General features: G+C 44.0%; 1 protein-coding gene and 2 long non-coding RNA genes across 3 annotated transcripts; 1 reads left to right on the top strand and 2 right to left on the bottom strand.

Annotated features, from left to right (window-relative positions):
* Nucleotides 1-103,813: 103,813 nt before the first annotated feature.
* On the bottom strand, nt 103,814-104,531 carry LOC310675902. Its single transcript, XR_014510299.1, has 2 exons — nt 104,441-104,531; nt 103,814-104,359 (listed from the first exon to the last, which is right to left on the bottom strand). It is a non-coding gene; the product is annotated as an uncharacterized lncRNA (long non-coding RNA).
* A 33,367-nt stretch (nt 104,532-137,898) lies between these two features.
* On the top strand, nt 137,899-285,938 carry PDGFD (platelet derived growth factor D). Its single transcript, XM_083436692.1, has 7 exons — nt 137,899-138,682; nt 234,486-234,690; nt 238,193-238,373; nt 257,120-257,179; nt 261,472-261,670; nt 274,041-274,255; nt 280,390-285,938. Exons 1-7 carry the CDS (start codon nt 138,553-138,555, stop codon nt 280,522-280,524), a joined length of 1,125 nt encoding a protein of 374 aa, XP_083292818.1. The 5' UTR covers nt 137,899-138,552; the 3' UTR covers nt 280,525-285,938.
* On the bottom strand, nt 226,596-227,059 carry LOC310676583. The gene is made up of 2 exons (XR_014510629.1): nt 227,024-227,059; nt 226,596-226,861 (listed from the first exon to the last, which is right to left on the bottom strand). It is a non-coding gene; the product is annotated as an uncharacterized lncRNA (long non-coding RNA).
* Nucleotides 285,939-288,358: the final 2,420 nt, after the last annotated feature.

Raw genomic sequence — 288,358 nt, 5'->3', positions numbered from 1 at the left:
CACTAAGACACCTAGATCCTTTTCACATGTGCTACTGGCAAGGCACCTGTCCCCCATCTTAAGTGACTTATGGTAATTCTGACCTTTTGCATGCCTGTGTGACAGACATTAACAACTATACTCACAGCAGGAGTTTTACATGTTATGGAAGAGGAAATGTCAGCGCCATGTTTCCCATGACAGCGCCTTCCTCCAAGCCACTAGATCTAAAGCAGTCTTTCATCTGAGGAATGCTACAGTGTCTTTCTGCTTACCTCCAAGGGGAGAGAGGGATAAGGCAAAGCAATAGGAGTGCATTTCTGCAGCTGTGTTGAATTCTCTTGGAGGTGGGTTTGCTTTTTTCCTCAATGAAATGTGACATTTCAGGGAATGCAAAGTGTTCTCTGAAAGATCAGCATTCCTCTCTTGCAAAAGAGCACTGGTTCTATAGTAGTAGTAGTAGTAGTAGTAACACAGTCTACTTTTCCTGCAGGCATTCTAGATGCAGGGAAATGGGAGCAGAAAGGTTTTATGCGATAAACTATACAAATGGTTGATCCCCAACTACAATCTCAAGAGGTAAAATTTAGCTAAAGAAATCTGCCAGCTGAGACTGCACATTTGTGTAGGTTGGTGCTCAGTTACTCCTGTACAAAAACAGATGAAATGTAATAGAGAATACATTAATAATAATAATAATAATAATAATAACAACAATATATTGATTTATACCACCCATCTGGCTGGATTTCCCCAGCCACTCTGGGCGGCTCCCAATCAAATATTAAAAACACAATACAGCATTAAACATTAAAAACTTCCCTAAACAGGGCTGCCTTCAGATGTCTTCGTGAAAGTTGCAGTGAATGTGGAAAGTGTTCTTTGTAACTCACACAATATATTGAATTGGATATTGTTCTCACTTTCACAACCATATAAGCAGGGCTCGTAGTGAAAGAATTGAAGTACTACTCGTCTTTCTTCTTCTTTGGTGATCATTCGAAGCCGAGTAAGATTGTTTTCCATAAACACAGTTTTAACAGTGAGTCTGTAAGTGACTGTGGAGGCCAATTCTGGATCCACACGTCCTTCCACAGTGGGGACATAGGTTTCTGGGTAGGAGTTGATCACAATGAGGGTTTGCCAAGTGTGCCTTCCTCTTAGCACATTTCTCCCTTGCATCCTGAGTTTGAACGTCTTCCAAGCCCATGACACCTTTGGTAAAGGCTGTTCTCCAATTGGAGCACTCGCAGGCCAGTGTTTCCCAGCTGCTGGTGTTTATACTATACTTTTTTAGATTTGCCTTGAGAGAGTCTTTAAACCTCTTTTGTTGACCATTTCCATTTTCAACTTTCCATTTTTAAATTCGGAATAGAGCACTAGTATTCATATATTGATAACAGTGTCAGCAATTGAGACACATTAGGAGATTCTTATTCCCCACATAGAGCCACAATTCCCAGAGTTCTTTGGGAAGATGCACTTATTCCTGAATTGCAAGGAGTTGGACTAGATTGGGGTAGTTTCCAGCTCTACAATTCTATGATTATTAAACCACTTTGGGAATTGCAGCTCCATGTAGGGAATGAGAGTCCCTAAAAACTCTCAACACCCTTAACAAACTACAGTTCCCAGGATTCTTTGGGGGAAGCCACAACTAAAGTACAGTGCACCTTGGTTTAAGAACAGCCCTGTTTACGAGCTATTCAGTTTACGAACTCCGCAAAGCCAGAAATAGTGTCCCGATTTGCGAACTTTACCTCAGTCTAAGAACGAAAGCTGAATGGTGGAAGGGCACTGGCGGTGGGAGGCCTCATTAGGGAAAGTGCACCTCAGTTTAAGAACAGTTTCAGTTTAAGAATGGACTTCTGGAATGGATTAAGTTCGTAAACCGAGGTACCATTGTAGTATCATAATGCTTCAGATGCATTATGAGAATGTGGCCTAGAAAGGGAACCTTCTTATGGCAGATGAAAATGATGGACTATATGGAACTTGCCAAACTGACTGGGAGACTCCGAGACCAGAGAGAAGAGACGGTGGAAGAAGACTGGAAGAAGTTTAAAGCATATTTGAAAAGAATATGTTAATATTTAAATCTTAGAATAGCTTTGGAAGCGGATACAGGCTGTAGGGTTAGAAGTAGAAGACAGTGTATTTTAAAATACTATTATTTGTAAAGGATAAAATGTGAAGATTATTATGGTAAAAGTAAGTGTGATAAAAAATGGTTAAAAAAATGATATATGTAAACTGCTAAAGATGAGGTAAAATGAAAATCAGATAGGGGGGGCTTGGGGAAGCTCACCTAACAATGTTTAGAAAAAATAAGGATAAGACAAGAACTTTTTTGTATTGTTTGTTTTTCTGTTTGTGTTGTTTATTTGTGTTATAAAATGAATAATTTTTTTGAAAAAAATATAGAAAGGGGAAAAAAATATAGAAAGGGAGCGACGCGGGTGGCGCTGGGACGCGGGTGGCGCTGTGGGTAAAAGCCTCAGCGCCTAGGGCTTGCCGATCAAAAGGTTGGCGGTTCGAATCCCCGCGGCGGGGTGCGCTCCTGTTGCTCGGTCCCAGCGCCTGCCAACCTAGCAGTTCGAAAGCACTCCCGGGTGTAAGTAGATAAATAGGGACCGCTTACTAGCGGGAAGGTAAACGGCGTTTCCGTGTGTGGCTCTGGCTCGCCAGAGCAGCGATGTCACGCTGGCCACATGACCCGGAAGTGTCTCCGGACAGCGCTGGCCCCCGGCGTCTTGAGTGAGATGGGCGCACAACCCTAGAGTCTGTCAAGACTGGCCCGTACGGGCAGGGGTACCTTTACCTTTATATAGAAAGGGAACCTTCTTCTTGTTCATCTCATGTAGCATCTTGGACCAGACTTAGGTTAATCCATGACCAAGCAAAGCATCAACAGTGGAAGTGACCCTTGAACCTAGGTTCTAGGTCCAAATCTCCTTCCATTGGATGTCAAGCACTAGAGTTTTGAAGTACCACAAACTTGGGATTTCATCTGCCTATTACCAAAGAAGAGACTTGAGAACGGAAATATTGATGGAACCTGCTGTTTATATATTGAGAAATATATGGTGGAAAGAAATCATTCATGCATGAAGATGAAAAAGAGGGACTTCTTTGTGCTTAATGTGCCAGAAAATTTAGGCCACACTCATGCATGTAAATAAGTATGCAAATGTAACCCTAGTAAATGCTGCCAAGGTCAGTGAGACCTCAGGCAATTTCTGCTGAGTAAGTGGCTAATCACTCAACATGAAATGTGGCTCCACTTAGATAAGTCAAGTCTGGAAACCTGCCATGTTGTATCCTGGGTCAAATTGTTCTGTCCTCCTGTGACTTCCAGATCAAACTTGTTAATTTGGCAAGCTTTCCCTCAAATTTCTTGCAGATGAATTCATTGTCTTCCTTTCTCATGATTAATGCCGCACTTGTATTTCTGGAATCTGAAGGCAAAAGAGCAAAACAGAAACTCTGGTATCCTGAGTCCCCACTCTGAAATGCCACCAATTCTTGCCCTTGAGAGGAATCTGATGATGGACCTATAGTTCCAAATAAGGGAGATGACTCCGACAAGAGCACAGACCATTTCATTTGTTCGAAACCTTCTCACTCAAACAATCAATTTTACTAGGTTAACATTTACCCTAGAGGTGTCACATCACATTTTCTTTTCTTTGTTTGTTTTGAACATGCAGACTTTCAGTGAGTTACACTGAATGACTTTCAGCATGTTGGATATTGCATATAGCCTAGTCCTCTGCATGATTACTCTAGAGGTAAGCATGTCTCCCAAGCTTGCGTTGGATTGGAAATAAACCAAACTATTCCCCACAAATGGGAAATAGCTTGGAAGTAGCAGTAGTAGTTAAAGTATATACCATGCCTATCTGACTGGGTTGCCCCAGCCAATCTGGGCAGCTTCCAACATATAAAAAATATATAATAAAACAGTAAGCATTAGGAAAAAAACCTTCCCTATGCAGGATTGCCTTCATGTGTCTTTTAAAGGTTGTACAGTAGAACCTTGGTTCCTGAACAGCTTAGTTGCCAAACAAATTGGCTCCGGAACATCGCAAACCCAGAAATAAGTGCTCTGGTTTGCGAACATTTTTCAGAAGCAAACGTGTGGTGCTGTTTCCGTTTGAGTGCAGGAAGCTCCTGCAGGCAATCGGAAGCCACACTTTCATTTTTGAACGGTTTCGGGAGTCGAGCAGACTCCCAGAATGGATTAAGTTCAAGAACCCAGGTACCACTGTATAGTTACTTATCTCCATGGTCACATAACTCCATACCCTCCAACATTTCTTAGATGAACATAGGGACATCCTAAGAAAAGCAGGACATTCCGGGATCAAATCAGAAACTGGGACAGCTTCTGAAAATCTGGGACTTTCCCTTGGAAAACAGTGAGGGTCTGTACACGCCCCAACAGAGAATTCTGGAAGACCCTGGTTCATATCATAACTCACCCACAAATGTTGCAAGGGCCAAAGTCTCCCGTCACCATAGGCAAAAAGGATACTGACCACATCCCAAGCATCCTCAAGTATTCTTGAGGTAGTGATTGATGATTAACTATTTTGAACAGACTAAGGGCCAAACTACTTGTAAGACACAGTCGTACATAACCTTGCCCTTGTTGTTGTTTTTTCAGTGGAAAGCAGACACAGGAGTCTTCAATCTTGAATGGAAGGCTATGAGGGAAGTTAGTGGAGGTGCTTAACCCCTTGCACTCCATACATTTTTGGCTTTTTTACTCAACCCTTCCCCCACCCATTAATTTTTTTCCGTATGGGGAAAAAGATAAAGTGGCTATAGAGAGAAAACTATTTGCAGATTGACTTTGAGGGGCAAAGGACCTAAGGGGGGAAAGGACCAAATAGCTTCTTCCCCTCTCAATGTTGCATGTATCTTTGTGGTTAGTCTTATATATATATAAGTCACTAGCAGCTCATTTTATAGGCCCAAACACACCTTGCACTCAAAAAAATAATATGCACTTCTCTGCCATCGAGTGCTCAACAGCAGCAATTTAATACAATTCCCAAAAGCAGCTTTAAAGTGACATAACAAATGCAAGTTTCTTCTGTTTTGATGAAATGCACATACTTTGCATTATGGTTCGCTTTGTGGGGGCAGGGGAGATGCAAATTCCAAAGGGGATGGTTTATAATCCATCTAGAATGGAAAATACAGCACTTTATATCATCTTCCCTTTTTTGTAAATTATGTTGTTTATTTTTGAAAAAAAGTTTTCTGGGCAAGAGTGTTTTGTTTTGTTTTTTGCATTTGAATATGGAAAGCAGGGCGTGAATGTCATTGTGCAAAGGTATACTGCAAGCCTAATTAATCTCTTAAATAATGAGATGCTGCTCGAGTTGTGAAGAACATTATTCAGCAAGCCAATAATTTAGGCCCTTTTCCCTCTGTAGTTGTACAGTTGCAGTTCTCTGTCTGTGAATTACTAATCATAGTGGCCTGCAGGTACCTTTAAAGGTGTGAGCTATCTCTCTCTCTCTCTCTCTCTCTCTCTCTCTCCATCCATCTAATAGCAAACTCATCCCACGTGTCAATCATTATGTAGCCAAAAGAGCACCATCCTTGCATGCAGTGCTTTTATTCTATAAAAATGTTTTGGGGTACTCTCATTTTGACTCAAGAAAATTACCATTGTATAGTTCAAATCTGGGGAAATAAATGCAGTAAATGGACAAAAGTACAAAGATTCACAAAATGTTTAGGGGTGTACATACCCGTGCGTACCCCCAGAAAAAGCACCGTTTGCATAAGCTTGGTGAACCCCAAAGGAACTTGCATAAGTGTAAAGCATATTTAGGGGGGAAACCTTAAGGAGGGGGAACCCAAAACAGCTCAGTGAGGACTAAGCATGTTCACTGCCCATAAAATGCTGACTGTTGGGGAAGAGGAATGGAGTTCTCTGGGGAAGGGCATGGCTGGCTGGCTGGCATTCTAAACAAAAACACTGCATGACCACATTTCTTTTTTTAAAATCATTTTTATTCATTTTCCAATAAAAACAGCCAATCAACATATCCACATCATAATTAAAAACAAGAAACTAAAATAAAAAAGACCAAATTGTAATTACGAATTTTTCCGGGCTCCCCATAGTCTGGACCTCTGAAGCATATCTCCAAATCTTCAGTCCTGCCTCTTCTTGTTGTTTTCATATTTTCCACCTTCTGGTCTTAACACTTTATGCATGACCACATTTCGACAGTATAGCATATGACTTGCATTTTAAAAGTCCCAGATCCAAACCCCAGCATGTTCTAAATGTGTTTTCTTTTATTTCAATTGTAAATCACTGGAGTGTCTGCTGTGTTGAGTTCCTTTGGGAGGAAGCGTGAGGTATACATTTAGCAATATAAAAAATTTAAAACATTCCAACAGTGAAAAGATCACCACCACCCTTGACACTCAGGCAAGCTGCTGCCAATCAGTGTATGAAATTCTGGACTAGATATAGCAACGGTCTGACTTGGTAGATGGCAGCTTTTTGTCCTGCATAATCCCTGTCCTATTTCTTGTGGGTTTGTCAATTCGCAGATCTATTTCAATTTAACTCATTGGTTGACAGACCTATATTTTTGGCCTGCTGTGATGAAGCAAATTGCCATGCCTTCCCAGAGGAAGCAACCAAAACCAAAAAAATAAAGCAGTACCTCTCAAGGTTATTTAGGGCTTGGAATAAACGAACCATATGTCAATGCCACTCGGAGATAATATGGCAGTCCCATTGATGCAGCTCAAATTTAAATAAGATAATCCATCCTGGGAATCCATATAGGAACCACGAGCTGTGTTTCTGCTGACACTGCAAGGCCCAAAGATGGGCAAGATTTGAAAAGTGTCGTTCTGAGAGGTGCCACATCTGGGGATCATGGTAGGCTCATTGATAATAATAAAGACAAGGAAAGCAAGACGGAATGAACTGTCCATTTATTGCAAATCTATCAGGGAAATAATTGCAAGAATACATTCCGGCACCTTGTCTCCATCCTTCTTCCTTCCCAGAAAGAAAACATTCACCACATTAAAGGAAGCAGGTGCCCCCCCCACCCAACATAGGAGCCACAAAACCACTGTGTTCATTTTAAGATAAAGAAAGAGACCTCTGAATCTCATTGTGCAGGAATGGTTCTACTTGAGGGGCTCTCAGAGTTGGACAAAGTGAGTATACCGAATACTCAAGGGGCACAAAAGGCCTGTACATTGGTACCTCGGGTTAAGTACTTAATTCGTTCCGGAGGTCCGTAATTAACCTGAAACTGTTCTTAACCTGAAGCACCACTTTAGCTAATGGGGCCTCCTGCTGTTGCTGCGCCGCCGGAGCACGATTTCTGTTCTTATCCTGAAGCAAAGTTCTTAACCTGAAACACTGTTTCTGGGTTAGGGGAGTCTGTAACCTGAAGCGTATGTAACCTGAAGTGTATGTAACCCGAGGTACCACGGTATGTATACTACTTTACCTCCTACTGCTACTAAATAGGACATCCATCTTTTTCCTGAGGGATGCGGGTTCCCCACTCCTGTTATAGATCTCTTCCTATTTTGTTTTGGGGAAAATCTGAAGAGAACCCAGAGAATCTGTAAAGTGTCCCATTTCCCTAAATATTACTAGGCTTATCCAAAATCTTGGCTTTCTTCAACATTTCTCAGATTTTCTTTGCTTCAGAATTTTACACTGGATGAAATTTGAGTAGCAACTCCTGTTCTCTCCAAACCAAAATTGTTCTTAGGGAAGATGCTCACACAACAAACACGATGTTGAAGCTCCTTAAAGTTGAAATAGACTCCATGTGGTTACAGCCTCATGTAAACTCCACCCCCATCGCTCAGCCTCAGACATTGAGGTCCAGCTCCAAGGGCCTTCTGGCGGTTCCCTCACTGCGAGAAGTGAAGTTACAGGGAACCAGACAGAGGGCCTTCTTGGTGGTGGTACCCGCCCTGTGGAACACCCTTCAGATGTCAAAGAAATAAACAACTACAGTGGTACCTCGGGTTAAGAACTTAATTTGTTCCAGAGGTCCGTTCTTAACCTGAAACTGTTCTTAACCTGAAGCACCACTTTAGCTAATGGGGCCTCCTGCTGCCGCAGCGTCGCCACCACACAATTTCTGTTCTCATCCTGAAGAAAAGTTCTTAACCTGAGGTAATATTTCTGGGTTAGCAGAGTCTGTAACCTGAAGCGTCTTTAACCCAAGGTATCACTGTATCTGACTTTTAGATGGCATCTGAAGGCAGCCCTGTTTAGGGAAGCTTTTAATATTTGATGAATTATTATATTTTAATATTTTGTTGGAAGCCGCCCAGAGTGGCTGGGGTATAAATATATTATTATTATTATTATTACATGTAGAGTAGAGCTGTGCTTTGAACAAACTACTTTGACTGAACAATGATCATCTAATAGGCACATTTCTGAACTACACCTGAAAGTAGTTCTCATAATTGCTGAGTGAACTAGAGGTGAATTAATTTTGGGGGGGCATAGAACATTGAATGATTTCTAGTTCAACTTCATGTTCATCCACCTCATTACCCAGCAGACTCTAAGCTCCACCCCATTCTCCCTTTTTTTAAAAAATGTAAGTCAACTGGCTATCTATAAAGAAAGTTAGCAAAAAAAATGTAGAGGCAATGTTCTAGGGCTATGAGGCAGATGCAGAGACATTACAGTGGCTAATGATACTAAATCACTTAATCACTGGGGCTAAGCAACCGTAAGGAAGAAATGCGAGGCATTTCTTGTATCTTCCCTGCTGAAGATATTTGCTCTTCTAACAGCAGCTTTTTGCAGCAAGAAGCACAGTAACAGGAAACAAGGTAAATGATGTCTTTGTGTCATTAACAGTTGTGTGATTGACGCAAATTAAACAAGGTAAGCCTTTCCTAGTGTGGAAATACAATTATGGGGAAAGCTTCACCTGGTAGCTTTTTGTCTTTTAGACATCTTATTACTTGTGTGTTACCTCAAATCACTTTTGGGACCTATACTTCTTTTTTGTTTATTTGTTTTGTTTGCGGATTTTTTTATGAACTGAAAGGGTTCACTTGGATGAACTTGGACCAAGCTAATCCATTTCTTTTCAAGTATGAACTTTAATGGGAACTAGTTCCTTTCCAGACAGGATGAACTGGAACTAGTTCCATTCTAAAACAAATTTTCCAAGTACTGGCATAGAGCAATTACTAAATTATGTTGCAGTGAAACTTGAGAGAAATGAGCTTTTAATCCATTACCTGTTTAACAAGAAGTCTAATTTGAAGGTATGTTTGACTTTTGGAAGCCTTTCAAGCAATCTCACTACCAATCATTTATTTCAAGAATGTAAAGATGAACAAAAGGACCATTAACTGAGCAGTTAATTCTTTTAACACATATTTAGTGCATTGGAATCCTGGCTTTCATAAAGCCTTTGCTTTTAATTTCAGTTTACATAAGCCTGTGCATTTTTTAAATTTTCTTAGACATCTACTAATGATCACCTTGCATCCTGTGGGAATATGTATGCAGTGCTTTTTTCTGGGGGTACGCAGGGGGAACACATACCCCTAGACATTTTTGTGAATTTAAGTTTGGCCTCATTGAGGGACCGTATTTCAGAATGAGTAGGAAAATGTAAGATAAAGGGACCCCTGACCATTAGGTCCAGTCGTGGCTGACTCTGGGGTTGCGGTGCTCCTCTCGCTTTACTGGCCGAGGGAGCCGGCGTACAGCTTCCGGGTCATGTGGCCAGCATGACTAAGCCACTTCTGGCAAACCAGAGCAGCACACGGAAACACCGTTTACCTTCCCGCCAGAGCGGTACCTATTTATCTACTTGCACTTTGACATGCTTTTGAACTGCTATGTTGTCAGGAGCAGGGACCGAGCAACGGGAGCTCACCCCGTCCCGGATTCGAGCCGCAAGCCCTAGGCTCTGTGGTTTAACCCACAGCGCCACCCGCGTCTCCGTAGGAAAATGAGAGTACCCCTAAACATTTTTTTAGGGGGAAAAAGCACTTATGTATGTATGTATGCTGAGGCTCCAATACTTTGGCCACCTCATGAGAAGAGAAGACTCCCTGGAAAATACCCTGATGTTGGGAAAGATGGAGGGCACAAGGAGAAGGGGACAACAGAGGACGAGATGGTTGGATAGTGTTCTCAAAGCTACCAGCATGAGATTGACCAAACTGTGGAAGGCAGTGGAAGACAGGAGTGCCTGGTGTGCTCTGGGCCATGGGGTAACAAAGAGTCGGACACGACTAAACGACTAAACAACAACAACAATGTATATACATGAATGGATGTATGAATAGATGGGACTGTGTGGTGCTATAAGTATGTATTGAATCAATCACAGATAAAATAAAATAAAAGCAGGCAGAGGACAGTTCCTCAAAGATTAACACACATTAAATACATGATGTTGCCTCTCAGTGATATAGAACGCAATGTTCGTCCCAGTAATCCATCTGATAATCTGTTTGTGTTATGCGGTTGTATGCAGCTCAGTAACTTCAAAACGTTCATCTTCTTTCTTGGAACACTGCAGTTTTGTGGTCTCTCAGCTGAGACTGAGAGAGAGATTCAAAGATGCGCTAGAAAAACAAAGACAGCAAAGACAGGCAAGGCAATCCCTAGATGGCTGCAGGCAGTACAAATTAACTAAGAAACAAAAAGGATCGAAAGGGCACATGCTACAAATGCGTTTTCAAGTCTATCTAAGCAGAAATGAAGACTAGTCGTGCATTTATATATATACACACACAGTATATATGGAATTCTAAAATGTTCGTCTTTTGAGGAGTTCAAGATATTCTGAGCTTCTATTCTGCACTGTTATCCAGAGGCATTCTCCCATTAGTGGTTCCAAACCATGCCCAGCTAGGACAGTTTCCACAATATGCAACACACACATGCCAGCATAATATTTGCTCCTGGACTTTGATAGTATGAACAGTCTGTAATGCTTTAGTCAGGGCATAGGCAAACTCCGGCCCTCAACATTTTTGGGACTACAATTCCCATCATCCCTAGCTAACAGGACCAGTGGTCAGGGATGATGGGAATTGTAGTCCCAAACATCTGGAGGGCCAGAGTTTGCCTATGCCTGGCTTTAGTGGTCTCACTCCTCTATCTTAGTTATTCTCATGTTCATTTGTGAACTGCATATGGTTCCCAGGTTTAGCAATGAGTTTGCAATCGCACAGGGATTCTCCACCTAGGTGGGCCACACACCCTGCTTCAAAGAGGAGGGATCTCTATCTGAAGGTGTTCTCTATTTGAAAGGCTCTCTGGTCTGTGTCCAGATGAAAGATAAAGAAAGGACAACAGAAGTCGCAGCATTACCCATCCACAGTCTGGTCCATGACCTTGAGTCTCCACCCAAAGAAATGTAAAGGTAAAGGTACCCCTGACCATTAGGTCCAGTCGTGACTGACTCTGGGGTTGTGGCACTTATCTCACTTTATCGGCCGAGGGAGCCAGCGTACAGCTTCCAGGTCATGTGGCCAGCATGACTAAGCCACTTCTGGCAAACTAGAGCAGCACATTGAAACGTCGTTTACCTTCCCGCTGGAGCGGTACCTATTTATCTACTTGCACTTTAACGTGCTTTTGAACTGCTAGGTTGGCAGGAGCAGGGACTGAGCAACGGGAGCTCACCCCGTCACGGGGATTCGAACTGCCAACCTTCTGACCAGCAAGTCCTAGGCTCCGTGGTTTAACCCACAGCGCCACCCCTGGGCCCTAAATGAGATGTATTGCACTTCTATTGTAAACTGCTTAGAAGCCACTTTGGCAATTAAGCAGTTTAACATTAATTAAATGCCACCACTACTAGTAATGTAACATTTAAATTCCAGTAATTATTCTTAAATTTGCATCTGTATGCCTGCAATAGCATATGCAAATGTTAGACAGATATATGTCCTCTTTTCTTCGGTGATGCAAAAACGGTCACCCTATGTCTCTAATGCAGAACAAGTCTTGTATGGCTCTACAAGGTTTCAGTTCCCTGTCTAGGCAACACTTGTCTAAAGTGTTCTGCGAGAGGAAAAACACCATCAAGGCACACTCACTGGGAGCTCTCCAGGGTACTGATCCTGCATTCAGAACATGAATGCACTAGGCTGGCACTCCCTGAACCTGACCATTAGCAATTCCTCTTACTGCTTCTTGTGACACTTCTGAATGTGACATTGCCTGCCCTGACTCTCCTGGACAAGACCTTGCTATTACACTTTGCTCGGTGTTATACTGTTCACCAAGTCTCTACTTTATAGGAAACACCTAGAAAACACTGTTAGACAGGCAGCATAGGAAGTATATCTTATAAAATGAAATATGGAGCATTCCTGTAAGTAAGTGTGCTACTGTTTCCCATCTGAGAACCCAAGGCTTTTGCGGAACAAGATGCCCCTCTACTTCCAGGCCTGTATAACACTCCAATGACTGGGCCACGTTCTGCTCAGATGGTCTTGAGATGATGGAGGAATGCTGGTGGCATGATGGGAAACCACATGACATCCTTTAAAAGCAGTGGGAATAAGCCAGAACAGGGAGATAACAAGAAACAACATCTCCCATTGGACCCTATGTACTTATTTGCCCTAAACAGAACTGAGCATACCCCAGTAAAAACCTGAATCTGAGCTGAAGGTTCCTGTGAGCCTCCTTTTTCAGGAGTGACAGAAGTTTGGTGAGCATCACTGGTGAGGATGGGAATTCCATTTGCAACCCAACTGTAGCTCAAGGTTGCCTGGAAGGAGCTGTGACTCCCCCCTTACGATATAAGCTGAAAGGTCTATGCCTTATGTTTTCCAGGTTCAATTCCTGGCATTTATTTATTGCATTTATACCCTTTTTTCCCCTCCTTGGAGCTCAAGGTGGCACACATGGTTCTCATCCTCCTTATTTAATCCCCACAACAACCCTGGAAGGTAGGTAGACAGAGAGAGAGAGAGAGAGAGAGAGAGAGACTGAGAGACTGAACAAAGATCACCCAGTCAGCTTCGTGGCTGAGTGGGGTTTGAACCCTTCCTGGTGAAGAAGAGGAAGGAGGAGGAGAAGCTCAGGATGACATTTCCATTATTTTCAGAAGTCCCAACCTTATGCGTTCATTCTCCATGTAATTTTAAGGATATTTATTATTATTATTTTGCTGCTGAATTATACCAAGGCTGGATGCAAAGTCAAATACATTTGAAAACTATTGAAATGAAAAGGGTTTTGCTTTTGATCATGCTCCATAGAAGTTACATAGAAACATTAGGGAAAGCTCAGCTCTTTTAAAGACCTCGTGGGGAAATATTCATCTATCTTAACTATGCACAGTGCATCTGTAGCTTAAGAAAACACACAGATAAGAGGCCAATTTTAATTGAGAGTTCAGGGTAACCTGCAAGGAATTCAAAATATAGACGGATAGAACAAAGTGTCCTATGACATTTTCCAAAAAGCTTCCAGAAAACACAGCTGGGTGTTTTTCATAACAACTTTTTCCCCCTTGGGTTACAAATAATGGTTCTATCCAATGGGGCCTTTGTACCAGCAGAAGGCAGTTTGATTTGTGTATCCGGTGGCGCATCTAGATAATTTTAGACCCTGGACTTAAATGTCTTAGGTGTCCCCCTTGAGACAGCATGTGTTATTACTTCTGCTGCAAAGCCACCGAGTGTCCCGGTTGTTCTTGAGGGGGAAGTACTCTTGAGCAGGTGCAGTTTTACTTTTTAAACTGGAAAATGTACATGGCTAGGCACTTATTGCCAACAAAAGTCCGTATAGTAAATGGTTTTCCCAGTAGTGTTGTACGGAAGTGAGAGCTGGACCATAAAGAAGGCTGATCACCGAAGAATTGATGCTTTTGAATTATGGTGCTGGAGGAGACTCTTGAGAGTCCCATGGACTGCAAGAAGATCAAACCTATCCATTCTTAAGGAAATCAGCCCTGAGTGCTTACTGGAAGGACAGATCCTGAAGCTGAGGCTCCAGTACTTTGGCCACCTCATGAGAAGAGAAGACTCCCTGGAAAAGACCCTGATGTTGGGAAATATGGAGGGCACAAGGAGAAGGGGACGACAGAGGACGAGATGGCTGGACAGTGTTCTCAAAGCTACCAGCATGAGTTTGACCAAACTGCGGGAGGCAGTGGAAGACAGGAGTGCCTGGTGTGCTCTGGTCCATGGGGTCATGAAGAGTCGGACACAACTAAACGACTAAACAACAACAACAGGCACTTATTCTTTCATGGAGATTAGCGATGCTGCAGAAACTTGAAATTTCTCAGCTCTATCAGGGCTTTAAATGTACAAATGTGTGCTGAGGCTGAATTATAATATTCTTGCAATTCCTACTGAGATTATGAATTTATGGTTTCTGCACATGCATGTTCTACATGACTGAAGTATCCAACTCGTTGGATTCTGGCTTTTTTTGGCTGGCACCAGAGGCCCTCCCTCTAGTTTTGGTGGGTCCATGTCAAATGGACACCAACTTCGAATGTATTAAACAGAAGAAAACAGCCAATCAGAGAAGGAAAGTTGCAATGTGTGGAATGTTGAGACACATGTAGTGATGCTGTGCTATGTGCTTGACACATTTCCAAGATGTGTTTCTTGATGTGCATGTCCCAAAACAATATATACTTAATAAATCTTGAAGTACTTGAGAACCTTTGTCCAAACTTGTAGCACAGTATTTATAACTTTGTGAGCTAATTACAATTTCTCATGGCACAAGTTCACCTACCACTAACTAAGATCATTAAAATGTGTGAAGTGGACTTTAGAAGTTGCATTTCCATGTCTAGAATTTTGCCAAAGGCAAAACAAGGCATCACATAACAAGACAGAATCCACATGAAGGGTTGCTCCCAGAAATCAGATTTTCCTTTAGTATACAAGTTCATTTTTTCCCCTTTGCCTTCTGTGTTTCTGCTATATTCATAGCAGTGCTATTATTTCATCCATGAAGGACAAAGAAAGAAGCAGTCCTGCTAGTCAAATTTGATTAATTTTTTTCAGCACGGCCACTAAATTAATGGAAAGGAAGTCAGCAAGCACAATTTACTGGCCCATTATTTAAGCATTTCTTAAAGCATCCTATGAAGTCCCTTAGCAACATTAATTCAAATTGCCTTCGATAGGGAATGTGACACAGAACCCAGATTGAAATAAGTAAACAAATGTTAATGAATATTGATGAACACCACAGCCTTGCTTCAGTGGCTACAGAGATGTGGGTTTTGTCCACCCTTTTAAAAACATCTCTATTAAAGTGTTCAAATTCAGCAAATGTCTCACTAGGGCATGATGGGGAGAAAAGGAAGATCAGCATGTGAGCAGCAAAAAAGCATGCTGCTATGAGCTTTTGAAACATGTGATCTGGCTATTCTTTGTTACATGATTGCAATAGATAAGTTGACTTGTCACCTACATGGCTAATAAATATTATTGTTCCTAAGGGACTGTGTTGCTGAGAGTGAGTGAAGCCAGGTCTGTCTTAAAATTCCCACCCCCTGGGCCCGCCTGCGATTGGTTAATTCAAACTGCAGGTGAGTCCCATCAACGCACATGACTGGTGGAGGGCCATTGCATCATCTGCCAGTTACACAACAGGATTCCCCACCCAGCTTGCATGGCACTGTCCTGAGCCACTGTGCTGCTCCCCAAATGGCAAGTGATCTTTGATAGACACAGTGGCTAATTAGATTCTGATCCATATATTAGCCCAGGAAATACTGTACATGTTATGTTATTTCAAACAACTCTTCTGCACTCCTTCCCAAAACTGCCATACAGTCTAGGTTTCAAAAGCCTGTGTTAATTCTTCAGGAAGGGGTATTTCAACTTCTGGGATGCTTTATGAAAGTCTAAGTGTGTTGTGATTCTTCATTCCACATTAAAAGCAAAAAAAGGGGTTGGTTTGTTTTTATTCAGTGGGAATTAATTTGAAATCAATATATTCCGGCACAGGAGGTGAGTTGCTTCAACAGTGCAATGATTTTCACATCTGTAGCTCAATCTGGCTTTCAGCAAGTTGGTTAATCACAGAAAACAGTAGGTGGATAATCTTACAGGTATGTTCCAGCTTACGAAAATTCATTCTTCATCCTTCTTCATACATCAAAATCATTCTTCCTACATGAAAATGCAATAAACTGCATGCAACCCTCTTTTCACTGCTAGTTAATTTGATGATACAAGCAGGATGATAAAGGCAACTGTACCGCACAGAAGAACTACAATTAATGTTGATTGAAATAGGGGACACGTGCTGGTGCTGGATAATTTGTCAGGGAAGGGGAAAGATGCAGAACTTCACCCGTTCCCTCTTGATTTCATGTTGTTGTTGTTGTTTGAATTTATACCCCACCCTTCCTCCTCAAGGAGCCCAGAGGCGAAGCCGATATACCATTTCAGAACAAAAACAAAGGAAAAATATTCTGAAATGGTTAAAGAATTCTATAAACATTTACAGTTAAAGACATCTAAAAGCAGTTTCAGCTTTTAAAAGTTCTAAAGCATTTGCAGTTTAAAAACAATCTTCCATTCAATGATCACGGTGTTGCCGCGAGTAGAATTCTTCAAATACCTGAGTCAATTTTCAAATTATTTATGAAAATTAATAATGACGGAGGCAGGAGCACTCACTAGGGAGGGCATTCCACAAGCTGAGAACTGCCACCGAAAAGGATCACAAATCACAATTGTGTGGCTTCTAGATGTTTTGAACCGCAGTTCCCACCAGCCCTAACCATGGGCCATGCTGGCTGGTGCTGAAGGGACTTAGGGAAGCTTTTAATATTTGATTAATTATTGAATTTTAATATTTTGCTGGAAGCTGCCCAGAGTGGCTGGGGAAACCCAGCCAGATGGGTGAGGTATAAATAAATTATTATTATTATTATTATTATTATTATTATTATTATTATTATTAAACATGAAAAGATGAGAAACCCTGGAGGGCTATCTTTGGTTATAGTAAACAGTGCTGGGCTAGATAGACAGGTTTTTTTGGCCTGGCATAAGATGGGCATAAGATGCATTGTCTTAACAGCTGAATTAACTTTCCGTAAATATTTAGAGCAAATTCTCACTAGCCTGTGTTCAAAACTGCAACGCATGTACAATGAAACATGCATTCTATTCACACTGCTCCTCTTTAACACTCTTTTTCTTCCCTTGATTTTCTTTTCCTTCAAATGATGATGGGAAAAATTAATGTACGAAGGAAGTCACACATTTTCAAGCAAGGCGCCTGCCCAGTACAGGCTTCAGCCGCAGCCATGCACGCGCCCCCACACAGCCCTGCTCAAGCACAGAGGAGAAAGTTTTTGGGGAAAGGTTTTAAGTGCTTATGTCATGGGTAGGCAAACTAAGGCCCGGGGGCCGGATCTGGCCCAATCGCCTTCTCAATCCGGCCCACGGACAGTACGGGAATCAGCGTGTTTTTACATGAGTAGCATGTGTGCTTTTATTTAAAACGCATCTCTGGGTTATTTGTGGGGCATAGGAATTTGTTCATTTTCCCCCCTTTCAAAATATAGTCCAGCCCCCCACAAGGTCTGAGGGACAGTGGACCGGCTGCCTGCTGAAAAGGTTTGCTGACCCCTGGCTTATGCTCACAATGTTAAGAAAATAAACCAGAAAATAACACTTGTAACTGTATCTTATTTTCCCTTATTTTAATATTTTCAGTGTGTGTGTGGGGGGGGGGTGACAGAAGATTTTCGCACCAGGTACCACCTGATCTTGCTACAGCACTGAAGAGGAGAGGGCTTTCGTTCGCCAAAACTCTGAATTATATTGAACAGCGCAGAGAAAAAGGTGTGTATTAGGACATTCAAATGACAATGCTGGTGAATTTTCATAAGGGCTTAAAACGAATAATAATCACAAATTCAGGTAAGGGAACGGAACTTAAGATCAGATAAATGAGAAACTGAAATGGACAGATTCACCCAAACCCTCCTGCCTCCCACTGGAAAGCTAAGATTCAGTCCTGTGACTCCAGAGCAGTTATACCAGGGTGAAGCAGAAATTAGTTAAAATATGCACTTTTCCCGTTTCTCCAGTGCAACTCGAGTGCAAGTATGGATCCAACCCACTTTTGGGAATTCGCAGTCTTGTCCTACAGCCCTTCCTAAAAAATCGGACTTCTCTCCCTTCAACAATATTTCACTAGTTTCCATTCTTTTCAGTTCTGTCCTCCTCGAAATGAGGTAATGATTGATGCTTTCTTTCAGAAGTATTTGAGCTATCTTCCAGAGTAATTTATTTTCTTAATAAAAGTTAAGTGTTAATGTTTCTTCCACTGCTTTATATGTGAAAACAATCGTCATGATAAATAGTCTGTCGGAAAAGCATTCATACACACGTATCTGGCAATGAAAAAGTATACACACACATACACATACACACCCCTCCCTGAAACCAAAGCCTTTATAAAGCAAATAATACATTTCCTATTGATTGGGCATAGATCGCTTTAGGCAGAGTTGTACTGAATCAAGGCAGATGCTCCTGTTACAAAGCAACCTGTGACTATATATCACATTGGCCTCAAGCAGCCTTTGAAATCTCATTGTGCAGCTCAATATGACCTCTATCCTAGACATCAAACTATCGGAAAGTTATAGGCTAGCTGAAGGGAATTCAGAGGATGGCAGAAAACATGATGAAGGAGAAGTGGAACTTGCCAAATAATAATATAAAAAGGAACAGTGAGAAGAGTGTTTTATCACTTGGCAAAAGCCCACAGAACTATTCAATTAAAAAAAAACAACCTTTTGGTTGAACATGTTGTGTCAAGGGCTTTCCCAGTTCACTCAAGCTCCAAGATGTTGGGTAATTGCATCTGTTAAAGGCCACAGAAAGGTCATTTGCACAACATGAGCATGGTATGGCATCGTGCACTGTGGTTGTTCAGGCTTCACCATGGAGCTGGATGGTGGCCAGAGGCAGAGAAGTCAACGAGTCCCAGATTCTTCACTGGAATAGACACATGGGAGACTGTGCAACTGAAGCTAACATGCAACCCGATTCATATATGTATCCATGGAGAATGAATGCACGGTGGGGGGAGGATCCCAACTTCCCCTCTCACCCATGTGACAAGAACCTGCATTCGGTTCATAAAATCGTAGAATCATAAACTTGTAGAGTTGGAATGGGCCCTGCACATGCCCAGACACCGAAAATCACTTCTGCGCAGGCGCAATTTCTGGCACTGCGGACATGCGCAGACGTGATTTCCAGCATCGCACTGCACCAGTCCAGCCCACGGAGGATCTCCGCTGGAGTGATCCGGCCCATGCCCAGTAAGGCTTGCTGCTCTAGCCCAACCCTTTGCAATGCAGGAATCTCAGTTAAATCATACATGGCGGATGGCCATCCAACCTCTGATTTAAAACCTCCAATGAAGGAGAGTCCACCACCTTCATGGGGAATCTGTTCCGCAGCTCTTACTCTCAGGAAGTTCTTCCTGCTGTCTAGTCGGAATCTCCTTTCTGGTAAATTGTATCCATTGGTTTGGGTTCTACCCTCCATAGCAAGTGAAAACAAGCTTGCACCATCTTCCATGTGACAGCCCTTGAGAAGATGACTATCATATTTCCTCTCAGTCTCCTCTTTACCAGGTTAAATGTACCCAGATCCAGCTATTGAACTGGGCTGGAGAATCACTGCATAACACCCATTCATACATGCTGTTACCTATCTAGCATCCAACTTGCATGGCCCATAACTAGATGCAGACATTCCTTCATTACATTAATTGACTTTTTCTTTATAATAAAGCAGGTCACCTTTTTCTTCTTCTGGCTTATCTCCAGTGGTACCATTTCCTCTTTCCATCTCCACATGTTTCAGTTTTGTTAGGAACTTGCACTTATTTGCATTTTTGTTTTGCAAGCCCCCAAACCACTGACATCAACATGCAACTATTTAGGAATGGCTTAATGAAAAATGTAGAATTGCCCCCCCCACACACACACACACTGCCCCCTTGCTAATTTATAAAAGCATTTAAGATTTGATGTAAAAAGTTAGCATCATAACATATTAATGAAGCTTGATTTACTATAATTGTTTTTTCGAAGAGAATCTGGGGTGTGTGAATTACGTGGAGGCACTGGGCTAGCCAAGTTTCAAGCCACATCCAAAGATATTTCATTCCTTTTAAACTGTATGTGCATATTCTAGAAATGGAAAAGTGAAAATCAATTGCACTTTAGACTTCAGGTTGTATTTCTTTTCTTTGGTGGTGGGGGGATACAAGAGAAGTTCATGCCTTTGTAACAGGGGAAAATAATTATTGCTGATGTAATGAAAAGCCTCTAACATTTAGGAAATCATTTTTGCTTAAAAACAACCAAAGGATATGATAAAATCGGAGACGATGTAAGTGGTACAAATAGAAACATGCCATTCAATCTTTCTCAATACAGTATAACAATTTTGGGTCAACGGCAGCAGATGGTTTAAGACGGGAAAGCAGCAAGCACTTCTTCAAAGCATGTGCATTTAATGGATAGACCTCATTGCCGGAGATTGCTGCCATGGCTACAAGGGAAAAAATAGCATCCCAAAGAATCAGGGCTGCTAGGTAAGAAGGCTATGCCTATCCCTCAGGTTGGAGTCCCTGGAGTCTCCTCACCCCTTTTCATTTGCCATGCTAGCTGGGGCTGAGGGGACTGATGGGAATGCCAACAACTTCCAGAGGGCACCAAGTTGGCTACCCCTGGGCTATCCAAAGGCAATGATAGACAAAAGCACAACCCATATGCTAAAGGGGATGGTTAAACTTCAGTCATCTTAGTTCAGAATGTGTTAGGTCTTTCTGATCCTTCTTGTAGAAGATTTCGGGGGGCGGGGCGGGGAGAGATCAGGTTTGGCACACATGATGACATCATAAAGGGCAAAAGAAGCTAATTCAGACTCAGAATAGTCTTTCCTCAATAGACATTTGTCCTCAGTCTGACTTAGCTTTATTTGCATCGAGTGATTTCTGATTAGCTGCAGGATGTTATTACTGTTGCTTGGGCAAATAAGGCTGACTTTGAGATATTGAAAGATGGAGCCAACACAGCAACTGACTCTGGCTATGTAAAAAAACGATCTTATGAAGCTCCTGCCAGAAGTCCCTACCGGCATTAATGAGCGACTCTCAACCCTTCGAATAAAGCTCACCAAAAACCAACAGGCTGCCATTATAAGCGCTTATGCACCAACACTGGATACCAATGAAGACATTAAAGAACATTTTTACTCTCAGCTGAATACCGACCTATCAGAGGCGCCTAAGGAAGATAAAATTATCCTCCTGGGTGATTTTAATGCAAGAGTTGGAGGAGATTTTGATCTGTGGACTGGGACTATTGGGAAAGAAGGAGTTGGCAACAGCATCCAGAACAGAATCTTACTTTTGACGATATGTGCAGCGCACAACCTTGTTATTACCAACACACTCTTTTGACAGAAAAATAAATTTAAGACTTCATGAAGGCATCCTCGGTCAAACCACTGGCACCTCTTAGACCATGTTATTGTCCATGCTAAAAATCGCCGTAATGTGCTCCTTAGCAGAGCTATGACAAGTGCTGACGACTGCTGGACAGATCACCGACTAATACGCTCCACGATGGCTATTAAGGAAGGAAACCAAGGTGCAAAATGAACACTCAATCCCTTCAAGATCCCATTAAGCGGGATTGCTTCCAAATGACTCTTAAGGACTATCTGCTTTCAAAATTCCCTGATAACATTGAGGAACACTGGACCAAGCTAAAAACATCCATTATTGCAGCCTGTGAACAAACTATTGGATACCAAACCGAGAAACACCAGGACTGGTTTGATGAGAATGACAGTGAGATTGAACGCATGATTGACAAGAAAAGGAAGGCCTTTCAAATCTGGCAAAGAGATAGAAACTGTGCCACTAAGGAAAAAAAACCTATGCCAATGCTAAGGCTGAGGTTCAAAGAAGAACCAGAAAGCTAAAAAACACCTGGTGAACAAAAAAACCCCTCAAGAGATCCAGCACTTAGCCGACACGCATGATGCACAGAGTTTCTTTAAAGCCACAAAGACCATCTATGGACCAATAAATAATGGCATATGCCCCCTAAGCTCAGCAGATGGTATCACACTTCTAAAAGATAAAGCAGCTATTGTACTGGGCTGGAAAGAACACTACCAACAACTTCACAAGCTCATCGAAAAAATCTGGGAAAGAGAAGAGATCCCAGCAGACTTTAAGGATGCCAAAATTATCAATCTCTTTAAAAAAGGTGACAGAACTAATTGTGGAAACTATCAAGGCATCTCTCTATTAGCTGCCGCTGGCAAAATTCTTGCAAGGATCTTAGCAAACCGTCTCGTAACAATATTCGAGGTGACCCTTCCTGAATCCCAAAATGGTTTCTGGCCTTCTAGGGGGACAGTGGACATGATTTTCACCGCTTGACAGCTTCAGTAAAAATGCAGAGAGCAAAACCAACCCCTATATATGGCATTTATTGACCTAAGGCTTTCGACACTGTGAATTGTAATGCCCTGTGGACTGTTCTTCTAAAATTGGCAGCCCAGATAAATTTGTAATCATCATTTGGCTCCTCCATGATAATATAACAGCAAGAATTGCAGATAACAATGGCTCTCAAAGTGAACCATTCACAGTGGGATCAGGTGTTAAACAGGGTTGTGTTATTGCCCCAACTCTATTCATTATTTTCATTGCCACGATCCTACACTTTGTCGAAGGGAAACTCCCCACTGGAGTAGAAATCATATATCGAACAGATGGAAAGCTCTTCAATCTGAGCAGGCTGAAAGCAAAGACTAAGGTTACCGTAACTTCCGTCATAGAGCTTCAGTACGCTGATGGCAACGTAGTGTGCGCACGCTCAGAGGATGATCTCCAAACCATCCAAAATATCTTTGCAGAAGCTTACAAAAAGCTTGGCCTATCACTCAACATCCAAAAAACCAAAGTGCTGCACCAACAAGTACAAAATAACCCCTCTGCAGCACCACAAATCCAACTCAATGGTGTAACGTTGGAAAATGTTGATCACTTCTCCTACCTAGGCAGTTATCTTTCCACAAGGGCCAACGTTCATGCCAAAATTCAGCACCACCTGAGCTCTGTGAGTGTGGCTTTCTCACGACTGAAATGCAGAGTGTTTGAGGACCAGGACATTCGCAGGGAAACAAAAATGCTTGTTTACAAAGCTATTGTACTACCAAACTTACTGTATGCTTGTGAAACATAGACCACTTATAAACACCATAACCAACTCCTCGAAAGATTCCAAAAGTTACACATCACTTGGGAAGACAGGCGAACTAATATCAGTGTACTGGAAGAAGCAAAGCTCAACAGTGTTGAAGCAATGATTCTTCAACATCAACTTCGTTGGACTGGTCATGTTGTGTGGATGCCTGATGATCATCTTCCAAAGCAACTACTCTATTCCAAACTTAAAAATGGAAAGCGTAATGCTGGTGGTCAACAAAAGAGGTTTAAAGACTGTCTCAAGGCAAATCTTTAAAAATGTAGTATAAACACTGACAACTGGGAAACACTGGCCTGCAAGCGCTCCAGTTGGAGAACAGCCTTTACCAAAGGTGTTAAGGGCTTTGAAGACACTCAAACTCAGGATGCAAGGGAGAAACGTGCTAAGAGGTAGGCACACTTGGCAAATCCACACCGTGTTCAACTTCTGCCCGGAAACCAATGTCCCCACTGTGGTAGGATGTGTGGATCCAGAATTGGCCTCCACAGTCACTTACAGACTCATTGCTAAAGAAGAAGAAGAAGAGAAGAGTTTGGATTTGATATCCCGCCTTTCACTCCCTTTAAGGAGTCTCAAAGCGGCTAACATTCTCCTTTCCCTTCCTCACCTCTGTGAGGTGAGTGGGGCTGAGAGACTGTGACTGGCCCAAGGTCACCCAGCAGCTGCATGTGGAGGAGCGGAGACGCGAACCCGGTTACCCAGATTACGTGACTACCGCTCTTAACCACTACACCACACTGGCTCTCCATGTTTATGGAAGACAATCTTACTCTGCTAAGAGTGATCGCCAAAGAAGATGTAAAAAGGCATCAGATAGGCATGCTTGGTGGAAACTCTTCAGAGTAGCTAGAATTTCCCTTTTCTACATTGAAAGTGTTCACTGGAGAACATTTGGTTCAGCTCTAGATTGAAGCAGAGTGAGACTGGATTACAAACATTCCGCCAAGAAGGTATTTTGAGCCAGCATTTAAGGCAATGAAAAATCACCATTTATGCAATAAATCCATGAAATGATGTGTTGTTGAATGCAGGCTGCAGCTGTGGAATCCCTCTGCTCCCCCCTCCCTCTGAGACATGCTAAAGTCCCAAAAACAACTTTGGGAAGCATTGCCAAGATTTTTATTACTGTTACATATAATGACTGTGGCGTTTGGAGATAAACTAACAGGAGGGGGCAGAACTTCACTTTAGAATCTCATAGCTATGTTCCTTTTGCCCTTCTCATTCATACTTCCCATTTCCCCAAACTGCAGAATATGAGCTTCACACATCTTTTGCGGCAATAGTATCTGTTCATTTGCAAATATGCAGCCAGGAGCAGATTGGGCAGCGGGGGGGGGGGGGAGGCTGTGGAGCTTGGTTCATAAGGGCAAATGTGCCCCCCCCCAGCCTCAGCCAGCCCCCACGAGCTTGTCTTCATTCCTACAGCCAGTCCAGGGGGTGGGTCAGGCTGCCAGCAACCTCCTCTTCAGTCTTTTGCATTGCCCTTTGTAGAACTCATCAGGCACAAGGAAGGGGACTAAACCAGAATTAGTTGTCTCTGTTGATCTCCCCCCAACCCCCGGATTCTGCCCCACCAGCCCCAATAGGCACCAGCCACTGTTAGACGCAGGTGGTGCTGTGGGTTAAACCACAGAGCCTAGGACTTGCCACGGGGTGAGCACCTGTTGCTTGGTCCCAGCTCCTGCCAACCTAGCAGTTCAAAAGCATGTGAAAGTGCAAGTAGATAAATAGGTACCGCAAGTAGATAAATAGGTATCGCTCCAGACGGGAAGGTAAATGGTGTTTCCGTGCACTACTCTGGTTCACCAGAAGCGGCTGAGTCATGCTGGCCCCATGCCCCGGAAGCTGTATGCCGGCTCCCTCAGCCAGTAAAGCGAGATGACAACCCCAGAGTCGGCCACAACTGGACCTAATGGTCAGGGGTCCCTTCACCTTTACTGTTAGGGGAAGCAGACACAGTGGTAAGTACTAAGGCAGAATCAGTCCCTCCGGTGCAAGAGCAATCCCCTTAAAGCCTCACAAGAATACAAGAAGAGCCTCTCAGATTAGAACAGAGACCTAGCTAGTCCAGCATCCAGTTTCCTATAGTGGCTGACCAGATGGTAAGGCAACAAGCAAGATGTTTGGGCAATAACACTCATCCACAGCTGGCGATCAGAGGCATCCGCCCTCTGATCCTAGAGGTAGCACATAACCTTTGTGGCTGGTGGCCATGGATAGCTTGCTTGCTTGCTTGCTTGATTTATCATTTATATACCACCCTCTACCTGGGGGTCTCGGGGCTGTTCGCAGAATATCCTCTGTGCATTTGTGCAATCCCTTTGTTAAGCCATCAAAGTTGGTCATCACCACAACTAGGGTGGGCATATTCCACAGACTTCCCGGCAGCATTGAGGTGGTCTGCAAGGTGAAGCCAGTGACATCTGCTGTATGGCAACAAAAGTGGGTGGGTGGGAATTTTCATTCATAATTTTAACACCCCCCCCCCCATTTTTTTCATTTTTTAAAAAACATTTATTTGGTTTTTCAGATTAATGTTTTACGATCACATATCCAAGATGCAGCATAAAATCAAGATTCCAAGGAATCTCCTGGGCTTCCCTCCCCCCCCCCCTTTGTGGGTCCTATTTTTAATCGTTTCCTCCTGTGTCTTTTATAATAATCCAAATCTTTTACATCTCCATTATGTCCAAAATTCAACTTTAAACTGCAAGTGTTATTCCAACCCAGTAACGATTTTAACTGTTTACAATGATTTTTAAGATACATTATAAATTTCTCCCATTCCTTATTAAAAATTTGGTCTTCCTGATTTCTGATTCTTCTGGTCGTTTTTGCCATTTCGGCATAATCCATCAACCGAATCTGTCATTCTTCTTTGGCAGGGACTTTATCTTCTTTCCATCTCCGGGCCAATAACACCTGAGCACATAAATAGTCTTTTTTGCTCTATTGGGATTTTGGCACCTAGAATTCCTAAAAGAAAGGCGTCGGGGTTTTTAGAAAAAAGTTATTTTACACATTTTCTCCCCAAATTAATTATATTTCATTTCCCATAATGCTTTTTCATTCATAATTTTAGGCCCTGGGAGGAAACAGGACATGCTGCAGCCACCATCAAGCCAGTGCACAGTCAGTAAATGAATAACTGTCCTGATGCAGATGGAGGGAACAGGTGTTAGCCGGGGCCCCCATCTGTGTTACTGGGTCTCTGTGTGTCTGCCCCATGTGGTGATCCATTGAACTGCAGGTGGCAGTTTCTAAGTGAAAGACCTTCAAGACTTGGTGATGGGGAACTTGTGGCACTCGACCCCATGGCAAGGGTATACCCCAAATGTATAACGGGTGCTGCTCCCATTGCTGAACTCCTTCAGCAATGGGAGCAGCACCCGTTATACATTTGGGGTCAGAAGTGGGCAAGGGATTCTGATTGAGAAGATCAAATTCATTTTCTCCCTTTTCTTTCTTTCTTCGCTGGAGTCAACAGAGCACAAGCAGCATGCTGGGCAATGAAGACCTATGCCCAACTCTAACAAAGACACAAAGCCAACCAAAAATGCACCAGGGTAATGTGAAACAAGCGGTTCTGTGGTATTTCCTAAGCCGTTGCTTTGGGGGGTTTGCAAATCCCGGCTCATAAATGACTGGTAAATAATTAATCCAAAAATCTGTTTTGCTCTGCAAGTGCCTAAGAGAGAAATGTACCTTTGTTTCTGAAGGCAAAACACTAGCTTGTGCTCAGCATAAGGCTAAGCCTGAAAATGGTGTAACTGTAAAAAAATATCAGTCAAACATACCTAAATTTGAAAGGCATTGCATGAAAGGGAGTTTATTAGATTGTGGACGGCATCGCCATGAATCTGGAAAGGTCATTAAATGGTCAAGGGCTCAAAGAGCACTTAGCTTAAAAAAAAAATGTGATCTGCGGTTTTTGCTTTGCAACCCTCGCCTTGTAATCAACCGGTGAGGCACTCCTTGGCTGCTCCACTTAGCATTCGTTTAACCCTTCTCAAAAGTAGGGCTGACGTGATGGAAAATCTGTGCTCAGCATTCACATTTCTGCTTACATAGTGACACAGGAAAAAACCCCAATTTCCCAATTCTTGTGCAAAGAACCCCACCTATTAACTGTTGCAGGGTTGTGTTGTTGTGGGATTTTGTTTGTTTGGGTTGTGTGTTTTTTTAAGTAACTGGATGTTAGGCTGATGCCCTGTTAAGCTAGTTGTGGATGATCATGATTGGTGATGATAGACGTATGGTAAGCAACAATAAATCAGATCCGTTTTACACTGCTTTGGTCAATATTGGTGTTTATCAATGGGGACCAAGCCGTGATGGATATACAGTATGGTACCTCTAGAATTCCTGGCAAATAGAAGGGGAGGAAATGGAGGCAGTGAGAGATTTCACTTTCTTGGGCTCCATGATCACTGCAGATGGTGACAGCAGCCATGAAATTAAGAGACGCCTGCTTCTTGGGAGGAAAGCAATGGCAAACCTAGATAGCATTTTAAAAAGTAGAGACATCACCTTGCCAACAAAGGTCCGTATAGTAAAAGCTATGGTTTTCCCAGTAGTGATGTATGGAAGTGAGAGCTGGACCATAAAGAAGGCTGATCGCCGAAGAATTGACGCTTTTGAATTATGGTGCTGGAGGAGACTCTTGAGAGTCCCATGGACTGCAAGAAGATCAAACTCATCCATTCTTAAGGAAATCAGCCCTGAGTGCTCACTGGAAGGACAGATCGTGAAGCTGAGGCTCCAATACTTTGGCCACCTCATGAGAAGAGAAGACTCACTGGAAAAGACCCTGATGTTGGGAAAGATGGAGGGCACTAGGAGAAGAGGACGACAGAGGATGAGATGGTTAGACAGTGTTCTCGAAGCTACAAACATGAATCTGACCAAACTGCCGGTGGCAGTGGAAGACAGAAGTGCCTGGCGTGCTCTGGTCCATGGGGTCACGAAGAGTCGGACACGACTGAACGACTAAACAACAACAACAACACCTCTAGAATAGGGATGCGGGTGGCACTGTGGGTTAAACCACTGAGCCTAGGACTTGCTGATCAGAAGGTCAGCGGTTTGAATCCCCGTGATGGGGTGAGCTCCCGTTGCTCGGTCCCTGTTCCTGCCAACCTAGCAGTTCAAAAGCACGTCAAAGTGCAAGTAGATAAATAGGTACAGCTCCAGCAGGAAGGTAAACAGTGTTTCCGTGCGCTCCTCTGGTTCGCCAGAAGTGGCTTAGTCATGCTGGCCACATGACCCGGAAGCTGTACACCGGCTCCCTCGGCCAATAAAGCGAGATGAGCGCCGCAACCCCAGAGTTGGCCAAGACTGGACCTAATGGTCAGGGGTCCCTTTACCCTTACCTCTAGAATACTACACTTCTGAATACCACTTGCTGGGACACAACAGTTGGGGGAGGATCTCCTGCTTCTGGGCTTGCCACAGGCAACAGGTGGAACACTGCTGGGAACAGCATGATGGACTCTGGACTGATGCAGCCGGGCTCTTGTGTTCTCATCTGGCTACCCCCAGCATCTATATCTGCCACATTCATCTTGCAGAGTGGTTATGATGAACACTTAGCTGTGTGTACATTAGGTAAAAGGAGGTGGCTGTCTCAGGTTGCAGAGGATGAGGGGTGAGAGCAGCAGCAAGAGGATAAAGCTGTATGTGCACCCCTTAAGCCAAGGGTGGAAGTCCTTGTCCCCTCACCCATGTTGAAATAAGATTCATTTGCAAGCCTGGTCAGCTGTTGCACCTAGGGAGAAGGGAACCATCTTGATCACCAAAATGTCTTGGTCCAGCCCTGCACTTTACACCCATTCAGACCTTCTGCTGATCATGTGGTGGCAAGGACTCATGATAGGAACATAGGAAGCAGCCACTGGTCCACCTAGTGCTGTATTGCCTATACAGTGGTACCTCGGGTTAAGTACTTAATTCGTTCCAGAGGTCCATTCTTAACCTGAAACTGTTCTTAACCTGAAGACCACTTTAGCTAATGGGGCCTCCTGCTGCTGCCGCACTGCCAGAGCACAATTTCTGTTCTCATTCTGAAGCAAAGTTCTTAACCCGAGGTACTATTTCTGGATTAGCGGAGTCTGTAAACTGAAGCGTATGTAACCTGAAGCGTATGTAGCCCGAGGTACCACTGTACTGACAGTCAGTGTCGCTCCAAGGTTTCAGCCTGAGGACCTTCCCAGTCCTACTTAGAGACACCAAGGATGGGACCTGGGACCATCTGATTGCAAAACAGATGTTCTACCACAGAGCTACATTCCTTCCCAGTCTCCCACTACATGTGTCCTGTGAAAAGGGCTACCATGCTCTTCATTTTCAAGGACCAGTGTGGTTACTAACTCACAACGATCTGCATCTTCCTTACTAAATTGCGAGTTCTTTTTTTCTATTTTGCTTTAAAATGCCTTCTGTTTCTTTTGTTTTAGTTGTTTTTTTAAGTAAAAAATTCCCTATCTTTCACACATCCTGGCAGGCGACGTTGTTTAGTGGTTTGAGGTGTGTGGGGGGGGGATGAATTCTTTCAAAGCCCACAGCTATGTTATCATATCATTCACTAGGAGGAGGAGGGGGGGGAAGGAGGAGGAGGCTGCCTGATAAAAAACCATCGCCGAGTCTTCCTCAAGAATATGTGCGCACACACGCAAGATCAAATACTTGTGAGCTGCTATCATTGTCCTGAGATTTGTTGCCGCTGCACTAATCTCCTTGTAATTTTGCAAGATATAATGGAACGATGGGCTAATCAGGACTCTGCAGCAGCTGATGTTGCAAAAAAAGAGATTTTTTTTTATAAAAAGAAAAGAAAGAGAACAGTAGAATAGCAGCCATTTTAAACTGGCAGGGGTGAAGGGAAGTTCACTGGTGTATAAAAGCAGGAATTGTTCTTGTTAGGAAAATGTGGCTGCTCCTTTCACATTGCGTAGAAAGTTAACACAGTCAGTGTGATTGTGGTTCCCCTCCCCTCCTGCAAGAGATTTGGTGTGACGTGATAGAGAGAGTGTTTGGTCCAGACTGGGGAAAACCTTGGCACAAATGTTGCAAAACTCATCGGCTGACCTTGGGCCAATCCATTCTACTCCAACTAATCTATCTCACAGGGATACAGTGGAGATAAAGAATGGATACAATTGTCATGTGTGAGAAACACCTTGGGGCCAATCCGCAGGCTTCTCTGAATCTGCTAAGATGTGAGTTGGCTCCTCTTAGCATTTGCAATGAATGCACAGGGACTGAGTGTCTGTTGCGGGCTGGGGTTTAGAACATGCACTCCATTAATCACAGGCTGACAAAGAGTGCTGGGAATATGGTAGAGATGCTCTAAGTTTTTGTTTGCCCCATATTGTGATAGTTCTATGAAGTTCCTTGGTAGATAGTGATGACGGGGAGGGAAGAGAGGGCTTCGACCATTTTCTGCTGCCATCTTTTATGTCAAGCGACAAAGAGAAAAGTACAATTGTTGAGCAATTACTTATTTGGTGCATTGGAATGAAGACTGATGCAATTCCAGGCAGAGGGCCTTCTGGGTAGTGGCACCCACCCTGTGGAACGCCCTCCCATCAGATGTCAAGGAAATAAGCAACTATCTGACTTTTAGAAGACATCTGAAGGCAGCCTTGTTAAGGGAAGTTATTAATGTTTGATGTTTTATTGTGTTTTTAATATTCTGTTGGGAACCGCCCAGAGTTACTGGGGAAACCCAGCCAGATGGACAAGGTATAAATAACAAATTTATCATCATCATCATCATCATCATCATTTCAAAGTTCTGAACACTCAGAGAGGAAAGTGAGGAAGTGGGCTTATATATTCTCCTAGTAAACCCAACATTCAGCAGGCATACAACAAAAGACAAAGCAAATTGGTATGGTAGCATACAGTCTTCTCTATCCTTGAGACCCCAGAAGTTGTTGTTGTTATTATTACATATTTATTTATGCCCAGCTTTTCCCCCTGATGGGACTTAAGGCAGCTTACAGTCTTAAAATATGGCTGCAAGTTGTTGGACCATCATCCTTTACTTTTAGCCAGTGCTTTTTTTCTGGGGGGGGGGGGGGGACGCATACCCTTAAACATTTTGTGAATCTAAGTTTGGCCTCATTGAGGGGCAGTATTTCAAATGAGTAGGAAAATGAGAGTACCCCTAAACATTTTTTAAAGAAAAAAAAAAACACTGCTCTTGGCCATACTAGGGTTGATGGGAGATTGAGTCCACCAACATTCTGTGGGATAGCTCAGTTGGTAGAACATGAGACCCTTGACCCCAGGGTTGTGAGTTCAAATCCCACATTGGGCAAAAAGATTCCTGCATTGCTGAGGTTGGACTAGATCCCTTCCAATTCTACAATTCTATGAATATCAGGGGGCAGGGTGGTTAACAGCCTGGAGGAGGCTGATGATGCAGAAAGGTGGGAAAGTGGCAAACGAACTGAAGAAATGGAAAGAAATGCCAAACTGTTCATGTTCTGGTTCTGGGATTAATTTTAGGATTAATTAAAAGTAGAATGCAGACCAGAGTGAACTCCCAAAACAATAAAGAAGTGGAAGGGAGGAGGATGCCCACCCTTCCCTAACCACAAGTAGGAGACAAAAGAAAAGGGATAAACAGAAAACAGGTGGAATTAGTGCAGACTGCAATGTATTCTTCCAGTATGGAATTCTGCTCCTCATGCTTTCAGCTACTCCATCCCATTCCCTCTCCCATTTGGTTTCTCGCAACAGTCAGTCAGTGTTTCCTGGCTGGTGAGCATGCTCAGTCCTTATTGGAGTGTTTTAGGTGTCTTCCCCCTTATGATTTTTTTCTAGAGATTTCTGTTTTCACTTCCCAAGCTTCTTGATACCTTCTTCATGTGCACAGAGCCATTTGGGCAGTATAATGAATGGCACTCCCAGTCTGAGCAGGAGGGAATCCCACGAAAAGAATGAGAACATTCTGCTCATCAGCGAAAAGCGGTCTTGGCACATCGGGTGCTTCCTTATAAATTATAATTAATTTCAAGGTGACACGACATTCATTTATAACTCCTACATCCTGCGTTAATAACATGCATAAGCGCAGGTCTCTTGCAAATAAATGACTGCGGTTGACAACTAAAGCACAGCTTTCACTACTCATTGATCCATCTCATCCCAGATGGCGATGCTGTTTGACGAGATAACATAGTCTCCATCAACCCCTCAGGAAGTCCCCGCAGGCATCGTTCTGAAAGCTACTCAAACAGCTGCACATCCAGATATGAAAGGCCAGATCAGATCAGATCACTGTCATTTTGGACAATCAATGCAATTGACCAGGATATTATTCAGATACAATGAAGTAACTGCTATTCCAGGAAAGACCTGAGAGGCATATTGTAATAATAATAATAATAATAATAATAATAATAATAATGGCTTTTAAAGTACAGGCATAGTATTATTTTGCTCCCATTTTCCCTGCCCCTATTTTGCGACAGGGAAACAACATTATCTGCGGAGGGAATAAACTTTGAAAACAAGAAAAAGCACCACTGATAGGTTACTTTATGGAAGTGACAAATCAGGCCTTTACTCATTGTTGTATAGTGTGATACTTTTAGCTTTAAAAGGGGGCAGTATTAGAGTATATTAAATTTATGTTTTAAACATAGCAGATGGAAATGAAGAGCATTAGCTGGGAAATAATTGGTGCAGGGCACACACAGAGGAAATAGAAGAGCTATGCAGGAGACATTCTAGAGAGCTGCTATCAAACAAAATATATTAGGTACAGGGAACCATTGACCCTCAGGTGTTGCTGAACTACAACTCCCATCAACCCCAGCAACCAGGGATGATTAGAGTTGTCGTTCAGCAACATCCAGAGAGCCAAAGGTTCCCCACACCTGTGGTAGATAATAGGGGGTCTGGTATTGGACTGATTCCTGCATTTCTACGATATGTCCTTTTTCTTGGATACACTGTGGAGCCCTGTGAATTAGGACGGGTGTGACAGCTCTAGCTTGGTGCTCAATCTAGAGGGGTGGATGAGGGCCAATGGAATGTGCTTGAATCTTGGGAAGACAGAGGCTCTTCTGGGGTGCTTGGTTCCCACATTCAGGAGGCAGGCAACTTAACCGTTGCAGAGGGGTATGCACTTTCTCTGAAGGAGCAAGTGCAAATGGTTGGGTACCCCTGGAAGCAACGTTTTCGCTAGAAGCTCAAGTGTCCTGTGTGGCTAGGAGTGGCTTTCACCAGCTCTGTCTGGTTCACTAGCTATGGCTCTTTTTGGATTTAGGGGAGCATGACCATTTTGCCCACACTAGGCACTGAGCTGAGAGGGTGCCACAGAGGGGACTGCAACAATGACTACTACTACTACTACTACTACTACTAATAATAATAATAATAATAATAATAATTTTTATTTATACCCACTCTGGGCAGCTTCCAACACAAATAAAAACCATAATAAAATATCAGACATTAATAGCAACAATCTGATCCAATATAAAAAAGTCACAATAACTTTAAAATAAACAACTTATATAATCAAATAAAGCAATATTCAATAATCCAACGGAAGGTGAGAGGTGGGGTGGTGCTGAATTTTGGTGTCGCACAGGGCAACACTGAAATTTAAAAGCCCAAAATCCACCACTTATGCATACACTGGTAAGCTTGAGGCTGGACTACTGTAATGCACTCTACATGGGGCAGCCCTTGCAGCTGGTTTGGAAGCTCCAGCTGGTGCAGAATAAGGCCACTGATGGGAGCATCCGGCCAAGAGCACGTGACATCATTGTTAAAACAGCTGCACTGGCTACTACTGAGTTGGGTTCAAAGTTCTTATATCAATTTACAGAGCCCTGAATAACTAAGATCCACAGACTGCCTGAATCCTTATATCCCAGCTCGATCCCCAATATCATCTGCAGAAGCATCATTGGTTATTTCTTGGTGAGGCTCATTTACGGTGTGGTTTTTATGTTCTGTTGTTGTAAGCAGCTCTGGTGTCGTTGATGAATAGCATTGTGCAATTCTTAAAAATAAATAAATAACCCCATTATTTCTTGACTTCAGCTTTTCTGGACACCATTAGATCACAGCATTTGTGAGGATGATTATAATGTATTAATCATGCAGTAAACAGACCATGCCATGGTGTAAGCCAAAGGACTAGACAGTTCTCAAGATTCTTTCCAAGCTTGTGGTTCATCATATGAAAGACTCCTAGCATTGCGAACATTCCTAGGCTACAGCCCTGCATACAGCTTGTTTATATGTGACACCTACTCCTTTTAGTGGTTTCCCGCATCTGTTTCAACAGTTCAACAATTGTTGTTCTGCACAAAATGCAGAGTGGTGTATCCACCATTGAAGTCACATGTGCAGGAACGTTGTGGCTGTTTTTGGTCATTCCAAGTGAATGTGTGAAAAAGGGAGTCAAATTCCCATCCCTTATGTTCCTTTTTCCAACAAGAAACCTTTGTGCCTTGAGCATGAAGATCTGAAGGGGAATTCCAGCCAGCTGGATGTGGTTAGATGCTTCTGCACGTCTGGAAAGCCTGCATGATCAGTAAACCTGAAGTTGCTTTGCAGCCCGTGTTCCTGACTGAAAGGAGGCTTTAAAGTGCACACATAGAAGTGACCTTCAGACCTTCTTGGATAATGCAAGAAGGTTGCAGCAGTTCACAAAGGGTATGGGCATGTTCATGTTTTATTTAGGCAATTTCTGTACTACTTAACATATACAAATAGCTCTAAACAGTGTACAGACAAACCAAAGCCACAACAAACGTTACAAAGATGTACAATAAAACCATTCATACGAATTCCTAATAAATAAATATAAAAAATTTCTTCTGACGCACTTCCCCACTCAACACCTCTCAGCGCACTGGCTCTCACCCAGGACTTCACCATGCTCTTATTCAGGGCCCAAACAAACTTGCAGATCACCCCACATCTAAAAAAAACCAAGTTTCTGGAACCTTCTGACAACACCTTGGTCTCTCACTCTAGGCTTTATGGGCAAGCACTAGGATCTGATAGAACTTCCTCAGGCTGCCCACAGCTGTGTCCCATTCATCACTCAAATCAACTGCACTGCACACAGCCCTTCCAGGATACAGCAGGTTTGGTTTGGCAAGTTTCCCAAAGTGCCTGAAGGATAGCAAATTGAACACCGCTTCACTCAAAGTTCTTTCTCTGGCTTCTGCACATCTCTAAACTTGCAGCTGCTTGCAACTGGGATGGACCCATGTTCTGTATACATTTTCCCCACCACACAGGGCTTGAACAACCAAGTAAGGCTTCTGTGTGCACCTCTGAGTTGGCGAGTCCATAGCTGAGAATGGATTTGTAGGCAGAGCTGACATTCAATGCATTGGCTGTGTTCACATGACACAGTAAGCCAACTATGGCTTACCAGGACTGCACAAAGATGTGGATTTACAGTAGCTTTGATCCTCCCCGGTCCTTTTTGCTCCCATCAGATGCTGAACTAGGCCAAGATTTGGATTAGCCTATCACTCAAACCCGGGCTCATAGTTAAGCTCTTTCCAGAATAACCATGAGCTGTAATCAAAACCAAACCTTGGCTATGGCTCGTGGCTAGAAAGAAGTATAGTAGTACCTCAGGTTAAGTACTTAATTCATTCCAGAGGTCTGTTCTTAACCTAAAACTGTTCTTAACCTGAAGCACCACTTTAGCTAATGGGGCCTCCTGCTGCTGCTGCTCTGCCAGAGCACAATTTCTGTTCTCATCCTGAAGCAAAGTTCTTAACCCGAGGTACTATTTCTGGGTTAGCAGAGTCTGTAACCTGAAGCGTATGTAACCTGAAGTGTATGTAACCCGAGGTACCACTGTATAAGAAGAGCCTGCTGGAACAGGCCAAACCGTGTCCTCATTTTACAGTGGTCAACCAGAGGTCCTTGGAATAGCCACAAGCAGACATTGAGTGCAACTGTGATTCCCAGCCATTGATATCCAGAGGCATGGTGCCTCTGATGGTAGAGGCAGAACATAGCCATTGTGGCTACTGGCAAGAGAGAGCTTAACCATGAGTCCATAACTTTACGCTATCCTGGAAAGCTGTAGTTTGGTTTACCATGTTGTGTGAACCAGACCATTGTGTTTTGGCAGGTTTCATTTAAAAAGGGGGTTTGTTGCAACTTTCTGATGAATCTACAAACCCCTCCCTGACTTCAAAACCTACTTCCATAATAATCCACAGGTTTTTTAAACAAACAAACAAACCAAAACAAACTCCTTTAGTTGGGCTGCACTTTCATTTGTTTGTTTCAGCTGAATCCTTCTCGCTCGGAAGACACCCCCCCCAACATCTTCACACTGTATTCCCTTGAAGCAGCACCAGCTAACATTAAACGAAAGGCAAGAGAAACAAAGTAATACAACACTGAAGCACCAACCCCTTGTGAAAACCCTTGCAATAAAATCTTTAATCTTTGTGGATGGGACAAGGCCATTTATTTAATCGCGTTGCTTACCCTTTCTCACAAGTGAACTGTTTGGTCGAAGGCACAAACGTCAAAGTGTCCGATCGAGAAAATTAACCAAACACTGTGGATGTTTACTCAAGAAGGTGTTGAAACCGCACTGCAGTAAATTGCTTCCTCATCCAGCAAATACTTGATACAAGCCCAATTCTAACATGCGAGATTCCAAACTTCACTATGTTATGAATGGTCCATCTGAGGGCAAAACCTCCATGGTTACAAGTCGGTTCTCCCACTGGGTCTGTGTGCACAGGTGTGTATGTGTGGAAAGTAGGTTTGAGACAGGGAGGACCATGGTTCAGTGGGACAGCATCTGCTATGCATGCAGAAGTTCCCTGGCTTGACCCCGGCATCTCTCAGCAGGACTGAAGGAAACTCCTGCCTTAAGGCACTCCACCACAATAAGGGGTCACCCATATTTTGCTTAACAGAACCCTTTTCAGCCTAAGGGATGCATTCCTTTCTTGGCAACTTCCAGGGGCAGAAATCTAAGCAGAACTGCAGGGGGTTCTGAGGATTCGTGAGGTCATCAGAATTTGTATTTCCTGACACAAAAATGCAAATTTCAGCAGTTTGCCTCAAGTACCAAGCAAGTATTACAGCTCCCCCAAAGCTGAGATGAACAAAACACCAGTGACCACTGTCCATGCTGCCTGGCACTACTGGCATCTGCAGCCCACTATCATCTGGCTACCCTACCCTATGTTTGTTTAAACCAGGGTTTCTCCAACTTCGGTTTCCAGCTGTTGTTGGACTACAACTCACATCATCCCTACCTAGCAGGACCAGGGGTCAGGCATGATGGGAACTGTCGTCCAAAAATAGCAGGAGACCCAAGTTTGGGAAACCCTGGTTTAAAGGCATTAGTAATACTGTGCTGCCATTCAAATGGTATCAAATCCACATAAATTTCTACAATATAAATATCCAGTTTTCTTAGTGGTTTTCTTCCAAGTAATGGCAGAAGCATCAGTGTGTGTACAATTTAACTAACTTTTCAAAACAAACACAAGCTTTCTAGATATCTGTTAATGATACCCAAATGATTTTGTCTTCTAAATGATTAAATTGAGGTTTATAAATATTAGCATAATGAATAAATGCTGTAGTCTATAATTATTACAGTATTATTAATTGAAATGTATAAACAGGTTTTTCATCTTATTATTCATTAATGATAGTGCTTTAATAATGTGTGAAGCTTTCATATTTGTATATCATCTGTCATTTTCTCAATTAAAATTAAATAAAAGCAGCCAAATGGCATTTGTAGGTTGCACTTCTACAGTTTATCCACTGAACATTTTATTTCAGTCACATCACATAAACATTACTAATTCTAACACAGATTTTCACTTGTTGATTTTCACATTGAAAGTTTCTATTTAAAGGTAGAAGAAAAGTTGTGCAACTGATGAGAAGACGAGGTTGTGTTTGACGGATGTGGACAAGGACGCCATTTTCCAGCTTCAAAGTTGTGTAAACCTTGCAAAAACCTAAGAAGAACCTGTGTAGCACCCAGGCACAGAAAAAGGAAGTGACTGTAATTTCATTCTTATGTTCCAGGAAGCTATCAAGCCTTGGAATGTGGGTGGTCTAAACCACTGAGACTCTTGGGCTTGCTGATCAGAAAGTTGGCAGTTCAAATCCCCGCGGCAAGGTGAGCTCCCGTTACTCTGTCCCAGCTCCTGCCAACCTAGCAGTTTGAAAGCATACCAATGCAAGTAGATAAATCGGTACCGTTGTGGCAGGAAGGTAAATGCTCTTGTTTCCGTCATGGTGTTTCTGTTTAGTCATGCTGGCCACATGACCCGGAAAGCTGTCTGTGGACAGACGCCGGCTTCCTCGGCCTGAAAGCGAGATGAGTGCTGCAATCCACGACTGCTTTTGACTGGACTTAACCGTCTAGGAGTCCGTTACCTTTTTTTTTTTAACCAAGCCTTGGAAGAGAAAGGTCAACTGAATTGTTCCTAAGATAGCCCAATTTAGCTTGGGAAGGTCCACAATCTTATCTGGACCAGAGCTGAGCCTATCTCCCTTTTAAATGCCATCTTCAAGGCCAGCCCAAGTGACTGTGGTAGGGTTGCCATACGTTCAGAATTTCATGGACATAGATGAGATTCGGACAGTGTCTGAAATTGCTGAAATGTCTGGGAAAATCTGGACATATGTCAGGAAGTGTAGATTTTGGATTTTGGCAAATTTCCTTTAAAATAGTTTGTTTGGTTTTTTTGTCAGATTTTGCAACAACTTTGACCTAAACTAAAAAAAAGCTGGCAAAGCCAGTGCCATTGCATGGGGGGGTGCATGTGCCAGCTGTACTTTTGCCACCATATATGTCTCATTCCCCCCTTCAAAAGACGCCTGCTTCTTGGGAGAAAAGCAATGACAAACCTAGACAGCATCTTAAAAAGCAGAGACATCACCTAGCCAACAAAGGTCCGTATAGTTAAAGCTATGGTTTTCCCAGTGGTGATGTATGGAAGTGAGAGCTGGACCATAAAGAAGGCTGATCACTGAAGAATTGATGCTTTTGAATTCTGGTGCTGGAGGAGACTCTTGAGAGTCCCATGGACTGCAAGAAGATCAAACCTATCCATTCTGAAGGAAATCCACCCTGAGTGCTCACTGGAAAGACAGATCGTGAAGCTGAGGCTCCAATACTTTGGCCACCTCATGAGAAGAGAAGACTCCCTGGAAAAGACCCTGATGTTCAGAAAGATTGAGGGCACAAGGAGAAGGGGACAACAGAGGACGAGATGGTTGGACAGTGTCCTCGAAGTGACCAGCATGAGTTTGACCAAACTGCAGGAGGCAGTGGAAGACAGGAGTGCCTGGTGTGCTCTGGTCCATGGGGTCACGAAGAGTCAGACACGACTAAATGACTAAACAACAACGTCTCATTCCAAGGTGGCCAGACCTTCTGCACCTTCAATAGTTTCCCTACGCATTTATTAAAGGTGCAAGAGCTCTTGTCTCCCTTTTCAGCTGGCCACCACATCTCCATCTAGACTCTCTCTCTCTCAATTTTAAAGAAAAAGGGCACTGAAGACCATGTTAAATTTTGGTGGTCAACAACTACCATTGTTTAGGAACATTTGGTTCAAGTTATTGTGAGAAAAGATTAGTCAGCCCAGAAAAAAAAAGTACAGGCTGACCTCCCTGGACATTATTACATCTGGAAATTGAAGGAACAGATTAATGCTGGGAAAAGCTCAGCCATTGTAACTAATTCAAAAACGTGATGTCTTGGGACCAGACTGCGGTTGGGAATGGATTTCAACTAGCTCAACACACTGCAATTTGCAAGCGCTGCAATTCCTCCTGTCTGAAATGGGCTTGTGGTTTCGGTGTGGGAGGAAGGCAAGAAGCACCAGATCCAATAACACAAACGCCTTTCCCACTCTTGTTTCCAACGTTCTGCGACTTCAGTTGACCCAAAAGTTGAGGTCTTAATGAATAAGTAGGAATGCGGTGGGACAGGAAGGGCAGATTTACTGGTATTATCATAACTTTTCTTATTATCATAACTTTTCTTGACAAGGAAGCATCTTGAGTTGAACACTTGTATTTCCTCAATTTCCTTGTGCATTTGCTTCCCCCCTTTATTAGCAAAACATGGTTCCTGGAAACTGACTGTGAACTTGTAAGGTGGGAGAGAAAGTTGATTCAGTTCACATGTAAAGGTGAACCGACATCTATTTTGCACTTTGCAAGACAATATGAGAACTGAAACTCATCCATTCATTGAAATTCACACGTCTCTGGATTTTGCAGATCAATTCTCCAACCAAATCATGTGCACAGACATGCATAGACTGAGGTAAAATGTGCATATAAATGTGTGTATTAGTGAAAACAACACACACAAAACACTACAGTGTCTATTAGGAGAATTTGTAAGCATAGTTGCATATTTTAGGCTGTACAGTGGTACCTCGGGTTAAGTACTTAATTCGTTCCGGGGGTCTATTCTTAACCTGAAACTGTTCTTAACCTGAAGCACCACTTTAGCTAATGGGGTCTCCTGCTGCCAGAGCACGATTTCTGTTCTTATCCTGAAGCAAAGTTCTTAACCTGAAGCACTATTTCTGGGTTAGCAGAGTGTGTAACCTGAAGCGTATGTAACCTGAAGCATATGTAACCTGAGGTACCACTGTACTACTGTTCTAGAAAAAGAGGTGCCAGAACTCACCATGAACACCTCCCTTGTTCTCTTATAATGGCAAAGGCGCCCACCTGAGAGGTGCCAGAACTGAGTTCCTGCGCGTTCCACCTGAAAAAAGCCCTGATGTTAGACAAAATTTGCACTAAAATGTTGAAAAATGTTTTTCTCGGGAGGGAGTGTGAGAAAGAGTTTACTTTCTATGAAATGGGAATTTTGCCTAGCAGACAGAGAAAAGTTAAATGGATGTTTTGCCTGGGAGAAAAAGGCCACGGCAGTGTCTTTATGTACCCATTATAGCAGGCATTTTGGGAATGGGCCAAGCTCCCTATGGCAGCCATTCTTAAAACTGGTATCCACTATGTTCTCTCAAAATTTCAAATGTGCCTATTTCACTTCCTGAAAAGAAGGGAAGGCTAGTAGCCATCTGCCTGATGTCTGGGCTTCTAGGTGGACAGAAGGTTTTCCAATGAAGGGGCAGTCAGTCATGTACACAGGTTTACCTGCTCAGTGATCCCTGGGCCACTTGAGCATGAATGGCTTGTTTTGCTTCTTCTGACTAGGAGAAGAGAGAGAGAGAATTGGGGGGGGGGGAGGGTTTGGAAGTAGTGAGTGAGACTGATGGAATTTCAGGTTTATGAATCGCACCAGAAATCTTCAAAGAAGATTTTGCTGCATCTGCAGGCAGCATTTATCTCGTCTGTGGTTTTCTATATAAAGATGGGCATTTATCAGTTCTTCTTCCCTTTCTGTTTCCAAAGCTATCTTTTGATCTTCTCCTCCAGTGCTTTTTCCTCAGTCTGAGTGGAGCAATAGCTCATTTGGCCAATCTCTGCCTCTCTCCCCCTCTCGCTTTCAATTTAGTCCCTTCTCTGCAAAAGTCTGACTTCTGAAATGAATTGCATGTCTCTATACCAGAAACAAGGTTTATTTTTAAGACTCTCTCTCTCTCTCTCTCTCTCTCTCTCTCTCTCTCTCTCTCACACACACACACACACACACACACACTCAAAGTTCCTAACTACCCAGATAAATAAAGATACTTGGACCTCACTGACTAATTCATTCGGTCTCTTGCTCACTTCTGAGGGCATCAAAGTTATGGGAGTTCTTCTTGGAAATGTGAAAATCTCTTTCACACACACACATTTTTCTCTAGGATTTCTTCCACATCATCTAACAAACTGACATTTGGTCCAAGATACTCGCTGACAGTGGAAATTTGTAATGATTGTGACCAAAGGCATACTGGTTGTAATAAAATTAATCTAAGACTTATGACTTCTTCATAAACAGAAGCTGTATTGTAAGAAATTAATTTATTTTTTGTAATTTGTAATATCCTTTGGGTTTTTTCTTTGTTGACTGCTTTTTCTTCTTTATAATCAATAAAGCAATTTTAATCATCATCATCATCATCATCTAAATGGCAGCTAGATGTAGATATGTTATTCAAAATGGGGGATTCAAAGTGTGTCAGGCTACTTCTATACTAGCTCGTTATCTGAAAATTGAAACACACATAGGTGAAATTCACTGATTGTGAGAAAATTAGGAAAGGGGACATTTTCACATGTAAAAAGTCAAAACTCAAAGGTAAATATGCATTTACCACATACAGTGGTACCTCGGGTTACAAACACCTCGGGTTACAGATGCTTTGGGTTACAAACTCCACTAACCCAGAAGTGGTACCTCAGGTTAAGAACGGCGGCGCAGCAGTAGCAGGAGGCCCCATTAGTGAAAGCGCAGCTCAGGTTAAGAACGGTTTCAGGGTAAGAATGGACCTCCAGAATGAATTAAGTCCGTAACCCGAGGTACCACTGTATGGGCCAGAAAGCTGGACAAACCATGTACTTCACTACCATAAGCTATAGTGATGACCACCATTTTGGATTGCTTTAAAAGGAGATTAAACTAATTAATGTAGGATAAAACTGTCTATGTCTGTCAAACATGAAGGCTATGTTCTGCCTCCACTATTGGGGGCAACATGCCTCTGAGTACCAGTTACTGGGAAACAAAAGTGAGAGAGAATTCAGCTCCTACTTGCTGGTTCCTGTGGGAATCTAATTGGCCACTATAAGAACATAGGACGCTTAGGGAGCCAGTGTGGTGTAGTGGTGAAGAGCGGTAGTCTCGTTATCTGGGGAACCGGGTTCGCGCCTCCGCTCCTCCACATGCAGCTGCTGGGTGACCTTGGGCCAGTCACACTTCTCTGAAGTCTCTCAGCCCCACTCACCTCACAGAGTGTTTGTTGTGGAGGAGGAAGGGAAAGGAGAATGTTAGCCGCTTTGAGACTCCTTAAAGGGAATGAAAGGCGGGATATCAAATCCAAACTCTTCTTCTTCTTCTTCTGATTCTTCTCTGTTCATATGGCTGTAGGAGTTGCATAAAGGTAAAGGTAAAGGTAAAGGGACCCCTGACCATTAGGTCCAGTCGTGACTGACTCTGGGGTTGCAGCGCTCATCTCGCTTTATTAGCTGAGGGAGCCGGCGTACAGCTTCCGGGTCATGTGGCCAGCATGACTAAGCCACTTCTGGCGAATCAGAGCAGCGCACAGAAACGCCGTTTACCTTCCTGCCAGAGCATTACCTATTTATCTACTTGCACTTTGATGTGTTTTCAAGCTGTTAGGTTGGCAGGAGCAGGGACCGAGCAATGGGAGCTTACCCCGCCGCAGGGATTAGAACTGCTGACCTTCTGATCGGCAAGTCCTAGGCTCAGTGGTTTAACCCACAGCGCCATACCACTTCACAAATTTAAATTGACCAGATTGCCAGTAGAACTATCTGCATACATCCTTTGAGGATATCTGGGCAAAATGACACATAAATTCAAAACTGTGCATTTAAATCAGAGGTGGGTAACTTAAAAATATGAGGGAAAGGAACAATTAAGCAGTCATTTCAATATGAGCATTTAAAGCAAGGAACATAATTTAAAGCAACAATAAATTGGAAAGACATATATTTAAGCAACATTGCGTGGGAGCATTTGTGGAGATTATTCAAATTCCTTTTGAGAAGGAAACTGTATACAATTAAAATATTTTCATCTCTGCAGGGGGTAATTCCATAAAGGTTTTCTTCTTGATTGATTAAATGCACTGCCTCACAGGAACATCACATTAACAATCGTGTGTGTGTGTGTGTGTGTGTGTGTTGCATCTCTGGGAATACACTGCCAGGTTTAGCTAGAGTGTGAATGGAAGCTGTTTGGCTGCCTCTAAGGATTTAACTAAAATACACCAAGATTTAATAAGGCCTTGCTGCCAACGTGAGCTAGTACCAGGATAAATCAATTTATGAAAAGAAATAACTATTTGGAAACATGGAAATCCATGGCAATTGAGTTAGCTGCACTATGCTTCTTTCAGAATCCCTGAAAGGCTTGTGTGTTTTTGTCACACATTATCTCACAAGGTATCCATCCATTATACTTAGTACAATTCAGTATGTCCCTTTTCTATCCGTCTATCAAAACTGTATCACACTGAAAAATGTTGAAATCAGGGAGATCCACTTTGGAAACAGTTAAAAACCTAACATAGAAATGTTCCATTAAACACATTCCATAGTGGAAATCCTTATCCAGCTCCTCCGAAGCAATTTTTTCTCCACTCCATAAGACCCCACTGAATATGGCAAATATACTGTACCGATGGGTCAAGAGGTGTAAACTCTGACGATGATGCAAATTGCCCCTGCCTGCCCATCAAATCAATTTTCTGATTAGTGGAGAAGGGGTGATAACCTCCCCGCAAAGCTCTTCTGCATGGATCAGTTAAGGAGGGCTGCGTACCTTTGTGTAAGTGTTCGTGTGCAAGAGTGTACATGTGGGGTGGCCATACCCATTGCTGGAATGTGGACCCCAAGAGAGTTGGCCATGAGCAAATATGGCCTTGGGGTCCAAAATGTTAGCTGCCTTCTCTCGCCACTTAGGATCCACTACACGCAAAGAAATTTCTCTGCCTGTGAGCTACAGGCTGGATCTACACTGATCTTCTAAACGTTATAAAATATCATGTTCTATAACGTTTAATGGCAGTTTCCCTTTGCTGGTGGCTCGCTGCTCTGCCATGCACTCTGGTGTCACATTTTAATAATGCATTTTTAACATTATAAAAGATGACTTTATAATCCACCCACAGTCCTGCCCTTCTCTACTGCACTTCTTGCCAACCTTTTGCTATGGCCTATGAACCATTCAGGCTGCATCCTCAAGGTCCAGGAAACCTGGGTTTAGCACACTCAAGAGTCCATTTCAATGGATGCATGGTGACACATAATGTGATGGCAGTGATTCATGTGGCAAGCAAGTCTTCGTAGGATGGCTGGGAAAGGGACTACTTGCCATAGAGAAGACATTTTAGATGATCTTCAGAAGCGTAACATGTGTTCTGGACCATGTTCCTTGCCAAAAAAAAACCAAAAAAACCCCCCAACAACTATTATAAAACACTTATTATGTGGATACTGCCACAAAGCCACATACAAAGATGATTCTGTGCACATGGATACCATGGGTTAATGACAGCCTGGATTTTGCTTAAAAACACTCAATAAAAGGTAAAGGTACCCCTGCCCGTACGGGCCAGTCTTGACAGACTCTAGGGTTGTGCGCCCATCTCACTCAAGAGGCCGGGGGCCAGCGCTGTCCAGAGAAACTTCCGGGTCACATGGCCAGCGTGACATCGCTGCTCTGGTGAGCCAGAGCCGCACACGGAAACGCCGTTTACCTTCCCGCTAGTAAGCGGTCCCTATTTATCTACTTGCACCCGGGAGTGCTTTCGAACTGCTAGGTTGGCAGGCGCTGGGACCGAACAGCGGGAGCGCACCCCGCCGCGGGGATTCGAACCTCTGACCTTTCGATCGGCAAGTCCTAGGCACTGAGGCTTTAACCCACAGCGTCACCCGCGTCCTAAAAACACTCAATATTATGATGCTAATAACATATACTGCATATGAATAAAGTAAGAGATTTAACTCACATGGATCTGGGTTTTCAGCCACATGAATCAAGCTTCTGTATAGTGCAAAGAACACAAACTTTATATATCCTGCCTGTGAAGCATCAAAGTAGTAACTAATTGAAAAACATTATCTTAAAAAAAAATATATGCCACAGCTGGTGTATATAAGAAAGCCTGTCTATTAAAAGATCAAAGTATGGCATTTCTCCCTATATTTTAAATTCATCTCTCTCTTTCTCTTTCTTAACTCCTCTATACACCAAATACCTACTGTCTCCTTATAGCATTTCTGATCATTGATCTCCCTCCATCTTAGAAGATAACTGCAGAAGTCCATTCTTGAACTGGTACATTTTCGCCCAGTGCAGACGAACCAGTCGTGCTACCCTAAACCATCTCTGGCCAAATGCTCCCTACACAAAAATCATGCTGTTTCTGCTCAGACCCATTTAACCCAGAAGAGCACCATCACTTCCTTATTCTGAATAGGCCCACTAGATGGGAAGCTTTGGAAAGCTAGTTTGGTCCTGCAGAGTCACACCCAAGCTTCAACCTTTATCCACCATCATTACCTTTCCAGAGGACAGGAAGTTGGTAGGATGTTCCAGAAAGGGGATGAGGGTCTTGACAAAGGGTGTAGGGTCTACAGAACTTGATCCCTCTTGGTCGGAGTGTCTGAGGAGGAAGCAGCCACTGGATTTTCCTTACAGGGTCCCCAATTTCTCTAGGGGCCACCACGGGATCCTCTTCCGATGAGGTTCCATCAGAACTGAGTCCTGAATTCTGGTGGCATCCCCTGCACCTCCTAACTCCTCACTACGAACGGCTGCTCCCCATAGGCCTTAGCTTTCTCCTCACATGCCAGGACAACTCCCTCCCCATGCCACTTACGCCATTCAATGGTATCTGCAGATGCTGACGCATTCTACACCTGGCACATGTGGGAAAAGTAGAAAGACTGGTGTCATTGAGTGCAGCAGAAGTCAGTGATATATCAACCACTTTCCCTGTAGAAGCCATCATTTCCTGGAACTGAAATGATTTGTGCAGATATCATGGGCTGCAGCGGGAGTCCCAAGGGCACAATAATGGATAGGGATGGAAGAAAGATAAACCGCAGAGTTAAACCACTGAGATAGATCTAAGAGTTTATTAGGCAAGCAAGACACAGTAAATAATACTGGTCACCTTGCGCTTGGGCAAATGGCACCATTGGGGACTTCCAAGGGTCAGGCCCCTTGTGGTTTCAATGATCACTTGCTGTAGAGCAGTGGGGAGGGGGGAGCCTGTAGCCCTCCAGATGCAGATGCAGCCAGCATGGGTAATGGTCAGAGAGGATGGGAGTTGTAGTCCAGCAACATCACGAGGCCCAAAAGTTCCCAGTCCCTGGTGTAGAGCTTTCCTGTTGAGAACAATGCTAAGGTCGAAGCAGGAAGAAATGCTGACCAAGGAAGAATGGAGGATGAAGTTGACGGAATATGCAGAGATGGACAAATTGACTGGGAAAATAAGGAACCAACGCGATCAGAGGTTTTCCGAGGACTGGAATAAATTTACAGAATATATCAAAAATGTATGTGAGGAACAACTAACGCTTGTTGGCTTTCAAGAAGCTTTGTGAAAAAGACTGATTGAAATGTTGTTTGAAAAATAGGTTAAAATTAAGAGAGGTAAAGTGCAACATAAAATTAAGAAATGTGAGATGTAGTGATAGTATGGAGAATTGTCAAATAGGTTGAGGGAAGTCCAAAAGATGTTTATGTATAATGCGAATGTTAAATTTGGATAAAATGTATATTGGAAACTGAATAAAAATTAATTATATATATATATAAAAAAGAGAACAATGCTAAGGTCTTGGGTCTGTAATCTAATTTGTATTAAACATCTCGGATGTGTTGTGTCAAACCTCAGTTAGATTTCTTTTTATCCTGGGGGGGGGGGGGGGACTTTGTTGCTTCAGCAAACAAAGTAGTGACTGATTGCTCTTTTAGTTTGTGCATTGGGGCTCTTTCCGGGTGTGAATCAAGTCCTTTGCTTCTCTTTAAGCACACAATTTCCCCCTTCTTTTTGTTTTTCCCTCCACTCCAACCATTTCTAAAAGAGGACCAAATCAGCCATTGAAGAAAATATAAATCTTTTATCCATCTGAATCTCCTTGCAACGATCTTCATAGCAGCCGCACAGTTAACATAACATTTAACAAATGGAAATGGTAGATAGAAGAAAAAAACCCATGGAAATAAGAGCAGGGCCTTAGAAAAAATGTCACTTTTTCTCTGGATAATATCCACCTCCACAAAGGCACCATAAGGTTTCAGAGAAGTCTTGTCCAATGGCAAGCATTGCCACAGTTAATAACAAATGAACATAAAACTGATGTGAGATTATAGAGTAGAACATGGCTGCAGAATCTTTTCCGGCCTGAGGGCCTGGGGGTTGCATAGCGGGGTGGGTGTGGCCAAAGGGAAAAGTGGGAGGAGCAATAGGTGTTGCCTGTGTACAGTAAGCTACATCCAAACCATGCAAGATTCAGAACTTTCTAAGTATATCTCTGGGCTGCATTGTGACAATTCGAGGACACAATCCACCCAGGGAAAGGTACTGAAGCAGGTGGTGGAGCAAGGCCAGTAAAGGGTAGAACATGAGAATGGGTGTGGCCTGAGAGCATCCTGAGCTCCCAGGTGGGGGGGGCACATTTGGCCTTAGAGTGTCAAGGGCCTCAGGTCTGATGCGGAAATATACCCTCTGGAATTAAGAAATAACAACTTCAAGTGTTAAATTATTCTATGGTTAAGATTTAGCTATGTGCTTTATATAGGATTCCCTCTACCTTTTGGTCAGTTACTACTGAAAGTTTTGGTATTCGGGAAATTTCACCATAACATCTAATATGAGCATAATAAGGTAAAGGGTAAAGGTAAAGGACCCCTGGACGGTTAAGTCCAGTCAAAGGCGACTATGGGGTTGCGGCGCTCATCTCGCTTTCAGGCCAAGGGAGCCGGTGTTTGTCCATAGACAGCTTTCCAGGTCATGTGGCCAGCAGGACTAAACTGCTTCTGGCACAACGGAACACTGTCACGGAAACCAGAGTGCACGGAAACGCCATTTACTTTCCCACCGCAGTGGTACCTATTTATCTACTTGCGTTGGTGTGCTTTCGAACTGTGAGGTAGGCAGGAGCTGGGACAGAGCAACGGGGGCTCACCCCGTTGTGTGGATTCAAACCGCCAGCCTTCTGACTGGCAAGCCCAAGTGGCTCAGTGGTTTAGACCACAGCGCCACCCGCATCCTGCTGGATCAGGCCAATGGCGCATCTAGTCCAGAATCCACTGTGTTCACCAGATGTCTATTGGAGGTCTGCAAGCAGGACCAGAGCACAACAGCTTTCTCCCCATTTGTGATTCTCAGCAACGGGTATTCAGAGGCACACTGCCGTCTCCCCTGTTTTATTCTTCCCATCTTTCTGTTTTCCACAACAAGCCTCCCAATTAGCTCTGCCTTATTCCTCCAGTGTAATGTTCTTTTGTCCTCATTTACAGAAATGAGCATGTCTTCCATACTCATTTTCTGTAGACGAAAACGTGGTGGGAATATTGTGGCATGCAGCTACAATGTTTACGACCTGGTTCCATTCCACCTGCATGCTCTGGCGATGTGGAAACAGACATGTACTTCAGGGGCTGTAGAACAAGGCCTTTAGTGAAATCTTCTCAACAGCACTACAGGTAGCATGAAAAATTCAGCTATGATTGACACTGGGAAAAATTTATCTCCAGAAAAATGCCCTTGCTAGTGAGTTAACATGTGGTTTGGGGCTGTTGGTGGTGTTGCTGGGGATATTGATTAGCCTGAGTGAATAAACAATGCTAATCCCCGGGACTCCCATGTCAGATATTTTACTTACAGCGAGTGCCTATTAGACCTCCTTATTGTAGTTTTTGGTCAATGTTATATTCATGCCCCATCTTTGGACGAGGGCCAGCGCAACCGTTCTGAACGATATCTAAATAGGAGCCATCGTGGCATGCAGAGCACACACTGATGCTTCTTGTCTCTTTGATGGAAGCACGTGACAGGAATACCAAGCCCCAAAGAGGGAAGCGCTGACATCCGCAATGCTAATTTAGATCTGTAGGAACTGTCTTGCAATGCCAGATAGCAGGTATGACCCTGGACGAGAATGTATAATTATACTAATGCTACTGCTGCTGTTGCTTAGGTATTTGCAGTCTTTTCCAGTAGAAAAGGAGGCAGGAGCATTTATCCTTCCATGGGGACAAAAGGAAAAAAAAGAAAACTCACCACGGAGAACTGAACGGCAGCCAGGAAAGAATTTTGTTGTTCTCATCTATTCGTTTTGCATGCAGAATGGGAAGAGTTGGGAATCATCAAACCCCACGACCCCCCCCCCCATTTTCTGTGAACATTGTAAAACATATTAACTAACAAAAAGAATATGGAAGGGGACCAAAGTGGTAGAAAAGATTCGTGTGAGGAGAGCAATGCGGAAAACATCAAACTATATACAGTGGTACCTTGGGTTACATATGCTTCAGGTTAAATATGCCTCAGGTTACAGACTCCGGTAACACAGAAATATTACCTCAAATTAAGAACTTTGCTTCAGGATGACAACAGAAATCGTGCGGCGGCACAGCAGCAGCAGGAGGCCCCATAAGCTAAAGTGGTGCTTCAGGTTAAGAACAGTTCAGGTTAAGAACAGACCTCCGGAACGAATTAAGTACTTAACCCGAGGTACCCTGAGCAGGCCACAGGGGCGATGCTTTCTTCCCATCCTATGAAATCACTTGTTGTTTCTACTTAAATTATGGGTGGAAGCATAGCTAGACTAAATGGTGCTCATAAAATGAATGAATGGATCCATTATTCTTGTAATTTAGGGACAGCAACAAAACGAAATGCATGCATTTCTTAATCTCCGACTTCAGTCACAAACTTTTAAAAGTTCAAAATGGATCACTTCGAAATTTATTTCAAGGGCTTCTCTGTTTTTTTCTTTCCTTCTTTCTGCTGGGATTTGGCCCACATTCAACCATTTATGGGTTGTGTGTGGAGAGGGTAGCCAGGCTAAAACTGGCAGTTCTGCTCCCTTATATACACGGCATTATCAGGACCAAATCCCAGTGGGTGGGGGGAATATATATCTATATATAGATATATAGAGAGATGCATATTCTGCAGCATGTCATTAACATAATAATAGTGCATTAGTAGTGGATTTATTTGGCACTGTCCAAAAGTGCCATCAGACTTTTAAGGGTATATTATTATTATTCATGAAACTAATATTTTAGCCTTCTCTTCTGCTTAGCTTTTTTTAAGCACTTTTGTGTGTTGGTATTCTTTATAACTGGAGTGGTATCCAAATACTAGCAGCTCCCAATTTGTGCAGGGGTTGTGTTCTCGGTCATCACAGAAGCCTGAAATGCCCTGCTATGCCCTATTCAGCCCCCTTTTCCAGCCTCTTATGGGCTGCCGTGATGCACAGCTATGCACACCCGTGTGTAAACAGGATGCATGCACATCAGTCACTGCCTGCACTTCATACTTAGAGAAGATCCAGCAAGATCAATGATGGTCTACGTTTTGGAAGATAGCAAAGGAAAGCCTGTTGCGTTTGGTAGATCCAGTTTGTTTACATTCAGTCTTCTAGGCTGCTTTTCTAAATACATCTAAATATAGTGCCCGCTCTATCTTTTTCTTCAAAGAGGTCAAATACTTTGTTTTATGGCAGGACACCCCGCAATCAGTACACATAAAGCACGAGCTGTAAACGTTTCTAATTGAGAAAAATCACTGCTGAGGTGTTCTCACAATCGACAGGCCTATCTATGGAAGTTGTGGTGATGCCTCCCTTGCTGTTGCTATTAGTTACAGAAGAAAGAGGCAGTTATTGGGGGGAAGTGGGCAGCACCAGGAGAAGTAGGTGGAGGGGAAGCTGAGGAAGCCACAGGATGCTGATTGGAAATGAAGTGGTGTACCAGCCCCCAAAGCAGGTTTGAATATAACTGCTCTGATCCCATCATGAGCACAGATAATCATGAATGTGCAATAGAAAGGATGTCTGAAAGGGCCCTGAAACACACACCGTGCCTCATTTTGCTTCTTTGTGTAGCTATCATTGAGGTCACCACAGAAAGAAAATCGAAGAGATAACACTTGAGGCCTGAAATCTCTCCTTCTCTTCTCAAAAACAGAGAGACAGACACCCAGCCTTTGAGAACATCTGCCAACCTTCATTCAAACAGACAGAGCCAGACAGAGCCATGTCAGTTCTGATCCATGGGCCACCCGTGGTTAAATCCTGGATTTGGTGCTGCAGTGGGTCTCTTTCAGTTGCCTGAGTCCACGTTCCAGCTAAACCCTTGCTCAGCACCTCATCCTATGTTGACTATTCCTTCCCCCGCCCTCCACCTTACCTCAGAACTCTGGCAGTCCCCCACCAAGTAAACACCATCAAGCTCTATTCATTTGCTCTATGCATGTTAATGCTAATTGCAGCTTCTCTAAGCATTTCACATTGTTTGCACAAAATAGCAGTGCTCTGCCTTCAAACAGTCAGTATGATGACAGCTGGGATGAGTTTATCTTGCCCTGCTTAGTGTCAGGTGTGTTCTTACAGCTTCCCTGCCTCTTTTTGGGAAAGCTAATTAAAGAACTCTTCTTCCTTGCTTAATATTTACATTGAAGCAGCTGCATCTCATTTGGACATAATGCAAAGATGGCACCTGGGGCTCTTTTCCCAGAGTTAATTTAGTTTCTTGTCCCCCCCTCCACCCCCCGTTTCCCCTACTCAATCGATTAAGTTATAATTTTTGTGATTAGGTTTGGGATTGTGGTGTAAGGAGCCTGCTTACAACGCCACACAGTTCTTCCAGACAGTGGCGTAGCGTGGGTTGTCAGCACCCGGGGCAAGGCAAGTAATTTGCGCCCCCTAACCCATGGATTTGCGCCCCCTAACCCTAACCCCCAGATGTTGCGCCCGGTGCGGCCGGCCCCCCCTGCACCCCCCCATGCTACGCCACTGCTTCCAGAGGCTACATATGAGCTGGGCAAGCAAAGAGGAGCACACTATAAGCTCTGCCACCCAGGCATCACTCTGCCAGTTGCTCTTTAGAACTTAGCAGGGCTAAGTCTGAAGCAGCAAGAAGGACCTGAAGTCAGAGAGCAGGCTGAAGAAGGGTTGTAGCTCACTGGTAGAGCATCTGCCTTGCATGCAGAAGGTCCCGGGTTCAATCCTGGGCATCTCCAATCAGGTCTGAAACCCTGGAGAGACATTTGCAGTCAGTGCATGCAATACTGATTTGGATAGACCATTGGACTGGTGACTACCCTTCCCAATAATTGAAGAAGTGTGTCATCCGATAAGGCATGATTACTACATTATTTTTTTGCAATAGTGGGATAGAGCAGACTTATGAAACAGAATGGCTGTAGGCTGGTGGGACGCGGGTGGTGCTGTGGGTGAAACCACTGAGCCTAGGACTTGCCGATCAGAAGGTCGGCGGTTCGAATCCCCACAATGGCGTGAGCTCCCGTTGCTCGGTTCCTGCTCCTGCCAACCTAGCAGTTCGAAAGCACGTCAAAGTGCAAGTAGATAAATAGGTACCGCTCCGGCGGGAAGGTAAACGCCATTTCCATGCGCTGCTCTGGTTAATCATAAGCGGCTTAGTCATGCTGGCCACATGATCCGGAAGCTGTACGCCGGCTCCCTCGGCCAATAAAGCAAGATGAGTGCCGCAACCCCAGAGTTGGCCACGACTGGACCTAATTGTCAAAGGTCCCTTTACCCTTTACGCTGGTGGCAGTCTTGACCAAGATGAATTCCTTTTAATAAATCACCCTAGTCTGGGGTGTAATATTTGCACATGATAATGACGTCATTGTATGGCGATAAGTGGTAATCATCACATTTAGTAGCATGAACAATAGGTCACAGGGATGCCATGTTGCCAGTTATAATACATGCTCATGCTCTTGGAGTCAGACCTCAGACATTTATATCTGACATTTATACAGTGGTGTTTTGTTTTGGAAGTTAGCAGAAGACACCCACAAGAAACATGTTGTGTTTGGTGGATCCAGTTGTTCACAGTCAATCTTCTAGACAAATATAACATACTGAGTAAAATATATGTTATAGTCTATAATTGAAATCTGCATATAGAACTATCTCAAGCTCTGAACTGTGACGTTACTTAAGGAGAAATCTTTGCAATATAGTTCTAGGCTTCATTATTTATAATAGTTTAATCCATTTTCTTTCCATTAAAAAACTCATAATCATAGAGCTTTAATGCTGTAACAAATACACATGTTATCAAAGGACAGATGCTGCCCAATATATGCTTACATATCTGCCTTTGAAATAAATATAATTTGCATTTTTTCACCCACATGAATTAGTGTGGTATTCATACATGAGCAATAGTCTTGACTGTGGTTAATATTCAGATGTATTTCATTAAAATAATACATATAATGGAGTTAACTTTTTTAAAGTAGCACATCCATTTGCCAGATACCTTGCTGATCAACTTAAGCTGGCTACTTTATTATGCACCTTTAAGTACCAGGCAAAAATGATCCTCTTCAACCAGGCTTTGGGCTAATAACATCCTATACCCTTTTAAATGTGTTTTTGAGAGGAGTGGGCTACTGGCTTGTTTTTGTTCCTGTTTTTATTATGAATATTGTGCTTTTTTATCTTGTGTTTTTATGTTGTGAACTGCCCAGAGATCTATGGATGAATAATAATAATAATAATAATTTTTATTTATACCCTGCCCTCCCCAGCCAAGGCCGGGCTCAAGGCGGCTAACAAGCTGTAATAAAAATAAGTTGAATGAATACAACTTAAAAACAAAATTAAAATACAACATTAAAATATTGAAACATTAAAATGTAGCCTCATTGCAGGAGGAGAAAGGAAAAGAAAAAAGAAAGAAGAAAGAAGGGCAGTATACAAATTTAATAAATAAAACAATAAATAATAAAATATATATGTGCACCTCAAAACACGCTGAGAATCTCAAAGGCATAAACCAATTTGTTGGAGCCATTAAAAAGCCATGCGGTCACATTGGATTGGATCTAGATTTAAGCCTTGTCCAGGCATGCATTGTAGAGATTAAATGGGTGATCACTGTAAAGACAGGGTGTTGGAATAAATGAGCCATTATCCTGATCCATGTTCTTATTTTAACCAAGATGCATTATTAAAGTTCAGCGTGGCAATAACACTTCGGGTGTGAACTAGGGCCAATGAGGGCTGTGGCTTTTGAGAAGTTCCAAGACCCAGATAGAGAGACCTTGAGGGCCACTCTACTAATTTAATGCCTTCACCACAGGGCAATTCTTCAGACTCAAACAAGCAAAACTAATGTTGTTCCAACTGATGAAAAAACAAAATGAATGAAACCCTTCAAAAGAAGTAAGGTCTACTGTGTTCAGTCGGACTTATGCCCAGGAAAATCTGCATTACGTTTAGTAATAGGTTTGAACACTGAATGTGGAAGCTTATGTCTAAAGTCAATGAACAGAGAAAAGACTATTAGATGTGCTGCTGGATGTTTAATGGTTATTGTATTTGTTTAAAAACCAATAAAATTTTGGGTTGTTTTTTTAAAAAATATCTGTATAAGATTGCCACCTAATAGCAAAATATAAATCATGTTTACTGAGAAGACATATTGCACTCAAGAAGGCTGAGCACCCAGTAACTGCGCTTCAGAATGCAAACCCAAGCTCCTGGGAAGAATGGCTGAGAGGTTATTGGATCCTGGTAGACAGGAAGGTAGGTTTGTGGATATGGAGGCCAGGGTACCCAAATCTCCTTGATGTGAGCACAGAAAGCCCTGGTGCTGTTGGTGGGGTCAAAATTCCAGAGGCATGTTGTGAAATGTTCTGTGATCCACAGGAATGCAGGAAAGATAAAGGGGAAAAACTGTAGCTCAATGCCAGAGAATCTGCTTTGCATGCAAAAGGGCCCCAGGCTGATTCTTTGAATGCCTGCTGGAAGAGCTAGCAAAAACTCCTACCTTAAACCCTAGAGAGCAGCTGCCAGTCAAAGTAGAGAACACATACTACATGGACCCATGGTTTGACTCCATGCAAGGCACCCTCCTGTGTTCCTAGGCCTTCTCAGTCCCTGGCCATTCACCATAAACAAGATATGAAAACACATCTAGCCCTGGAAGTGTCAGATGTATTTCCCTCCCACTGCATTCAATGGGAGGGACATTTTAAGCAGGGGAAAATAGAGTGGGAAATGAGCAGCGGGAAACAAAGAGTTGGGAGGAGGGGAAACATCTCCGGATGTGATGGTAGGACCACTGTAGATCTTCCCTGGTGAAGGAAAATGATTGCTTAGTCAGGGTACAGTTATGCAAGTTATTGGTGGACAGAACTTCAAGTTCAATGAAGTCCAGTCTGCTGAGCCAAAAGTCAGCATCCCATGAACCCTTCCCCCAAATTCGCAAAGACGAGTTCCTGATTTAATATCTATTTCCTGCATTTACTGGCAACTGTAGCTAACATTAAGTAGGATATGACTCATCATCTGCATGTTGAAGAGTTAAGGTAAAATGACAAGATGCTGATTACTTCTCTATCTATCAGGGGAGGTACTCTTATGACATCTATCAGCATGATATCTAATCACTGTAAGAGCGGAACAAATTTATAAAAAGATTCCTCTGAAATTGCAGGTTCTATTTTGAGATATATATATATTTTTCAAAAAAATACCCCACCATGAAAGCAGTTGTGCCTATGATTGCATTTTACCAGAGACCTACATGCCTTCCTGCTAAATATAGACTTTGTACAGGAGTTGGAGAATGTCACTATGCTTGAATTATAATTAACAAGAAGGCAAGAGAGAGAGAGAGAGAGAGAGAGAGAGAGGAGGTGAGGATAAAAGTGCCCCCGCTCATCAAAGCCAAAGGTGAGAAAACAAACTGACAAAAAGACAGCACTTAAAAACAGGCCATCAAAGTACGTAAGGCATATACAGCAAAATGACAGCAATAAATGTACAAAGTAAAAGGTTTTCAAAGCATATATAAATACTGATGACTCACAAATGGGGGGGGGGGGACAGGTAGCAGAAACACTACGCAAAGAGGAGCCCAGTCATTCCAAACACAAATTGCAAATGCAACGATGCCTGTCGAGGAACTTACAATGGAGAAACAATTTAGCATACAAAATCTTTCCCAGTTTCTTCAAGAGTCTAGTCCAGGGTTAGTCAACCTTTTTATACCCACCACCCACTAATGCATCTCTCTTGAGGGTAAAATTTCCTTACCGCCCACCAGTGCTCGATGGAAGGAGGATTCAGCTTGTGCCGTAGAACCCCCTACCACCCACCTAGAATCTTGAAATACCCACTAGTGAGCGGTAGGGACCAGGTTGACAACCCCTCGTCTAGTCCATTGACTCTTATAGAATCAACCGACATTAAGTTCAGTGGATTCTTCACCATGTTGAACTTGATATGCAGGAAGCTGAACATCCATATGTGCATATTTTTCATTGAAATGTATCTTCATATACTTAGGCAAACCCTTAATAAGATGTAGGAAAATGCATGTTTTCCAAAAACAGCTCAAGTCCTATGCCTTCTCGTGGAGGAAGGGGGCTGGGTAACTCTAGAATGTAGCTTTGGGGCTGAGGAGAATTGCCTGGGGATAGCATCTGGCAGGGGAGTATAAGGTCCAAGGCTCCCTTCTTTGTGTAGAGGACGTTCACTTGGAAGCCAAGTTATTCCAGCCTGTTTTCTGGACTTCCACTGCCCCTCTTCCTAAACGGCCTCGGCCCAGTATACCTGAAGGAGCATCTCCACCCCCATCGTTCTGCCCGGACGCTGAGGTCCAGCGCCAAGGGCCTTCTGGCAGTTCCCTCATTGCGAGAAGCAAAGCTACAGGGAACCAGGCAGAGGGCCTTCTCGGTAGTGGCGCCCGCCCTGTGGAACGCCCTCCCATCAGATGTCAAAGAGATAAACAACTACCTGACATTCAGAAGACATCTTAAGGCAGCCCTGTTCAGGGAAGTTTTTAATGTGTGACATTTTAGTGTATTTTTGGTCTCTGTGGAAGCTGCCCAGAGTGGCTGGGGAAACCCAGCCAGATGGGCAGGGTACAAATAATAAATTATTATTATTATTATTATTATTATTATTATTATTATTATTATCTCTGAGGCATTTTATATCCTCCAGGTTCCCCACCCTGGCCAAGGCCCTGCAACTGCTCTCCTTCCCGCCCACCAGGCAGATGAATGAAAGGACCCCTAGCACACGTGGAGTCTCCAAGCAATGTCCAAACATTGTCTCCTCATTAATCATTGCTTGGCTGGGGCTTGGTGGTGGGGATCAGGGCCTACTTAATGAGCAAGGTGCTGGCAAAGGACGGTTGAGCTCCTGTAGCCCATCATACCTACCCTCAGCCCATTTGACCAATAACATCCTTGCCTACAGTCACATGGGCCAGCATAAACTTAGCCTCCAGCAGCATAAAAGTAGCCGAAGTAATTCAACTCAAGTCAGTGTGCTCGCAAGCATTAATCACCCCAGCGCTAGTTCTGCTCTTCAGGAAAACAGATTTTCTTTCCAGAGAGAACTACCAGTGGCAAGAAATTAATTATTCTATTTGTTACTCTTCCAGTTTCGCTGCGTTAACAAGCTCTGACCTTAACTGGTTAATCACTTGTTGGCAGTCGCATACTTGAAAGGCTTGCACCAGAGACACTTTGCTATTAAGCTAATGATACAAATATTCCTTTTTCGCTGTTTGGTAATTAACGTATTCATTGATCTCTAATTGCTCAGCAATTTGTATCTCTGTTTCATTAATTCCTCGAGAATTAATATTCATTTTGTACCATGGGACATTCTTCCTCTCTTTTTAGCCATTATTTCGATGAGATTATGCTCCAAATAAATGGCCCTGTCACAGTTACTGTGTGGGCAGCATTGCATTTAAAAGAGTGGACCCTGTGTGGTGCCGATGGCGGGTGCCTTAGTCGGGTTGTATTTGCAGCCAAATCAGGTCCTGGCATCACTGGTTATAAGGATCTCAGATAGCAGGTGACAGGGAAAATCTCATCTATTTGACACATACATCAACAATCCCAATCAGAATAATTTTTAAAGGAAATTTTTTCATAACTCTTGTTTTACTCATCTAAAATAAATTCAGATTTGGGCTGGAGTCCTATATATGCTTACTTGGGAGCAAGTCCCATTAAATTCAATAGGGTTTTCTTCTGGCAAGACGCACATAGGATTTTGTTGTTCATCAATTAAATAATGAGGCTACATCTGTACCTAACATTTTAACACCATGATATTATATTAACTGTCATGGCTTCCCCCAAAGAATCCCTGGAGCTTGCTGAGAGCAGTTAGGAGACCCCTATCCCCTTCACAGGACTACAATTCCCAGAGTTCCAGAGGAAGAGGGATTGAAACCACTCTGGGAATTCTAGTTCTTCAGTGACATGGTTGCCCCTTGCAGTCCAATGGTTCACCACTTGGGACAGTCACACACAGATCCAGAAGCTCTGTACAGCAACCAGTGGCTTGGCAGCAGTGATGTTCAGCTGCATGACTCCCCAGCCTTGGCCCTTCTCTCACAACACCCTCCTGCCATACACCGATCTCTATAGTCACCAATGAGCAGTGCTGCCTACAAAGAACAGGCTGATGGCTGATGCTGCACCCCGACAGAGTTGACAGCAGCCAATGTGACTGCTCAGGACATTTTGCTATCTGAGGCAGAGCAGCCATTGTGGTCTAAACCCCTGAGCCTCTTGGGCACGCTGATCAGAAGGTTGGTGGTTTGAATCCCCACGATGGACTGAGCTCACATTGCTCTGTCCCAGCTCCTGCCAACCCAGCAGTCTGAAAGCATGCCAGTGCAAGTAGATAAATAGGTACCATTGCGGTGGGAAGGTAAATGGTGTATCTGTGCGCTCTGGCTTCCATCATGGTGTTCCGTTGCACCAGAAGCGGTTTAGTCATGCTGGCCACATGACCCAGAAAGCTGTCTGTGGACAAACACCAGCTCCCTCGGCCTGAAAGTGAGATGAGTGCCGCAACCCCATAATTGCCTTTGGCTGGACTTCACTGTCCAGGGATCCTTTACCTTTATCTTCCAGTTAAGGTGCACACTACCCTAAGTCAGCCAAGTTATCTTGGCACTTGAGACCGAAAACCCCATAAGCAATGCTCCCACTTCCCTGACAGAAAAATACAATAATAAATTAAATCACTAGCCATTTGCTGCTCTTCCATGACACTCTAAGCCAGCTGCCCAAGGAAGCAGCCACCTCACTCAGTCTAATGGTAGGGCCAGCTAACTCACCCCCAATTTCTGCTTCTTTCCCCATAGTGTTTCATAAAGATCCTCATCACATTATACATCTCCCTGCCCCAATTCCACAGTACTGTCTGCTGTTGGAGGAAGAAGAGGAAGCATTTGAGGTGATGTTATTTCCCCAGGTGAGAGAGAAAATGTAGCTGGTGTCGTTTGGTGTATCAACTCTGTGATCTGTGTTACATTTAGTTCTACCCTTAACGCAGAGAAATGATAACTCCTAAAAAGTAGAACACTGGGCCTTCTTACACAAAATGTTAACTATTCTTTCTTTCACCAGAGGACTCTTTTGAAGCTGTCAGGCTTGCATCTTGCTTCCCGCTGAGTTAAATGAGGACATTTGACAATGTCCCTGCTGCTGTGTGTCTTGGTAAAGTTGAAATGTACTGAGTGGCAACTCCTTGGGGAAAAAAAATTGCTCCCAGCTACGACTCTTTGCAGCTTGAGTTCTCATGCTCCTGAAATAACAAACAGATATTAGCATTTGCTCAAAAGAGAACAGAACACTCATCTTCAAAAGGAACACACCGGAGACAAGCGAGCGGGGAAGTTGGATCTCATTGTTTAATGGAAGAGTTATTGAGATCAGACATAAGAATAAGAAAATAACAATGCGATAAAGCTGTCAATGTGATTCCAAAAGACCAGTCAGCTTGCCCTGCCAAATAATTTTAAGCCACCCTACACAGTTGTAGTTATTCATTTAAATGACCCATGACTTGCTTTGCCTTATACTTGGAAATAAGCTGTGCTTGGCGATATACTGTAGATCAGGCATGTCCAAAGCCCATTTTGAGGGTCTAATCCAGCCCAGCAGTAGATTTAATCCAGCCCCCGTGGCAGTATATGTCCTGGGGTAAAAGCCCCCCAAAAGCTCAGCAAAATTGTATTTAAAAAGCTCAACAACTTCAATCCTAAAAAAAACTCAACAACATTGGTTGTCCCTCACACATGTTCACTTCATCAAATCTGGCCCTCTTTGAAAAAAGTTTGGGCACCCCTGATGTAGATAGATACATACACATGATGAGTCCTCCTGGATCAGTCCAATGGTTCATCTCTTCCTGCATCTTGTTCTCACAGTGGCCAACTAGATGCCTGTGGTAAACCTGCAAGTAGGATTTGAGCCCAAGAGCACTCTGCCCTCCTGTGGTTTCCACCAACTGGGGTTCAGAAGCATTGCTTCCGAGGTCCAGCGCCGAGGGCCTTCTGGCGGTTCCCTCACTGTGAGAAGCCAAGTTACAGGGAACCAGGCATAGGGCCTTCTCGGTGGTGGCACCCGCCCTCCCACCAGATGTCAAAGAGTACTACCAGACTTTTAGAAGACATCTGAAGGCAGCCCTGTTTAGGGAAGCTTTTAATGTTTGATGCATTACTGTATTTTAATATTTTTTTGGGAAGCCGCCCAGAGTGGCTGAGGAAGCCCAGCCAGATGGGCAGGGTATAAATAATAAATTATTATTATATTGTTATTATTGCTGCCTCGACTGGTGAAGGCAGTGCAAAGTGATGACGGCAAGCAGCCAGTGATAGCTTTTCCCCCCATGAGTTTGTCTAATTCTCTTTTAATGCCATCGATTTTGGTGGCTATCACAGCATCCTATGGGAGTGAAGTCCATAGTTCAGCTATGCAGAATGTGAAAAGTCCTGAATCTTCCAAGACTGAGCTTTATTGGCTGTCCAAGAGTTCTGGCATTATGAGAAAGGGAGAAAAAAATTGTCCACTTTCTCCATTCCATGCATATTTTTTAAAAAACTTTGGTCATGTCAACTGTTACTCACCTTTTGTCTGAACTAAAAAGCACTGATGTTTTTTCATACTTGTGAATCAATTATAATATATATATTGAATCAATTTGCAAGAAAATAAAATATAAAATAGCATGGATCATAAATAAAACAGCGGGGCACTAATCAAATCCAGCCCTTTGATCTCCCAACCTCAGCCCCCTTTCCTTCAAATCAGGCATTGGGAGGCTTCTTTATGCTGATCACATTCCTTCAGGGATAATCTGTTAGGAGCTGCACAACGGCTGCTGGCAGGACCCAGAATTAAGGGAAGTTCTGTTTTTTGGCTCCTTTCTGCCATGTGAGTGATCTCTTTTTCTCTCTCAAAATGTCCTTGGGAAAACAGTAGATTAGATGACAAAGAAGTGAATTCCACACAAGCTAGGATTTTCTGTTAGGGCAAAATTATTTCTGAAGCCGGCTCTGGAATTGTACTCAACCAGTTTTCAGGTCATTCCACAAACAGCGTGGGAAACAAGGCCTAGAGAGTAGCAAACCTCAGCTTCTCCATGTGGCAAATTACACCAAGGCAGGTCAGGTTATACCTGAGGCAGAAAATCCCACAGGTACCTCTCCCCATCCCTGAAAGGAAAAACAAAAGAAAACAAAAATAATAAATAAAACCAGGTACCAGTTTAGACAGTGCACCAGTGCTGCTTTCATTGTTGTTAAAATTAGTTCCCTTTACCTTTTTCTTCCCAGATGCATGGGATCTCAAGAATAGCCTCGAGAGATTTACCTCTTAATGTTTTATTTTACACCCTCTTTTACTGGAAATATCTTATTTGCAGCCGTGGCGATCGGTAGCCTAAGTTCTTTAATCTTTTTCAAATGGGTTCAGTTAAACCTTCTATAATCTGTTTTTTCATTTTGACCAAGGGACCACAATAACTCCTTGTTACCACAGAGCCTGTTATTTTAAGAGCTTTCCAGCCCCCGCCTTTCTGTCTTTTCTTTAAAAAATGTGACTCAGTCACAGGAGTGTATTTAAACTCCCCTGGGATGAGTATTTTTCAGGGTGCACAGATGCTAGATATATACTTTCCCCAAAGCAAAGTATCTAAATCATATGTTTCGAAAGCAAAAGAACAATGACTGCATTATTAAGAGACAAACAACCTTCAAGGTGTTTCTTATCCAACAAACCCAGCATGCAGTAATTTCTTTTAATGTGAACTAAGCCCAGAGGCCTGCTTTTCCCCCTCTTCAGTCTTCTAAGCATTTTATTTTATGATACTGTTTGTCTCCCTGCCCCAATGAATTGTGTTGATTTTATATAGGCCAAAGGGCCTAAACATTTACCACGGACGCAGGATGTTTGCGAGATCCAGCCAAATACTGACTCAAAGGGAAGGTGCCTCAGACATAGTCTGGACTTGTTAGATGTGAAGTTGAATCTGTAGGAGATGATAGAAGACCAAGCAGGATCCTCTGAACAGTGGCATAGTGTTGCTTGCCGGTGCCCCAGGCAGGGGGACGGCAGCCCAGGCATCACCTCCAATGTCACCAGAGGGTCCTCACTCCCACTGGAGCAAAGTGGGACTGCACTGAGCTGCCTGCCCACCCGCAGAACAGGGAGTCTGGCCGGCCAATGTGGTCCTTGGCAGGCAGAGAGGAGCACTGGGGTGGGCTGCCTGCGCGGGGACACCTGGTTCACGACCCATCAAAAATTGTGTGCCTGGGTCCACAGCCCCCCTGGCACCCCCTATGCATAGCTGTCAACTTACAGATTTGAAAATAAGGGACCAGCAGCCTCGAAAATAAGGGATCAGCAGCCAAAATAAGGGATTTTAGCTCCTTTTCTTTTCCCCATAACAGTCAATCGAAGGAGCCTCCAAAACAAATCCAAAAGCCCCCCCCCCCCACGAGATCGCCGCCCGCCATTGTACTCAACCAGCTTCTTTCCTTTTCCCCCACCATGTGCCCCCACTCCAGGCAGACCTTTTCCGTGGCAAGGGTGAGCAGGCCATTGATGACGTATCCATCCGATTCCGAGCACAGCTATGTTCACTTCTGAGCCCCTCCGAGCCAAAGGCAGAAAGCCCAGCCAGTAGCCAAACGAAGCCTCATGTGGTGGTTCCCACAGTGCAGCAACCTGGCAAAGGGGATGCAGCAAGGAAAACCACCATCACCTCCCCACTGGGAAGCGCTGAGCAAAGGCGATTCCCCAGGCAACGCGGCCGATTTGATCGGCACAAGGCATGCAAGCTCCACCCCCCCAGTCGTTCTTAGACTCCTTATTGGGTGAGCAACGCAGCCAAGCAACACAGTTGGAGCCTCCCTCTTCCCTGGCCGGGAGGGAGAGGAGCTGCTTCCTTTGAAACCCGGGAAATTTATGGGATATCATCAATCCGGGACAGCAGCGGGAAACGGCACTGGGATAAGGGAGTTTCCTGCCAAATAAGGGACGGTTGACAGCTATGCCTATGCTGTGGCCCTGAAACACATTTTGGCACCTCAGTGATCCAGGTTGAAATTGACCAGCTTGCAAACTTGGCCTAAAGCCGGCTGTTTTCTGAAGCACTGGATAAGGGTCCAAATGGATTCTTATGGATGTGCACATCGCTACTCCTTTTTGCATGACAGTGGCCACAGAATCTCGACATCTCCTGTTAGAAGGATCAGGTAGCAGTTGAGGGGGTAAGCATCTGCCTCAGACCCTGGAGAGCTCCTGTTGATCAAAGTGCTAGATGGACAGTCTCACCTGGTATAAGGCAGCTTCCATGTTCTCTCTTCAGGTGGATCATACAAATTGTCCTTGAGGATCCAGAAGGGAAAAAAAAACCCATTGGAGCTAGGCACTGTTGTATATTCAAGCACTGCAATCGCTTCCAAAGGAGACTTAATCAAGGTAGCTAATTTAATCTAAGATTGTATTGGGTTACTGTAATGTTTGTTCTGTTAATAATACTTGAGATTGTAATTTTAAATTGTTTTAGGGATGAAAATTGATTTAATAAATTATGAATCTACAAAAATATGAAAACTAGTTTCTATTAATCACAGCCCTGAGCAGCTGAGTCATGCAGTCATCCAGCTCTTAGACCTGTTCAGATGAAAGAGCAACCTTCCCAGCTCACACAGCTCACACATAAAGCAACAGGTGATGTGAGGGTTTTGCGTATATTGTCTTATGCACCAGGTCCAGTTCATACTATTCTTGCTTCTAAAGAAGGGAAGGTTGCATATATCAGCTTTGCTTGTGTAATGAGTCCTCATGTCCTTGCACTGCATGCCCACCATGCAAGAGGATTGACAGTGTAGTGGCTGTATTAACTGATTATTGCTTATTTTCCACTCCACCCTCTCTCTCATGATACTAGAACTCAGGGCCATCTAATGAAGCTGAATCTCAGAAGATTCAGGAGAAAAAAATAATAGTAATCTTCACGCAGCTCATAACTATGGAATCCACTCCTGCAAGAAGTACTAATGGACACCACCTTGGAAATATTCAAAAGAGAAACATAAATTAATAGAGAATAAGACCATCCACACTGCAAGTTGCTGGGAATCACAACTTGCTGCTGTCCTCATTTCCTTCCATCTGGCTGGCCACTGTGAGAACAGAATGTATTTTGACAGTATGGATATGTTTATCCATGAGTCAGGGTGACAACATCTACATAAGTGTTCCTGACACAAATTTCAGGATTAATACGGCCATTTCTATGAAATTTTCCATATGATTAAAAAAAAAAAATCTGTTTGAAAAGAAATACAGTGGTACTTCAGGTTACATACGCTTCAGGTTACATATGCTTCAGGTTACAGACTCCGCTAACCCAGAAATAGTGTTTCAGGTTAAGAACTTTGCTTCAGGATGAGAACAGAAATCGCGATCCAGCGGCACGGCGGCAGCAGGAGGCCCCATTAGCTAAAGTGGTGCTTCAGGTTAAGAACAGTTTCAGGTTAAGAACAGACCTCCGGAACAAATTAAGTACTTAACCCGAGGTACCACTGTACACAATGTTTTCCCATACATATGCTCAAAACACACACACAGGAAAACTTACACGAGACGGAAATTCAGATGGGCATATTCCAAACAATCTGCATGCAAATGAAGACGACGGATGCACTTAAATGTTTCACACTCAGTAGTTAATCCTTCAGTCGCTTATAATCTCAGCCCATAAAGTTGATCAAATTGCCCCAGGATGAGCTTTCAGCTCAGGGTCACTTGGCCTTCTAAATCATGCTTCCAAATGCTGAGGATATCTTAACCACACATTAGTGGCAGATGCAAAATGGGTGTTTGTACTGACTCTCAGCAGCGGCCTAACAAGTCATGAAAAGAATTTTGCCTCACTGGGAATCCCCTGTTCAGAAACAAACTCATCAGCAATGTGGGGAATTGAAAGATTATCCTCACCAGCTCAGAGGCAAAGCTTCAGCATTTTGGGCAGAGCTAGCAATGGCCCTTGTCTGAAACCCTGAAGAGCCACTGCCAGCCAGGGTAGACTACCACTCCCATCATGCTGGCTGGGCCTGATGGGAACTGTAGTCCAAATTATACCACTTGGCAGCATCTAGCATAGATCCCCCATAGATAACCAAATTGCCCCTGGGTGAAATTTCTCATCCCAGGGTAGCTTGGTCATTTTTATCAGCTTGTCATGCTGTAAGGAGAATCATCGGTTGGTTAAAGTGTGGTGCTGATAGCCCCAAGGTTGCAGGTTTCATCCCTGTATGGGACAGCTGCCTATAGGAACCTCATTGCAGGTGGTTGGTCTAGATGACCCTCAGGGTCCCTTCTGACTCTAGAATTCTATGATTCTTAGGTTGCCACTTATAAAACACATTGAATGGGACATTGGAGCCAGTCCTTTGAGGCCCATGTTCTGTCTCCTTCTAAATTCTTCTAATTATATATGAGAGCATGTGGATTTATGGGAAGCGGTTAAAAATGTACCGGTTCTTTCTAATATCTGACACATTTCCAAAATCCCCTTTCTCTAAAATGCATGGCATATGCCAAATAAACGACGGCGAGATATACTGTGGTTTCCCCCCCACTGGCACACAGTGTTATATCACTCCTCGCTGCTAGGAATTCCCTGCACACCCATCATGGGAAAGTGTGCAATATGAATGCAATTTTTATTTTATCGCTTCACTTTTCAAAATAGGCCTGTGCATCATTTTGATCATTCTTATATTTAGGGGGGGGAAATGTTAACTTCCAACCTTCTCTCTGATTCCCTTTATAATGTCTTTGAAAGACTTGGCTATAAGCATATAGTAGCAGGTTTTTATGGGGATATAAATCTTTGTATAATATGAATAGTTAAAACCTAACAATGTGCTAGCATAGGTGAAATTGCACAATGAAGTGGAATCGGCTGCTTTAACATGCCAAGTTTATCTCTTCTTTAAGATGCTTTCCAATGCCAAATGCTGCTGTCATGTGATATAATCAATCTGCGATCCTCTAGCACAGAACTGGATACCAGATAAAAGATGGTCTCATCCCTTATTTGACCAACCAATGATTGTACTCTGCAGGAGAGGACCTCCTACAGATACCACCTCCTCCGGTCCGTTCCATATGATGCAGGAATCATGAACTTATCCATTGGAGCTCTCTCCCACTGCATATCAGACAGGTGCCATCTCTATTTTCTTTATTACACCTGCTGAAGACATTCTTGTCTCAGCAACTCTTTTAAATAGATCGTCTTATTCCAGTCTGCATTGGATTTGAAATTGGTTTTTTATGCGCGTTTTTATTGGCATTCTCTTTGGGATGTTTCACGGGATGCGACTTGCAAATGAAACGAAATAAACAAACAAACTGTACAGCTTGTCATCTGCCAAGCCACACAGACTATGAGTCATGTATGGCAGCCTGCCAAGGACTTGATCAACTTTTCTGGCTGCTGGAATGGTGCAAAACAGGGGTGCTTTCAGTTCCCTATATAGGCAGGGCATTCATTGTGACAGTGCCCTGCAGTACAGACAGGCTGGACGTTGGGTGGTGCGAGCATTTGCCCCACACAGGTAGCTGAGCCGAGAGGGTGCAAAATCATCATCAACAACATCATCTATATTTATATGGGTGCCTACTGAGAAGATTTATTGTGAATAATTACTGTGAAAATAAGTATGGGGTGTGTGTGAAATTTTGTCCTTGCTCAGGCTGCCATATTACCAAATTCAAGGGACGCAGGTGGTGCTGTGGTCTAAACCACTGAGCCTCTTGGGCTTGCCGATCAGAAGGTCAGTGGTTTGAATCCCCACAATGGGGTGAGCTCCTGTTGCTCTGTCCTGCTCCTGCCAACCTAGCAGTTTGGAAGCACGCCAGTGCAAGTAGATAAATAGGTACCGCTATGGGGGGAAGGTAAACGGCATTTCTGTGTGCTCTGGTTTCCGTCACAGTGTTCCGTTGCGCCAGAAGTGGTTTAGTCATGCTGGCCACATGACCCGGAAAGCTGTCTGTGGACAAACGCCAGCTCCCTCGGTCTGAAAATGAGATGAGCGCCACAACCATTGTTGCCTTTGACTGGACTTAACCGTCCAGCGGCCCTTTACCTTTTACCTTAAAGGTAAAGGTAAAGGACCCCTGACAGTTAAATCCAGTCGCAAACGACTCTGGGGTTGCGGCGCTCATCTCGCTTTACTGGCCGAGGAAGCTGGCGTTTGTCCGCAGACAGTTTTTCTGGGTCATGTGGCCAGCATGACTAAGCCGCTTCTGGCAAAACCAGAGCAGTGCATGGAAACACTGTTTACCTTGCCTGAGTACAAAGAGTTTGTGGGGCACAGGAATTCGTTCACACACACACCTGCCCCAAAAAAATAGTCTGGCCCCCCACAAGGTCTGAGGGACAGTGGACAGGCCCCCTGCTGAAAAAGTTTGCTGACCACTGCTTTACTGCAACAACATCTGCCAGGGTTGTACATCTGTCTGTCTGCCTGTCCTAGTTATGCCCCACCTTTCTCATTCAGAAGCAGAATGTAGTACCCTCACAAGCATTGCAGTTTGCGAGATGAAACGACCCGCTCTTTCCTACTTCTGCGTATTATGCTGGGGGTTCTCCGAACCCTCCCCTGAGCAAAAAAATAAAATAAAAATCAGGTGACATTTTCAGCACAGCACCAGTGGTAACCAAGGGTTCATTAAACAAGTGATCACAAAGCACATTCCACATCTTTCTCTCTGTCTCTCTTGGAGAAAGTTTCCAAAAGGAAATAGCTGAAAACTTTCAATTCCAGAGAGAGAGGACCAAATTGAGTCTGCCGCATCAAAAGTGTTGCCTGGGCCCTTTTGAAAGCAATCTTGTTTTTATCAGGTATGGACGCATAGAACTTGGCAGCAAATCAGCTGAATTCTTTAATCGGAAGGTGACGTAGGAATTAAACCACTGAGGCGGCTTCTCCCAAGCTATAAGGATTAGGGCTCTTTATCGGGAAGAACATAATGCTCTCGTCTAGCTGGTTCCTGCTTTTGAATCCTAAGAAAAATGATTCACTAATGTGCTAATGTTCCTTACTGCTCTGCATGTTGCAACTTTACATTTTTTAAAAAGCCACTTTAAGTAAACAACTTGAGAATTTGTCGTGCCATAGTCCTATGAAGAAGAAATGCAGCCATAAAAGAAAGCTAAAAATGTCAAAGGTTTATTATCTCTTTTTTTTTTTGAGGGGGGGAGGGACAAAACCCTAAGTGGGTTAGATACTTGGGGAAAGCAAAAATTGGTCTCTTTATAAGATTTTATTAAGACTTTTCATAATACGTTACAATAAAAAACAAGCTAGTCTAAACAAAAATGAAAAAGAAGGAAAAAGAAGAAAAGAAGAATGCAAAATTTGCTCTCACAGGTATATCTTAATTCTTTTCCCACACAGAAAGATGTGAACCCTCCCAGCTCTCACCTGGGAAATCAAAGATTGTTTTATATTGAGTTAATAATTTTTGAACATTGCAATTACATAATTCCTTCTCAAACAAAGTCCTGAGCTATTAAAAATCCCAACATTGCTTCTCATGAATGACACCACAACAGAAGAGGGTGAGACTCCCTGGGTTCTCAACAGACACACATCTGAAAATTAAGTGATTTGCTCCCCAATTCCTTCTGGTAAATTGAAAGCAAATTGGTTCATTTCCTGTGCTAATCTGACATTCTCAGGAAACACCCTCTCTGCCAGCCCCCATAAATCACTGGACTCAGCTATACAGCTGCAAATAAAACGTGTTAAGTGTATCATAAACTGCATTATACAAATGTGACACTAGATGGCAATTGTGAGCTATGGGAAATCTAATAAATTTTTCAAAACATTTTTAAAAAAGCATTTCCACAATTGTTTTTATATGCATGTAGATTCCACCACCACCTCTGCTTTGCTCTTTCCTTAACTTTAAGTTGCAATAACTGTGTGGGAAAGCCACTGCTCAGAGGTAGAGGCTGTAAGTCGCTTTGGGTTGCCTTGGGCAAGTTAAATCAACTAGCAAATTCAATAAATAATTATAAGTAATAGAGCATCAGCTTTGCATTCAGAGTTCAATCACCAGCATCTTCAGGTAGGGCTTGGAATGTCCCCAGCCTGAAACCCTGGAGCTCTTCTGCCAGTCATTGCAGACAATACTCTAAACTAGATGGACCAATCAATCTCAACTCAGTATCCCATTCTCCTACAGTGATGAATGAGGAGTAATTTGCTACAGCCATTACAGCAGTCCTTGGCAACACTCTAAATCCAAGGAGTCACCACTCCTTCCATCCTGACACATCAGGATGTCACAGGTGATGTTGCCCATAAAAAGGTAAAGGTAAAGGACCCCTTACAGTGAAGTCCAGTCACGAACAACTCTGGGGTTGCGGCGCTCATCTCGCTTTACTGGCTGAGGGAGCCGTTGTTTGTCCGCAGACAGTTTTTCCGGGTCATGTGGCCAGCATGACTAAGCCACTTCTGGCGAACCAGAGCAGCGCACGGAAACGCCGTTTACCTTCCCGCCGGGGCGGTACCTATTTATCTACTTGCACTGGTGTGCTTTTGAACTGTTAGGTTCACAGGAGCTGGGACAGGGCAGCAGGAGCTCACCCCATCGCGGGGATTCGAAGTGCCAACCTGCCAATCGGCAAGCCCTAGGCTCAGTGGTTTAGACCACAGCGCCACCCGCATCCCTGATGTTGCCCATACTTTCAAGAAATTAAGTGGAAATATTTGGGGATTGTGTATAAGCAGTGGAGGAAACTCAGGAATCCTTCTCTGGCTTGGATATTAATCTGAGGCAGAGAAGAACAGAAGCGTTTGTCATAAAAGTTTCCCTTTCCTGTGAGCTGTCTTTTTTTAAGAACCCCAGAGCTTCGCCTCCAGGCTAGGCTTGGCCAAAATTTGCCAGCCTCTCTAGGAACAGCCAATAATTTTAATTATTTTTGAATCTTTTCAATATTCATTTTGAACGTTAATTTTATTGTTTCATTCATTTTTGCACACCGCTTGCAGGTTTTATTACAGCCAAGGGGTGTATAAATGTCACGAAATAAATATAATAATAATGCAAGTGTGTGGCCCTCCCGCCAACAGGACATAATCCATATTGATGCCACTTTGCTTTATCGAGCTGCACAAACTGAATTGCAAAGGCTGTCCTTTCTCCAAAGTACACTGTGCTAAAGTTTTACATCCCTTTCTTTTACTTTAATGCACTCCGTTTTTAAAATCTGTCCTCAGCAAGAGGAGAAATGAATTATACAGGAAACATTGGCTTGCAAAACGCCGGGCTCAGCAGTTAATGCGCAAATGATGTAACTGGTTTCAGAGGGCTGGGATGAAATGCCAGAATAGGTCATCTGGCCCTTGCGATTTAAAAGATATTGTCATTATCTACCACCATCTCTCTGTGATCACTTGCGATAAAGTTTATATTTGCCTGATAGATGTAGGAATTATATCAGCTCTTACTAGTGAGTGGTGTAAGGTTTTGTGATTATTTTTTTTTAAAAAAATCTACAATAAAATAAAGGGCCTGTGGTTTGATTGCTAGGAATTACAGTCATATTCATAAAACCATGGAATCATAGAATTGTAGAGTTGGAAGGGACCCAAGGGTCATCTAGTCCAACCCCCTGCAATGCAGGAATATCATCCATTACACATGGCCATCCAAATTGGTGTTTTGGGAATGCAAGTGGACTAGATCCATCCATAGAATTAAAGAACTGTAGAGTTGATAGGGGCCACAAGGATCATCTAATCCAACCACCTCCTTTGCAGGAATCTCAATCTAAGTTACTCATGCCCATTCATCCCAATGGGTCCATTCTATAACTAAAGTGGGAAACAACTGGTGTTATTTTTCCAGAAAAAGAGGTGCCGGAAGTCACCATGAACACCTCCCTTGTTCTCTTATAATGGTAATGGCGGAGCCAGCTTAGCGCAGCGGTTCCATCGACCAACGCCTAGCTTGGATCCTGCAATCACCCACAGCGGTTTGAAACCCACAGGCGCTGCCTGGCTAATAATAATAATAATAATAATGGTAATGGCGCCCACCTGAGAGGTGCTAGAACTGAGTTCTGGCAAATTCCGGCTGAAAAAAAGCCCAAAATAATTAAGAGCTTCCTGCCCTTTCATGACTCCTAAAAAACAGCTGCCTGAGGCAAACACTTAATTCTGCCTAATGCTGGGGCCGGCCCTGTTTGCAGCTCCAGTTCCTTCTCCCCTTCCTTCTCCCATACTCGAGGGTTGCATATCTCTTTAGAGATCATACGTCCTTATGAGATATTCTTTCTTCTGCCTTCAGGCTCAGGCTGACCTTTATTTTCTCAGAGTTTCCCAATGGACCCGTCAGATCCAGGTGAACTGGTTATTTCTAGTGTCAAGCGGTGTTTTGGGAAGCCTGACCCAACTTGGATCAAATGACATGGCACGCCGGGCGCAGGAGCCGAATGTCACTTCTGCCGCTCGACACGGCACGACACGGTGCAAGCCGAGAAACCTCGGCAGAAGCATGAATAATAGATCAGCACTGAGGTTTGGGGGGATCCTTAAATAACTCCTATAAGCAGTGCTTCCCTCGGCCGCGCTCCCTTCCTTTCGCATTAGAGGAGGTGAGGAAATGTCTTTTGTATGTACTTGCCTCTTGCTCCCGCGGAGAATTTATCTGCGCATGGCTTGCTATTAACTCCCCAGCACTGACCCAGAATAGAAGGATTATGCATAATAATAGCTGGATAATTTATTCATCAAATTGAATGATTATTTACTGCATAAATAATGGAACGGTTTTCTTCTGCATTCCTTCCCCTCCTGCTTTGAAGAACAGGAAGGTGTGGGGCGGAGGGAGGGGGAGAGAGGAAAGGATGAGTAATTTGTTCCATCAGGTTCCATGAACATCTTTAATAATCCGAAATAATGCAAATCATGTCAGGTTCCATGAGCAGAGCAGCTAATTACCCTGAAAATTTGTTTTCCTCCCAAATTGCCCTTCCCCCAGCTGTCCTTGGGTGGATTCAGATGAGAAGCTAAGGTGCTGTTGACTGGTCATGTGGATGCTCTCTTGACCTGTCACAGCCACAGATTAAGAGCACCAAGAACTGAGCTGCTGGATCATCTACTGCAGCCGTCCCAAACTTGGCATATTCTAGATGTTCTGCTTTGGGTTTTGCACCAACTCCCCGCTTGCTGAGTTTTATGCTTCTCAAATTGTTTTTGCAGCTGTGTTTCATGCTGATTTTATCTGGTGTGTTTTTTTGTTTGTTTTTGCTGGACTTTCTGTTTTCAGATTTATTTTTCTTCTGCTTTAGAGTTTGTGAATTGCATTTTATGGTTCACGTAAGCCAGGGGTGGGGGAACTTCAAATGTAGGGTATAAATAATAATAATAAATGTATTATTTATACCCCACTCATCTAGCTGGGTTTCCCCCACCACTCTGGGCGACTCCCAACATCATCATCATCATCATCATGTGACAAAACACCAAACATTAAAAACTTCCCTAAACAGGGCTGCCTTCAGATGTCTTCTAAAAGTCAGATATTTGTTTATTTCCTTGACTCCTGATGGGAGGGCATTCCACAGGGCAGGCACCACTACCGAGAAGGCCCTCTGCCTGGTTCCCTGTAGCTTCACTTCTGGCAGTGAGGGAACTGCCAAAAGGCCCTCGGAGCTGGACCCCAGTGTCCAGGCTGAACAATGGGGATGGAGGGGGGGCAGTGGGGGCAGGTCGCCCTGGGTGTCACCACTGGGGGGTGACAAAATGCCAGGCAGCACTCACAGTGGGACCTGCAGCATGCCTGAGCCACATGTCTCTATTGGAAGTGACGCGGTGGCTTGGGCGCCCGCAGGCTCCACGCTACCTCAAACGGTCCACCCGCCGCCTCCCCCTCAGCTGTAGGGCAGCTGAGTGGGAGGAGGCAGGCAGATCCCTTGGAGGCCCCGCAGAGTGTCCTGCCCTGGCTGGCCCCGCCCCTCGGCCCAGAGCACGCACATCGCTCCAGATGCCTGATTGGCTTGCTCCGCCACTGGGAGATGCTCCCTCAGGTATGAATGAAGCCCTTTGGGCCATAGAAGCAAATAGAATGACAGAACGGACTTTCCGATGAACATAGGATCCCTTCTCTATCAGGCCAAATAACCAACTAGTTCTAACAAACTTGGTCTAATAGTGGCCAACTAGATACCCAAGGAGAAACCTGCAAGTGAGACCAGAAGCTCTCTTCCCACTTGCGATTCCTGGCAACTGGTATTCAGAGGCAAACTGCCTCCAACAGTAAAGGTGGTACATAGTCATTGTGGCTAGTAGCCACTGATAGCTTTGTACCTCCATGTGTATTTCTGATCCCCCTTTAAAGCCATCCAACTTGGCGACCTCCTCTACATATTGTGGAAGCAAATTCCTGTGTTTCACTATGTGCTGTGTTGAGACAGTACTGTCCTCTGTCTGTCCTGAATCTCCCACCAATTTAGCTTCATTGGGTGGCCCCAAATTATAGTATCACGAGAGAGAGAAAACAGCTTCTCTCTGTCCTCTTAACTCCACACCATGCAAAATAATTTTACACTGTTCTGTTGTGTCCCCTCTTGCTCACCTTTTCTGTAGACTAAAAAGCAACAGTGCTTTACAGAAACACATACACGTATACAATTAAAAAAACACATACAAATTTCAAATCAAGAGGTCAAGCATTACTGACAACCTTCTAATTCCCCGCATAAGCTTCACAAAATAGAAAAGTTTCAGCAACTTACAAGTGAGGAACTAAAGGGGGTTTGAGGTGTGGCATAGTTGCAGAACATTGAGATAGGGGGTTAGGTTCAAAGGCACCATACATTTAAGTGAAACTGCATATATTGGGAACATCATTGGTAAAGCCTGCAGACACTCTCTAAATCTCTGGAAACCCCTGAAAAATCCTTTAAAAAGAAAACAAACTCTACCAGACTCTACCACCAATCACTCCCTCCAAACCTTTCTCCAACTCCAATGCTCCACAGGCCTCAAAGACTCCTGGGATCGCTAGACGCTGATTTCACACCATCTTTGCCATTTTTGTGGTATTTTAGGGCGGTTTTTGCTCCTTTTAGTGTCCCTTCCGGGTTTGCAGCAATGCGCATATGCGTGGTAATGCATGCCTTGAATGCAAGTAAATGGGAGTTGCCTATATTTACTTTTTACCACCTTCATTTTTACACATAGCTGTCAACATTTTCCTTTTTTTAAGGGAAATTCCTTTTTTCCGAATAGGATTCCTCGCAAGAAAAGGGAAAAGTTGACAGCTATGTTTTTACATGTAGTCCCAATCTACATGTAGCTATGGTCATCTTTTATTTTGTTCTCTGACAACAGATTTAGCTTCTCCAATGCTTGCTTCAAGGGAAATGATACATTCAGATGCAAGCATCTTGAAGGCCGCAGGTTCCCCACCCTGGTGCATCAAGATGCAGCTCATAGAAAGATACAAAGCTGCCTTATACTGTCAGACTGTTAGCAGTGGCTCATATAAGGTTACCCCCCACCCAGTCTTACCTGGAGATTTCACAGATTGAACATGGACATTCTGCATGAAAAGCAAATGTTCTACCCCTGAGCTACAGCCCCTCCAAAAGCTCAGCATACTGCAATATGGGACAATGAATCAAAGCAGCATATGAGATTCCTATTGTATTTTATACATAATGCAATTATGTAAAGTGGATGGGGAGAAAATGAATACACTGAGAAGCCTCACTGAAGATGTAAATTCCATGTGATCTCATTTGCGTGAATCCTTACCCCAAAGCAATCAGCGGAGCTCTGGGAAGGCCTGCAGGCTCACCTAACAAATGTGATCAAAAATTGGTAATTTTGTCCTTCTGCTAGCAGATGTGCAAAGGGAATGTTTCACAGTTCGGGTTTATAAATATTGGATATTGAAAGCGCCCGATTCATAAGAGGTTCTATGCATCATTTATGGGAGACTGACTACAGGAGAATGAAAAGTGCTTATCTAAATAGTATACACCCTCTTCCATTCATTGGACTGCCCCCTCCCTGCAACACCCCGCTCCCACAGTTCATAAAAGGCCGCTTTCCATTATGTACCCAGAAGCTGAGAGAGTCGCAAAAGACATGCAAAGTCAGCTTAAAAAACATTATCAGGTCCAATGGATAAAATTTGCTCATTCACAAATGCAAGCATTTTCTAAGGAGACTTCCAGGCTTCTGCTGACAAAAGGCAAAGCCATGGAGCACATTTGCTTGAGGTGTTCCATGCAGAGAAAAGTGGTTGCAACGTGGGTAAGGTGGCCATAATGCTCTGAAATTAGTGAGAGAAGTTAATCACCAAGTTTCCCGACTAATGTCAGCGTGCCTTAAAGCAAGGAAGACATTTCTGTCACAATCACAATTTGAACTCAAGGCACAGGAGAAACCTTCCTTGCTGCCATAGTTTACATTCAACTCATGACCGCAACTGCAAAATTAGGGGGCACTCCCGATTCTCCCATTTCAATTTGACCACAAAGTTTACTCCTGGAAACAATTCCAATAAGAACTCACCTTTTCTTACCTTCTTTGGGCAACCTGAGGGTGCAGCATGTCTAAGTAAAAAAAGATAAAGGTAAAGGATCCCTGGACAGTTAAGTCCAGTCAAGGGCAACTATGGGGTTGCGGCGCTCATCTTGCTTTCAGGCCGAGGGAGCCGGCATTTGTCCACAGACAGCTTTCTGGGTCATGTAGCCAGCATGATTAAACAAACTCCTTCTGGTGCAACAGAACACCATGATGGAAACCAGAGTGCATGGAAATGCCGTTTACCTTCCCATCGTAGTTGTACCTATTTATCTACTTGCACTGGCGTGCTTTCAAACTGCTAGGTTGGCAGAAGCTGGGACAGAGCAACAGGAGCTCACCCCATCACGGGGATTTGAACTGCCAACCTTCTGATCGGCAAGCCCAAGAGGCTCAGGGGTTTAGACCACAGCACCACCCGCATCCCAGTAACATGTATGCACAATTTAATTTAAAGAATGAAGAGGCACCACACGCCCAGAGGAGTGTTTTTGCCACACTGTTGATTAGCTTGGCCAGAACTTGCCAAAGTGTGGAGATCTTTGGTGTCCATCTCCATGTCTCCAAGCTTGGTAGGTTGGGCTCTCTGGGTTGACATATGGCCAAGGAAGCACCATGGGTACTGTGGGGAAGTCAAGGAGAAACAGAAAACAGACCGTCTTGACAAGGTGGGTGTCACCAAACTACATGCAGGAAATGCAACAATCCTGCCTCTGAAGGAATGCTGTGTACATGCCTGCCTACGTTTATTGCTTTGAAAAGATACCTGCGACCTTTGTTAATGTCAGAGTGTAAGTGTTGAAGGCTGAGGCCTTGTGCTATTTTTATGTTGCAAGCCTATAGCTGCCTGTCTTGTGTGGCAGGATCTGAAAGGGGTGCAGAGAGACGAGAGAGACTTGCATCTGTGAGGACAGACTGAGGTTGGTGGGGCAGCATCCTATATACACACAAAAGGACTGGCCTCCACTGAAATTGACCTAATTCATACCTAGACAACATCTTAAAAAGCAGACACATCACCTGCTAACAAAGGTCCATATAGTTAAAGCCATGGTTTTCCCAGTAGTGATGTATGGAAGTGAGAGCTGGACCATAAAGAAGGCTGATCGCCGAAGAATTGATGCTTTTGAATTATGGTCTGGAGGAGACTCTTAAGAATCCCATGGACTGCAAGAAGATCAAACCTCTCCATTCTGAAGGAAATCAGCCCTGAGTGCTCACTGGAAGGACAGATCCTGAAGCTGAGGCCCCAGTATTTTGGCCATCTCTTGAGAAGAGAAGACTCCCTGGAAAAGACCCTGATGTTGGGAAAGATGGAGGGCACAAGGAGAAGGGGACGACAGAGGATGAGATGGTTGGATAGTGTTCTCAAAGCTACCAGCATGCGTTTGACCAAACTGCGGGAATCAGTGGAAGACAGAAGTGCCTGGCATGCTCTGGTCCATGGGGTCACGAAGAGTCGGACACGACTAAACGAATAAACAACAACAATATGGATCAGAGGACAATTATTCTTCCGATTTCTCACTTCCCTGATTTTTACAGTACAGTTCTTGGCTCAAAAGCTGTAGCCATATGTGTAAAAGAAAATGTGTAATTTTGGATAAAGTATGTTTAGAAATGCATGCAGTGTGACGGAACACGTATTTAAATAATATTTCGTGATTTAAAAAAACATTATGTATTTATATATCAAGTTTTTGTTTTTTTTTAAGTAATGAATGCAGATGACTGAAGCAATGAAGTGGAGCAGACTTCCAAACAAACATGTGAAAAATTGACACTGAGTGGAAATAGACTCACTGCTCCCTTCCCTTTTGAAAATTTCTCATTGTTCAGAGCGGGGTGCACGTGCAAAACAAAATACTATAACATTGCTAGTATACTAGAAATTCTTTTTTTCTAATATGCATTTTGCAAACTCACTCCACATTTCCAATAATAATAATAATAATAATTTCAGAAATAAAGTTAATAAATAAATAAATAAATAAATAGGGCTGAACTAAAACATCCACCCAGACAGTTTTCCACCCCATTTGCTGCGTAAAAACATTTTCCCATTTGATTTGTGCGGGATGCAAATAAGAATGACATTTTCACCACACTTCCTAGCACAAGGTTCACCCACCCACCCACCGACACACTTTCTTTTTCCTTCACAGACAGGAAGCTTGGGTTTTAATGCTGTTTTCACTCTGTCTTGAAGTCAAATCAGAGTGAGGGCAGAATTAGGAAGTAATATATATTGACCTCATTCTTATGTCTCCTGAGTATGAATATTCCCACTGCAAAAATGGTGAGAGTAGTGTGGTTCACAAAACCTTTTATTTCTCTCCCCTGCCTCCCCTAGGGCTAATCTCCAATTCTTTTAGCTTAGCTGTATTTTAAAGTGGGTGATATATAACGGGTTGGGTGATGGCTTCCACCAGTATCCATTGGTATGATCATTGGTATGTTACACATTCACCACATTTTCATCTATGAAATGTTTGAAGATTTCCCAATATCACAGAATATGGCAATTTTGTGACAAGTTTTATGAAACGTGTTAGATGTGTGTTTTTATATGCTTATAACGAATGTAAGAACAGAATTTGTTTATCACTTAGAGTGAAGGAATCATATGGCATCATGCAATTTCTTCTAGAATATATTCAGTACATTAACTATGCTTAGCACATCTGTGGTGATCTGAAAGTAATTGCACTCCTCCTCTGTTTACAACTGGGATACACGAAATACTGTTGGTTGGTTTGTGTGTGGGATAGTCTAGCTCAAGTTGGTCATTATATTCGGAAACACTGGACACAGTGTCAAGCAGTAATGACATGTCAAAGAAATGTTGCCAATGAGCCACAGCTTGATCCTAAAACAGTATTCCCGCCACCATTGCACATTGAATTAGGTTTGATGAGGTATTTTGTCAAAGAAGTAGATGAGCGCAGAAGAGCTTTTCTTTATCTGAAATAGCAATTTCCAAGGATCAACGAAGCCAAAATCAAGGAAAGGATACTTGTAGGCCCACAAATCAGAAATAGCATAAAATGTAATATACTTGAGGGTATGTTACATGAAGTTGAAGGCAGAGCATGGAAAGAATTTAAATCCATTGTGTCCCTCTTGGGCTTGCCGATCAGAAGGTCAGCGGTTCGAATCCCCACAACGGGGTGAGCTCCCATTGCTCTGTCCCAGATCCTGCCAACCTAGCAGTTCAAAAGCATGCCAGTGCAAGTAGATAAATAGGTACTGCTCTGGAGGGAAGGTAAATGGCGTTTCCGTGCACTGCTCTGGTTTCGCCAGAAGCAGCTTAGTCATGCTGGCCACATGACCCAGAAAAACTCTCTGCGGGCAAACGCCGGTTCCCTCGGCCTGTAAAGCAAGATGAGCGCTGCAACCCCAGAGTCGTCTGCGACCGGACTTAACTGTCAGGGGTCCTTTACCTTTTTTAGATACTTATAAACCTATAGGACGTAATGTGTCTCAGGAAATCAATCTATTGGATTGACATATTGACTTTTGCCCACCCAACTTGGGTGATGTTAGTAATGAACAGGGGGAGCAGCTTCACCAAGATATTTCTGCCATGGAAAAGAGGTACCAAAGCAGGTGGAGTGAGTCTCAGCATGCTTATGGATTTCGGCTTGCCATTAGCAGGGCCGGCCCACCCATTAGGCAAGGTGAGACATTGCCTCAGGTGGCTAAATCCACAGGGGCAGCAGATCCCAATGTCAACTTTTCTTCCTCCCTTCTTCCCTCACCCCTTCTTCCCTGGCGGGGAGGGGGTTCACCAATTTGGGGTCTGCCTCGGGTGCCAAAATATATTGAGCTGGCCCTGGATATTAGCAAGAGATGCTCCAGAGGCAAAGTACACACGTAAAACAACATTAGGACTCCTCTTCAGATTTATTTTTTGCCTCATTTACTATAAAAATCAATTCTGCTGCAAAATATTGGTGAGTGCTAGACAACATTCAATGCCATTTCCAAGTTCAGCACTCCATGTTGAATAAGATACACTACAGGGTTTTCAGAGGACAAAGAATTCTACAAAGTGGGTGTCGTTGCCAAGAGACCTTGTATTCAACACCCCCATACTCAAATAATGTTGAGATCTGGAACAGAGTTTCTGATGAAGACCTCACCTGCAAAGACCTCCAGAGAAAAAGGCGTATATACACCAAAAAGTGTATATATTCAGATAAATCCACACAAAAATGCTGATGAATTTTCGCAGGGACTTGGAAAAACTCACCAACTTATTTGGGAATATGGAGAATGGAGTTTAAGACTGGGAAAATGAGAAATGAAGAGAAACTGAAATTCACAGTTTTGCTCATCCCTAATTGCTGTTTTCCCCCCAGGGCTAAGGATTCAAAAGACCTTCCCAGGGAATAAAATAACCGTGTTGTTTTTAGTCTACAATTTCTTTTCCATGTGTTTGACTCAGTGCAAGCAGGTAATAGAGAGATTTAAATATGTGATAAGAACACAATGCGCCTCATTGTTATTTCCCCATCAGGTGTCCAGCACACTCCCTGCTTTCACATTAAAAGGTCAGTGGTAAAATCCTGCATTAACCACATGAATAAATCCCTCCACCATTGATGGCTACGGCCTCTAAAAGTTATTTTCTTTTTTGTGTGTGCAGGGCTATTTAACATGGCCAACAGAAAGTCGTATGCATTCATCTGCAAACTCCTGAAATTGATTTTCTACTTGAATTCCCAAGGTTGCTTAGTGGTCATAAATGACGGCTGAAATATAATTTCCGGTAGATTTCCAAGCATACCGCAAGGGAGGGTGCTTTGATCTTTCCACACCCTTTGCCTTATGTCTCTCACTCAGAGGATTACAGCAAAACTGACGTTAATTGGCTTTCAGTTATCCAAAATGTCTAGTTATCAGAACCTGCCGTGCATACCCTATATGCACGGAATACATGCTACCGTCGGTGTTAAGCTATCACTGTGGTTGGGGCACAAACTGCCCTGGATTAAGGCACAGATCTTCTAACAAGTAGATGGTATATTGATGATGGTGGGCATCCATCAATCTGTCTCAGGAGACAATGAAGGAGTGTGCCTTTGGGGGTGAGGTCAAACTTTTGGAAGGTTGCAGCGCTTGCTGTGGCTATAGAGATCAGTGTGGGAAAGACGTGTTTTGTTGCATGCAGACACGTGTGTTTTTTAATAGATGATAATACAGTGGTGCCCCGCAAGACGAATGCCTCGCAAGACGGAAAACCCGCTAGACGAAAGGGTTTTCCGTTTTTCGATGCGCTTCGCAGGACGAATTTCCCTATGGGCTTGCTTCGCAAGACAAAAATGTCTTGCGAGTCTTGAGATTTTTTTTCGCTCCCCACCCCCTTTTTCTAAGCCGCTAAACTGCTAATAGCCTTCTAGCAGCTAATCCGCTAATCCCTTAAGCCTTTAATAGCCGCTAATAGCCGTTAAACCGCTAATAGCGCTAATCCGCTAAGTCGCTAATAGGGTTGCTTCGCAAGATGAAAAAACCGCTAGACGAAGAGACTCGCAGAACGAATTAATTTCGTCTTGCGAGGCACCATTGTATTGATAATCTGATTAAGTTCAGTGTCTGTGTACAATGCACAGGTTGTTCTGCCCCCACGTCGGACGTTCGGGTTCCAAATAACGTTCGCAAACTGGAACACTCACTTCCTGGTTTGCGGTGTTTGGCAGCCAAAACGTCCAAGTTGCAAGGCGTTCGTGAACCAAGGTGCAACTGTATTAGTATTAATAGGACGTATAATAATGTTGCCCCTTTAAGAAAAGGTAATTCCTTTGCCCTTTCCAGTCCTCAAGGCAGGCTGGGAAATGAAGGCAGCATAATAGTTTAGTTTCTATTAGCTCTGCACAGAGCAGGAAAAACCTCCATCTCTCCTTTGCAACCTAGTTCAGTTTAGTTCTTGCAAGCCCAGGAAGAGGGGTAAACTCATTTGTTCTTACACAACTCCACAGAGGACCTCATAAAGAGCTTCCTAACCACATTCATTCAAAGCAAAAGAACAGCCTACTGAAATGTGAGTAGAAATCTCTCTCTCCCTGTGCCTTGTGAACTTAAATAAAATGCATGTTTGAGAGCTTTGTGGGGTTTTGTTTCTACTATCCAGACTGAGAGAAATCTCAGGACGGAACACGGGTGCAAACTGCAACAAAACGTTGCAGTGTAGAGATCTGCTCATTCTGAATTCCAGCCTCCCCATTTCATTCCATTCCCACTAAATTTTCAGTTGCATTCCCCTGGTGTTCATTCCATTGCAAATGAGCAAACTCAGTTCACATTTTGCTGTGTTGGGGGTGGGATTCCTTTAGGTTTATTTTCTGAAGATGTTCGTACTTCTGCAAACCTTGAGTCCTGCCCCCCCCAAGCCTGCTGATACCTCCCCCTTGTACATGGGTGGTGACATTGACGACTGTATAATTGACATTGATGGCTGTATAATTGATGGCTGTATAATTGGGTGCTTTGGCAGTTTATAAATCCAGTAAATAAATAAGTCCCATGGACTGCAAGAAGATCAAACCTATCCATTCTTAAGGAAATCAGCCCTGAGTGCTCACTGGAAGAACAGATCCTGAAGCTGAGGCCCCAATATTTTGGCCATCTCTTGAGAAGAGAAGACTCCCTGGAAAAGACCCTGATGTTGGGAAAGATGGAGGGCACAAGGAGAAGGGGACGAGAGAGGACGAGATGGTTGGACAGTGTTCTGGAAGCTACCAGCATAAGTTTGACCAAACTGTGGGAGGCAGTGGAAGACAGGAGTGCCTGGCGTGCTCTGGTTCATGGGGTCATGAAGAGTCGGACACGACTAAATGACTAAACAACAACAAAATAAATAAGTACATTTTAACCATGCGGATGGAACCATGTTAGCCAGAGCCACACAGGAGCAACTAGAGACAGTGGTAACTGTCACTGAAGGTTGAACGTAAACCATGCCATTACCGGCCCTATCATTGGGCAGGGTAAGACAAGTGCCTCATTTGGCAGGTGCTGGTGGTAGGGCAGCGGGAGGCAGCAGGTCCCTGCCTGAGCACATCATTTGGAAAACAGAGCTGTACGTGCCACACAACCTATGCTTCAGCCCTGTAATCCATAGTCAGGGTTCGAATAAGATTCAGCTTCCAGTCTAGTCAGCTTCTGAATATGGGACGGTGGGGACGCCATGCCCATCCTCTGCCTCAGACGGCAAAATGTCTTGGGCTGGCCCCAAACTAGGTCAGAGCTTATACAATGAAATGCTTATATCTAAAGGGTTGATAAATAGCAGAGGAGCCACGGGCGCACTCTGGTTAGTTGAAGCTTTCCCCCCTCAAGCGTGCGGTTGAATATAATGAACGGAATTGAAACTGGAATAATGAATCAATGGAAGATCTGTTTTCTGAGTCGGAACAGCTGTTTCATAGTTGCGAATCAAATTTGAGATGTTGTTTACAGGGGCAGAATGGATTCTCGCAGCACACAAATCTTGTCTGACAAGTGATGCTGGCTGCCTAAATTCATTGCTGATCATTGAGGAATGGAAGAAGCCAACAACTTTTCTTCAGATGGAGTACAATAAAGTGTGAGAGCTGCATCCTTCTGGCTGGATCTGATGCTGGTAATTCCTAGCCCTCGAAAAAGCCATTCCTGCCCCTAACTCATTCACCCAATACCTGCCAAACCCATGTACCTTGCACCAGCCTCCCAGATGCCCAGGGTGCTTGAGTATCCCCTTTCATCAGTCACCTGCAAGGTTTTTGCAACCTATTGTTTTCACCCTTTCCCAGTCAATCCCAGTTTAATGACAATAATGGCAAATAATGATAATGATGATAATAATAATGACAATGATAATAACAATTCCTTGTCTGTGTTAATTAGGCAGCGTCAGTTAGTTAATTAGGCAGTTACTCTGCCACTCATTTCAGCCCTAATTTTTTAGGTTAGGTTTGTATTTTATTTTGAGCTAGGTTTTGTTTTATCCCTATTTTTATTAGCACTTTGTCGTGTGTGTGTGTGTGTGTGTGTGTGTGTGTGTCCCCAGCAGTCTTGTTGAGTACACTGCACACAATCTGTGCGCAAGCAACACACAGAAAGGTGTAATTATTACATACTTCAGTGCAGTGCATTCTTTTTAATACACGCACACATATATATATTTAAAAAGTAAAATTTACAGGTGGCTAGCACAAATATGTACAAGTTGGCATAAATAACATCCAGAAATGCATCACAGGAGGGAAAATTTGCTTTGTAAAAATGTATATATTAGGAGGAATTCTCATTAAAATGCTGAGAAAGTTTTCTTTAAAAAATAAAATAAAATTGCAAACCGATGTGGAAATGTGGAGAAAAGAAGATTGGAAATCACAAAGTTGCCCACTTGGCTCCAGCAATAGTGGAGTGGGGGGCAAACCCACCAACATTTCACAGTATAAAGACTGGGGCACCCTAGTATACACGCCTGCCAACCTAGCAGTTCGAAAGCACCTCCGGGTGCAAGTAGCTAAATAGGGACCGCTTACCAGCGGGAAGGTAAACGGCGTTCCGTGTGCTGCGCTGGCTCGCCAGATGCAGCTTGTCACGCTGGCCATGTGACCCGGAAGTGTCTGCGGACAGCGCTGGCTCCCGGCCTATAGAGTGAGATGAGCGCACAACCCTAGAGTCTGTCAAGACTGGCCCGTACGGGCAGGGGTACCTTTACCTTTACCTAGTATACAACACAGTGCTTCTACTCTCACAACAAGAGGAAATGACACTGCCAGTTTGTTGACTGGAGCCTAGATATTCAACTGTGTTTTCATATCAGCTATATTGGTTGCCTATTTGTTTATGGCTCCATCTAATCTGCCAGCACATCTAAGTAGGGATGTCGGAGAATTCCAAGGGAGACAGAAATGGGAAGGGAAATCACTGACATTTCCTTATTTGTGCCAGGTCCAGAATGGAAATCAGTCCAGCAAATATGATTGGCATTTGCTGAAGTTGTTGTTTTCATTCCTCATATAATACGCAATTGATTATACGCATCCCCTTTGCATTGTGTTTTCTTTGGAAATGAATGGGCTGGAATAACATAATGACAATATATAGTTTATGTTATTAATTGCATTAATAACATAAATTGCCTTATTTTGCCACAGCAGATAATTAAGCAAATAATGTAGTTTTGGGTGGAAGCCAAATGGTATAATGGAAACAGTGCTGCTTGTGAGGAAAACAGGGTGGAACAGAAAGCAAGGCCTTCTTAAAGGTAAAGGTAAAGGGGCCCCTGACCAATAAAGCGCTCATCTCGGGAACCGGCATACTGCTTCCGGGTCATGTGGCCAGCATGACTAAGCCGCTTCTGGCAAATCAGAGCAGCGCACTGTTTATCTACTTGCACTTTGATGTGCTTTTGAACTGCTAGGTTGGCAGGAGCAGGGACCGAGCAACAGGAGCTCACCGTGTTGCGGGGATTCGAAGCACCAACCTTCTGATCAGCAAGTCCTAGGCTCTGTGGTTTAACCCACAGCACCACTTGCGTCCCCCAAGGCCTTCTTACTCCCCTACTTTTAAGGACACTGGCAGAGGCCCTTCTCCAAATATTATCAACCGTGGAGGTAATATTGACATCAACAGGAGAGAGATGACTTTCTTGTCAGTGCTGCCCCAGTTGTGGAATGCCTTCCTCGAAGAAATAAGTCTAGACTCTACCTTGTTGCCTTTCAGGCACTAGGCAATGGTGTTTTCATTTATTCACCCAGGTATTTTAAACATTTTAAATATTTAATCTCTCCAACAAGTATCTGTGCTTTTCTCTGCTGGCTATTTTATTGCACAGTTTGTTTCATTCAGTATATAACTTCTGTAAGTGGATTCGAAATCACTGCGGTAATGGCGGCATAAACACGTCTTAAGGAAATTTTTGAAAAAAAATGTGTAGAAAGCTGGTGTTAACATCTGAAGAAGAGGCTGGGGAACTTTCTCAGACTGAAGACTACATTTGCACATCCTTTCGTGCCTGTCCAACGGTACCATTAGCCAGAGATGATGGCAGTCCAACAACATCTGGGGTCCCAAGGTTGTAAAAGGCTGTCCTAGAGATTCAGTGTTTCCCATAAAAGACAAACTTTGAACCAGAGACAGTGCGTAGCCAAGGAGGATTGAGATTCCATAAAGCCAGAGGCCGCCAAACATTTTGGCCCAATTAGCACATCTGGAATTTTGAGGACGTCCCATGGGTGCCAGTCACAAAATGGCTTCCTATGGTAGCATGGCGTACCATAAAATGGCTGCAGCATATGAAACAGAGAAGGAAAGAGACAGGGCAACAAAAAGGTGTAGGAATGTTCTGCCCCCACCCCAATCTATGGGAAAAGGCACCTATGTCAGTCACTGCCACACTATCACACAGAAATAAGCTATTTGCACCTCTCATCTGCTCAGAGCAGAAGGGCAGATGGGTGTTCAGTCCAGACAACCAGAGAAAGCTGGGCCATGTTTAACAGGATTGGAGAGGCTGAGCCAGGAAAAACAGGAGCTGAACAGAAAGAGCAAATCGTCTCTCATATACTGTGGATTTTTAAGAGGATATTTACTGAGACCCAGTGCTTTTTTAAAAAAAAGTAATGTTTAGGGGCACTCTCATTTTGACTCAGGAAAATCACCATTTTATAGTTCAAATCAGGAAAAACAAATACAGTAAATGGACAAAAGTACAAAGATTCAAAAAATGTTTAGGGCATGGGTAGGCAAACTAAGGCCTGGGGGCTGGATCCGGCCCAATCACCTTCTAAATCCGGCCCGCGCACGGTCCAGGAATCAGTGTGTTTTTACATGAGTAGAATGTGTGCTTTTATTTAAAATGCATCTCTGGGTTATTTGTGGGGCATAGGAATTCGTTCATTATTATTTTTCAAAATATAGTCCGGGCCCCCACAAGGTCTGAGGGACAGTGGACCGGCCCCCTGCTGAAAACGTTTGCTGACCTCTGGGTTAGGGGTTTGCTGACCCCTGGGTTAGGAGTATGCATACCCCTGCGTACCCCCAGGGGGGAAAGCACCGCTGAGACCTTTTGTGGGTGCACAAAACCCACACATTAGGTGAGAATGAGATTGTTCTGCCCCTCTCATTCATATTGCAATGCCATTTTAACTCCTGATGAAAAGTTAGAGAGTCATTTTAGGATCAGACAATGCAACAATAATTTTCGAAGGGAGCACTTACTCAGTTTTAAGTCAAAACAGTTTCATTTGATAAAGAATTTTCAAACAGCTGATAACTTGTAGTCTCTCTAAGGGCAACATTCTTTTGAGATATTGTATTGATTTAATTTGCATTCAAATTGCTCGGAATTTCAGTAGTGTATACTCACTTGAATGATCTGCTATCAAGCAAAGAATGAATGGCTGACATATTCAAGTCAGAATGCAGAACAGAATTTTAAACCATTTGGTAACAATAAGAATCAAACTAATACTACAGCTTAAATAGAGGAGAGGGAGGAAGAAAGCATAAAAGTGGTCAGCCTGAAAATGAAAGAGATTACATAAAAATTAATATTACTGCAGTCATTGAAATCTTGCACTATGAGACTAATTGTGCCGTGCATACAAATTGCTATGATCCCCTTTGTGAAAATAAATTAAAACGAGTTTCATTTCTTGATAAATGAAATGTAACCTTGAAAGATTTATCACTTAAAGAATGCAAAAACAAGTTTGGGAATTAGGCATGTCTAAATGATATAATGATTATTTAATCAGATCATAAGAAGAAATAGATAATGCATTAGGAGAATTTTCCAATTTTCAAAGATGATGAATATTTTCAAACAGAAAATAAACTGATCGTTCTGGATCCAGAGCAATCAGTGTGCGGATGACGCTTGCAATGTGTGAACCTTGCTAAGAGAGAAGTCTTATGATGCCATGAAGTGTCTCAGTGGTAAAGCGCATGCTTAGAGTAGACATTATTGAGCTAGATGGACCAATGACCTGACTTGGTATAAGGCTCCTTCCTATGTTCCGTACTGTGTCATGGGAGTCAGCTGAAAGCTAAAGGTAGCCACACTTGAATACGTATCTGGAGTGAGGTGCGCTTGCTAGTTCTTCCTATATTCCCCACAAAAGGTCTCAGCAAATAATAATAATAATAATAATAATAATAATAATAATAATAATTTATTATTTGTACCCCGCTCATCTGGCTGGGTTTCCCCAGCCACTCTGGGCGGCTTCCAACAAAGATGAAAAATACACTAAAATGTCACATATTAAAAACTTCCCTGAACAGGGCTGCCTTCAGATGTCTTCTGAATGTCAGGTAGTTGTTTATCGCTTTGACATCTGATGGGAGGGCGTTCCACAGGGTGGGCGCCACTACCGAGAAGGCCCTCTGCCTGGTTCCCTGTAGCTTTGCTTCTCGCAATGAGGGAACCGCCAGGAGGCCCTCGGAGCTGGACCTCAGTGTTCGGGCAGAACGATGGGGGTGGAGACGCTCCTTCAGATATACTGGACTGAGACCGTTTAGGGCTTTAAAGGTCAGCACCAACACTTTGAATTGTGCTCGGAAACGTACTGGGAGCCAATGTAGGTCTTTCAAGACCGGTGTTATATGGTCTCGGCGGCCGCTCCCAGTCACCAGTCTAGCTGCCGCATTCTGGATTAGTTGTAGTTTCCGGGTCACCTTCAAAGGTAGCCCCACGTAGAGCGCATTGCAGTAGTCCAAGCGGGAGATAACCAGAGCATGCACCACTCTGGCGAGACAGTCTGCAGGCAGATAGGGTCTCAGCCTACGTACCAGATGGAGCTGGTAAACAGCTGCCCTGGATACAGATTTGACCTGTGCCTCCATGGACAGCTGTGAGTCCTCCATGTGCCTCCATGGACAGCTGGTCTTTCAGGGGCACAGTTACCCCATTCAGGACCAGGGAATCCTCCACACCTGCCCGCCTCCTGTCCCCCCAAAACAGTACTTCTGTCTTGTCAGGATTCAACCTCAATCTGTTAGCCGCCATCCATCCTCCAACCGCCTCCAGACACTCACACAGGACCTTCACCGCCTTCACTGGTTCTGATTTAAAAGAGAGGTAGAGCTGGGTATCATCCGCATACTGATGAACACCCAGCCCAAACCTCCTGATGATTTCTCCCAGTGGCTGCATGCAAATGTTGAAAAGCATGGGGGAGAGGACAGAACCCTGAGGCACCCCACAAGTGAGAGCCCAGGGGTCTGAACACTCATCCCCCACCACCACTTTCTGAACACGGCCCAGGAGGAAGGAGCGGAACCACTGTATGACAGTGCCCCCAGCTCCCAGCCCCTCAAGACGGTCCAGAAGGATGTTATGGTCGATGGTATCAAACGTCGCTGAGAGATCCAGCAGAACTAGGAAACAGCTCTCACCTTTGTCCCTAGCCCGCCGGAGATCATCAACCAGTGCGACCAAGGCAATTTCAGTCCCATGATGAGGCCTGAATCCCGACTGGAAGGGATCCAAATGGTCCGCTTCTTCCAGGCGTGCCTGGAGTTGTTCAGCAACCACTCGCTCAATCACCTTGCCCAAGAATGGAAGATTTGAGACTGGGCGATAATTGGCCATCGTGGCTGCATCTAAAGATGGTTTTTTAAGAAGCGGTTTAATAACCGCCTCTTTCAGTGGGTCTGGGAAGGCTCCCTCACGGAGGGAAGCATTCACCACCCCACGAAGCCCATCGCCCAGTCCTTCCCGGCTAGCTTTTATAAGCCAGGATGGGCAAGGATCCAGGAGACAGGTGGTTGGCTTCACTCGTCCAAGCAGCCTGTCCACATCCTCGGAGGTAACAGGTTGGAATTGATCCCACGCAACTTGACTAGACAGGACTCTAGCACTCTGCCGCCCTGGCCCTGCTCCCACAGTGGAGTCTACTTCTTCCCGAATCTGAGCGATTTTATCTGCAAAAAACTTTGCAAAATCATTGCAGGAGATCATGTGGCCCGTACTGGGCCCAGATGTCGCAGGTGGTTCCGCTAAATTGTGAACCACCTGAAAAAGTCTCCTGCTGCTGTTTTCTGCAGATGCAATAGAGGCAGCGAAGAAAGTCTTCTTCGCCATCGCTATCACCACTTGGTAGGCTCGACGTTGAGCTCTAACCTGTGTCCGGACAGATTCGGAATGAGTTATCCGTCACCAGCGCTCTAGCTGTCTCAACGATTGTTTCATTGCCCTCAGATCCGTGGAAAACCACGGGGCTGTCGGGGCTCCATGCAATCGGAGAGGGCGCTTCGGAGCCAAACAGTCAATAGCCCTGGTTAACTCCACATTCCAAATAACCCCTCCAAAGTCTGCAACACACCAGAGAATGTTTGCTCTTCCTGCTCAGTTCCTTTTTTCACTCATTTCACCTCCCATGCACTGAAGATGCTCCTTTAAACATGTCCATGTTTCATTAGATGCTACCACATGTTCTGGGATGACCATGGCATTGGTTGATGCAAGTTCCTTGCCCTCCACCGATGGGGTGGTTGATGGCCCAGTGGCATGCTTGCACCATTTTGTGGTCCTTTCTCTTCTTCTGCTCTTTTAGAGGCAGCAGCCATCCTATCAATACATACAGTATTATATACAGTGGTACCTTGGGTTACATACGCTTCAGGTTACATACGCTTCAGGTTACAGACTCCGGTAACCCAGAAATATTACCTCTGGTTAAGAACTTTGCTTCAGGATGAGAACAGAAATTGTGCTCCGGTGGCACAGCAGCAGCTGGAGGCCCCATTAGCTAAAGTGGTGCTTCAGGTTAAGAACAGTTTCAGGTTAAGAACAGACCTCCAGAATGAATTAAGTTCTTAACCCGAGGTACCACTGTATCTTGCCAGTGCTTTTTTCCTGGGGGTACTCAAGTGTATGCAGTACAAACACTTTTTATTTTTGTCAAAGGTTAAAAGTGTGGCATTTACTGTTACAACTTCATGGTGAGTTCTGGCACCATTTTTTCCTTTAAAGAAAGCACTGGTTTTAACAAACATATTTTTAAATGTACTCATATATTTAGTAGTAGTAGTAGTAGTAGTACTGTTAGGAGCGTCCTACTCTCGTGTAGGACCCTGGCAGAGACACATACCGGACTGGCATGTTCTCCTGGTTGATTATTCGGGAGCTCCAAAAGCTTTCTCCAACCCGAACATCACAGCGACTGATGCCAAAAGGCATTAGCATGTTGAGGGATCCTGCAGAGTATTTGCAGTTTGTGTGACAGAACACAGTAGCTCAGCATTTGGCTAATCTATGTTTATTTACATATAACACACTTGGAGCATTCTGACTTAGCTCCTTCCTCTTTCTCATCAGACAGCAAAGAGAGAAAGAACAAAGGACAGTAGTCCCACTTCATGGAACACAGTAATACCAAAACATCCTGTCTCAATCACTTCCCACACTGTAGAATGAAAACATACATCTGTTAGGATATTTCCGTTCCACCTTAAGAAGGGAGCAGGTTGTTGTGTCACAGCCTGCGTATTTCCTGTTCACAGGATGTTTCTGTTTTTGTATATAGCTTTTTTCTCTCTCTGTGCCTGGACATCGAAGCAGGCAGTCATGTTTTTTCTTTGTTCTGACCAACGCTGAATAAAGTTGTAAATAATGCTCTCCTGAGTGCATTTTTCGCTGTGCGAACTCTGCAAAGGGCGTGCACCAGTCCTTGGAATGTGGAAAGCTATTTCTGAGGCTTGTGTCGCTAATTGACTGATACTGCGTTTCTACGGGAGATCGATGGATCGTCCGGAGACAGCGTGGGGGCATGATGGCCTTTGTCTCCCTGGCAGTATCCCAACAACACCATCATGTGATAGACAACAATCTCATGACTGCAAACACGGAGCAGGAATCTTAACAGGTACATGTTACTTGGCTGCAGAACTGCCAGCGCAACGTTGATAGCCTTGACTTGCAGCTGGGTTTCATTTGCTGCCCCCATGCAATATAACTTGGGCTGGCACTGTTGCTTGTTCCCTGCACTCCCAAGTACTGGTAGTGTGGAATATTATCACGTAGGTGATAATGGCATTAATAAAGAATGCAGGTTCAGATGAAAGGACTTTTTGCTGAGCATGTACCTACTATAAGGACCAGACCGGGGTGGGGGTGGGAGGCAGCAGCAAGAGAAAGTATCACTTCTAGGCGTCTGAGTGTGGTGGCCATGGGCACAATAGTGACTTGGATGCTTCTTCCAGCCAGCCATGAAGCTTCTGAGTCCCTCCCACACCATTGGTCTTGAGGGGTGTGTGTTGGAAAGGTCACAGAAGGAGGAGGTTCTGTTGAATCTGACTCTTACCCAAATTCTTTGGAAAAGTGAAATCTCTGTGCACAAGCATCTTATCTCTTTCTGTCTATATGTGGTGGTGCGTTGGGTTGATCCAGGAAAGGCAGTAAGAGAAATGGGCAGAAGGAGTGGTTCCCATGACATTTGCTCAAAAATCCAAACATGCCCATGGAAAGGCGATCAACCCTTGATCTACTCCCTCAGAAACAATACACTGGGCGCTGAATGTTTGGGAGGTAATAGGACCCCATCAAGACTTACATGGAAACCTGCTGTGCTGACTAGGTGAACCTGTCTCTTGTTGCTGTTTTCCTCCTGAGGATGAAAGGGAAAATGGGTTCCTTGTCAGGCTGCACAGAGCACAATTAAGAAGAAGTGTTTAAGCTCTTGGACCATTTTTGCTCTTTGCCATTTTTGATAGGCCATTCATTATTCACAGGGACAGTCCGTGAAGGAAATGTGACAGCTAGCATCCCGGTCATGGTGACACGGTGTTAGCAGTGATTCATAATAACATCGTAAGCGTCAGAAAAGAAACTGGAAGTCCTCTCCCTCTCTGCATTAAGGAAGGAAGATAAAACACTGAGGCCTCACAATGCAATCCAGGCCTCCTACAGTGGTCCGTGTCTTGTCTAGCAGAGGCATGAGATTCTTCCTGCATGCATTTGGGTCACCAGAAGATCTGATCTACTGATCTACCCCAAATAAGGCCTGATAATCTTCATGCTTGTTTATGACCTGATAATAGGATGGCCCCGTGTCCTGATAGAAAGGTTTGTGACGTTTTAGTTTAGAGAAAAGGTGAGTAACATAGGCGTTTATAAAATTATGCATGGCATGGGGAAAGTAGACAGAGAAAAGTTTTCCCCTAACCTCTCTCTCAACTCATGGAAGTTGAAGTTAAATGTTGGAAGATTCAGGGAAGATAAAGTACTTTTCCATGCTGCATATTAAACTGCGGAGCTTGCTTCCAAGGGAGGCAGTGGTGGCCACCAACGTGGATAGCTTTAAAACAGGATTCGACAAATTCATGGAGGGGAAAGCTATCAATGGCTACTTGCCATGATGGCTACGCTCTTCCTCCGTGGTCAGAGGTATCCCTACGGCAAGTTAAAGCAACAATGTACAGTGGTACCTCGGGTTACATACACTTCAGGATACATACGCTTCAGGTTACAGACTCCGCTAACACTGCTAAATTGAGCAGTGCGGCGGCAGCGGTAGGCCCCATTAGCTAAAGTGGTGCTTCAGGTTAAGAACAGTTTCAGGTGAAGAATGGACCTCCAGAACAAATTAAGTTCTTAACCCAAGGTACCACTGTACTATCAACTCATCCTTTCATCTCAGTCTTGCCCTTTGAGAACGAGAGTGGGAGGATGAAACCCAGAATTCCTTGGCTCCTCCTTCCATTAATTCAGGCTCCACCTACTATTCATCTCCCTACTAGTCCCAATGGGCATTAGCCATTGCCATTTGGCTGTCCTGTGGTTGGCCGGTGGTGGGAGTTGTAGTCCAGAACATCTGGAGAGCACCAGGTTGGCAAAGGCTGTTCTAGGGAGCAACGTGTTTGCACATGGGCAAGGGTGAACGAAGGCATCATGACACCCAGGGCGAGGCGTCACTACATAAGGTGCATGTGCAGCATTGCTACGTACGACGCGCCGTACATAGCAACGCCACACATGCATTGTACATAGTGGTTTGCCGGCGCTCCGGCGCTGTACGGATGGTGCCGGTATCGTCTGCTCATGGCTGCAGCTGCCAACAGAGGATCCTCTACATGCAGCTGGAGCGACGATGGAGGGATCCCACCATTGTCCGTACGGCGCTGGAGCAGCGCCAGCAGCAAACCACTATGTACAGCGCATGTGCTGTGTCACTACATACAGTGCATGCATGCGGCACTGCACATGCGCTGTACATAGCAGTTTGCCGCTGGCGCCAGGACATGGTACCCGGGATGCACCACCCCACCCCCTGTTGCGACGCCACTGCACATGGGAAAGGAGAAAGAGAGGTGGCTTTGGGGTGAAAATAATAATCAGAAGCTCACAGGGAGCTGGTTCTCCTCGAAGGCTCGCCCCCATGAAACCATCTTTGAAGCAGCCACTGCATTTCTAACTGTGTGCAGGAACTGGGCCAAACCACTTCATGTTTAAATTCCTTTCCACAAGCAAAGGATAATCTGGAGCCAGCCAGACGCTAACAGGATGCTGCAATCTTTTAGCGGATTTCTCTTTCTTTTCAGATTTTAAATGGGGAAATGATTTCAAAACCTACTTTCCAGGCCTATGTCTCCTAGGCACATTTCGTATGCTGGCATTATTCCGTTCAGCCATGTTATCATTTTATATTTAGTAACGTGGAAGCTAACGTAGTGAAACAATTACTCCAATATGACAAATGGTCTTAATACAGCGTGTGTAAGCGCTTTAGCTAACTTGGGGCTTCAGGCTATATGTTGCAACAGTGTGATGTTCTCTCCCTAGACACACACACACACACACTTTTCTTTTATCTTTTATTTTATTTTATTTTTCTCAGCTTTTCCCAGGGGTTAACCTGTGCCGGCCTGTGGATTAAAGCAGCCATCCAAGAACACAACTGGCTTTTAAACTTTCATATAACCTGCTTTATTGGTAGACACATAACCATTATAGATATATTTTATGCGGCAATAACATGACTGAATAGCGCTGTAACCTCCCCGCACTAACCATTTTAGCAGAACAACTGTTGTTCCAGGTGGGAGATTCATCACACTGACTTGGGGCCATGTTTTATTAAAATCTAACAATAGCACAGAGGAATACATTTATCAGTTTACTGTAGATTTATTCACAAAAGGGCCAACCTGTGCCCTACCCTGTCAAAATATGTAGGAGGAACGAAGCTACAACTTTAGAAATCGTTTGGGGTGTGTGTGGACACTTTCACTTTCCCAGCCCTTTCATAACCAGGACCTGAAATGCTTTCAGTACATGAGTTTGAAAGCAACAATATTCCACACAAAAATATGAAGTCGCACAATCTTGGTATGGCATGGCAATCGCACCCAAGGCATCAGAACATGGTGTGTTTGGCACCCAAATCAGCTCGTTTTATATATATATATATCACTATATATAAAACAGCAAAATGGTGCATTCTGAACTCCATTGAAACCCACAATTTTATTATTAATATTATTATTGCATTTCATTTATGTCCCACACTACCTCCACAGAGCTCAAGGTGGCATAAATAGTTCTCCTCCTCCCCATTTTATTTTCACAACAACAATGTGAGGTAGGATGTGTGGTGTAGTGGTTAAGAGCGGTAGTCTCGTAATCTGGGGAACCAGGTTCGGTCTCCGCTCCTCCACATGCAGCTGCTGGGTGACCTTGGGCCAGTCACACTTCTTTGAAGTCTCTCAGCCCCACTCACCTCACAGAGTGTTTGTTGTGGGGGAGGAAGGGAAAGGAGAATGTTAGCCGTTTTGAGACTCCTTAAAGGGAGTGAAAGGCGGGATATCAAATCCAAACTCTTCTTCTAGGATAGAGTGAGGGGCAGTGACTGGCCCAGCACCATTCAGTGAGCTTCATGGCTGAGCGTGAATGTGAACCCTCATGGCTGAGCGTGAATGTGAACCCTTGTCTCCCAGGTCCTGATCAACCGCTACATCACACTGGCATGGAACACTGAAACATTTGGTTTACATTTATATTATAGGAGGGTTCTACAGAATTCATAACAAAAAGTGTCTTCAGCGCTAGATAGTTCTAGTGTCAGAAGAGAATCAGAGATTTACTAAAGGGGTGGAAGGACAAGAGATACAGAGAGAGGAAAAACCTCTATGTTGCACAACATTCCTTTTAAAAAAGGCCATGGATTTGTTGTTGTGTAGATGTTGGAAACCATTTTTGTTTTGTGGAATATCAGTTGGCAACAGCCCTTGTAAAATTCCTGGCTGATAAGCTTCAGATGTCTCCATCGAATGTCACATTCAATGGTGGTGCTAAAAGCAGTTTTGCAATGTCCTTGGCAGGGTGTCATCAATTATTATGTCTGTATCCATATTGCAGTAATAACTCTAGAAACAGCTGCTCCAATGAGGAGGATGTAAAGTTGTTCCATTGTGCACAATCACTTCAGCCAGAGCACGACTTCACTTTGCAAATCTTGGAGAATGGATCACAAGATGGCGCTATTGCCCATGCTCTTCCCAGCGATGCCCGTGAACGTGAGGTCACAGAAGCCATTTTGGATTCCTCAGAATAGCAACTCTCTTTTTTTGGAAAGCGAAAGGAAATCAAAGAATTGGAAGATCCACAATGGGCTACCTTCATTATCCCAGTTGGAACAGTGGGTTTCTTCACTTGAAGGACTATTCATTAATAGACAGTGACCATGAAACAAGAAAAAAACAGTGGTATCTGAACAGAGCCTGTTCCTATGGGAGTGCTATTTTGTAGGAAGCAAGAGGCAGTGCTATTTTTCTAGAAAAAGAGGTGCCAGAACTCACCATGAATGCCTGCCTTGTTCTTTTTTAATGGCACTGGTGCCCACCTAAGACATGCCGGAACTAAATTCCGGTGAGTTCCAGCTGAAAAAAAGCCCTGGCAAGAGTTGATGCTGTGCTGAATTGTTTTTGGAAGGAATATATTGTTAGCAACAATGGCTGAGTAAAGCAGACTGAATCCAGAAAATGAAGAGCTTGGCAGACTTTATTGAGTTGAAAACAGGTAGTTAGATGCCATCCATTATCTTAGGGGAACAGGTTGGGTATATCCTACTATCCTGATAACAGATATTCCTATTATTGATAGTCCTATTATTATATTCCTTAAGGTGCAGCCACTGAGATGCTAATATGTTCATGTTTGGGGCCTGTGGGCTTTCCAAAGGCATTGGGTTAACCACTGATGGAAACACAACACTTGGACTAGGCAGGTGCTTGGTCTGATCCTGCAAGGGTCTTCTTATGTTCTTGTGTAAGGTACCCATGACAAGAACACATCCATAAATGAACCAGAGAATGTATCCTTTTTAGTATAATTAATTACATCTCTATCCCAAGGATCCTTCATGAAGTTCAAAGCCTATGGTTCTCCTCCTCCCTCATAGGCTAAAAACCAGGCTTGTACAATGGGGAACTGAACCTGAGTCAGTTCAGGCAGAGGGCCTTCTCAGTAGTGGCACCCTCCCTGCGGAACCCCATCCCATCAGATGTCAAGGAGATAAAGAATTACACAACTTTTAGAATACATCTGAAGGCAGCCCTGTACTTGGAGGTTTTAAATGCTTGATGTTTTGTTTTGTTTTTGGGTATGATGTAAGCCGCCCAGAGTGGCTGGAGAAACCCAGCCAGATGGGTGGCGTCAATAATAATAATAATAGAAGAAGAAGTCACCTCCATTTTAGGGTAGATCTGCACCCTACATTTAAAGCATATGCACTGCATGTATAAAGCACATGAAGAATCTTGGGAAGTGTAGTTTGTCAAGGATACTTGGAATTGTAGCTTTGGGTGGGACAAACAGCAGTTTCCAGGCTTCTTTAGGGAAGTCACATGCACTGAATGTTCTTTAAATATGTTGGGTGGATCTTCTCTAAGCCGAACTAACCATGACACTACACTGGCTCTTTTAGCAATTGACTCTTGCCAGGGACCACAGCTCCCTATCGGATACCAATCATGTGACTCAATATGAATTCATTGGACAAGGACAATCTTGCTGCAATGAGGGAGTCGTCATTTTTAAAGTTGCAGCTGTGTGCAGTGTGCTCAGCTGATAACTCCATCAAGGTCATGATAGTTATCTTTCCATTATCTCTTCCAAGGTTTGAAATGACAATTTAAATATATTTTCATTTTAAATAAAGGAATAAACGTTGAGCTGAAGCAAAAGAAAACTAAAAAACCCCCACCACTTTTCATCTTTGGAACTTCTTTTTCTCCCCTTTCAACATCTTGAAAAAGCCAGATCAGATGGTCTTCTGTTTGAAGAAAGCAATAACAGCAGAGCTATGGCGCTTTACTGGCAATTATTTCCAAACATCAATGAGCATCCCAGTAAAATATACCGAGATGTATCTACTGTACTGTACTAAAAAGAATTCTTGGCAGATGCTTCAGTCCGGGCAACCAGACATTGTTAAAAAGTGTTCTATTATGTTGCAATGAATATTATTCTATGTTAAAATAAAAAACTAAAACTTGCAGAGAACAGCAAGAGGATTCAAAGACAACCCTTAACTCTGGCTTATCCTGCAGGCTTTGATGTGAGCTGAGTGCATTTGTGTTGAAGAGATCAAACATTCTGCCCCAATGAAGTATTGCTTGTCACAGGGCCAGACCTACCATTGCATACTCTACAACATTCCTCTCACTCCTCCCAACTGACCCTCCTTGACCCCCATTTTTGTAGCCCCCCGGCCCACACAGCACTTGCTGTCAGAAGAAAGGTAGGTTTCACCACCACTAGACCAACGAGACACAACACACATACACACCCTCCACTGTCCTGAGAGAACCTCTTAATCCCTGTTTTGTTTTATTTTATAAATAAAATAAAAAGAAAAACACACACCAATAAATAAATTTTAGAAAGGGACAAGATTAGATGCAGATGGCCAAAGCATTGGGGGGGGGGGGGAATAAAGATTCCTTGCTCTCTGTTCGCTCTTTCTTCCTGCCCAGGGCAGCCGGGCCCTCAGAGCCCAGTGCATCAATAGGGGCAGGACCTTAGAAGTGGCATCCTCTCCTCCTCCTCACCTGTTTCCCAGCAGCCACTGCGAGATGCCTAGGGGAAGAGGCTGGTGAGGCCATGGAGAGACAACAGGATGCTCTCTTACAGCTGCCACTATTGGAAGAAGAAGAAGAAGAAGAAGAAGAAGAAGAAGAAGAAGAAGAGGAGGAGGAGGAGGAGGAGGAGGGGGAGGAGGGGAAGGAGGAGGAGGAGGAGTTTGGATTTAATATCCCGCTTTATCACTACCCTAAGGAGTCTCAAAGCGGCTAACAATCTCCTTTCCCTTCCTCCTCCACAATAAACACTCTGTGAGGTGAGTGAGGCTGAGGGACTTCAGAGAAGTGTGACTAGGTCACCCAGCAGCTGCATGTGGAGGAGCACGGAAGTGAACCAGGTTCACCAGATTACGAGTCTACCGCTCTTAACCACTACACCACACTGGCTTGGGACAAGTGTTTGGGACAAGTGCCGGCTCACCCCTTTATCACCCAGAGACTAAGGGTTCTGGTTGTTTTGGGTTGTTCTCTTATGGGGGTGGGCTTTGCCTAGTTATAAACTTGCAGCTGGTTGTATTGTATTGTTGAGTTTCTGGGAGGAAGGAAAGATGTGGCAGCGGTGAGATCATCTGGGGAGGCTGAGGGGGAGCCCAGCCGCAGATAAAGAGAGGTACGGCATGGGAAAATGGCCTATTGAATGCCAACTCAGCTTTGAATAAGATTTCCCTTGGCTATAATTTGATTGTGGATGAGGAGGCCCCCCTGCTCTGCCACCCCACCCCCCACCTCACCCCCATTTCTTTAGCTTAAGAAAAAATATTTCCCATTGGTCTCCCTGCTGGCTGAGGTTAACCGGAGTTGTAGCTGAAAACATCTGAAAGGCACCAGATGTTGGGGAAGGTCGTCCTTGGTGGATCTCTATGAGCTACACCACAACAACTCTACAATAAGGACACTCAGTAGATAAACAGTTGTTGCCCTTCCTATAAGATTTGGCTTGTGATGTATATTAGGAACAATATCATATCTGCTGAAATATTTTGGTATTGTGGGCAGGTATTATCGGGCATGAAGGATCTTCAAGCCAATGAGTATGATCAGGTAAGAGAAACAGAAGAAGCCATGCTATGAAGATAACGGGAGGTTTATCCTGAAATGGGAGAGTAACGGAGGAGAGCAGTTTCATTTACTTTGCTGAACAGTAAGCAAAATGTTTATAAGAAGAAGAAGAAGCAGGGTGATAGATTTGACTTATTGCTTAATATTTTGTTCATCTTTTCAGCCTCAAGGCAATCAATCCCACTACAGCAGAGCACAGGGAAAAGCAAGACTGAGATTTTTGAACCATGTAACTGCCACTCGTAAGTGAAAAACAGCAATAGCTGTGATTTACTGTGGGCAGAATAGTTCCCCCACATACTGCCTCCAACTATTTATCCCATGTGTTTATCATAATATTTTAATCAAATGATGCAGCCATTGTGGTTTTCTAGTCCCAACACCATTACAATCAGATACTGTTATGTCTCCACCATTTAATGCAGAATCATATTTCTCAAGCCCTATCTGAACCATTTTTCAGGAGGCTGTTTCACCGGCCCTTTCAAAAGTGGCAACTATTTATTAGTGCCATCAAAAACAGAACTGTAATCCTGATGATCTTCTTGGACCAATCATTCAGCAGCAAAAAGAATAACAGAAAAGAAATGGAGCAAACAAATAAGAGAAAATAAACATGTAAGTGACTTCATTTTCTGTGTGTGATCAAGAACGGTGTCTCCTAATCATAAAACGTGTCCATATTGTACAAATTCTGCAATTATACAAACACCACAAAATATAGTCGGTAATTGAATATGCCAAGGCAGATTTATTGGGATACAAAAACCCATGGTGTGAGTTGTGTACCAGCAGTGGTGGGGTATGAGGAATGACAAGCAATGACCGCTCCCCACATTAAATGGGGGGTGCCCTTTGCGTGGTGGCATGCAGCCCCCTGGACCCTATGCGGCACCATTAGCACAGGCTTGGCTTCGCCTTCCCCAGGTGGGATACCTGGAGTCTCCGCCTACCTCATCCAGTTGCCCAATCCCACCTGGGGAGGCATTGCCAAGGTGATCAGGCCAGGTAGGGGGAGGGACCACCCTGCCCACACAATAGGGGGAGGATCTTACCTGGGAATAGTCAGTTGGCTCCAGGGCTTCTCCCACCCTACCCACCCTCAGTTAAGACTTCTTTTGCAGGGTAACATTTTCTCCACAGGTACGCGGGCGCTGCTACATCAAGGTCGCTGTTGAAGGGCTGGAAAGGAATTCTCCTGCATTGGCAGGTTTGCCTTTCCCATAGCAGAACATCACAACTTTGGCGGTATCAGGCCTTGGGCGGAATCCTTCAGTCTATCTTCCCTAAATCTTTGCCTTCTCAGTAGTAGCACCCTCCCTGTGGAACGCCCTCCCACCAGATGTCAAAGAGAACAACAACTACCAGACTTTTAGAAGACATCTGAAGGCAGCCCTGTTTAGGGAAGCTTTTAATGTTTGATGTATCACAGCATTTTAATATTCTTTTGGAAGCCGCCCAGAGTGGCTGGGGAAACCCAGCCAGATGGGCGGGGTATAAATAATAAACTACTACTACTACCATTATTATTATTATTATTATTATTATTATTATTATTATTATTATAAATGGGGGTGGGCATATAGTGGTGACCCATGCCCCCCTTCTCTTTGTGGCAGCGATACCAGGGTTCCCCATTAAAGGGGTTGTTTTGAGGGGAGGCTTTGGCCGTACGCCTAGAGGTTGTCATTGCTCTTCCCTGCGACGGCGGCGTAATGGTGGCAGACTCTCTTTGCTTGAACATATGTTCTCCAGAGCCAGCCCACCCCGCCCACACACACACACACACACTGGATAACCCTGGTGTTCCCCAGATCCCCGGTGGGGGACTGGGAGGGATAAATGCCCAATGCCTGAGCCAAGGTCTACCCACATCTGAAACATAATAAAGTTGTGGCCAATTTTAATCCCATAGCACATTGTCTTGAGTTGTTATTCCACACGGGGGCCGCCCAGGGTTTGGGGGACTCCGCCTGTCCATGCAAATGAAAAGCTGCAGTTATACCAAGTCATACCGCTGATCCATCCAGCTAAGCACAACTTTCACTGACTGGCAGTGGCTCTTCAGGGTTTCTGAAATGGATCTCTCTCATTCTTGGCTGGTGATGCTAGGGACTGAACCTGGGACCATCTTCCTGCAAAGGCTTCATGTCTCCACAGAGACCTGGCTCTTCTTGCGTGCCTGGGTTTCTATGGCTAAATTCACCCTGATTCTTCAAGAAATTAGTCAGTGACCTCACTATGTGCACAGTCAGCGAGCAATGATGAAAGGATAAAACTCACCGGATGGCTGGCAAACTGCTGGAGGCTGATCTCACTGCCTTTCCCTCTTGGTACCACACAACATCTATGCACAGGGTGGAGTGAAATCTCAGATGGTTGGAGAAGCATGAGCTGTCTCTTCCACTGACATTTGAGGAAGTGTTGAAAAATGAGCTAATGATCTCCAGCTATGTTAGCGGAAACGCAGCAGAACTTGGTTTGTCTCATTGCTGGAAAAATATACTGCCCAGGCAATAAATAATAATCAGAACTATTATGAGTTTAGTCTAATACATCATCACTCTTCTGACTTCTGCACTGTCAGGTTGTCCTGCCAAAGAGGCTTTAATTTTACTGTCTCTTTCCCTGGGCACTTTAGAATTTATTTATCATTGTAGTGGAGGTGGGGCTGAGTTTTCTGTGTTTTTACCACTACGTTAAATATTTCTTCAGCACTCTGCGGCCTCCCTGGCTGCCTGCACTTCTTGATATGAAAAAAAACCCCATGGGATGAGTTAATTTGTGGTGTCTTTCCCTGAACTGTAACTGAAGCACAGAAAAGCTGTGGAGGCTGCCTCCCAGGTGCCTGAGATTGATGCATTCACTTCTTTTTAAGGGAAGCGCTTCGTTTTACCTTGCTTGAAAAAGAATCCACCCCACACTCATTTCTTTAAAAATATTTCAGTTGTCAGACATACAGTAGGAAGCTTCCTCACCTTCCTATGTTTACAAGAAAGCCCAGCTGAGAATGCCATAGGGTTTTCAGGAAACACAGGCACCCAGGAAGGCTGCAGAGTTCAGATCCCTGGAAAGATGATTTGTAGAATGAAAGGATATATGTGGAAAATATTTCAGTTGTCAGACACACAGTAGAAAGCTTCCTCGCCTTCCCATGTTTACAAGAAAGCCCAGCTGAGAATGCCATAGGGTTTTCAGGAAACACAGGCACCCAGGAAGGCTGCAGAGTCCAGATCACTGGAAAGATGATTTGTAGAATGAATGAAAGGACACTCATAAACATCCCTGAGCAACCCCAAAAATAAAGGAAGTGTGACAATTACCCGGCACTTGACCCATATGAATTTCTCCATCATTTTCTCTCTTGGAGAATGTTCTTATTCAAGATATTTTCTCATTAATTGCTGGATAAGAATAAGTAAAATAATTAAATGGGATAAGTTTTCAGTACAGCACTGTCGTACAAAGGGTTGTCCTTCCTTCCTTCCTTCCTTCCTTCCTTCCTTCCTTGGTCCATGGCCACAGGGATCTTGGAGGTGCAAAAAAAGAGCTGGGAGTTTGCTTCCATAATTATTTCACACCAGGACTGGCACACCTGGAGGTGGGAGTGGAGGGGGGGGAATGACTTTGTACTTCTTAATAAGTATATGATTGGCATCCATCTGTCTCAGGAGACAATAGAAGAGTGCGCCTTCAAGAGTGAGGTCAAGCTGCTGGAAGGTTGCAGCACTTGCTGTGGCTGCAGAGACCGATACAGGAGAGACATGTTTTGTTTCAGCTGGGGCAGATCAGGGTGTCTGGTTGTGATGCTGCAGATGTACCATGGTGTTTCTTCTTTCTGCACTCCTCCCAGCAGTCATTTCTCTTCTGGTCACTGCTATGGATACATGACTTGACTGCCTGTCTCCAGGCACTGCGGTTGTCTGCAAGGAATTCCCACAAGGCGGGGTTGATGTTACCAGCCTTCAGGTCATATTTGCAGGTATCTTTTTAATGCAGATACTCAGTGGAATAATAAGGTAAAGGTAAAGGGACCCCTGACCATTAGGTCCAGTTCTGACCGACTCTGGGGTTGTGGCGCTCATCCCACTTTATTGACCGAGGGAGCCAGCATACAGCTTCTGGGTCATGTGGCCAGCATGAGTAAGCCCCTTCTGGTGAACCAGAGCAGCGCACGGAAATGCCGTTTACCTTCCCGCCGGAGTGGTACCTATTTATCTACTTGCACTTTGACGTGCTTTCGAACTGCTAGGTTGGCAGGAGCAGGGAATAATAGCATTACTTATATACCTATATATTGTATTGTATTACAGTTTCAAGCACCTTTTTATTTTATTTGTATTTTCTTTCACTCAGTGCTTTTTTTTCTAGAAAAAGATGTGCTGGAAATCACCATGAACACCTCCCTAGTTTGCTTAGAATGTCAGTGGCACCCACCTGACAGGTGCCGGAAGTGAGTTCCAGCTGGAAAAAAGCCCTGCTTTTTTTCCACTGAAAATTTTCAATAAAATAGAAATATTTTTCTTTAAAAAAAGAAATTATTTTTTTGCTACTAGGAAAGTGTATCTCTCTCATTTTGAGACATCTCCACTTACTACAGATATTAAAGCATTCTAAAATTATGGGGGCTGGGGGAATTATATGTCAGAGACATTTTAAAGCTGAGGAAAACCCTCCAGGAAATTCTATTCTGCATTATTATAGGATTATGGGTGATCATGTCAAACAAACTACATGTACTTATGCATGTTGACATATCTACTCTGCTAGATTATACATGATTTTGGGCAAACTTCCCAATTCCCGAAGGTTTAACTCTGTTGTAGTGACACTGGCATTTAGGTCATTATTTCTAATGTAACAATATATTAGGTCATGTATAGAAGACTGCAAATCTGATAATCTGATTTAGGGATTTTATAAAGCAAAAGTAAAGAAAGAAAGAAAGAAAGAAAGAAAGAAAGAAAGAAAGACCAGCGTTAAGGCTCTTTCATTGTTTTGCGCTCCACAAAATCAGAGAATTCGGAGTTAAGGCCAATGTTTTAACAGACATGCCTTGTGATCAGTAACAGTGTTGTGCAACATCGGTCTCCCATATTTCTCAGGTATCTCGTGGGCACAGTAAGGTTGGTGAGCCCTCACCCAATCACTTTGCCACACTGTTGTAACTAAATGAATAGACTTTGCATGTATCATCCATTAAGTGCTCCCTCTAGGAGTCCTGATGAAATTTTTGCTTCAAACATTTATCCATGCATGCAGTGATTTAATTTCTTGGTAGTTTCTGCCATGGACTTTAAGGGGAGCAGGAAAGCCTTAATAATATTAGAACCACTTCTCAGAACCTCATCAAGCATGGTGCCCAGATCAAGGGAAGGAACAGTACCACTGTACTCTGCCCTGGTCAGACCACACCTAGACTACTGTGTCCAATTCTGGGCACCACAACTTAAGAAGGGTGTTGACAAGCTGGAACGTGTGCAGAGGAGGGCAACCAAGGTGATCAAGGGTCTGGAAGCTAAGCCTTACGAGGAACACTTGAAGGAGCTGGGTATGTTTAGCCTGGAAAAGAGGAGACTGAGAGGAGATATGATGGCCACCTTCAAATATCTTAAGGGCTGTCCCATGGAAGATGGTGCAAGCTTGTTTTCTCCTGCTCTGGAGGGTAGGATTTGCACCACTGGCTTCAAGTTACAAGAAAGGAGATTCCGACCAACCACCAGGAAAAACTTTCTGGCAGTAAGAGTTGTTTGACAGTGGAACAGTCTCCCTCGGGAGGTGGTAGACTCTCCTTCCTTGGAGGCTTTTAAGTAGAGCTTGGATGGCCATCTGGCATGAATGCTTTAGCTAAGATTCCTGCATTGCAACGGTTGAGTCTTGGGTCCCTTCCAACTCTATGATTCCATGAAATCAATGAAGGGTTGCCTTCCTTGACAAGACCACATCAAGTGATTCAGTATGTGAGAAGCAAATTGAAAAATCGGAGTACCAAAGTGTCAAAAGGTCCATTTTCAGAACTTTTTTACTTGCTGTAGCTGTGAAACTTCTTATTGGATCAGTGTGCAATTTGGCACATACTTGTAGGTAGATCGTGTATTCTGAGCTTCAAATTATTAGCTTAGCAGGTGCCATTTTTATAAGCTATTGTATTTGAGGTTTCTAACAGTGGAAACTTCTTTCCCTTTCCTTTCTTTGCTACTCAACCCTTTAATAAATGATCTCAGTGTTGAGTGGATAAGCATTACCAGAAACCTACCGCATCAGTCGGTCACAGGTTCTTCTTTATTTTAACTTATTTTTAAGTTTCTTATTATTCAGTATAAAAATATGAAACATAAATGGAATGCAATAGTAATCAAAGCATGTCTGTCACTGTATCTACATAGGTAGATCAGGAGTGGGAAATCTCAGGGCTAGAATCCAAACATGGCCCCCCAAGAATCTTTATCCGGCCCTTGGGACTCACTTATCATACCCCCAAAACCTGGTGGCAGGGAGATAATCCCTGAATATTCCTTCCTGTCACACATGCTTTTCCCTACCTGCAATGAAAAAAACACACATTTTTGCTCTCCTCCAGAGAGCAATCTCCATTTTGAACTGGACTATGGAAATTTGTAACATTTAAAGCCTATTGCCTGTCTGATTATCATCATCATATTTGTTGAATCCTGTCAAGACTTTGATGTGAGTAAACCTCACATTTTCTTGTTTACTAAACAGTCTGAGAGTGAATTCTTTGTTAATAAGGAAACATAAAACGGGAGAAGATAATCCAAGTAGGTCCAAAGCATCATAATTGTTCTAGAAGGCTATGAAACCTTCTAGGTTCTATGCAACCAGTCCTAAGAGCTTCTAGAGATAAGCTGTACATGGATGGTGATTTTTAACTCTGATGAAATAGATATTTGCATTCCCAGGCCCCATTCCCTGGCTGGATAGAGACAGGTGTGTTGGAAGCTCTGACTTTCTTAGGGCCTGAAATACAGTCTGCTCTACAAATCACATGTCTTGCCCCACCCAGTTTTACCTCTGACCCTGCCCACCACTGGCATTCAACCCTCAGGGATTTTTCCCATGAAGCAATGTGGCCCTTGGGCTGAAAAATGTTTCCCACTCCTGAAATAATAGATGATAGATAGATAGATGATAGATAGATAGATAGATAGATAGATAGATAGATAGATAGATAGATGATAGATAGATATAGATAGATAGATAGATACATACATAGATAGATACATAGATAGTTGATAGAGATGATAGAAGCATTCAGTGCTGCGCATGATGACAATGACACAAGAAAATGTTAGGGTGTGTTGCCAAGCCCTGTTTCTTCCAGTACATCATCTGTGCCTTGTCTTCACCCTAAATGAATTGTTGGGTGAATGCCTGAAATACAGGGACCTTCCTGGACTAATGGAGGCACCCTGCATGTTGTTGTTGTTTAGTCGTTTAGTCGTGTCCGACTCTTTGTGACCCCATGGACCAGAGCACGCCAGGCACTCCTGTCTTCCACTGCCTCCCACAGTTTGGTCAAACTTATGCTGGTAGCTTCGAGAACACTGTCCAACCATCTTGTCCTCTGTCGTCCCCTTCTCCTTGTGCCCTCAATCTTTCCCAACATCAGGGTCTTTTCCAGGGAGTCTTCTCTTCTCATGAGGTGGCCAAAGTATTGGAGCCTCAGCTTCAGGATCTGTCCTTCCAGTGAGCACTCAGGGCTGATTTCCTTCAGAATGGAAAGGTTTGATCTTCTTGCAATCCATGGGACTCTCAAGAGTCTCCTCCAGCACCATAATTCAACAGCATCAATTCTTCGGCGCTTATTCCTTCTTTATGGTCCAGCTCTCACCTCCATACATCACTACTGGAAAAACCATAGCTTTAACTATACGGACCTTTGTTGTGAATGCCTGAAGTACAGGGACCTTCCTGGACTAATGGAGGCACCCTGCATAATTGGCTCTAAATCATATAGGGTGCTTCCACGAGTACATGAGGCTCCCCACGACAGACTTTCACTCTCTAACCCATGGAGGGGATGGTGATGCACCTGGAGGGGCCAGGTCTTGGTTGTGATACTCTACTCTCCATCCCATTATTTTCATCACATATAGCAACCGAGCACCCAAATACGGTAATAGATTTCTACATACATTCCATGAATGTGTGCTTTTCATGTACCAAAAATGGAAAGAAATGAAGTAACCATTTCACCCGACACCCACAGAACTGTGGTGTTTTAATCTTCCATTGAGAAAATCTAAAGCTTTGCCAATATTTCTGCTCAAACTGAGTCCAAAAGGCTCGATTTATTAATGTTTGCTACCTTCTCAAAGTTCATTAGCCTCTCCCCCAATCTTTGTTTAAAGGTCTAACTTTTTATATACCCAACTTTTTCTCTCCATTCCTCCTCTGAATATTTTCTTCTTCTTTCATGTTTCCAGTTATTTACCACAACTATTCTTGCCGCAGGCAGCGCATTAAGTACCTGTGATGCCTAGATTTTCATCTAATGCTGCCTTGCAAATCATTTTTAACAGACAGATCTTAGGATCCCTTCCAAACTCCACCTCTATAATCGCTTTAAGGACAGGCAAAACTTCATTCCAAATGTTTTAATCTGCACTTAAACTTGCGTTCATAAATAAAGAGTGTCATTCATATTTGATTGCATAAATGTAAGTTACTGTGTTTAAAAGACATCAAGACGGTTTAAATAAAATGGATACTTTTTGTGAGGTGTAATTGCAAACAGAAACAAAGAAAATCTCCTCCTCCTCCTCCTCCTCCTCCTCCTCCTCCTTCTTCCATTCCAGAGCCCCATTCGCATCCTGAAGCGAATGCAACCCGCGTCTGCGCGTGCGCGTGTCGCAATTCGCCGCTTCCGTGCATACGCGTGACATCATTTTGAGCACCTGCACATTCTCGAATGGCGAAACCCGGAAGTAATACACTCTGTTACTTCTGGATCACCACGGAGTGTAACCTGAAAACACTCAACCTGAAGCACATTTAACCCAAGGTATGACTGTATTATTTAAAATGCATGGATACAAAGTCTTGGGACATTGTGTTTGCTCCTGTGTGCAAAGTATTGATAAAAAGGAGAGGGTTGGGGGAGCAAAGTGAAGGGCGGGAGGGGTCCCCAACCCTTTTCATGCCTGGTGGCTTGGATTCCTGGCTGCTAGGGATCAGTCGATTTCTGATCCATGTCACTGTTGTTGCAATTATTCACTTTTTGGACCACCTGTTTCCACATTATTCTGCAACATCGCTACTGGGTGCTGCTCGCTGTCGTTTTAAAGCTGCATAAAGAATTGCATTTCTGATTTTTTTTTCTTGCGATGTACAGTTCCGAACACATTTTGCCTCAAAATATGCATTTACAAATGCATTTACCCTGCCACCCAAAGATGCAGAGGGAGAGTTCTGACCTCGGAGGTGGAGATTCTACCTCGGAGGGTCCCTCTCTGCCACTGCAGAATCATAGAATCATAGAATCATAGAATCATAGAGTTGGAAGAGACCACAAGGGCCATCGAGTCCAACCCCCTGCCAAGCAGGAAACACCATCAGAGCACTCCTGACATATGGTTGTCAAGCCTCTGCTTAAAGACCTCCAAAGAAGGAGACTCCACCACACTCTTTGGCAGCAAATTCCACTGTCGAACAGCTCTTACTGTCAGGAAGTTCTTCCTAATGTTTAGGTGGAATCTTCTTTCTTGTAGTTTGGATCCATTGCTCCGTGTCCGCTTCTCTGGAGCAGCAGAAAACAACCTTTCTCCCTCCTCTATGTGACATCCTTTTATATATTTGAACATGGCTATCATATCACCCCTTAACCTCCTCTTCTCCAGGCTAAACATGCCCAGCTCCCTTAGCCGTTCCTCATAAGGCATCGTTTCAGGCCTTTGACCATTTTGGTTGCCCTCCTCTGGACACGTTCCAGTTTGTCAATGTCCTTCTTGAACTGTGGTGCCCAGAACTGGACACAGTACTCCAGGTGAGGTCTGACCAGAGCAGAATACAGTGGCACTATTACTTCCCTTGATCTAGATGCTATACTATTGATGCAGCCCAGAATTGCATTGGCTTTTTTAGCTGCTGCGTCACACTGTTGACTCATGTCAAGTTTGTGGTCAACCAAGACTCCTAGATCCTTTTCGCATGTACTGCTCTCAAGCCAGGTGTCACCCATCTTGTATTTGTGCCTCTCATTTTTTTTTGCCCAAGTGCAATACTTTACATTTCTCCCTGTTAAAATTCATCTTGTTTGTTTTGGCCCAGTTCTCTAATCTGTCAAGGTCGTTTTGAAGTGTGATCCTGTCCTCTGGGGTGTTAGCCACCCCTCCCAGTTTGGTGTCATCTGCAAATTTGATCAGGATGCCCTTGAGTCCATCATCCAAGTCGTTGATAAAGATGTTGAATAAGACCAGGCCCAAGACAGAACCCTGTGGCACCCCACTAGTCCCTCTTTTCCAGGATGAAGAGGAACCATTGATGAGCACCCTTTGCATCCGGTCAGTCAGCCAGTTACAAATCCACTGAGTGGTAGCATAGTCAAGACCGCATTTTACCAGCTTCTTTACAAGAATATCATAGGGCACCTTGTCAAATGCCTTGCTGAAATCAAGGTAGGCTACATCCACTGCGTTCCCTTCATCTACCAGGCTTGTAATTCTGTCATAAAACGAGATCAGGTTAGTCTGACATGACTTATTTTTCAGAAATCCATGCTGACTATTGGTGATCACAGCATTCCTTTCTAGGTGCTCACAGACTGTTTGCTTAATGATCTGCTCCAGAATCTTCCCTGGTATTGATGTCAGATTGACTGGGCGGTAATTATTTGGGTCCTCTCTTTTCCCCTTTTTGAAAATAGGGACAAAAATAGCTACTGTAGTCCCTACCTGACTAATGTAGGGCTTCAGAAATTGATAGAGGTGGACAATTTCCATGCCAGTGTCAGACTGGGGTGAGATACAGTTCTGAAGGATTCCGCCGCCCCACCCCCACCCCCCGGAATAGGGGGTGGAATGGTGCTGGCAAATCTAATTCCCTCCTGTTTGAACCAATGTAGGCAAACGTTTTTAGGGGACTAACCAGGCTGGGATAGCAGGCTTGTTGGGTTTTGAATGTCTTATGTAGATTTTTCAATTTCGTTGTTCTGTATGGGACAACGACAATAAAGATTATCGTCTCGTATTTTAAACAAACAAACAAAAAAGCCTGGGAAAGGATGAAAGAGCATGAAAACTCTGCTCTGCCTTCATTTCCGCCTCTCATGCCTGAGCCCAGCAGGTCTTTGGATATGGCTGGTCAGTCTGCTCTACCACTTGCCTCCCCCTGTAGGATGGCTCTCTTAATATATGTTTTCTGAGCTGGGATCTATGGTGCAACATTTGGAAGAGAAGAAAACCACATAGAAGGCTCTGTTTCAAGCCACGGGTTAGCATGGGATATATGGATCATGGGATATATGGACAAACCTAGACAGCATTTTAAAAAGTAGAGACATCACCTTGCCAACAAAGGTCCGTATAGTAAAAGCTATGGTTTTCCCAGTAGTGATGTATGGAAGTGAGAGCTGGACCATAAAGAAGGCTGATTGCCGAAGAATTGATGCTTTTGAATTATGGTGCTGGAGGAAACTCTTGAGAGTCCCATGGACTGCAAGAAGATCAAGCACATCCATTCTTACGGAAATCAGCCCTGAGTGCTCACTGGAAGGACAGATCGTGAAGCTGAGGCTCCAATACTTTGGCCACCTCATGAGAAGAGAAGACTCACTGGAAAAGACCCTGATGGAGGGCACAAGGAGAAGGGGACGACAGAGGACGAGATGGTTAGACAGTGTTCTCGAAGCTACAAACATGAATCTGACCAAACTGCGGGTGGCAGTGGAAGACAGGAGTGCCTGGCGTGCTCTGGTCCATGGGGTCACGAAGAGTCGGACACGACTGAATGACTAAACAACAACAACAACAACATATGGATCATGGTCCATTCATACTGGGATTTGTAAAATTCACATTCCCCAAGCATCCCTGATGATGGTGGGGAAACAGCTGGGGAGATCCGGAGAATGGAAAGAGTGGCAGATGGGCAGAAGTGTTGGGTGATGGTGGGATGGTTCTACATGTAAACCGAGTCAATTGAAACACCCTGATATATGACACAAGAAGCTATAAAAATGCTATCTGCAGTGTTGAATCTGGGGTGACTCATGCACACATGCTTACAGTTAGCAATTTATTGTATTTTTTAAAATGAATTTACACCCCACATTTCACTATATGTCCCCAAAGGGCTTATGGGGGTGGGGGGGGTGGACAGTGCAATCTATAAAATGTGAAACATCACAAAATAGATAGCAGGTTTTTAAATGGTGGTTGAATGGCCATCTGTCAGGGATTATTTAGCTATGATACCTGCATAGATGGTCCTTTGGGCCCCTTCCAACTTGATAGTTCTGTGAAAGTAGTACTTGCAGTGCAAAAGCTTCCTGAAAGAAAAGCGTTTTGACCCAGCCCTTGAAACCCGGTGTCTGTCTGATTTCCAAATGTTGGGAGTTCCATAGAGCTTGGCTTACTACACTGAAGCCATGACTCATCATTGACTTAAATTGTGCTTCTCATCCATGGGGGACCTTCTAATACAGCTTCCCCGCCCACGGATGATCTCAGTTACCGGTTTGGGACATATGGGCAAGGCAGTCCTTAAGTGATGGATGTGCCTATATGAGCCAGCCCAGCAGTTTGGACTGAAGCAAAACAGAAAGCTGTGCCTAAAAAGAGCTTATTTGATGCCCGTCAAAGGAGACATTTTTGAGCAGGTACTTGATTGCCATTTATTAAGCTTGGCTGCATCGATTCTGCCAAGTTCCAGGCAGATGGCCCAGGTATCCTCTGGGGGGCCATTTCAATCCAGATGATCAGGTGTTGTTTATATTTACAGAAGAGTTCAGATGAAAATAAAACCGCTCAGCCTATCTGTTATCAGCCGCCTCCGATCTGCTCTTGTTGCGCAGGTGGCAGCTATGAAATAGTTGAGTAGCAAGGCAGGGAAGGAGGTGTGAGGTTTTTAATGTCAATGTACTTGCAGTGGGATACTTTAGCTCTTAAGCGGTCTTTGTGGAAGGGATGATGAATTAACAAAAACATGAGACTGCTATTACTGTTCTGTTGGGCACCGGAAGCGTAGAATTTTGTATGAAGCAACTGCAAAGGGACTGCATTTTTCACTTCCACCAAAATAGTTTAACTAGCAGGTGAAAGTATGTTGCTATTTATTGTTTCCAAGCCACTTTGGGGTTCGCTTGAATGGGAAGCAGCATAGAAATACAGTAATCAATATCATATAAAAAGGGATTTAATAAGCACCAAAACCTCATCAATGAATCATTAATAACTCAAACTTATACCCCACCCATTCTCCAATAGGCTCAGAGAGGTCTACATGGGTGAGGTTTAAAACACCTCATCCTTAAATCATGTCTCTGAGATAGGCTAAACTGAGAGACAGAGACCCAAAGTAACCAAATGAGCTTCATAACTGAATGATTATGTATGCTGTCATAAATAAGTATTTAAGATTATTTATTATGATGTCCCCAGAGTGGCTGGGGGGACCCAGCCAGATGGGCAGGGTATAAATATTACAACAACAACAACAACAACAACAACAACAACAACAACAACAACGTTATTCTATGGTTCATTTGCATACTACTTTTTTTTACCCCAAAACAGTGAAAGACACATTAATAAAAAAAAGAAATATGCAACTACAATAAAACCATTAAAACAATATAAACTAGCAAAATACCAGTCATACTGGATTTATGTTAAGAATGCCTTTCAGTCTTGTGGCAAACCAACCTGGAAAAACCATCCATCAAACCCACCCCATACACATTCTCCCCCAGCCCTGACCTGGAGGAACAGATTCCCCCCAACAGGCTCTCATCCTGGGGCAGAAACCACTTCTCTCCCTCACTTCAGGTGCCCAAGCATTAACCCACCTTATATTACTGAGAGCCTGGAGAGAGAGAAATCTACAAACCTACACCCACCTACCTCCTGTCTCCCACTGGGAAGATCCACAACAGGCTTTCGCCATGGAGCATAAAACCACTTCCTCCTCCCTCTGCGAGTGCCTACAACCTACAACGTTTGTGTGGGAATTGGGCTTTACAGAGTTATGCAGAAGAGAATCCAGGTCGTTTGACCCTTTAATTTCTTCCCTTTTCCCGCCTACGAAAACTACGCTCTCTTTTAAGGTTTAAATAATAAATAGCTTTTTACCCAGCGTACTTGCACTTGTTAGATTAAATATACAAGACAGGTAGGTGTTACTTACGTTGCTAATATATCTTCCATATATTTTCATCTAAGATAAAAACTGTTACAGGCTAACTCTGAGGCAGACAGCAGAACAACTGTTCTCACACGAAATACTGTTAATAACGGTCATAACTGTACCAACTGAAATAACTGTCCTGGGCATATGATATCACAGAGTTCTATAGCCCTTGTGAGCATTAATCCTTTACTTAGGCTCTTGGTTGCTTTCCTCCCAGTTTGAAGTTGCATGACAGTGTGATGCAACTTAAATAAAGAGCTAATGCCATTCTAGGCTGCATCAACAGTAGCAGAGTGTCGAGATCAAAGGAAGTAATAGCAATAGTACAATTCTATTCTGCCTTGCTCAGACCCCACTTGGAGGGCTGCATCCAGCACAGGGTATTGACAAGCTGGAATGTGTTCAGAGAAGGGCAACCAAGATAACCAACCCTTGGTGAGGAACGGTTGAGGGAGTTGGGTATGTATAGCCTGAAGAAGAGAAGACTAAAAGAAGATATGATAGCCATCTTCAACTAGCTAAAGGGCTGGTGCATGGAGCCAACTTGTTTTCCACTGCTCCAGAGCATAGGACCCAGAACAACAGGTTCAAATAGCAAGAAAGGCGATTCCTACGAAAGATTAGGAAGAACTGTAAGAGCTGTTCGGTAGTGGGATGGACTACCTTGGAAGCTGATAGACTCTCCTTCATTTGAGGTTTTTTAGCAGAGGTTAGAGGGCAACCTGACATGGATGCTTTAGTTGAGATTTCTGCATTGCAGGGATTTAGACTTGATGACCCCCAAGGTCCATTCAAACTCTAAAGGTCTAGGCTTCTGTTATTGTCTCTGGCTCAGTAGTGGATTGAATGGTGGGTCAGCACTGCTCACCTGTCTGGCTGAGTTGCTGCTGTGGAAAAGGAAGGAGAGGTGGAGATGCAAGGTGATTGGGAGGTCTCATGTGGTGGGGCTCCCTCTGTTCTCACACAGATTAAATGGAATTACCCTCCTGGTTCATTCTGAGCAAACGAAGGGCAGTCAAATAAATGAGAATACTCTAGGATATTGGTGTAATGCTGTCCTGAAAATCTACCCTTTCAAGAAGTGCTGCACCCCATGTTGCACCACCTGAAGCTATCAAAGAGAGAGGAAATGTATGTCTCTTAATATTCAAAATAGGGTGAGTTTTCCAATTTCACAGTTCAAGTTTCTGAATGAGAAATTATGACGAGCAATTCAAACTCCCATTTTGGAAGTGCATCTTTTATCTCAAAGAAAACTTTTTTTGTCATCATGTGATTCTTTTAATTCAAGCATGCTGTGAAATCTCATGAGCTATCAACTGTGAAATGACAATGGCTAAATACTGCAGCATGTTGTTTTATAGAAGCTGTTGTATTGGGGGGGGGGGATACCACTGCATGTTGTCAACTAGCTAGTATTAGCCAGTGTTAAAAACTGCTTCATGTATTTCATCAAATATAGCAGGGATGAGTTACCTTTTTCAGTCAAAGGTCCATTGCGTTCCATTCTGGAAACTTGGGGGGGGGGCACATGCCACTAGTGGGTGGGGGTCAGAGGCAAAAGTGGGAGGAGCAATGGATGTGACTTGTATCTTTGGACATTTCAGCCCTGCAGAAATATATAACTTCTCTATCTTTCTATATAAGTACAAGTGTAAGGAAGTCATCACACTGCAATTCTTGTGGCTGCCAGTAGGTGGCCAAGGCAACTCCAGTGTCACATAAAGCACCCAGGCACATGAGTAAGCAAGCAGCTGCTCAGACAGCCTCTTTAATGGAGCAGGGAAGGCACTTCACTGAACAGTCTGACAAACTGCTCTGCAAAATGCCTCCACTCCTCCATTAAACATGGCTGCAGCAAGGTTTAACAGAAGAGGGGAGGTGCTTCATAAAAATGCTGTCTGAGCTTCTTTAAAGGAGGTTGGAACTTAGGACAAGCTTTGAAGGGAGGGACCTAGTGTGCTCCAACACTGCCCCTGACAGTGGAGGAAAAACATAGCCATCATTTATTCACCATGAATTTGTCCAATTATATTTTCAAGCCATCCACGTAGGTGGTCATCATTGTGGGGGTGAATTCCATAGTTTAACTATGTGCTGTGTGATGTGGGGTGCGGTGCAATTATCTGCATTGCTGTGTATGCATACACAAGTTCGTTTTTGGTGTGTCCACATAGCTCAATAACCAATTTCAAACTGGCAATGTTGCCCCCAGATTCTAAAAGGATTCTACTTGCCAGATCTTATTCAATAGATCAAAACACATGACTTCAGTTCCGTAAGACTACATGGACAGTGGATAATGGCTTTAAAAACGGATCTGTGGCAGAGATATTGAATCATCTGTCTCCAGATCCCACCATCTGCTGATATCTTCTTGATTGTTTTCATTCTTCCATATAATTTGTTCTTGGATTAGGCTGGTGTTATGTCTAGATTCTGGCACTCTCAACTTTTATAACTCAAAAGTTATTTTTACACTTGCCTTTTGCTTTTGTACTTCAGATAGCACAGATGTTCGCTTTCTTTACCTCCCCAATTAGGAACTCTCTTCCCTCAAAAGCATGGCTGGCACCAATGTACCACTAATAAATGCTCACACAATGGCTGGTGTAATGGTTCTAGGGGTTGCTCGTGCGTAAGTTGGTGCTTATCTCCCCGGCTGGGTGCAAACACCTGGCTGGGTTGCCTAAGTGAACCTTTTCTGTCCAGACAGCCACTCACCTGTGGCTGACCCAATCGCTGGCAGAATCCGTGAGTGGGCGTTTCTTAAACGGCTTCCAGCAAAGAAGCTCTTTGATGCCTAGTCTCCTCCTACCCTTTCTGCGCGAAAGCCTTCTGCGCAAGGAGGGCGTGGGCAACGGAGGACCCCTACTCTCCCCGCTGGTCCCAAGCAAGGAGTCATGGGACTGCCTCGCCGCTTCCCCCATCTGCCCCCCTTCTCCACTGGTGCTACACTGATTCTCTTCCCCAGAAGATGGGCTGCTTCTCCCGATCCCTGGACGCTCTCTGGAATCCCTCTGGCTTTTGCTCTCTCCCTCCGGCACTGATGGCAGTTCCCTGACAGCTGGCAACGAAGCAGCCTATCTGGGTGAGCAATGTGACTTTGGAGTCGTGAGCTCACACAATACTGTGGCCCCACAAATTACAAAAATCACGGTCTTCACATTTGCAGATTTCAAATTTGCAGCTGCGATTCCATGGTACTGTTGTATTTCAAAGCAGAGTTGACATTCACATCAGGAGCCAGAGCCTACTCTCAGATCATTATTAAGTAAAACTCCACAGTGCTCTTTGAAAATACTTTTTATAAATAATAACGGCACCTGCTTCTTCATGTACCTCTTCCAACTGCAAAAGGTGTCAGCCGAGCGGCAAACAAATCTTCACCATTCATTGATGCTAATAGCATTGAGCACACATTTCTAATTCCGTTACAGATGTTTTGCTGACAGAGAAAGATGACTCACCATTTCTGGAGCAGGGTAGAGACAGGCATGCCATCTCATCAAAGGCAATAATCAATTTTCTCCCAAATCTGCTCTGCATTGAATGATGCCATAATAAATTAATCGGGAACAAACCAGGCCAACGGTAGGGTTGACGAATAAAATGTGTCACACAGACAGGGGAAGCTTATAAATCAATTCAGCTGTGGCACAAAGGTCAGGCAATGAGGCACTAATAAAGCATGCCTGATAGCTAGCAAAGAAATTACTTTGACTTCTTTTTCTCCCCCTTTTCCTTGATGCGGCATTTTCATTATGTTGAATCAAACCATCCCATTATTGGTTAGCTGCTGCGCCTTCGTATGGGCAAGAAAGATCTGTCCACTGTCTCCAGGTTGCATTACTGTCCTGTATTATATGGAGGGGGAACTGTTGAAGGCCACATTTGGGAGCCTCTTTGGAAGCTACAACTGGGTCAGAAGGCAGCAGTAAGCCAGTGTAGCACTGGGGGCAGAGTGTTGACTTAGGACCTGTGAGACTAGATCATCATGCAACCATCAAGGTCAGTGGGTGACCTTGGACCAGTCACCAAGTCTGTGTGCACAACAAGGCTTTGAAGCATACACACACCCCTCTAAAAAAAAACCCAAAAGATTCTTGGGAACTTTAGTATGTTACGGGTGCTGTGAACTATAGTTCTGTGAGGAGTAAACAGTGGTTCTCAGAATTCTTCCTCCCGCAAGCTACTGTTAGTATATTGGAAGCTTCTTTCCATCGTTGGGCAATAACTATTCTGTGTACCACCCTGAGACGGTATAGAAATTCAATGAAGAAGAAGAAGAAGAAGAAGAAGAAGAAGAAGAAGAAGAAGAAGAAGAAGCCTAGCTGCTGTGAACAAGAAGGAAATTAATTCTTTAAATTTGAGATTAGAATTTGCAGTCAAATCTAAGGATAACAAGACAAGTGCCGAATTAGGAAAAAATTGACTGTATAGTGATTTTGGAGGCCAGACGAAACACTTTTTTCCCAACCCAAAAGCCATTGACCAAAGTACATTCCCACCAGGCATGAAAATAAGAGCATTGTTCTCCACAGCCTTTCCAGAGAAGTGGTGAGCTTGAAGAAATTATTATTGCAAGGTGTGTGGGTGTCCAGTGCCATCGAAAGATAATTTCAAGATAATTTCAAAGGTGGATTGCGCCATGAGTTTTCTCTTATCAAAATCCCTATTTCAGTGTCCCGTCTTGTTCTGATACCCTTTGTGTTGCCAGCAAAGCTGTTTGGTATCCTGCCATACATCGTTGACACTGCCCCTTTCATGTCATAGCTAGGTCTACTATGCAGCGATTCGAAAAGGGTCTCAAGCCCTCACCTGTGTGTACCAAATGCTTTTGCAAAAGTGCCCAGTTGGTAAAGTTGTAGCCAATACAATCCCTGAATTCTTGTTGTGCACTGTGATGTATTACATTTTTTTATTATTTTGGTCAATTTTAGTATTTCTAAATTTGCATTTATACATGTAAATTAACACAGAGAGATTTTATGGAAGGTGATGTCCTCTTTTGTTCTTTCTGTGTGTACAAGAAGAAGAAGAAAAGCTGAAGTAAATCTGGTTGCCATCAGCAGTGGTGAGAATCAGATCAATGACCTTCTCAAGCATACCTTGATCTCTCAGGCACAATGCTATACCTGCATGAACGCACACACGCACTCTCACACACATATTTCCTTCGTTTCCCGGATCATTTTTTTCCCTGATTTGCTGCAAGAAAACATTGCAGTGAAGAAGAATCAGCAGAAAAAAAGAGGGAGACTTTAAACAGGAGCATTACTCAGAGGGCAGAAGAAACCTCCCTCAAGAACACCAGCTGGAAAAAGTGATTTGCTAAAGATTGCTGCCCAAATAGCTACATTCATTAGCTGTCACAGTGTATCCCAGATCAGGCTATTAACCATTCCAGCTTTGACATTTTTATGTCTCAAGCCCTAGATTTTTTCCATCAAATGTCTTTATTAAATCAGATTAATCTCCTGGTGAAATTACTTCTTCTTCTTGAAGAGAGCACAAAGAGCAAAATAGCTTTTGAATCATAGAGTTGGTAGGTTCGTCAAAGGCCATGCAACCCAACCCTTTGGCAGTGCAGCGTACCTGATAAGATCCACCCTTTTACTTAAAAACATTGAATGAAGGCGAACGTACCCTCTACTGCTGCAGTCTGCTCCACTTTGTGACGTGTGGTCAGGAAGTTCTTCTACACATTTAGTCAAAATCCTTGTCCTGAACTCAGCAGGGCTGTTGGGGTTGAGTTGGCCTGATCTGAAAGAGGAACAGCAAGAAGCAGAGAGGTGAGCTGAATTGTGGGAGCTTGGGTTGCAAGATGCCAAATTCAGTGCCAAATTCTGTGCATTTTTCAAAAAAAAAAAAAATTTTAGTTTATAATTTTTATTTTATTTTGCAACACAAAAACACTCATAAAGCTGAACATAAAGATAAAAACAGAAAAACAAAAGTGAAAAAAAATAATAATGTCAAAGCAGCCTGTCCACACACCATATGTAGGAGCGTCCCCTCTACTTGGTTACACCTCCAACACATACGGTATTTGATTTTGTTTTATACATTTTACATATTTTGGTTGGGGTTAAATACCATCTGTAAAACATCTTTATCAAATGTTTCTTTATCGCCTCACAAGCCATAAATTTCCAAACTTTTTTTTAAAAAAAGCATTTTCACAGCATTTTGTTTAAATATGTGTGTAGTTTCCACCTCTGTGGTGGCCGGGGAGAATTTTCATTAGCCCAGAGGGGAAGCTGCAGCAAATGAGCCTAGCCACCAATAACCAGGTTCCACCTTTTCAGGCGACAGCAGGTGCCCCGACGGAGAACTCGCTTGCCACCCCAATTTCCCCACAAGGCAAGAGAGTCTCGTGTGAGAGTGCATCACATCTTGTCTTTAAAAGCTTGGTGAGAGGGATGGGAAAGCTTGTTGAGAAATCATCACTGCTCCCAATTGTGAACTACTGCATCTAGACTTCGGAATTCCATCTCTAGAAAAGGTAGATTGGCTCCTACCTTCACTAGCAGGTGAAGACTTCATTGTTCCAACAGGCTTTTGGGAAATGACTGTGTTTAATTCAAGGATTGGTGCCAAGCTATTTTTATTGTAATTATTTGTATGTTTTAAACAGATTTTATACAGTCATACCTCGGGTTACAGATGCTTCAGGTTGCCTTTTTTTGGGTTGCAAACCTGAACGGGTTACTTCCAGGTTTTGGCAGTCGCGCTTGCGCAGATGCACTAAATTGTGCTTTGTGCATGCACAGAAGCACTGAATCGCAACCCACGCGTGCGCAGACATGCAGACTTAGGTTGTGAATGCTGCGGGTTGTGAACATGCATCCCACATGGATCACATTTGCAACCCGAGCGTCCACTATATATGTCTTTAATTCTATAAGCGTTTAGTTGCTTTTTAATGGTTGTGTTTTCTATGTTTTTAATAGTTCTTGTTTTTAATCTTGAAGTCACCCTGAGTTCCGTCAGGGAAAAAGGTGGGGTATAAATAAATAGATAATAATGATAACTTCTTGCTCTGCTGTGGAACTCCTGAATTATGACTCCTGAGAACTGCGGCGGCTGTTGAGCCTGTATTATTACTTGCCTGGATAAAGATATCTTTCTTATTTCCAAGTGAGAGCCTCTGTCTGTGTGTCTCAGGCAGGAGCTAGGACAATAGTATCCCCCTGTAAATTGAATCCATTAGTTCAGGCCCTGAACTCTGGAGCAACGGAAAACAACATTGCTCCCCTGCCTATGTGACAGCACTTCAAATATTTGAAGACAGCTAGCATAATACCTCTTAATCGTCTCCTTTCCAGGCTGATCTCAAGTGACCCCTGTATCATATAATACTCTAGGGCAAAGGTACACCACAGCTTCACAGGTGCATCTTCACTTAATGACTGCAGCATTATGAAAACCTGCAAGTATGTGTGGCCCTTTTTGTTGCTGGCATCCATCTGTCTTAATAATAATAATAATTTTTTATTTATACCCCGCCCTCCCCGGCCAGAGGCAGCTAACGCCAGTAAAATTACAATAAAAACATAATAGGGGAGGGAAACAATTTTAAATACAGGTTAAAAATACAATTTAAAATGCAGCCTCATTTTCATAATAGCCCATAGATCAAAACCATAAGGGGAGGGAAACATAAGGGTCAGACTGAGTCCAAACCAAAGACCAGGCGGAACAGCTCTGTCTTGCAGGCCCTGCGGAAAGATGTCAAATCCCGCAGGGCCTTAGTCTCTTGTGATGGCGCGTTCCACCAAGTCGGGGCCAGTACTGAAAAGACCCTGGCCCTAGTTGAGACCAATCTAACCACCTTGCGACTTGGGACCTCAAAAATGTTGTCATTTGTGGACCTTAAGGTCCTCCGCGGGGCATACCAAGAGAGGCGGTTCCATAGGAACGTGGGTCCTAGGCCGCATAGGGCTTTAAAGGTCAAAACTTGAAAGATGAAAGTGTGCCTCTGGGGGTGAAGTCAAGCCACTGGAGAATCACAGCAACTGCAGAGACTGGTAGCTCATAACTGCTGCCTCCCATTGTTTTTGTTGTGTTAGGGTCACTGATGTGACCTCTCCAGGGCACAGGGCAGTGTGTATGGAGGCCCTGGGCTGCCCAGATGACAAGACTCCCCTCTCAGCTTCATGGTTCTTTACAAACGTGATATCACACAGTGCTTTTCAATGGAGCCGGTTCACATATTCAGCTCAAACCAGTGTTGCACATGCATGCCTGAATGGTGCCACCCATGAGGCAAAGTGCCATCTCTGAGACCTCGCAGTGCTGCTCCTCTAGTTGCGCTACACCTGGTGAGGGCAGTGGGCTGCTATAAGCCACCTCAGGAGTTCTGCTTACCCATCATCGATATTACAGTGCTTCAAGAAACTTGAAGAGCAGGCGAGGGACAAATGAAGGAAGAAAAGGGAGTGTCACATTCTTCTGGAAAGGTCTACCTGAACAAGAACATCAAATACATGGAGTAGGCTTTGCTATCAAAAACGATCTTGTGAAGCTCTTGCCAGAAGTCCCTTCCGGCATTTATGAGCAAATTTCAACCCTTTGAATAAAACTCGCCAAAAACCAGCAGGCTACTATTCTAAACATTTATGCACCAAAACTGAATGCCGATGAAGACATTAAAGAAAATTTTTACTCTCAGCTGGATGCCATCTAAAATTATCCTCCTGGGTGATTTTTAATGCCAGAATTGGGCGATATTTTGATCTGTGGCCTGGGAATATTGGGAAAGAAGGAATTGGCAACAGCAACTAGAACGGAATCTTATTTTTGAGTACATGTGCAGCACACAACCTTGCTATTACCAACACACTCTTTTGACAAAATATGGGAGAGAGAGGAGATCCCAGCAGACTTTAGGGATGCCAAAATTATCAATCTCTTTAAAAAAGGTGACAGAACAGATTGTGGAAACTATCGAGGCATCTCTTTATTACCTGCGGCTGGCAAAATTCTGGCAAGCATCTTAGCGAATTAACAATGTCCGAGGCTACACTTTCTGAATCCCAGAATGGTTTTAGACCTTCTAGGGGGACAGGGGACATGATTTTCACCACTCGACAGCTTCAATAAAAATGTAGAGAACAAAACCAACCCCTGTATATGGCATTTATTGACCTGACGAAGGGGCCTTTCACACTGTAAATCGTAATGGACTGTCCTTCTGAAAATTGGCTGCCCAGATAAATTTGTGAACATCATTCAGCTCCTCTATGATAATATAACAGCAAGAATTGCAGAAAACAATGGCTGTCCAAGTGAACCATTTACAGTAGGATCAGGTGTTAAACAGGGTTGTGTTATCACCCCAACTCTATTCATTACAGTGGTACCTCGGGTTACATACGCTTCAGGTTACATACGCTTCAGGGTACAGACTCTGCTAACCCAGAAATAGTACCTCAGGTTAAGAACTTTGCTTCAGGATGTGAACAGAAATTGTGCTCCGGCGGTGCGATGGCAGCAGGAGGCCCCATTAGCTAACGTGGTGTTTCAGGTTAAGAACAGTTTCAGGTTAAGAACGGACCTCCAGAACAAATTAAGTTCTTAACCCGAGGGACCACTGTATTTTCATTGCCATGATCCTACACTTGTCGAAGAGAAACTCCCCACTGGAGTAGAAATCATATATTGAGCAGATGGAAAGCTCTTCAGTCTGAGCAGGCTGAAAGCAAGAGTAAGGTTACCATAACTTCTGTCACAGAGCTTCAGTATGCTGATGACAACGTAGTGTGTGCACACCTACCCATTCCTATGAACACCAACCACTGGTGAGTAGGACATCAGGCTCTACGGGATCTCCAATCACAATAGATGTATCTAGAGCATCTCACTCTTCTTCCTTGAATAAGGTCATCTCCTCCCACCCCGAAACCATGATTGGGATGGACTCTGACACCATGCTGTTGCTTATTCCAGCCACCCTTTTCCAAATATTTGGACAGCCAAAGGGATCGCGTTGCCTCGTTGTCTTGCCAAATTTCTGATGGTCTTATTTAAAAGGCTGGATGTCACTTGGTTGCCTTTAACTCCAAGTTCATCATGTTTCTCTGCTCATAAAGCCTTAATGATATGAAAATGGCTTAACACATTGCGTCCTCGAGACCACAGAAACAAATTGCTCTTTGGATGTAACAATTATTGGCTCTTTCAGACATTTATTGGCAAAACTGAGCATTACGTGATGTCCCTGCTTGATGTTTCTGTGTCCTGTGGTATAGTGAAACCATTACACGGTGTTTCACATTACTTGTCCTAGCGTAATAATAAATGTCTGAATCTGACATCCCCGCCAGATTTAAAGGGTGATATATTACTATAAGCATGGGAAACTCAAAAGACAATTTGCCCTGTTGGAAGTTTTACTGCTTGCAGTCTGTGGTTATATTTCTATAAACTGATCTTGTTTTATTAATCCTTTAGTTGGTCATCAGATGTGTCTAAACACAGTCTAAACCATCCTTTGCCAACATGGGCATGCTAGCTGATGCTATGGAAGTTGTAATCCAAAACATCCAGAGGGTACAAGGAGAGGGAACAGGGCTGTCTTTACCCTGGGGTGCAAGGGGTGCGGGGCACCTGGGTGCCAAATTTGGGGGGGGACACTAGGTGCCCGCCACTGAAGTTGCCTTAGTTCTTAACTATCTACCTATTATGAAATAATAAATAATTTTGATCAAGCTAGTAAAACAAAAAACATATATACAGTGGTGCCTCAGGTTACATACGCTTCAGGTTACAGACTCCGCTAACCCAGAAATAGTACCTCGGGTTAAGAACTTTGCTTCAGGATGAGAACAGAAATTGTGCTCCTGCAGCGCGGCAGCAGCAGGAGGCACCATTAGCTAAAGTGGTGCTTCAGGTTAAGAACAGTTTCAGGTTAAGAACAGACCTCCAGAACGAATTAAGTACTTAACCCGAGGTACCACTGTACCTAGGTATTACCGAAATGTATTCCTACTGTTTCACTAAAGGACTTTCGACTTTGTGCACTCATTTACCAAAGATGCGCTGTGCCAGTGGCTATGCTTGTCATTCACGACAGTGCCTGCACGTGAAATTAACTCTTACATCAAAATATTATGTTATGTATTGTATTAAGCTGCTTTGCGACAGCAGGGTCAGAGGCACCTGTGACACCTTTGGGAGTGGCTAAACTAAATTTGGGGGCGCTGGGTGGATCTTTGCACTCCAGTGGCGTATATGCTATAGACGGCCCTGAAAGGGAAGGCTGATTCGGAGATCCAGTCTTGGATGATGCAACTTGAATGTGGTTTCTAATGTTTGGTTATCTCCATGTAAGCAGCATCATTAACACTGGACTCCCCCCCCCCCCCGACGATCAGAGACAGAAACACACCCGTTAGATCTTACTCTGTATTAATTGTCCTGAATATGGAACTACAGGACCTTGGAAAGGAAACCTGCATAAGTGAATTTATCAAACATGGTGCAATTATCCTGACTGTAATAATGTCTCATTGTACTTTGGTTTTCCTTTTAAAATGAACTCATTGTTATGACAAAAATTACAATAATTATATTTTGGTGTATTGTATTGTTTTTGCTTTGTTTGCTTTTTAAAAAAAAAAACACAATTTGTTCCATTGTGAAGTCCACCTCCTTACCAAGCAATATGCATTCATGCACTGTATTTTATTTAACAGATTAACAATTATAGTAAAGAAGAAGAAAAGGAATAGTAAAAAAAAACCCTAAGCAGTTTATGTAATGTAAAATATACATTAAAATTATTGATAAAAATCAGAGTTAAAAATAAGTTAACCTAAAAAAGGTTTATCAAAATACAAATAACATCAGCATTTTTTTAAAAAAAAACCACACACCGTAAAATTGCATTTTAAAATACATGTCAGCTTTGCATACCTGGGGTGGCTTCCCTAAACAAAAAAGAAGCTTTTAGCAGGGACTGAAAATAGTACAGTAAAGGTGCATCCCTTATGTCAGAGGGAGAGCCGTTCCAGGTGGTAGGTGCAGCTATGCTAAAAAAATTAAAGATTGCTTACAAGTGTGGGGTGAATATTATGTGGCACTTGAAAAAGTTCCTGTTCCACAGATCAAAATGGTCAAGAGGGCAGGTATCTTGTTATTCGCACCACCTCAATCTCTGTGGGACTTGACATCTTTCCACAGGGCCTGCAAGACAGAGCTGTTCCGTCTGGCCTTTGGTTTGGTCTCAGTCTGACCCTTATGTTTTCCCTCCCCTTACAGTTTTGATCCATGGGCTACTTTTAAAATGAGGCTGCATTTTAAATTGCATTTTAACCTGTATTTTTAATTGTCCATTGCCCCCCCCCCATTATGTGTTTATTGTAAATTTACTGGTGTTAGCCGCCCTGAGCCTCTGGCTGGGGAGGGCGGGGTATGAATAAAATTTATCATTATTATTATTATTAAGTGGGGAAAGACTCTAGGGAAAACTTTACGCGTGTAGGTCCCCAGGCCACCCCTCAAATAACTTCACACATAACACGTAATTTAGTTTTGATTTTTGGGCACTATTTTGGCCACAACTTTATTAAAATACAAAATCAGTGAGTGGTTGTTTAGACATTGGTTATGACTATCTGTCCCCCCGCCTGGGACAGAACTGGCATCCGAGGTCCGATCGGTAGCCAGTAGAAGAGAAAGTCAAACTGGGGGGTCACCTGAGCTAAGCGTCGGACCCACGCCGCTCTCCCCAGCAGCTCCCCGAAAGCTTGCCTTCCTATGACAAGGATTGCCCGGTCCTATGACAAGGATTCCCATGACAGGGATTGGGCAGCCCTGGTCCCATGACAGGGATTGGACGAAATCATGGCAAGCCCCAGGATTCCTTTAACAGAATTCCCTTCAGCGCAATAGGAGGGGCAGGCACCGCCTGTTCAGACCCCTCCACCACCAGCATATTATAACCAATGCCTAACCGCAACCTTACAAGTTGTGACGAATTGCAGAGTAGTAGGCAAAAACCAAATGGCACAGCCAATCACCAAATGGCAAAATTCCTACTAGGCCCCTGTGCCAAGGCAGACGACCCCCATGACAGGCAAAGCAAGGTCAACCGGAAAAGAGGGCGGGTGGGCGGGTGATCCGATGCACTCTGCAAAGAGAAAGAGAAACCAGAGTGCACCAATATTTAAAGACTATGGTCCCACCCACACAATTTGCAACATATAATTTGCCCCAGCAACCCGGTTATCCAATCACAAATGCCAGGCAATAACTATTAACCAACCTGGCAACAAGAGGCCTGGCCCGGTGGCCCACACCGCAACACGTGCTCTCATTTATTGGAGAACACGCTTTCTCAACTTTAGTCCTCAGATGTTGTTGGACTACAACTCCCATCACCCCTAGCCAGCAGAACCAATCACCAGCCAGGGATGATGGGAGTTGTAGTTTAACAACATCTGGGGACCCAAGATTGAAAAAGGCTGGTCTAGGGGTTCCAAACTCTTACCCCAGGGTTCGGTTTCCTTGGAATGAAGGTCCAATGGCCAGCCAAGTAAGAGGGGGTGAGGAAAAGACCCACCTATTTGTTTCTATGACAACGCAGCTCACTCAGTCATGATGGATCTCCCTCTTTTAAGATGCAGATGTTGGGTGCTTAGTTGCATACCTTGATAAAGGGAATATCTTAGCCAGCCTACCAGATTCCCTCTTTTACATTGTAGCCTCTTGTTTTGAAAGTGATCCACATTTTCAGTGCCTCGCCTAAACACATTATTGGAAGATGTCTCCCAGCCTTGACATTCCATACCTACCTTACTTTTAGTTATTTGGAGGGGAGGTGAAAGAATAATGTCATCACAGTGCCAGGCATATTTGATCTTCCCACCATCTCTTTTACTGGCTCTGTGTTTCCTCCTCTCCCACTGTGGATAAGGAAAAGGGATAAAGTGTAATAGCAGTGCAGTTCACACTTCGCTGAAGCCAGGAATAAGTTGCTCATGGAATGCAGTACTATGGCTTCAGTGGCCAAAAAAGAGGACACGGTTTTCCAATCAAAGAGAAAATAAAATAAAAAAGAGGGCAAAAGACAACTTGGGCTTGCATAAATTGTGTATGGGCTAATTTGTAAATACAGATGCAAACTTGGAAATAATGGTGCTGGAGGAGACTCTTGAGAGTCCCATGGACTGCAAGAAGATCAAACCTATCCATTCTGAAGGAAATCAGCCCTGAGTGCTCACTGGAAGGACAGATCATGAAGCTGAGGCTCCAATACTTTGGCCTGAAGCTGTGATCAGGCCTGATACTTTGATCCTGATACTTTGATCCTGAAGCTGAGGCTCCAATACTTTGGCCACCTCATGAGAAGAGAAGGCCTGATACTTTGATCCTGAAGCTGATACTTTGATCCTGAAGCTGAGGTTCCAATATTTTGGCCACCTCATGAGAAGAGAAGACTCCCTGGAAAAGACCCTGATGTTGGGAAAGATGGAGGGCACAAGGAGAAGGGGACGACAGAGGACGAGATGGTTAGACAGTGTTCTCGAAGCTACAAACATGAATCTGACCAAACTGCGGGAGGCAGTGGAAGACAGGAGTGCCTGGCGTCCTCTGGTCCATGGGGTCACGAAGAGTCGGACACGACTGAACGACTAAACAACAACAACATCTTATTCCTCTTCCATCCAGAGATGAAGATATATTTGAGATGCACACTGGCCTTTTGGTTAACGATGGAGGGCACAAGGAGAAGGGGACGACAGAGGACGAGATGGTTGGACAGTGTTCTCGAAGCTACCAGCATGAGTTTGACCAAACTGTGGGAGGCAGTGGAAGACAGGAGTGCCTGGTGTGCTCTGGTCCATGGGGTCATGAAGAGTCGGACACGACTAAATGACTAAACAACAACAACAAATAATTTAAATAGTACTGCCTTGTTCACTTTTGAGTCTTATTTAACTGTTGATGTGCTTTGAATTAGACCAGAGTAGATCATACCTGCATGCATTTGAATTTGTATATGAGGAGTAACTTTTATCTTCCCCATTGATATCAGTAGACATTCCCTTTTGTCCCAGCCTTCTATTTTGTTGATTCAATTATGTCAATTAAAAACTGACAGGGCATATTGGCACAAAGCTGTGCATGTGCTTTGTTTATCTTTTTTAAAAAGAAAAAGAAAAAAATGTGCAAAGCTGCAAAGATGCTACTGCAAGTAAGAAATGGAGCAGATCTGGACGTTTAGCTGTTCTGACTTGAAAGACCTATCTGCTACAGTCAGTTACAGGTTTAAGACTGAGTAGCAGAGTCTCATCTTCCCTCTGCCCCCCACCCCCACCATTAATTTGTTCATGAATTGTGCTCCCCTGGCACATTTCTCTGAGGAAAGCTTTCATCTCTGGGGATTTGGACATCCATGTTAGTATGACGGATGCACTGTGCATAAATACTGCTTTGATCTCTTAAATATATCTGAAAATGTGCCATTTGCGAGTGGATGGAGTCTTTTGTCGTTTTGGGAAGGGTTATCCACAACATCCTGGTTCTGACAAATAGTTTTAGCGCCATTTGACTCTTTCACATTGTAGGTTATAATTAACGGGGAACATGACACCAGCAATCTCAGAAGAAACAACAGCTCTCAGGCCGATCCCATTCTGCTTTCTGTTGGTTGCGCAACGTTGATCCGAGCCGAACAAGAGAGCCAAATTCAGATCAGCTTGGGAGTTCAAAGCAGAAGTGGAGAAACTCAAGCCTTCCAGGCTTCTTCATCTGACCCTCAGGACTCTCCCCACAGGGCCTCACCCCTTTCCCCCAAGTTATGCTTCTTGCCAGCTCAGCTTTGCACCCTACTTGAGCACCTTTACCTGGTGCTGAGGCACTTTGAACTGAGGCAATGCCTCTTGCTTGCCTAGATGGAGGATGAAGAGAGTTGTATGTGTACAGAACCTTTTGACTTTTGTTTGGCTGGAATGTAGCTATCCTACTGCTCCAGCCCCTTTGCTCTCCAATCCTGCCAATGCAACGTGGCCTGCATAAAGTTGTCCATGTGGCCTATGGATTGAAAAACGTTTCTGCATCCCAGTGTTAAGGAAATCAAGGTTCTTCCTAATGTCTCAACAAATGAAACTGATATGTAAAAATTGTTACTTGGGGGGAGGGGGAAGAGAGAGAGACATTGCACATACTTTTGTAAACCAAGAAAATCTTTAATAATAATAAAAAAGGAAACCAAAGCATTGCTGTTGTTGTTGATCTGCTTGTTGTTGTGCTTTGTAAATTTTCAATCCTATTATCATAAAGGCGGTGATCTGAAAATGGACTTCATCAGCCCAAACAGACACCTTCATCTGCCCAAGCTGCAATAAAACATGTCTCTTCCATATTGGTCTCTACAACCACAGCAGGCACTGTAACCTTCCAACAGTTTGACCTCACCCCTAAAGGCGCACTCCTCCATTGTCTCCCAAGACAGATGCCAATAAGGTGTTAAAAATAAATAAATCAGGGCCAGCATCAGTTTTGAGGGATTCCTCAGCAAATTGGCTTCTGGTAGTCTGCCTTGTCAGCTGCCAGTGGGCACCTTCCAATGTGGCTGAGCTGCAGGTACAATGCAGGGCAATATAACCTTAAATAAAACTACTGAATAATGCAATAAAAAAAATAAATCCATAAAAATATAGCAGCACATTTAGAAACATCTTCAGAGCCGGGAATTCCTCCTTTCTTCAGCCTCCCTGAAGGCACATTCTGACTCATAAAATACCACGTTACACTTGAACTCTGCCCTACCTCTACACAAATCTCACAATACCCACTGCTCATCCCATTCTTCTCCCAAACTTCACCCATTTCCACCAATACCCACAAGCACACCATCCACGCAATTGCTCTGGTGGTTCACCAGTCACTCCTTCCACTCGGCAAAATGGCACTGTGAAAGCCAAGGAGACAATGAAGCCAGGGGAGAGAGCAGAAATTGCCGGAAAGCAACCTGTAGGAGACCTCTAGTAAAAAGACTCCTAACAGAAGAAATTACCCATACACAAAAGGCATTTCAAAGCAGCTTGGAATATGCCTCAGGTAAGTTCAGACTAGTGGAGGCTGGTCCATTACGGCAAATGAGGCACTATTCCATCATTCGCAGTCTGCCTTCAGTCATCTCCCACCTGCCTGCCTTCTTACTTACAACTAGTCCAAGGGGTGGCACTCCTTGCCAGCTGCCTCCTCCTAAGTCTCAGCGTTGACCTTGTGGAACTCAGCAGGGAGGAGGATGGCGATATAACTCAAATGAGTTGTCTCTGCTGTGGCACTTGTTGGCCTTCCTGCCTTCCAGTCTGAATGTCCTAATGGGCATTAGCCATCATGGTTTGGTCTTGACGACTGGCTTCTTCATGGCTCATCTTAAACTGTCACCCACAAATCAGACCTGACATTGGGGGACCCTTTGTCAGGTCTGATTTGTCCAGATTTCCAAACTGTTCATGCAGCCCTTAGCTCTGTTAACACCTTCCACCAGCTTCACATGGTTTGAGATGGGTCTCACTACCATGACCCTACCTATGGATGGTGCTGTCTGAAGACAGTTTATGTGGACCTCAGTTCCCCTCTTGCATATATGTTGAAGGTTTTATGACAGATTGATTCAATAATAATGTTTATCCTTTATCCTTTCCTCTCCCCCGCTCCCACCCTATTCCATTTTTTACTCCGAATGGGAGAATTGGATTGAGCAATTGTAACGCTTTGAAGGTGCTGCTTGTCTGCGAGTCTATGAGAAATAAAATGAGATTGATGCTTCTTGGTTTTCCTTTCAGATTTAAATTAAGATTAATGGAACTAAAGAACAAAGACAGTGAAATTATTTTCTTCATATTTGTTTTCACTGTCAGATCTGACAGCAGGGAAAAATATGTCTATTTGTACTGGGAAGGCTCTCAAATTTTATGCTATTTGTTTCAACATGGTCTTTCGGTAATATTTTATTGAACCCAGGCTCCACTTTCGGTAATATTTTATTGAACCCAGGCTCCACTCTCAGCAGTTCTGTCACTGAAATACAGATCACAAAGCACAACCTCGTTTAACCAAATGGAATGGGGAACAGTCAAATCATAAAGGGTTGAACCCAATGTTCCCTATCTGCTAGAGCAAAGCCTATGATGATAAGTTCATGCAACAGATTAATCCAAGAAGGGTCTCAGGTGAGGTAAAGGTAAAGAATCCCTGGACGGTTAAATCCAGTCAAAGGCGACTATGGCATTGTGGCACTCATCTCAGTCCAAGGGAGCCGGCATTTGTCCACAGACAGCTTTCCGGGTCATGTGGCCAACATGACTAAACCTCTTCTGTCGCAATGGAACACCATGATGGAAAGCAGAGTGCATGGAAACAGTATTTACCTTCCTGCCGCAGTGGTACCTATGGTACCTCTGGATTATGAACGGGATCTGTTCCAGATCCCTGTTCACATCCTGAAACCCCATCTCTTTTCTCTCCCTTTTTTTTTTGCAGAAGTATTGATAGCTATTTATTAGGCAATGTTCCACATCAGCAGTCTTGCTACTTACTGCACTTCTGTACCTGGAAGATTTTAACCAGTGATTACTGATGTATTGATTCGGTTCAGAGAAGATTTGGCTCAGCTCAGGAATAATTATTGCTATGCTATGAGGAATGTCAACTTTCTCAAAACAGATTTGGAATGTGGCAAAACTTAACAATAGCCCTATTTGTTTTTTTAAATGCTCCCTGTGGGGTCGGAGTTGCAGCTTTTCTGTTTAAAAAAGAAACAGCACTGGTAATCATCATCCCTGATGGAAACGGACAAGGAAGGTGGGAACAGCCTGCGGCTTTATTGTGAGCCTTCAAGAAGAGTAATCAAGCAAGTTTATAAATGGTGATCTGATAGTTAAGGAATGATGGGAAACAGTGCCAGTTTCCAAGCATATGAGTCTGCAGCTTTCTCAGTAGGAAACAAAAGCAGGCTTGTTGATACAGGCAAATTATGCACGTATGTGTACATGCTGGTGTCTGTGGTCTTCAGTTGAAGGGCAGTATACAAATGTAACAAACAAACAAACAAGATCAGATGTGTGACTTTCAAACATGGTGGCTGAGTAGCACAGGCTGGTCTGCTTCCCTGCTCTGCAATAGCCCTGTTCAGACATCACTGTGAAAGGGATGGAGGGAGAAGCAGGACCATTTGTGCCCCAACATCCCTATCCCTCCTGGTTACAGCTTCAGAGCTTTGCATGTTGAGTAAAAAGACCTGAAGGGAGATCTTCAGGCATTCAGTCATGGAAAACCCTCCATGTGACTGGGGTTTCTGATTCCAAACCTGGGGCCTGAACACAGCCCTACAGGCTTCTCTAAAAAAATTTACACATCACTTGGGAAGACAGGCAAACTAATATCAGTGTAATGAATCATAGCATAGCATAGCACTGTAGAGTTGGAAGGGACCCTGAGGATCATCTAGTCCAACCCCCTGCAATGCAGGAATATGCAGCTGGTCCATACAGGGATCGAACCTGCAACCTTGGCATTATCAGCACCATGGTCTAACCAACTGAGCTATCCAGGCTCATGGAAGAAGCAAAGATCACCAGTGTTGAAGCAATGATTCTTCAACATCATCTTCATTGGACTGGTCATGTTGACCGTCTTCCAAAGCAACTCCTCTATTCCGAACTTAAAAATGGAAAGCGCAATGCTGGTGGTCAACAAAAAAGGTTTAAAGACTGTCTCAAGGCAAATCTTTAAAAAATGTAGTATAAACACTGACAACCGGGAAACACTGGCCTGCGAGCGCTCCAGTTGGAGAACAGCCTTTACCAAAGGTGTCATGGGCTTTGAAGACACTCGAACTCAGGACGCAAGGGAGAAACGTGCCAGGAGGAAGGCAAATCCACACTGTGATCAACTCCCTCCCAGAAACCAATGTCCCCACTGTGGAAGGACATGTGGATCCAGAATTGGCCTCCACAGTCACTTACAGACTCACTGCTAAAACCATGTTTATGGAAGACAATCTTACTTGGCTATGAGTGATCGCCAAAGAAAGAAGAAGACAGGCCTCTCCATAGTCATGGACTGGTTGGATGCAGAGGAATGGTAGGAGGAACCAGCTGGGGAACCCCCAAGGGAAGAAAGTTCAGAGCCCTGGGGTTGGTGGTGGGATGACGATGAGTGGTCCAAGGGAGAAGACTGGGAAGAGGAGGTGTCAGAAGCTGAAGAGCTAACAGGGCTTAAGCTGAAGCAGGAAAGTGGGGGAAGGGAGATCAAGAGCCCCTTCAGCCCCAAATGCTATGCCACCGCCCATGACTCACTTCTATAAGATGCATGCTCAACATGCCAGCCTGGTAGACCTTCATCTTGGCATTGGGCATCACCATCACATTCTCCTATACCCTTTTGGAGAGGTGGACCATAGCCATAGCTCCCTTGCAAATACGCTTGTCCAGCTCAGCATTGATGGAAAGCTTGATGGTTATGGTGGAACCCAGGTGGATGAAATTGTCTACCACTTCAGCTGTGTTGGTGCTGGCAATGTCCTAACCCAGGATGTTGGTCATAGGCCATCTAAGTATAAAGAAAGGAGGGGCAGAACTGTAGTGGCTACCAGAGAGAGACTTTAAAGTAAAACTGGCTTGCTTAGCCTCCCTTCTTGGTGTTAAAGAATCTCCCCAGACCTGTTCTGCAGACGGAAAGAGTATAGACCAGTCTGGTGCCTTCACAAATGTTTTGGGCTCCAGGACCCATTAGCTCTGGCCAGAATGGCTGGTGGTCAGGGATGCTTGAAGTAGTAGAGCATCTGACTTGGACACAGAAGATGCCAGGTTAATCTCCAGCACCTCCAGGTAGGGTGGGAGAGACTCATGCCTGAAAGATGGAGAACCACTGACAGTCAGTGTGGATAATACTGAATTAGATGGACCCAACAATCTCACTCGTTAAAATACAGCTTCCTATGTCCCTAGATTGTTGGCCAAAACATCTGGATGTTATGATGCTGGGACATAAATCAGAGCAGGCACTTGGGAATACTGTTTTCTCTTTGCTTACGTTTTTTTAAAAAATGTTTCTATTCAATCTTTTTCTTTAGTTTTTTTATTTAAAAAAAATGCATCCAGGTGTTGACATGCATGGTTGCTGACAGAACTGCACAGCTTAATGGTTTTCCCTTGAGAGAAATCATATATGATTTGGAGCAATATAAATCTGTCTATATGATCTGCGAATCCAATCTTTCCAGTATGTACCAGCCCTATAATTTGTGTGAGAATTTCATAGCCTACTGCCTTAAAAAAAAAAAAAAATTAAGCCACCGTACCTAATTTTGCAATTCAAATATCCATAGGTTTCCTTTCTTGATTTCATTAGTTAACATTGCTCTTCGCTTTTTAACTTTGCTATCTACATTTTCTGCTGTGGGAGACAAGTATATTGCCTATGCTGCAGTAATCTTCCTTAATTGATTTGGGACGCATGCCAGTCGCTTCTGGTATTCCGGGGCCAGCATCTTTATGTGACTGGCTTCCTTCCAACAGCTGTCATCCTCGGAGTTCACTTTATCCCTTTGCTCTTCTGGTTCTGGGATATTTGGCACTCTCAGCCTTTGAAATCTGTCCTTTCATCCCTCAAGCTGGTACCGTAATTGGCTAGGAAGGCAGTGGCTGCGGGGGGAGGAATCCAAGAACTTCATAATATGAAAAATACCCAAGTATCAGACTTTCTGATCACTTATCCTTTTTTTTGCTTCTCAGTAAATACTTTAGCCCAGATGTATTGCAAGTACAAGTGATCATATGCATCAATGAAACTTTGGACCCCTCCAGATGACGTGTTTATTTGAACATTCATCCTGATTTGCTTGCACAGAAGTTAGGCTATATTATCTGTTTTCTATTGGACATTTGTTCTGATTTGGAATCATAGAATTGTAGAGTTGCAAGGGACCACAAGGGTCATTTAGTCCAGCTCCCTGCGATGCAGAAATCTTTTGCCCAAGCTGGGACTCAAACTCACGAACCTTGGGATTAAGAGTTGCTCAGTTGCTCTACCAACTGAGACATCTCACCTGGGTAGATTTGCTCTGAAAGCAGACGGCTTCCCTCCTCCCCGTCCGGCTGCTCCGCCGCCTCCCTTGCCCCAGTGGCCAGAGGCGCCGGGGCCGCCGCCGCCACCTCCTTTCCTCCCTGGGGCGCCGTCTCCGGCGCGTTTCCCTTCCGCGCGCAAAAAAAGAAAAGAAAGCGAGCCAGCCAGCCAAAAGCTCGCGATCGCTCCTCCAGACCACCTCGCCTAGCGCCTCCGGCCCCCCGAGCGGCGATGCTCGGTTGCCCGAGCGGAAAGAGAGACCCCCTCGCCGGATTCTGAGCGCTCCCCGCCGGATCGGGCAGAGCCTGGCGCGCAGCTCAGGGCGCTATCCACCCTGGCGACGGCGAGGGGGGCGTTGCGAGCCTGCAGCTGGATGAAGCAGCCCCACCCCACCCCCTGCAGAGTCTCCGGAGCCAGATCCCTCGGCAGGATCACTTCCCGCCCCCGCTGCTTAAGCGGAGCTGCCGGTGGTGGACAGGAAGCCTGGAGGGCTGGCGGAGGAGGGCAACCTGTCCGTCTGCCCGCCTCCCTCTCTTAACTGTTGTAACTTGGCAAAGAGGTTTCCCACCTCAGCGTCCCTGCAGCCAGCCAGCCACTTTAGAGGGGAGGAGGGCGAGGAAGCGGGGAGGGGGGAGTTCATTCATGTTGGACATCATCGGGGCTGAGTTTAGAGAGTCAGCTCGGGAGGGGACAAAGGGAAGGCTTTAAAAGCGTCGCGAACAGGGAGATATTCCATTTGGAAGAGGAATCCGTCCTCACTTTTTTAAAAAGTAAAGACTTTGTGCTAAGCAGCAAGGCGTCCCAATGCAACCGCTTGAGCATCTCCTCTTTTACGTTGCGATCTGCGCCAGCTTTTGCAACCGACAGGGCTCCAGCGCCGGCGCCCAGAGCGGATCTATCCGAGCCTTGCGCGCTTCGAACCTGCGGAGAGATGGTGAGTGTCTCTTCTTTCTCGCAACTTTTGCTCCTGGTGTGTGAAACTGACCGGGCGCGTGGTGGAAACGCGCCCTCTGGATGTCCTCTCAGGCGGTGCACTTGCGAGAGGAGAAGCGTAAGAGAGGGCAATTGGAGTGAGGGGATGCAAGCAACTCCCCCGCCTCAAAGGACTTCTGAGGCTGCTTGACGCACTACAGGTTGCGCTAGGAATGGTCATGCAAATAATCGCTCACACAAGGCATGATCTCTCCAGGATGCCATGTGCAGGGTCTCTGTTGGCAACACGCCATGCGCAATGCATTGGTGCACATGTCGATGGTGGGCTTGGAGTGCCCCTCTCCCCTCGGCGCATGTAACTAGACCTGCATTCAGTGCGATAAATGCAGAACTTTTGAAGCGACTGATGAAGTGGTGTCTAGTGTGTGAAAGTAATCAATGGCAAATATTTACGGCGCTACAAGACTTGGGTTTTGTGAAGCAAGAACTGTCTATGGAGCTCATCAGCCTGGAGAGCTCAGTTGGTTAGAGGATGATGCTGATAATGCCCAGGTTGGAGGTTTGATCCTGGTATGGGGCAGCTGTATATTCCTGCAGGTAAAAAAGGGGAGGGGATGTGGGTGGCACTGTGGTCTAAGCGACTGAGCCTCTTGGGCTTGCCGATCAGAAGGTCGACAGTTCGAATCTGCGCATCCAGGTGAGCTCCTGTTGCTCTGTCCCAGCTCGTGCCAACCTAACAGTTCAAAAGCAGGCCAGTGCAAGTAGATAAATAGGTACCGCTGCAGCAGGAAGGTAAACAGCGTTTCCATGCGCTCTGGTTTCCGTCATGGTTTTCTATTGTGCCAGAAGTGGTTTAGTCATGCTGGCCACATGTGGACAAACACTGGCTCCCTCAGCCTAAAGCGAGATGAGCACTGCAACCCCATAGTTGCCTTTGACTGGATTTAACTGTCCAGGGGTCATTTACCATATTCCTTTACCATATTCCTGCATTGCAGGGAGTTGGACCCTACAATTCTATGATTCTGTGATTCATAGCAGCTGCCAGCTGGCCATCTTCTTGCTTTTGGCTGCAGACCTTGTGTGCCCCACTTAAAGGTTTGTTTTCCCAGCATAGGGCAAGGCTGTTGACACTCTGAGGAACAACTAGAGGTCCAGGGAGTAGTTTTGCAGAAGGCACCCCCCATGTCTTTCATACAAACACACATACATACATACCACTCCTTCAAAGATTGAAGCAGCTGTTGTGCAGCCCATACTAGTTCTGAAATTGTGTACATTAGCTGAGTGGACACATGCAGGTCCAGAAACATACATTCATGGTCACAGAAGGTTGGATTAGTTGCATGAGTGCATCTGAATCTTTCAAAAGTCACACACCCAGGGCCACATTCAGACATTACAAATTCCGACATGGGGAATGCTTTCATGTAGGAAAGTGCATGGAGTCAGGGTGTAAAGAAATTGTCACACACACCTGGCAGCCCTGGATTCACTTTGCATGCATGGGGTACACTTGCATGTGGGGTACCTTCACTGTGTACACATTTTGAAGCTTGTGGGATTGCTCAGTTGGTAGAACATGAGACTCTTAATTCCAGGGTTGTGTGTTCAAGCCCCATGTTGGACAAGAAGATTCCTGCATTGCTGGGGATTGGACTAGATGACTCTTGTGGCTGCTTCCAACTCTACAATGAACCTATTATTCTGTGTTGTGCACAAGTTGAAGCCAGCCAATGCACATATCCACAGCAGGTCAGACACATGTTGCGTCATTCGCTGAGTTCCCTGCAAGTTTCGCACATTTGCTCCATGGGGAAGTGGTTTTAGGAAATTGCAGTGTGTGAAGTAGCACAAAGATATATCCTTAATGTCCATTAAGTGTTGGGAATCCCAACAGAAAGTCTCCTGAACAGATCTCCCCAAGTCATGTCCTGAGACTCAAGCCTGCCCACTACAAGCTTTGTTGAACCAGTGAAGGAGCCAATTCCCAGCAGTGAAGTGCATGCTTTGAATGCACAGGATCCCAGATTCAGTTGCAGATATCTTAATCTGGAGGAACTCAGGTAGCAAGGCCTGAGTTTCTAGATCAGAGTTTCAATCAGAGTTGTTGGTACAGAGTTAGTTGGACCAAGACTCTGACAAAGGCAGCCACATATGCTCTCATGGCCCATAATTCCAGATGTATTTGTTCTGCACACTTCCTCATTTTACAGGCACTGCAATCATCTCTGGCTCAAATTCAGATTTGGCCCCAAATATGCAGGAGTTTTGCTTTCCAACCAGAGTTTTCGAAAGTGTGGTTGCTATGGTGGCAATCATGCTCTGACCGTCTTCAGATAGGAAAACGAGGAATGCAGAACTTCTTGTCTGAATTTACCAAGAGAGCATGGTATATTATTAAAGAATATGTTTCCGACCAAGGTGAGTAGGGGCTGCAGTAAGTGGTTGAAAGTTGCTGCTCAGACCCAGTTGACCCAGATATCAGGGAGGTTGGCTTATTTTATTTTCATTTTTCTGCTGTTTTCTGCAATCTCCTCTAGGAACAGGAGGAGAGCCCCATAGATCAAAGATCTGTGGAACATTTTCCAAAAATAGAAAGGGAGGAAAGGAACCACTTGCTGGCAAACTTCTCAGTTCAAATTCTGAAACATTTCCAGGGATCTTTGATTAAACAGATCCTCTGGATTGTGGCTAATTTCTAAGATGAGAGATGAAGGGAGGACTCACAATTATGCCTGGAAGCTTCCCTCTGATCTAAAATCACAATCCCTCTAATTTTATGTGAGTATGCATGTAAATGGGTGTGTCTGTGGTGCACATGATGAAAGACACTCTTTTCTTCTTACTAGTTCCTTTTAAGATGGGTACCCATTCTAGACAGTTTAGAGCAGAATTCCAAAAGCTGGGGTCCTCCAGATGTTATTGGGCTACAACTCCCATCATGCATGGCCACAGGAGACGCAAGTTGGGGATAGGAGTTATAGTCCAAAACATCTGTAGGGCATCAGATTGGAGAAGGATGATTTAGAATGTATGGACTCTCACCAACCAACTCAGCAACAACCTTCCATTCTGAAGATGAACATTCATAGATTCTGCCATGCAATTGCAGGCAAATGTTAACTGATTGGAGGACCAATTCCAACGGTGGCGCCTGAAGAGGAATAGAATAGCATTTATCCAGCTTCTTTCCAAAATCCTTGAGAAGCTTCTTTCCAAAACCCTTGGGAAGGTTCCAACCTGAACAGAATACAGGGAAAAAATTGTAAGGAGATCAGAGGACCAACTCCTTCTAAATTACTTTCACCCAAGAGCCTTTTAGAAGTTCTCCTAGATGGTGTACGCTTGATCAGAAGAGAAAAGGTGACAATACAGGGCTGTGTTGGTCAATTCAGATATCTGCTCTTGCGCACACACAGTTACCCCTTGGAAACCCATTGTGGATCAATGAGGATCTTCTGCTAGGAGAGACTCAACACACTCACTCAGTTCTCTCCTTCCTGGATTCCCTCCTTCCTGGAATTTCACAGCTTCTTCAAGGTGTCATACTTCTTCAAGGTGTCTACGGACAGCCCACTCACTCCAATGACTAGCAATCTGGAACTGGTTGTATACTGTTCCCTGCAGATGTTCCAGAGCAAAACTGTGGCACAGAAAATAAACTATGGCTGAGCATTGTTGGTAGCTTTGTCTGCTCTGCAGTTATTTCTTTAAGAGCATTAAATTCAGATGCTGTCCCTACTGGCTGTTTGTAAAGCATCACGCAGAAAACAAGAAGAATCACTTGATCCCGTGCTGGGGGCTTGTTCTGTGTGTGCACACACACGTGCACCAGTTGTTTAAAACTGTCTGAGTAGCAGAAAGCTATTCATCATTTGTGGGCTGCCTCTCCACTCGTCTGCCCCTGTGCTGCTGACTTTCTAAACATTCATGTAGCAAGCCTTGAGTAAACCAGTTTTGCAAATCGCTCACTTTTCCTTGCCTACCCTGGCCTTGCACAACTTTCCTGAGAATGTTGCAGCTGCAATTTTGTGGCGTTTTAAGGCTCCTTGTGATTCAAGCACAACCAAAGTTTTCCTGGGTGAGCTATTCTGTTTGGGGTTTTTGTTTCATGGGGGGTGCGGGTGGGGAGTTCAAGTGGAGGAAGGAATTCAGGAGGGGAACACAGCTGCGAATGCAGCCTACCCCCCACTGTGTAAATATTAGGCATTCAAGGCTTTACAGCTGCAAACAGCTGGAGTCCAATACTTCTCCACAGCAGATGTTTACTAAGGGAAGCCCTGGAAGGAATAGTAGCACTTAAAGGTCTCAAACAAGGTCTCAGGGGTTGCAATAGGCATATTATCTCTTCGATGGAGAGAATTTCCATGGTCAATGAGTTTCTTCTGATCTCTAATAATTTAATGCCACAGTCTTTTAAGAGCAGAAATCAATGGGATCTTCTCTGACTCTTGGCTCAGCGTTTTTTAGCCGCATGCCATTCGGGGAAATTTTACTGGTTGAGGAGCTGCCTGTCATGGGATGACCTCACACCAATTAGTCTTGTGTCTTGCAAGCTTTGCTGTCTGCATTGGTCCTACCTTGGCTGTGAAACCTGGGAGACATACTCCCTTCCTTGTAGGCCTTTATCCACCTGGCCTGGGAGGGCAGGGTCCTGTCTGACTCCAGCTACAAAAGCTGAGGCTGCTGAGGAGACTCTTGTGCTAAGGTGTTGTTGGGGTGTGTGTGTTGTAAGCCACCTTGAGCATGGGTTTAACTATGGAAAGGTGGCATACAAATGAAAAAGATGGATGGGTGGATGGTCGCCTTCCTAGTGCAGATGCCAGGAAGCACAATTGGAGCTCAGGCCACTTGTGACTGTCAACGATGGGAAATTCAGAATGATGTACCCTCTGAGTGCACTCAGCTTTTTGGAGAATCCATGTGAGAGCAAAGGGGCTGTGAACATCCATCACCCCATTGGTTGCCAGGGTTGATTTGGCTGATCTGAGTGTCAAGAAGAGCTTGCTGGGGCAAGGCAATGGCCCATCCAATCCACCATTTTGTTCTCTCAGTAGCCAACTGGTTGCCTATGGGAAGTCTTCAAGCAGGACATGAGCACAACAGCACATGCAATTCCCAGCAACTAGTATTCAAGGCATAAGGCCTCCAACAATGGAGGCAGAACATAGTGATCATGGCTAGTAGCCATTGATAGTCTTATCTTCCGTGAATTTGTCTAATCCTCTTCTAAAGCCATCCAAGCGGGTGGCAATCACTACCTCCTGTGGAAACAAGTTCCATATTTTAACTGCTTACTGTTTGAAAAAGTACTGTATTTCTCACTCTATAAGATGCACCAGACCACAAGACACACCTAGTTTTTGGAAACAAGAAAACAAGAAAAAAATATTCTGAATCTCAGAAGCCAGAACAGCAAGAGGGATCGCTGTGCAGTGAAAGCAGCAATCCCTCTTGCTGTTCTGGCTTCTGGGATAGCTGCGCAGCCTGCATTTGCTCCATAAGACGCACACACATTTTCCCTTACTTTTTAGGAGGGAAAAAGTGAGTCTTATAGAGCAAAAGATACAGTACTTTTATCTGCCCTAAATCTTCCAACATTCAGCATTATTTGATGTCCAGGAGTTCTAGAGTTGTACCTGCAGCCATTTGAGCACAACTGAGACCCCATCATGGACTCTGAGGGCATTTTTACAACAAGGGAAGATGGCCAAAGCTCTTTCCTAAAATTCTCACTGTACTACTATTTTGTCACCTCTAGCTAGATGATCCTCAGCAATGTTGTTAAGAAAAAGCATTCTGGTTAAAAAGAAAATAAAAGATGGGGCGGCAGGTTCATACTAGCTTAAGATCCTCTTTGGCAAGGAGAAAGTTTGGCCTTTATCCCAATAGCTGTCACCTTTATTTCTGGCTTACTAAAGAAGAGTCCGTCTAGTGCAACATTCTTATAACAGTGGGCAGCCAGGTGTTTCTAAAAAGCTAGCAAGTAAGGCTTATAGGTGAATAGTATGTATGGGGGGAGTAAAGAACAATGTGGTATAGTGGTTAGACTGCCAGGCTAGGACTGTGAAGATCTGGATTCAGATCCCTAACCGGCCACTGGGTATCCTTGAGCCAGTCATGCTCTCTCTCAGCCTAGCCTTCCTCACAGACTTGTTGTGGTGACACAATCTATATATGGAACTCTTCCCTGAGGGACAAGAGGGATAGAGTGGGAAGTACTGGGCAGAAATGTAATGAGCAAAGCACTGGGCCTGGAGACGGTGTTACCATGACAACGATCCCTCAAGGACCGCCTCTCCCATACAAACCGCCCCAGACTCTGTGTTCATCATCTAAGGCCCTTCTTAGTGTGTGTCCTCCTTTGTTAGGTCCGGAGGGTGGCAACACGAGAATGGCTCTTTTCTCTAGTGGCTCCCCGTTTGTGGAATGCTCTCCCCAGGGAGGTTTTCCTGGTGCCTTCATTGTATATTTTTACATGCCAGGCAAAAACGTTCCACTTCAACCAGGCCTTTAATAACATACAGCCTTTTAAGTGTATCTGTGAGAAGGGGTGGGTGGCTATTGTTTTGTTGTTTTGGTTTTATTATATACTTGTGTTTTATCTTGTATTTTATTCTGTGATTCACCCTAAGAACTTTTGATGAAAGGTGGTTATGTTGTTGTTGTTTAGTCGTTTAGTCGTGTCCGACTCTTTGTGACCCCATGGACCAGAGCACGCCAGGCACTCCTGTCTTCCACTGCCTCCCGCAATTTGGTCAAACTCATGTTGGTAGCTTCGAGAACACTGTCCAACCATCTTTTCCTCTGTTGTCCCCTTCTCCTTGTGCCCTCAATCTTTCTCAACATCAGGGTCTTTTCCAGGGAGTCTTGTCTTCTCATGAGGTGGCCATAGTATTGGAGCCTCAGCTTCAGGATCTGTCCTTCCAGTGAGCACTCAGGGCTGATTCAGAATGGATAGGTTTGATCTTCTTGCAGTCCATGGGACTCTCAAGAGTCTCCTCCAGCACCAGAATACAAAAGCATCAATTCTTTGGCGATCAGCCTTCTTTATGGTAAAGCTCTCACTTCCATACATCACTACTGGGAAAACCATAGCTTTAACTATACGCACCTTTGTCAGCAAGGTGATGTCTCTGCTTTTTAAGGTTTTAAGGTTTAATCATCTTGTCCTCTGTCATCCCCTTCTCTTTGTGCCCTCAACCTTTCTCAACATCAGGGGTGTATAGATTTAATAAAACAAACAAGCAATGCTGGCCCTCTACACAAGGGCGGCTCAAAATACTTTGTTGCTTGAGGTAAATGATAAAATGCCTCCCTCTCCAATTCTTCAAAGAAACTGCCTGAGTGGCAGTTGAATCTTATGTCAGCAGTACTTATAGGACAGCAACTTCCAGGACAGTGTGGTAGGTTGGTGGAGGAGCTAGGCCAGGCTGCGTAGCACACAGGGCTCTGTCCTCCAACACCTCACCCCTGCCCCATCTGCCACCTGAGGCAGCCACCTCACTCTGCCCAGTAACAGGGCCATCTCTGCCTCTATCCCCAACTCTGTGATAGTCTGGCCCCCACTGACTGAGATCATGGAGGGTGAGTACAACCTACCTCCTTCCCTATACAAAAAGCAAAGAGAACCGCTGCATGACCGAGGGGGCATTGCAAGACACAAGCCTGCCATTTAACCAATGTACAGTGGTACCTTGGGTTACATACGCTTCTGGTTACATGCGTTTCAGGTTACAGACTCCGCTAACCCAGAAATAGTGCTTCAGGTTAAGAACTCTGCTTCAGGATGAGAACAGAAATCGTGCTTCAGTGGCGCGGCGGCAGCAGGAGGCCCCATTAGCTAAAGTGGTGCTTCAGGTTAAGAACAGTTTCAGGTTAAGTACGGACCTCCAGAACGAATTAAGTACTTAACCTGAGGTACCACTGTATTAAAATGTACATCTTTACTCATTTTTGATATTCAAGCCATGCTGGAATGCTATCCTCACCCACCCAGATAATTTTGGCAAACATCAGGCCAATGTGTGCCCTGGTTTTCCACTCTCTACATCAAGACAGGCTGGCAGAAAAGGTACCTACTTTTGCCAGGGTCACTTACTGCATTTCCAGCTGTGTGCCGCAGTCCTCCTGTTCCTGGCCTGATATCCACCATGTGCTGTAGCTACGCCAACATAGCTTTTGGGACATGCTGTGGTGTCCTAACTTCCTAACTGGGAATTGCTGACATGGAGAAGATTAGGCTTTTAAAAAATATTTTTGAAAATCTGCTTTGAACATAGGTTTTTGTTTTTTGTAAAGGGTCTGTCCTGAGCATGTTCCAGCACTGCTACTTTAATTACAAGGCTAGGACAAAACCTAATTCGGTGAAATACTCTGGGCTCATGTCCAGATTTCAACAACCTTAACTTGCAGATTTGCAAAGACATCTCGAGGGGATCCAGATCTTTTGACTGCAACAGAATACGAAGATTAGAGGTTGGATGCTCAAAGGCATCAAAAGGAAGGGAAGAAAAAGGTTCTTTCATAAAATGGAAAATAACCATTTGGATTACTGTTGCCTGTAGCCTGTAGACAAAATGCACTCCTTTTGATAGGTGAACAATCTTAATAAGGAAATTCCATGTCTCCTTTCACCCACTGCAAACCTTTCCTGTACAAAGACATGAACACAAAAGGAAGTACCTAGGGGGGTCAACCTGGTTTATGGTTGCTTGAGTCCAGCTGGCAGACATATGCCATGGGCAAAGGAAGGGTTAAATGAATAAACCAGCCCTGGTGCCCTCAGATGTTTTGAACTACAACTCTCACCAGTCTTGGCTGGCATGGTCATGTTTTCAGACTACAACTCTCATCAGCAGTGAAAAGGTGTCTGAAAAGAATCACTGCTCCCATTTTTGTTCTGCTCTGTCTTCAAATTGTTATCCTTCCACGAGTTTTCCCCTTGCTGCAGCCTGGGAGAGGGATCATTGGACTGGTTCAGCTTTGGGATGGGGAAGAAATTTAATTCAGCTAACATTTCTAGGCAAACCTACCCGATTCTCAATTTCTGAAGCTGTAAGCAAACCAAGACAAAGCCATCCTTCAAAATTCACATTTTGTGATGCCGTTTTCCAGCCATGTAACGGATACAAAAATGCTTATGCTAGGGCAAAGTATGCATAAAAATACATGTATTGCTGACAGCAGCATGCAAAATACATTATATAAGCAGGGGATTGCTTTGCACAAATGTGTAGTAGACAATACTGCAGACAAAATTGTGCATATGAGGAGAAGATGTAGCACAAAGATGCGGCTGAATTTTCGTGAGGATTTGTTTCAAAAATTGGCAAGCTGGCGTGGAAATGTGGAAAACTGAACTTGTGAGTGGAAAAATGAGAAGCGGAGAGAATCCAAAATTTACAGATCCACTCATCTCTAGTTCAGATTATGGTTTGGCACTATGTGAGAGAACCTTAAGAACCCCCAGCCTCAGGCATTTGATCCTGGTCTCCAGTCTTGATCTGCAAACCTTAGTTTGCTGGTTTCAGATGAAAATTCAGAAACAATGGTTTGCTTGAAACCAGAAAGAGAGGGATGGGATCACAGCACCTGACAGGAAGAGGGAGCATGTAGGCATGCAAGTTCTTAGGACTTTGCCCCCATAGCTCCAAACTTTTATTTTGCAAGTCTGAACCAGTCCCTTAGTGGTTTAACTAAGGCTGTCCTGTCCAGCTAATAGTTGTGCTGAGATTTGCACGGATAATTTCTCACCTACAACGTCTGTTCATTATCGCTACTCTACATTAGCTCTTAACTACATTGCTGTCTCAGAGAACTAAAGGAACCAGGGAAAATTACAAATCTGACTCAGCTGTAATCAATATAATGGAGTTCCACAAAGGATAGGCAGTGACTGGCCTGTTTTATCAGATAGATGTATATCACGCTAAGGCAGATATTTCAATTATAAACTCCCCAGTCAATTTCAGAGTTACAGCAACTTTTAACAGCTGAATGGTATTATCAGCACCAACCTTTAAGAACCCCTTAAAAACAACTTCTTTTGATTGCAGTGTTGCTTTCGTTCGCAGATGCATAATTTCATTCTTCATTTCTGAAAGGACCAGCTGACTGGGGCCAAAGTCAGCAGATAGACAATAGGAATGAGCTGTAGAAAGGGATAAACAATACAGTACCTCCTTCCTGAAACCCTAATAAACTATTCCACCTTGATCATGCAAAGATACATGCATATCTGCTTAATCATAATCTTCTAAGAGCACAATCCTCTGCATGTCTTGCCAGAGGCAAGTCCCATTGAGTTCAAATGACCTCCTTTCATTTGATTGACTGATTGTTCTTATTTATTTCCTGTCTTTCTCTCAGTAAAGGAGTGATTTGCACTAGGAGATATTTGCACTAACATTTTGCTGAATTAAAAAAAAGTTGCAAACTGGTATAGAACTCTGAACTTAAAATTGGATAAGTAAGAAACTGAAATTGACCAATGTGTCCATCTCTACTGACAAAATCTTCATCTCAGTTCAGCCAAAATTTCCTTCACTGCTATTTCCATTCATTGGTTCTTAGTCCTTCCCTTCAGAGCCACAGAAAATGAGTCTGCTTGATCTTGGACTGATGTTCCTTCAGATTTCAGATGTCTGGAAACCATCTCACCTTAATCTTGAATCCTAAATTAATTTTATTTGCTGTTGTGTTTTAACTGTTGTTGGGTTTTTCTTTTAATTGGTTCCGCTGGTTTTCTTGTGGAGTGCATGGAATGCTGCCGTTTCACAAGAACAACAGCACTTCATTATTTTTGGACGAATGAATGAGACCATATTGGACTGAGTCAGCTGCAGCCAGGGCCAATATGATGTTGCCTCATCTGTGGACTCATTGTCTGCTTCCAAATAATCATTTTAGTGACACTGTCGTAGGAATGGCAGCCCAAGTGGGCAAATATTTCTCTCTCTTTCTGGCAGCGTGGCATGTCTCTGCTATTCTGGTAAGTCATAAATTCTAGGTGACGTCAAGCTTCCTATTGTATTTGAGTAATTTCTGGTTTCATTCCTTGGCGCTGATCTTTGTCTCGTGTTTTAAAAGGCAGCTTCCTACATTTGTGTTTTGGCAGTCTGAGCACTTGACTTGACACACTGGGAACAGCGTGAGACGACAAAAGTTGCCGGCTGAATAGACTTCCTGCTAGCCCCCAAATACCCCCGCTGTGCGCTAGGGACTTTAGGAGGTTGAGCTCCATGAGAAACATGGAAGCAAACTTCACCCGAAGAGCTTAACATACAATGAGAGAGACATTGCTCCTTCCCACCGAAATAATAAATGGCAACATTCCTATCAGCCTCAGTGGAAGTGGGGACAGTCATGTTGTCTGTGTGATGCAACCTGCCATTTAGAGCATGCAAGGGAAGCCACTGAAATACATGAGGTAGTGCAAGCTTTTAATGTTTCAAGCATTACTGTAGAGCCAGTGTGGTGTAGTGGTTAAGAGCGGTAGTCTCGTAATCTGGGGAACCGGGTTTGATTCCCCGCTCCTCCACATGCAGCTGCTGGGTGACCTTGGGCCAGTCACACTTCTCTGCAGTCTCTCAGCCCCACTCACCTCACAGAGTGTTTGTTGTGGGGGAGGAAGGGAAAGGAGAATGTTAGCCACTTTGAGATACCTGAAGGGGAGTGAAAGGCGGGATATCAAATCCAAACTCTTCTTATTTTAATATTTTGTTTGGAAGCCGCCCAGAGTGGCTGGGGAAGCCCAGCCAGATGGGCAGGGTATAAATAAATCATCATCATCATCATCATCATTATTATTACTACTACTACTACTACTACTATTACTGGGTTGAAATGGTTGCTAAACTGACTACAGTCATACCTCGTGTTATGTTTGCTTCGCGTTGCAGCTTTTCAGGTTACGAACCCGGCAAACCCAGAAGTGTTTACTTCCGGGTTCGCCCTGTGAGCTTCGCACATGTGCAGTAGCAGTGCTCTACTTATGGACTTTTCAGGGTGCATATGGCACCCCGAAACGGATTGTGTTCGTAAGTAGAGCTACCACTGTATTTGCCTGTCATCTGCAAGCTCCCCCTACTTCAGCAATGGCTGAGCCATTATAATGTCACGGAATGTTCACAGATTCTAATTGCTGGTGGGGGAGAATCAGTCACAGAATAGTGGCATTGTTATAAGCAGGAATGGGCTGAATTTAAGAAGTTGCTACTTTATAGTAATGCTTTAACAATCCATCCACAAGCATTGATATTTAGATTTAATTTTTATTTAATTTTTTAAAAAAGTATTTTCAGAACTAAAAACTGAAAAGATTCTAGGAGAACAATGTAAGTAAGATTACCCAAATGGGTAATAAATCCAGCAATGATAATACTAGTCCAGGAGAGATAGCTCAGTCAGTAAAAAATGAGACTCTTAATTTCAGGGTCGAGAGTTCGAGACCCATGTTGGGCAAAAGATTCCTACATTGCACAGGGTTGGGCTAGATGACCCTAGTGGTCCCTTCTCTACAGTTCTAGGAGTCTTTGATTATAATCCTGCTACATCCGTTTACCTAGTCTAGCATTCTGCTTCCTGATGTGACCAACCAGATGCCTCCGTAAAGTTCATGAAAATCAAGCCTTGTAGGCAGTAACTGTCTCCTACTGCTGCTCCTCAGTGGCAGGTTTCATATAGGTATGATGTCTAAAAACCACTGGTGCCCATTGTCCAGATAATATCTTTTATTGGATCAGTGTTGGTTGACAGCACAATGTATATAGTTTTGAGGTCGACAAAACTATTCCTTGCACTTAACAGAAAAAGATACCTAAAAGCTTGTATGCTAGCAAAGATATCATAGAACATTCTTTGAATATCCTCCCTTCTGGAGCACACATAGCAACTATCACACACTTTTTCTTTCTCTTTCTCTTTCTCTTTCTTTCTCTCTCAAAAGCTTTTGCGATAACCTGGGAGAGCCAGTGGCAACGGGGGGGGGGGGGGGGAGGTGCCCTGGGTTCCATGTCTGTGGGGGTGACAAGAAGTCACCCCGCGGGGGCTCGCAGTGGCGCAAGCAGCCATCGTGCCACCGTAGCCACATGTGGAGGATCCTCCATTCGCGGCTGCAGCTGGGAGCAGAGGATCCCGGTGCCAGCGGCAAACCACTAAGTGCAGCGCATGTGCAGTGTCGCATGCATGTGCTGTACGTAGTGACGCTGCACATGCGCTGTATAGAGGTTTGTCCTGGCACTACTCCAGCGCTGCACGGACACAGCCGCAAGCAGAGGATCCCGGCATTGTCCGTACGGTGCTGGAGTGGTGCCAGCGGCAAACTGCTATACAGTGCATGTACGGTGGCACTGTGTACGGTGCATGCGTCGTACGTAGCAATGCCGTACATGCGTCCTATGTATTTTAATATTTTGCTGGAAGCTGCCCACAGTGGCTGGGGAAACCCAGCCAGATGGGCAGGGTATAAATAAATTGTTGTTGTTGTTGTTGTTGTTGTTGTTGTTACACTTTGTCAGCTTTCGTTGCTGATGCATTCTCTCTATTCTTTGCAGTGTGTACAGTAAATGGTTCCCCTACTTTCTAATTTGCTACATAGTGGCATTTCCCTGCTTCTTACTGTGCTGTTTTGTTTTATTTAAGATTCCTGAACTCCTGAGATTGCTCCCCCCCAAAAAAAAATTTTTTTAAAAAATTGACCTATACTTATACAACACCACATGTAGGTTCTCTGCAGATCTGTGTGCTCTATCGTTCTCTGTTTCTGGTAATCCATTTTCTCATTTTCGGCAATGTATAAAGCAACAACAATTACTTCACCGATTCCTTTCTAGCGGAGTTTAAAGGACCAGGTGACAATAATACTAGACATTTGAGATGGGCTTATTTGAGAGAGGCTTTTTATTGTTTCAAACCGCTTCACACACAAGCCTGCACAGTATGGGACCTGCCAAGCTGGTTGCAACTCACTAGGCCTAACAGGAGCCTGACGGACACGCTGCTTTCGAAATCTCAGGCAAGCAGGAAAAATAGATAAGAAAGTCATTGGGAGGTTGCAATATGTGGCTGGTTGGCTGAGTTTAGCTCAGTGGGCTCCAAGTTGTGTAGGCCTTGAAAGCAAACTGAACAGTTAATAGAGTGAGGCAGCGGCTCGTGCTCCCAAAAAGTACCTTTGAGGAAAGTAAAAAAAAAGACTCTAGGCCAACGAAAGTCGGCAAAGCGTGTTCTCCAATAAATGAGAGCACGTGTTGCGGTGTGGGCCACCGGGCCAGGCCTCTTGTTGCCAGGCTGGTTAATAGTTATTGCCTGGCATCTGTGATTGGATAACCGGGTTGCTGGGGCAAATTGTATGTTGCAAATTGAGTGGGTGGGACCATAGTCTTTAAATATTGGTGCACTCTGGTTTCTCTTTCTCTTTGCAGAGTGCATCGGATCAGGAGCAATCTTCTCATTGTCTGGTTACATTTCTTTATTTCCCCCCTTCTTTTTAATCCTCTCTAGTCCCTTAATTAATTTAATTCCCCTCTCTAGTCCCTTAATTAATTTAATTCCCCTTTTTTCCTGTTTGATTTCCCACCCCACCCCTTTCCCTGCCCTGTGGGAAGATTCTCCCTGTACCTGTGAGCGCTGCCTGTGCATAATCCTCCTGGGCTTGCCTTTCCCAATAGGGAGAGAGCCCCCATTAGGGGCTTTCTTTTGCAAAGAGGTTTCCCCCATTTTTGCCTGTTTAATTGTGGGGCTAGTCAGGGCTGTTCTCAGCCTAGCTAGAATCACTTTGTTTATAGTATCCCCAAAGGTTGGCTTTATTTTGGTTGCATGCAGTGCTGTTGGCCGAGTTTTAATTTAGCCTTGGGCAGGAGCACTATATTGAGTTCCTTTAATATTGCAATGAGACAAAAAAGGCAGAGAGCAGAAGCATGGAGGCCTTCACGGCCTTCTCGGCCTGCACATATCATTCAAGCCTAAGCCTGCTACAGTTAGCAGTACAGTAAATTCCCAGCTTACCTGGAATCACTTTCGTTTATAGTATCCTCATAGGTTGGCTTTATTTTGGGTGATTGCAGTGCTGTTGGCCGAGTTTTAATTTAGCCTTGGGCAGGAGCTCTATATTGAGTTCCTTTAATATTGCAATGAGACAAAAAAGGCAGAGAGCAGAAGCTGGGAGGCCTTCACGGCCTGCACATATCATTCAAGCCTAAGCCTGCTACAGTTAGCAGTACAGCAATTGTTAGTCTCTGTGGCATGTGACTCACTTTCTCTATAAGAATTTATCTGTTTGCAGGCTCACTTGTGGCTAATGTATATCGTAGGCAGACAGAGTGGAGCCAGAGGCTCTCCGTGCCTCCAGTGAGCACTCTGTGTATGCTCTTTAACTATGCTGTTTCTGAACAAGTTTATTTTCTTCAAGTTTGTTTGCCCTGATAGTGGCAACTGCCATTTTAGGGACGAGCCATTGTGGCTTAGTGGCTAGAGCGCAGGACTAGGACCTGGGAGACAGGGTTCATATCCCCCACTTAGCCATTGTTATCACATAACAAAACAAGCTGCTCCTTTTGGACTATTTTGTTGCTGGGTAGTTTGGTGCATTTGTGATATTGCTCCCAAAAAGAATGTGGGGTTTCTTGAGGAGGTGCTTCCCTCTAAAGGGCAAACGGGCACCTGGACAGGCGGTGGGCTGCCTCGAGTTTGTTAACTCATTGGAAACATTTATGTCTGACCTAGCAGGTGATCTTAGGGCTTAGCCCGCTTGGCCCTAGAATTTGATGGACTCTGGCAGCGTTTCCGGCCTGAATAGCTTCCCCATTTGGTGCACAAAGCATTGGTTTCACCAGTTCCTCACATTTAGTTTTTTGCAGACTATGACAGAGCCTTTGCAGATGCCTCCAGAGATTGCTTCTCCTGCAGAGGTTGACTTGCTGATGCCCTAGGTGCCTTCTTCCAGAAGGAAGCGTCTTCAGAGGTGGCGATCCAGGAGCAGGGAAAAGAGGAGCAGGGATGATGCTTACACCTCCTTGCAGGTATGTCAAACCTGGGTCTCTAGGGACCATCCTGGATAGCTCAGCTGGTCAGCGTATGGTGCCGGTAATCCATCAGATGTCTACTACCAGACTTTTAGAAGACATCTAAGGCAGCCCTGTTTAGGGAAACCTTTAATGTTTGCTGCATTACTGTATTTTAATCTTTTGTTGGAAGCTGCCCAGAGTGGCTGAGCAAGCCCAGCCAGATGGGCGGGGTACAAATAGATCATCATCACCATTATTATTATTATTATTATTATTATTATTATTATTATTATTTTGTGGGAGAGTGGACTAGATCATCCTCAGGGTCCCTTCCACCCCACTATTCTTTAAGTTGCAATTCACTATGGGAACGTTAGATGCAGGGCTGCCATTATCCCCTCAGCTTGCTAGGATCGCAGGGACGGGGACATGTGGACCACTTGCGCAGCTCCACATTTCAAATGGAAATTCCCTGAGCAATAGAACCTTAAGCTGTATGCAGGAAGCTGGCCCGGCAGCAGCTTTGTTGGGACTTTTTAGGGTTTCTGGCCGGCGTTGGCCCTGTAAATCTACACGTCATGGTGGCAACTCAAGGCAGGGCATTCTGCCCAAGTGGGGGCTGGCGACTAGCAAGCAATAACTCGATACCTCTCACCCATATTTCCATAAAAATATCTTCCTTGAAAGCCTGGCTAAAAGGTTATCTAGATGGGTCAGTGGTTTTGTGCTTGTGGGAAGGGTTTTCCCAAGGTTTGGGATTCCTCTGGCTTTTCAGCCAGTGGCTCAGAACACAGCAACTCTAAGCCAGTCAGAGAGCTACCTGTGGTAGCAAGTAAGAAGGTTAGGAAGCAGCTTTCATTGGGACGCATGGAGGTATCCCCTTGATTCTCCTGCTATTCCTATTTTCATTTATCCCCTTTAGGGATCGTCCCTAAGAAAGCCCCATATAATCCCCCTTATAATTTATCGCATCCCATAGGCACCTCAGTGAATGACTCTCTGGAATTGTTCCGTGAAATATGCATCTTTGGATCAGGCAGTTGAGCTTACCAACAAATTGGATGAGGGCCTGGTTGACATTATGCGATATTGAATTGGCTGTTAGGCTGCTGCCAGTTCACCCTCTAGATTATAAGTAGTTGGGCTTTAATTGGATGGTCCTTACATTTATAAGGCGATGCCAATATAAGGCGATGCCAATGGGTTGCGCTATAGGCTGTGCAGCACTCAAGTCCTTTCTGGTTTGAACATTGCGAGTCAAGACTCGTTTAACTGGGGGTACCATTATTTGGATTATCTTACTGGCTGGTTCATGTGACATCAGCCTCTGCTAAGGCTTACTGTACGCCCCTTTTATTCCCTGAGGAGCTGGGTGTTCCCAGTGGATAGGTCAGTGGCTCCACTGCCCCTTTAACGTATTTGGGGGCTAGCTGGATACCGTTGCTCATACCTCTGCTTGCCTGTGGAAAAGCTGTTTGCCGTGAAGGACGTTATTCTTGTAATACTTCCTCTGATAGCAAATGTTGCTTTGTCAGATTCTATCATTGCTAGGTCAGTTTAAAAAATAAATAAATAAAATAAAATTGGCATGCAGGGTGGTTGTTCCAGGCTGCCCCTTCCATTCCTGCTTGGCCAGGTGGTCTCTTCATCATCCTGTACAGTGGCCTTGAGCCTGGCAGGGCAAGGCAATCACATGTGACCTAACTTTTCTTGAGTTTTCCCCATTGTAGTGTCAGCGCACATCTGGACTGAGGAGTACAGGGACCGTCGGGTCTGTCTTGGTCTGATAACCAGGCAGTGTGAAGGTCCTGGCAATATGGTCCTCATGCTTCGGCAGTCTCCGCCCCCCTTTTATGTGCTTTCCAGCTGCACTGCTTAAGGTTTAATATTGCGTTTCTGCTCGTTTTATTACGGGATCATCTATTGTTTTCACTGTCACTATATCCCGTTTTCAGTTGGAGAGCTTCAGATCCTGGGCTCTGGACGCCCAGCTATAGCCGGATTTTCTGGAGCTCCTGTGGCGCTTTGGCAACAATTGATAATTTAGAGGAGGAGTAGCTTACATTTCCCCTTCTGCTTTCAGGTCTTATGAGGAGGCCTGGACTGATTTCTTAGCGTTTAGCTGGCAGTCCTCGGCCATTCAGAGGAACTTGCCTCCATTCTCTGAGCAGGACCTGCAGTAATTCGCCCACCTGCTGCAGATCGGATGCACTGTTAAAACTATCAGAATTCAGTCCGCTGCAATGTCTGCTGGAGTAAAGCTTTAATTTTTCAGAGACTCTCCTAAAAGTGTGTCGTGCGCAGGGTCTCGGAAGGTTGGTAAAGGCTCCAGCCTTCACAGGACTGCAGGCAGGAAGCCGGTCAATCTTGACCTATGCAGTATCCGCAACAAGTTAATATTTGTCTCCTGGTTCTAGTTCCAGACGAGACTTCTTTCAGTATTCCATTGTAATTTTGGTGTACTGAGGGTTGGGGAAATTGTGTCGGAGCCAGCACGGGGCTGAGAGTTTGGAGGCTTATTGCCTCTGGATTTTTCCTTATCTGCTTTGGAGCTTGTCATAAGTGTCTGGAGCTCTAAGTCAGACCTAGTGGGCAGGGTTGCCATCATCGGGCTTCCAGTCACAGATAAGGTGGGCCCTTGCCCTGTTATTGTATACTGAAATATTTGGCTTTTCGTTCCCCTGGGGGCTGGCTCGATTCTAGAAGTTGCTGGTTCTCGTGGGTTGCTCCTTCGGGATATATGTGTTTCCCTTTTGGAGTTGAGACTTGTAGTGCGCAACTCCACAAACTGACCAGCTGGGTCGGGGGGAGGTTGTCCGCCTCCCAGTGACTGGGGAGGTGGGCCCGTTCCCGGTCAAGGATGCAAGGATGCAAGGAAGTACTCGGCCTTGAGACCTCCTGAGGACAGCCCCCTACTCATGCAATAAAATGGTCACCCTTTGGCGCGACACCAGTTCACATAAGTCATACGTAAGGCCATCTCTGCTTGTGGGATCTCGGCCTCTGGTTTCGCTCCTCATTCCTTTCGCATAGGGGCAGCGACTATGGCAGCCCATTGGGGCTTCTCAGCCACCAGGATCAAGGATTTGGGGAGATGGAAATCGTATGCTTTCAAGGGTTATGTGCGAAACAAAATGCTGAGTTTGGTACTAATGCTTGTTGTTTCAACCCTTGTAGATCCCACGCTGGTCCACGTCTGGATAGTGGGACACAGCATCGTTCATTGGGCTGGCAGCAGAGCGAGGCAGTCTGCAAGGGGAGCGTGTCTCGGCCTCCCACAGCACGTGCAAGTGTCATGGTTTTCCAGACGCGGAATGTCATGGGGAGAGTTTATGCCGCTGATTGGTCACCGGCTGCTCTCAGACCTCCCCACCCTATGGCCATAGTGGTGCAGCTGGGAAAAAATGATGTGGCAACTATTGATTGCCTTGCTTTGCGCACCTCAATCCAAAAGGGATTTGGAGGCATTGGCAGCCTTATTACCTTCAGTGAGAATAATTTGGTCTCACTGGTTGCAGAGGCAAACCTGGCGCGGTGTTCCCGCCCGGAGGCCGCTGAAAGGGCCAGGAAGCGCATTAACTCTGCTGTTTGCGTGAAGGTATTGGAGCTGGGTGGTTTGGTGATTTCGCACCCAGACATTAATTTTAAGGCTGAGGCCCTTTACCGGGCAGATATAGTGCACCTCTCCGATTTGGGGAATGATGTTTGGCTGGATGTGGTGGCTACTAAATTGGGTTCCTGGTTGGGTTTGTGAGTGGTTGGCGGCGAGCGTTAGAGCTCTTGTGGCGGTTAGGCATTGGTTATAATATGCTGGTGTTGGAGGGGGCTGAACAGGCGGTGCCTGCCCCTCCTATTGCGATGAAGGGAATTCTGTTAAAGGAATCCTGGGGCTTGCCATGATTTCGTCCAATCCCTGTTATGGGACCAGGGCCGCCCAATCCCTGTTATGGGAATCCCTGTTATGGGACCAGGGCCGCCCAATCCCTGTTATGGGAATCCCTGTTATGGGACCAGGGCCGCTCAATCCCTGTTATGGGAATCCTTGTTATAGGACCGGGCAGGCAAGCTTTCGGGGAGCTGCTGGGGAGAGCGGCGTGGGTCCGACGCTTAGCTCAGGTGACCCCCCAGTTTGACTTTCTCTTCTACTGGCTACCGATCGGACCTCGGGATGCCAGTTCTGTCCCAGGCGGGGGGACAGATAGTCATAACCAATGTCTAAACAACCACTCACTGATTTTGTATTTTAATAAAGTTGTGGCCAAAATAGTGCCCAAAAACCAAAACTAAATTACGTGTTATGTGTGAAGTTATTTGAGGGGTGGCCTGGGGACCTACACGCGCAAAGCGTGTTCTCCAATAAATGAGAGCACGTGTTGCGGTGTGGGCCACCGGGCCAGGCCTCTTGTTGCCAGGCTGGTTAATAGTTATTGCCTGGCATCTGTGATTGGATAACCGGGTTGCTGGGGCAAATTGTATGTTGCAAATTGAGTGGGTGGGACCATAGTCTTTAAATATTGGTGCACTCTGGTTTCTCTTTCTCTTTGCAGAGTGCATCGGATCACCCGCCCACCCGCCCTCTTTTCCGGTTGACCTTGCTTTGCCTGTCATGGGGGTCGTCTGCCTTGGCGCAGGGGCCTAGTAGGAATTTTGCCATTTGGTGATTGGCTGTGCCATTTGGTTTTTGCCTACTACTCTGCAATTCGTCACAACTTGTAAGGTTGCGGTTAGGCATTGGTTATAATATGCTGGTGTTGGAGGGGGCTGAACAGGCGGTGCCTGCCCCTCCTATTGCGATGAAGGGAATTCTGTTAAAGGAATCCTGGGGCTTGCCATGATTTCGTCCAATCCCTGTTATGGGACCAGGGCCGCCCAATCCCTGTTATGGGAATCCCTGTTATGGGACCAGGGCCGCCCAATCCCTGTTATGGGAATCCCTGTTATGGGACCAGGGCCGCTCAATCCCTGTTATGGGAATCCTTGTTATAGGACCGGGCAGGCAAGCTTTCGGGGAGCTGCTGGGGAGAGCGGCGTGGGTCCGACGCTTAGCTCAGGTGACCCCCCAGTTTGACTTTCTCTTCTACTGGCTACCGATCGGACCTCGGGATGCCAGTTCTGTCCCAGGCGGGGGGACAGATAGTCATAACCAATGTCTAAACAACCACTCACTGATTTTGTATTTTAATAAAGTTGTGGCCAAAATAGTGCCCAAAAACCAAAACTAAATTACGTGTTATGTGTGAAGTTATTTGAGGGGTGGCCTGGGGACCTACACGCGCAAACGGTTGCTGTTTCAGCACTTCGCGAAGAAGCCATTCATTGCTGCCGATACTGTGAACAAGCAACGCACCTTTTTTCTATGGCAGTGTTAAGAAAATGCTGTAGGTGAAAACATCTTGCCCATGGGACAAGAGAACAAGAACAGTGTCCATTTCTGCTAGCAGTTAAGTTTCTGTCTGTCCTATTATATGAAAATAATAAAGACACATCTCCTCCCACTCTTTTTTAAAATCAGGAACTGAAGGACCCTCAGTTGCAACCAATTAATGATGTATGATTCATTGAGTCCAGGCAGGATATTCTTAAGAGGTTTTCAAGAACTCACATTGGCTTGATTTTCATTATTTTTTTGAATGTTGTATATAGTTTTAAGCTGTTTTTCTCCCTGAGAATTTTGTTTCATCATTTTCATAAACCGCTTTGAGGTTTTGCTGCAATCAAACAGCATTTAAATCTTGTGAAATAAATAAAACGAGTAAGTTGATGTGTTACGCTTCATCTTCTCTCCCCAAAGTCACTAAACATGGCTGCTTCTCAAACACCTGGAAAGTAGCCAGCCGAACGCCATTTTCCAAATAGGGATTAGAGGCTGAAATAAATTACAGGCCCATCGAGGGAATTCCCCCCCCCCCGGTGTTCAATGAACTTTTGTTTCTGTGAATTCCTATGGGAACTGATCTGATCTGCACCACCCGGACTCATGTGGAAATCAAAATGAAATTCTCCTTTGGGTTTCTCGCCTCTCTGGATTTTGCAATACAGTTCTGACTCATACATAACAAAATATGTTAAAATGGCATATTTTAGGGTAAAAGGAGAAACGCACTGTTTGAGATTAATTTTGTATTTGAATAAAATTTTCGTGCACGTGTTTTTTAAAGTGCAGATAAATGCAGGAATGGAAAGGATTTATGAATTAATTAATTTCCATCAATTAGAAGGAAATAAATTGCATTTGAAAATGAGCAAAGGGGAGAGAAAATTTCAGTGAAATTCTTATGGGTGGGGTGCAGGGTTTTTGATGGGCTCATCTTACTTTTGTAGTAGCCAAGGGGTGCTTGTGAGTATCCTTTCTTCCCTTCTTCAAATCATCTCACCCATGTATAGTTTGTGCTCTGCAGCCATCCCAGGTGCCTGTGCTTCAATGAAAGCCCACAGGGGCTTTCAGATCAGGGAGTGTAAGCAGCCAGGGATGCTGCAGAGTGCTGAAAAAGAAAAGAAAGACACACACCACCCTCAACCACCTCTTTACAATAAGGTAACCTTAAAACCTTAAAAAGCAGAGACATCACCTTGCCGACAAAGGTGTGTATAGTTAAAGCTATGGTTTTCCCAGTAGTGATGTATGGAAGTGAGAGCTAGACCATAAAGAAGGCTGATCGCCAAAGAATTGGTGCTTTTGTATTCTGGTGCTGGAGGAGACTCTTGAGAGTCCCATGGACTGCAAGAAGATCAAACCTCTCCATTCTGAATCAGCCCTGAATGCTCACTGGAAGGACAGATCATGAAGCTGAGGCTCCAATACTATGGCCACCTCATGCGAAGAGAAGACTCCCTGGAAAAGACCCTGATGTTGGGAAAGATGGAGGGCACAAGGAGAAGGGGACGACAGAGGACGAGGTGGTTGGACAGTGTTCTCGAAGCTACCAGCATGAGTCTGACCAAACTGCGGGAGGCAGTGGAAGACAGGAGTGCCTGGCGTGCTCTGGTCCATGGGGTCATGAAGAGTCGGACATGACTAAACGACTAAACAAAAACAACAATCTTAAAACAATGGATCCAAACTACAAGAAAGAAGATTCCACCTAAACATTAGGAAGAACTTCCTGACAGTAAGAGCTGTTCGACAGTGGAATTTGCTGCCAAGGAGTGTGGTGGAGTCTCCTTCTTTGGAGGTCTTTAAGCAGAGGCTTGACAACCATATGTCAGGAGTGCTCTGATGGTGTTTCCTGCTTGGCAGGGGGTTGGACTCGATGGCCCTTGTGGTCTCTTCCAACTCTATGATTCTATGATTCTATGATTCTATGAAAACACCACAACCATAGAAATTGTAAAGAAATTCTGAAGTGCCCTGAAAATGAGGCCCAAAAAAATGGAATCCCCTTTTGCAGGGGAGTAATATTTTATTTTTTTAGAAATTGGCACAGTGATAATTGTTAGTGACCAGAAAAAGATGGATCTCTGCCCATCTCTAAGTGCAAGCCATATAAGCCACCACTATCATTATTTCCTCTCTATGCAGCCTGCCTCCTTTGCAAACCCAGGGCGCTTCTCTTTGGGTGAAGTTGCCCAATTTGTCTCAGAATAATTTATTATAGTTGTGACCTTATTAAAAATAGTGCAATATCCTCTGCTCTTCACCTCATGTTAATGACCAGTAAATAAAATGCTAATTTACTTTACAGCTTTGAGTTGCAAAGGTTCAGGTATTCATATGGTTTTTAATTAGCATCCAATTTGCACACCAGGCTGAATGGGTGACTTTTTTTAAAAAAAGACATCTTTGCTGGGAATAGGTAATTGTAATGTATCAGGTGGTGCCATTGTTAGAGGTAGATCTGTTGCTTCTCATATTAACCTGTCTCTTCTGGGAAATTTATACCGTGGCCTTTAGTCACTCTGAGAAGCTACCGCCCAAAGAGTGGAACATAAATGTCTAAATAAATAAATATGTAGTAAATTAGCTTTTTGGGGACAGGATTGTGCTCAGCATTTCTCTTCAGTGTGCTACATACAATTTACTACATACAGGTTGTTTTTTTAATGTGTGGGAAACATTTTTTAAAAGACATTGCTATTTTCAGTCTCAAATAGTATAGTTCAGAAATCTAACAGTCTAGTGTGAGCCTAGCTGCATGCAATAAGAAATGTTCAAGGTGAAATCAAATCAATTAAAAAACACACAAAACAGCTCTCGTTATATAAAAACAGTCTGACCAGATGTGGTGTTTGCCCATTCGTTTAAAAATGTCTATACAGGGGGAGAGAAAGAGTTAATAGGTAGACCAATAGAAAAGCCGGAGGCAGAGCCTACCTGTTCATAAAAGGGCTGAGCCTGAGAGTTAGTTAGTTAGTTGGTTAGTTGGGAAAAGGCAGTTGGGAAAGCAGTTGGCAGACAGATGGAAAGAGAGAGACAGTTAATGCAGTTGGTTCTTGTGTGAGGGGAGGTAGAAGAGTTAGAGACAGAATAAAATAAAATAAGACTAAGAAGGTAAAGAGTAACAAGGATTTGAATGCAGTTGAAGTTTATTTGTGTTTGCAATAAACTACACTCTTCTTAGTTAACTTATGAACCTGACTGAGACTAAGTGATTTACCGGGGAGGACCTGGTTCGTGGCAGCGGATTAGTGGTGTACGGGTCAATAGTCCGTGTGACGACTGGGGGGCTCCGTATGAACACCACACCAAGAAACTTTATACATTTTGAGGCCACACTACACATTTGAAAGTCATCTTGCTTCTCAGTCAGTGGAGGCACCACAGTCAGACAAGCACCTTGAAGATGTCTTCAAATAACACCTTTACATTCTTCGATATGAATGAATGGTTTCAATGAACTCCTATCTAAAGTACTGACCGCTGGGGGACACAATTGCAGTTCGAGTAAAGCTTGCCCTTCCCACCCATCTCCGAGTGGCTCATCTCTGAGTGACAGGGATGTTTAGTGGCTTCCACATGTGTGTACACACACACATGCACACACACACTAACAGTCCTCTCAGTCTAGAATTCCTCCTTCTACAAACATGCCTCATGCAACGTGACAATGTGTGTTTTGCTTATACTATAATAAAATTGTCATCCTATTGTAATTGCAGGGGAGTGTTTATATTCTTCCAGGACCAGCTATGCTTGGCTTGTCAAATCTCAGTACCTTATCAAAATATGTGACTTTTGAAAATAAACATCTTTTCACCCTTGATTGCCATCTTTCTGGTCAAGTTTCAGCTAGATCCCTTTGTGTTGTCATTCAGTCGGTATTGAGGATTCCTCGGTTCAGCTAAAGGTCCCAGAGGTTTTCATTTCTATTCAGCCTTCATCATACTGCATCAAGGTTTTTGTAGTTTTAAGAGTGCACAGGCAATTGTTTTTGTGAATGCATATTTTGCTTGTGCAAATACAGAGAATGTGGCTCAAAAAGTAAATATTTTGAAAGAATGCAAATGGTTTGCTGTCAGTGGCTGAAATATCATAAGAATGCAGGAATCATAAAAATACACAATGATCACTTATATAACTGTGACTCAAAACGTGATTTGTTGATAGCATAGAGGATATTCAGAGTTGGGGCCGATATATTTTGCATCGATACTGGAATTTTCAAGAATGCCATATTTCACCTGAATTCCAATTTTATGCATTAATACAGCAGGCTTAATAATTACCAGTTGTAGTATTTTCACTGGTGAAAAGGAACTTCTGTAATCCTAACTGAATTATTGACATCTGTGTGAGCTGAAAATAACTCAACTGAGAGTGACTGCATGGCCAACATTATCTATCTTCTTGGACTTTGTGGATCTTCATGGATGTAGAATGTTTTCAGTTTCACATAACTCCTGCCAAAGTCCTTCATGTAGTCTATGGTATTTGTATTTCTGAAAACAATGGAAAATAATAGCACATGTTATTGATTTGCTACTACAAAGACATCCATTTTACTTCTGTGTGAAGCCAAAAGAGATGTAAAACAAAACATGTTATTTACAGTGAAGTGCAATAAAATCTAAATATTGCACATAGACCAAAATTGCTGAAGTATGAGATCAGATAATCTGACATCATCTTCTAGCTGTTCAGTTAGTTGCCCATAATTAAAGACAAAGATATTTGACTAAAAGAGTCAAGAAAACTAGAACTGGCATACCTGTGTGTGTGTGTGTGTGTGTGTGAATGAATGAACGAATGAAAAAGTTATACTTAATTTAAGATGGTATTCTATGGAAGTCATTTAAATTTATGTTTAATGATTAACTACATCCTTCCAAGAACCAGAGAAAAACTTGTCTGAAGTGCTGTTTCATGCTTTAAAAATAAATGTTGACACCCAGTATTATCTGCCCACTTGTTCAATGGAACTCTGCTTGTGCAATAAGGATTCAAGACCCCCCCCCCCAAATCTGCTGCAAAGGTTCCCCAAACCCTCAAGAGAATATTTTGGGGTTACATAGGGGACTGTAGGGGAGAGGAACAGAACCCCCACTATGTGAGCAGACATCCTGTACTGGATAGTACACTGGATCTCACTGGATCTCTGTTGATCATGACTCACTAACCCCATCAAATCTCTCCCAGCAGAGATGTAACCAACTAAGCCATAATCAAAGGAACTAGCTAAGCCTTGTACATTAGCTACCACGCCAAGTTCATTATTTTGTTGACATGTTGAGACCAGGCCACCAGCAGACTGCCTCCCCGATTACAGACCAAGACAATCTTTATGAACCTCTCAGGAGACCTTGCTGGTGTTTCTATAAGGAGCAGACTGCCACTCAGTGACAATGTAGAATCAGGCGTATTGTATTAAAGACAACCGCTCGAACTCTATGTCTATTTGTCCATTCTCCGCATGCAGCACAACCCTATCCATGTTGAATCAGAAGTGAGGCCCACTGTGTTCAGTGGGCTTACTTCCATGTAAATGCGTTCAACAGCAGCCTGTGTTACTATTATTGTAAACAATTAAACAATGCTAAGCTATGTGTATGAAAAGTCCAAATCCCTTCGCAATAATTATGATGGATCTATTTGGAATCCACAACTAACATCCTTAAACACACACACACAAAAAAAATACTGGTGTTTCCAACTTAATTTTGAGTCCAGACCTTTAATTAGGCTTGCCGGAGAGAAACGTTGTTGAGCATTTTTTAGTTTTGCCCAGTTTTTTTAGTTATGCCCATTATTATTATTTTGCTGCTTTTGAGCTATTTTTATGGGGAAACGGCATGGGCTGCCATATGCCCCAATTTCCACTCAGACACTGCTGCCGGACACTGCTGCAGGGACAGTCCGGATGTATGGCAACTCTACCTTTAATCCTTGAAATGGAATTTGTACCCCAGGTCTCTTCAACCAAATTGCAAATGATACCCAGTTTCAGAGAGGTTGGATTTATCAACCTTCTACATCCTGTGAATCTGTGTATCTGCTGGGAATTCATGATAAAGCGCACACCAGCAGTTCAAACCTATCAGTCCATTTGTTCCTTCAGCCTCCAATACAAAAATGGAAGGAGGAAGAACTGAGTCATGCAAGCAAAATGTGAACAGTAGAACTTTTTTTTTTTCATTCCCTTTGCTTGTTTAACCGCAAAGACGTTCAACCAACATAAACAAAACTTAAACAGCTGCATGATTTGTTTGTTTGTTTGTTTATTCTTCTTAAACAAATCTTAATTTATAAAAGCATACTTTCCTGGCTGAGGTTAAGGCTGATCATTGAATCTCCAGAGAGCTGGCGTTGTGGCTGAGAGCAAGACCTGGAAATACTCAGTATAAGTTTCAAGTTAGTCCAGGGGATCTGCTTAAAGAAGCTGATGTTTTGGCCCACCCACAAATATACAATGTAGGGATGGCAATATTATTACGCTCTTACAAGGGTAAGAGTAAGGGTTGTTACAAGAGAAGGAACGCTAATCACACAGAAAAGCACTAAACAGTCTTGCTAAGCCCCTTTCAAAGCGCTGCGCAACATTGCACTTTGCAAGGGGCTTCTCAAAACTTGGGTTTTGCAAATCCCCTTTCAAAACACTGTATTGCAGAGCCTCTATCAGAGTCCATCAGCCTTTGAGGGCAGATTGTGGACCTTCATCCCTGCAACCGGGAATAGCCTCTGCAAGCCCACATTTCACCAGAAGTTCACCTTGCACTGCACTTCACCTCGCATTTCAGGGGTTTGGCCAAATGTCCCTTTAGGTCCCTTTCAACTCCACAAGTTTATGATTCTATAGAAAGTGTGGAAGACTCCCTGGTCCTGAATGGGGTAACTGTGCCCCTGAAGCACCAGGTGCGCAGCCTGGGAGTCATTCTGGATTCACAGCTGTCCATGGAGGCACAGGTTAATTCTGTGTCCAGGGCAGCTGTTTATCAGCTCCATCTGGTACGCAGGATGAGACCCTACCTGCCCGTGGACTGTCTCGCCAGAGTGGTGCATGCTCTAGTTATCTCCCGCTTGGACTACGGCAATGCGCTCTATGTGGGGCTACGTTTGAAGGTGACCCAGAAACTACAATTAATCCAGAATGCGGCAGCTAGACTGGTGACTGGGAGCGTCCGCCGAGACCATATAACACCGGTCTTGAAAGACCTACACTGGCTCCCAGTATGTTTCCGAGCACAATTCAATTCATGTTGGTGCTGACCTTTAAAGCCTCGGTCCAGTATACCTGAAGGAGCGTCTCCACCTCCATCGTTCTGCCCAGACACTGAGGTCCAGCGCTGAGGGCCTTCTGGCGGTTCCCTCACTGCGAGAAGCCAAGTTACAGGGAACCAGGCAGAGGGTCTTCTCAGTAGTGGCACCCGCCCTGTGGAACGCCCTCCCACCAGATGTCAAAGAGAAAAATAACTACCAAACTTTTAGAAGACATCTAAGGCAGCCCTGTTTAGGGAAGCTTTTAATGTTTAATAGGTTATTGTATTTTAGTGTTTTGTTGGAAGCTGCCCAGAGTGGCTGGGGGGACCCAGCCAGTTGGGCAGGGTATAAATAATAAATTATTAATATTATTATTATTATTAAAGTGGCCTAAACATGACAACAGGGCAATATCAAACCGTTCTAGTTCAGCCATTGCACTCTGGCACAGGCATACAGTATATGGCAATAGCTAAGTAAAAAAATAATAATACTAACTTTCATCCCCCCCCCCCCCCCAAATCGTGACTTTATATCTTGGCAACAGACTCTCTTCTTCCATTTTACAAAATTAGAGCTTAAAAATAAATTCCAGCAGATGGTGAAGATGCAGAACCAGAAGCTAAAGGGGTAAGAAAAATATTCTGACTTTATGCATCTCCGAGGGCTTTGTTTATTCGGGCAAACAGATTTTTCCACTTGCAATACATGGCAGAAGGCCCTCAATCAGCTGTCTTGCTATGAAGCCAAAGTCTGGCAGGGAACAGTAGAATGACCCAAGTTCATAACACTTGGACATTCAACAGCCAGTTTGTGAGTAAATGCAGGCAGCCCTTTTTCATGCTAACTTACTGGGTGGTGTAAATGTCACACGGAGCAGGCCAAGACATTTGGCAGCCTGAGGTGGAGCAACAAAGGGCACCCCAGCCCCCAATGGAAAGTAAAAGTACTTGGTACCCAAGGCTAACCATGCTATTTCGGAACTGGGGCAGAAAACTCCACAAAACTGCACCTCATTTTCATGGAGTATAAAGACCACTAGCCACAATGGCTATGTTCTGCCGCTCCTGTCAAAAGCAGTAGACCTCAAAATATTAGGTGCTGGGAATTTCAAGTTGGGTGAGTGCTGCTTTCAGGCTCATGTCCTACTTTCAGGCTACCCATAGACATCTGGTTGGCCACTGGGGGAACACAATGCAGAATTAGACAGGCCATTGGCCTGATCTGATCCAGCAGGAGTCTTCTTAAGTTCTCTCAATGACACTGAATAGTATTAAATAATTAACATTTTACTGGCCTTTCACGGCAGGCAAAACCTGTTATGTATTCTGTGGTCTGTGTTTGCCTGAGCTTGAGTCTGGACTAAGGATTCTGAGCCCGTGTTCTGATTCGGTACATGATATCCAATCACAGAACATTTCAGGATTTGGGCTACTGCCATTGGCCCTTAAACTCTGCTTGAGAGTTTGGACAGCCAATCACGTTGAGAGAGGGAGTGGCTCACGCCTTCAGAAATGTATATAAGCAGCTGCTTTGCCCCTGTTGTCCAGTTCTGTTAGTTTAATAAAGGTTTTTGCTGTCATCACTGTGTCTTGCTTTGTGGGAACCCACTTACACTTCAAAACCCTCTGTCTGAGGCCACTTCCTCATTCTGGCTAATGGTAGGACCAGCCATGTGATCACATGATAAGCCAGTCATCTATCTCACATCCAAACACAGACAGAAACCTGGGAAATGTGGTGGTGGTAGCTTAGGACAGAATGTGAGCTTCCAAACCCACTGTTGACATTCTATGATGATAGATGGCCTGCAGATCTCAATTAATTTTTATTTTAAAAATTAATCAACTATAGATTCATTGGATTAATTGAGGAGAGTTTGACCAATAAAGGCAAATTGTCATTGGCAGATATGAGGCTGAAAGACACACTTCTTTATTTGAAGCAATCTCCAAATAATAATAAAGAAAGGCATTTCTCAATCAATTGGAGGCTTTGTGGATTACATTGTTAGCTGTTTATATTTCTTTCCCTAGCTTCCAAAACATATTCATAGCAAGAGGGCAGAAATACAGAATTCTTTAATATTAATGGATTACAAAGCAAGCCATTAATTGACTAGTGTCAGCCACTGTAATGAAAGGTAAGCTATTAATTTTAAAGATTTTGCAAACTACAGGAAAACTGCATTTTTTCTTCAGAGTTACAATTCATATTGCATACACAATTCTTCTAAGGCTGTAATCCTGTATCATGGCAGTGAACAACAAGTAGCAGGGCACAGGATTGCAGCCTAGATTTTGCTTCCCTGGCCTATCAACATCTAACTATACTTCAGAACCTAATATACTGAAAGGTTTTCACTCATTGAACATCAGTGATCTCTGCCAAACACGTCTGATTGGGAAAATACAAAGGCACCAACCTCACCTGTTTTTCTCTCAGGGGTTTCCAGATTTTGGTGGCAGCTTCCCATCTGGAAGAAATACAGGTAGGCCAAGATAATTGTCAGAGCTGAAGACTACAGTGCATGGAGCAGTTCCTTCAAAACTGCCCACAAATCTTTGTTTGAAGCAGTATTTCAAGGACTGAATAGCCAACCAAGTCACACCAAGTTGCTGAACATCAGCACACGTTTTCTGTTGCATCATCGTACCCTTAAGCTTGTAATAAACATTGCATGACAGGAAGGGTTTTAGAAAGATTTCACATTATGAGCCTGGTTATGTGTTACTCTCACCATCTGAGAGAAGCTCCACCGAGCTGACAATTGCGGGAGGACTGTGTTTGAACCAGGGCTGTCCCTCTGATCTGATCTGTGATCCCGATTTAATTTTTTGCAAACTGTATTTCATTGCCTGGGATTTGCTAACGTTTGTTGGCTGCCTTGAAGATTTGTCTCCTTCACTCATCTGGTGTGACTTTGTTTGGGGTCCTTAGACAAGTAGTCGTAATGTGTCAGTAGGGTATATGTGCATTAAAAATCCAAAGCATATAGGAGACTGCGATCAGCATCATAGGTAAAAAACCATGAATTGTTGTGCAATCTGGATTGTATATGCAACTGAAACATGGACACATGGTGACATCAGAAGTGTGATCAGAGGTGTAGCAAGGTCAGGTGGTACCCAGTGTGGAATTATTTGGTCCCCCCCCCCCATTGATGGCTTGGGGAGGCTTGGGAGTGGCGGGCGGCACTCCAAATGTCACCCCCCTCAGCGATGACACCCAGGGCCTCCCATCCCCCCCTTCCTACACCTCTGAGTGTGATAAGTGCAACAGGCCAGCACAGAGGGAAACCACACTCCTGCAGGACAGATATGGGTAAGTATTTTCCAAATCAGGCCACGGTGCATGGATATTGGAGGATAAAGGGGAAAACTGGCACAGTGGAATACGAGCAGCAGAAACAGATTGTCGTTCCCTGAAATGCCACACTTTGTACACACTGAATGTCTGCTAAAGACCCATCTTTGGTGCCTGAAAGTTACAAAGTTGGTGCCCCAAGTTTAAGTAGTTTCCTCAGCCAATACATTTTCTCCCATAATATTGAGAAACAGGAGATCTAGAATCTTGCAGCAGCGATAAAAAGGGGGGGGGGTGACTGAGGGGGTGTGGGGAGAAACTGTGCAACTGCTGTTACTAGTTGTGGCCCCATCCCCTCAGAAACTGTTGATAATTTTCTCCTTCCCCTCCAGAAATTTGATGAAATGTTCCCACACACCTCAAATTCTCTGCTGACAAACATTTGTGGGAAATTCCAAGGGGCTATTTGGTCACAGATCTGCTTTGTGCTGTTTCCTATGGCACAGTTCCCTGCTTTGAAACTTGAGGCAGTGAGAGGAGAGAGTGAGAAATAACATCAGTAAATCCTTCAGAACTCTCCTTTGTGGGAATTGCTTCTTGCACTTTGTATGGCTAATTTACGAAACGTTACAAGGGATTTTAGGAAAATCTATAGCTTCCTCTTCTGCCTCCATCCATCTGTCAGTGGAGGCTGCTCTGATCTGTGAATCGGGTGAAATAAGTCAAGCTGGAAAAGGGCAGGAAGACCGTCACAATCTTTAACCATATTAGAAAATGTTCTGCGGTGCATTGGGGGTACCTACCTACAGCTCACACAAACTGAAGTTCAGCTCAGCTATTCCTCCCAGGCTGCCCCCAAGGCCTCATAAGAACAGCCTACTGAGTCGTGCCATTGGTCCATTCAGGCCAGCATCCTGTTCTCACAGTGGCCTGCCAGATTTCTGTGGGAAACCCACAAGCAGGAACTAAGTACAAGAGTGCTCTCCCTTCCTGTGGTTTTCAGCCGCTGGGATTTGAAAGCACTACTCTCTCCCATCTGCAGAGGCCATCGTGGCCAGCAGCCATCAATAGCCTGCTTTTCCATGCTTTTCTTTTTAGAGACATCAGAGTTGGTGGGCATCCCTGTCTCCAGTGTGAGCAAGTTCCATCATTTAGATATGGAATACTTTTTTTCTGCCACTATACTCCTTCTCAGTCCTTCCCACCCACTGGTGCTGTTGCTGCTACAGCACTGACAAACAGGAGTGGTGAAGACAGAGGCTGTTTCTCCTCTTCCCTCCTCCATTGTCCCACATGCCGATGCTCTGTACACTACCACGTGCAAATGCAGTGGTACCTCAGGTTACATACACTTCAGGTTACATACGCTTCAGGTTACGGACTCCGCTAACCCAGAAATAGTGCTTCAGGTTAAGAACTTTGCTTCAGGATGAGAACAGAAATCGTGCTCCGGCGGCACAGCAGCAGTGGGAGGCCCCATTAGCTAAAGTGGTGCTTCAGGTTAAGAACAGTTTCAGGTTAAGAACAGACCTCCGGAACAAATTAAGTACTTAACCCGAGGTACCACTGTAACCCTGCAAAGCATCATTTTCCCAAGACCCCCTATGACATCACAAAGCCTACGTTTTCCAGGAGCTCTTTGCACCCAGCACAACCCATAGAAGTTTGCCCAGTTCCAAAAGAGATACAGTGGATGCTCTGGTTGCGAACATGATCCGTGCGGGAGGCATGTTCGCACCCACAGCATTCGCAACCCGCGGTGCTGCGTCTGTGCACGTGCAATTCAGCGCTTATGCACATGCGCAAGCACAGAAACCCGGAAGTAATCCATTCTGGTACTTCTGGGTTTGGCGCGGTACGCAACCCGAAAACGTACAACCTGAAGCGTCTGTATGACTGTATTGGGGTGAGCCCTTCCACTGTTTCTCCTTTCTGCTGCCACTGCCAACAACATCACTTACTACACTTTTACGTGATTGCTGATCCATGGCCATTTGATGCACCTCTGGGGACAATTAATTTGAATTATCATTGAAACAGTTCATTATCCTGGAAGAAGTGTTCTGCTGTCTGCTTCTGTGCTCGGAGTACCCTATTGCTACGTTAGGAGCACCTATCATCTCACATTTGCAGGCTATTGACTGTGGAAAGGCATTTTGCCTCCATCTTATTGACTTTTGATAGTGACTTACCACTCCTACCATTCTTGTTCATGGAACATTTATTTGATTCCTATTATTTGTGACATAGGGACGCGGGTGGCGCTGTGGGTAAAAGCCTCAGTGCCTAGGACTTGCCGATCGAAAGGTCGACGGTTCGAATCCCCGCGGCGGGGTGCGCTCCCGTCGTTCGGTCCCAGCGCCTGCCAACCTAGCAGTTCGAAAGCACCTCCGGGTGCAAGTAGATAAATAGGGACCGCTTACCAGCGGGAAGGTAAATGGCGTTCCGTGTGCTGCGCTGGCTCGCCAGATGCAGCTTGTCACGCTGGCCACATGACCCGGAAGTGTCTGCGGACAGCGCTGGCTCCCGGCCTTTAGAGTGAGATGAGCGCACAACCCTAGAGTCTGGCAAGACTGGCCCTGACGGGCAGGGGTACCTTTCCCTTTACCTTTATTATTTGTGACTCCATGCACATATTACATGTCTTCTGTTTATGAATTTTGAAACAGTATAATGTTATAAAGATTTTGTCAGTATATTATTAGCCGGCATGTTGCTTGTTGTTGTTTAGAGCCACTGCCCAAAAAAGACGTAGCAACACCCAGGTAAGAGGAGATGAAAGGTGGGAGGTCAATTTGTGGACCCCAATTTGAACATTATTTCTACAGTATTTAAATCGATTGACTAGCATTGGTAGAAATTGATTTATTTTTTAAACAGGATAGAAAGAACAAGAAAGAAAGAACTGGTAGGTTAGGCATTAGCATTGCAAATAATTCAGCCGCAATGGCACTCAGTAATTATCTGTGAAGGACACCTTCAGCCTTTGCAACCTCTGATCGCTTGTTAAAGTCAGCATGTCAGCTCTGTATTTCCAACACAGTGTACAGCATCTCAGAGAAATGTTTGGATGAGTGAATGAAATGCGAGATCAGTTTGAGAATATATATACCCTGCAGCTCTCTGCCCACATCACAGCGTAGCAAGCTTCCCCGCTGACGATACTTTATCTCCCTTGTGCAGGAACACAGTGGAACATAAATTTTAAAAAGAGAAGAAATAAAGAAAGACAACATCACTAGAAAAATGGATCCATTTTCTTCCTTCTGTATAAAGCAATATCCAGTTGAATACCCAAAGTAATAGAGAAATTGTAGAGCCTTCCGTTTCAAATTTTCATAGACTGAACATGTGAAACAAATGAAATGTCTTTCTTCCTTAGGAGAGGCACTCATTTTGAGTTCTTGTTTATGCAAACATTTTGATGTTAATGGTTGCCATTTTTTTAGTTTTTGGAATGAAGGCCTATTGGATTTGCACATCCACTGAATAACGTCTAGGGCCTTTTCTCTTCCAATGGCATTTAGTAAGGATGTGCAGTGACTGCAAGATTCGCCTATATCTCTGTATCCTGTTTTTATTAGTTATTTGGTTCTGAATCGGATTAGTTAATCTTGGTTTAATTGCATCAGCACCCCTCTAATTCCAAGCACAATTCAAAATCCTGCTTCCAGTCCTTAAGCACTTAGTGATCTGTGCCTAAAGGAGGGAGAGAAATCCAGTGCAGTTCACATTTACAGGTAAATCGCCTTAATTCGCTTTTTCTGAAACACTATGAGAACTGAAGCAGTCACCCTTTGAAAAATGATCTTCTTAGAATTTTGTTAGGCAGTTGGCCAAACAAAAATGTATACAGGAGGGGGAAATGTGTGTATAAAAGCATATATTAGTGAAAATAACGTACGCAAGACTGGCTGTCTTGTGATTGTGTATCAAATTGATCTTTGTGTATATTATATAAAGTATTGTTTTTTCACAAGGGTAAAAATGATGAGCATTTTAATGCTCACACCCTTCTTTGCAGGCAGTGTATATGTCAGTCGTTTTATCAAATATTCGTCACTGTTCAGAGGGATGGTGAAGGAGAAAATTCTCAGAGAATTCAGCAATGAAATTCTTTTCTGAGAAATATCACCTCAGCCCTAGAAAATATTGCCTGTAATTGTTTTAACTGAGGACTGGTCCAAGCAACTCTCATGGGGGGCGAGGGGTCATCTGTCTTATGGCTCCAGGAACTGAAAAACTACCAGTTGCAATTTCCCCATTTACACAAGGAGAGGGATGGTCTTGTGTGAGTTTGCCATCCAGTGTCATACAGCTCAAATGAGCAGATGGGTTTCTACTGGAAGGATGATTTATTTATTTTTGCTAAAAGTCAGCAGGAACTAACTCTCTCTGATTATTATTATTATTTTTTTTAAAAAATATTTCTATAAAACAATCACCTACTCTCATAGTTAATAATGTCAGGGTTCCCAGAAACAGATCTTTCAGTCTTCAGATGCCTGAGTAAACAGGAATTAGAGAGACAGACACACCTCATTAGGGAGGGCATTCCACAAATGGGGAACCACCACCAAGAAGGCCCTGTCATGGTTCAACGCTAACAAAAAAACAACTCCCAAGTCTTTTACTTTTACAGTAGAAGGAACAGTGAAAGGAGGGAAGGGAGGAGAGCTGCAGAGGTTAAATAGGGACAAAAGTGAGAAAATGCAGTCGCATACACTTAGTTGTCTTTTCAGCTGGGAATGAGGATGTTTCTACAAAATGTAAGAGATTTGGGTAGGCTGTTTTGTACCACTGGGATGTGATGCATTATTCCTCTCTTAACTCAGTGTCATTAAGCAGGTTCCTTTGAATGTCTTCCATCTGGCTGTGGGGGAATGTTCTTTCCGAGCCGAATAGCCGCTGCCAAAATACTCTTGTCAAGTTTGCTTAGCCACAAGTACGCTAATTGCACAGACCTAACGACTCTGCAAAGTTCTATCCCCTTCCACCTCTGCAATGTCTCCAAGTTTCTAGGCCTGCTGAATTAGGTGTGTGTGTGTGCCCAAAAGGCATAATATACAGAAGGCTGGAAGGCTTCCATCCAACAGATGGAAGCAATCTTAAGCTTTTCTGGAAGCTGACCCAGTGAGAGTGAGAAGGTAGGGAATGCTATGAAGGGGGTGGGCAATTTCCTCCTGACTGCTTTGGTGCTTAAAAGCAGCATTCCATGCTGTGCTTTTTGGTCCCCAGTTGATACAGGATAGCTGAACTCAGGGAAAGTGGGCAGTAGGAAAACATGATCATTTTTTTGGCTACTGCCATGGAGAATTGACAGGAATGTCTTGGGTGCGCAGTTTAGAAAGCCTTCCTCTTCTCCAAAACAAGCAAGGAACAGGCATTGCTAAGAGGGTCACACAGAGAGGGAGCTGGTTGGGCGTTTAGCAGGATGGAGAAATGACCAGGGATGCATTAGTCGGTAGACATTACGCGAACATTATGCTCACTGTTGTGGAACACCCTTCTTAGGCGCTGCCCTTGGTGATGCATCTCCGAGTCACATCTAGACCCTACGTGTAACGTGGTTTAATTGGAGCAGCCTTGGAAAAGCTTCCAGCGCCTGCATTCACACCATACATTCAAAACACTACAAGGCTACTTGAAACAATCATGGCTTCCCTCAAAGTATTCTGCCGTTTGTTCATGGTGCTGAGAGTTAGTTGTTAGGAGACCCATATTCCCCTCCCAGAGCTACAATTTCCAAAGTGTTTTACAAGCAATCCTTCTTCCTAGGGAAATCTGGGAATTGTAGCTCTGTGAGTGGGATATGACTGGCTTTTTGTTTTTGTCCTGTGAAAGGGCGGCAGATACATTGGGGCATTAATTTCCGATAGTAAATAAATCTGCAGCAATGGGTGCTAAATTAAGACTTTTAAAAATGTTACGTCTTAAAGAGGAAGAAGAAGAAGAGGAAGAAACTTATTTATTTATGCCCCACCTATCTGGCTGGGTTTCCCCAGTCACTCTATTTATCTAATGAGCCATATCTGAATCATAGAATCATAGAATCATAGAGTTGGAAGAGACCACAAGGGCCATCGAGTCCAACCCCCTGCCAAGCAGGAAACACCATCAGAGCACTCCTGACATATGGTTGTCAAGCCTCTGCTTAAAGACCTCCAAAGAAGGAGACTCCACCACACTCCTTGGCAGCAAATTCCACTGTCGAACAGCTCTTACTGTCAGGAAGTTCTTCCTAATGTTTAGGTGGAATCTTCTTTCTTGTAGTTTGGATCCATTGCTCCGTGTCTGCTCCTCTGGAGCAGCAGAAAACAACCTTTCTCCCTCCTCTATGTGACAACCTTTTATATATTTGAACATGGCTATCATATCACCCCTTAACCTCCTCTTCTCCAGGCTAAACATGCCCAGCTCCCTTAGCCGTTCCTCATAAGGCATCGTTTCCAGGCCTTTGACCATTTTGGTTGCCCTCCTCTGGACACGTTCCAGTTTGTCAGTGTCCTTCTTGAACTGTGGTGCCCAGATCTGGTGTGGGCTCCTCTTTCTTTCCAAAGCTGTTGTGTTTTAGAGCTGTTTAGCTTATATTGTGCTGCATTACCTTTGCTGCTGTGTTGGTGGGTTTTAGTATCAAATCAAATCTTTATTGTTACAGTCAATGAGCAGCATTAAGAATCTAGAGAGAAATAAAAGTGGAGCACACAGAACACATTTATTTTTTTTAGTACTACAAAAGTTTGCACTGTTTCTTCTTATAAGCCACAATGGAAACTTTAATTGACATGTGGCGTACAGAACATACACACACACACAAAACACACACATCACCCCAAAGCAGTCCAAGTTAAATCTGTTCACCATGATAACAAATGGGAACCTCTGTCCTCACCAGGAGAAAAACTCCAAATGCCCACTAGTGTGGGGCAGGCAGTTTTCAAAACTCCTGTTGTTCTAGGCACATTTTGCAACAGGGAATTTCATTAGCGCAAGCAGTTTCTGAGCTCTGGGTGCAGTCCTGTGTCTAAGATTTCAAATTAAAACTCCAGAGTGGAAGCAAAGGAGGACCTTTTTCCACCTTCCCACTTCTAGCTTAAGAAGAGACCCTCTTAAGAATACTATGGGAGTGGGCAGGGGAAGGACTAGACTATGTGAAAAATGAACATCATAATTTAGCTGCAGTTAATTCATTTTCAGGGGGACGCGGGTGGCGCTGTGGGTTAAAGCCTCAGCGCCTAGGGCTTGCCGATCGAAAGGTCGGCGGTTTGAATCCCCACGGCGGGGTGCGCTCCCGTTGTTCGGTCCCAGCGCCTGCCAACCTAGCAGTTCGAAAGCACTCCCGGGTGCAAGTAGATAAATAGGGACCGCTTTCTAGCGGGAAGGTAAACGGCGTTTCCGTGTGTGGCTCTGGCTCGCCAGAGCAGCGATGTCACGCTGGCCACGTGACCCGGAAGTGTCTTCGGACAGCGCTGGCCCCCGGCCTCTTGAATTAGATGGGCGCACAACCCTAGAGTCTGTCAAGACTGGCCCGTACGGGCAGGGGTACCTTTACCTTTACCTTTTTAATTAATTTTCAGCTTTGTATTCTCTATATATAAAAGTGTGCCTAGACGTTCCGTGGTTGTGGCCATAACCTTGGTTTAAGGTACCATTTAGCCTCTAGCTTTCATATATCAGTTTCTAACACTGGGGGCAGGCTATGGAGAGAGAATTGCTGCCTTCGAGCCCTGTTTGTGGGCATCTCAGAAGCCTCTGTAACAGAATGCTGGTGTCTCTGAGCCCTTGTTGTGATTCAGACTTTCGTTGATAGTAGGCTCATGGGGAGCAGGCCAGTTCACAGCATTAAAAGCTGTATTAAAGGCTAATCTTTTAGTGGTAGGAACAGCATTTGTCTTCTTCATTCCTTCCCTGAAAATCGTCAGTATCATTTGGAGAGCAGCAAATGTTTATTCTGCAAATATTCATTGGTTCCTTTAATAGACCTGTAGTATTTAACAGATCTCATTGAGATGGGGGTAAGTCTGGTCAGTTGCAGCTTCAGGGCAAAGAATTTGGTGAAACTGAGACTGCAAAGTGATAAAACAGATGCTAATCTGCATTTACAATTACCGAAGTATACTTTTTAATAATCATGCAGAAACGAGTAAATGCCTGCGTTCCATTTCTGTGGCGCCTACCAAAGACTATTCTTAATTGTAAACCTGCCAGCAACTCCCCCTCTCTTTTTATAGGAGAAGTGCTCCGATTTTAAAACTTTTAGTGTTTACTCTTAAAGTGGACCTTGGCCATTGAAACAAGTTGTTATACACTTTACAAGGCATCTTTCATTACAAAGAATGCATAGATAGTTCCCAGAAAAGGTAGGACATAAGTATTTGAGACAGAGTGTTTCCCAAACTGTTTGAGATTACAGTGGTACCTTGGGTTAAGAACTTAATTCATTCTGGAGGTCCATTCTTAACTTGAAACTGTTCTTAACCTGAGGTACAACTTTAGCTAATGGGGCCTCCCGCTGCCGCCGCACCGCGTTTTCTGTTCTCATCCTGAAGTAAAGTTCTTAACCCAAGGTACAATTTCTCATAGAATCATAGAGTTAGAAGAGACCACAAGGGTCATCGAGTCCAACCCCCTGCCAAGCAGGAAACACCATCAGAGCACTCCTGACATATGGTTGTCAAGCCTCTGCTTAAAGACCTCCAAAGAAGGAGACTCCACCACACTCCTTGGCAGCAAATTCCACTGTCGAACAGCTCTTACTGTCAGGAAGTTCTTCCTAATGTTTAGGTGGAATCTTCTTTCTTGTAGTTTGGATCCATTGCTCCGTGTCCGCTTCTCTGGAGCAGCAGAAAACAACCTTTCTCCCTCCTCTATGTGACATCCTTTTATATATTTGAACATGGCTATCATATCACCCCTTAACCTCCTCTTCTCCAGGCTAAACATGCCCAGCTCCCTTAGCCGTTCCTCATAAGGCATCGTTTCCAGGCCTTTGACCATTTTGGTTGCCCTCCTCTGGACACGTTCTAGTTTGTCAGTGTCCTTCTTGAACTGTGGTGCCCAGAACTGGACACAGTACTCCAGGTGAGGTCTGACCAGAGCAGAATAGAGTGGCACTATAACTTCCCTTGATCTAGATGCTATACTCCTATTGATGCAGCCCAGAATTGCATTGACTTTTTTAGCTGCCGCATCACACTGTTGGCTCATGTCAAGTTTGTGGTCAACCAAGACTCCTAGATCCTTTTCACATGTACTGCTCTCAAGCCAGGTGTCACCCATCTTGTATTTGTGCCTCTCATTTTTTTTGCCCATGTGCAATACTTTACATTTCTCCCTGTTAAAATTCATCTTGTTTGTTTTGGCCCAGTTCTCTAATCCCTTAAGGTCGTTTTGAAGTGTGATCCTGTCCTCTGGGGTGTTAGCCACCCCTCCCAGTTTGGTGTCATCTGCAAATTTGATCAGGATGCCCTGATTCTGGGTTAGTGGAGTCTGTAACCCGAAGTGTCTGTAACCTGAAGCATCTGTAACCTGAGGTACCACTGTAAAGCAACACGGTAGGAGACTTGAAAAGGTTCCATATTGTTTCGTGTATAACCCCCCCCCCCATGTATAAGATGACCCCTATTTTGGGGGACCGCAGCAAGAAATTGCCGAAAGTTGTTGAGCTTTTTTGGGGGGGATATTGCCCAGAGTTGTGGAGCTTTTGAGGGAGGGCGCAACCGTCAATCGCCAGCACGCTCCCCACCCAAAGCCCAGCTGCCCACTCAACGCAACCACAGCTAGTTGCACTCACGCCTCGACGCTGACGTAAATCGAACGCCAAATTTCCGCAGCCGCAGCCAATCATCAGCAGGCCTTGCCGCAGCAAACAATCACATGCCCAATCACTGCTGACAATCTCCTGTTGGCTCCTGCCACCAATATATAAGACGACCCGTTAATTTTGCCTATTATTTCTAAGGAAAATATATTGCCTTATACACGGGAAAAAACCAGTGTATATTGTTTTTATTAAACCATAATATATTTGAACTGGTGTACTGAAACTTTTTGACTCCACACAGAAATGAACTCTGCTTTCTGCTCTCACCCCTGTTTCCGATCAGACTTATCATTTGAACATTTGAGAAGGAGTGCACAACTGTTTGCCGGCAGAATTGTGTCGCTATTACTGTCTGAGGTTAAAACTTTCAGATATGTTGTTGTTGTTAATATTATTTTTTAAATAGCTTTCCACATATGGCCCAAGGCGATTTACGAAACATAATAAAGACAGCTAAAACAATTACAAAAGAGCACAAAAAATAACACAAGGTGAGCTTTGAAAAGCCCCTGAGATGCGGGTCTTTCTTACTGCTAGCAAAAGCAGTTTGCATCATTGAGAATGGCAGTGTTAATGAGCCTTTCTGTAACAATCAGCCTCTGCCCTCCTGTAGGAGAGAGGAGTGCTTCTCATTATTTGCACAACTTGTTTAGCTGCCATTTATCATTGAAATGCACACCCCCATTTTACCGGGCTGTTTACACGGCTATTAAAGGTGGTCACGCTGTGTTTCAAGACTTGCAAAATATTGTCTACTCTCTTCTACCGTGATGACAGTAGCATATTTCTGGAGGAGGAGTTGACTGGCCAGATTGTGTGTGTGTGTGTGTGTGTGTGTGTGTTTCAGTGCTAAAAACCACTCTCTGTCTAATCAAATCATAGTAAAATGCTGCAAACTCCAGTGCATTTCAGTTAAAAACAACATGCGTCAGAGGCATGGACTGAGAATCGGGTTCTACAGGTGTGGGCAGCCCCTAGAATTCGCCAGATTGTTGACTGGGAGAAGATTGTACTACCACATAACCCTGATTGTGTTGGCTGCCACTTGGTACAAATGCTGGCAAACATGCCACACAAATGACAATATTGGGGAGCCATCGAGAATCTTTCGCAAAAAGTCAGGATTGTTTTGCAGTAGGGAAAAAAAGGCTCTTCCTTTTAGTACATTATTTCGGAATATTAGATGAACGATGATGATGTTGTATGGCAGCTTGCCAGAAAATCTAGAAGAAAACCCCCAGCAATTATACCACTATAAATGGCAAGTGCAAAAAGGTCCTTGCGTGTCAAGGTCCCTCAAGCCACCCCTAAATAATTCACAATTCATATTTTTGTTTAAGGTTTTTGGCATAATTTTGGCCACAATTTTATTAAAATACATAAATGTGAGTGGTTGCTTAGGCATTGGTTCCAACTATCTGTCCCCTGCCCTGGGACAGAACTGACTTCCGGATTCCAGCAAAAGCCAATCAGGAAAACAATATTGGGGAGAGCATGGAGCCAGGCACCAGACCCTCACCCCTCCCCGCATGCTACCAGGGGCTTGCATGGCCCTAAGCCCCATTCAGGGCTACGGACGAAAGAATGGCAAGCCCGTGGATTCCTTTAACGGAATTCCCTTTCAGCAGCATTGGAGGGGCAGGCACCGCCAATCCTTACCCCTCCACCAACCAATTTTTTAACCAATGCCTAACCACAACCTGTCCCATGGACTGCAAGAAGATCAAACCTATCCATTCTGAAGGAAATCAGCCCTGAGTGCTCACTGGAAAGACAGATCCTGAAGCTGAGGCTCCAATACTTTGGCCACCTCATGAGAAGAGAAGACTCCCTGGAAAAGACCCTGATGTTGGGAAGGATGGAGGGCACAAGGAGAAGGGGACGACAGAGGGAGAGATGGTTGGACAGTGTTCTCGAAGCTACGAACATGAGTTTGACCAAACTGTGGGAGGCAGTGGAAGACAGGAGTGCCTGGCGTGCTCTGGTCCATAGGGTTACAAAGAGGCGGACACGACTAAATGACTAAACAACAAACCGCAACCTTACAAGTTGTGACAATTTGCTACGCAGTAGGCAAAAGCCAAATGGCACCAGCCAATCTGCCAAATGGACAAAATTCCTACCAGGCCGCTGCCCCAAAAGCAGATGACCCCATGACAGGCATAGCAAGGTCAACGCAATAGCCCTAGATTAGGGAGGGTGGGTGGGTGAGCCGATGCATGCAGCAAAAGAGCCCAGTCAGTGCTGCATGACTTGATTTTATAACCTTTGGTCCACCCCCCTAGAATGGCAACACCAAAATTTGCCCATTAACCCAACTGCCCAATCACTGCAGATGATCATCCATACTAACCCGCCCAACAACAGAGGGGGGGGCTGTTAGACCCCACCGCAACACATGCTCTCTATGAAGGAGAACACACTATACTGAAAGCAGAGCTGGCAATCTGTATAAAGAATTATTTCACCCTGGCATCGTGCAGTGAGGAGAAGGAGTGCTGGAGGTTTTTTTGGAGGGAGAAAAGATTGTATTATTCACATCAGGCTCACAACTGTCAAATCAAATGATTAAATGTATTTTATATGATCGCATTAAAGACACTGTTTCCCGAGGTTACAGAGAGCATATAAGATTTGATATTGTTCAGAAAATTAAGTTCCTGTCTTTGTTTCCAGTATCTTTCCTCCCTCTTATCCATGTTGCTCTCTCACAGAAGTTCATCCAAGGATGAACAATTTTCATGCAAGATTTATAGCCTTATTTGTTTTTGAAGACTTCTTTTTCTTACAATGTGAAATGCTTTTGTGATAAAGATCTTTCTTGAGGTCTCCTGCTTAGCATGTATTTATGCATGCTCATTACATAACCATTAAGGGTTGGTTAGATTAGAAAAGATTTTAATTTCTTGTGGATTCGTACGTAATTTGAGTTATGTTTGTGTTATATTCACTGGCAATGGGAATCCGCTGGTGGTGAACCAATTCCTTTTAGCTGTATTTGCAGGACAGTTTGTTCCCAGTCCATGGACATTCTGGAGAACTTTTGGCTACTATTGACCAAGCAACATGAGCTGGCGGCATAAAACTGTATTTCAGTTGGTTTCTCAGAAACAGTTTTTTGTTTCCCTTGCATATCAGCAAGAAAGGTGTCCATGATGCACTGCAATATACTTTTACCAAAATCAATGGCACAACTTTGTTTGTTTGTTCATTTTTGCGCCTGGTCACTTTTCTGTTTAAAAACTAAATAACGAAAGCAATGTTCATGTGAAAAATACCCGATTTAAATGTAAAAATATATCAATAAAATTGACAGCTGATATGACCTCTCCAGAAATATAAAAAATAAGATTAACCCAAAATACTCTAAACCACTCTTCTCCAATGTGGTGTCCTCCACTTTTTTGGGGGTGGGCTACAATTCCCATCAGCCCCTGCCAGCACGTTCAGTGGTTAGGGATGATGTGAGGTGTAGTATCAGGCAACCCAGAATTCCCTATGGAGAGGGATTTATTGTTAAACCACTCTGAGAATTGCAGCTCTGTGAGGGGAATAGGATAAGGTTACCAGATTTTTTTCAATGAATCTGGGGACACTTTTCAACTACAGTAGGAATGATAGGATTTTGTCAGGGGACTGATTTGTAAATCCGGGGACTGTCCTCGGGGACGTCTGGTAACCTTAGAATAGGGGTCTACAAGCAACTCTCAGCATGTTTAACAAACTACAGTTCCCAGAATTCTTTGGGGAGGGAGGCATGATTGTGGTATGATGTTGCTCTAAATGCATAGCACTGATGGAGTCAGTCTTCCAGGCATTCTGATGCCCTGGTTAGCAGCTATAATTGTATTACCGTATTTTTCGCCCTATAGGACGCACTTTTTCCCCTCCAAAAATGAAGGGGAAATCTGGGTGCGTCCTATGGGGCGAATGCAGGCTTCGCGGACCTCTCCGCAAACAGCAGGAGCGCTCCCGCTGCTGGCGGAGAGGTGCCTGCATGCCGAAGCCTGCGCGCGCTGAGCTCAGCGCGCCCAGGCTTCGCGGACCTCTCCGCTAGCAGCGGGAACGCTCCCGCTGCTGGCGGAGAGGTGCCTGCATGCGGAAGCCTGCGCGCGCTGAGCTCAGCGCGCCCAGGCTTCGCGGACCTCTCCGCTAGCAGCGGGAACGCTCCCGCTGCTGGCGGAGACGTGCCTGCATGCCGAAGCCTGCGCGCGCTGAGCTCAGCGCGCCCAGGCTTCGCGGACCTCTCCGCTAGCAGCGGGAACGCTCCCGCTGCTGGCGGAGAGGTGCCTGCATGCCGAAGCCTGCGCGCGCTGAGCTCAGCGCGCCCAGGCTTCGCGGACCTCTCCGCTAGCAGCGGGAACGCTCCCGCTGCTGGCGGAGACGTGCCTGCATGCCGAAGCCTGCGCGCGCTGAGCTCAGCGCGCCCAGGCTTCGCGGACCTCTCCGCTAGCAGCGGGAACGCTCCCGCTGCTGGCGGAGAGGTGCCTGCATGCCGAAGCCTGCGCGCGCACTGAGCTCAGCGCGCCCAGGCTTCGCGGACCTCTCCGCTAGCAGCGGGAACGCTCCCGCTGCTGGCGGAGAGGTGCCTGCATGCGGAAGCCTGCGCGCGCTGAGCTCAGCGCGCCCAGGCTTCGCGGACCTCTCCGCTAGCAGCGGGAACGCTCCCGCTGCTGGCGGAGACGTGCCTGCATGCCGAAGCCTGCGCGCGCTGAGCTCAGCGCGCCCAGGCTTCGCGGACCTCTCCGCTAGCAGCGGGAACGCTCCCGCTGCTGGCGGAGAGGTGCCTGCATGCTGAAGCCTGCGCGCGCTGAGCTCAGCGCGCCCAGGCTTCGCGGACCTCTCCGCTAGCAGCGGGAGCTCTCCCGCTGCTGGCGGAGACGTGCCTGCATGCCGAAGCCTGCGCGCGCTGAGCTCAGCGCGCCCAGGCTTCGCGGACCTCTCCGCTAGCAGCGGGAGCCAGCACTGGGCTCCCACGGCTTGCAGAGAGCTGCCTGTTTGGGGGCTGGGGTCGGGGGAAGCTCGGGCTTCCCCAACCCCGCGCCTGGGGGGGAAATAATTTTTTTCCTTTATTTCCCCCCCAAAAAACTAGGTGCGCCTTATGGGACGGTGCGTCCTATAGGGCGAAAAATACGGTATGTACATTGGATGAATCTCTCTCTCTCTCTCTCTCTCTGGAGATGGGCAGGGTATAAATAAAGCAAGCAAGTAAGCAAGTATGACAAATGTTAGCATGGCCATTCTGGTAATTGTGTGGTCAAGGAGGCAGCCTATTGAGCTTAGCCCCCCCACCCCCACCCCAGGGCCTAATAGTGTCACTGAGTGCCCTGTTTTACTCTCTTCCAATCTCCCCATGTGGAAATCTCAAGCTCTGCTTTTGGGAACACTGGCGCAGTGAGGGCAAAATCTGCCCTCCACCCCTGGTGTTCTCACCCACACTGCCAGGAATTTTGCAGAGTGCAAACTTCACAGAGACTGCACTGTATTCCTCTCTCTACCTGCTCCAAGGTTCATGCAATATTTGAGCCTTCCCTTTGCACACATCTTACCAGGGCCAGATTTAGATTTGATGAGGCCCTAAGCTACTGAAGGTAATGGGGCCCTTTATATGTCCAGCTGTCCTTTGTCAACAACAAATTGTCACTATTTTTTGCGTTGAATATATGCTATATAGTAATGTATGGACCTAATAGGTATCTAAAGCCATTTGCACAAAACAAAATATATATTTTATCAAAGTAATTGTTGAACTTATGCTATATTTTCGAAATGTACATCCAGTTTTATTTCCTTTAAAAAAATTTGGGGCCCCCAAGAGAGTGGGGCCCTAAGCTATAGCTTGTTTAGCTTATATGTAAATCCGGCATTGCATCAAACCCATAACAGCAATGAGCATTTTGCTAGCGGTATTCATTTTTTAAAAAAATAAAATAAAAACGTTCCCACTTAAGATTTGCTATTACAGTGGTGGGAATCGGTCTTTCGCAAACCATTTTAGTCAGTCTGTGTAACATTAGAAAACCTTATGTTTCTCCCACTGAATACTGTATACTAAATTGGCACATTTTAGGAGCCCCAATATATCAGAATTTCCTGAGGAAGTCTCAAGTAAAGCTGTTCCGGTGAACTTTCCCCTACATCCCCGGTCCTACATCTGTTTGCTGGGTGACGGCTGTAATAAATAATCATCATAAAAGGCCTTTGAGGTTTTCATGTCTCAAAAGGAGCATTCTGACATTTGGCAAGGGATAAAAAAACAACTTCAACACCAAGGGTGGGGTTACCCTTGGCTTTGAAGGACAGAAGCACGTTTCTGTATTTGTGAGCTGCCATGTAAGAATATAAATTTTGACACCACCCAAATACTCTCAGCGTTCACTTATAACTTAAGCTTCTTTTGTTGACTGAAGGGGAAAGCCTGGTTCCCCCCCCCTCCACTTGCACATCCCTAGATACACATGTGTGGCACACTCTTAAATATTGTTCTGATTATATTTCATGAATGCAATGCTGTCACATCATGAAAATGTGCTTCAGAACCCTGCAGTGAGGATGCAGATGTCCCTGTGTTCATCCTGATTCGTTATAAATGTTAAGTAGCATTTATTCCGAAACAGACCTTTAGGGGAGTAACTTCCCTGAAAGCTACCCATTCATTTCTACTTACAGTGCTTATCAATACGCACATGTGTATGCGTAGTTTGCTGCAGCTGTCAGTTCCTTCAGCACACTTGTTTCATCAATACACACCAGCACATGTGTGCATCAGTAAAACTGTTAAGTTGTGGGTGAACATATCAGACGACACAGCGATTCTTCAAACAGCTCTTGTTTATTCACAGGCCAGAACAGAACTGAACTGAAGGGTTCAGTCAGCCTGCTTATATAGAGCTCTAGTACAATGCAACAGTAACAACTTTCTGTAACTATCCAATCACTGAACGTCACTTTCAATTCCTTATTTGCATATGTGGACCTGAGTGAAAACTATCTACAGTATCCCCCTGCTGGCCCAGGGTGAGAACTTCAGTACATAACAAAAACACTGCACAGAAAGAACCCTGGCGCATTCCTCTTTGTTATAATCACATGAAGGCTGCTTCTTTGCAGTGCTTTATGGATGCTTGCAGTTTGTCGAAGCTTTCAATTTCTTCGGCTTATTTGTTTTACCAGTGCCAAAGAGTGCGTGTGCATATCAGTAAAACACCCCACAAAAAGAATCCTGGTGCAATAACAATCACATCAACATTCCTTTTTTGGTAGGGTTTTTTTTAAACAACAAAATCAGTATTGACCCATGTGTGCATCAGGATTGGGGAGGGAGCAGGGAGTTTCCGTGCACTAAGAGAAGCTGAAAGCTACAGCAAGTTTTGCATGTTCCAGTTGTTAATTTTATAAATTCCCCTGGTTAAAATGGGAATCCCGGAGGTGTGTGGGATATGGGGCAGAGGAAAGCTAACGGCAATAGCTGCCAGTGGGGCTGCATTGCTTAACCTGCTTTCCCAATCCCACGCACATCACTGCCCCTTACTGAGAGGGGTAGGGGCAAGGCAGGAGGAGTTTGGGTCAGTGCAGGTGCATCATGGGAAATCCTGAACAGGCCCTGCCACTGCACACACCATGCTAAGCCCATTCTGCCTTAGCCCCCTTCCCCTTGCTAAACAGCAGCAACATGTGGCGCTGGGAAGGCAAGTGTCAGGCAGCAGAGGAACATAGCTGTCAACGTTTCCCTTTTTTTAAAGGGAAAGTCCTTTATTCCGAATATGATTCCTCGCAAGAAAAGGGAAAAGTTGACAGCTAGGGAGAAACACCCCCCACGGCCGGAATGGACAAGACAAGGAAAAGTCCTTACCACCCACTTTTATTCAATATTCACAGAGAGAGGCTTGGGCATGCAGCCTCTTGGAATAATGGTGTTGCCCTGAGTGAATCTCCACCCCCTCCATCTTTCCTACTTCCTCATGCATCATCGCTACGGGTGCAAAAAGGACCCGTCTTTGAGCTCTTTGCTCTCCTACTTTCAAGGCTCACTGGGTTCTGGGAGATGGAGGGTCTGCATTGCTTTCTAAAGGCACTGTGTCCATCAGTTAAGAGCGCTAGACTCGTAATCTGGTGAACCGGGTTCGCGTCTCCGCTCCTCCACATGCAGCTGCTGGGTGACCTTGGGCCAGTCACACTTCTTTGAAGTCTCTCAGTCCCACTCACCTCACAGAGTGTTTGTTGTGGGGGAGGAAGGGAAAGGAGAATGTTAGCCGCTTTGAGACTCCTTCGGGTAGTGATAAAGTGGGATATCAAATCCAAACTCTTCTTCTCTTCCTCCTCCTCCTCCTCCTCCTCCCCCTCCTCTCCCATTATTTCCCAGCTTTCCCCCTCATCTGCCCCTGAGCTGTGATCTCTGTCAAACCCCTGTTGTAATTCTGAACTGCCTTCTTCTTATCTGATAGGGTCAGGCCACCATTCCTTCTCTGCCCAGTCCCTGACAGCGGATGAGCAACACTGGCTCATTCACACTGCCCCACCAGCCACTACTGGCCAACGGAACCATCAGCAAATGAAAGCAGAGACATTTACTTATCCTTAACATTGGTTAGAGAAATTGCTCCTTGTTGAATTTCTTCCCGCCCCACATGTTTTTAAGGCACAGATCCTTGGCCAGAAGATATATAGCTATTTTAATTGTAGGTCTCAGAAGTAAATGAGGTATTTTAGGGGAGAGGAAGAATTAGCAATAAATGTGCCTACATCCAACATTGCTGTCCAGGCAGGCAGTGGAAAGGAAAGGAAAAACAGGCAAATCAGAAGGCTGTTCAATGTACATAACAGAGTATGAAATGGTTAACTTTATGGTTTACACGGTGCAAAAAATTACAATATTTTAAATGGCAGGTATGAACTCAACCTTTGCTGCTTGCAGTTTCTGGGCTCCTGCTATTTAAATAAATATATTGATATTACATTTGCTCGTTTCTGTTTTCCTGTTACCTACCCAGTTCCCCATGACATTTTAAAAATAAATTGTCCATGGCTCAGTAAGTTTCATTAATCAATTCACTCAACGCTCTGGAATGGCTTTTGCATTGTGTACTAATGACCTGAGAAATTCAATTAAGAAATAATACGCTAACCCTTTCTCCAAGGAGCTCGGAGCAAGCGTACACGGGTCTTAAGCCATCATCCTCACCAACAATCATGGGAGGAAGGTTAGACTGTGGCTGGCCTTATACATACAATTGATTGAATTGGGAACAAAGTGATAAGAATTATGAAGTTGTAGAATTATGAGGGCAGGATTGCCATTTTGAACTCTCCTTTGCAGAAAAAAACTCCCTGCAAGACTACACCTAATCTAGCAGGGAGTCGACTGAGCTAGAACCAGTGCTGTGTGGTCAGTGGACTAGGGGAATTAGGCCTGTCCCCTGGGACACGGGTGGCGCTGTGGTCTAAACCACTGAGCCTCTTGGGCTTGCCAATCAGAAAGTCAGCAATTCGAATCCCTGACATGGGATGAGCTACTGTTGCTCTGTCCCAGCTCCTGCCAACCTAGCAGTTCCAAAGCATGCCAATGCAAGTAGATAAATAGGTACCACTGCAGCGGGAAGGTAAACGGCGTTTCCCTGTGCTCTGGTTTCCGTCGCAGTGTCCCGTTGCGCCAGAAGCAGTTTAGTCATTCTGGCCACATGATCTGGAAAGCTGTCTGTGGACAAACACCGGCTCCCTTGGCCTGAAAGCAAGATGAGTGCCGCAACCCCATAGTCGCCTTTGACTGGACTTAACCGTCCAGGGTCCTTTATTACCATCACAAACTGGCACCTCTAGCCCTACTGGTTCCCCTACCAAAAAAATTGACCACATGCCACTGGCTAGGACTTATCTCCTCAATTGGCTAGGGTTGTTGTTTTTTATCTGCGAGGATTTTTTAAAAAAAATAATAATACTGGAGAATATTCTAAAATTACCTGCAGTAATGTGGTCCATTCTACCACTCTAGACCAGGCCTTGGAGACAGAATCATAGAACTGTAGAGTTTGATGGGGTCTCAGAGGCAGAGCAAGGACATCCACTGCTACAGCTTCCATGATAGGTGGTCATCCAAGTTCTGCTAAAACTTGTAACTTGATCCTATTTGTCTAGACCAGGCATAGCCAGACCTGGACCCCCAGATGTCTTGGGAATACAATTCCCATCATCCCTGACCACTGGTCCTGTTAGCTAGGGATGATGGGAGTTGTAGTCCCAAAACAGCTGGAGGGCCAAGTTTGGCCATGCCTGGTCTAGGATCCTACCCTCTGAACTGGGGTGGTGGTGGTATTCTCCATTTTATCCTTTCTAGGTTAGACTTGGGGATGGGGGGTGGGGATAGCTTAAGGTTGCTCTGTGAAATTCCTGGCTGGGTAGCGAATTGAACCTGGGTCTTCTGAGTCCTAGCCTGAAATCATACCACACTGGCTCCTAATTCTCCACTTGAAGCTGTTGCCAGGAGCCAATGATAAGTTATGACTTTCAAGAAATTCTTAGTACAATAACGGTGGGATCAGTGTTCTGGTCTGGTTGAAGGCATCAGCTGTGGATGGACTGCCCTGTCTTTTGGAAATGTCAAACAAAACCCACATTTTGGTTACACCAACTAGTTACGCAAACACGAATTATATTCGGTGCTTCCAAGTACATTTGATGTTGTTCCCAACAAAGCGATTAGCAAGTCCATATTTCCCCATGCAAATTGCTTCATTTGTAGTCCTGTCGCATTGCATGACGATGCACACAAGAGCCTCTCCTTCTAAACAATGCTCTGGAACCGTTTTTGATTGACACCGACTCGTATTTCTGAGCAAATCTCTCTGTGTGTACATATGTATACAATTAATTGGGGCAGATTTGACTGCAAGCAAGGAGAGAAGAAACAGACGGGCAGACAGTTAAAATGAAAGCAAAGATTTTTGCTGTTGGAGGTTTACGCCAACTGCTGTCACTCAGCCTCCCAACTGGTTATTGACTAGAGATGCCTCGTTGGTATTCCTAAAGCTATGGAGCTTTATGCAGCCATATGTCAACATATCAGTTATCATGGCATTGGCATGCAGGAATTTTGGAGTTTAGTTTCTGTCAAGCCTCTTCATTAACACACTTAAGCGTTATGGCACTCGATTTGTTATGCCATGGCTGAATCACAAGACTTCATTCCAGCTGATCTCATAACAAATCTCCTACACAGGCATCCCTCCTTTACATGCGACAGTATCTTTAAAATGTAGTATAAACACCGACAACTGGGAAACACTGGCCTGTGAGCGCTCCGATTGGAGAACAGCCTTTACCAAAGGTGTCATGGTAGAGACGCTCAAACTCAGGACGCAAGGGAGCAACGTGCAAAGAGGAAGACACACTTGGCAAATCTTCACCATGATCAACTCCTGCTCGGAAACCTATGTCCCCACTGTGGAAGGACGTGTGGATCCAGAATTGGCCTCCACAGTCACTTATGGACTTACTGTTTAAATCATGTTCATGGAAGACAATCTTACTCGGCTATGAGATCGCCAAAGAAGAAGAGGAGGAGGATGTGGCACAGGGAAATCAACAATTAAGTTCAGACCTGGAAATGGTGGGAGAGAGCTGGAAAGTCCTTGTAGCTCATGAGGAGACCCTCCCCAGAGCCCAAGGAGCATTTCAGCAAGCCCAAAGTCAATCTGGGGGTGTCCATGGAGGAAGGACACCCCATAAAGGACTATAAAGAAGGCTGATCGCCGAAGAATTGATGCTTTTGAATTATGGTGCTGGAGGAGACTCTTGAGAGTCCCATGGACCGCAAGAAGATCAAACCTATCCATTCTTATGGAAATCAGCCCTGAGTGCTCACTGGAAGGACAGATCATGAAGCTGAGGCTCCAATACTTTGGCCACCTCATGAGAAGAGAAGACTCCCTGGAAAAGACCCTGATGTTGGGAAAGATGGAGGGCACAAGGAGAAGGGGACGGCAGAGGACGAGATGGTTGGACAGTGTTCTCGAAGCTACCAGCATGAGTTTGACCAAACTGCAGGAGGCAGTGGAAGACAGGAGTGCCTGGCGTGCTCTGGTCCATTGGGTCACGAAGAGTCGGACACGACTAAACGACTAAACAACAACATGGAGGAAGGAGATTGGGAAATCTCCATTCCAGTAGCAGAAGTCCTAGCATGGACTTCTGCTAGCAGAAGCATAGGGTTGAATTCAGCCCTTTTCTGTTTACCAGCCATCTTAAGCTAAGAACACAGATGTCTTCTAACACTGTGGGTGCCCCCACTGAACATCTCCCAACATTTCTTGAGCTGAACACTTCTTTATACACGCGATGCTCATTAAATAAAAAGAGAGAGGCTCTTTGGGGAGGGGGTATGCTTTATAAAAAAAATTAAAAGGAAAAAAATGAATTTCAAAAGCATTTGCTTTTGGGCTCAGAAGCTGCAGAGCCCTTGAATGGAACCTCTGATGGTCTCATTGCTAATGTGGCAATTTCTCCCTATTTCCTTTCCATGAAACATTGCTTAGAAATCAATTTTTCCTAGCAAGATGAGAAAATGAGACCAGTTGTACTTCAGAGCACCACTTCAAAGATTGTATTGATCTTCGGGGTTTTACTGAACGTTTCATCAAGGGCTTTCTTCAAAGTCATTTCTCTCGTGCTTTTGTTGGGATATGTTCTTCTTATGAGGCAAAATACCTTCTTTTTAAAGCGATTGACCTTCTAAGGCAGAAGCATCGACGATTGAAGTTTTTTGATGTTCTTAGAGGTTGAGGCATGTACACGACATGTATTTGGCAATGCAGACTTGATGCTTCCGGTGTTCAGACACCTATTTAAAGTAGTTAAATATTTCATCCTAGCCTGCAATCTGTCATTTGCGACAGGCAGGGTGTGTGTAAAGAGAGGGTGTGCATTTTGCTGGTTCCCACGAGAGACAGTGAATCATGATGCTATCTACATGATGCATGACACCAGAGCAGCCCTTTTCATTGAGGATTATGCCGTCTAGCATTCAGGTTGGAGGAGACACCCTTCATTGGAAATTAAACTCTAACATTAGAAAACTTTACTTGCAGAAACTTATAGTTATAGATGAATTTAAACAATACTGACAGTCACATGCTCATCCAAGCATGGGTTTACAGTCTCTTCTAACTTCCAAACAACTGTATTTTCCTCTCTTTCCAGAGCTCATCATTCAGTGTTCTGTATCTTCAATTAAGCCATGCCTTGCAGCTCCTATGAGAGATTTCCCCCTTTACCTTCTCCTGCAGCTTTTGTTCTCTTTCTTTCAAGCAGAGAAGAAGTACTACAACACTCTATTCAATTTAGCAGTGTTCACAGTGGATTCTAAAACACAGTCATCTCGCTTCATATCAAATGGAGCCTCACCTTCACCATGTGACCAATGCTAGCCAATCACGTGAGAACTACTAGAGATCCCTCTAAAATTCAGTTACCAACCAATCAGATTTAAACACATAGTAATGCATAAAAGCGTTTACAATTTCAGTGAATAAAATTACTATACTTAACAGGCTTCCCACTGAGGCATTTGATTGGCCATTGTGAAAACAGGATGCTGGAGTAAATGGACTTTATAGGTTCTTGCATGGAAAAAGGGAAAAGTGTAGTCAGGGGCAGATTGTGGTGAGTGCTACTCCATACTAATGATGACACCTGCCGTTAATCCTGCTCTAATCTGAATGACCCTGCCTCTTTATTTCCGTAGCTTCATCCTGGGTTTTCTTCATTAGTCGTGCTAATTCTTAGACATGCAATGGAACATCCAGAGCTGGTTTTTAATATCCAGCCACAGGAGGGCTGGTGAAACTTGTTGGACCTCCAGATGTTGCTGGACTACAACTCCCAGCATCCCTGGTGATTGGCCACACTGCCGGGGCTGATGGGAGTCGTAGTCCAACAACATCCGGAGTGCCACAACTCATCCCAGGGACAGTATGACTAAGGGGGCTGGCCCACTGCAGCAGCAGAATCATTCTACCATTATAAACCCTGAACGTTTTTCGCATCATAAAAGCAAGACACATTGTTCCTTCCATGTAAAGACTGCCTTGATTGCAGCAGTTTATACATTTCCTTTGATGTGATCATAAAAATATATCAAGAGCTGAGACAGACTTTCTCGGAAAAGTTTTGCCTCCTGTGGGGTCGGGGCTGAAAGGAAGATTAAGGGCACAGGGTTTCAATGCCCCCCCCTTTCTTCCTCAAACCACACTCTTCCTCCCTGTTTCCTCAAACCACACTCTTCCTCCCTGTTTAGCCTGGAGAAGAGGAGGTTAAGGGGTGATATGATAGCCATGTTCAAATATATAAAAGGATGTCACATAGAGGAGGGAGAAAGGTTGTTTTCTGCTGCTCCAGAGAAGCGGACACAGAGCAATGGATCCAAACTACAAGAAAAAAGATTCCACCTAAACATTAGGAAGAACTTCCTGACAGTAAGAGCTGTTTGACAGTGGAATTTGCTGCCAAGGAGTGTGGTGGAGTCTCCTTCTTTGGAGGTCTTTAAGCAGAGGCTTGACAACCATATGTCAGGAGTGCTCTGATGGTGTTTCCTGCTTGGCAGGGGGTTGGACTCGATGACCCTTGTGGTCTCTTCCAACTCTATGATTCTATGATTCTATGATTCTATGATTCCCTTTTGGCCCCCTCCCTCTAAAGTTCAGATTTCAATCCAATACTTCAGCCCTCTCTTAGTGCTATTTGCGCTAGTAACATGAAGCATGGGATGAAGAGTTGAAACAGGGCCTGTTTCTAAGCACCACTTATTATTTATGCATTTACAAGGTTTATATGTTGTTTAATCCCCAAATGTGGTGGGGGTTTTTTACACCATATATATCTATATCTATATATCTACAGTGGTACCTTGGGTTACAGATGCTTCAGGTTACATACACTTCAGGTTACAGACTCCGCTAACCCAGAAATAGTACCTCAGGTTAAGAGTTTTACCTCAGGATGAGAACAGAAATCGTGCGGCAGCAGCGGGAGGCCCCATTAGCTAAAGTGGTACCTCAGGTTAAGAACAGTTTCAGGTTAAGAACGGACATCCAAAACGAATTAAGTTCTTAACCAGAGGTACCACTGTATATCTTAAAAATAACTGACAAAATCATTCAGGGCGTGCAGTGCCACCACAAGGCATTGCAAATATTGAACTTCCCAAATTAAAGATGCACATCCTAGGAACCTCCTAGCAACCATTGTGGTGTGGGGAGAGGGGAGGGGGAAGTGTGGGGGAGAGAGAACAAATATACAAAAGCCCTATAGATCTGAACTCTGGGAACTGGCTTGCCCTATAAAAGGAGAGGAAATACGAACACGCAACAGAGGAAAGGGGAAAGAGAACAGGGTCATTCACAGTCAGGAAGCAGATAGATACAAAAAACAACAACAACAAAAAAACCCACTGCCATCACTGCCCCAGACCAAATGGCACAAAATGAAGGAAGGTGTAGAAGAAGAAAAATATATATGAAGGGTTGTTTCCCCTTCCTCCTGAAAGGATTTTCAATTGACAGGAAATATCTCAAATAATTAGACCTCTGCTTTATAAAGATGTGTCTATGTGTGGTGCACAGGTTTTTATTGATTAAGTTTATTGAGAGCCAGTGGGATGTAGCAGTTAGAGTCTCAGACTAGGACGTGGGAGACCTGGGTGCAAATCACTCAGCCACGAAGCTCACTATGTGGCCAACCACTGCCTCTTGGTCAAACCTACCTCACAGGATTGTTGTGGGGACTAGGTGGGTGAAGAAGCATGTACACCACCTTCAGCTCCTTGGAGGGAAAAGTAGGATATAAATGCAATAAATTAATAAATGTGGCTATTGTAATTGGTTTTAGCATTTCTATTGCACGTGTAAGTCACTCTGAGTCATTTTGATGAGTAACATGGCATCGTTGTTGTTGCTTCTGCTGCTGTTTCCAAAGCTGTCCCCCAAATAGGACAGCAATAGCTTAGCCTCCCTGGTTGCTTCCCTGCTGATAAACACAGAATAAAAAATTGCTCTCTGCTCTCACTCACCCAATATCAGTCTGCCCTTCTCCATTTTGGGCTTCTTTGCTTTGGTTTCTCCCAACCTTCCCATCCCCAGATTCCTCTTATTTCCAATAAGTTGCCATGTGAAGGGGGAGGAAGAAGGGAAAGAGAAGAAGAAGAAAAAGAAGATCCCATCCAACATTTCATTTCAGCTCAGTGTTCTCCCTCCATCAGTGAGGAGAGGAGAGGGCCTCCACAACCTCGTCCCTTTATTGCTAGTTGTCTGTCTGGACTGGCTCCCACACACCATGCTTGATAAGATCCTGGATCAGAAGAACTTGGCAGACCATGTTATAGAAAACCACTTGTGTGTGCTGTAGTCTCACGGCAGCACCAAATGGGGTGTGTGAGAGTGAGTGAAAGAACCCAACAGGCATGCATTCTTGTTTATTCTCTGAATACCCTTCCTATCCCTTAAAACACACACACAAATCAATACACGGCTGTATCTTGCTTTTACAATGGACAAGGACATGCATGGTGTGGGGGGGAGCACATTTTTGAAGAAAGAAGCAGAAGCTGCTGAAACTTGTGTTTTTTTGGATATAGAGCTGAAGATTACTTTGCCTCCTGTTCCTACTGGAAGCTGAGACCTTCACTGAAATAAAAGCTGGCATGAGATCCATGGGGAGGGGAAGGTCAATATCTGTGCTTTTGATGATAAGTTATGCTCTGGAACAAGCATAAAAAGGGGAACATTTTGGTATTCTGCATTTTCCCCCAGAGGGAAAACTGAATGAATGCTTTTTTTTTACAAGCTAGGACAAAGATTTGGGAGGGGAGTAAGGAGGGTCTGCCTGAAGTTCTTCTTCTGCCAGTTAGAAAAGATGCAGCATTTTAGAAAATGGTTTCTCCACTGACAGGCGGCAGCTGCCAATTGAAATGACAACTGCTATATCACACAAGCGCCTCTCTGTGTGTGTTTAATGGAAGCACAGATGATGAGCTGAGGGTGATGGCTGGGCAGATAGCATATCAGGCACGGTGTGGGCAAACCTGATAGCGAGCTAATCCCCCTTCCGCCTGCGTCTTCCAGGCAAAGACTGCCTTTGCGGCAGAGGTGATGTTCTCAGCCAATGGCTCGCAAAAAAGATGTGTCAGGACTCAAGACAAGCCTGGTGTCAGTCGCAGAGATTGCCAGACCTTTGGCTCGGGACATCAGGGCATGGGAGGAGGCGTTTGAAGCTTACATGGGAGAGGGTTCAGAGCAGGCCTCGTACAAAGCGTTTATCATAATTCTTTGGCCTTGCTGGTGCATTGGGCTGACTCTGTCAGAAAACTTTCCTGTGTTTTTGGAATTAACGTGAGCCTTCAACTGCAAATTTCAGCAGGCAGATCTTACCAGTGTTATCCTCACTCCAGTTCTTCTGGTGGTGAGCAGTTCTAGCAATGCAACGCTTACCCAGTTTCTTTTCTAAGGAAATCAGTTGAGACGTGCGCCATTTTGTAATGGTTGTTTCTGTTTACAAATATACATGCTGAGCATTGGTGGAGGCAGACTAGCAGCTTAAAGACTCCACAAAGTCCACTGCTCCCACATTGGATCTGAGAGCACCCAAAGGATGCTCACAGACTCCCAAATTCTGTCCTCTGACCCTCCTAGTCTCAGACTGCAGATGGCCCTTTGCTTCCTTTTCAATCACACCTAGATTACGTTATTCTTAACTGGGGCTGGGAGGGGAAGTAGCTTGCTATCAGATGCTGCAGTTGAAACAGACTATTTAAAGCTGCAGTCCCATAGCTCCACCACTGGAGAGCAGGATCCCAGAGGGACACAGTTTTCCCTCAAAGAGGGTGATCTGATGTTGAATGCCTCTTCCATGAGACAGCTAGTTCATCCCTGATGTCAGAGATGACAAAGAAGAGACCAGTTGGGGGCATGCCAGGCGAGGGGATCCTCAGTACTCCTAAAGCATAGACAGACTGTTGGTTTATCTAGCCAGAGGCAGATTTAGGGCTGTGCAAGCTGTGCAGTCACACAGGGCACACATCCTTCTCAAGGTTGCCTTCTCAAAGCCTGGTAAGTGCTTGCCCAGCTTTGGGAAGGAGGTGTGAGGGCTCTGGCAGGGGACCTAGAGCCCTCCTGTCTCCTTCCTGAAGCCAGGCAAGTGCTTACTGGGCTTTGGGAAGGAGGTAGGGGCTCTAAGACCCTGCCAGGGTGAGGGCTGGAGGGAGGGAGTCAACTGGCCTCTCACAGGGTGGTATATTAGCAAATTCCACCCTGATCTAGCTGCATACTTTCTACACTGATTGACAGTGCCTCTCCAGGATTCCAGCTAGGGGTCATTTCCAGCTCCACATGAACTGTAGATTGAAACTGAGACCTTCTGCATGAAAGCAGATGTTCTGCCATTGGACTACAGTCCCTTCTAAGGAAAACAAGCCCAGCAAGGCACTTGAAAAAGAGGGTTCTACCTTGGTTTGCCCCATACCTCCTTTGTATTTATTTGTATTTTTGATGAACACTTTCCCTTAAGATATGCATTTTGCAAACATTGGGTCGTTTCAGAATTGCACCACAAAATTCAGATCAGTGCAAATTTCAAAGGATGGCTGTGCTTTGGTTCTCATGTTGTTTTGCAAAGTTCAGATTTGGTAGATTCAACTTCAGATGCCAACGGAATTGAATTTCTCCTCCATCTCTTCCTAGCACTGATCTATGGCCCTTTCCCTCATCTCATAAACCTGCAGCTACGTATGTGCTGGGGGCTGATTGCAATCGGCTGCGGTCTGACTAATGGCAGCATCAACAGAGATCTACTATAATCCACAGAACAATTGACTCCTGGCATCAGTGCCCCGGCCTCCCAATAGATAATAGAAAAGGACATGGAAGAAAGAGAGAGGGGCAGAAATGGTATGTCCTTTTGTTGAGAAAATACCAGGCATCATTAGCAAACAGGGTTGGGGTTTTGAATGCAGATCCTTCCCCCCTCCCCCATCGCCACATTCTTTGTGGCTTTTTTCTTTTTGTTTTTTAACCTTTTCCAAAGTTTGCATTCCAGTGCTCTAAGCATTACAGAGCATATTGCAGCAAAATTGCCCAAATAGCCACATGGCATGCCTTGCTTTTGTAACTACAGACCGTCTCCCTAGTGCGCTTGGTTCTTAAGCCATGCTCTTGATTAGCATAGTCAAGTGCAAATTGGCAGAGCAGACTTCTCTTTCCCATCCTTTTCTTGCCTCTTTCTCTCATTCTTGTGCCAAGGTTCTCGCCATTCAGTTTGGCCTTTACCGTGCCTCACCAGAGTCACCTTCTGTTTAATGCATTTGGGAAACCTGGTGTCTTGGACTGTCGCTACATGGCGATGGTTAGCAGAAGCTGATTTCTTAATAGCTGCCATAATTGTTACAGTGTGAGAAGAGCAACCAGGCAATGGTATTTCATCACCGTTACAAACAAGCTGCGATTTCCCCTCTCAGATTCCTGCTGTATGACATAACTAGAGTTGACTTTCGCCATCAGCTCAGTCAAACACAACCTTTTAAAGCCCAGATTTGGAGAGTCTGCTACCTTTGGATCCATTCTGAATCAAACCAAGATCTAGGGCTGGTATGAAATGGATCAGGATTGGGCTTATCTATACCTCCAGGCTCCTACACATCTCAGCTATTACATTATAAATCAGGGTCTGGTGGCCCAACCCCGTCTAATGGAAACCAACTTTTGAGATCTCTTGAGGGCACTTGAGAGTTCATCCATGTGCCTCAGATTCATTCCAGATCAGATTCAGAGGAACCCTGCCACCCATAAACAGAAGAGGAACTTGTCCAGCTAAAACAAACAGAATAGAAGGATTTATGTTATTTGAGGTTCTCAGTTGGTCATAATCCCTGGCTTGGAACATAATCATATATAGCTCCTTGTCATGTACTCACAACCAGTATTGAGTGTTACTAGGCCAAAGACCCCTAAACAAGCCCTACATTACCAACAGGTTAGTTCCAGAACTAGAATGCCAATTGGACTACCAATTCTGTATACCATACCAGGAAGAATAAGGATGGGGAGCCTGTGGCCCTCCAGAGATTATTGGACTCCAACTCCCAGGGATGATGGGACTTGTAGTCCAACAACATCTGGAGGGCCACAGGTTCACCATCCCTACTCTAATAGGAATACTGATGTGCAATCTCAGCCCATTCACATGGCCCTCTTCTAGCAGCCAACTAACTTTTACTCAGAGTAGACCCATTGAACCTAACTGATGAGTAAACATTAGTTGAATACTGTCCATGTTTCTGTGACAGGAGGCAAACATAGTTCAAGGACTATATGAATTTCCTCTATTTTTTTTCTGCTGTGCCAAAACTGGCATTGCATATGCAGGACATTCATCCACAAAGAGTCACTATGCAATTTTTGCAAAGACAGGGTTTTCAAAATGGTAATTTAATTTGCATGGTATTCCAATTCGAAACACAACGGTGCTTTTGTTTTCCATTTAAGAACACATACCCAGCTTAATTGCATAATTCCCAGTTTAGAACTGAGTGAGCACCCTTGTTTTATTTTAAAGTATTTTCTATTGAGGCACAGCTGGAACATAATTAGCTATGTGAAAAATAAAAATGCACAGCAGCATTTTATTAGAAAATTAAGGAGGGTTATTTGCCCCAAAAAGTGGACCTTGTAAATCATTGGAACATGAAATATCAAGCTAATATTCAACCATATATCTTATTTTCACTAAAAGCTTGGGGTACATATGTTATATTTATATTTTATTGATCTACTTCAATTTAAGGATTGGATTATTTGAAAATTAGGATTATTTCATTGTAGACATATCTGTATCTCTTCATTCTAGCGATAATCATGATAAACAAAAATACCTTTGGGATAGTGGGATAAAACATTTAATTTTTCAACTATTCAAAAGAACTGATGAGACTATTGCTTTACCCTTCCTCATACTGTGTGATAGGCACAGTTTTGATTTCACAACTGGTTGCTGAATTATTATTATTATTATTATTATTATTATTATTATTATTATTATCTGAATTTCTTTCCACATATATATCCCGTGGCAATTTGCAAACATATCCCTAGAAACAGCTAAAATAATTTCTAAAACAGTTCAACAACTGGGTATAAGTTTAAAAACAACACAGAAACTGTTCCTTCACAGAACTGCAATAACTGTTCAAAAATCTGATTTATCTGGCAATTGCATGACAATTATCTGCAACCATGAATATGCAACACTTGCTTTGGGGAGCGAACAAAGGAACATATATTTTCAGTATTGCCATTTTTTTGGCTCACAAACACAACTAGTCTGTTGACTGTGTACTGTCAAGATGAAAATTCATTAGTGGTTCTGAGTGGTTATGTTCTCTGAGGGGTCAAGAGAATCCAAACACACACACACACACACACCCCTCAGGTTCTTAAGTAGCATCTGCTTCTTGAAGACAGCAGGTCTTTGAATATCAGTTAACAGAAGTCATAGGTAGAAAGAGTGCTGCTCCACTCAAGTCCTGCATAAGCACCTGTCTGGCCACTATGTGAACAAGAAGCTGGACTTTGGTATACAGAGGTACCACTGTATACAGGACTGAGGCCATTTAGGGCTTTCAAGGTCAGCACCAACACTTTGAATTGTGCTCGGAAATGTACTGGGAGCCAATGCAGATCTCTCAGGACCGGAGTTATGTGGTCCCGGCAGCCACTCCCAGTCACCAGTCTAGCTGCCACATTCTGGATTAATTGCAGTTTCCGGGTCACCTTCAAAGGTAGCCCCACGTAGAGCGCATTGCAGTAGTGCAAGCGGGAGATAACCAGAGCATGCACCACTCTGGCAAGGCAGTCTGCAGGCAGATAGGGTCTCAGCCTGCATATCAGATGGAGCTGGTAGACAGCTGCCCTGGACACAGAATTAACCTGCGCCTCCATGGACTTCTGAGTCCAAAATGATTCCCAGGCTGTGCACCTGGTCCTTCAGCGGCACAGCTACCCCATTCAGGACCAGGGAGTCCCCCACACCCGCCTTCCCCTTGTCCCCCCAAAACAGTACTTCTGTCTTGTCAGGATTCAACCTCAATCTGTTAGCCACCATGTTTGCACCATGATGAATACTACTCCTTGGGAAACTTGAAATGTGCATTGCCAAGGGCTTTCTGGTTTTTTTCTTGGCCCAACAATGCATAATCTTTGCCTGAGACTCACCTGTTATAGACTTTTCAATCCTCCTTAGACCCTTCTTCATTGCGACTTTCTGTCAGAAGCCTGGAGACTAATTCAGCACTTGGGCATCTCTGTGGCAAGAACATCTCTTTATCTGGTCTCCAGATATCTAGCACGCTCGTCGTGAAATGATAGATGCAATTACTTTTTTTGTTTCATGGGGGGAACACCTGTGAAGCATATGCTGTGTTGTGAGTTGCTCCAGAGGTGCTACCTGAGATACTTGGAACACTTTTGACAGCCCTGATAGGTTTACAAAATGTAGCTGACTTGATGGTCTCTTCATGCTGATAACCTGAGTACCTTTGTTTACCCCAGCTGAATATTTATAACCGAAACTATGTGCCTGCACATATGAAAATATCTGTCCATAATAGCTATGTAGGGAGCAATTAAACTGTGGATTTCATGGATTTATAAAAGGCCTTTAGTCATGATAAGCAATTGGTTCTATGTTCAAAGTCAACGTGCAAATGTAAGAGCACTGTGGTCTTTGTGCCTTGACTGTACATTTTTAGAGCAACTTTCCCTAACCTGATGCCCTTCAGATGTTGCAGGAGTCCACCATCTGCAGTCAGCATGGCTACTGGTCAGTGATACAAAGAATCTACTAGATCAGGCCAATAGGCCATGGAGCCCAACATTTTGTTTTCACAGTGGCAAAGCAGATTCCTGTGGGAAGCCATGTAGGACCTGAGCTCTGCACTCTCCCCTCCTGAGGCTTCCAGCAACTGGTATCCAGAGATACACTTTCTCCAACAGTGGAGGTAGAACATAGTCATCAGGGTTGGTAGCCATTGGTAGCTGTATCCTCCATGAATTTGTCTGATCCAAGTTGGTGGCCATCACTTACTCTTGGGCACTGTGTGAAGAAGACCTTTCTTTTGTCTGTCCCGAACCCTCCAATGTTCAGCTTAACTGGATCACTCTGGGTATTACGAGGGAGAGGGAGAAATGATAGGAAATGGGAGGAGACTCTTGAGAGTCCCATGGACTGCAAGAAGATCAAACCTATCCATTCTGAAGGAAATCAGCCCTCAGTGCTCACTGGAAGGACAGATCATGAAGCTGAGGCTCCAATACTTTGGCCACTTCATGAGAAGAGAAGACTCCCTGGAAAAGACCCTGATGTTGGGAAAGATGGAGGGCACAAGGAGAAGGGGACGACAGAGGACAAGATAGTTGGACAGTGTTGTCGAAGCTACCAGCATGAGTCTGACCAAACTGCAGGAGGCAGTGGAAGACAGGAGTGCCTGGCGTGCTCTGGTCCATGGGGTCACAAAGAGTCAGACACAACTAAATGACTAAACAACAACAGAATCTGGAAGGAACCAAGTTTGGGAAAGGCTGTTTTAGAGGCAACTGGATGGCCAGCAACCAGAACCAGGATACTGGACTAGATCAGAAATCAGCAACCTTTTTGTGCCTGAGGCTATATATGCTGGTGGATGGGCATTTGGGGGCCACTGGTCATTGCTGATTTCCTGTGGCACAATGGATCAGTGCATCTGGCTGGTTATGTGTTTTTCAGTTACAGTCGGTTATAGTCAGTGGCGTAGCGTGGGTTGTCAGCACCCGGGGCAAGGCAAGTAATTTGCGCCCCCTAATCCGTGGATTTGCACCCCAAAACCCTTACCCCCAGATGTTGCGCCCGGTGCGGCCGGCCCCCCCTGCACCCCCCACGCTACGCCACTGGTTATAGTTATTCCAGTTGCATCCGTCATCTCCTATCCCTTCTCGCCTGGACTTCTCAGCCTATCTTCCCTTGACATCCTAACCCAATCACTTTGGGTTGCTGCAGCTCCTAAAGCTTTCCACTCCTTCTCTCCTCTGTCTTTATACTGCTTCTTTTTAGATGCTTCTCTAGTTGTCCCCACTCGCTTAACATTGTTTCTCTCTTTGTATTTCTTATTCTGGCCATCACTGTGGCTAATTCTACATATTTTATTAGTTTAAGCAACCACTGGTCTTTGGTCGGGGTTTCCCTCCCCTTCCACATTTTAGCGTACATTACCCTTGCTGCCGCTGTTGCGTAAAGAAAGAGGTTTTGTTTTTTTACTTTATCTGGAATTTCCTGTCATATTATAGCCAACAGGAATGCTTCTGGCTTCTCAGGGAAGGAACATTTAAGCATCTTGTTTAGTTCTTCATAAATCATTCCCCAGTATTATTATTTTTGTGAGTTCGCATTGCCACCACATGTGGATTAACAAGCACTCCTTCTCTAAACATTTCCAACATAAGTTTCATCCTCTTTTATACATTTGAACCAGTTTTCTGGGTGGTAGATGCCATCTGAAGATCACTTTTTGGATGTTTTCTCTGCTTGCATAACATGTTGGGAATTTTATTGTGTTGTTCAATAATAACTCCTATGCTGATAATTCTAAACTATAGCCAAAATCAGACACCCAATGAATCATTGCCTCCTTCACCAATTCGTCTTTGGTCTCCCATTCCAATAGTGCATCTGACTGTTGACCAGAAGGTTGGTGGTTCAAGTCCACCCAGGGACATCTGTGGGCTAAATTCCTGCATTGCAGGGGATTGGACTAGATGACCCTCAGAGTTTCTTCCAACTCTACAATTATGTGATTCTATGATTCTATATCTGGGGCTAGCAGTGGGTGGGGCCTGAGCTTGTGATGAGTGGAGCCATTCAGACGCACATCTGCGCACAAACACAAAGATTCATATGCTTCCCCACCATCGCATGCATACATTCTCTCACACATACACTCTCTCTTTTTTTGGCTTTTCTTGGCTTCATTGCTACGGCAGATTTAGCTCATTGAGCTGTTTCGAAACAGTCAATAATCCTAGCGGCAGTGTTTTGAGAAGTTGTTAGAAATGAATATGGAAAGCAGATCTCTCTGGAAATGTGACGACAGATGTAGAAACTTGCATTGTATCTAAATATTTATATGCTCAGACCGAATGCCTGGCAGGGGGGAAGGAAATGACTGTCCCAGGGTGCACATGAAATATAGCAGTGTCCTCTTCACCTTTTAATTAAAAGGGCTCACACCCAGATGGAGAAAGAAAGGCATTTTCACACATACTCGCAACTCAAGCACAATTCACTTAGAAGCACTTTATGTTAGTTATTACATGGGGCTACATTTGCACTTCCAGAAGGGAGGATTTCACACCAAAAGTGTATGTGATGCAGTGCACTCCATATTCTAACATACCAGGCTAATAAAGTGACTATTTGCGGACCCAGGTGCAGGGACCCCCCTGCTTGCCAGGGGTTTAGGGGGCGTAGAAGCAGCAAGAAAGACAGGACAGCAGCTTTGGGTCAAAATGGCCACAACTTTATTGCTTACAGATGTCAGTAGGCTTGGATATGTATCCTAAATAAACCAGTTCAGTTGCTGGTTGGTTATTCCACCAGGGTCGTTCCTGGGTTTAAGCCCCCTATGACTCAAATCAAATGTGGCAAACGCACCAGGATGCCATTTGTGAAGTTCTGTGGCCTGTTAGCCCTTGTTTAAGCCTTCAGACATATACTATCCCCCCTGGACTCCTTTACTGGGCTATCCTGAAAAGTTGCTCCAGTTTAGACTAAGGACCAACCCAATCCCTTTTTCCACCATAAAGTTGTCGCAGTTGCTACAAGGTGGGCAAAAAACCCAGGCGGGCCCAATTTGTCTGCAAGTGAATTCCTCTCTGGCTCCCAATATGGTGACAGAATTCCATAGCAAGGTCATGCATGTGCTCTACCTGCTTACCTTTGGCCGGCCAGGCCCAGACATCGAGGATGGGCAGATGGGGTGTCCATTGACAAATGTGCTGCCCACACTCAGTGCAGCAAGTATATATGCTGTGGAGGCAGAACTGAGTGGAGACAGGTCCGCTTCCAAAGCTGTGCCTCTCAGATCAGCCATGATTGGTCAATTCAAATTATTGGCAGGAATACCCAGAATCCTCTACGACCCGCCACAATTGCTACTGACGGCAAGCGGTCTCTACTAATCAGTAAATTGCAAGAGTGTACATGCAACTGCTTGGTAAGCCAGCAACCTGTAGCATCCTGCCAGGTGGTTTGGAGAATTTCAATAACACAAAATCCCAAGCATCCCAATGAGTCATCTTAGTGGGGCTAATTATTTCCGGAGGATGCCTCCCCCCCCCCCAGTTGCTTATGGACACAATTTCATTTGGCTTGTTGTAGCCCAAACCATACATCTGTTTACTCGTAAGTTAGCCTGCGTTCAGTGGGGGCTTATTCCCCGTGGAAGTGTGCACTGGCTCGTTCAACAAACAACTAATTGAGGGATGCTATCTGGGGAAAGAGCTGTTTATGCTGGGCCTGCAAAACGACAATCCTTGTGACTCACTGAGGCTCACATTTGCTGTGGATAAACAGGAAGCTCAGCTTGTGGCTTCAAACCAGTCTGAGACACTGTCCTTTCAAGGGATAATAAAAATATAAATGGCAAGGCTTTTCAGTTATAGAAAAAGTGCTCTTTAAAACTGCCCAGTCTCTAACGGCTGTGTCTGCTTGTAGATTTTTGTTCAAGGTTTCCATTGTTCTTGCGGTTTCTCTGGCATATCACTGCAAGTTCTTACAACTTGCCTTAGCACCTTTAAGAACAATTAATCCATGCAGTTTTAAGGTCATGCCTCCTCCGGTCAGAGTTTCCTTTTATGGAGGCATCCCTTGGGGAATATTTTCACTTTGTGCGTGCTTAATGCCAGCAAGATGATTTAATACATGCCTTGTGTTTTGTTTCTGATTCCCTGGCCATTGTACTGCATGTTCCTATAAACAAGAAATCATTTCTCAACCGGCAATTACCTGCCGTGGCATTGTAAACTAAGGCAGTTGTTTACTGCATAATGGGGCTTGATAATTCAGCTCAATGAAACGGGCTTTTGGGGTGGAAGTTTGATGGGGTCCTCTGCATTTATTCTGAAGTGAGTGGAGTCTCTGGGCACCCCTCAGAAAGCATGTGATACCATTAGTCTGGCATAATTACAGTATGCTACCAGCACTATAACACTCACACACATCCTGTGGCAACGGAGTGACTTCTTCCCAATGTTAACATTGGGAATTTAAAGAGGCATTATGTATAAGCCCTAGACCAGAGAGATGCACTCTGAATTAGTATTTCCTGGAACGGAGGACTGATTAAGAAACACAAGAAGAAGAAAACACAAGCTCCTTTCATATGTTCAGTGGAAGTGTATTGATGAGGGGAGGGCAGAGAATTCCTTAATTTAATCATGCACTGGGTGAAAAAGTTATTTCTTTTATTGTTCCAGCACCTTCCAGGAATCAGCTTTAATGGAAGTCCACAAGTTTCTGGTGTTAAATGAGAGAGGAAGAAAAAAATTCCATGCTATGCATGATCCTACTTGCCTTTTCTCTCAACTAAGAAGTCCCATACTCAACTAAAAAAAAGTCACATACCCTCCAACATTCCTCAGGTGAAAATAGGTACATTTCTCACTCTCTGGCCCACACTGACCTTCCTCACCCCACCCCCCATTGTAGCCCCCCAACCCACAGAGCATTGACTTTCAGAAGAAGGGTGAATGCTGCCACCACTCCACCAGCAACACACAGCATCCGTGCCCTCCAATATCCTGAGAAAACGCCTTAGTCCCAATTTTATTCTTAGGTAGATTTGCAAAATGAAAAACACACACCAATAAATACAGTATTTTTTGTTTTATATGACTCACTTTTTCCCTCCTAAAAAGTAAGGGGAAATGTGTGTGTGTCTTATGGAGCGAATGCAGGTTGCGCAGCTATACAGAAGCCAGAACAGAAAGAGGGATTTTTTCTTGTTATCCTCCTCCTCCTCCAAAAACTAGGTGCGTCTTGTGGTCTGGTGCGTCTTATAGAGTGAAAAATATGGTAGATTTTAGGAAGGGGCAAGATTATAGAGATGGATGCACAAAGTGGTGTTTGTTGGTTCTTGGTTTTTTTTTTTTAATTAAAAAAGACTCCTTGCACTCTGCTCCCACGTATTCCTCCCACCCAGAGTGGCTCTGCTGTCTGCCTGCAGATAAGAGCCAGTGTAACATGTGAGGCTAGGCCTCCTCCTTAACCGATCTCCAGTAGCCACTATGAGCTGCCCAAGGGAGGAAGCCAGTAGCAGTGGCCATGGAGAGGCAATCGGGTGCTCCCTCGCAGCTGCCACTGCCACAATTGCTCAGGACACAATTGCGCTGGCTCATCCTCCTCCCCGAGCTCAGTGCTGGTTGTGTTGGTGGGGAAAATAAGGACATTCCAGGATCAAATCAGAAGCCAGGATGACTTTCGTGATTCCGGGACTGTCTGTGATGGCCTGGGACTCAGGCTCGGGCTCGGAACCAGAGGAGACTCAGTCTGCACCAGATCCTTTGCCTCAGGCTTCATCTGAACCAAGTCTGGGGCCTGATCCTGAAGAGTCCCAGTCTGCACAGGTTCCCCTGCAACAAACACCAGCTGGGCCGAGTCAGGGGCCTGAGCCTGCCCTGGCTCCAGATGCGGGGATGACCTCGTTGCCTTCAGCTGGACCATCACTTACAGCTGCTCTACTGCCGGTTTGGTCAGGGAAAGCTGAGGCAGCCCCTGGGTCTAGTAACCCACCGACGTCTCCCGAGCTGCAGAGACTAAGGTTTGAGAGAAGGAGAGACCTGAGTACTTGCAGGAGGAGTGCTCGCCTTCAGGAGGTGATTGGCCGGGGGATCAGGACTGGCCATTACCCCAACAAAGATAAAAGGCTGTCAGACCCTGCCCCAGGTTGTAGGAGCAAAATTGCTGTATACTAGATCCTTCCTGATATCTTGTACCTGTCCTTGCCTGGTTTCCTGCCTCGTGTCCTTGGCCCTGTTGGACTGACTCCTAGCAGAGCCTTTGGATTCTGGACCGGTCCTGGACTGCATTTCATGGGGCCAGCACAGTATACAATGTTCCAAACTGTGGTAGATTTGAATAACACACAACCTCCCTCCTCCCTCTCCCAGTAAGGAGCAAAGCCTGCCTGCTGGGAAGCCCTGCACTTCCAGCTGCAGTTCTACGCACTTACCTGGGAGTAAGGCCCATTGGGCACAATGGACCTTTTAAGTTGCCTGACCTGCTATAAACAGAGCAGAAATCCCCACCCCCCACTACCATCCATTCATGAGAGGCTGCTTGCTTTTCTGATCAACCTCTGTTGTCAGAAAAAGCACAATATGATACAGCCCTAAAATATATATAAAAGCAAGCAAAATCAACCACTCAAGAAACTAAAGATCGCTGTAATTTGAGTGAACACCAGTACATATTTTGCTTCAGAACATGCAATTTCACATCTGAGAGATTTTCCTGCCAACAAAGTGGGTTTGGAAGAAAGAAGAAGAAAGAAGCAATTACTGTCAGATTCAGTCTGATGTTAAAAAATATACAAATAGAATGCTCCAGCTTTTAATGTGCTCACTTATCTTCTTGTTCAGGTTCACAAAAAGTAGCTGTAAAACAGCAGGAGATAGATTAGATAGATAGATAGATAGATAGATAGATAGATAGATAGATAGACGATAGATAGATGATAGATAGATACATGAAAGATAGATACAGAGTGAATGATACCGACTGATTGAGTCACCATGGGAGTATTAAATACTGATGCAGAAGCAGTTGTACAATCACATTCTTTCCTCTTTCTGTTACCCTCCTTCCATTTCTCCCCTCTCCCTATGTAGTTTTGAACTGGATTTGCCATGCTATAATTGAGTGTCATTTCTCAGGCAGTGTTGACACTGTCAGAGCCAAAAGAGCTATCAGTCGTACCAAGGGCTGCCAGATCTCACGGTTTGACCTGGAGGTCTAAGCTTTTCATTTCAGATTCCTTACAGAAGAGGCTAATGTTTAAGTTGTGAAGCTAAAAACTTGGTGCTGGTAATGGCTATTCCCAATAGTGCCCAATCCTTCTCTTTCCCATTCCAGAGCTTAACCTCCTCTATTTCCCATATGTCCTTCCAGGTCTAGCATCTTTGTCTCTGTTTCCAGGTAGGAAGGGACACCAAAAGGGACTTAATAAATAGGCGTGGAACCTAAAACTGTCCAAGGAGGTATGAGCATGCTCAGCTAGCATGGAATGGTCCACGTTTTGATGTTTTATCATGTTTTTAATATTCTTTTGGGAGCCGCCCAGAGTGGCTGGGGAAACCCAGCTAGATGGGCATGTCACGCTTGAGGTCTTTGAGGGCAGAAACTAGAAAATACTGGAAGTTTCTAGAAGATTCTGGAATGTACTGGAAGATTCTGGAAGGTTCATATTGTTTTGACTAACTCAGGGTCACGTGGAGCCAGGAGAGATAAATTCCTGGGCTCAGCGAGCTACTCTTTGCTCTCTCTCACTCTGCTTGTATATTGCATGGAACAAAGTTTTTGCCTCAGTTTTTCTTTTACTATGGATCTTTGACTCTGCGTGGTTCTTTTTATTTACTGCAAGACACTGTTCGTCAGGGCGGGGTACAAATAAATTATTATTATTATTATTATTATTATTATTATTATTATTATTATTATTATTATCTGACAGCCTGTTCTGTGTGGGCAGCAGGGAAGGTATGATGTGGAAAATCAAGAGGGAGGAAAAATGGAATAGAATATCCTGGAAGAAGACAAGGCAGGCTGGCTGTAACCCTGAACAGGAGCATTCCACACTTGTTGCCTGTCCATCTTGTGAATTCCCAACAATAAACCTTTCAGTGATACTGATGAGCACCCATTCCCCCCCCCCCTTCTTTGCATCCTGCTACTGCACTCAACCATTTGCCTTTTCTTGCATCACAATAGCTTGAAAGCTTTTCTTTTTGAAATCACGAGATGATAATTCGAAAATGTCTTGACAGGCTTTTCTTTCTCTGAGGAAACACTACCTTCAGGTTGCCACGTAATGAAAAGTGGTGTTCTATTGTTGCAGAAAAACCATTCTTCATCAGGTGGCTGGATTATGTACTCAGATATTAGGCGTTACCTTTTGGGATAGCTGTGGATCCACGCATCCATTCTCTTCCCAGCTTGGATCGTGAAGAGTGATGTTGGAGAATTCTAATGGAAATGGAAGCAGAAATTGCCAGTGTTCATTTATTCATCCCGTGTCCAGAGTGGAAATCAAGCCAGAAAATGTGATCAGTATTTGTTGTTTTAGCGTTCAGTCTGCAAATGATATGTAATGGATTATGCGTCTCCCTGCCCCGATTGCATTGTTTTTCCTTTGAACAAAAAAAAAAAAAAAAAAAAAAAAAAAGCAGTGGGAAAATGTAATGATGAAGCAATTACACAATTTATACAATTAATTATGCAAATTAAGCAAGTTACGTAATCTTTCCACAGCGGACAGTGCGGCAAATAATGTAGTTTTCGGCAGAACACAAACTGCAGCAGAATGGATGCGCTGCCGCATGCAACTACTAGAGGACGGAAGGGGGAAATATGCCTTCATATATTCCAAATCATAAGTCATGAGTCAAAACATACACCGTCATGTAATAGACAAAAATCCCATGACTGCAATCACGGAGCAGGAATTCTAACATGAATGTGTATATTACACTATATTATAAGAGAGCACTGCTACTCTGTTCTGCTTGATTGTTGAATTGAGATATCTGCATGTTGCGCAAAACAACATCCTGTCCAGCAGGGTTGGGGGAGGAATTCCTTTGGTGCTGTTTTCCAGGCAGACCCTCCAACTGAATGCTCCTGAACCTGCTTGCGGATTGGAATGGCACTGCCAACCAAAAGAGAAACTGCTTTCTCTCGTTGTCTAAAAGACACAATGCTCAGCAAGTTCAGAAACTGGGACAACATGCATCAGTTTGTTGTTCTTCCCAGGCAAAAGAAACAGAGTAGAAAAGACCTGGAGCATCGTTGACATTCCAGGGGCGTTGCAGACGCTTTGGAGATAATCCATAACATTCCAGCATAGCTGCTCCTTCAGCCAAAAGGTAGGCTCATAATGGGAATACTAGGAAGGAAGTGGGCTTTATATTGTTAAATATTTATTTTTCCAAGCTCTGGGAATGTTTGTGATAGGTTTATGAGCTTGCAAAATATTTAAAGAATTGGGGTATTGGCCATTAGTTTACATGGCCAGAGAAGCAGCTGCTTGTAGTGATGCCTGCCCAATCATGGCTATATTCTACTTCCACTGTCAGAGGCAGTAAACCTCTGTTTACCAGCTGCTTGATGGGGAGAGAGCTGTTGCACTTGGGTCCTGCTAGTGTGTTACCCAGAGGCACCTAGTTGGCCACTGTAGGAACAGGGTGTTGAACTAGGCGAGCCATTGGTCTGATCCACCAGTGCTTTCCTTGTTTTCTTTGTTGAGAATTCCGTTCCGCCTTAAGGAACAGACCTGGGACTGTTGTGTGTCACATGTCTGTAGCACACACCAGCATTGCATGCTGGGAACTTCCGTTTGTATATAGCTTTCTGTTTTGCTTTGTACACGAAGGAGATCAGACATGTTTCCTTTTGTCCTGATCTACCCTGAATAAACCTGCTTGTAAATGTGCTCACACAGCCCCTCGTGCCACTTCTGTTTGCGCAGTGTTTTCTCTGCTGAGTAGCGTGCACAGGCTTCTAAAGCCTGTGTCACAGATTTATGCTGCACCAAGGACCGGAGTTTGCCCGGCACACTGGCCTGTGGGCTGGAGCCAGCTGGGGGCCTGCCAATTGCCCCCGTTTTCTTGGATGCATGCCAACGCTCTTATGGTTTGGGATGTACTTACAGATCCTTCAAGTGTCCCTATTTTCCAGGGACAGTCCCAGATCTATAGAAGCCATCCCGGTTTCTGGTTTGATCCTGGAATGTCCCACTTTTCCTTAGGATGCCCCCTGTTTTCATCAGAGAAATGTTGGAGGGTATGGAGTCATGCAACCCCTTGAGCCAAGGAGATAATTAACTATACAATAACTGTTTAGCAACGGAAGTTGTTTAGTGTTTAATGTTTTGTTATTTTTTTTATGTGTTGGAAGCTGCCCAGAGTGGTTGGGGCAACCCAGTCAGATGGGTGCGTCATTATTATTATTATTATTAAATTGTTGTTGTTGTTTAGTCATTTAGTCGTGTCCGACTCTTTGTGACCCCATGGACCAGAGCACGCCAGGCACTCCTGTCTTCCACTGCCTCCCGCACTTTGGTCAAACTCATGCTGGTAGCTTCGAGAACTGAATAGGATGTCCTTATTGTCATTGGAGAAATGTTGGAGGCTATCGTCTTATTTTCTCCAACACCAATTTTGTCCGAGGCTCCTTAAAAGATGTCAAACCTACAGCATCAATCCTATATGTGCCTTTGAGGGTGAACCTCTAGTAACATCTCAGATATAATAGTTGAAAATTTGTCTTTTGTATTGGTTAGAAATAAAAAGTCAATCTAAAATGGGTCCTATATCAAATCACACCCCAAGTGAAGAGCTTACTTGGCACCCCTTTCCATTTGTACAACTGACTACTTTGTTTTTTAATTATTCTATTGAAAGGCCATTCAATAGCTTTGATGCACAATTCCCATACATGATTTATCTCTGACAATGGATTTGATGTATTGATTAGGCTTATTGACATTAGGGATATCAGGGGAGAGGCCCTGAACTCACCATCATGATCCTGCCTCAACACACATGTGTAGAAAAAGACAACAATATTAAGCAAATGTGCAGGTCTCTAGTTTTTTGTTACTTGTGGGTGTTTTGTTTTGGTACCTGAGGGAGCATTCAAAAATGTGATTTAGCAGGATTATGCGTAAGTGGTATTTGGCTGATATAGTAGTCTTGATTAAACCAAAATTTTAAAAAATGGAGATTTGAGGAAGGCAGGTCACACCTTAAGAGAGAAAGGATTGTGAGAGGGTGAAAGGTACCTCTTTAAATCAGACAAATCAATAGGCTACAAACCGGTGCAGAGATGTGTAAATAGACACTACTTTAGCATCACGCTACAGAGTGGTTATTCAGCATAGATGTCAGCTACTTAATTATAGTTTACGCCAAACGATATTCAAGGTCATCACTGTGGTTCCTCTTATAATTACAGGCTACGCTGTAAAAATAGAATGCATTGTCCCACAGGAACCTTCAGACATATCCATTGCCACTTCATTTTATTCAGCTAAGTTTTTTCTTCTTCTCTTTTCCAAATAATTATCGTTCCATTTTATTTATTTATTTTATAACCTCAGTCAGGGTGGGAGGTGCGGAGAAAGAATAACAGCAAAGGTAAGGGTTTCAGCAGCATCCCTCGCTAACCAGAATGATATTTATACGAGCCTGACTGGGGCTTTAGTTGTCTGGCATTTGTCTTGAAATGGTAACACTGAGGGACATTTGTACAAGAAGGGAGCTTCTCTCTGCTGCAATATGGTACAAGCACCCATCACTGCAGAGAGCCATGGTCTAGTATTGCAGCTACACACTTTGCAGGTATCAGGTGACACAAAAGGGCTGGTAGGGTTTTACTGAACCCTTCAAAGATCCCAACTTTTCTGTCTGGATAACTTGTGGGCCCCCACAATCTTTTCCAGAAGTTGGCACTTCTGCCTGTGGTGGTCTAGATTAAACCTATTAAAATAACCTTTTCAATACACATTAGTATTGCACAATGCACATTAGTATAGCACATGTGTCATAAAGTTTCCATCTCTGTTTGAAGGCTTGAGCCTGTGGGTGGAAGGATTTGAGTCTGCGTGTTTGTGAACTTTTAGTTTTTTAAAATATCAATTAGCCTTTATTGGGTTGCACCCGTTTTGTATTTATTCTTGAATTTAGATGTAATAGAAGACTGGGATCAGTCTTCTTCAACCTCAAGTTCTCATATGCTGTTGAACTGCAACTCCCGTTATCCCCAGACAGTTGGGCCCAGTGGTCAGGGATGATAGGAGTTGTAGTCTGACAGCGTCTGGGAACCCAAGGTTGAAGAACAGTGGCTTAGAGGATGCACAAGTCTGGAAGCTAGGCAATAACTTTGCTGTCTCTCTCCATTAACAAGAACAAAATGGCAACAGGAAACTCCTGGCTCCACCCAGATACAACTAATTTTAGTACCACCTTGTGATTAAACGATATAATGGCACTATCCATGTAGTGGATATATATGAGGGAGAGATCATGGAATTCTACTCAGTAGTGATCCTGAGCAGAACTCCGATGTATAGTTTTCATAGTAAAAACTTAAACACGTTGCAGGATTCCCAAAAAGTAGACCAGAGGAAATTATATTTCATCCAGCAGAGCTACTGAAGGCAAATGAGCATAATGGTCATGAATCCAATACATTCAGAATTATCACTGTCCATAAGAAATTCAGTTGCAGCAGACTTAACTTAAACTTGCAATAACTTATAATAAGTCTAAACCTTAACACTAAGCATACTATGTACAGAACACCACACCAGAAGGAAATGAGATAGAAAGTGAAAGTGAAACCCAGGCTCCTTCTAGCCCTACTTTTATAGTCAACATGACCTTTACAGAAAGAGATAAGAGAACCAGTTTAAGCTTCTCAGCTCCTCTGAAGGAATAACCCAAACATCATGAACCTTCTGCTTGTTTCTTTCACACCCAGAAGCTTCCAGAACCCTCCTGAATTCATCATATCAATACTTTCTGTACTAAGAAATGCAAACTGACAGGGTTGCAATTGTGAAGAAATGGAATATGCTGCATAAATGTGGATCAGACTTTTTCTTCTTGTTGGTAAATAGGAATACCTGTCAAGACTTTTAATAGACTGAGCTTTCTGAATGGAATCTGAACATGGTTGTTTAATCCAAAGCGGCGGGGGGGAGGGGGGAGAGGAACCCAAGCAGCTTTTGCCAAAATCTAGTTAATGATTAAAATGCACCTTCTTATTCCCACATCACCCAACAGCCAATTTTCCTCAGCACAATAAGCACCAGCAGGAAGTGATTACACATCAAATCTCTTATATATCCTGGTTTTGTCTATTTTCTATCAAGCTAAACCCGTCTCTTTTTTCTTCACGTAAAACATCTTTTTTAACTTTTGTTTAGAAAAATGTGGAGGCAGAAGATTAAACTTGGCAAGACTGAAGTGTGAAGTTTTTGTATTTTTTGGTCTTCCTTGATCAAAATACAAGGAAGTGTTTTCATTGTCCCTAAAATTATGCTGGAGATGTATGAGAATATTTTATTTTAGGCAGGAATGTGATGGAGTTTATTCTCTTAATTAGTAGCATCTGGCCACACATTTTTGTGGTTAATGTTGTAGCACATTTGTTCTGTGTACTTTGTACTTTATTGGCCAGTGGGAAATGAAATAATCAACTTGTGGCATGATCTTAGGAGCCAGCGGGCCAGCACAAAATCTGTTTTCTTTGTTTTCTTAATGAAAACCTTATTAATCACTTTATATTAAAACTCCCACGCCAATATACACATTTCAAACACTCAGTAAAAAAGAGGGAAAACACACACAACAGAAATGATCTGCACCATACGTTTTAAACTCATAGGTTCCTCCAAAGAATGCTGGGAACTGTAGTTTGCCCTCACAGAGCTACAATTTCCCGGCACCCTTAACAAACTACTGTTCCCAGAATTCTTTGGGGGAAACCAAGCACTTTAAAAAGTGTTTAGCATGTATGGAGCTCTTGCCCCTTCTCATGGTTCACGCAACATGTCATTATTCTCCAGGAGAACTAGTCATAATTAAGCACTTTTCCTTCCACTGATTGCAATGAAGAGTTGAGCACTTAGGTAAATATTTCCCATTGTAATTTGTCAAGCTGAAAAGTGCTTAATTTGGGATGGATCACTCCAGAGGCAGCCAATAGGAAAGCGGGGGGCATCACATACCTATCTTCCCAGCAGCAGCATCACAGCGGCTTAGCTGCAGGGATAGAGACAAGGTGGTGGGATATTGCCACTGTAGAGATGTACCGCCAGGAATGCTGAGTTATCTCTGCTCAGCAATATCAAAAGCAACACGATGGCCAGAAACAATTACAATGTGAAAAACTTTATGGAATAATTCAAAACATCAAAACTAACAAACTGAAGTCTCTGAAAGTCCTTAAATGAATCATGGTGCCAGACTTTACCCAGCGGACAGCAAGCTGTGAAGCTTTGTATAATCAGCAAATGTCCAATTTGGTTGTCCAACTCTGAACTCTGCTGAACAGTGGGGTTGGCTATATATATTTTCCAAAAAAAAAATTGTTAGTAACAGTGATTACATAATTGCATGAGCACTGTTCTAGCGTATTTTTCATTCTCATGTATATTATATCTATTCGAAAAAAGTTTGGGTATGTAACTTTTTTATGTTACAGTTTATAATTTCTACGCTATTTGAAGTTGTTGTTATGCATGTGCAGGTCATCGTTTGAATATTTTATTTTCAGCTAATGAAGCAATTACATATCTGTCTACTTATGGGTGTTGAACTAATTGGCTGATGAAGAATTCAACGAAACAGTAGTTGTTATCTGGAAACACTGTTCAGCAGAGTTCAGAGCTGGACATCAGAATTGGACATGTAAAGTCCGGCACCGTGATTCATTTAAGGACTTTCAGAGACTTTCAGAGACTTCAGTTTGTTAGTTTTGATGTTTTGAATTATTCCATAAAGTTTTTCACAATGTTATTGTTTTTGGCCATCGTGTTGCTTTTGATATTGCTGACTCATATTTTGCAACACAGGGGTTAGTTCTGCTGGCAGTGTGGTGTAGTGGTTAAGAGCGGTAGTCACGTAATCTGGGTAACCGGGTTCGCGTCTCCGCTCCTCCACATGCAGCTGCTGGGTGACCTTGGGCCAGTCACAGTCTCTCAGCCCCACTCACCTCACAGAGTGTTTGTTGTGGGGGAGGAAGGGAAAGGAGAATGTTAGCCGCTTTGAGACTCCTTAAAGGGAGTGAAAGGCGGGATATCAAATCCAAACTCTTCTTCTTCTTCTTCTGGCATGTCCTCACAGTGCCAACATCCCCACCTCTTCACCCCTTCACCTCTCTCCCAGTAAGCCATGGTGATGGTGGTGCCGGGAGGACAGGTGTGTACTGCACCCCCTCCCTGCCAGGTGCTCCTGGCATGATCCAGCCAAAGTTAAGCACTTTTGAAGTCCAAAGAATTACAGCGCAAGAGATTTAACTCCCTTGCGCAAGTATCTTCTTGTGTTTATGTGGTTTTTAAGATACACAGGTAGCTACCCGAAGAGACTGTTTAATATGGAAAGCCAAAGAATAACCATGGGCACACTGCTGATAGAAAAATATTAGATAATAACAGGATGGGAGGAGAATAACTGGGTCAAGTTGGTTACCTGGATTAAGTCCTTTCTTGCTTCCACAATTCTCATTGAAGGTGAGAAATGTTTGGCATCCAGTTTTCTGGTAAGGTGGTTCGCCAACTCAATGAGCGTTGCTGCACTGATGATAGTGTAAGGAATTCAAATCTGCTATAATTTTTGTGACTGGGCAACATTCAGCTTGGTAAATCTTTGTTTGATTAAAATGCACATAAAGTTATCTCAGAAAACCAAACCAATTTTAATTTTACCTTCTGAAAATGCCAGGTAATTTAATTTAGTTTTCTCTACATAAAACATACCCAACTAAGCATACAACGTTACCTTGTAATCATAAAACAACATTAAAAGTAATGACATCAAAGAAATGAAAACAATTTAAAGAAATGAAAACAATTTTGATTGATTTTATGGTGAAAAGTTTTTAGAATGTTGGATTGTTTTGATTGTTGTTAGCCACCCTGAGCCCAGCTTTGGCTGGGGAGGGCGGGGTATAAATAAAATTTATTATTATTTATTTATTAGAGAAATTTAAACAAGACGTTCCACCAAGCCTTGCTTTGATTCGTTCTAGGATATCAGCTGCCAACTTGCTTCTTGGCTTCTGATTTTGCCCACTGATGTAGATCTCATGTCCCTGTCTACTGCCTCTGTGACGTGTTTCACACACCTCTTTATAGACTAAGCATGACAGGGCATGACAGGGCCACTGTGGGATTTGCATGGGCCCATCAGAAAACTTATTTACTTCCTCTGGAGCATAGGCACCAACTCCTAGGGGCCAAGGTCCCTTCAGCCCCTCCAATAAATATATTAGTAGGCTGGGTCTCCCCAAAGGAGGTTCATATACCCCATCAGACCAATCTATCAGTTCCAACAGGAATTATGCACAGGGGCTGGTCCAAGTTGTCTTCCTTGGACATACAGAAATACTCCCAAGTGTGTCATCATCTCCACCACTCAAGTCAATGATCTTTTGGACACCAGCTCTCCTCTCCTCACTGTCACCTGAGCATAAGAGTATCTGGATTATTTCTGATTAATGGCACAAGTTTGTTATTATATTTGTTCTTTGGCTGGTATTTCCATTGCGTCTGTTGTCAGTTTCCATTTCACTACAGGTGGGTGGATGTGTGGGCTGAATTTACAGCACCTCAAGAGATTACTCTATGGATATATTTAAGATAAAATGACAGCCATGAATTTAAATGCCAAGTGATGTGGATACTTTTTTTAGACCTCATAATAGCTACAGCAATATTATCAAGTGAGATCCGTACATCACTAGGGATGGACTGGGCAGCTACCTCCATCTCATTTTCGTCTTGCTGGCACTCAGTCATAGCATTCCATGGAAGGAGAACAACCATGAAGGCTTCCTGGTAGACAATCACTATTGCTTATTGGGAAGCAAACTAGTGTGGTGGGAAGGAGGTTTGTGTGCTGTAGATGCACTGCCACAACCAGTGCTCCTGCTGATGTGTTTGCACCATGCTGACCTCACCACTATCTAGCCCCTCCTGGTAAGCCAAAGCAGTCCAACTGCTGAGAAGTTAGCATAGTTGCTCTACCTCACCTGGCAAGCCACTTTGGGCATAATACTCATATGAGGAAAAGGATCAAACACACAGAGAGAGAATCAAATAAGTTCTCCTCCAAGCATATTTTGGTTTCTTAGCTGCATGTCAGAAGAACATAAAACATGAGAAGAACACTGCTGGATCAAGCCAATGGTCTGTCTAGTCCAGCATCCTCTTCTCATGGTGACCATGGACTAGAGCAGAACTGTCATGGCAAGTAGCCATTGATAGCATTGAAAGTCAGCAATGATGGAGTTGGAGAGCTGTGAACCAGAAAGCCCCATTCCATCTACTTGCCATGCCTCAGGTTCCAGATGTTCCTTAAGATATCCTGCTCCCACACATTTAGGTCAATGGAGTACAAATTAAAATATGGCTTTCACAGGACATTTGCTGTGAAAAGGTTTCAGTGCTTGTAGACGGTGTTTGCAGTCCAAGAGCTCTGTTGCAGTCAACATTTTTACCCCTTACAGGTTGGTTCCCTACAATGTATACAACATATATACAATCATGTAAAGTAGGGATAGGAAATATGATGCCTTCCTGATGTGATTAGGCTGCAGCTCTCAATGCATCTGGCCACTGGCCATGGGATTTGTAAACCAACAAGAATTGGAGGACATCACCTTGGCTAGTTCTCATCTTTATTAAAAGTAATTTAAAAATTGAAGGAAGGAAACAAATGAAAATTGGTCTGTTATTTACTGGCTTGGTTTTTAGTGGTCTAAATTGAATTGTTAGGATTTTTTCTTTCAATAAAAGCTTTTTAATGTTTGGGGGAGGTCTAGATGTTCCTAGTATCTTTATAATTAATTTTGGAGACCATCTGTTGGGCATCTTCCCAGCAAGCTGCATATCCAGATATCCTTGAGGGTTTGTTTGTTTTGTTTTGTTTTTTAAGTTTTCTCAGGGGAGACACAGCATTGGCTACCTAAGCAATTGTCGTGGGGTTTTTTTTGAAACCGTTGTGTACGTCTTCCCACAAGTGTCATGGAGAAGTTGATGAGGTTTATTTGTGGGACTGCTTTTTGTTCTTGTTTTTTACTTTAGCACCAGTAGTCTCTCGACTAGTGCCAAACAGCTGTTTTCAAAGAATGACCCCAAGATTCAGAGAAGCTAAGCTGAGATAAAATGTACCAAGTCAAGAGCATTTCCTCCAGAATTGATCATCTTTCAACCACGGGGAAATAGCTGGCTCAGTTTCCATGGAATGGTCTAGAGGCACAAGGGGCTATCACTTTGCTAAAGCTAAGCAGGTTTCGGTCTGGCCAGTGCCTAGATGGGTGACCACCTGAGAACTACATATATGCCACATTGGCTTCCATGATGGAAAAAAGGTGGGATATAAACGTATTAAACTAAATTGATCTGACACAAATTCTGCACCAGGGACATTTGCCCATGCCAAACCATTCACATGGCCTAGGACCCTCGTACCTACGGGACCGCCTCTCCTAGTATGTCCCACGGAGGACCTTACGGTCTTCAAACAAAAACATCTTGGAGGTCCCGGGCCACAGAGAGGTTAGGCTGGCCTCAACCAGAGCCAGGGCTTTTCGGACTGTGGCTCCAATCTGGTGGAACGCTCTGTCACAAGAGACTAGGGCCCTGCGGGACTTGACATCTTTCCGCAGGGCCTGCAAGACAGAGCTGTTCCACCAGGCCTTTGGCTAGGGCACAGCCTGACCCCCTCCTGTGGCAATCCTCACAGAACTCTAGCCCAATGGTTGCCATTAATCTGATTTGAACTGATTTTATAATGAACTGATTTTAGAATGTTGTATTATTTTACTGTTGTTAGCCGCTCTGAGCCCGGCTTCAGCTGGGGAGGGCGGGATATAAATAAATTATATTATTATTATTATTATTATTATTATTATTATTATTATGTGTAAACAATAAAGCAGTGGCTTGTTAGAGCTGAATTATATATTGCTGTCTTTCCTGACTATTCATCGCTTAGGGAGCAATGGGGCCTTGAAACAAATTCACTTTATCATCATCATCATCATCATCATTTATATTTTACCCTTTCTCCAAGGAGCTCAAGGTTGTGTACAGTGGTACCTCGGGTTACATACACTTCAAATAGTGCTTCAGGTTAAGAGCTTTGCTTCAGGATAAGAACAGAAATCAGGCTCTAGCGGCGCGGCGGCAGCGGGAGGCCCCATTAGCTAAAGTGGTGCTTCAGGTTAAGAACAGTTTCAGGTTAAGTACGGACCTCCAGAACGCATTAAGTACTTAACCTGAGGTACCACTGTACATAGTTCTCCACTTCCTCATTTAGACAACAGCCTTGTGCGGTAGGTTAGGCTGAGAGACAGTGACTGGTCACACAGTGAAATTCCCAAACCAATGCATGACCCAAAAATCACCTGTCCTTGGAAACTGACAATTCCCCAAATTTCATCATGCAGTTTTTGAACAAAAGAAACACGAGTAGAAAATTGTGTGCATTCATTTATTTTGAAGCATTAAAATGTATTGTATATGGGGAAATTGCTTGCAAAAATGTTCATACTAGGCAAAATTACATGAGAAGGGGTATATTGGAAGAAACACACATGGAAGTGTGTGTGGATTTTGGGGTAGGCTTTGAAAACTGATTTGGTGAGCTGGGCTGAAGACTGGGAAATGGAGAAACGGAGAAAAGCCATAACTGGACAGCTTCTTCCATCTATACTTGGCACACCAGCTGATATGGAAAAGTTTTTTTAAGATTGGGAGGCTGAAGACGGTTAATCTATACTGGGCAGAGATGGGATATTGTGTTACCACTGCTGGACTGCAGCCATGAGCATAGTGCTAAAGGAAAAAGGAAAACACAGGTTCTTTAATCTTCTGAAAAGGTCATTCAGGAGCCAAAGCTATACTCCGGGAGGCAGGCAAAGACACAGAATAAAGTCTGCTATGGAAGCAGCATGCAGCCAGAGTTCCTGATTAACTTAAATAAAAACAAGTAAAGGGCTGATTTCTCTTTACACAGGTTGGAGAAAACAACTCACAGCAGTGATTCTTGACCTCCCTCCATTCACACTGTGAAAATGCATGGATATACTAATAATAGTAATAAACAAACTTTGGTTCTTAATTTAGTCTCGAAATTCAAAACAGCTGCACAGCCGCTTGGGATTTCTGTGTGAGCGCATCGCAAATTGCTTTTCCCAGTGCTGTGGCACTGCGCTAGAGAAATGTTTTTCAAAATATACATAATAACAGGGTTGATCTCCCAATGGATGAAAGCCGTATTGCAAGCCATATAGAAAAGATGCCTGTTACATAGCAAAATCATTGTTCTTTATTTAATTATGCCCCCCCCCCTTACAGAACATCCCAGAGGTTCTGGGGCAACTGTGAACACAGCCCCATGTAATACAAACATGGCATTCCAGCTAAGCCATCGCTCTTGGTTGAGAACAGAGACACACCAAGTGGTGATAATTAACTGTGAGCTAAATCATGGTTGGAGGGGAAGAGAAGGTACAGATCTTATTTTAATTCTAAGAAAGAAAGCAGCAACAAGCTTTTCCCATGCAAGCTTAGAGACATTGCTTTGCCATGAGAAAACAGGATAAGTTCCATGCAGTAATGAAAACAGTAACAGTGTGCCTGGACCACAGGATTCAACTTCATATCTGTAGCTTTGGGAAGCAGCTCACTTGAGTTTGCAGTTCTAGTTCTAGTTCAACTTGTTATTCGGGATCTGATTAGATATGTTAGGCTGGAGTCTTAACCCCCCCTTAAGTGTGGGTAAGCCCCACTGAATTCAGTAGGACTTAGTTATAAATAGTCATGCCCTGTTAAAAACAAAGCACTGTTTTCCCCTGCCTCATGCATTACAATGGGGAATATAAGGACTCAGCTACACTGGTCAATGATAACGTTAAAAATGCATTATACAAATATGGCACCAGACGGTGCTGTAGAGCAGTGATCCACTGTGAATGGTAAATTGAATTGGGATCCAAATTTTATAGCGTTTTTTAATAGTGTTTTTCATATCTGTGTAGATCCAGCCTAAGAATGGTGTGCGCACTCTCTCTCTCTCTCTCTCTATATATATATTTATGAAAGTGGATGAAATTTGTAGGCACAGCAGGTCCTCCAGAGTGGATTAAGTCTTCCAGCTTGCGGTGAGAAACAGCAAAATGTTTTTGTTTTTGGGAAACCCAGCCAGATGGGCAGGATATAAATAAATTATTATTATTATTATTATTATTATTATTATTATTATTTTGTGCAGAGCACTATTAAAATAAAAGAGACTGCCCACCTCACAAGGTTCCCCCCACCCACCACCACCAATTGAAATGTGGCTACAGCTGCAACAGGGGCCAAGTGAATGCACTTATGCATGTAAGGTTACTTTCGGCGGGATGTGGGTGGCGCTGTGGTCTAAACCACAGAGCCTTTTGGACTTGCTGATTGGAAGGTCAGCAGTTCGAATCCGCGCGATGAGGTGAGCTCCCACTACTCTGTCCCAGCTCCTGCCAACCTAGCAGTTCAAGAGCACACCAGCACAAGTAGATAAATAGGTACCGCTGCGGCGGGAAGGTAAACAGCGTTTCCATGCACTCTGGAACTTGTAACTGTGTCCCATTGCACCAGAAACAGTTCAGTCATGCTGGCTACATGACCTGGAAAGCTGTCTGTGTACAAACACTGGCTCCCTCAGCCTGAAATCAAGATGAGCACCACAGCCCCATAGTCACCTTTGACTGGACTTAACCGTCCAGGGGTCCTTTACCTTTCACCTTTACTTCCCATGCATAAAAAATGCCTGAAGAAGGCTACCATCTCCATGGATGAAGTTGGAAGAATGCAAGAGTTTCCTTCAAGGACACTGAGACTTAAGCCTGCAAATCCTTAAGGATTTGTCATGTGGCGCTCAGCTTTTATGTCACCAATGTATTCTGACTAGAGGAGTCACCAGAGGATGAACTACTAGGTCTTACAATAGCATGCAACAGCCAGAATGAGGCATATGAGAAAGGTCCACATCCTGTAGGATATAGGTTACCTTGTTTGTTTGTTTGTTTAGATGGAATAATTGAGGTACAGTGGTACCTCGAGTTAAGTACTTAATTTGTTCCGGAGGTCTGTTCTTAAACTGAAACTGTTCTTAACCTGAAGCACCACTTTAGCTAATGGGGCCTCCCGCTGCCGCTGTGCCACCGGAGCACGATTTCTGCTCTCATCCTGAAGCAAAGTTCTTTACCCGAGGTACTATATCTGGGTTAGCGGAGTCTGTAACCTGAAGCGTATGTAACCTGAAGCGTATGTAACCCGAGGTATCACTGTACTAGGAAGCCACAATAAAACCACATGCTGCTGTCTGGGCTGTACCAGAAAGAATTCAGATGGGACTTAACCATTTTGGAATGTTTCGCAATATCAAATTTTTTTCTGCATGTGGAAACGTAGCATGGCAGGGTTCTGTGAAAAGAGGGTGCTGGACTTGATGGACCTCTGGCTCCGCTTATGTTCTGTGTCACCTGGTCCAGGTTCTGCCAATAACTCCACTCCATGAACCTTGCCAGACCCCACAATTCACCAGCAATGGCTCTGTGTGATAGAGGGGAATCCACTCAAGCGAACTTGAGACAGGTAACACGCCAACTTCCATTAGAGCAGCTACTCTTGCGTTCAGTGAGGGTCACGGTGCAAACAGCTATCTTTAAAAGGAAGGGCATGAATTACTAGGCTCCCTGGCACCATGGGAGATCCTTTTCCTCAGAAGAGGATAGTGATGAAACACAGTGTTCAGTGGCTTTGATTCATGCAATTGTTTAGAGTCACACACGTGAACAAACATACCATTTTACCAAGGGAAATAGTTCTGCAGTTTCAGATCACTCTGTATTTCCCAAAAGCTTGATGCAATGATGCAATTTGCACTGTTGGCCACGAAGCACAGCCCCTATGCAATCTGTCTACATTCTTTCTGATTTATAGAGTCCTGAGCGTAACCAAAGGGAAAAAGAAAAAAGAATCCTGCTTACTATGGGAAAATTGGATGGGCAGGGGAGGGGCTGGGGCCAACAGAACTAGCTGTACAAATTCAGTTTATTTTGCATGCCTCGACCCGAAAATGAACTGTTCTGTGGCTTCGGTTCAAAAATGCTTTTCTCTCCTTCGCTTTGGAACTCTTCGGACGTAACTGGTTAGATCTTGCCAGTTGCCAAGCTAAAGAAAATGAAGGGGGGGGTGGGGAGCTTATCTGCAATAACAACAACAGCATGTGATGTTGACAGGTGTAGGTGTGTAATGGGTGAAACAAATATGGAAGGTCTTGAGGAAAAAGCAGGATGCACCTGGAAGAACACAGCAGGAGAAGTTAATGTTTCTGTTGTAAAAACACACAATAATAACATGAATCACACACACACACACACACACCCCAGTATGGGGCTCATGTTCTGTGTCCAAGACGTTTTGGAAAGTATAAGATGGTGTCTCCTCCTCCCAGAAATCACCTGGACTGGAAGTTCTGTCTTACTTTGGTCGCATCCCACACCTCCAATCGGAGCACATTTATGTCATGGAGAATGCTGGGAACTGTAGTGCTTGTGAGGTCATAGGTCTGTGAGGTCAGCACTCTTAACAAACCATTGTCCTTGGGGATACTTTGGCCGTTAAAATGGTATAGGAGCTCGGCACCGGCAGCACTGGCAGGGGAAATAGGGACAATTCCGGGATCAAATTAGAAGCTAGAATGGCTTTTGTAATTCTGGGGCTGTCCCTGGAAAATCCGGACACTTGGAGGGTATGCTGTTGGGGCTTTAGTTAGGAAACTTTGGGGCTTTCTTTGACCTTATGTGGCCTGTGGTTTTTGGCTTTATAATTGAACCTCTTTCTTTTAATTCATTTTCAAGACCCGGTCATGCTTTTCAAGTAATGAGGCCAAAACAAGTAGATTTACTGTCTTCCTTCTGCTGTGTGTGTGTTCTTTTGTGGGAAGCAGATGTATTTCTGTGGCAGCCCCTTGACAAAATTCCCTTTTAATAAAGTGCGCCGTTGAACATTCTGGATGTCTTTGGGTGGAGTGCATGTGTTCAGATTTCTATGCCAACCATCTCCCTAAAATAACATTTCTGTTACCAACTTCAACATATTACTTGGATGACATTCAGCAACACGGAATAGTTTTATGCTCGTCATCTTTCACTTATTTCCATCTCTGTTGCTGCTTTATCTCCAAAATTGTATTAGGCGTTAGTCTTATTTCCACATAGCCACTGAGTTGACATGAACAGGGTTACACTGAAAGTTTCTGAGTTGTTAAAGGCAATGGATAAGTTGTATTGCGTTTATCCATTTGAGCAAAGGGCAGTGACATGCTTAGCTGGTGTTAATTTGTGGTTTAATTTGTGCCTTTTTTATAGTACATCAGTTTCCCTGAACAAATTTTATTTTCTGGTATTAAATTATTGATTTTATGCTGGGTGTTGTATATTATGCTTGATTGCAGGGGAATTCAATAAAATTGGGCGCCCAATGCTAAATGCAAGGCTCCTGCTGTATACAAGCCATACATCTGAGCCATGGAGGACCACAAATGGTGACTCCTGCAGATACGTCCATGATCAGGCAGGGATATAAGGGATTTGGTAGTCCTTGTGGTATCCCGAACCCAAGTTCTTAAGGTCCTTGTGAATTAATGCAATAACCATCAACTTGGTCAGAGAGCAAACATTGAGGAATTCTGCTATTCCATCAAGGCATCGGAATGTCAAATTTCAGGTGGGCAGCGCAAAGGACTTCCATGTTCTAAGCATTTTAACCCTGGAATTCTTTTTAACTGGGAATTGCAGGTGGAGCCTTAGCAAACAAAACATAAGCAATGGCTCCCATCCCAGCACGATTAATGGTGTTACCATTTCCAGCAAAATCATGTTTTCTTTTCCTTCTTACTTGTGAGAAAGAAAGAAAGAAAGAAAGAAAGAAAGAAGACAGAGGGGGAGAATGTGCAATATTAAGGTTATTCAATGGACCATTATCTTCCCATTTTGCTTTGACCACTATTGGCCTCCTCTCCAGCGAGCTTCCCAACACTGCCGTAAATGTCTTTCTCATAAACAATTACTCTTCATTTCCCACAAGTTCCAGAGGGGGGGAATGAAAAAGAAATGAAAGCACTAAGGTACTTCTGGGTAGAAATGAAACACTGAGACTCTTCTTTCAACGCCTCAGTATGTCATGTTTATTTCTTATCCCGTGCACATATGCATTATTCAGAAGTAAGACTCAGGTTTTGTGGGATTCTGTGAAGGCATTGTGTTTTCCAGCACTGACCTGAGTTTGATGTGTTCGGGAATCTCAGAGCACAATGCAAATCTTCCTTTGCCGAGAGATGAAAAGGATGGCACTGTGCTTATCGCGCACGTGGTCGGAGAATGCTAGCGTGCCTTCCTTTATTAGCTTCCTGGATTAAACTCACATCATCTTTCTTTCCCAAAGCATTATGAGGCTCAATTAAAACCATATTGCCTCTGGCAGTCTCTTCGCAGCGGGTTAGGATCTCAAGTGTAAATGTACCTAAAGAATAGGTTGGTGAGGGGAATATTTCAGCTTGAAAAACAGAGAACGCTTGCCTAATAGAGAACGTGAAATTAGCAAGAGATAAGGGTGGTGCTGTGGTTGAAACCACAGAGCCTAGGACTTGCCGATCAGAAGGTTGGCGGTTCGAATCCCCGTGACGCAGTGAGCTCCTGTTGTGCAGTCCCTGCTCCTGCCAACCTAGCAGTTTGAAAGCACATCAAAGTGCAAGTAGATAAATAAGTACCGCTCCGGCGGGAAGGTAAACAGCGTTTCCATGCACTGCACCAGAAGCGGCTTAGTCATGCTGGCCACATGACCCGGAAGCTGTACGCCGGCTCCTTCGGTCTGTAAAGCGAGATGAGCACTGTAACCCCAGAGACGGCCACGACTGAACCTAATGGTCAGGGGTCCATTTACCTTTACCTAAGGTTGTTATATAGCTGCTCTAAATGAGCAGCAAATTCAGTAGTTTCATGCCAGTCAATGGAATGGGTCCGCTTGCAGGAAAAGTAAGCCAGGATCGCTTTGGGTGGACTTGACCCAACCTGGGGTGACGTGGTGCTGCTCTGACCCAATCCAGCCAAATCCCAGGTTAACAAAAATCAGCCCTATTCAGTTTGTGATCTGGGATTTGGCCAGAACCATAGCACAGTCTTTGCTCAGATACCAAAATACGCAGATCATTTGTTAAGTGCAGAGAATAGCAGGCATATAAAGTCTAATGTGTCCATTTGAAGTACTTACATACAGCTATGGGATGTGTGTGATTAAGCCCATACCCCTGCTGTACTTCTACCTATATTAAAGAGATGCCAGATTTTACATGTCTGCTTGCTTCATGCAGACCACCTCTGTGATTCACTTTAAGTGGCTGATGGAGACTTTTTTTTTATTTAATCGTAAGTGGATAGATTTCACTTTAGGAAATTTCTAGTGGGGAATACAAAGTGAACAGCAGATTGAGGGTCTATAAAATGATGCAGCTTAATCACTTTTCTAAAAAAAAAGTCATTATGACAAGCGCTTGGGCTTCTGTCATATATATTTTTCAAGCTGTTTTTGCAGATAGAGTTATTCGCTCTCTAGAGAGGTAGTTGATGGACTGCTGACATACATTTCTAATGTAGAATTTGATGGATGCGGATATCAGCAGCCACCCACCTAGTGGAAAACAGCCCAGGGGAAGAGAAGAAATACTTACATTTGTATTTCTAAGTGGATCTGAACAAGAGCTCTGAGTTTTGACCTAAAATTCACTTTATTTCCCTCCTAACCATCAGTGATTCAAAAGCCTCGCTCAGTCAAAGGTTCCTCCTCATAATTTATTCTTGTTCTGTCAATAAAAGTTGCAGAAGGAGCAAATCTGTCCCCGATAGCTAGATGGATATATAATACAAACATTCAAAACATATATGTACTTCTGTTTTCAAACCATTGCTAAGGATGAATAAAATATACAGTGGTATCTCTGGTTATGAACTTAATTCGTTCTGGAGGTCCGTTCTTAACCTGAAACCATTCTTAACCTGAGGTACCACTTTAGCTAATGGGGCCTCCCACTGCAGGAACATGATTTCTGTTCTCATCCTGAGGTAACGTTCTTAACCCGAGGTACTATTTCCGGGGTTAGCGGAGTCTCTAACCCAAAGTGTTTGTAACCCGAGGTGTTTGTAAGCTGAGGTACCACTGTATATCAATCAATGGCAACTGGGGACCACCTGTGGTCCGATGGTTTCATTCAGGTGGTCAGTGCTGTGCCTGTAACAACACAATTAAAAATCATATAACATCTATCAGAGCATGTTGCAACTGCTACAGCAGAAATGTCATGGTTCATCTGCAGCAGAACAACCGGATGCCTTCATCTGCCCTAGCAGCAACAAAACATGTCTCTCTACAGCCACAGCAGGCACTGTAACCTTCCAGCAGTTTGACTTCACCCCCAAAGGCGCACTCCTCCATTGTCACCAGAGAGCTGAGGTTTGACTTGCAGGGAAATGAATCGGGGCTTGCACAGTGCATGACCCAGCTCTGTGCAAGTCCCAGTGGTCAGCTGATTGAAGATGCACCCAACAGTCTGAAAGGGAAAAATTCCGAACCATCTCTACGTGGGAACCCCGCTCTAGACCATCTCTATGTGGGAACTCTGCTTTAATGCAAGCTTTCCACCCATGCTTCTTCAGCTGGTGTACATGCTGAGAACAAAATCAAAAACAAAGTAGGTTCCTATCTCCTTGTTGCTAATTGCTTTGAGAACAATGGTGGGAAGTAATGGTGGAAAGTTACTAAGCGGACAGATGTCAACTGAATCACACTTCAAGTTGACTTTGGACAAAGAGACAATGATTCATGGTGAGGCCAGTTTTTAAAACAATGACCAAATAGTTCTGTGACGTCTGGTCTCTCCCAGCCCTACCTGAATATGCTGGGGACTGAACCAATAATTTTTACACTCATATCAGATGCTCTCCCACTGAGCTTTGTCTCCCCTTTGCAGATACCCGTTGCTACTCAGAGCAGTTCCTAAAAGACTTTGCCCAACCTGGAGTGTTCCTCTATCATAACATAATGATAATGTAATCAGAAATAAATACCGTAACTACGGTGCTATATCGTCACCTCATGGATGTGTGGCATATCCGAAGTCCTGCTTTAGTATAGCACAGTCAAATCTTGGTTCCCAAATGGCTTAGTTGCCGAACAAATTGCCTCCGGAATGCTGCAAACCCAAAAGTAAGTGTTCCAGTTTGTGAATGTTTTTCGGAAGCCCAACATCCGACGCAGCTTCCACTTGAGTGCAGGAAGCTCCTGCAGCCAATTGGAAGCTGCGCCTTGGTTTTCGAACTGCTTCCGGAATCGAACAGACTCCCAGAACAGATTAAGTTCGAGAACCAAGGTTCCACTCTACTTAAAAATAAACACTCAAAAATTATGTCATGTTAAGTTTACATGCTGTATACGTATCTGAAAAGCCCTTTTCTAGTAGCCATAGGTTTGGCGATGTGTTGACCAGGATATATTTGTATCCAACACTCCCCTTTGGTTGGACCAAGGCATCAAAGGCTCTGTGAGTGGTAGACATCTGAGCTCTTAGGCCCAAAGTATATGAAAGACTGCCTTGATCCCTACCAAACTTCTCAGCTGTTAAGATTAGAAGAGACGTTCCTCTTCAAAGCTCTGTTGCCCTCAGGAGCATGGGGTCTGGTGGCCTGGGAGAGGACTTTTTGTGGCAGCTCGTACCTCCCAACAGAGGTGCATCTAGCACTGAATGCTGAAGATATGTCTCTTTACCCTGACCTTTGACAGTTGCTTTGTTTTGTCTTGTCTTGTCTTGTCTTGTCTTGTCTTGTCTTGTCTTGTCTTGTCTTGTCTTGTCTTGTCTTGTGGTGTAGAGAGCCAGTGTGGTGTAGTGGTTAAGAGCGGTGGATTCGTAATCTGGTGAACCGGGTTTGCTTCCCCGCTCTCCTCCACATGCAGCTGCTGGGTGACCTTGGGCTAGTCACACTTCTCTGAAGTCTCTCAGCCTCACTCACCTCACAGAGTGTTTGTTGTGGGGGAGAAAGGGAAAAGGAGACTGATAGCCGCTTTGAGACTCCTTAGGGTAGTGATAAAGCAGGATATCAAATCCAAACTCCTCCTCCTCCTCTTCTTCTTCTTCTTGTCTTGTTTTGTGGGACTCACCCCTTTGGTTGAAATTATACGGTTCTCTTCTATTTGGTATGGTTATATGTGTTTTATCGTTGTAGTGGTATCCTCTTGGTTGTTCCACTGCTCTTAGAAGCTTGAGGGGTGACAGCCCAGGAGAGGACATTCTCTGTGGCATTCCCTAAATTGTAGAACTCCCTCCGCACAGAGGTACATCTGGCACATTGATTAGCATCCTTCCAGCGAATGCATCTCTTTGCCTGGCTTTTGACACCTGGGATGTATATTTTTAGGACACAGATTATTTTTGGCATTTTAAGTTGTTTTAAGTGGTTGTTTACATTGTATAACATTGTGTTTTAGTATTAATGCTGCGTTTTACTTTTTGTAAAAGATCCCATGGACACCCTTCCAGTGGCCACAGAACTGCAACCTTGGGGGTTATTTTTACTGAAACACTGGGACATTTGTATATATGACAACTCAATAGCATGCACTTTCTATACCTAAAATTTTATAGCTGGTGATGAGAGAACTGGAAACTGTTAGCATGCTTGTTTTACCATTTCTGAAGAACTGTACACATAAAAATAGGGACTTCCTAGGGTTGGTCCCTAGAAATTGTTAAATGGTTTTAAAACTGACTGGCATGGTACCTTGATTTAAGAACAGCTTAGTTTATGAATAACTTGGATTAAGAATGCTGGAAACCCGAAAGTAGGTGTTTTGGTTTGTGAACTTTGGCTTGGAAGCAGAACATGTTCCGCTTCCTGTTGAGTGTGTTCCATTTGTAAATTGAGTCCCCCGCTGCTATGGGAAAGCACGCCTTGGTTTAAGAACACTTTGGTTTAAGAACAGACTTCCAGAATGGATTAAGTTCATAAACCAAGGTTCCACTATAACCCAAATCTTGCAATGCAAGTTCTCCAAACAAACAAATATGTATATATTAGGGGAAAGTGGTGCATGAAAATGTTAGTAAAAATATTATTCAAAAATGCCATATATGGGGAAATTCCTTGCAAAAATGTGTCCATTATATAAAGTTGCATATAAAAATGTGTTTTTAGGAGAAAATGACCCTAAAATGTTTTGTTTGGTTTTTGGAGAAAATGACAATAAATCGCAAATTGTTGCTAGATATGGAAACCTGAATTTAAGTCTGAAGAAATGAGAAACCGAGAGAAGCAAGGTGGACAGATCCTTGCATCCCTACTGATGAGCCAATGCTCTGACTCAGTATAAAAGGCTGTCATACAAGCTTTTTGTGCAATCCATCTACTATATATTTTGGAAAGTTGTGGTTGTGTTGACTGTACATTTGGCCACCTCTTAATATATCATAATGAAGTTTTGCATGATGTTTCCCAAAATCAAGGAGCAGTATTTCATCTGTTTTGAATGAGAAGAACACAGGAAACTGCCTTATATCCAATCAGACCATTGGTCCATCTATCACTTACACTGACTGGCAATGGCTCTCCAAGATCTCAGGCAGGAGTTTCTTCCAGACCTACCAGGAGATACCAGGCCTAATAGGAGATACCAGTGATTGAATGTAAGGCATGTAAGGCAGATGGCAGCTTCCAAAATTGCACTGATTCTAAGCACTGGTTTCAACACTACCCCAATGTTTTGTTTCTTAGAATTCTTGAGTAGCACTGGGTACGAAACTGTTAGCGTTCTATAAATGTAAATAATGTTGCTTTGCTGATTTCCCCTCCTGAACTACATACTAATCTCTACTAACAGAGAGCAATCACCTCACAGCCTTGTACCGGAAGGAAGAGACCATCCGCGTCTTGCGCAGTGGTGAGATCCACAGCCCTCGTTTTCCTCACAACTATCCCAGGAACCTGTTACTGACGTGGAGGCTGCTTTCGCCAGAGAATGCAAGGATACAGCTGGTGTTTGATAACCAATTTGGACTGGAGGAGCCAGAGAATGATATCTGCAGGTGGGTTGTGTGAGAGTGTGCAGAGGAGACAGTCGTGAAGTGTTAATGGCATCAAACAAAGAGAAAAACCAGGCAAAAATAATTACAAACTTCTTCTTCTTCTTCTTCTTCTTCTTCTTCTTCTTCTTCTTCTTATTATTATTATTATTATTATTATTACCCCACCCATCTAGCTTGGTTTTCCCAGCTTCTCTGGGCGGCTCCGAACAGAATATTAAAAGCATGATAAAACATGAAACTTAAAAAACTTCCCTAAACAGGGCTGCCTTCAGATGTCTTCTAAAAGTCAGAGAGTAGTTTATTTCCTTGACATCTGGTGGAAGGGCGTTCCACAGGGCGGGCCCCACTACTGAGAAGGCCCTCTGCCTGGTTCCCTGTAACCTCAGTTCTCACAGTGAGGGAACTGCCAGAAGGCCCTTGGAGCTGGACCTCAGTGTCTGGGCTGAATGATGGGGGTGGAGACACTCCTTTAGGTTTACGGGGATGATGCTGTTTAGGGCTTTCAAGGTCAGCATCAACACTTTTAATTGTGCTCGGAAACATACTGGAAGCCAATATAGGTCTTTCAGGACTGGTGTTATATGATCTTATCTGCCTGGCACATTTAGAGAGCTTGTGGGAACTCTGTTTCACTTGAGCAATATGGCTCCATACACCAAACACCCATACTATCACAGGAGGCTTCCTTGTCCCAAGCAGTTAGATTTACCCCACTTGGGGTACCCAACTTGGTGCCCTCAAAATGTTGATGAACCTCAGCTCCTACCACCCCTGATGACTGACTCTGCTTGCTGGGACTTATGGGAGCTGAAGTCTAACAAGATCTGGAGGACACATTGGCAATCCCTGATTTAAGGTAAAGGTAAAGGTACCCCTGCCCGTACGGGCCAGTCGTGTCCGACTCTAGGGTTGTGTGCTCATCTCACTTAAGAGGCCGGGAGCCAGCGCTGTCCGCAGACACTTCCAGGTCACGTGGCCAGCGTGACGAAGCTGCTCTGGCGAGCCAGCACCAGCGCAGCACATGGAAACGCTGTTTACCTTCCCGCTATAAAGCGGTACCTATTTATCTACTTGCACTTAGGGGTGCTTTCGAACTGCTGGGTGGGCAGGAGCTGGGACCGAAGACGGGAGCTCACCCCACCACGGGGATTCGAACCACCGACCATACGATCGGCAAGTCCTAGGCACTGAGGTTTTACCCACAGCGCCACCCACGTCCCATCCCTGATTTAAGTGACTGCAAAAATGTCATGATGCTGTGTTGGCTATCCTTGTTTCTGGAGTTCAAGGACCATAGTCAGACTGATACTATTCCCTCTAAGGCAGTTTTTCTCAACCTGTGGGTCCCCAGATGTTGTTGGACTACAACTCCCATCACCCCTAGCTAGCAAGGCCAGAGCTCAAGGATGATGGGAGTTGTAGTCCAACAACATCTGGGGACCCACAGGTTGAGAACCACTGCTCTAAGGTATGAAGTTGGGGCTTTCATCCAGGCTCAGAAAACTCTGGACAGCATCCAATACATTTTTATCTCTGTAGAGTAGTCAAGAAAGGAATGGGAAGGGGTAGGCTGTGGAATAGCTGTTTGACTAGGCTGCTTGCCCCTATGCAGAGTTTGTTCTTTTTAATGTTTATTTTGAGTAACGATACAATTTGGGCTCATTTGGGCTCACAAAGGAGCCATATTCCTAGCTGCACCGGCTGCTTTATAGCTCTTTTGCTTCCGCAGAGGATTCAAAGCATATGGATGAATTTCAGCCCGTCATAAATAACCCACAAAGTCCTGTTTGGGATTGGGAGGCTTGTCGCCAAGGAGAGAGGCATGCCTAAACTTTCCCTTGACAGGCTTTCCAGACAGATCTACACGCTACCACACTAGGATTTTTAAAGTGTCTACAGCTATGAAGTATCAGGTTGTGGCTACTCTGCTTTGCCACATTGCTGTCCAGAGCAGTCAGTGATTGGTGGCGGGTAATGCTGAAACAAGCTTCCACAGCAATTGTCTAATTGGCCAGCCCATTTCATAACTGTAGTTAACCATTACAGAGTTATGGTTCCACCTTCCTCCAAGCCAGCACTGTAACAGTTGAGAGCCTTTCTGGCCCTCTAGATGTTGGGAGTGACAGACAGCATGGTAAAGAGACTGGAGCAGTGGCGGTGGCAAAGGAGACCACCTCAGCCACCTTGTTAGTTGCTGGGGCAAATGGTGGGAGCCAAGATACTTCCATGCTGGGGCAAAGTCCCATCTGGTTCCAGCCCAAATATAGGCCCATTTTATTATTTAACATCATCATCTTATCTAAACTGCTTAATTAAAAAAAGTCAATATACAATATTTACGAGCCATCTTTATAACCACATGCTAACAAGCTTGAATTAGTTCATTCACACTGCGAAATAATTAGAGCTGTTATGAATCACGACCATGGAAAGAATGGGGTTGCTGCAAGCCAGGAGGTGGGAACTTGTGGGTCTCCAGAGGATTCTGGATTATAGCTCCCAGCAACCGTGCTCAACAGCCATCTTGATTCTTGCGGTAGTGGGGGGAAGTGTCCTGTGGTAGTTGTAGCTCAACAGCATACCCAGTGCTATGGGTTTTAAGCCCAAACCATTAGTGAATGTGGCTTATACCAAAAGGAAAATAAAGGAAAAAAGAAGAGAAGAAAGAGAGGAGAATTGCTTTGGTTTTTATTGTATCATCTGTTGAAAACTCTTAATACATTTGATTATTTTTTTAAAAAAAAGTGAATGTGGCCTATTATTAGGCATGGCTTACCTTCAAGGAAGTTTCTAGATAATATTGTGAGAATGTACTTGTGGACACTTCCCCCCCACCCCAGTGTAGTCAGCTTGATGCTGTTTCTTTCACAATAAACATTCTACATAAATTCCTGGTTTTTTAATGCAATGTTGCGATGTATATTTGCATTTATAAATCCAGTTTTATTGCTGTCATTATGCTGTTTGCCACCGTGTTGTTTATTCTTAATGTTGGCAGTGCAAAATCCCCAGAGTTCCCTGGGAAAAGGCGCTGACTGCTAAACCACTCTGAGAGTTGTAGCTCTTTAAGGAGGAATAGAGGTCCTCCAACAACTCTCAGCATCCTTTCCCAGGATTCTTTGGGGGAAGCCATGACTGTTCCAAGCAGCATGACACTGCTTTAAATGTATAGTGCAGATGGAGCCCATGTGCTGTAGCAACCTTTGAATGGAGGTTTCTGAATAAAGGCAGCCTAAAGAAATAGTTAAAGAGATTGTTTCACAGGGGTGGGGAAATGGCGGCCCGACCGGGTGATGGCCACTGGTAGGAGTTCTCCATGCCTTGCGAGTTTCGACTCCTCCAATCTGAATATGTTCATCCCAAATTTTACACACCCTAAATCTTGACAGCAGATCTTGGCCCGCTTTCTTCCCTCAATGTTCATTTAAGTGGTGAAAGTTCCCAGGAACTCAGCCCTAGTCCCGTAGCATTGTATAATAAACATGTCCATTCTAACTTCCAGATATGACTTTGTAGAAGTGGAAGATATATCCGAAATCAGCACGCTCATCCGGGGACGGTGGTGTGGGTACAAGGAAGCTCCTCCAAGAATCACATCGAAAACAAACCAGCTAAAGATCACCTTCAAGTCGGATGACTTCTTTGTGGCTAAGCCTGGATTCAAGATTTATTATTCCCTGGTGGTAAGTAACACAACTGCTTGTTTCAATGGAGTGGAGATTGTAGCAAGAAAGAGCTAAAGGAACATTGGGGATGGATGGAGCAGTAGTTACCTTAGAGCAAAGAGTGGGGGGGGAGTTAGCTGTCCGTAAATATTTCCTCTCCGAGAATATATCCCAGATCAAAGTAGGTTGATCATCCTCTGAGTAAATCAGAAGTTAAGGGGAAACTATAAAACTCTCTGCCATCCTCTTTAATAACGTGTTTCAACCCCTGCTATCACTTTGTGGTCTGGAGCGACAAGCTGAGAGCAGTGAAAAAAGGTCTTGAAGAATAACACTGGGAACGGCTGCTCTTTCTAAGCAAAAGTGAGGTCAGAAAGGGGAAAATATACCTTCAGGGGTTGTAGCCCATGAATCTAGACAAGACACACACAGGTCATATACAATAAATGCTGCAGACAGAGCACAGAGTGCCTCAGCAGGCCGTTAATTTGGGATCCGTGGTTTTTCTGCAGGATGAAGGTATTGCATGCATGCCTGCTTGCCATACTGATGAAAATGAAGAATTTGAGGGAGGGAGTTAGGGGAGGAGGCAGTTTCCCCCCCTAGTGGACTGGGCAGATCTGTGTAGAGACCATGTGGCATAGTGGCTAGAGTGTTTGGCAAGGAGTGGGCAGAGCCAGATTCACTGTGGCTACATTCACACCATAGATTTAAAGCACCACTTTGTTCATTATTCATTTAATTTGTACAATTTATACTTCTTGATCACAAAAAACAAAACAAAAGCTTCCAAGCAGTTTGCAAAAGATAAAACAGAAAAATCAAAAAGGATTTGCAACTCTGCTTTAAAACACAAAATTAAAAATACCTCAGCTTTCTAAGCACCTGGTTAGGCTTGTCTGAACAGGAATGTTTTTAGCAGGTGCCGAAAAGAGTACAGTGGAGGGACCTGCTTGGTCTCAATAGGCAGGGAGTTCCCAAGTGCAGGCGCTGCCACACTAAATAATAGAGTCCTACAAATGCAGAACAGGTTTTATGTGGCATCTGTAGCAGTACCACTTCCAGTGATCGAAACAGTCATGGCTTCCCCGAAAGAATTCTGGGAGCTGTAGTTTGTTCAGGGTGCTGACAGGAGACCCCTATTGCCCTCCCAGAGCTACAGGTCTTAGAGTGGTTCAATAAGCAATCCCACTTTCACAGGGAACTCTGGGAATTGTCTTCATGCAGAGAAGTGATGATTGATTGATTGATTGATTGGACACAGGGAATCTTTGAAGATTTATGAGCCCTACATTCTGGGTAAACAACTACTCCCTTCTTCTTATTTTCCATTTGGCTCATGATTTACCTATTTAATTCTCATGTCCACCCCCCAAATGTCTATTTTCTTAGAGCTATTAAAGAAATTTACATTTTTACAATGGTGCATCTGGTTGAACTTGGTTTCTACTCAAATCTGTTTGCAATCTTAGTCATGATTTAAGTTTACCTGTGCCTCCTAGAAGCTGTTAGCAAGCGGCAGTGTCCACACCACAAGTAACGGCTTTGACTGGCAACCTAAATTTGGATAGACAATGGGTCTCAAGCCCTCAGTGAGTTAGTGGCTTGTGAAGACAAGCTCTGGCTGATTGAGGGAATGAGAGCAATAGTAAGTCCAATGGTCAAGAAGGTGGTTTCTGCAAGGGCTGTAGAGGGAAGTGAGGAGCAGATGGGGGTCATCAACCTGGGAAGGCAGCCCATCTAGTAGAAGGACACCTCTGACCCTCAACCTGTGATGCCTTGCGAGGTAAGTTGGGGAGAAGAAAAGGCTAAGGAGTAAATCCTTCACAATCTGGAGTAGAGTACCTAAGACTGTTGTATGGCACCTGAAGGAGCGTCTCCACCCCCATCGTTCTGCCCGGACGCTGAGGTCCAGCGCCGAGGGCCTTCTGGCGGTTCCCTCGCTGCGAGAAGCCAAGTTACAGGGAACCAGGCAGAGGGCCTTCTCGGTAGTGGCGCCCGCCCTGTGGAACGCCCTCCCACCAGATGTCAAAGAGAAGAACAACTACCAGACTTTTAGAAGACATCTGAAGGCTGCTCTGTTTAGGGAAGCTTTTAATGTTTAATAGGTTATTGTATTTTAATATTCCGTTGGAAGCTGCCCAGAGTGGCTGGAGAAACCCACATCAGTGAGGCCAAGAATGGGGGGTCTTGTTATCTGGGCAACTCTGAACCTCCACACACACTACCCAGGCTTGATGCCCAGGGAATTCACTTCAGTGCTGCCAGTGCAGTGGTTTGGTTTTACCCCAGAGGCCTACTCCATTGTCTCTTGAGACAGATGAATGGGGAAAAAAAAGTAATTGTCTGCTAAACACCTGATAAAAGGGATTGAGAAACATAAAATTAAGTAGTATTATTGGTTACCAATGTGGTGAGAAGTTCCTGAAGAATCTGAGCACTGTTGGAGACAGGATACTGGGTTAAATTGACTATAGGGATAACTCAGCAGAGCCGTTCTTCTAGGTAAATGACTACACCGCATAAGCCTTTAATTTGAAGGCAATTTAACAAAACAACAATTTATGATTTCCTTTCCCTGGAGTACCGCAATGCATAAAAATTAAGCAATGCTGCATTGTGTGATATTTCCAAAGGACCTCTCTTACAATTAGCCAGCTTTATGAGAAACTGTGAGCAGCTAATATGGGACCCTGGGGGTTTAGGGAAAAAACAAAATATATAACATTTCAACAGAGCAGCTTTTTCAGCAGCGGGAAATGGATAAGTGATGTTGCTGAGCATCTATCATGTTGCCAGCGTGAACAGAAATAAAAATATTTTGCATCCTGGACAACTTTTATGTGAGAATTCCAGGAGCTGTAGTTTGTTAAGGGTGCTGGGAATTGTAGCTCTTTGGGGGTAAACTACAGGTCCCAGAATTCTTTGGGGGAGACATGTGGTTTAAATGTGTGGTGTGGATGTGATTGTCACAATGTACTCTGAAACCAAAATAGCCTTTCTTAGCTGCTAACCTGAGCATCACATACCAGTTGGGACTTACTAGAAAGCGATATATATATATATATATATATATATATATATATATATATATATTTAAAAAAGTAATCAAGCAGAATTAAAAAACCCTATTAAAATATAAACAAAAACAGCATACCACTGTCAGTTCCCAAAAAGTTTAAATGTGGGATATGCTGGAGGTTTGTAGAATGTGAATTTGTCGTGGTGGTTTTAATTTAAAAAAAAAAAAAAAGATTTGCCACAACAAATCTGAAGCAATAATCAAAGCAACCATGAAGGGAGTGGGTTTCAGAAAGCCAAACTATGATGCTGGGAATTTGAAAGTCATCTTTATTCATCTGAGATTATCTCTGCAAATTTCGGTGCATCAAAGGTGGGTTGCAATTACACTCAGCTCTTGCAACATTGGCGATGTAGCTCCCCCAGATGGCATGAAAATCACCTGGCGTTCTCCCCTTATACATTGCTCTGACCTCCTGCACTCACTGCTCCATGAGTGCTATCCAATTCCCCTCTTGATACCAGCATCTTGGTCTCCAGTCTTTCTCCCCTTTACCAGTGTGTTTGTGTATCAAAGCGATTTATATTGTTCTCCAGGCTATAAACCTGCAAGAGAACACTGTTAGTTGTTGTTTTTTAATTTATTTAAGCCGTTCTTCCCTTTTGTTCTTTACAAATAAGCTTAAAGCATCTTAAATTATTAACAGACACTGAATCAATAAAAGCAATAATAAAAACAAATCCCAACATTCTTTTTTTAAAAAAACACCCAGTATCATATAATAAGGGGAGGTGAAAAGAACTGACTGAGCAAAAAAGCTAATGCAATCTAATGCTGCTTTAATAAATGCAGAAGAACAGAAGTAGAACCTGCTGGATCAGACCAAAGACCCGTCTAGTCCAGCATCCTGTTCTCACAGTGGCCAACCAGATGTCTGTAGGAAACCAAGGAGCAGAAGAAGTTTAAATGAGAGCCAGTGTGGTGTAGTGGTTAAGAGCGGTAGTCTCGTAATCTGGTGAACTGGGTTCGCTTCCCCGCTCCTCCACATGCAGCTGCTGGGTGACCTTGGGCTAGTCACACTTCTCTGAAGTCTCTCAGCCTCACTCACCTCACAGAGTGTTTGTTGTGGGGGAGGAAGGGAAAGGAGAATGTTAGTTGCTTTGAGACTCCTTCAGGTAGTGATAAAGTGGGATATCAAATCCAAATCCAAACAAGAGCATAAGAGCCCTCTCCCCTCCTTTGGTTTCCAGCAACTGGTATTCAGAAGCATTGTTGCCTCTGACTGTGGAGGTCTGCCTTGTAGCCAATGTCTTGTAGCCATTGCTAGCCTTATCTTCCACGAGTTCTTCCCATCCTCTTGTAAAGCCTTCCAAGTCAGTGACCATCACTGCCTCATGTGGAGTGAGTTCCATAGTTTAACTATTTGTTTCATGCAGAAACACTTTGTTTTATCTGTCCTGAATCTTCCAACACTCAACTTAATGCCTCTCTGACAGTAGAGGAAGAGCCTAGTGGAGGCCAACAAAAGAGGTTCAAAGACTCTCTTGAGGCACATCTAAAATAAATGTACAGTGGTACCTCGGGTTACAGATGCTTCAGGTTACAGATGCTTCAGGTTACAGACTCTGCTAACCCAGAAACTGTACCTCGGGTTAAGAACTTTGCTTCAGGATGAGAACAGAAATCGTGCTCCAGCAGCGTGGCAACAGCAGGAGGCCCTATTAGCTAAAGTGGTACCTCAGGTTAAGAACAGTTTCAGGTTAAGAACAGACCTCCAGAATGAATTAAGTTCTTAACCCAAAGTACCACTCTAGTATGTTGTTGTTTAGTTGTTTAGTCGTGTCCGACTCTTGGTGACTCCATGGACCAGAGCATGCCAGGCACTCCTGTCTTCCACTGCCTCCCACAGTCTGGTCAAACTCATGTTGGTAGCTTCGAGAACACTGTCCAACCATCTCGTCTTCTGTCGTCCCCTTCTGCTTGTGCCCTCCATCCTTCCCAACATCAGGGCCGTTTCCAGGGAGTCTTTTCTTCTCATGAAGTGGCCAAAGTATTGGAGCCTCAGTTTCAGGATCTGTCCTTCCAGTGAACACTCAGGGCTGATTTCCTTCAGAATGGATAGATTTGATCTTCTTGCAGTCCATACCACTGTAGTATAAACACCAACAACTGGGAAACACTGGCCTGTGAGCGCTCCAGTTGGAGAACAGCCTTTACCAAAGGTTTCATGGGCTTTGAAGATGCTCGAATTCAGGTTGCAAGAGAGAAACATGCGAAGAGGAAGGCACACTTGGCAAACACTCACCATGATCAACTCCCACCCAGAAACCTATGTCCCCACTGTGAAAAGATGTGTGGATCCAGAATTGGCCTCCACAGTCTCTTACAGACTCACTGTTGAAACTGTGTTCATGGAAGACAATCTTTCTCAGCTACGAGTGATCGCCAAAGAAGAAGAGTGGAGGTAGAATGTTCTCCTTCTGACACACCTCTCCTCTCTGTCACCTGGCTTTCATCCAGAATTCTACCCACCCATCCTGTCTCTCATCCACTTCCCAAAAAAACTCACAGTTCACCCACAAAGTCTCACAAAGAAGAGGGTTTGCCAGAAACTGCTAGCATAACCCCATTGCAGATATTAATACTGAGCAATTGGATGCCTAAAACTTCAAATTGCCATGAAGTTCACTGGGTGACCTTAGGCCAGTCACTGCCTCTCAGCCTAACTCAACTCACAGGGTTATTTGGGGGATTAAATGAGGTGTGGGGGGACCTTTGAATTCCAGTGGGGTGGGAAGATGGGATGGAAATGCAATCAATAATTCTGGGTGGTGCTGTAGAAAAGGCTCTGTCTTGCATTTCAACCAGCCATGCTTTGGAAAAGGCCAGGAAGCATTGCAGGGCCTCCGCTGCTGAACACACATCATTGCAAGTTTATGGATTATTTCTTCCTCTCCCTCCATTATTGCAACTGCTGCAGAGTACCTAGCCTCGTACGGATGACCCTGTCTCAAATAAGCCATTGCCATGTCTGCAGTTGCTGAATGGAAACTGTGTAATAAATTTCATTTGATTTTATTGGATTGGATAATCAAATAACATTGGCATAATTCAGCATTTGGCTTACTGCGGCGCAGTGTAATTTTCGCTTTCGACAGAGTAAAAAGGTGTGTTCGAATAACGCCCAAGGTCTCTCCTGTCATTGTGTTTTTATAGGTTTAGCAAGCGGTGCAGGTTTTATCAGACGTGCTAACTGCACATCTTGCTTTTGATGTCAAAATCACTGTGGCAAATCAATTTCTACAATTTCCCCCCATGAAATTACGCCAAATGATTGCAGTGGTGTTTGTTATACTTAAAAGCTCTATGACACTTCACAGGCAACTGCTGAACCACTTAAGTCAGTGCAGATAACATCACGAGCCAGACAATAAACTTGAAAACAGACTGGATTTTTAATAAATGAGTTATAATCACTCCCTGGAAATGGGAAGACAAATATCATACCAGGTTGTGCCCTTAGAATAATAGAATCATAGAATTGTAGAGTTGGAAGAGACCCCAAGGCATAGCTGTCAACGTTTCCCTTTTTTCTAAAGGGAAATTCCCTTATTCCAAATAGGATTCCTCGCAAGAAAAGGGAAAAATTGAAAGCTATTCCCCAAGGGTCATCTAATTCAACCCCGTGCAATGCAGGAATCTCAGCTTGATAGTGACCTCAGAGGTGGAACTTAAGGATGTTTTCAAATTAGGGACGGGGAAGGTGAATTTTCCTAATTTGCACTTTCCAAAACAATACATGAATCAAAACCCATCCAGCTGTCAGGGACTGGGCAGAGGAGGAATGGTGGAGACCAGCTCCCCAGCTTGATCCTTCCATGGAGGAGGAAGAGGAAGAGAGTTTAGAGTTACAACAGGGGTTTGAGGGAGGTCACAGCTCAGAGGCTGCGGAGGGGAGAAGCTGGGAAATAATTGGAGAAGAGTGGGAGGAAGAGGAAGCACCGGGGGGGGGGTGACACAGTGTCTTTAGAAAGCATTCCAGACCCCCTCTCCTCTCAGAACCCAGCGAGCCTTGAAAGCAGGAGAGTAAAGAGCTCAAAGACAGAGGGCACATAGCAGCACCCATAGGAGAGACAATGCAAATAGTGAATGAGGAAGTGGGAGAGACGGGGGTGGAAATTCACTCGGGACAACACCATTATCCAAGAGGCTGGGTTCTATAGCCTCTCTCTGTAAATACTGCATTAAAAAGCGGACGGTAATAAAAAAATTTCCTTGTCTTTGTATCTTCCTGGCAACCAGCCGGGAGTCACTGGCAGCAGCCTGGCGCAGCCCTTGAAATTTGCAATTCACTGAATTTTGCAATGCAATTCTCCAGCTAAGCAATGTGTAGAAAAATGCACATACTAACATCATTTTAAAGGCTTGTTTGCCCTCTGCCAGGGTTAGGATGCTTCAAACATCAGTAACTGAGTGTGTTTTGGATCCGGTGTAACTTTATGCCAGCTTAATTCACACTGTTTTGTTTTATGGCAACTTCTGGTGTCTAGGATTGCTCCCTTAAAGATCCATTAATTCTTGCCTACCAAAGTTACCATATGATTGGAAAATGTAGTTTTCCAAAATGTGGAATTATGTACAAAGTAAATCACCACCCAAGTCTTGTAGTGATGAGAAGTAACCACTGGAAGATATTTACAGGGTTAGGTCAAAAAATGCAGTAGAAAATTCCATAAGCTCTGGGCCTCTCTGCTTTGCCTGTTACAGTGATCATTAGAGGGGAATACAGAGCCCGGGACTAAAGATCTGAAAAAGCTATTAGGACATCTCATTAAATGATCTCTCGGGGCAAAAATCTCTCCTATTGTCTGTTTCTTCCTTTCAGTCCAGTCTTGTTTTAAAAGCCCCAACAAATGGAGCTTCTATCACTCCTTCAGGGAGATCATCATGGAGAAAAATCTCGCTGTCAGGAAGATTTGTCTTCAAAGCAAGCTTATATTTTCCGTTTCTTTAATGCTGCCACATTATTCTTCCTGTCTTCGACCATTCTAAAGATCTATACTCTGTCTCTCCCATTCTCTACTCCCCACCTCAACATTTCCTCTCTTCTCTCAAATATCCTTGAAGCAGCAAGCATTGCAATGAGTTTGCAAGTGGAATTTGCACTTGGGTCAAAAGTTGCTGGAAGGACCACACACACGATTCCATTTGCCTCATCTCAAATGCCATAGAGTTTCATATGCCAACCTGGCCTCACACTGGGACAAAGTGTAAGACCTCTTGTCTGGCTGAACCCAAGTCCTTCACTTCACTGCATTGAAGCTCCCTGCCCCATAGGAAGCTGCTTTTTTCAGCGGATGTTTGTCCTTTGGAGCAAATGGGGCATTTATATTTCTACAGGGTATAAATAAGGGCTTGCCGATCAGAAGGTCGGCGGTTCGAATCCCCACGACGGGGTGAGCTCCCGTTGCTCGGTCCTTGCTCCTGCCAACCTAGCAGTTTGGAAGCACATCAAAGTGCAAGTAGATAAATAGGTACCACTCCAGCAGGAAGGTAAACGGCGCTTCCGTGTGCTGTTCTGGTTCGCCAGAAGTGGCTTAGTCATGCTGGCCACATGACCTGGAAGCTGTATGCTGGCTCCCTCGGCCAATAAAGCGAAATGAGTGCCGCAACCCCAGAGTTGGCCACGACTGGACCTAACCGTCAGGGGTCCCTTTGCCTTTATAAATAAAGAGAATGGGAGCACATAAAATGAATGGAAAATTAAATAACACTCTACAAATGAAAATGATTCTGCTGCCTTGGGAGACCCCTAATTCTATTCATTGGGTCCCTATCCCTCGATGAAGCTGCACTTGCTCCTTTTCAACCCTTCACTGTTGTGTCTTGTTGTAGTTGAAACTTTTTATCTTCTCATGAATGTCATCCTGGTATGCTCTCCTTGTCCAACGAAACCTCCATTTTTCTCTTCGGCCTTCATCTCATGAGCAGCGTGTTTTTACGTCTGGCAGTGTACAAGAGCTTCCATCTACAACAGGACTTCCAAAACAGATTTATTTATACTTGCTTCCCCAATCCTCCCCCTGTGCCTTTTACAGTATGTGGTGCTTGCTAAGTTGTAAATCATGGCTCTGTAAATCAAGGCCTAGCACAACATTAGGCCATTGTCACCACCATCAACACCATTCTTCTTGAGGAGTGAATACTTTGAAGTCGTAAGTATCCCTATCCACTTTATTCAGCCACTCCTAGATAGACCTACTCTGCCACATCATCATCATCATCACATTCATATACCACTTTTTCTTCCACGGAGCTCAAGGTGGTGTACATGGTTTCCCCCCATTTCATCCTCACAACAAGCCCATGAGGTAGGTTAGACTAAGAGATGGTGACTGGCCCAAGCTCACCCAGTGAGCTTCATGGTTGAGTGGGTATTCAAACCCTGCTCTCCCAGATCATAGTCCAACACTCTAACCATTATACCACTCTGGCTCTTCCTCACTATCTACTGTTGGTTCCCTCTCCTCATTCTATAAAACTCCCTTGGACCCCATCTACCAATCAGCAAACATTCCTTGATCCTCGAATAAGCCTTTTAAAGTCATACCTTGGTTGTCGAACTCCCTGGAACTCAGACGTTTTGGCTCCTGAATGCGCGAAACCCGGAAGTGACTGTTCCAGTTTTCGAATGTTATTTTGGAAGCCGAACATCCGACGGGGCTTCCGAGGCTTCCAATTGGCTGCAGGAGCTTCCTGCAGCCAATCAGAAGCTGTGATTTGGAAGTTGAACACTTTGGAAATCGAACAGACTTCTGGAACAGATTCCATTTGACTTCCAAGGTATGACTGTATATGCAGAAGTTTATGCAGATTCAGTCTGTATTGATAGCATTTTACTGTGAATTTCTCACAATATACATATACATTTTTATAAAGCAATTTCTCCTAATAAAAAGCAGCAACACTATTTTATATACGTTTTATGCTGCACTATATATATATATATATATATATATATATATATATATATATATATAAAATGTTACTCAGCTGGAGAACTATTTTGCAGAATGGTTGTGTTTTGGTCTGGGTAATCTTTTGTTAAGTGTGAATTGTGTGGCTTCGCCTTTAAATGCAAACTGAATTGGATTTCTCACCCATCTCTATTATTAAACGATGGTAGACTGATAACCATCTAGCCAGGACATGTAAATCTTCCCCTAGGTGAAACCTTTTTTATTTGAAGCTGGCCAAGGAAGAAATGCCTTCAAGCCAAGGACAATAGGACAGTGGATAATCAGTCTATTCCTCTTGTGAGTGATTTATCTCCTTCACAAATATGAGGAAGTAAAATGGTCTGCTTTCTCATTTTAACAGCAGCTCCTGGAGCCTGCAAGGGCCATCGTGGTGCTGGTTCAGGTACATTTGCCTGGTGCATTCAAAAAGAGATTAAAGCTGGGGAAAGTGTTTTTCCACGCAGCCAACCCAACAGTGCACATAAGCCAGCAACCACACAGGTGTCTATTCTTCATTTATAGAGGCTTACATGGCACTTCCATCCGTAACGCAGAAGGAAAGTGTGAGAATATATTTTGGTCAAAAGCAAGGTTGAAACGGAGGGAAGGTCTTTCACAGGTTGGAAGAGTTCCATCAAAAACGGAAAGGAGAATGGAAATTGCCTCAAATTGCATGTTCATTCAAGGTCACACATGGAAAATGATGTATGCTACTTTGAGCTTCTTGGAGGTAAGGTGGGATATAAATGTAGAAATAAATACATTAATAAATAAAATAATCACAATAACTGCTCTTTAAAATATTGCTAGCAGCAAGGGTGTAATCTGGCAGTTTGACTTAGAACAAAACCAAGATCAGGCATTTTAACACTCACCAAATATTTTCCCCATGGTAAAAGTGTCTTTGTTTCCGGCTCTTGAACTCTGAAATAGCATCCCTAGTTGAATTCACCATGATATCTGACTTCAGATTAATTTATAAAAGAATGGGGGGGAAATTTACAAGTTATTTTGGAGACTACTGTAAGCAGATGGAAACAAGAGTAGGATTTTGACTCACTTGTAGTGTAAAAAATATTATGGATGATATGGTTGGATATAATAACTGGAGTACAAACTAATACAGTGGTACCTCGGGTTACATACGCTTCAGGTTACAGGCGCTTCAGGTTACAGACTCCACTAACCCAGAAATAGTACCTCGGGTTAAGAACTTTGCTGAAGGATGAGAACAGAAATTGTGCTCCAGCAGCGCAGCAGTAGCGGGAGGCCCCATTAGCTAAAGTGGTGCTTCAGGTTCAGAACAGTTTCAGGTTAAGAACGGACCTCCAGAACCAATTAAGTACTTAACCTGAGGTACCATTGTATGCAGTTGTAGATGTTTTAAAACAAGACTCTATGGACAGGATGGGGGGGGGACTCACAAGATTCAGAGAATCTCCACATATAGCGTTACTTTATCGATGTGTGTTTGTATTTTTTTATTTGTAAAATTAATTTTAATTTTTTTAAAAAAAGAATTCACCAGATATCAGCATCTGCAGTTAACTAGAACGGTATCTTGTAAAATGAATAACAATCGTTTCTTTCATTTAAATATCTCTTTGCAAAACAAAAACAAAAAGCAAGACACAGATGTTGCAAATTAAACTGGAATAAGGAGATGCCACTCTTTCACACACAAAAACACACACTTCCACACACCTCTTCTAACCATCTGGCTGAAGTCAGCTGAACACAACCCAAATAGGTGGTATTATTTCTTACTGTTTACAGAAAATCAGCATCTTTTGAGCCCATCAGTAGCCAAAGAAACTTGGCAGAAGATCATCCTTCTAAACTTCAGAGACTGGAGGAGGGGTTATCTCTTGTTATTTGACATTGTTGTTCAATTTTTAGGAAGTCTACAGACAGTTCTTGCTTTTATGTTTTCATTTGAAAATATATGTACCCAGCCACCCCTTAAAAGATGCATCATTTTCCAGGAAGGGAGTAAATTGCTTAGCCCTTTGCTGCATCTGTAAAATATTATCCACATTTCTGTCATAAGTTTCCTGCAAAATTAAGTGGGGCCCACAGAGACGGAGCTTTTAAAATGTCAATGAACCATCATATAAGATCAATAAGACAAAGGGAGCTTTGCAGCAAGTAATCACAGGCACGATCCCTTCCAAGCATAGGCAAAAACACTGTCCCTGTAGGGCGCACATATCCAATATCCTCATTCAGTCATTTGTGGAACACTCTTCGAATATTCATCTCTTTGGATATTTGTGTCGAAGGTGCAGTAAAATAACTAGGCCAGGGTGAGGAACTTCTTGCTGGGAAAACCTCCTAGGGCCACATGCTGGTGGTGAGTGAGGCCAGAGGCAAACATAGGAGGAGCAACAAATGTTAATTTAGGCTTCATAGAATAGGCTAGTTTCTAGACACACTCACACCCAGTCAAGCAAAAATCACCTATCAGCCTTCAGGGACACTCAAGGAGAATGTGACGTAGGGGGTCATGATACAGGGAGAGATGTGGCTGAAAAGGGGGTGTGGCCTGGGGACAGCCCTGCATAGGGGTAGGGGAGCAACTTACCCATAATTCATCTTGCTTCTAAAGGCAAACTTGTTCAACGCACACTTTCTGAAACAATATACAAACCAAGTTTATACTAGGGTAGGTGTAAATTTAAAAGCATATATTAGCAAATATCGAAACAACGAATTGTGTAATATTGGGGGAAATTGCTTTGCAAATATGTGTATACCGGACAGAATTGCATACAAATGTTTATATTATGAGAAAATCACATTTAAATGCCAATGAATTTTCATGAGGACTAAAATCTGAACTTACAATAGGAAAAATTAAAAAATGAAGGGAAGTCAAAATCAACAGCTTCAGCTCTTCTTAAATCAATGGGGACTGCTTCTGAGTAAATGCATGTAGGATTGCGCTGTAAAAAATACATGCACATTTTTTCCAGGAGAAGAAAAAGAAGATGTCCTGCCCCATAGGATTTAACTAGCTTCAACAATATCTGGGGCAACATGAGGAATGCTTTGTATTTGTAAAAACTGTGGGTGGTATTCAATGCTTGTCCTACACAGACATTGAAGTTAATGGGCATGACAAGCTTTAGGTTCATTGATTTCAGTGGGTCTACTCTGAGTAGGACTTAGGTGACTACAACCCATTGCTTTGTAATGCAGAAATAAATTTAACTCTCCGGGTAAGTCACTTGAAAGTACCAAATAGGCCTAGGACTAAATTAGGATGTAATTATATAAATGTGATGTAGATTGGTAAGAAAAGTGAATAAGATAGATAACAGTTGGAAATACTTTTGTTTAAGAATGATATTGGAAAGCTGTTACATGCAGATACAAGGAAATTCAGAAGGGAGGGAATAGAGGAAGTCAACCAACATGTAATTAAGGTTGGGTTTTCAAATAATTAAGTTCATTTTTATTTTTTCTTTGTATTGTGGTGGGTAGGATGGTGTTTTTTGTATTGTTTTCTTCTTTGATGTATTTTCTTCTGAGATGTATTTTTCTGCTTTTCTTTTTCTCTTTGTTGTTTTGTCATGTGCTATTTGTTATAACTGTGGAAAACCTAATAAAATTTATTTTAAAAATAAATAAATTTAACTCTCCAGGTAAACACTTCTCTGTCCCAATCCCCAGTAGCAGACTGTTATGTTGCTTGAGAAACACTCAGCCCTTATTTACAGGTCAGCTTCAAAATGTCACCCCTCAATGTCAAGGGAGGAAGGATGTGGGAATGACCACATTGCTTCACCCACCCTTCAGTTATTAACCTCCCGTAAATTCTGAAGGGCTGTTTTTCTGCTCTGCTGTAGTCAGGAGAGACTACTGAAGCATCCACTAGTCTCTCTCTTTTTTTTCTTTTTTCTTTTTCTTTTCTTTGCAATTTCACTCAAGGCATTTTCTTGTCTTACCAACGAGGCTCATGCTGAAATTTGCCAGTCAGCATGGCAGAAGTTCACAAAAGCCCTCCCAAGGGCACTCGATTTCGCATAGGGAATAAGGTGAGATTATCAGAGCCAAGGGGAAAGGCTGAATCAAAGGGCAGAGCTACACCTTCTGTGCATATGGGGAGGGATGCACATTTAGTTCACGTTTAAACCTTAAGTAATTTGCAATTTGTGGACCAAAACATAGCCATCCTATGAAATTCGCGCTTCTCTGAATTTTGCCATGGAGCCCATTACACGGGCAATGTGTACAAAAATATATATGCATGTAGTAGGGTAAAGTCTGCCTAAAACTGCATATGTTAGTAAAAGAATAAGATGCAAAAAAATGCATATCGTTGGGGGAATTAGCTTTACGAAAATGTGTAAAAGAGTCAAAATTGCATTCAAAATGTGTATCTTAGGAGAAAGTCAGTTTTTAAAATTAAAATAAATGCAAGCTAATGTGAAGAACTGAATTTAAGATTGGGGAAACTGTCAGGATTTCCCCTACCAGTCACCTAAGAATAGGGATGGAAGGCTCCATCAGGTTCTGTTCTTTAAGTTCCCTATTTTTGCAGTCATGAATTGAGTTCTCCACATTTCTATAGCATTTTGTGTTATTTTTTATTTTTTAAGAACTTAAGGAAATTCATCAACATTTTAGTGCAGCTATGTCCTAATCAACACATTTCATTCGGTTTTTGACTAATGCATATGTTTTTGTGAGCACTTTCCCCTCAATACAACACGTTTTGTGTGTTCTTTTCATGATTAAGTTCATTTTCATGCACCATTTACCCTCACATTTCCAAGCATTGTTTGGTTGAAAAGCTGCACTTAAAAAACTGGGTAAATGTGAATTGAAAAGGGTGGCTGCGTTTTGCTTCATGCATCATTTCAGAAAGTGCAGATTTAGTAGGTTCGCCTTTAAATGCAAACAGAATCAGGTTTCTCCCCCATCCTTCTCTGTGACCCTACCTGTCTTAAACTTAAAACATACCCATTACAGTAGATGCTAACTACTCCCTTTTATTTTTCTTTTAAAGGAAAGTTAATAATTCTTCCCTGTTTACCCACTGCACAGTTTCATAAATAAGGAAGCAATCCAAGCCCAAGATCTACCTGGCTAAATAAGGATCCAATAGGTCTCTGGTTCAGTAAAGCACGAGACACTGAATCTCAGGGTCATGGGTCATGGGTTCGATCACCAAAAGATTCATGCATTGCAGGGAGTTGGGCTAGTTGATCCTTGTGACCCCTGTTAGAATTCCTGCTCTGTGATTGCAGTCATGGGATTGTTGTCTGTCACATGACGGTGTATGTTTTGGCTCCACAGAGTGGGAAGTGGCGGAGACAGGATGTTTGTGTTCTTGTGTTACGTGAAGTGGGACTGTCCTTTGTTCTTTCTCTTTGCTGTCTGATGCTAGAGAGAGAGGGAACCATGTTGCAGTGCTCCATGTGTGTTTTATATGTAAATAAAGTAGATTAGCCAAAATGCTGAGTTGCTGAGGTCTGTCATGCAAAGCTGTGAAGACTCTGCGGATCCCTGAGTGTGCCAATGTCTGTTGGCATCGGTCGCTGTGATGTTTGGGCTGAAGAAAGCTTTTGAATTGCCCGAATGAACGACCGGGAGGGAAAGATCATGCCAGTTGGGCATGTGTCTCTACCAGGGTCCTACTCGAGCGTAGGAAAAGCTCCTGACAGCCCCATCCAACTCTACAATTCTATGAATTGCTGGTGCGCCTGGGCTATGCAGGTGCAAGCCACACCTTCTGACTGAGCCAGAGATGCCCTGGCACAACTCTCTAATCATGGCTCAGCTGGGGCTCAGCTGAGACCAGCAGATCTTATGTTGCCTTCAGCAGCGGAGCAAGCTGATTGGGAGCCTGGGGCGGTGCGTGTGTCCTGCGCCCAGGAGCAGGGCCAGCTGCCCACGGGGGGTGGGGCCAGCCGCCCGTGGGGCTGGGTGAGCCGGGGCAGGACACTCCGCGGGGCCTCTAGGAGTCTGCCTGCCTCCTCCCACTCAGCCGCCCTACAGCTGAGGGGGAGGTGGCAGGCGGACCATTTGGGGCAGCCCGGAGCCTGCGGGCACCCAAACCATCACGTCACTCCCCGGAGTGACGCGTGGCTCGGGCGCACTGCAGGCCCTGCGGTGAGTGCCAGCCGGCATTTTGTCACCCCCCTCAGTGGTGACACCAGGGCAGCCCACCGCACCCCCTTCCTCTGCCCCTGGTTGTCTTAAGTCCTGAAAAAGAGATATTCTGGAGCAGTGGCAGGGACAAGCAGGGGTACTCACAGAGTCCTCCCTCTGTTCAGATCAGTCACGTGACCCGGCAACCAGTAAACTCCATTTTGAAAAGCTTGCTTTCCCTCTGCCAGTCTCGGGCAGCAGCAGCTCTGTTCGTGAATAAGTTTGGATGTGGTGTACATTATGCCATCTTAATTTAAGCCATCATAAATTACGCTGGCTTCCCATAGTTCGAATCGTCCCCAAGCCACGCATTTGGACATCCTTCTCCTGCTAACATAATAGCAAGGAGCCAGAGAGGTGCAGACCAAACTCGCCTGCTACTTAAAGCCATTTTGCACCTTTCACTTTTCATAAATAGACAAACCAGGCTCAGACTGACCTTGACTGTAATTACAGCTGAAAACCTTCATGTTTCTTTGACAGAGTTTGGACTATCATGCTCTCTCTCCTATTATAACAAGTGACTGTGTCAGAATGGATCAGGAGGCACCCACTACATCATTGTGCCCTGTTATTAACATAGTCATCACCAATAATGGAATTATAGCTAGAGATGTATTGTGGCAGCCAGCCACACATCCTCTCTCTTTCTCTGTGGCTCCTGGTTATTTAAGGCTCAGCTCAGGCATTGTGTCTTGAGAGGGAGAGGAACTCATTGATTTTCAAAGGTTACACCTGAGCCACAGGTCCCCTCATGCCATTCTGCAAACTACTTTTCGCATTTTCCTCCATTCCAAAAGATTTCTTATAGGGATCGGTGAGGAATTTGATTGGATTCCAAAATGAAGTGACCTGATTCCCAACCTCCAGCTAACTGGAATTTAGTTATCCACCAGCTTCTCTGTTTTCAGGATGTTCTGATGCTATTCTATGTTATATATATGCATTCTGAGAGTGGATCCTTTTAGAAAAGGCTATGCTGAGAGAATATGCATTCAGAAGTGAGTTTTGTGGTCGAAAATGTGTTTAAAAACATACATTTAGCTGCCTCTCCCAGCCCAAAAATGGAAAGATGACAAGATACCAATGAAAAAAGAATAGCAAGCCAAACTTATGGAATATGCAGAAATGGCGAAACTTACAGGAAGAATCAGGGACACGGGTGGCGCTGTGATCTAAACCACTGGGCCTTTGGGCTTCCCGATCAAAAGGTTGGCAATTTGAATGCCCACGACGGGGTGAGCTCCCATTGCTCAGTCCCAGCTCCTGCCAACCTAGCAGTTCGAAAGCATGCAGAAAGTGCAAGTAGATTAACAGGTACTGCTCTGGCGGGAAGATAGACGGCGTTTCCGTGCGCTGCTCTGGTTCGCCAGAAGTGGCTTAAGTCATGCTGGCCACATGACCTGGAAAAACTGTCTGCGGACAAACACTGGCTCCCTCGGCCTGTAAAGCGAGATGAGTGCCACAACCCCAGAGTCGTTCGTGACTGGACTGTCAGGGGTACCTTTACCTTACAGGAAGAATCAGACAACAATGACAATGAAGATTTTTAAAAAGACTGGGAACCCTTTATGTTCTACATACAGAAATACTGTAAAGAAACGGACTCACTAGCAGGGTTTGATTAAACATTTACAACTAAGAAAACAAGTCCAAAGGTTAAGAAACAATAATATGAAAGGTAATTGAGTGTAAGAGGTAACTATGAAAGAAAATTTTATATAAAATTGATAAGAAAATAAGAGCATTTAGATGTAAGATCATAAAAATAAGACAACAATTAAGCAGAAGGAGTAAATATTTTAAGAACCAGAAGGGGAAGTTAATGGAAGTCATGGGGGGGGGGTTATATGATAAATGTTATATTGTGTCATGTGGTTGAATATTAAATTGTAAAATTCAAGAATTTTTTTTTAAAAAAAACACACATATATTTAAATGCAGTGGTGGCTAACTCCCTCTGGGAATGGGAGGCAGGAAGACTGACAGTGAAAATTACCAACTGAAATAAAAAAGGTGTTTCATGATGTTTAGGCACCTACTGTAGACATTTTTGTTTACAAAGAATTTCTCCAAGGTATAACCCAATCATCTATGGAATATCGATTGCAGATCTGCAGAAATTGTTTTATTAGGCTGGATCCAACAATCTTTGTCCACTAGACAAATATTTGGCCACAAAGAACAAGGGCTCTTGTGCTAGAAGGCAGGTGACTTTTAATGCTAAACAACAGAGGAATCCTATGCAGCAGTTGCACTAGTGGAAACTGGTTGTGCAACCTGCTTATGCGTTCTCTCATGCAGCAACGTTCTGCTGGTGCAAAACATTTCACAAGTGGAACAAGTATACCACTACGTGACTTTAATTTGCACTGTATTAGATGCAACCCACTGCTTTGAGCATTGGAAAAGAACGGAGCAAAATCTTGTGCTGCGAATTGAAATGCCCAGCGACCATATAGTTCATCCTTTGTATATATATTTTTATAAAAAGACATGTACAATAATGTTGTGACTCTAATACCTGCCCTTCCCCGTCCTTTATTTTTCTGTTTGATCTTCAGGATGATCTCCAGCCTGCTGCAGCTGAAACCAACTGGGAATCGGTCACAAGCCCCGTCTTGGTAAGTAAAATGTGAAATATGCATTTTAGAGAAAGAATTGAATTCAGATTCCCCCCCCCCCATAATTTATTTATTTTTTTGTATGTGTCCCCTGGACATGGAAGCCCATGGAATGGTCATGTTTTCATTTTCTCTCCCTCATGTATCACCACCACATAAGGACACATTGGAAAATCTGAATAACTGATTTTATTTAGCAAAATTTATATATGCATTAATTTAAAAAAAAAACACCAACACCAAGCTATTTACCTATGCAGTAACATATGCATCTCTAGATGGTTTTCTGTACCTTTTTAAACCTTGGCTAAATCGCTTTGCTAGATACATACCGATGGACATGTGCAAGTTCATTCGGAATTAGTTGTTATCTCTCTGGAGAATAAGAACATCACACAATGGCTTGGCACTCATTAGAAGGGAGCTGCCAATGTTTGCTACTGAGGAGCAACCTATTGAAAGTTGCTGAATAGCAACAGTGAGGTCAATAGCCTGGCAAGTCTTAACCTTGTCCCATTAAAACAGTTCTCCATTGTCTTCTTCTCTGGATGCTACGCTCGAGTCACAATACGCTTGGCAAAAAGCTTTTTCTCCTGAAACTGGTAATTCCCTTTTTGCAGAACAAGCTCAAGTTTGTTAGGCTGCCATTTATTCATTTGCTTTTCCTATGCATCTGCCAGGGCCAGCAGGTTATCTTAGGGTGTGTGATTGTTCTCTTGACTTGTCCTTCTCTTTCAGGAGAGCTGAGCTTTCATTTTGCTGCATAGTAATTGAAATGGGAGGGACGCGGGTGGCGCTGTGGGTTAAACCACAGAGCCTAGGACTTGTCGATCAGAAGGTCAGCGGTTCGAATCCCTGCGACAGGGTGAGCTCCCGTTGCTCGGCCCCTGCTCCTGCCAACCCAGCAGTTAGAAAGCACATCAAAGTGCATGTAGAGAAATAGGTACCACTCTGGCGGGAAGGTAAACGACGTTTCCGTGTGCTGCTCTGGTTCACCAGAAGCGGCTTAGTCATGCTGGCCACATGACCCAGAAGCTGTACGCCCGCTCCCTCGACCAATAAAGCAAGATGAGCGCCGCAACCCCAGAGTCGTCTGTGACTGGACCTAATGGTCAGGGGTCTCTTTACCTTTTTAATTGAAATGGGGGGTAAAAGTTTTATATAAAAGAAAAGCAGCATTGTACGATAGGGCCATGGCTCAGTTACTGAGCATCTGCTTTGCAAGCAGAAGGTCTCAGGTTCAATCCCCTGTCAACCCTACTTCAGTCCCCATCTGAAACCCTGGAGATCTCTCTCACTTACTTCAAATCCCTCTTCAAAACTCATTTTTTCCATGAAGACTTTGGTACAACCCTTTAATTCCCACACCCCACTATAACCAGACCTAACTGTGTGCAGTTGAAATAGTGAAAGTAGTCTTCTGTTTACCCCTGTGTCCATTTCCTGCCCTTTATCTCTGGTCAAATGTTGCTGTCAAATGTTGGGCAGGGACTTATCCTCTTTTACTTTGTAAAGTGCCATGCGCACACCAATGGCACTACTTAAATAACACATGCAAACATAGTCAGCTGGTTAACCATGATCTTATATATGCCTAGAGACAGATAGTCAGGTCATGGTATCCATAGCAGTGATCAGAAAAGTAATGACCACTGGGAGGAGTGCAGAGAGAAGAAATGCCATGGTGCATCTGCATTAGCACATCTGGATGCCTTCGTCTGCCCCAGCTGCAACAAAACATGTCTCTCCTATGTTGGTCTCTACAGCCACAGCAGGAGCTGTAACTCCAATGGTTTGACCTCACCCCCAAAGGTGTACTCCTCCATTGTCTCCCGAAACAGACAGATGCCAACCATAGATAGATAGATAGATAGATAGATAGATAGATAGATGATAGACAGGCGGTGATAGATAATAGATAGATAGATGATAGATAGATGATAGATAGATAGATAGATGATAGATAGATAGATAGATGATAGATAGATAGATAGATAGATAGATAGATAGAGGTGATAGATAGATGATAGATAGATGATAGATTTGTTGTTGTTTAGTCATTTAGTTGTGTCTGACTCTTGTGTCTGATCCACGGACCAGAGCACGCCAGGCACTCCTGTCTTCCACTGCCTCCCGCAATTTGGTCAAACTCATGTTTGTAATAATAATAATAATAATAATTTTTTATTTATACCCCGCCCTCCCCAGCCAAGGCCGGGGTCAGAGCGGCTTACAAGCAATAATAAAAACAAGATGAATGATTACAACTTAAAACAAAAGTAAAGTACAACATTAAAATAATGGAACGTTAAAATATTAAAATGTAGCCTCATCGGAGGAGGGGAAGGAAAAGAAAAAAGAAAGAGAGGGAGGGAATCAAATTGGCTCCAAGCCAAAGGCCAGGCGGAACAACTCTGTCTTACACGCCCTGCGGAAAGAAATCAGATCCTGCAGGGCCCTGGTCTCATGAGGCAGAGCGTTCCACCAGGCCGGAGCCAGAGTTGAAAAGGCCCTGGCTCTGGTTGAAGCCAATCTAACTTCCTTAGGGCCTGGGACCACTAGGGTGTTGTTATTTATGGACCTTGAGGCTCTCCGTGGGGCATACCGGGAGAGGCGGTCCCGTAGGTACGAGGGTCCTAGGCCGCGAAGGGCTTTAAAGGTAAAAAGCAGCACCTTAAATCTGACCCTGTACTCTACCGGGAGCCAGTGCAGCTTGAAAAGCACTGGGTGAATATGCTCCCATGGCAGAGACCCCGTGAGGAGCCTCGCTGCAGCATTCTGTACCCGCTGGAGTTTCTGGGACAGCTTCAAGGGCAGCCCTGCGTAGAGCGAATTACAGTAGTCAAGCCTGGAGATGACCGTCGCATGGATCACTGTGGCCAGGTCGGGGCGGGAAAGGTAAGGGACCAACTGCTTGATGCGGCGAAGGTGGAAAAATGTCGCCTTGGCTGTTGCTGTAACTTGCGCCTCCATGGAAAGGGAGGCATCAAGGATTACACCCAAACTCTTAACAGAAGGCAATGGTGCTAATAAGGCCCCCGCAAGAGAAGGGAGTTGGTCCCTCATCCCCATGCCATCCCGACCTAGCCATAGGACCTCTGTCTTTGAAGGATTTAGTTTCAATCGGCTCCCACGAAACCATCCAGCCACAGCTTCCAAACATCTGGTCAGTGTGTTCAGGGCCGAGTCGGTGTGGCCATCCATCAACAGATAGAGCTGAGTGTCATCAGCATATTGGTGACAGCCCAGCCCAAAGCTCCGGATAATCTGGGCAAGGGGGCGCATAAAGATGTTAAAAAGCATCGGGGAGAGAATTGCACCCTGCGGCACTCCACACACCAAGGAGTGGCGCGACGACATTTCCCTCCCTAGTGCCACCCTCTGTCCCCGACCAGAGATAAAAGAGCACAACCAGTTCTTGTAGCTTCGAGAACACTGTCTAACCATCTCGTCCTCTGTCATCCCCTTCTCCTTGTGCCCTCAATCTTTCTCAGCATCAGGGTCTTTTCCAGGGAGTTTTCTCTTCTCATGAGGTGGCCACATACTGGAGCCTCAGCTTCAGGATCTGTCCTTCCAGTGAGCACTCAGGGCTGATTTCCTTCAGAATGGATAGGTTTGATCTCCTTGCAATCCATGGGACTCTCAAGAGTCTCCTCCAGCACCATAATGATAGATAGATTATAGATAGATGATAGATAGATAGATGATAGATAGATAGATAGATAGATAGATAGATAGATGATAGATAGATAGATAGATAGATAGATAGATAGATAGATGATAGATAGATGATAGATAGATAGCTAGATGATAGATAGATGATAGAGTTTTCTTGTTTCTACAGTTTCTACCTCGAGTTAAGTACTTAATTTGTTCTGGAGGTTCGTTCTTAACCTGAAACTGTTCTTAACCTGAAGCACCACTTTAGCTAATGGGGCCTCCCGCTGCTGCCGCGCCGCCGCTGTGTGATTTCTGTTTTCATCCTGAAGCAAAGTTCTTAACCCGAGGTACTATTTCTGGGTTAGCGGAGTCTGTAACCTGAAGCGTTTGTAACCTGAAGCATATGTAACCTGAAGCGTATGTAACCCGAGGTACCACTGTATATGTGTTTCCATTTACACACACAAAACATACATATATTGAGGATGCAGCCCTTTTTTTTTTGCAATGCACAATATTAGCCCTGTATGAATACATTCTGTGAACGAGATCTGGGGAAAAGTTTTATTTGAGATGTTTGTCACTTTCTACCTGCGTTTTTCAAAGTACACCACACTGTATGTCACTCTTAGGGCGTTTCCTATCACTCTCCGTCAGTGACCGACCCTACTCTTACGGCAGAAGCTCTGGATCAAACCGTTGCTGGATTTGACACCGTGGAGGAACTCCTCAAGCACTTTAACCCTGACACGTGGCAAGAAGATCTCGAAAGTCTGTACACAGACACTGCCCCACATCGAGGCAGAAGTTTCTATGAAAGGAAATCGAAAGGTAGGAAGAAACCTGTTGAAAATTTGGTGTGCATTTTGTGAATTTTGCTAGAGGGTAGCCTTTACCCGTGTGGCACTGTGGGTTAAACCACAGAGCCTAGGACTTGCCGATCAGAAGGTCGGCGGTTTGAATCCCTGCAACAGGGTGAGCTCCAATTGCTCGGTCCCTGCTCGAAAGCACGTCAAAGTGCAAGTAGAGAAATAGGTACCACTCCAGCGGGAAGGTAAACGGTGTTCTGGTTCGCCAAAAGCGGCTTAGTCATGCTGGCCACATGACCCGGAAGCTGTACGCCGGCTCCCTCAGCCAATAAAGCGAGATGAGCGCCGCAACCCCAGAGTCGGTCACGACTGGACCTAAAGGTCAGGGATCCCTTTACCTTTACTAGCTTTTACCCATATCAATTGTGCACTCAAAGATCCTTTTGGAATAAGAAAGTAATGAAGTTGTTTTATACAGGAAGTACATAACTTGGATAGGAAAGGTTTCGAGTTCTAAGATGGCTAATCTAGAGAAGACAAAGATCGCCATACTTGTTCCTTAGTTTTCAGAGGATAGGCCCAAGACCTCTCATCCTCAGATCTGAGAGAGAAGTGTGAGGAGGAGGAAATTGTAAACAGATTAGGGAATGGCAGTTTCAATTGGTATGCAGAGTTCAGTCACAACTTGAGAATCCAGTTCATCAGAGAATACACTTTGACAAGAGAACATCCTCGGCAAACAGCTGAGAGATTCTCCTAACGGGGGAATTATTACATTGACTTCATTGCTGTGTTGTGTAAACCTGGGTAACGGTTAACAGCAACAAAAGCACCAGGCAGTATTTTTACTGCACATTAATGCATTCTGGGGAAGTTTAATGGGATTCAGGCCTTATTGGCACTGAACTGTATTGTACTGTTGCAGCAGCTTTTCGGGGAAAATAATTAAAATTAATGGCAAAATTAGCAGGATGTAAGAGATAAGAAAAGCCGTTCTGTTCTCTGAGAGGTCACTTTCTGGTTCTTGTGGAGAAGCCGTTTTCAATGGAGCCCAGCAACGGAAGCACGCAACTGTATTCAGGCAGTACTGGGGTTGAAATTTTGCACCCTTAACAATTTTGCACCAGGGGAAACGACCCCTGTGACCACACGCTACACCACTGGTTCTGACACTTTGAGGTTTCTGCTTTGAGCCGGGTTCAGATGTACCGTATTTTTTGCTCTATAAGACACACTTTTTCCCTCCTAAAAAGTAAGGGGAAATTTGTGTGCATCTTATGTGACATGGGGGGGGGGGAGTGGGTGGAAACCTTAATTGGGAACACCTTCATTCCAAGAATGGCTGCTGTGATCATTTAAGACTCTTTAAGCGGGTGGCGCTGTGATTTAAACTATTGAGCCTAGGGCTTGCCAATCAGAAGTTTGGCAGGTAGAATCCCCGCAACGGGGTGAGCTCCTGTTGCTCAGTCCCAGCTCCTGCCAACCTAGCAGTTCAAAAGCATGTCAAGTGCAAGTAGATTAATAGGTACCGCTCCAGCGGGAAGGTAAACGGCATTTCCGTGTGCTGCTCTGGTTTGCCAGAAGCAGCTTAGTCATGCTGGCCACATGACCCAGAAGCTGTCTGCAGACAAAAACTGGCTCCCTCGGCCTATAGAGCGAGCTGAGCACCGCAACCCCGGAGTCATCCGCGACTGGACCTAACGGTCAGGGGTCCCTTTACCTTAAATGGTAAATGACTCTTTTCGCTTTGTCCTGATTCCCAAAGCCTGACAGATCATCTACCACTTCACTCCTTCCCTGACTCTAGATTATTGGCCACCATTTCACTCCACAAGTCGCTAGGGATTGCACTGTCAATGTATCTTTACCACAATACTAGAACTCAGGGTGTGAAGCTGAATGCTGGAAGGCCCAGGACAGATAAAAGAAAGTACTTCACACAGCACATACTTAAATTATGGAATTTGTTTCCATAAGTTGTAACGATAGCCACCACCAGGTGGCCTTGGCCCCTTCCAACTCTACAATTCTATGAACAACTCACCAAACACAATCTGGACACCTATAATCATTTCTCCAGAGGACAAATGTTTTTTGGCTGAACTTTAAAGCCAGTTGTTCTATATAAGCCACAGGTGTCCTTAATTACCAGTAGTAACTCCTCTTCTTCTTGCCCTCTGCCGCCATGTTAACTGTCCCGCTGTATATTAAGGACTGGGATAATCATTTTTATCCATTGCACTTAGACGAACATCTGGCGTCAGCACCTGTCAGAGCAGGTGGTTTTTATGGGCTGCCAACATCTCACCAATTTTCATTATGTAGACCGGGTGGTTAAGCATTTTAATTGTAATTGAATGAAATGCAGGATTTTGTATCATGCACCCGCTTCCCTTCTTCTTAAGTAGCATCCAGTTGGAAGAAGTGAATCGGTTGGGAATCACTCACTAATTTATCAGATTTCCCGATGGCTCAGTAGAGAAGCTCCCTGAGCAGTTGATTTTTGAAAGCAAACAAAAAGAAAAAATAAGTCAATGAAGTCTGTGGGGTCAGAAATTTAGGGAGAAGAGAAGTGGAGTTGCTGCGAACCTGAATTCAAGATTGCAGCATTTTCTTGCAGGTCCCCCTTGTTATCCTATAATTCGTTTTGTTTCACCAAACAACTCTGATCTTGACAAAAGTCTTTTGGAGACATTCAGTTCATGGATGTGCTATAGGATTGTGACCACATTGACTAACATATATGTGTTGGATATCATGCTTGCGTAGGAGCCTACCTGCATAGACTCTGTGTAAACAATGGCCCATCCCATCCAGCAACCTGTTCTCACAGTGGCTGCCCTGATACCTGCAGGAAGCCCAAGCAAGACATGAGCGAAACAGCACCCCACTCACCTGCAATTCCCAGCAACTAGTGTTAGGAGGCATCATGTCTCTGACAGTGGAAGTAGAACATGACCCTCATGGCCACTCATGTCTTTAATGTGGTCTGTGATTGGCCCTGAGGGAGTCTCAGACATGTATGGATCATAAAGTGTCTCTGGAAAGCTTTCCCCTGTTAGGAAAGAGAACACCAACTCCACACCATGCTTCTCCTTCCAGGAGAGGAAAAGTGATACTCCTGAAGTGATCAAGGGACTCTGCCATCTCCATCTTGCTTTAAATGTTTCTGAAGACAGTAGATACTTGACCACTATTGGTCTATAGCCCTTACGTTGTACAGGCCTACAGACCCTCTAAGTGTCCCTATTTTTCAGGGATTTATAAAAGCTGTCCCGGTTTCTGATTTGATCCTGGAATGTCCCACTTCTCCTTAGAACATCCCTATTTTCATTGTAGAAATGTTGGAGGGTATGGAGTTATGTGACACCCCCCCCCCCCAAGCCAAGGATATAAGTTACTATACAATGGTACATCGGGTTAAGAACTTAATTCATTCTGGAGGTCCATTCTTAACCTGAAACTGTTCTTAACCTGGGGTGTGCTTTTGCTAATGGGGCCTCCCCTTCTGCCGGCACACGATTTCCTTTCGCATCCTGGGACAAAGTTCACAACCAGGAGCAGCTACTTCTGGGTTATCGGCGTTCATAACCAGAAGTGTTCATAATCAGAGGTTCCACTGTACAATCTTTAGAAGACATCTGAAGGCAGTCCTGTATAGGGAAGTTTTTAAAATGTTTAATGGGGGGGGTTATATGTTGGAAGCCACCCAGGGTGACTGGAACAACCCAGTCAGATGGGTGGGGTATAAATAATAATAAAAATTATAATGGAACAGGATGTCCCTATTTTCATCAGAGAAATGTTGGAGAGTATGGGCCTAGCCTTTATCAGCTAGTAGGACAAGTTCCCATAGGCATGTCACCATGAGACACTGTAATTAGGAAGGGATGAACATGCATGTGCATACTGGGTGCTTTTCGAATCGCCTCCAATGCACCGCTTCCCAATGGGGTCACTTTACACTTTCAAGTATGAATCTCCATGTATTGAATAGCAAACTGAGGAGAAATGCATGTAGGAACATAATGTTCAAAGAGATGTACTCAGACCAAAGAGAGTTAAGTGTGATTAAACTTCCAATGAAATCAGGAGGATGCAAGTGTTATCTGGATTGTACTCACAGGGATTGATTTGGCCTTAACGGCCACATTTCTGCTCTGTACATTATGTTATGCCATAGTATGTAAAACTCACACAATAGTAGGTAACAGCTGCAGAAGATAAATTAATCAGGTGGGACATTCTTGAAATAACATCAGCCTGCTATGATGGGTTTATAAGCTAAACAGAGGTTGCCGTCTGCATTCGGATTTGATTTTTTATGGGGGTTGGAGCAAAAAAAAGGTGAAAGTACAGGGACATTGCACCTTGGAGTCTTTCCAAAGTACGTGGAATGCACACTGAACATTCACATTTCATGTGAATTCCCTGTGTCCTTACCAATCCCATCCATCTATCATTAATGAAAAGTATTTGTCAAGACTTTAAACAAAAATTGAACAGTGGAATCTCGTATCTCTAGGGTTTGGAAGGAGACGCCAGTAAATAACTGTAATCCTCCATGTACTCCTCTTTGAAGGGTTCTGGGCCATCTGCCAGTAAATTCAGAATGCATTGACTGCTGAATACAGATATCACACACATGCTCGCTCATGGCAAATGCACATTCTGGGTTCTGAAAAGACCCCTTTGTACAATGGTTAATCATCACTCCAAGGCTGTTGTTTTCAAATGTTCCTCCTTTGGCGGACACGTTCCATTACAGCATATCTGTTGAGCAACTCCTCTGTGTTGCACTGGGTTCTGGGGCAAGTTCATAGGTGCACAGTTAGCCTGTGCAGAACCACTTAACCAGGTTCGTTGTTCCACAGCATCACATGCGTGAACTGAGAAGTGGAGCATTCAACAAATGTAGAGTCTGTGTACCTGTATAAACAGTAGTTGAGCTATGTTCTTGCAGTCATTCACATGTAGCATTCAATGAGTGTAGAATCAGTATACCTGTGTACAGGTGTGTCCCCCAAACACTTATTAGGAGGGGCCATGCGAGCCCACGCGCACATAAGGGAAATCTCACAAAGTGGGGCGCACTCTCTTAAAAGCCTCCAATTCCTATTTCCCACACTCTCTCCCACTCTCTCTTCACACAACTCTCTCTTCAACTAGAGTTGAAGCTCTGGTGTTGACTGGAGACTCTGTGGGAAAGTGACTGCTGCTACTTCACTGCCCCACACGACAGCTGTTGGGCGAGGAGGCTGAGCAGCCTAGACAAAGTCCCACTGCACCTTAGATCTCTTGGGAGCTTCCTCCACCCTCACTCACATCCTCTTCGGGCTCCAGGGAGAGTCTCCTCATGAGACACGAGGACTCTACAGCTCTTTCCCACCATTTCCTGGTATGATTCTGTTGATTTATTTATTTCCTGGTGTCACGCATATGCGTTATCGTGTGCAAGTAGAACATGCGCAAGTGGGGAGAGGCCTATACACAACAGATGACCTTTGCAAATCAACAAGTGTATATCCTTTCACACTTGTACATGTGTAAAGGCAGCTTGCACCTGTGTTCAGTGTAACATGTGAACACCCAAGACAATACCCAACATTCCCCTGTAGCCGTACATTTTGAAAGAAAGTTGCTTTTTGGAGAAAGAACATAAGGGAATGTGATGAGCCGTGCTAGATCTGACCACAGACCCATCTAGTCCACCATCCTGTTCTTACATTATCTAGCCAGTTGTCCACAGGAAGTACACAATCATCAGCAGACCCCTTCCAGCCCATGATTCCCATCAACCAGCATTCAGAAACATATTGCCACCAAAAGTGAAGGTAGACATTATGGCAAGTTATCACTGATGACCGTAACATTCAGGAATTTCTCTATTCCTCTTTTCAAGCTGTCAAGGAACAATCTGGGTGCAGCCAGAGAAACACATATGCATTACATAAAAAATCCATCATATTTCTGAAACTGCAAAGGAAAGTACAAAAGCTATGGAATAAAGTTTAGAGGGAGAAAATGAGAAACAAAGCATTTCATTCTCTAGATCCAAGAACGTTATGGCTGTGGAATAACTACCCATTAAACTAGAAAGCTGCTCACTCACATCTGCATGCAAGTATGTAGCCAGAGAGGTGGTACTTCTCATGTGGGTGTGTAATGTGTGAAGCAGCCCATAATAATAGCAAAAAGGACGCACATGTGCACACCCCGTCACTGTGAGGTAAGCTGTTGCAGGTCACACACAGAGACAGCTCTGTGGCATAAATCCTTTCTTTTTTAAAAAATTAAATTGTCAGAAGAGTTGTGCAAAGGCAGATTCATCACTGGCTCGATTCCATTGATTTCAGCAGAGATGCGCCCCTTTATGACAGCAGTAATTTCATCGTGCTTAGACTACTTGACCTTCCTCTTTTGAAGTAATTGGCATGCCAGCTTGTATGAGCCACAGCCCTCGCTCCATGTGACCGGTTATAATTCCACTGACAATCCCAGCCCTCTTGAACTTTCACTTTAAGAAGCAATCTTTGTGTCAGAGACACTTCATCTTGAATTTACAGTCCAACTGAAGGACATCGCACATGCATGAACACACACACACACACACTTTTTTCAGCACAGGGGGGGGGATATCCTAAAAAGAACACATTGTGATTTGCTTTACATGTGGGATACTGGGAGCAGTCAAATACAACATTCCTTGTTTTCCTAGAGTGGACATGCAAGGGGATGTTGGTCCAGCCAGTCGATACTTCCTGTTCCTCCTGGCCTGGCGCACCCTTCCTTGCATGTGACTAGTGGGTGGGCGTGACCTATCCAGACCTGATAAAAGAACAAGGCATGCTGCCACTCTCTCTCTCTTTTCCATCTTCCTTTTGTCCTGTGAACTGCTGGACTGCTAGCCTGCAGACACTAGGTAAATATCCCTTAAGGAGTAAACCTGTTTGTATATGTTTGAAACTTTAAGCCTAAAGCCTGCCTTCAGGGATCACACTCTGCCTGATCGTGAGTAAACTTGCTTTTAATAATAATAATAATAATAATAATAATAATAATAATAATAATTTATTATTTGTACCCCGCCCATCTGGCTGGGTTTCCCCAGCCACTCTGGGCGGCTTCCAACAAAGATGAAAAATACGCTAAAATGTCACATATTAAAAACTTCCCTGAACAGGGCTGCCTTCAGATGTCTTCTGAATGTCAGGTAGTTGTTTATCGCTTTGACATCTGATGGGAGGGCGTTCCACAGGGCGGGCGCCACTACCAAGAAGGCCCTCTGCCTGGTTCCCTGTAACTTGGCCTCTCGCAGTGAGGGAACCGCCAGAAGGCCCTCGGAGCTGGACCTCAGTGTTCGGGCAGAACGATGGGGGTGGAGACGCTCCTTTTTGTTACTTATGAATAAGACTGTGGTGTCTTTATTCTTTTAGGAGGGATTCAAGGGGTCTTACCAGGAAAATATTAGAACACCTTTCAATCTGAACAAGCCAGACTGAACTGCGTATTGTCTTAAGAAACTCACACGAGTTTGCAACAAGTTTTTTGCTGTGTAAAGGTGAATGCACTCTGAGAAGTAAAGGAACTTGCTAGCACAAGTTAGGAAGGATATTAATAAACAATATATCCTCTCCTGCCACCCTGAACATCCCCACACTAGATAGCAGGACCCAAACCAATGGATTCAAGTCACAAGAAAGGAGGTTCTGACTATGCTTCAGGAAGAACTTTCTGGAAGTAAGAGTGGTTTGACAGTGGAACAGACTCCCTCAGAAGATGGTGTACTCTCTTTCCTTGGAGGGTTTTAAGCAGAGGTCGGATGGCCATGTGTTATGGATGCTTTAGCTGAGATTCCTGCATTGCAGGGGGTTGGACTACAGGTATATGAGCCTCAGGGTCCTGTACAATTCTACAGTTCTATGAGTCTATGGTTCATTTACTCTTAGCAAACTCATTTTAGTCAAACTTTTAAAAACAGCTTTCTTGACACTACAGCACTGCTTGGAAGCTATGGCTGCAGTTTTGTTTCTATTACTGGTGAGTAAACTCCCATCTCGTGGGACGCGGGTGGCGCTGTGGGTAAAAGCCTCAGTGCCTAGGGCTTGCCGATCGAAAGGTCAGCGGTTCGAATCCCCGCGGCGGGATGCGCTCCCGTTGTTCGGTCCCAGTGCCTGCCAACCTAGCAGTTTGAAAGCATCCCCGGGTGCAAGTAGATAAATAGGGACCGCTTACTAGCGGGAAGGTAAACGGCTCTGGCTCGCCAGAGCAGCGACGTCACGCTGGCCACGTGACCCGGAAGTGTCTTCGGACAGCGCTGGCCCCCGGCCTCTTTGAGTGAGATGGGCGCACAACCCTAGAGTCTGTCAAGACTGGCCCGTACGGGCAGGGGTACCTTTACCTTTAAACTCCCATCTCATTGAATCATGGGCCCTGACTTTCCAATTCCATGCTTTCTTGGAGATCATTCAGAGAAGATTTGGGTTCCTCCTAAGGTTTCTCCATGGGAGAGAAATAAAACTGGAAGGGAAAGGGAGAGAATCATAGAATCATAGAATCATAGAATCATAGAGTTGGAAGAGACCACAAGGGTCATCGAGTCCAACCCCCTGCCAAGCAGGAAACACCATCAGAGCACTCCTGACATATGGTTGTCAAGCCTCTGCTTAAAGACCTCCAAAGAAGGAGACTCCACCACACTCCTTGGCAGCAAATTCCACTGTCGAACAGCTCTTACTGTCAGGAAGTTCTTCCTAATGTTTAGGTGGAATCTTCTTTCTTGTAGTTTGTATCCATTGCTCCGTGTCCGCTTCTCTGGAGCAGCAGAAAACAACCTTTCTCCCTCCTCTATGTGACATCCTTTTATATATTTGAACATGGCTATCATATCACCCCTTAACCTCCTCTTCTCCAGGCTAAACATGCCCAGCTCCCTTAGCCGATCCTCATAAGGCATTGTTTCCAGGCCTTGACCATTTTGGTTGCCCTCCTCTGTACACGTTCTAGTTTGTCAGTGTCCTTCTTGAACTGTGGTGCCCAGAACTGGACACAGTACTCCAGGTGAGGTCTGACCAGAGCAGAATACAGTGGCACTATAACTTCCCTTGATCTAGATGCTATACTCCTATTGATGCAGCCCAGAATTGCATTGGCTTTTTTAGCTGCCGCGTCACACTGTTGGCTCATGTTAAGTTTGTGGTCAACCAAGACTCCTAGATCCTTTTCACATGTACTGCTCTCAAGCCAGGTGTCACCCATCTTGTATTTGTGCCTCTCATTTTTTTTGCCCAAGTGCAATACTTTACATTTCTCCCTGTTAAAATTCATCTTGTTTGTTTTGGCCCAGTTCTCTAATCTGTCAAGGTCGTTTTGAAGTGTGATCCTGTCTTCTGGGGTGTTAGCCACCCCTCCCAGTTTGGTGTCATCTGCAAATTTGATCAGGATGCCCTTGAGTCCATCATCCAAGTCGTTGATAAAGATGTTGAATAAGACCGGGCCCAAGACAGAACCCTGTGGCACCTATGGTTGGAAACCTATGGTTCTCCAAATGTTGTTGGGCTCTAACTCCCATCAGCCCCAGCCAGCATCATCAATGGACAGAGGTGATGGGAGTTGTAGTCCAACAACAACTGGAGGGCTATGGGTCCCCTCCTCTGGTTTGAAGCCCAGTGCTTGAGATTGAGTGGACAGGTGCTGGATCCAGACAAGGTGGTGGTGATACTGGGTGCTTCTGAATCTGTTTTGATCTGGGTAAGCAGATAGCAATGATGGCTGACATTGGAAGTGTTTAGGTGACAGCGTGGAGAGAGGAGATATGGCCGCACTTATGGGGGGAAACTTGGGGGGAAACTGTTTGGAAAGCACTGTTCTTCCTTTTAAGTGGGATTAGCTTGAAGGGTCAGGCCTGAGAGGCAGTAGCTCTGAAAAATAACAACAGAGCACTAAGTTTCATCTGTTTGGGAGAGGAAATCAATAGCTTTCTATTCTCCTCACTGTTTGCTATGTACACTAGGGTGACTTTGCTTTCAGTGCTTGAGTGCACTGGTAACTCCCATTGATTTTGTGGTTAGATCTCGAGCAATACATACTTCTTTGTAGAGATTCTGGCACTTTGGGGAAAACAGGGGTGAATGTTCATAGTGAGATATGCATAGGGAATTGCTACATGTTGTAATGTCATGCTTAGACCGCGGCAAATCCTATTTAGCTTCCTTCCTTCCACCACCCACGCACATCCCCGCAAAGAGCACGTTTCTGAAAATCCACTAGGAATTGCCTCCATACCTTTAAGGCTATCTTGTAGCCTTATGGTCTAGAAACTTGGATTGTGTTTTTATTTTTTGAGGACAAAAACGGAGTTCCTTGGGATACTGTATTTTGTACTGGATGCCAGTAACACACAGTGCAATTGCAGAGGGAATATGCAGTTCCATATTTTATTTGGCAAATGTACTTTCCCCCCCCTTTTCCTGCAGAGAACCAATGAAGTGCAAGCAACATACACACATCTCCACAAATCTAGGAATCCTAACTCGATCAGGGTCCCCATTGGATTCCAACTCCCATCAGTTCTAGTCATTGTGGGATGATGGAAGTTTTAGTTCTACAACATTTGGAGGGCCACCTGTTCCCAGCCCCTCCCTCTGTTTGATAGTTATCTCCCTATCCCACCCTTTGCTAGCAAACCCTCCTCCAACCTTACTTTTCGGTGAATGGAGGAAGGCCTTGGTTCCCCAACCAACAAATTCCGGCTCAGGACCAACGTTGCCTGCTAGGAAAATCACAGGTGCCATGATTCCTTCAGGAAATGGTGGTTTTCAGGATTCCCAGAGCCACCATTTTCTACTGGAAGTTGGCCTGCTACCATCCAGTGCAGTCAGCTTTGGCACATATGAATGGGAAGGATGCTATCTTGTACTTCGCCTCAGCAAAATGTCTTCAGCCAGCCCCTATTGATGGGTGGAGGAATTTGATCCTTGCATAATTCCAGTATGAAAAGACATGATCCACACCTCTTGGACAATGCACAAAGCAGAGTTTATATACAGTTGATTTTGCACTTTTTCAAATGTTCTTAGCAGCCATTTTAAAATATGTATCTTGAATGAATGCATTTAAATATGTACTTAGAGATAAAACAGATATTAAAATGCATATCCTGAGATAAATTGCACATGTAAATAAGTACTTTGAGAGACATCGCCTATTTGAATATATATTTTGGAAAACATTTACCTGAAAATATGTTCATTAGGAGAAATCACACCTTTACATAATTATTATGAGAAAAAAATGTACGTTTGAGAAACATTCTTTGAGGTAAATCACACCTTTTGATACATATTTTGAGAAAAATACACATTTAAACAGTATTAAAATATACATTAAAATATGTATTTAAATACTACTTGAGAAGATTTATAAAAGGGGTTGCTTAAAGCAGAAATGGATATTATGAGTAAAAGCACGCAAAAGTGACACAAACCACAAATGAACACATTCATCCATCCATACCAATAATGGGGATGGGTGGAATGCACTTTGCATGGTAAAAACACGTTTGAGCATTTGTTGTTGTTGTTGTTGTTGTTGTTGTTGTTGTTGTTGTTGTTATTTATTCCCCACCCATCTGGCTGCCCATCAAACATTAAAAACTTCCCTAAACAGGACTACCTTCAGATGTCTTCTAAAAGTCAGATAGTTGTTTATTTCCCTGACATCTGATGGGAGGGCATTCCACAGGGTGGGTGCCACTACTGAGAAGGCCCTCTGCCTGGTTCCCTGTAACCTCACTTCTCACAGTGAGGGAACCGCCAGAAGGCCCTTGGCTCTGGACCTCAGTGTCCAGTCTGAACAGGCTAGTATTGTTTGATAATATAAGAAGAACCTGCTGGATCAGGCCAAAGGCCCATCAAGTCCAGCATCCTGTTCTCACAGTTGCCAACCCGATGCCTGTGGGAAGGCCACAAGCAAAATCTGGGTGCAATGGTGTTATATCCCGCAAATGGTATTCAAAGGCACACTGCCTCTAACAGTAGAAGCAGAATATAACCTTCATGACTAGTAGGCATTGCTGGTCTCATCAACCATAAATTGGCCTCTCCTTATTTTAAAGCTTTCTGAGTTTGTCGCCACTTTATCTTGCGGAAGTGAATTATACATGTGGAAGCATGCTGCCAGTTCTAAGATTTTTATTAGCTTTACAGGTATTGTGATTTTAAGGTTTGTACCACCTGTTCCTTTTGGTTTTAGAGCTTTATATATTTTAGGAATTGCAATTTGTATTGTGTCCCCCCCTCCCCGCCTGCCCCTTATGAGGAAGGACAGGTTAGAAATGTATTAAACAAATAAGTTTTCTTTACAAATGCCATCTCTCTCCTTTTCCATTTCAGTTGACTTGGATAGGTTGAATGACGATGTGAAGCGATACAGCTGCACTCCAAGGAATTATTCTGTCAACATAAGGGAGGAACTGAAGCAAACCAACGTTGTTTTCTTCCCGCGCTGCCTTCTGGTCCAGCGCTGTGGGGGGAACTGTGGCTGTGGGTTCAACAACTGGAAATCTTGCACGTGTACAGCAGGAAAATTGGTGAAAAAATATCATGAGGTACCTCGGTCTTTACTTACATCTATAGTCTTCTAGGCTCAAGATAATCTGTGTTTTAAAAGCAAGCCCTCCTAGGGCAACTTTTTCCTTGACAACGCGATTTAGTTATTAATTTATTATCTTTAGCTTTTATTATTATTCTTTACAAGAATATATGAAGGTGTTTAATGCAATCTACTCCAACAGTGCTGCAGCAATTATCATTACTGCTTTACAATTTCTAAAATAAACATACAGTGGTACCTTGGAAGTCGAACGGAATCCATTCTGGAAGTCCGTTTGACTTCAAAAATGTTCGGAAACCAAGGTATGGCTTCTGATTGGCTGCAGGAAGCACCTGTAGCCAATCAGAAGCTGCGGAAGTTGCATTGGATGTTTGGGTTCCAAAGAACGTTGGCAAACCAGAACATTCACTTCTGGGTTTGTGGCACTCGGGATCCAAAACATCCGTCTCGCAAGGTGTTCAGGATCCAAGGTACGACTGTAATTTTCATATTTCTAATAAATGATTACACAATCAATCATTAAAATAAAGTTAAATATTCCTACAAACCCTAATGAAATGGGGGGGGGGGAGCATGGCAATGAACATTTTCCAGTTTAATTATTTCCTCTCCCTACTCTTCAGAACAGAAGATATTGATTGTTCTGGAAGGTGATTTATTAAGCATCTACAGGAGAGACATGGTCTCAGTGTTTAAACTACTCCAATGACAAAAAACACACCCTATATTCTTCTCTCCCCCCCCCCTTTATTTCATGCAAAACAGTGAACATTAAGGACAAACCAAAGCAGAACAAACCCAACCTATGATTAATAATTACACGTCAACTGGGCAGTGGTGAAGGAGGGATGGAGGGCAGAAAGAGAGAGAGAGGAGGGGGTGGTAGAGAGAGAGGCAATGGGGTGGCCCCACATACTTCAGCCTCTATCCCAACCCACTAATATCCATTAGGGCAACTTAATGGATATTGCAGGACTTATTCCCCAGCCTGATTCAGCAGCCAGATGGCACTCAGATGGCCCTAGGCTTGCCATACATCAGGAAAATTCCTGACATGTCCTGGCAAAATGGCAGGGGAAACCCGGATGTATGGCAGCGCGATGGAAAAAGCAGTGTAAACAGCTTCAAAAGCTTCAAATCATGAGGCAGAGGTTTCTAAAAAAAAACCAACCTCAGTTTTCAGGAAGTTTTTCTTTTTGAAATATGGCAACCCTAAAAATACCAATCTCACCAAGCAGCTGCTGGAAGGGATTTGGGGGCCTGAATTCAAGTGCTCCCTGCTTCTTCTCCTTCCTTACTAAACATCTTATTGGTGGAATTTCAAAATTTATAACACATGCTCTTAATTAAGAAAGTTAAACACCTGAGAGCTCATCTCTATATGGGTTGATTGAACTGGGATGTGGAGGGGAGGCTTTTTTTAGCAGCATTTGTAAATAGTTGCATCCTGAGTGCGATCAAATGAAAACAGGGCAGCTCTACTTTTTTGTGGATGCTTATGCAGCACCCAGATATTAATCTAATGGTGGTGATTTATGGGGAATATTAAAGGTCCAGGATAACAGATTATTTGGCCACTGGGTAGGCATGATGGGGAGATACCTGAGTTCCACCGGATGAGAAAACCTGTGTGTGTGTGTGTGTGGTGCAGGAGAGGGAATTTGCTCACCGAGTCCACCACAGGAATTGCTATTAATTCCTTCCATTCTTTTTATCTCGCAGACTGGAATTAATTAAGGACAATGTTCTAGCTTGAGCTTCGAATGACCTGGCTTTTGTAAATGTAAATGTAAATGTATCCTTTAGGGATGAATTAACCGTACAATGAACATAGATTTGGATATTAGAATTAATAGGCACTGTGAAGTTTAATCTATATTGGGTACATGAAAGACCAGAGTGATGTTAGTCCAGCACATTCTTCCCAGGCAAAATTCTTGAATTTTTCTGAATCCTAGGGCTAAGCACTCATCCCTAGCTTTGTTCCACATTTATCTAGCTATTTCCTCTCATTTTAAAAAAGGTACCAGCAAGGGCAAGAGGGGCTGAGAGGAACCTTTCCTTTCTTGGGATCAATTCCAACACTGAGCAAGAGGCACAATGGGACAATTCTCAAGGGACATGTGCCTGAGTGCATAGTGTGGCCATACACTCTATCATAAAAAAGTACCTATGCAAAGCTAACTTATTAAGAGACCTTCATACAGATAGGCAAATGTACTGCATGTACAAAACATTCAATGTTATACCGCAGAATATTTTATATAAGACATTTGTGTACTGTCCTTCAAAAATATTTCTCCTAGGTAAGTTCACAATCCAAAACTGTAAAAGTATGCAGTGCAACATGGATATAATTTGGAACAGAAGCCTAATCTGAACATTTTCTTTTGTCACTTTTTTTATTTTCCAACCAATATTAATGGTTGTAACTTTGTTTGGAGGTTTTCAAGTGTGCCCCACCATCAAGTCCTCCATTACAGGGATGGGAATGTTATGTCTGTCCAGATGTCAAAGACTCTAATTCCCACCAGCCCCAGACAGCTTCTGAGTGCCAGTGGCTGGAAACCACAGGAGGGGAGATTTCTGTGGCACTCAGGTCCTGCTTGCATAGACATCTGGGTCGGTTATTGTGAGAACAGGATGCCGGACTGGATAGGCTATTGGTCTGATCCAGCACCACCTTCTTAGAAGAGAAATTCACTCCTTTTTTTATGCATAGGTTAAAAAATATTGATTGGTTAAAAGCCGAGAAATTAATCATCAACTTAAAAGAGATAGAGGACTTTACTCAGCCTTTTCATTCTCAAGCATGTTTAGTGACCCCAGATTACTCCATAGTCACCTGAATTCCAAACAAGGTCAGGAAGTGAGATGCAGGTTGCATTAAAAGCCCAGAGCATTTATCACCCGAGGAAATGTGTCACAAACACAACCCCTTGATACCCTTCGATAAAGTTACAAGGCAGGAAGCTCAGACCTGCATCACATTCACCTGCCTTTCCCATATAGTCAATTCTATGAGAACTTTTATAAGGCCATCATAATCTTTTACATTCTTATAAACACTGTATCTGGCTCAACAGTTGCATTTTCCATCTAGTTTTTTTATTAACAGGGCTCCGTATACAGGATTGATTCAATCTCTGATATACGAAGGGATGAGGGGAGGAATATTTTCTGCGGCACAGTTTTATTTTCTTCGTACTTAACGTCCTACGGATGGTAAAGCCAATGTAAATGTTCAAAGCAATTGCATAGCAGAGTCCCTGAACTACCCTTTCCTCATATGAGGTCAGGAAAGAATTTTCTCTCTGTTTCCCCAGATTTCCTCACATTTTCTTGAGAGCTCAGGAGGGAGGGAGAGAAGGGATGCATTCAAGCACTGTGAGTGCCACACTCTGTCTGCACAGAGGTCAAACAAGGGTGAATTGGCTCTGATTCTGCATAATGGAGGGCACAGATCTGGGGTGCACTCAGATATCCTATTAAACAACCTTAGCCTCCCCCCAAGCTTCTGCATCCCATTATCCCATGTTCTCCTCTAGCACATACTCAAGAAAGAGATCAGAAACCACACTCAAGATGAGCAGTGGGGAGGGGAAAGTGGGCAAGCCCAGGGTTCACTGTGACTTGCACTTGTAAAGCTATTATGGTGGTTCAAACTTACATCTGTACTTGTCTAGGGTGTTCAAAGAATATGTGTGTTGGGGATGACATTGTTGGGATGTGTACAGCAAACAGGATTCATGAACAAACACATCAATGCTCCATGCTATGAACATCTGCCCAAGCTTCACTAATCCCTCTAATAGCAAACTCAGGTTGTGATTGCCACCAGAAGCGGATCTCAAATAGGACCATTGAAAAACAACAGGCGATCCTAAAAAGAGCCTGCTGTATCAGGCCACTGGCCAGCCTAGTCCAGCATTCCTGTTCTCTGGACAGCCAGATGCCTGTGGGAAACGGGAGGAAACAAGAGGAAAGTATCAGTCTGCTCAGTGGACCTCTGAGGTTTACAGAAGGAAACAAAAACATTTGAAAGCCTAAGGGGGCAAATGAGGACTGAGCATCTTCAGTAGCCTCGAAATGTTGATAGTTCGTTGAAAAGGAAGCTGGGAAGGTAGGGTAGGCAATATTCTGCATCAGCCTCTAGCAATTTATAGTATTCTGAAAGAGGATACTTGGCTGGCTGGCTGGCTGGCTGGAACCCTGAACAGGAATACTCATGTTAGGAGGTGAGAAGGATACCTTTTTGATTCAGGTCCCAGTTGTGTTCCCTTTTGAAGAATAGGCTCCACATTAGATAGCTTCCTTTCAGTAGGCTTGCATATTTGAACAAGCCTTGTGCCTGCAACATGCAAATGTGAGCTTTTATTTTAAATACACAGAGTTCCCTTTAATATACGGTGACTATGGCAGGCGACCTTGCCTTTTTCATCCTTTCAGGTCTGCTGAATAAACCTGAGCCTAAGACTATTAGATGGAAGCTTGGATTGAAATGTTAAGCATCAGTCCCTTGATCACTTAGTAAAGCCGCCCAATTTCTGTGTTGTTCAAACACTGCTTTCCGGCCTTGGATGGGAAAGTGCCTGCCAATTCATTTCTCTCCCGTTATCAGCAAAGTGCATATACTGCGCTCATGTTTCTTAACGGAAAATACAGAGAAGACAAAATCCCTAAACTGTCAGGAGGTCTGCTGGCTTAAATGCTGGGCAGATCCTCATCCCTTTGCATGTGCTTTCATTCGAAAAGGCCGTGTTCGCTGAACAATGCTGGTGAATTTCAAAGTGCATTTTACATTAATTAGATTTTGAGAAAGGGCTTGAGCACGATCCATCTTCTCCACTCAAAAAGCTGCATGTGGAAGAGGTGGTGTCTATAGAGCAAGGGTGGAGAAGCTTTTCCAAGCCAAGGGCCACATTTGATCTTTGAGAGCCAGTGTGGTGTAGTGGTTAAGAGTGGTGGACTCGTAATCTGGTGAACCGGGTTCACTTCCCCGCTCCTCCACATGCAGCTGCTGGGTGACCTTGGGCCAGTCACACTTCTCTGAAGTCTCTCAGACTCACTCACCTCACAGAGTGTTTGTTGTGGGGAAGAAGGGAAAAGGAGAATGTTAGCTGCTTTGAGACTCCTTAGGGTAGTGATAAAGCGGGATAACCCCGAAAGATAAAATTCAGCATCTGAATGTCAATAGCCTTCCTTTATAGGAAGGTTTTAACACTTTGATGCAACACAAGCAAGAAGAGTGCTGCCCCGTGTTCTTCCAGCTTAGGGTCACATGGGGGGCTCAGCTGGTGCTCATAGGACAGAGGCCACATCCCAAAGAGGAGAATCACAGCAAGGCTAGCTTGGAAGTTCAGTCAAATCCAGTAAGGCACTGCCAGATCAGAAGCAGAGTAGCAGGGCAAAAAGGGAGCTTGTCAGCACCATGGAGAGCTCACAGTTGTTTAGTCATTTAGTTGTGTCCGACTCTTCGTGACCCCATGGACCAGAGCACACCAGGCACTCCTGTCTTCCACTGCCTCCCGCAGTTTGGTCAAACTCATGCTGGTAGCTTCAAGAACACTGTCCAACCATCTCGTCCTCTGTCGTCCCCTTCTCCTTGTGCCCTCCATCTTTCTCAACATCAGGGTCTTTTCCAGGGAGTCTTTTCTTCTCATGAGGTGGCCAAAGTATTGGAGCCTCAGCTATAGGATCTGTCCTTCCAGTGAGCACTCAGGGCTGATTTCCTTCAGAATGGAGAGGTTTGATCTTCTTGCAGTCCATGGGACTCTCTAGAGTCTCCTCCAACACCATCATTCATGTGTTGCCAAATACAAAACTTAACACAACATTGGTCAAGCCCACGCCTCGACCATTCCCTTTCCTACCACATTGGCTGGGGAAGGGCCTTGCATGCACATTGTGAAAGGACCGTAGCTCAGTGATGTAGCATCTACCTTGCAAGCAAAAGCTCCCAGGTTCAATCCCTGGAGTCTCCAGGTAGAGCTGGGGGAAACTGCTTCCCAAAAGCAACTGGCAGTCAGTGTAGACAATACTGAGTTAGATGGACCAATAGTCTGACTCCACATAAGGCAGCTTCCGGTGTTCCAGTGCCGCTGACAAAACGTCTATTTTCTTTCCCAGGTGTTGAGGTTCATCCCTGAAGCAGGTCACATCAGGAGGAGGGGCAGAACCAAGAACAATATGGCGCTGATCGATATTCAACTGGAGCACCATGAGCGTTGTGATTGTGTCTGCAGTGCAAGGCCACCTCGATAAAAAGAGACCATGCCATCCCGTTTGCAACTGAAAAGGACCTCTTTCCCTTGAAAGAGGAGCAGTCTGCAGAAGTTGGCCCAGTGGCCACTGAACTTTGCTAACAGCCTGGCTTGTAGCTGGTAGAGGCGCCCACAGCCTCCCAACTCCAAGTACTAAGTGCCATGACAGCTAATCATTAATAACACTGATTTATGGTATCCGACTTCAAATATGGGATTAAGCAGTAGAAAACAAGAGAAGCCAAAAGCTGAAATCTTCAGTGCATGCAGTGAGCATGATAGCAGTATTCTTTTGGCTGAATTTCCCAGTTGGCTTTAAAAAAAAAGAATCAACCTACATGTTACACAGTGAGTAGGCATGCAGGTATTCATATGCTGCTGCACACAGCCCTTTGCGCACACAGCCTATTGACTTAAGCACACTTAAAATGTAAATAAGGAAAAATCTTATGGGCATACATGTATTCCAAATAGCTAATCTCAGTTTATACATATTCACCCAGTCCAGCATATGTACACCATGAAGAAACAGTTGCCCACACATGGATCTGACGTAATGGATATACGTTACAGAACATTAGTGCTGTATGGGGGAGCAAGAGACCACATCCACCAATGTAAGAGACATATCCATGCCCATTATTTTGCATGCCTTGATATATCCATTGCAACACAGAGACCGCCAGAAGCAGAGTAAGCAATTGCTGCGGCCTGTGCATAGCCTTCTGCTTGCTCATAAAGTATTCTGAATTATGTTGAAGAGCTCCCCCTTATCCCTTCAAAATACAGGTTCAGATTCCCAAAAGACTATGATGAACAGAATCATATGCAATGCATGAAGTCTATTTTTGATTGGACTAACAACCACCAGTGTGCCATGTTGTAGCCCAGAGCTGCTAGACATCTTAAGTTACATTTAGTGTAGGGATGCATTGTTGGGAACCGCACTTATTCTACAGATAGTCATCGGCATGGTGGAGCTTAGTGGAATCCTCCATGGTGTTTCTGAAGAAAGTTTGGGAATCTTCAGCTGTTTCTATTTGGTTCTAGAATATTCCTTCCCATCCCACAATCCACACACATTTCTAGACCTAGGACTGAGGTCATGAGCACAATGCTTTGTCCAAAGACAGTAGCCTTAACAATGAGGAATAGCCTTAACAATGAGGAATGCAAGATAGGTTCCTCTGTTCCATGCAGAATTCTCACCTGGTTGGGTGGAAAAGCAAAATAACTTCCCTTCTTCACTACTTCATCTCATCCCTAATCTGCTCCTGTGTTTAAAGTGGAGCACCTTAGAAGGTTCCTTAATAATAATATGTATCATTTGTATAGTGTGTGTTTTTTTAAGTGTTCAAAGTGCTTCACATACATTATATCAGCAATTTATTCAACAACCCCATAAGGTTGTTATACTTTTGTAAGGCAAATCAATATTATTATCCCCCATATTGAAAATGGGGGTGAGGCTGAGACTGAGAAACCACTTAGTGGTTTGACTAAGGCCATTTAAGTGAGGGCCCATCTGCACTATACATTAAAAGCACTATCATACCACTTTAAACAGTCATAGCATCCCCCAAAGAAACATGGGAACTGTATTTTGTTAAAGGTGTTGAGCTTTGTAAAGGGCCCCAATTCCCCATCCAGAGCTCCAATTCCTGGGCTGGTTTAACAGTCAGTCTCTGTTTGCAGGAGCTCTGGGAACTGCATTCTCTGGGAGGGGGATAGGTTTCCCCTAAGAACACACTTTAAAGGGACGTGGGTGGCGCTGTGGTCTAAACCACTGAGACTAGGACTTACTGATCAGAAGGTCGGCAGTTTGAATTCCCGCAATGGGGTGAGCTCCCATTGCTTAGTCCCAGCTCCTGTCCACCTAGCAGTTCGAAAGCACACCAGCGCAAGTAGATAAATAGGTACCACAGCAGAGTGAGCTCCCGTTGCTTGATCCCTGCTCCTCCCAACCTAGCAGTTCGAAAGCACATCAAAGTGCAAGTAGATAAATACTTGCACTTCCAACGGGAAGGTAAATGGTGTTTCCGTGCGCTGCTCTGGTTTCGCCAGAAGCGGCTTAGTCATGCTGGCTACATGACCCGGAAAAACTGTCTGCAGACAAACGCCGGCTCCCTCGACCAGTAAAGTGAGATGAGCGCTGCAACCCAAGAGCCGTTCGCGACTGGACTTAACTGCCAGGGGTCCCTTTACCTTTACCGTTACCTAAGAACACACATAAGAACATAGGAAGATCCTGCTGGAACAAACAAATGGCCCATCTAGTCCACATCCTGTTCTCACAATGGCCAACCAGATGCCTCCTAACAACTCTCAGCATCCCTAACAAACTACAGTTCCCATAATTCTTTGTGGAAAGCCAGGTCTGTTTAAGGTGGCATGCTACTGCTTTAAGTCTATAGTGTACTTAGGGCTTGAGTTAATGTCAGAGGTGAGATTCAAACTGGGGATCTTCAGTATCTTTGCCACTACACTAAACCAGCTCTTCCTGCATATGTACGTATTCAGTGGGCAAGAGTTGAGTTCTACCTTGTCTGTATTCTTTTAGTTGCATATAAAATGCCATACTTTTCTCATTATATACTATAGCATCTATACTAACTGCATCTAGTAGCTTCCATAGCCAAGTTTGAACTTTTGGCACTTAAAAAGAAAAAGATCATGGGATTGAATTTTTGGTGAGGCATATTAATGCCTTGAGCCTCACCTGATTCTTGCTGAGTAATACTGAATGCTTATTATTTTCACAGAATATAGATATGCATTTACTGCCTGCCTCCTGGCAAAATAACATACTTTTAAAGGCTACTTCCATAGCCAGCTTTTGAACATATTATGAGAATGTGCTTTTGAACTTATGAGAAAGTTCTTTGATTAAGGTATGGAAGAGGATCCTTTCCAATCATGTTTTTGATTTGATTTCACCCACCCACCTAATGCGACTTGTCCAGTGCAAAATGTAGGCCAGCTTAGGAGTTCAAGGCAATGAACTCTTGATTGTGGATATAATGGGGAAAATAGGGTGGAAGATTTCACAGACAAGGATTTATACTTAACAGCAGTCTGAAGCTGCACTTCATTTTTATGGGTTGCTTTTTCGTGCCTGTCTCTAAGGACGAAAGGAATGCTATTTTACAATAGCATTTCCTGCATTAAACTGAAATTGGCTTGTTATCAGGTAATATTGTGAACTTTTAAACCGCCCCTGTTCTGCTGATTATATCAGTGGTAGAGTTCTAAAATTATCTCTGTCCTCTAGATTGGTTTCTTTTATCAAGTTGAATGCATTATCTGCTCCCTGTTTTTATATCTCTATCAAAGCCTTCTTGGAATACAGTTTAAATACTGAGTGAGTTGCCACTTAACATTCTGGTGGAACTCGTGGGAAGCCAAACATGGCTTGTGGGATTTCTTGGTCTTCTTTTATTCAGCTTGGGTGTATTTTTTCCCCAGGATGCCTCTTTAAGATGCTTAATTCATTATGCTCCTATACTCAGTGAGCAGCTTTGAAGCCAAAGATTCTCAGCTTTATTACTTATTTTGAAAAAGGTTCTTCACAATTCTTCACTTGGGCAAAACTTCCTAGAATTCCATGTTAATACCAAGAAACTAGAATGTGAAATATATGTGTGTTTATAAGCCTTAGTGGACACTATTAACTATACCGTTGTCCATGTAGGGCAACTGCATGTTTTTTCACAAGGTTAGAGTTCCATTTAGTTTGACTTTTTCATTGAAACTTGACTCTTTGCTTCAGGCATGTGGTGGGCTGTTCACAAGGGTGAATTTCATGCATTGGGATGTGTGTGTTTGTGTGACAGTGCATGTGAGCTCAGTCATAGGATCTACCACAGCCTTCCCCAATCTGGTGGCCACCAGATGTTTTGAATTGCAATTCATTTCTCACCATTGCTGAACTACAGAAACTGGAAGGTTACATGAGCCTGAGATTTGCTCCTGCCTTGATTTGGACCTTCCTTGTGAACAGTCCTGATAACCTGAATTAGCAAAAGTCATATTCTGCTTTGAAGGTGGGTTGGGTTTTTTTAACAATCAAGTGGATAAATTTATCAATCAATCAATAATATTCACAAAATGAACCAGGTTGGCTCTGCCAGCTCCTGTGCCTTGACACCACCTTTCATGTCCTCTGAGCTAGCAAAGAACATGATGCTCGTGTAGAGTGGACCATGCAAATGTGTTCATGTGCAACGTCTACAAAATCTAAACATCCCAAAGGCTAGGTCAGCACACCAGGTGTCGGGACTGGAGTCAGATACAAGTAATCACAAAAGAAACAGAGCTCTGTTGTCAGTCAACTCTTTAAGGAAACAACACACAACTCGGAAACACTTCTCAGTTGGTCTTGTCCCTATGGCACAGTTTCCAGGCTTCCCCTCTCCCGGATGTTTTCCAACAGTCTCAAACGGTGTCTGTGCACCTCTGGCCTCTGTTCTGCTCTCTTCATTATTCTGCATGTTCTTTGAGACCAGGGAAAGGGGAGCTTGTCACAGCAGGAGGGGGAGACTCCTGGGATTCTTCAGTGTCTGAGTAGAGGAGGGAGGATAAGAGACTGCTGAACTGCTCCCTGTCACTGCTCACTAAACTCTGCTGCCCCTTCAGCATCCATCACCTTCTCCCAGTCTTCTTCCTCTGAAGAAGATCCCTCTCCTCAATGCCCCACCACCAATCCCCTGGCACCTCTGGGGTTTCCCTTGGGGATAGCCCAGCTGGTGCCTTCCACCATTCCTCTTAGCCCAGCCAGTCCCTGACTCCAGGTGTAGCTTGCTCAACATGTAGGTGTTCCCCTCCTCTCCAGTGAGCTGACACAACTGGTTTTGAGGAATGAACTGTCAAAAAACAATGGCAGGGTTGATGCTAAGGCAATAACAAAGGAGGTAAGCAAACAGAACTCACATGTATTCTTCTCTTCTCTCTCCCCCCCCCCCCAATTATATTTGATACAATTTCTCTGGACACAATTCACTAGGAAGTTCCCCTGCACACACTCAATCAGAATGATTGTGAGCTGCCCAAAAGGACATTCGATTGCAGCATTTGTATGGAAGTTATGAGCCAGACCTCTCGTTTTCATTTGGTTCAAACAGTATCAAATCCATTGCACAAATATTACTTTCAAAGAATCATGAAATAGACCCATGCTTTCGAAGTGACTCTGCTACTTGGGAAGATTGCTTTTCAGAAAGAAAAGAAAGAGCGGAAATCACTGTATTCTTTAAGATAAGACTCTGCTTTTTTGAGGTGTGATTTATATATGTATTGTTGTTTTTGTTGGTGTTATATCCCTAAAATGCTGCCTTTTCTAAACCAGCCTTTTGACAGTTTAGCACACACAATATTTTGCCTCTTATGGTCAATTAAAAATAAACTCTAGCTTTTGAAGGAGGTGGTTCCGATTCATTAATACACATTGACACGATTTAACATATGAAGAAGAAGAAGAGTTTGGATTTGATATCTCGCTTTATCACTACCCGAAGGAGTCTCAAAGCGGCTAACATTCTCCTTTCCCTTCCTCCCCCACAACAAACACTCTGTGAGGTGAGTGGGGCTGAGGGACTTCAAAGAAGCGTGACTGGCCCAAGGTCACCCAGCAGCTGCATGTGGAGGAGCGGAGACGCGAACCCGGTTCCCCAGATTATGAGACTACCGTTCTTAACCACTACACCAGCTGGCATTCTTTCCTTTCCTGGAATTAGTCTCTTAAGTTTCTCATGCAGATCCCAGGCACCCATATGGCATAATGGGACCCCATTCCCCCTTTGTCCTTCCTGGCCAGCCCTCAGCTGGAGTGCACAGTCAGGCTCAAGGATTGGTCAACATGACTCTCCATAAACACCAATGGGAGAGTCTCATCTATGAAGATGTGGGATCCTTTTCAGCTGTGCTGAAGAAGAAAAAGAGTACCGATTTCCAGCAATTTCCAGCATTCTTTTAAAAAACAACGTTCACTTTTTCATTTAGATTATGTTGTTTGGTCAAATAGGATTGGTCGCAGTAATCCACATGATTCCAATCAGACCAGCCCAAGACATTTTGTTGCCTGAGGCAGAGCAGAAAATGGCGCCTCCAGCCAACCCTCCCAGTCAAGATGCACAATTCTCAAGTCATCTGCTAGAAAATTATACTTATTATTAATTAATTAATTAATTAAAACTGCATACTGACAATAACAGGGCAGTTCACAAAATACTTATTACAACTTCCTCCCTCTCTTTCTGGGTGTGACTTTAATTTATTAATAATAAAAAAATGGAAAAAATACTGCCCTTTCATAACACCAAAAATCTGCTACCTGAAGCACTGCCTTATTCTATCTAATGCTAGGGCATAAACTGCACAGTCGACAGGCAAATCCCTGGAGGAAACACCGAATGGGTTCCGATTTCACCCACCCTTGTGAAAAAAATCGCACATGACATTCACAATAACCTTTCCATCTTCAACACAAAGAGGCTTCATCCTCTGTAGCAACAGTAATCTCTTTCCAAAGGTCAGGCAAGGATTTTCATGTGCTCCTAAAACAAATGGCGAACAAAGGCAACTTCTAGTCTCAACAAGCCAAAATATTTCATTCCCTCTGCCCCCCACACACCCTTCCCAATTACACAACATCTGAAAGACAATTACACTTTTTGGTTATTCAATCAAGATAAATGCTGCAGGATTGTGTGTGGGAGCGATTATTTATTTCTCCCCTTCGATTTTAATGAAGGCACTTGGGTCCAATTTAAATCTTTGACAAGGAAAGGTAAGCAAATTAGCTTTCCCTAAGAAATGCATTTTGCATACAACTGAAATCTTTGAGACTGAAAGATTTTGTTAATTAAACGAAATCCCTCTGTAAGTTTTTTCTCCCCCAACAAAATGCTAATTGAAGGTACAAGAGAAAACAAAGCTTCCTCATGCCGGTAGGTATCAAATTTAGGACAAGGGAAAACACAGGAAAAGGCCAGAAAGATCTCTGCCAATTTTTCTTGGTTTTGTTGCTGTTTTTTTTTTTTTTTTTTTTTTTTAAAAAAAAAACAAAAAACAAATTTGGTTGGTTTATAGCAGAGGTAATAGCTTGGAAGCTGGAGCTACACAGTTCCTCTACCACACATCACTACCATTGCTTTAAAAAAAAGAGTAAATACAACACACTGAGGTCCCATCAGTAAAGAAAAAAAAATGTTCTTATAGATTTTTCATATTTACAAGGATGGCTTTTGATTCTAAGCTTTCTCATTGCTGCCTCATGCAGTGGGGAGAGAGGGAGAGGGAATGAGCTTGGGAAGTTTAGTGGGAAACCACAAAGTTTATTTTCCCTGCTCTCTGCTGACTTGAGGCATGCAAGGTTGTTTATAGCCAGCAAATCTTAGATACCAAATTCGTAGCTATGTCTTTATTATACATTTATTTTTTTAATCCTGTTCCCCACCCTTCTTCCCAAGCTTACTACAGCTTGAAATAATGAAAAATTAAGTTAAAACAGACAGCAATAACAACAACAACAGCAACAACAACAACAACAACTTATTTATACCCCACCCATCTGGCTCCCAACAGAAAATTAAGAATACAATAAAACATCAAACATTAAAAACTTCCTGATATAGATCTGCCTTCAGATGTCTTCTAAAAGTTATGTAGTTCTTTATCACCTTGACATCTTCAGGGAAGGCCAGTACCACTACCAAGAAGGTGTTCTGCCTGGTTCCCTGTAACTTGGCTTCTCGCAGTGAGGGAACTGCCAGAAGGCCCTCGGGGCTGGACCTCAGTGTCCGGGCTGAAGAATGGGTGTGGTGATGCTCCTTCAAGTA

Source organism: Podarcis tiliguerta, assembly GCF_965153285.1.
Source record: "Podarcis tiliguerta genome assembly, chromosome: 4".
NCBI lineage: Eukaryota > Metazoa > Chordata > Lepidosauria > Squamata > Lacertidae > Podarcis > Podarcis tiliguerta.
Note: the sequence above shows the minus strand (reverse complement) of the source record. Positions and strands in the feature narration are given on the sequence as shown.

Excerpts from the sequence above, each read along its gene's own strand:
- PDGFD (XM_083436692.1), top strand. The coding sequence starts at position 138,553 with ATGCAACCGCTTGAGCATCTCCTCTTTTACGTTGCGATCTGCGCCAGC. Across the intron at positions 138,683-234,485 it reads TTCGAACCTGCGGAGAGATG|AGAGCAATCACCTCACAGCC; the intron begins GTGAGTGTCTCT and ends CTCTACTAACAG. Across the intron at positions 261,671-274,040 it reads CTATGAAAGGAAATCGAAAG|TTGACTTGGATAGGTTGAAT; the intron begins GTAGGAAGAAAC and ends TTTCCATTTCAG.